The following is a 288,358-nucleotide window of genomic DNA, read 5'->3' as shown; positions in this document are numbered from 1 at the left end:
ACACAAACAGAAAGTTCCTCAGAGGAGCTTTAGACCTTGAATCAGTGTACTTTAACAAGAAAAGTCTTTATGAAGCACATGTAGTGCTTAAAGATGTCTATTTAGACGTTTACAGATGAAAATCATGAATACCCGATGTCTTACTGCTATCTAATTTGATATGTGCAATTTCTTAACTTTAAAACAGGCTGCATGCAATTTCATGCACACAATACGAAAGGATTTTTACAACAAATTGAGTTTGAAAATGGGGTAATTATATGTTGTTTTAATCTACTTTAATGTTCCTCTTGAAGTATCAGCAATGACTATTTGGATGTTTTACTTGGCTTAACTTTATTAGATTGGCAAAAAACGTCAGCACAAAATCTCATAGTGTCATTGGGAGGACTTCAGGGGCATCTCCACTGCTCATTGGTAGATTATCTGTCAATGAGATATAGATATTTTATTCAATTTTCCGGGAAAAAACATTATACTGGTGATGTAACTCTAACAGCTTCTTCAGATAGTTTATGATTTTTTCCAGAAGTATGTTTGTATGCCATAGATTCCTTCATATGAGGAGAAATATTGCAGTTATGTTACATGTTTTGATAATCCAAAGAGGATCCGGAGGGAGGGAAACTGACCCTGTGCCTGTGAGTGGATACCTGTCCAATCAATCAATAGCAAAGCCTTGAGCTATGAAATGTGCACACACACTCAACATTAGACAAATTAAGACATTGATTGCCGCCTTGTACTTAAACTTGTATTGATTTGTCTCAGCTGTCTGAAATTACCTCAAAGCTGCAAACCCACGCACACAACACACAAACACACAAATGTTTTATGATCAAAATAGTTCAGAAATGCAGAGTTTACCCAAAGAGATCTTGCTCAGCACTCCGGCAAAACAGCTGTCACACACACGCATGCACGCACGCACACTCACACTCACACACACACACACACACACACACACACACACACACACACACACACACACACACACACACACACATACAGAGAGAGAGAGAGAGAGAGAGAGAGAGAGAGAGAGAGAGAGAGAGAGAGAGCTCAATCACAGCTTTGAGGCACACAATCCCTTCCAACTCCGTCTGTTGATTCATGGCAGTACATCAATCTTTTGTGCCTCTCAGGTGTTACAAACACACACAAAAACACTGAAAAGAACTGAGGATGCATACACAGACTCTGGGAGGTGAACACACACATTCACACACATCGATGCCCCGGTGTAATAGGCTGGCTCTGCTGGGACACAGCCCTGGGTGGGGCTCAGGTGATGGAGGGAAAGGAGGTTGATGAGCATGAACCACCTCAAGAAATTACCTCCTTTCCCTCTGCTTTATATTCCTTTTGTGTCATTCTTTTCCATCTTTTTTTTCCTCCCCCAGATGTGATGAATGAGTCACTTCGACCGTGTGGCTACAGTCTTAAATCAAATGCACCTTTTTCATACAGCAGCATCTATACAACCTTCTCCTGCATGAGGAAAGAACATGGCCTCTAAGGACAGATTGAAACTCCTTTCTCTTCACGTCAGACACCACGTGTAGCTGAACTTGACTCCTTCACATTAACCAGCATTGTCCCCAGGCTACAGGCACAGAGTCCTTGTAAAGGTGCAAGCTTGGACCCTCAGATGGGGAGTCGTGAAGAGCAGAGTGTGGTGTGAAGTGATTAGGTCGCTGTCCAAACGCTTCTGGCTGCGATATGACCGACTTCTGCCAAGGAGACAGACGAGGAAGAGGATGGGAAATATTAGGGAGGAGGTAGATGATGGTAGTTAAAGGGAAATTAAGAAAAATGGCTGAAAATGACACTGAACAAATCAGTTCCTGGAAGAGGGATGCTGGTGTGGATTCCGCTGTAAGGTTTTCTGCACCTTCTAGCTATGAAAGAAATCTGAATCAATTGAGGTGGGCATTTGTTTTTAAGGCTTCCAAACCCATGCAGAGCTTGTTCTAAGTTGAAGAAGTATTTTTTAAAAGCTTTTAAATCCCTGAATTTGAGCAAGCTTGGCTCCTGACATCACTTCTAGTCAAATTTTGGTGTCAAATTAACAAATGAAAGAAACTGAAGTAAATTGCCTTGAAATACTAATGTTGAACTGCACAATCTTATCGCAACGGTATCCATGTGCTAAAAGAATAATCTACATGTATCCCTGAAAATTTTGATCAAAAATGCATCAGGATCGGCCAAATCTGTCTTCGGTCACTTGTGTACAAAACTCTTAAAAAATTCCTGAAATTTTCAAGAGTGAGCAGCATGTGTGAACACAAACCACTGAGATTGTCAGCCCGACTTTATCTGGATGTTTTCCAGTCAGCCCTCTGGTAAAATGTCCAAGTGAAGTCGAGGCAAACCAATGTGAGAACACAGCAAGGAACTCCGATGTTGTTTATATATCAACCAAAAGCAGTTTGTAAAGGGTGGATAAAAATGCCTGAGGTTGAAGGAGGAGAATGAATTCTAAGACAAAAACAGCTGAGATGTAAGCCCATCTGTGTGTTTGCATGGCATTGATACAAACAGAAAAACTTTCATCATGGCAAAGGTCTCTCTCTTCTTCCCCCATCTTGTTGTAAACATTACACTGTGGCTTCTGCAGTGTGCTTTTAATGCCATGTCCTGCCTTCTGAGACTCATCTCCCGCCCCCCCTATACCTATACATGCTCTCATCCAAGAGCGAAGACTTCAAGCAGTGAGGGACATGTGCAAAAGAGCAACTGTGAAACATTTCAGGGCCCTTAAAAATGTTGTTTGTGCTTGTGTCAGAGGGGCTAGAAGGTTAAGAGTATTTTAACACAGATAAACAATCACAAGAAGACGCTGATCATTGGATTAACTACTATGGAGTTACAGGATAGAGTGAGAATAAAGACTCTTGCTGCTCTAAGGGAGATCACGAAGCTCATGAAAGAGAAAAGTTTACACATTTAGAATGGAGCAAGCAAAAAAATGCTCCCTGAATTATCGTCTAGATATTAGTGACACAGTTAATATTCTCTTGTTTAAATAATTTTGCAAACGTGAAGGGATTCATATTTCAAATATTCAAGATGTGAATTTAGTGAGGTACGTGACAATAACCAGTGGGAGGAAACAAAAATAAATGAAAAAAAGGGTGCAGTTGATTGGTTGATTTTGTGTGAATCAGCTTTCTGTGGAGACTGTGTTTTTAATGTCTTCACAGTTATTAACACCTGCTATCAGCATATTTAGTCACTCATATTTATGTTGTATTGAGTAATTAACACCAGCGTGTGTTCTTTAAATTGGCATCATCTTGCTTTACTGCCACAATGTTCTTGAATAATTTTACACTAACTGCAGCTCCTGCACACCTGCTAGCCTTTGCAAACCACCTGTGTGCCCTGCTTCCTACCTGCGTACTATATGCTCCACACCTGACCAAGTATTCCTTACTATCAACATTTAGTGTTCAAGACAATTAAAGTGAAGCATGCATATTAAAAACAGAAATCCTTGCCTATGATAGTGGCAGAAAATAATATAATATCTATAAAATAAAAAAATCCACCCACTCCCAACTGTGAGTGAATCACAGCACGGCTCTGTTACACCCACTTTGTTTAATTAGCTGCTTCAAGTTTATGACTGTCAACAGTTCAGGTGTAACCTTTACGAACAAACAAAACACTGTCAGGTAGGTCTCCAATTAAAACTAAAACTCGCTCCACTATTAAGCTACTTTTTTTTCTCCTTTTTTCCTCCTCTGCCTTGCAAACAGTTATAAAAGGACATGGAAACAAGAAGTGAAGGTGAAGGAGTGAGGATAATTAATGATTTGAACAACTAGGATAATTGGTAGCCGAGATGACTGGAGAGAAACAAGACTAGTTTTGGAGGACACTAGTCTTTATTTAATTATTTCAGGATCTTGATTGATTTCTATAGAGTGTGCATGCTCTCAAAAGAAGGTAACTGAACTTCAAGAGAATGAAGAAAGAACCCTGTGTTTAGTGCTTTTGGCTTACAGGTAAATTTAATCTTAACTGCCATTTGCAGCTCTCTTACTTTCCGTATCATTACACGTTTAGAATCGTATTTATCGCTTCAGACTTTACATAAAGATTCAGAATTTGTAGGTAGGGTCATGAATTTTAGAGCTATCTCATATTTGGTGTGTTGTTTGTTTGCAGTCCAAATGATATTGACCCATCAGGTATCAGTAGGCTTTGGTATATGTAGGAACAACAGTCTGCATGAAGAGCAAAAGCCGGAAGAACACAGTCCAATATAACATCTCTGCTCCAAAATGTGGTAACCTGACAGCAATTAATTTATCTAAACTGATTAGTGCAACTGATGATCTAGATATAAAATTGTAAATTGTAAATTGAGCAACAAATGTAAGTGACAATGTATCGAAAAGCCAATCAGCCCGACTTCCTGAATGCATTGGAATTGATTGATCCAACCTTTATTCAACAAATGATTAACATTGTTTCTTCTCCTCTTGAGAACACACGTCTAAGCTTGCAGTTTACCATCATCATCATGTTTTTATTTCTGTAATCTTAAATTTTCAATGGCAACTAAATCAGGTTCATACTGCTGAAGGAAGCATGAGAGAAGCCTATGTGGGACTTACTTCTTACAGTGAAACTGAGACTCACCACAGGCGCTCCTCTGGAGGATTTAATGAACCAAGAAATGATGGTGTTGATTTTGCAGACAAAGCAGCAGGGGCAAATATTGCTTCACATTTGATCCGAACACATGGTTGCTTCTCAAGTTGCTAACTGGACCGTAAACAATGCAGTGTACGGAAAAAGAAAGTCATGGTTGGAAGACATTTATTGCTAATGCCAGAAAGCCCTAAAGGTTGAGCATCATTCCCAGTGGCATATATCATGGTCAGCTGATAGCCAGGAGGTCCCCAGAGTGGTGTCTCATGAACCATTAAATGGCACCACACAAATCGGTATCCTATGCAGACTGAAATTCAGTATGCACCAAGTAAAGAAACACATTTGTTTGTGTACAATGAGGAAAATAGCCAAACAGAATACAGGTTGGCACATTAAACCAGAGAGACAACACAGAGAGTGAGGAGAAGGAGTATTTTTGGGAAAGTTCTGTCTCTTTCCTGATTAAGAAGTGCAGGAACTGGCAGAGGGAGGACAAGGTGGCAGCCAGAACACCCACAGTCAGCACGTCTCCCACTCCTCCTCCTCGGGGCTTTGTGCCATTGATCTGCCTGCAAACAACACTTCTCCAGGTTTGGGAGAGAGCATAAGAGGAGTGGGAACATAGCCTCATCGAATGGCCAAATGAAAATTGAGAGGCAATTTAGGGAGCCAATGGAACGGCGGATTCTCCATGAAACAGGAGCTTGGAGTGTGTGTATGGTTTTTGTTTGTGTTTGTGTGTGTTAAGCACACAAACAGAGAAAGGGTATGAATAACACAAAGAAAAGAAAGAAACAAAGAGGGAAGAGACAAAGATCAATTGGACACAGTCTCTGACTGGATCAGCTCTCTCCTGTTAGGGAAGCAACCAACTTCCCTTTCTCCTAAAATATTTCTCTCTTCATTTCGGTTTCTCTCACTGCTGTTTCCTGACTGTCGCTCTCCTGTGTTTCTGATGACAGACCTGCATCTGAGGTGGGCAGCCTGAGGGCATGAGGCCTCCATGGAAGATGCCTGTAGAGTGGTACAGCGACGTAATGTTTTTCATCACTCAAAACTGGAAGGCAGACTCTTAGGTTCTCTGCAAGGATGGTAAAGTCGTCCTTAGTTATCATGTGCACAATAGTGTTCATGCAGCTGTGCAATATTTGTTCCCATAGTCAATGTTTGCAGCCATGGTAGTATCTATTCCTGGGTAACAGAGAGTAACGATGGAGGCCATCTTTAAATGAAAACATCATGGTTCAATTGTCTGTTTCCTTTTTTTGACATTTTAACACTAAACTCAATTCTTGAACTACAGATTGAGTCTTACCCAAGGACACCACTGACTCCACGAATCCATCCATCGCCTGAAGTGGCTATAACTTGGAAGAATAAAGCTAAGAAACAGGTGGCATGAGCTCACCTGGCTCTCAATCCAGGTGTTAAATTCCAGTGAGTGGATTATCATTAGATTCAATTTGCAGAAAATCAGTCAATACCATAAAATTCATCATATTAAGATGCACTTTTATTTTATTTTTTTTATAAAAAGTGGGCTGTGTCCTTTATACTGGTGGTTGTACCAATATTCCAGTATATATTTTGGTATTTCTTCCAAAGATGGCTGCTTTGCATAGCCTGCTAGAACAAATAGCAACTGGAATCAGGCTGGTGGCGCTACTTCTTCACAGCTTTTCTCCCTCATTAGATCATGATCATCCACTCAAAGAAAACAGGGCTAATATTAAGTAAACAATCATTGTGGGGTGCTGGTTTGATTGGAACAAACTCAGAGGCAGCCGTGGCTCAGTGGCAGAGTGGGTTGTTTCTCAATGAGGTGGTTGGCGGTTTGATCCCAGCTCACATGCTGGAGTGTCGTTTGTAAAGACACTTGCTCCTGGTGACATGCACAGAGGTGTATGTACTGTATGAATGGAATTAGGCAATCATGATGGTGTACTGCAAGCATCTTCTGTCATTTGTGTATGAATGTGAGAATGGGTGAATGTGGCAAGAAGTCTAAAAAGGGTGATTCAATTCAAGGCTAATTGGTCTTCAGACAGCGCTCCCATAGGCTGAGCTAAACTAATGTGCAGGTGACTAGCAGTATTGCAAACTCTGTACAAACAGAAGATACTAAAGAAAACAACACAGCTGCAAATAAACTGCCCATTGTGGACTCATGGATTAAACTGCTACAAATGGAAACTTTGTGGATTTTCAACCTTTCCTCTACATGTCTGAGTTCTTGGGGAAAAAAGTTGAAAATGGCCGCAAATGATACATTCTAACATGTTTTGGCTGACTGGATATTAAGGCAGTATTTGATCAAACACATAAGGTGTGCCATCACAGCTCAGTAAGGACAACATGGCTCTTTAGGTCAATGGGAAAATGTGTTGTTTCAAAAGAGTCAGTTTACCTTCAACACAAATAGTAAACCCTCATATACCATCCACATGGCAATAATTCAAATAAACACAGTCAGACAGGAGTGTCATGTGATTACAATTTTTTAAACTTCCCTGAGGAACAACAAGGAACAAAGAAGTATGTCTGCAATATCATGACTGTGTTTGCAGCTCCGCTCACTGAGTCACCAGGATGTCGTCCTGAATAAAACCTCTCTGTAACAAAGAGAAGCTCCCCCTCCTCAGCCAGGCCTCACTGCCTGCTGGCAATTACAGCTCCACTGGCTGAATCATTAGAGTCATTTACCTACAAAGTGCTCTCTACTCCTCTTTGAAGAGTCGAGCTGCCCTGCCATTTCCCTCTGGTATCGGACCCGCACGCTCAGATTTCGACCCAGTCGATATCAATGATCATCTTCTCCTGCTCTTATAGGACCGGCTCTGAAGTACTCAGGTGGAGTATTTGTGATACTCACAGAACCTGCAGTGTCTAACAGACTAGAACGTCTCTGTATCAATACACCAATATGGCAAGAGAGTTTAAGCATTCACAGATGTATCAGTACTTTTATTTACTTTACCTTGAAATCAACTCTTTTTCAAGTTTAAAAGTGAATTTTATTTCTCTTTACCCTTAAAGACCTGGACCATTTTGGGGGTGCCAGACTCCTGAATTTATTTTGAATCTGCTGAATGAGGCAAATGTGGTATCAATGGAACGCTGAGAATGTCCGCGTAACTGAGTTTTTAAAGCTTGTTGATTGGATTAGCGGTTCAAAAGTTATGAAACATTTAAGAACAAGTAGTTGCCACTGGCTGTCTAGGTCTTTCAATTAGTACATATAGACAGATTTTGCAGCTATTTGAAAGATAGTATTTTTTTTTTTACGTAAATTGTAATTTTTATATAACTTCTACTTCTATTTTTGGTGGTGGTCTGTGATGATGGTGGTGGTAAACCACTATTACTTCTTTATACATTACACCAGCAGTGAAACATGGTCTATTTGAACAAATTTGCGAACAAGCCCTTTAGAAACCCTAATCTCTCACCAAAACAAACCTATAGAGCCATGATATTTTAATCCTATTCATGCCTTGACCAACTCCTTTTTTTAACCCAAGATGTAAGTGTGGTCATCTTGGCTATTTTAGCAGTCAGCAATACTCAAATTCTAACAGAGTTGTCAGTAGAATTTTAAATTTCAATACTAGTAAAAATCAAAAATATCAAAACCAATTTTGTACATCACAGCCACAACAAAAAATAACTCCTGCGTAACCAACATTTTATATCCATATTAAATGGGATTTCTAGAAATCAAATATATTACTGATTTGCTCATTTTATGGGCATAATTTAATGTGAAGACCCTTGTGAACAGTCCACAGGTCAGGGCTAATAGACAACTTAAAGGGCTGGGCTATGGTGCCGCCATTGGTGCTTTTCCATACCATAGAATGTAAATATTAATTATATTGCATCAATTTACAACACATGGTATTGAAAAGCATCCTGGTTTCAAAAATTTGACAACAGTAATATTACATGCATTTCCATGTATCTGTAGATTGCATTTGCATTTGCATTCAACCCATCAGCCATGGGTTGCACTGGAAAAAACTTAACCACATAATTATGAGACCAGACCTGGTGGATCAGGTTAACTGATACGCCATGTGTTTATAAGAGGAAAAAAAAACACAATTAAATCCTGATACTCTACACTCTGTTAACCTCAGTCTGTGTGCAATATGACATTTGGCAGTGAACCATTTTGTCAATTAATGAAATGTCAGCCTTTGAAAAGCAAATGGCAGGTGTTTACTGATAAAAAGGATCACTTATTGTGAGAAACTGCATGGGCTAACTGACAGAGGTATCCTGAATACAGGAAACACAGTGCTGTCATTTGGGAGCAAAGTATTCTGATGCTTTTAGACCGTTGGAAGAGAACAGAGGTGGGCTGAGTGAGTCATTTTCACCTGACAGTGTCCCTCTGGGAGTCCATCCCCAAGCAGCAGCACCTAGTGTTGAAAACATCAACTCAATGCAGAAGTGCAAAAATCTGAGTGTCCACTTGAGGCTGTGTGCAAAAGCCAAGGAATCCCTTTCAAGGTTCCAAGAGTAAATGCTAATTTTTGCAGCAGAAAAGAAATGTTTTAGTCTTAGCTCTTTTCTTTATTCATAACAATGCTTGTAAGTCAGGATCATTAAGTTTCATAACGCCTCTTCAGAAACCAATGGGTGACGCCACAGAGACTATGTCCATGTTCTATTCAGTCCATGGTCCATCCCTGTTTGGTGGTGTCAGACCACAGTGGGACGGCAGGTCTCCATCTATATTCAATACAACTCCTCTCCTGGATGGAAACAGCGTGCTAGAACAGAGATAAAGAGAGGCAGGGGAGAGCTATGCCGCGCCACAGAGGACAATTCTGTGTGTGGCTCTTTATCAAAGACACTATTGTAGATATTCATGGAGAAAGCCTGAAGTATTGACACATACACACATGGTTGCATATTGACATCTGATTTCCAACATTAAGTAAGGTTAAAGGGGTGCAACGTAAACAGAAAGCATCTCTCCAGAGAAGGTCTAAGACATATGCATTTCCTGCTTTGTAAAGTTTTCACAGATCAGTACACAATGTGTTACTGATCCCTTTCTATGCAACTATGTGACTCTAATCCATAATATTGGCTTCACTTATTTTAAAATTCAACACTATAAAATAGTTGTTTACTGGCTGAACATATATGGGCTTTGTTTACATTTCTGTGTTGTTACATGAATGCCTATGGGTGCCTTTCATTTTCTACAGCTACTTTCATAAGCAAGCATAAAGAAATGTGGCTCACTAAGTTCTTAGTTGAGAGCTGTGAGCACCCTCTAGTGTTGAACACAAACACATGAGCCACTATGATCATAAAAAAAAGATTAATGAACACTTAATCACAGATGCCACCCTCAGCATCACACACCGTGGGTGGGACTACTAATTGCAGCAATAAAATAGATAAAGCAGTTATTTTTTGTACACCTGCCATCCTGCGAGATATGTCTCTTTTTTTAAAGGGAGCAACTCAATCTCAGGAGAAAAATTCAAACATGTGATACACCACAAATACAAAAGGTACTGGAGGTAGCTTTAGAGTGGCACATTCATCATGAGAGAAGGAAGTGAAAATGACAATACAAGGACTACAGGACTCCATCATTTGTAACTAGCTTGATCAAACGCAACTAATCCATTATTCGCTGGAAGGAATGAAATGTGATTCTAAAAAAGTGGCATTCTTTTCTTTACTACAGGCCTTAACCACAGTAACAAAAACACAAAGATAAACACCTTGCAGAAAGAAGGAGCTCCAAAGATCAAACACACATGGTGCATCACAGGGAAGAGTTTGGATGGACTTTTATTTTGAAGTGTCTGTCATTGATTATGACATCGGTCACTCAGTGTTGATTATATTTTCAGAAGCCAGCTAAAATGGTCAACAAGGCTGTCATGAAAAATGTAATCATTTAACTCATCAACAGCTGTCTAACAGTAGGTGGCGTTTACATGACCACTTCTAATCAGATTAGAGTCGGAAAAATTGGCCAATTAGAATAAAATTGACTTATATAAGCACTATGATCAAAATGAAACTGCAGATCATTGGCATTTTAATTGAAATAAAAAAAGGGTGGTGTATTTATTTTGCGTTTTGAATACAATCATTCATAATGCATTTGACTGGCAGAAGTTCTGCACATGCGCATTTCCCATCTCTTGTCACTTGTGATCGCTTGAGAACACTTTGATGCAAGATGGAGGCATTATGCTAGATGGAAAATGAAACAAAGCTCCTTGTTAAAAGAATCAAACATCCTTAATCAGCTTGACTAATCTAACAAGCAAAATAGTCTGTTACACATACAGTATCTATGGCATAGGATATACAGTATTTCATATCCATCTGGGCAACACCCTATTGACAGCGTTTAGGAAGGGTATAACCTTAAAAAAAACTTGGTGGGTGATTGGATGAATGTTCTGTCTGTTACAAATAATTACGGGCCAATCAGAGGGACAAATTATATGAAGCAGTAGGCATGCGCCACCTATGTGGAGTAGATACATCATGGAAGCTTGGCAGGCACTCGCCCTGTATGTATCCTATTAGCTTCAACTACATTTTAGTCAAAAGACACTCGTCTAACTTACCGTAATTTCACTCATCATTCATATGTGACGTGAACCTCATCAATGGCAATCTCCTCAAAGTTTTCACAATACACCTCTGAAGAACTTCCAGATTTGGCATTCCATGTAGGATCATGGAAGGGCAGGGAGCTCCCAGAATGGTGCCATACCGCTAAATTTCACTTAATGCATGCAAAAAGTTATTATTATCTTAATAGGAGTGGTCCTGACTGAACTAAACATTTTCATCAGCCACTGGCGGGTGTGTGTTGTTGTTTTACACGGCAAACACATTTTTTACCTGCCATTGGTGCTTGCCAGGTGTTAATTTTATGACCTGAGTCAGCTTCTGGCTTTCTCTGCTTTCCTCTCAATAGTCACAATGTGCTATTTTCAAGTTGCTTCATTAAATAAAACAAGACAATGGGGAAAGCTACTTTTTTCAAATTACATTTAGCTGGTAGGTTAGCTCGCTAGCTTTGAGTGAAATACTAGTGTAGAACAACCTTTTCCAATCCTCAAAACTGACCATGAGTTATGTCTTTTTTTGCATAGGTACATACACACATTCTTTCTTTGCCATACAACATGACTACACTACCACTTTCTGCTCACAGCCCCAGCAGTCTCAGCATGGTGCCGACATGTGTGGGTGCCACCTGTCACTAATGTTTAAAAATGACTCCCCCGTGCGATATAGAGCAACCATGTTTTTTTATCTCCTTACCTGTGCCGCTGTGTGTTTCTTTGACAAACACAGCAAACACACACACCTAATGGAGCAATCCTGTACTACACACATTCACACAGCTTTATAATTAGCTTGCACACTTCTCCTCTGTTTTTCCTGTGTTGATGGACTCACCTTGACAGCCCCATTAGCACACAGCTAAAAGACTGAATCTAAATTGTGAGGGGAAATTATTCCCTCCAGCTATAACACACTCAGCCCTTTCACACCTTACATTCGATAATGACACATTGTGGCCACATCAACCATATTTTCCAGCATTCTCACTTTTCTGTTGCCAATTTATTTTATCCCTGCCATGCAGAGGAGGGAAAACAGAATGGATAAGAAAACCAGTTGGTTGTGTTATTAAAGTGTGAGAAATACACTATAAAAGGAAAAATGAGAAACAATAACATCAAAGCAACAAATAACACTGAAGAAGGCAAGAAATCCCTCTCACACTATTTTTATATGTGGTGTTGTATGGTGTGAAACTTTGCAATTAAAGTTCCTGATTGACTGGAGAGTTGGTGTAATGCCTCAGGGGAAATATATTTGAAGTGTTGTTGCAGAACAATGAACCCAAAGAAAAGTGGTGTGCAATATAGTCATGAATCTTTTTGTGACGTCATATGATGCTTTGTGGAGAATTTGAGGTAAAAAATGGGATTGGAGTTTTCAAAACCCTTCCATCATCTATTATAAGTGCAATCACATGACCAATGCATCCATCGTTATTTGGTACGGTTGCTTTTTTCGGTGGCTGTACATTTAAGCAGAAACACAACATTGGATTAGAGCAGATGAGGAAGCCTTCACTTAAACGCTGCAAAGCAATCTGTATACATGAACACATTAAATTAAGTGATAACTCCTCATCTGGAGTGGATCTTCAGACTTCAGAAGACTGCCTGTTAATGCCAGGTGTGAATGAGGTATTCAGTTCAATTTGTCACTATGGAAGTTAATTGCAAGCTTCATCTAGTCAAGAAAGGAAGGTGACACTACATTAAATCTTGGGCTGTTCCTCCACAGATAAAGACTACATCCATCTGGGATGAGATCATGAGACCTAACCCAAACGACTGAGTACAAACTCCTAAAATCAAGTTAATCAAAAAAAAAAATCAACGTTCACTGGTCAGCACATCTTTTGTGTGTCTGCATCATGAGAATGAATGGGTTAGCATTAGTAGCTAATCTGGGGGGGAGTATTTGACAACTGAATCTAAGTGAATGAGCATCAGGTTTCACTTCAGCTTTTACACTTACAGAAATGTTGAGGGTAGAAAAAGTTGAATTTCATCAACATAAGTTTTCAAATGATTTCATAAATGAGCAAATTGTCAGGGGGATATTTTCAGAATTTCCACAAATAAGCTGATGCTGCATTTATCCAACTGTTCTATACCTACTTTAAAATATGGATTATAAATTGCATGGGTGAATAAGATGCAGTCAGTTTACAGGGTTCTCCATGAGGTTAAAAGGTGCAAACTTTCTTTCTGCGTAACTGTCTCTACTGCATACAGCAAAGCCCACAACAAACAGTTTCTGTGCAGCAGCATAGCTCCATCTGTTCACCATTTGGAGTTTGCAGTCCTGCTAGCTACAAGTAGTTAAACTCAACCGACGGTAACATTGTTAGTTGTCAGTTATCGACACACAGCTGGCAACCAGTTTGCCTGGAGCTGGGACAACCCACTTCTGCTCTTACTGTTGACTCAAACTGAGGAATCTTTTGAACCGAACCAGAATTTAACACGGTTTATTGACTTAATGGTAAACCACTGTTTTATTTTAATGCATGAGTATGATCTATGGTGGAGAAGACTTGTGAAAAAGCAGTGCTGCTAGACCAGTGTCGCTATTTTCCCAATGAAAAACAGCAACATTTACAGTATCATTTACACCAACCCTGTGTTTTATGTAAAGGCCCATTTGTGTATCACAAAGTTGTTGTCATGTTTTGCACACACAGAAACACATTATCATGCATACTTTGATGACAATACGCATTCACATACAGCACACACACACCTTGCGATGATAATCTATTTAGCTGCACACAAAATGAAGAGAGATTTTATCATTTTCCCGCCCGCCTGTCTGAATCCAATCACTTCTCTTATTACCAGTAATAAGGAATTATGCAGATCAGCTGACCTTTCCCACAAGCCCCTGCTCCAGGAGTCTCAGCAACCATCTGTGCAGATTGGACAGACATTCAACAATAAACAAATAAATGAGCAATATGTGAGAAATTGCATAACAAGGTCTATCTGAAGACAATGGAGGTAATGCTTGTGTTGGTGGTTTTTAAGAAACAACCACAGAGAACACAGCTGCAGGACACACTATTGATCCTACACAGTAAAAAATGGAGTGTCAATATTTCAGAGTCACTCTTTTTAACCTAGATAGAGTATTTACAACTCTATGGAGAGTAATCCAGCTCTAACAGCATAGTTAAAAGTCAGTGTCAAGTTCTGAAAACGCGCAGTGTTAAAATCAACTCTACACAGTGATGATGATCAGTGTCAGTCTGTCCTAGAGGCTCTGAGCACGTCATCTCCTCTCTTGTGGCACTGAAGTCTGGTAGGTAAAGTTAACATTTCAATGCTGGTAACATGTTTTAAGAGTTATTTATCAACTAAAGAAGGTTTTATAGTTTCAATAATGTCGAGTGACGACATGTTGGCAACTTGTTTCCATCAGTTTGATGATATTATCGAGTAGCTACATGCTAACAGTTGCTAACAGTTCAGAAGTTCAACATCTTCTCATTAGTTAAGATAAAACATGTGAACTACGTTTTTCTTCTGATTGCTGCTGAGATGATATTATTGCTGCCTGTCTCATGGCATAGTTTGAACAGCCAAATAATCGTTTATTAGTAGCCCATGCTAATAATCGCTAATTAGCTTCTATGCTAGGCGAACAAACTTTCTGAATAAGTGTGTAATGTTACCAATGTGTCCATAAAGTTAATTCTACTGGTTAATATCGTTTTAAGCTAAATGCAAAAGGAATATGCTGATTTACAGTTTTAAACTTTATTAAGTGAGTAATGTGTAATTTACATTAATGAACTGATAACATGAACTGGTTGATAAAGGATCTTTGCTAGCAGCTAACCTGTTATTTATCTGTCTTCATGCTGTAGCAGCTAAGTAATGTTCCTATTTTAGATTAAAAAATGGTCCTGAAGCACGTTAATGGGCATCTCTTTGTCTTATTTATCTCCCTTTATTTGAACAGAATATGCTGCTGCGTGTCTTGTTTGGCGGGGAACAGAAGTATGTCAGGCTGTCTGACACAACATTTGATGCCTTCATAAAAAGAAGGTGAGCTAGAACATCAGGATAAAACAATATTATATTTCTAACTTGGTAAATACACCCAATTCATCACTATAAAACATTCCCCCTGAACTACTTAAGTTAACAATTTTTTCTGTTGTGCTTTGAAATGAATGATAACGACCTGTTGATCTCAGCTACTCATTAGCATTTTGTGAAGACACAGGTTTACTTTACTCAGTTGACCCTATGATTCCCCTCAGAAGGAATTGCATGGCCTTTCAAAATTTGTAACAACTTCATTAATATTTTTTTCCTTTTCCTTCCCATTATTTCAGTGTTCCTGAAATTTAACATAGCAGAAGGCAGACAGCCAGCTATGAAGGTGTATGACCAGTCTGACACAGAAGTTGACGCAGAGGTTTTTGAAGACATAGTGAAGGAATCACCTGGAACCTTCCGAGTTGCACTGAGCGATGAAGAAAGAGGAAAGAGGTGACTCGGTGAGCAAATCTCCCAAAAGTAAGTTTACTTATCAGTTGCGTATGATATTGGTGGAATTTGTAAGCATGAGTCAATAAAATTTTGTTTTTTCTTAAGTTGGTGGGCCAGGCCATGGTCGATCTAGACCCTTCATCGCTGACACAGTGTTCTCAGATGAGGATGTGGAAGCAGCTATTGCTGTTTTGAGACACTCTGCCGATGAAGACACTATCCATGAGAAGATGAAAGCTACCATTGTTTATCGTCAGTCAATGGTCAATGATGAAAAGAAAGCAGAAGATGTCTTCTCTGTCTTCCCGCGGTTTCTGGACACAAGTGGACTGGTAAGACATCGTCAGTCGTTGAATCACTGAAATATTCCATGCAGTATGCAGTGTCACTGATCAATCCTTTCTTTGTACTGTATTTCTGCATTACAGATAGAACAAGATTTCAGACTCCTGTTTGGTGACGCCACCGCCAACAAATTCATGGAGAGGTGGCCTAACAATCTCAAAGCCAAAGTTGTAAAGGAAAGCCATGGACTGGTACCCACCACAGAGCTCTTGGAGTTACTGTGCAATGCTGAGTCAGCTTCTAAAGTTGAGAATGGTAAGACTGTGACTGTTTTTAATCGCCTTTGTTGGTTATATAGGTAATTGCCAATTTAATGTATTTATGGAATAATGTTGATCTGATGTTTGTCGGTCTGTAGGCTGGGACAGTGACATGTCTGCTATCTTACTGCTGCTACATCTGCTACCACCATCCGCGCAAGGATGAAAGAGACCAGGAAAGATGTCTGCATCTCAAGCTGTCGACAACCTCATCAAATTCATAAAGGTTTGTTAAAAAGTTGTTTAAAATATGCTTTCCATCACCTCCATTTCCCGCACAGTGAGGTGGTCTGATCTATTGTCAGAGGTTTGTCACTAAATGCAAGTCGATTTTGCATGATATGTCACCTTTAAAGTTTTTAAACTTGCAAATAACTAATGCTAAACAAGAGTCAAAGGCTGTTTATTCCATTATTCAGTCATTTCACACTCATGGAACAGCCCCTTAACAGACAAGAAAGGCTTCAAACTACTACACACTAAGTGCAAGTTACGTGGCTTTGCTGGCAAATGCGTGTTACAAACAACTACAAGAATGTTGTACAGTCATTGTTCAGTTGGATGCACTACTTGACGAAGAGACAAGCCTAGGATGTGCTGGAAATGATGGTGATGCAGCAGATGCTGATGGTGACGGAACAAAACAATGGCAACCATCAAGTCACATGTCTTTGAGCAAACATTCCATTAATGGTAAGTTCCAGTAAACACTGATTTTAATTAAAGGTGACATATCATGCAAAATTGACTTTTTAATGGTTCTTTACCTGAAATATGTGTCCCTGGCATGTCTACAAACCCCCCGAGAATGAAAAAAATCCATTCTGCCCCTGTTTTGATTTCTACACCTTTCTGTAAATGTGTGTGAAACGAGCCGTTTCAGACTTCCGTGGTTGTGTTACGTAACAACAATATCCGGTCTGTCACGGAGTCAGGGCTCGGAGCTTGTTCAGCCCATAGACTGTATAAAATAATACCGAATCCCTCCCCCGTTTTTCATTACCTGCACAAATATGTGCTAACAAGGAGCTTAGGAGGGAGGCATGCTAGTTGTAGGCTGTCTTAATAAACACAAAGGTCGGTTTTACTCCCCACGTCTGCAGATTTGAAGATCTAGTGGATGATTTTTATTTATCATGGATAAGTGCTAGCGCTAGTTAGCATAGCCACATAGCTACATGTTCGTAGCTGTGTACCAAGACACACGTCTACATACTGATAAATAAAACAACAAGAAACACTAAATCTATGACCAATCGTTCAGAAAGGTCCTGCTACAGGCGCCTCTCCGTCAGGATCAGATTCAGAGGGTTGAAGTAACGCGATCTCTGAGCAGCCGTGTATATTCAGCCAACATGCAAACATTAGATCAACGTGCTGGAGAGCCGAGGCACATCCACTTCCTGAGGGGGCGTGGTCAGAGGGAAAACAGAGTGTTCTGAGGAGGAATGAAGAAGAGGACATTTCAGGCGTGCCAAAATCTGATTTCAAAGTGTTTTTTTGAGCATAAACTTTAAAGACATGTTTTGGGGACCTCTTAGACCAATATATATTGATGAAAAAAGCATGATATGTCCCCTTTAATGTATGTTTAGTCAGCAGTATCTTCACATACTCGTTCTGACATGGCTGTTGTCCGTGGACCGATGTAAACAACTCTGGCTGTAACTTGTTGACACCTCTAGCACACCAGCTAATGGTAGTTAAGTAATAACGTCACTGTTTTGTGGTGGTAAAGTGGTTTTAGGTAAGTTGAGGGGAAGGTACATTTTTAGTGTAAAGGCTTGACAGTGAACTTTTGGAAAGGAGAGACAGTGTTACCAGGATGCATGAATGATATCACTCATCTTTGCTTTGATGAGTAATAAGTATGGCATCACTGTGAGTATGCAGAACATACAGAGTTCATAGTAGGTAAACATGTGCCTATGTGTATACTAGTTTGGGCTGAATTATTAAAGCTGCTGTTGGTAGTCACGGTGTAAACATATGTTCAGAGAGAGGGACTTCGAATGTCAACACTACCCCTCCTAACCAGATTTCCTCTTAGCCCCCACCACCCCTCCCTCTGTGTGTGCTCATGATAGTGCCAGAATCATAACCAATCAGAGGACGTAGTAGGGGCTGCCCCTTAACCAATCAGGACAGAGGACTGGAGATTAGCTATGATTGGTCAGTCATAACGGGAACGAGGGGAATAATAACATTGCTTGATACAAAGGCATTGGAAAATGCAGAGATTTCGCAATAGTCTCAAATTACTCCACTTACCGATGATGGGTATTATGACCTTTTCTCCAAACCCAGCAGAAAAAAAGTAACTTATTTTACACCATTCCTACCAACGGCTGCTTTAAGTTTGAGACGGGAGCTTATTAGTCATACTCAACTGCCCAAGAATGCAGTCCTGCTCTTCAAACTGTACAATGGTGGAGCTTGTCAGTTAACAACAAGCAGTGTAAAATGATTGGGTCACAAATATTGTATATTGTTGATGATCAATGGGCATGTTAGATAAGTCATCCTAGCTAGTACTGGAAATATATGGTTGATAAAGTCCTGTGATTTGATTATGTGATTATGATTGCATTGGTGTTTTGTAAATGGCACACCAACCATCGAGTTAGCAAGCAGTATGCTGTAGATTTTTTTGTACATAGGATGTATGTAGTATGTTAGCATGTAGAGACAAACATAGCCAAAGTCTTTGTGTACCTGGCCAGATGGATGCTGATCCTTATTTGGTCTTAAATGGAGACACAGGTCAATTTATTTATCATAGGTCATGCCTAACTCTAGTGTACGTAGCAGCTTCAGCATCTGCAAATACCTTGATTCAAATAAAGACCACTTTGGTAACATCATACTTTTGCAACCTGCATCTCCCTCTTTGTCTCACTACTGTCCTGCACACACTGAACACAGCCCACTTAGCACTTCCTGATTCCTGACCACATGCACACAAAGACACATTGCAAAATATCCACCAAGTACACTGTTTTTAAACATAAATGAAAACACAATCATCCCAACAAGTAGTGAAGTGTAGGTCTTTCAAGCGTTGTTTGCCCAAAACATGACCCCAAGACTCCTTCTGAGCCACATGTTCATCATTTGGATAAACACAGTCACATATATCTACATCAGATGGCTTTTTAATGATAATGTCTGCAACAGAAGAGTCTAAAAAAAGACTGTATAGTTTAAAACTTGTTTTCTGCTGGACCGTAAATTAGCAGAACTCTAATATAAGCTGCACACAACATTTTGTTCTTGCATCTTTTCAAACTGGTTCACACAAGTGCACACCCCAAACCACACATTGAAAGAGAGAGTGAGCTCCCACCCATGTTCTCTTTTGTCTTGCTGTTTGTCCTCTTGCAAAGCAGCTGAGACAGGCCCTGTCAGTTCAGGTAATGAGAGGTGATCTGTAGTGCTTGATCCAATTATAGCAAACTGGAAGGCATAAAGCAGCAGACAGAGAGGCTGCAAAGAAGAAGCAGAGAGAAGGAGTGCAAGACTAAAAAACGTTCACATGCAGCCTCACACTTTGCCTTGTGCGTGCATAGATCAGCTGCTTTGGCCACACATGTATACGCCGTTGCAGTTTTGCGTAACATGTAGTGTCTGTCCAGTTGGAATACTGCCTTTAACTAGCACCTTCTTAAGCCCTGCAGCTTTGGACTGCTCTGGGTCTATGGCCTCTGCACCCACAGCCTATTAGCTCAGGTAGGCCCCATCACCCAGCTCATCATGCATGAGATAGACTCTCTGTAATACAAATTGTCCGCACCACTTAAGCCAGCTCCACTAGAGAGGGGACATGACAGCCTTTAATTGGCGCGGCCCTCAGTGTGGGACAGACATCAGGGGGGAGAGAGAGACATACAGAGGGGAGGGAGGGTTGAGAGGAAGCAGTAGTTTTAAAGAAGGGAGATAGAGAGGGAGTAAAGGAAGAGAGAGGATGTAAAGGAGACAGGTAGATGAAAGCAGAAAGAGAGGTGACATAGATGACAGGAGTTGGGACAGAGGGGCAGTGTGAAGACGACAGAGGCTCATTTCCCACCGAATCCCATTAATTGGTCCACAGAGGAAAACTTGAGGAGTTAGGGAAGTTTTCTCTCATTAAGTGAAGCTAAGTGAGCAGGAAGTTGGATACATGTGCCTAAATATAAAAGAGCATATCATTCATTAAACTTTGTACTCTCCAGACATGTTTTTTTTTTTATGTCTTTAAGGTTTCCTGTTATAACATTATCTGTCCTGGTGGCACCATGTTGTACATTTTACAAGATTTACTTTCAGAGTGCTCATTTCATCAGAGTATTTTGTATTAAAGAACAAAAAATCATACAGGATGAATAATAAGGCCATATAAAACCAGTGTTCAGTGTCTCAGCCTTTATAGCATATCTTTAAGATGTACAGGGAAGCAAAGTATAGGTGAGGCAAATGTTACTCGTATTCAGACATATTTGACATTAAAAGTTTGTCCTTTGGCACAAGTTGGCCTAGCAGTCGAAGCGTGCGCCCTATATACAAAGGCTACAGTCCTTGTTGCAGTGGTAGCTGGTTCCTGTCTCTCTTCAGCTGTCCTATCTAGTAAAGGAAAAATAAAATGCTCCAAAAAATAACTAGGCAAAAGAAGAAAAAATTGACCTGATTATGGTAATGGATAGATACAGTGGGGTAAAAAAGTATTTAGTCAGCCACTGATTTTGCAAGTTCTCCCACTTAGAAAGATGAGAGAGGTCTGTAATTTTCATCAGAGGTACACTTCAACTATGAGAGACAAAATGAGAAAAAAAATCCAGGAAATCACATTGTAGGATTTTTAAAGAATTTATTTGTAAATTATGGTGGAAAATAAGTATTTGATCAATAACAAAAGTTCAACTCAATACTTTGTAACATAACCTTTGTTGGCAATGACAGAGGTCAAACGTTTCCTGTAAGTCTTCACCAGGTTTGCACACACTGTAGCTGGTATTTTGGCCCATTCCTCCATGCAGATCTCCTCTAGAGCAGTGATGTTTTGGGGCTGTCGCTAGGCAACACGGACTTTCAACTCCCTCCACAAATTTTCTATGGGGTTGAGGTCTGGAGACTGGCTAGGCCACTCCAGGACCTTGAAATGCTTTTTACGGAGCCACTCCTTTGTTGCCCGAGCGGTGTGTTTGGGATCATTGTCATGCTGGAAGAACCAGCCACATTCCATCTTCAATGCTCTCACTGATGGAAGGAGGTTTTGACTTAAAATCTCACGATAAATGGCCCTGTTCATTCTTCCCTTAACACGGATCAGTCGTCCTGTCCGCTTTGCAGAAAAACAGCCTCAAAGCATGATGTTTCCACCCCTATGCTTCACAGTAGGTATGGTGTTCTTGGGATACAACTTAGCATTCTTCTTCCTCCAAACACGACGAGTTGAGTTTTTACCAAAAAGTTCTATTTTGGTTTCATCTGACCACATGATATTCTCCCAATCCTCTTCTTGATCATCATTATGCTCTCTAGCAAACTTCAGATGGGCCTGGACATGTACTGGCTTAAGCAGGGGGACATGCCTGGCGCTGCAGGATTTGAGTCCCTCTCGACGTAGTGTGTTACTGATGGTAGCCTTTGTTACTTTGGTCCCAGCTCTCTGCAGGTCATTCATCAGGTCCCTCCGTGTAGTTCTAGGATTTTTGCTCTCCGTTCTCATGATCATTTTGACCCCACGGGATGAGATCTTGCTTGGGGCCCCAGATCGAGGGAGATTATCAATGGTCTTGTATGTCTTCCATTTTCTTACAATTGCTCCCACAGTTGATTTATTCACACCAACCTGCTTGCCTATAGTATATTCACTCTTCCCAGCCTGGTGCAGGTCCACAATTTTCTTCCTGGTGTCCTTCGACAGCTCTTTGGTCTTGGCCATGGTTGAGTTTGGAGTCTGACTGTTTGAGGCTGTGGACAGGTGTCTTTTATACAGATAACGAGTTCAAACAGGGGCCATTAATACAGGTAACAAGTTCAAACAGGGGCCATTAATACAGGTAACGAGTGGAGGACAGAAGAGCTTCTTAAAGAAGAAGTTACAGGTCTGTGAGAGCCAGAAATCTTGCTTGTTTGTGGGTGACCAAATACTTTTTTTCCACCATAATTTACAAATAAATTCTTTAAAAATCCTACAATGTGATTTCCTTTTTTTTTCTCATTTTGTCTCTCATAATTGAAGTGTACCTCTGATGAAAATTACAGACCTCTCTCATCTTTCTAAGTGGGAGAACTTGCAAAATCAGTGGCTGACTAAATATTTTTTTGCCCCACTGTATGAGGGAACAAAAGTGATAAGTCAATCTGAGAGACAAATCTGAATCCATCATTCAGTTGTTGAGACTTTTCATTCCTTTTCTATCAAACCACAAGTGAACCTCATGGTCATGGCTTTCTGTAAGAAAACCTTATGTTAGATTTACTGGTGCACATATGTGGAACAAGATATGTGCACTGCAATCTCTCGTCATCCTGACTTCTGTGACAGAAGTATTGATATGCCAGTGCGACACATCAGTGAGTTGAAAAAATATAGTGCTACAGATCTCCAAATTTGACCCACAATGTCAATACTTCATGACTCCTTATTATGGAGCTTCTGACATGATGAGGACAACATGGCAGAAGTTAATTGACCAAAGAAGCAGTTGACAGCAGGATGATGCCAGACGGCTGTTATGTGATTGTCTTGCAATATATTGCAGAATTGCTTTATAGTGATATTGTTATCCTGGACGATATATTGCACATCATAGAAAGAGTCATACACTGATTCCCATCTCTAGTTCACATGCATGATGAACTGCGGAGCAGTAAAGCTACCGGTCAGAAAATATTAGTATATACAGCTGTGCTCATATGTTTACATACCCTGGCAGAATTTGTGATTTTTTTGGGCCATTTTTCAGAGAATATGAATAAGAGAAAAACTTTTTTTTCACTAATGGATAGTGGTTGGGTGAAGCCATTTGTTGTCAAAAAACTGTGTTCACTCTTTTTATATCATAATGACAACAGAAACTACCCAATAAATCATAAATTCTGCCAGGGTATGTAAACTTATGAGCACAACTGTACATGTAAGGCTGGGCGATAATTCGATAACGATAATTATTGTGATCTAATATTTCTCAACTTAAATATAACAACAAATGTTCAATAAAATTTGATACATTTAATAAACTTTAAGGATGTGGGTAAAATAAGAGCATGGAGACAATTTCTGCTGTGCATTTTAAACACGTCTAATATCCAATGCGACTGTAGCACAACTGAACACTGAACGACCGTGATGCGTTCACTGCTCTGTGGGAAACAATATGACTTCACCCGTAATCCTTAGTAACCTCACAGGAGAGTGTTTTTTTAGAAGCTGTGGTGATTATGTGTGTGAGTTTGGCCTTGTTTTTAACAGATGACATCTGGTAGAAGCAGGTTGAACAGTAAAGGAGGATGGATTGGATCATGCTTGAGTTTGGAACATGTTTCAGTAACATGGAAGCAGGGCTGTTTCGACCAATCTGTCCTTTTTGATATCTTCATTTTTATGTCAGTTTTAGGGGCTACTAGCATGAAAACCATGGAAATGTGTTTGCCAAAGCATCAAGAAACAAAGAAACCGCATATTTGGATATTATATTATCACAAAATCAGACTGATTTAAGTTTAAAAAACAGTTTTATATATATATATATATATATATATATATATATATATATATATATATATATATATATATAAATTGATGATGATCAAGTTAGGGTTTGTACATTCTGACATATGTATTGTAAAAACATTGAGTTATCATAAATATCATAGTGAGTACTTATAACCAAGTAACCAAGGGCAACATGCTGTATGCTGCTGTGCCTTCGACCCAGCACAGAAAAGATCAGAACTGCAATGCTTGAGAAATGACAGCAGGGGTCACTGTAAGCTTAACTTCTATCATAGCAGAGCAGTAGCGTGAGTTCATCAATTTTTTTAACATTCTGACGTTCAGCCAATAAAATAAGTCATCTTCACATCCTTTACAAAGAGTTTTGAGAAGGTTTTTGTCACTTCTTTTGGCCTTGAGCTTTTGTGATACTTCCTCTTTCAGCTTTAGATTTGTCTGAGACATTATTCTCTTCTCACGTCAGCACACATCCACTGCCGTCACTGATGGTGAAGTTCTGGACTCCAACCACGTTAAGAGATTTAGTGGCGGTCACACCTTTATAAATTCAGATGAGAGGCATAAAAGAAACTGCTGTTAAGAAAGATGGGAATTTGTCAGTCAGGGATGGTCAAATAAAGCCTGAATAATCAGCTGATAGCTTTCAGTTTCTTAGATCCTTTTTAAAATATGCACTTTTCAAAAAACAAAACCAGTGAAGGAAACATAATAATTAGGATTTGCTTTTAAAACTATGAAGAAAATAGATATCCCATCTTTGGCTTCCTAAATTCTCCTGATAACACCACAGTTCAACCATACTTCAAGTGCTGTGGGGTTACACATATTCGTACAGGTATTACATTTTATTACAACCTCAATGCAGCATCAAATGATACCTCAGACTATTTAAAAAAAGGACCTCCATAAAACATAGACTGTTTTATTGCAGAAACAGCATTAGACATAAACTTATGCACGTGTGTACAAACACGCACAAACTGTCCCCCACGTGCAGCCCCACCCACGCACCTTCATTACACACAAGCATGGGGACAGAAAGGGAGGGAGGGAGAGAGGGAGGGAGGAAGGGGGAGAGAGCAGGGAGAGAGAGTTCTGTAATCTCTTAATCCCTCCAGTGAGTATCAGGATGGTTGTATCATGCAGACGAGAGAAAGTCGAACTGTTTGAGCCCAGGTGTGTGTGTGTGTGTGTGTGTGTGTGTGTGTGTGTGTGTGTGTGTGTGTGTGTGTACAATATCACACAGTCTGAAAAGTGAGGATATGTTTCAGGTCTTCAGTTTTCTGAGTTTACTACAGGAGTTGTAGAGCACCCAGAATACCCGTAAACCAAAAATCTCATGTCACAGTTTTACAATGAGAAATATGTGTGTGTGCGTGCGTGCGTGTGTGCGTGCGTGTGTGTTATGGTTTTTGCTCACTTTCAGTTACACCAACTAGTAGTCAGTTTCACACACTTTTCCAACACATAGTCACGTGACTCAATAGCTAGGTCCGAACACTCATTTTACTCATCCAAACATTCCAACTTTTTAAGCTAGCTTTAGCGTTACAATGATGACTTGCACATTTTTCATGTATTAGTCAAATAACACGTCTCCAAATAACATTGCTGATCCAAGTATAGTCACAAACATGTGTATGTAGAGAGCCAGTACCTCAATCATTAAATACATTTACATGAATAATTCAGATTTCCTAATGTTATCTTGAAGAATTGATGAGCCAACTGAGCTAACCTTAGCTTACTAGCGTGGGGATTACTTTACAGTATTTCTCAGTTGCTAAAACACTAAACCCTATTGTCTGAACTAAATTCCCTAGTGTCTGAACCCATGTATTGAATCAGTCACTCTTTTGGCAAAACCATAAGCACTTTTCACCTGTTAGACACAACTTAAAACACATTCTCACTCACTATAACACATGTTACACTGTGATGCACTTGTGTTGCATAATGGTAAGCAAAGGTAGCAAAAGTTAAACACATTTGAAGCACAGGTGACACAGCTTAAACACAACCACTCAATACTGATCACACTTGTGGCTAATGATATGAGGAAACCAATATAAGCCTGGATCCAGCACGCACAGGGTTTTTTTCCCCCATTGCCTGGCCAGGGAGAATGTGGCCTGTGATGTGGATGAAGTCTTGTTGCCTGACCCAGCATATAGACCTGATGCTGTGGCTGAATGACTGTAGATAAGCACTTAAGTTTGATTTTGTGAATCACACTTTAATGTTCTTCTCATTAATATTTGTTGTCACTCCAAAAATCATTTAGCCTGCTGTGAATAATAAACATGATTTCTACAACTTCATGTCCTGAGAACTGTGTTTTCAGTTGTTTTATGTAGTGTGTAATGAATGCTCAGTATTGTTTTAATTCTGATTGACTTGGGGTATGATCTGACAACATTGTTTGGTTTTGCAGGAAGAGTCAGAGGTTTGGTGAATGTAGTTTGAAAATTGGGTTTTGTGCTTATAGTGTTGAGAAAAGCATGATGAATGTCAAGAAATGTGTTTTGGCAATTGAGAAATACTGTAAAAGGACTCGTGCCAGAGGCAGTGTTGCCAACTTTGCGACTTTGTCGCTATATTCAAAGAGTTTTCAGACCCCTCTAGCGACTCTTTTTCCAAAAAGCAACTAGCAACAAATCTAGTGACTTTTTCTGGTGTCATTGGAGACTTTTGGAGACTGACATGAAAGCATGTATCGTTGTTACTCTTTTCAATGAGCAGTGGGTGCTGCTGTGAGTCCCTCCTATCTGCATTCAGAGGTGTTCACCCCGCCGCATCCAGACTGCAAATGTATCATGCATGTACGAAGGCACCACTGGCTGATCCTGCCTACTGTCTCTTTATGGTCCATTCAGATTGTTAATGTAAATTGTATACAATAAAAATGTTGAAAATGTTACAGTTGAAAAATGTCATGTTTTACTTTGATTTGTTGTAGGCTCCAAGTATAGTTATAAACACATTTAGAGTGTGTTTTACTCTCATTTTGTCTCTCCCTGTAGGCTACTCATCTCTCCTACAGTGTCCTTTACATTCCCATCATGCAAATTAAGTGATTCTTAAGTTCTTGCGACTTTTAGGACAGCCAATAGCTACTTTCCTCACTGAGAAGGTGGGAACACGAGCCAGAGGAGGATTTGGGAATGGAGCTGCAGGGAGTGCACAGTAATTAATAACTGTTTCTTCATTTTAAATTACACTGACCACGTCTGCTCTATGTTGTTCTAATATTTAATTGTTCTTTAAAACATATTTCAAGCAGAAAGAGAATATTTTTTCTATCTTTTATCTTTTTTCTGTTTGTACTAATAACCTAGTGAGACAAGCCCTCTCTTTTGGTGAGAGCATGTCCAGGTTTTTGATTAAAAAGGCAGAATAATACATATTTATAATTTCTACTTAACTCTAATAAAGTATTGGTCTTTATTTGTATTTGTCAAAAGGATTTGGTCATTTCTTTGTGTAGATGTTTGCTGGTTATTTAAGAAAGCGAACAGGATGAAGAGGAGAGCAAGGCTTAGACCTGAGGCCGAGGCCACCGAGTTTATTTCATCCTGAGAGGACACACCCTGTCAAGAGGTTCGATGGATCAATGACTTTAAAGGTATGTGATTAATAATTCCCTATGATTGAACTACTGACATAGGGAGCAGTGGAAATATGAGGGTTCGGGCATATAGATCATGTGTGGGGTTTCTTTTAGGTTCATGGGTCATTTAAATGGCAGTAATGCTCCCTCCATTATTTAGACATTTGAGATAGATTTATTCCCATTTTGACATAACTGGAGATTTAAATGGTCAGTGACGTCCCGCTGTGTGTCGTGTGCAAATGTGTGAGTCTTTCACTCTTTCAAACTCTTCATGTCTGCTGAAATGGGAAATCAGCATGTATTTAATAAACCACACTGCATTATCTCACTTATCTGCTTCTGATCAGAATGATTTCTTTTATTAACCTGCTCCTCTGGCATCACCGCATGTCTGTTGACATGCAGTGATGAGGAGTAGATATCATATGGTTTGTACCAACGTTTAAGAAAAGTGTGTGTGTGTGTGTGCCTGTGTGTATGTGTGCGTTTATGTATTTATGTGTGTTCACTGTCCTTGTACTGCTTGTAAGCAGTTGTTGTGAACCATTTCTATGGAGCACAATAAACCTAGATCCTTGTGGATGTACTGTAAATGTTCTGTGCCTTTTCTTTATACAGAGTCAGCAGACCATGTTCTCTTACTGTTCATTAATGTTCAGTATTTGTCTCTTGATGGTTTCTTACCTGACATAATTTATTTTTATTGAAGTATATTTTTTGACGTTATTTTTGAAAACCACAAGATATCTGAGTTATCAGGATCTCAGATTTTAACTAATCATGTCCTTAATATTTTTCAGCGGGAGTTAGACATCTGTTTATGTTGGTAGGCTTTCTCATATTGTTTTGTACAGACATTTAAGAACAGTGCATGTGTGCGTGCGTGCACAGTCCTCCTACCGTTTGTAAACAGATTGTTAGAGCCATAGAGTTATTTGAGTGTGTGCGTGCCTTTAATTGTCATGCTGCATGTAAGTGGTGCTGCCAAGTGGGAGCTACTGAGCATGTGCGAGGCAATGTGTGCTTTCATTTGAGCAGGACAAGGAGCACCATATTTTTCTAACCGTAGCTTTGTTTGGTTTGTATAGTTTTGTCGCTTTTGTAAATATATAAGTTAATAGCGACGAGAGAAGTGATTTTGTTTGTCTATAATTTTAATAAATTCTCGGTTTGTTTAATTTTATACGGCATTCATTTCCTTTTTTAGTAAACCTATTTTACAACGCACGAGTCAGAAAGATCACGTCCTGCAGAAGTGGCAAAGAAGGTTTTTTCTAAAAGTTGCCACTACATAAGTTAGAAAAATATGCTCTGTGAGAGTAAGGATCATCAAGACATCAACGGAGACGGAGTTAATTGGACATGTCTGCGAGAGCACACGAATACACGGACATGCTGATACCAGCCTGAACAGGATCGGACAAGACTTCTACCGGACTTTTGGAAGGAAAACGGCTCACAATAAGGGAAGTAAGCACTACCTGTTCGTTTAAAGAGCTCCAATATCACATGTGTGCATGCTAGAAGACTTGGAAACTGCGTGAGCGAAAGGCTATAAATAGAAGTGGCTTGAGACTGTTTGACGATTGCTTTGAAAAGTTCGTGCCTACGCGAAAAACAAGGAGCAAAAGGAAATGGAATCTTCCTCAAAAAGAGTAGCAAAGCCGACCATGGAAGCACTAGAGCAGAAGCTTAACCAGCTTAAAGGAACAAGGAAAGCAAGGTTAGGCCATCTTACTAGGAAGATGAAGGAAATTGATGCTCTTATGGAGGATGATAGCAATGCTCATGAAGTGACGGTCAAGTTAACCACAGACTTCACAAACACGTATTTGGAGTTCTGTGCAGCCAATGATGCAGTTAAAGACCACATGTGTGAAAAAGAAATATTTCATGATCAGACACAGTGGTATGAGCCGAAAGCCTTTAACTTGAAGAGTTTTGTGGAAAAAGTGGAGAGGTGGTTGAGTAAAGTGAAACAGCAGGCAGATGAGGCTAAAAGGGTTGATGCTGAGGTCGAGCCTTCAGACAGTGCCTCGATGGTGTCATCATCCAAGCATAGTAGCAAGAGGCATGGTAGCCGATCTGTTTCTGGTGTGTCTTCAAGTGTGTCTTCAACCACATCTTCTACAAGACTGAAGGTAGAAGCTGAGCGTGCAGCCCTGATAGCACGTGCTGATGCACTGAAGCAGAGACAAGAAATTGAGAGAGAAGAGGCTTTGCTTAAGGCAAGAAAAGAGGAATTGGATTTGCAAACGGCTATCGCTGCTGCGAATGCAAAGATTGAAGTGTTAACTGTAAAAGAGCTAGTACACAACACGTCTGCTGAGCCTAGGGATGGAATGGCTGCCTACCTAAACGCTTCTAGCCAAGGTAGTGAGGGCAGCTTCAGAGCTGTGCAGTCAGACCATGGAGACGTCCGCCAAAGAAGTCAACTGGATGTTACACATAGAACCAGGCTTCATTATAGTCCAGAAAGAGGCGGTAGACTTTCTCAAGTGAATGCTAGTTCCAGCAAAAAGCATAACACAGGACAAAGCAGGGTTGCTGATATTGGAGATTTGCTGAATGTCATGCAGCGACAAAACGACATTACTGAGCTTTTGGTGAAGCAACAGAAAGTGTCCACTCTTCCACCAATGGATATCCCAGTTTTCAGTGGAGATCCTCTGGAGTTTGGTTTCTTCATGAAAGCATTTGAGCACGGGATTGAGGAAAGAACAGAAAGCAGTAAAGATAGATTGCATTTCCTGGAGCAGTTTACTCGAGGCAAACCTAAGGTTCTTGTTCGAAGTTGTTCACATATGCATCCTGACAAAGGCTATCAAGAAGCCAAGACGCTTCTGAACAAACACTTTGGAAATGAGTACACTATCGCTTCTGCTTACATCGAAAAGGCTCTGAATTGGCCAGGTATTAGGTCAGAAGATGGAGAAGCACTTACTGAGTATGCTGTGTTTCTTACTAGTTGCTGCAATACTGTTGACAGCATGGAATATATTGAGGAAATGGATAGCCCTACTAACATGAGGGTAGTTCTCTCCAAGCTTCCTTTCAAGTTGAGAGATAAGTGGAGGGGAGTGGCATGTGACATTCAGGAAAGGACAGGAATGAGAGCCAGATTCACTGATCTGGTCAGCTTTGTGGAAAGGCAGGCTAAAATTGCTTCTCATCCATTGTTTGGCAACATACAAGAGCCCACTTCGTGGAGGGACAGGAGCAAGCCTAGTGCAAGCAAAGAAAGCACTCCAAGGTTCAAGGAGAAAAAGAACATCTTTGCAATAGATGTCACATCTGTTTCAAGGCACACAGAGTCAACAAAGAAGGATAAGGAAAATGCTGATCACATAGGTGGAAGACAATGCATTTTTTGTCACAAAGGAGGACATACCCTGGATTTCTGCAAGCTTATCAAGCAAAAGACTCATAAGGAAAAGCTTGACTTTCTCAAGTCAAAGGGTTTGTGCTTTGGATGCCTGTCACAGGGACATTTGAGCAAAGGATGTCAGCAAAGACAAACATGTCAAACATGTTCTCTGAAACACCCCACCATTCTGCACCTGAACAAAGAACAGCCTCCTCCCTCTGCTGGTGAAAGCGGGAACACCGAGTCACCTGCTACAGGGTCCTTTCACATAACGGATAGTGAAACTTGTGGTTGTACTGGGGCCGGTGAAGCAGCCTGTGCACTTTCAATTGTTCCAGTAAAAGTCCGATGTGTGAGGAGTAACAGGACAGTTGAATCATACGCGTTCTTAGACCCAGGCAGTACTGGAACCTTCTGCACAGAAGAGCTAATGAGGGACCTAAAGGTAACAGGGAAAAAGGCCAACATTCTGCTACGCACCATGGGAAAAGAAGGTACAGTTAGTACACATGTTGTAAAAGGGCTAGAGGTCAGTGGTTTGGATGAGAACAACTTTTTGAAGCTCCCGCAAGTCTTCTCACAGGAAGAGATCCCAGTTAAAAGGGAGAACATTCCAAAACAGAGTGACGTAAACAGATGGTCTTATTTGAAGGAGGTTCAGCTCAAGCAGATAGATGCAGAAATAGGTTTGTTAATAGGAACAAACGTACCGAAAGCACTTGAGCCATGGAAGGTCATCAACAGCGAAGGCGAGGGTCCATATGCAGTGAAGACTGCATTAGGTTGGACAATCAATGGACCTCTGCTTGGTGGAGGAAACACTAGTAAAGGAGATGCTGAGTGGCCGCAAGTGACAGTGAACAGGATTTCAGTGTCAAAGCTAGAAGAGCTCACTCAGCAGCAAATAAGGTTTGACTTTCCAGAGCATCAGTTGACCGAAAAGATGGAAATGTCTTTTGAGGACAAACAATTCATGGATTCTGTGTCAGAGTCAGTGAAGCTGATTGATGGCCATTACAGCATTGGCCTTCCCTTGAAGAAAAGGGACACCACATTTCCAAACAACCGTGCTGTTGCAGTACAGAGAGTGGAGAGCTTGAAAAATAAATTTTTGAGAAACCAGGAATTTCATCAAGACTACACAAAGTTCATGACAGAAACACTGGAGAAAGGTTATGCAGAGGAGATACCCAAAGTAGAAATTCATAAAGACAGTGACAGGATATGGTACATCCCCCACCATGGGGTCTACCACCCAACAAAACACAAGCTGCGGGTGGTGTTTGACTGTGCTGCCACATTTCACGGCACCTCTCTGAACTCACAGTTGTTGCAAGGGCCAGACCTTACGAGCTCTCTCATAGGTGTGCTGACAAGATTCAGAACAGAGCCAACTGCCTTCATGTCTGACATTGAGGGCATGTTCCATCAGGTTAGGGTTCCTGCTAAAGACACTGACATGTTGAGGTTCTTATGGTGGCCACAGGGGGACGTTAGCCTGGAACTGAGAGAGTATAGAATGGCTGTTCACTTATTTGGAGCCACCTCGTCACCAAGCTGTGCAAGTTACGCACTACGCAAGTGTGCTGAAGACAACCGGTCAGAGTTCAGCTCTGAAGCAGTAAGCACTGTCCTAAGGAACTTTTATGTGGACGACTGCTTAAAGTCTGTTGGCACCGAGGAACAGGCAGTTGCTCTCATCCAGGACCTTCAGAATCTGTGTGCTGCAGGAGGTTTCAAGCTTACAAAGTGGATTTCCAATAGCAGAGCTGTGCTTGCATCTGTGCATGAGGAGGACAGGGCCAAAAAGGTCAAGGAGCTTGACTTGGAGAAGGATCAACTTCCTATTGAAAGAGCTTTAGGTGTTCAGTGGTGTGTGGAGTCGGATACACTAAAGTTCAGAGTCATTATTCAGAACAAGCCGCTGACAAGGAGAGGAGTACTTTCAATGGTGAGCACCATATATGATCCACTTGGGATTCTGGCTCCACTCATTCTCCCAGTGAAGCAGATTTTGCAGGAGCTTTGCAGGACAAAACATGCATGGGATGACAACATGCCAGAGACTTTGGCTGTACAGTGGCAACAGTGGGTGACAAGCTTACATCATCTGGCCAGTTTTGAGTTGAAGAGATGTTTGAAGCCAATCAACTTTGGTGTTACCATGTCAGCTCAACTTCACCATTTTGCTGACGCAAGCGAGAAGGGGTATGGCACAGTCACATACCTGGTCTCAAAGAACCACAAGAACCAGGTACACAGTGCTTTTGTCATTGGTAAATCTAGGGTCACACCTTTGAAACCAGTTACCATACCACGACTCGAGCTCACTGCTGCAACGGTGGCAGTAAAAATGGACTCAATGTTGAGAGCTGAATTAGATCTGAATCTGGAGCCATCTGTCTTCTGGACGGACAGCACGTCAGTCATTCAGTACCTCAAAAATGAAACGTCAAGATACCGCACATTTGTTGCTAACCGGGTTGGTGCGATAAGAGACAAATCAAATGTTTCTCAGTGGAGATACGTGAATACCTCTACCAACCCAGCAGACTGTGCTTCCAGAGGACTTACCATGAATGCTTTTCTCAAGGCAAAAACCTGGATCATGGGCCCAGACTTTTTAACAAAACCTGAGACTGAGTGGCCAGAAATGCCAGACAGCATATGTCAGCCTCTATGCAACGACCCAGAGGTCAAAGAAGCTTCAGTGTATGCACTCAGTGCTGAGGAGAGCAAGAATGCCACCTCCATGCTCATTCATCATTATTCCGACTGGTACCGCCTAAAAAGAAGTGTTGCTTGGGTGCTCAAGTTGAAGCACATACTGAAACTTCTCGCTCAACAGAGAAAAGATCTGGCAGCATCACTCAAGGCTGGAAAACTGGATGAAAAAAGTCAGACGTTGGAGCTTGAGAAACAGATGAGAGACTTTAAAGCTTCATTTCTCATTCAACCACTTTCTGTTAACAATGTGGCAGAGGCAGAGATAGAGATAGTTCGCTTCTGTCAGAGAGACAGATTCTCTAAGGAAATAGCCATTCTTCAGGAAGAAAAGCTGGTGCCAAAAGGTAACCCTCTCTATCGACTGTCACCAGTCATACAAGATGGCATCTTAAGAGTAGGAGGCAGGTTAAAGAACTCAGCCATGCAAGAGGAGTCAAAACATCCTGCAATCTTGGCCAAGGACATGCATATCACCTCCCTCATCATAAGATCTGTTCACGAAGACCTAGGACACAGCGGCAGGAATCACATCTTGTCAAAGGTTCGACAGAAGTACTGGATTTTAAGATCACATGCAGCAGTCCGGAAAGTTCTGTCACAATGTGTAACCTGCAGACGTCAGCATGGAAAAACAGGAAGTCAGATTATGGCAGACCTTCCCAGCGAAAGACTTGTACCCGATGAGCCACCATTCACAAGTGTTGGTGTGGACTTCTTCGGCCCCTTTGAGATCAAAAGAGGTAGAACCATGATCAAAAGGTATGGTGTGGTTTTCACCTGTTTGACAGTGAGAGCTGTGCATGTTGAGGTGGCTAGTTCTTTGGACACGGACTCCTGTATTCACGCGTTGCGCAGGTTCATCGCCAGGAGAGGGCAGGTCAAGCTGGTCCGTTCCGATAATGGAACAAATTTTGTAGGCGCAGAACGTGAGCTGCGGGAGGCAGTGCAGGCTTTGGACAATGCAAAGATTCAAGACACCCTGGTGGCAAAAGGTATCACCTGGATATTCAACCCCCCTGCTGCATCTCATTTTGGAGGAGTATGGGAGCGTCAGATAAGGACGATACGAAAAGTACTCAACTCTGTTGTGAAGCAGCAAACGATTGATGAGGAAGGCCTACACACCCTGCTGTGTGAGGTTGAGGCGATAATCAACAGCCGCTCCATCACAAGAACCTCGGACGATCCAAACGACCTTGAGGCCTTAACCCCAAATCATCTGTTGTTGATGAAAGCAACAACTCCACTACCTCCTGGTTTGTTTGACAGGACTGACATGTACTCAAGACGAAGATGGCGCCAAGTCCAGTATTTGGCAGACTTGTTTTGGAGACGCTGGACCAAGGAGTACTTACCGGATTTGCAAGAAAGACAAAAGTGGTCTCGTCCAAAAAGGAATATCAGCGAAGATGATATTGTTCTCATCATGGATGAATCAGCCCCGAGAAATTCATGGTTGATGGGTCGAGTGATTCAGACGATTGAGGACCGCAGAGGACAAGTTCGCCAGGCCAAGGTGAAAACCAGCACAAAAGTTCTTCTAAGACCTGTGACAAAGCTCTGCGTCTTACTTGAGAGTGATGTGTAGCCCCCCTTTTACATATCACTAAAGAGACAGCGGTAAAGGCTGATCTCCAACGGTGAGTTATGTTCTAGAACCTCTGACTCCATCCCCCTACCCCCTTGTTTTTCGTTCATAAGAAACCCTGCGGCGGGGATGCTTTACAACACAGTTCCTGTTGTGATAAGAAGAGCAATCTACTATGGACATTCTTTAACAAAAGACATTTTTTTTTTGTTATCAGTTGAATTTGAAATCGTTGTTTATGGCTCTTAAGAATGTTTATGATGTAATTGTTTTGTGGTTCACAAGAACAATTTGGTGCCGGAATGTTAGAGCCATAGAGTTATTTGAGTGTGTGCGTGCCTTTAATTGTCATGCTGCATGTAAGTGGTGCTGCCAAGTGGGAGCTACTGAGCATGTGCGAGGCAATGTGTGCTTTCATTTGAGCAGGACAAGGAGCACCATATTTTTCTAACCGTAGCTTTGTTTGGTTTGTATAGTTTTGTCGCTTTTGTAAATATATAAGTTAATAGCGACGAGAGAAGTGATTTTGTTTGTCTATAATTTTAATAAATTCTCGGTTTGTTTAATTTTATACGGCATTCATTTCCTTTTTTAGTAAACCTATTTTACAACGCACGAGTCAGAAAGATCACGTCCTGCAGAAGTGGCAAAGAAGGTTTTTTCTAAAAGTTGCCACTACACAGATGTTGTTCAGTGTGAACTATTTCTGTGGAGTGCAGCACAATAAGGTAGGACAGCTGTTTACCTTAATTAGCACTAAAAGTTTGTGTTCTTTGTAAATAGTTAAAAGATATTCAATATGTAAGTAAACATTGAAGAATCTATCGTAAGATTGAAGGTGAAGTTTGTTAGGAGGAGGCTAAAAAAAAGATAATCCTAAAAAAGAGAGATAGGATACTGAGTCTGATCACCAGTGTTGAATGATTCTGTGAGTATCCAAATGTGTGTTTTTCTCAGGAACTGCTGTCCTAATATAATTACATACTGTAGACAGGTTATGTATGTGAGGCAACATATTTTCACACTGATAGGAAGATAATTTTATCTGTGTCAAGTTTGTGTAAATATCTATTAAGTGACTCATAACTACATTATTAGTTATGGTGTGAAAGGTTGAACCTTGCTTAGTCATTAAACCTGATTTCACAATGCCGGTTATATAAAAACAAGATTTACTCAGGTGACGAAGGTTCCGAGGAAAAAATGTTACTGACCTATATCAACACACAGATATGCTGACTCATGAGGTATGTTGTAATGTAGTTTATTTATGAGACAGTAGATAGTTCATAAGGACCTGTTAATAGTGTTAGGTGGGCTTTAAGAAGCAGCGGTAAGTTAAATGGCTGCACTGATTCTGTATTATGTGGGGTAATGTTTTCAAGTTATATTTAGCCCTTTTGGTTGGGTCAGCACCTCCTTAGTCTGACATATAATTTTAATGGCTAATATGGAAGAGGGGGATTCCAGGATGATACAGCTAACTGTTGAGCTTAACTGTTGTTGGATATGTGAAGGGGTAAGTAGCTTTTCAGTTGTACAGATGTACTATTTTTAGAGAAAAGTGTTGTTAGGTACCTTCACTGAGCGTTGTTTGAATGTAAATATTTCACATAAATGTTGTTTTATTTAGTGAATTGATCCTCTGTCTAATTTTAAACACATCAGTCTGGTTCTGTCCAAGGTTCCTGCCTATTTAGAGAACATTGATCCTTGCTACTGTTGCTTGCTTAAAGCTGTGGTTTAGATACACTTTTTGTTATACTGTTTAAAATTGTCTTTATGTTCCGATGGCAATCAATACATAATGTGTTCTTAAAATAGAGTGAAAAAAAAAGCCGCTATCTACAGCCAGAGTAAACCTGGGAAAACACCAACCAATCCCTGTCATTAGGGTCCAATTTATGAAATCAATCAAATACCGTTCTGCTGTTCTGCCCGCCTCCTGCGCGTACATTTCCCCGGCGTGCACTCCCCGTCTCCTGCCTCTGCTCCCCCTGCCTCTATTTACTGCCACTCTCGCTCGACCTCGGGCCTGTCCCCTCTGACCCGATGAGGTGCTTTGCTCAGGACTGTAGTCCGGATCAGAGTCTAAAAAGCTCTCACCACCGGGGCCGTGAAAAGCAAAAGAATTCTTGACATTTAGTAAATCCTACAGAAAATGTAGATGAAGTATTATAGCTTTTCTCCTGACATCATGTCACGATCATATGGTCACGAATCAGCGGCGCTCGTGCATGTGGGCGGGGGCGTCATTTTGGAGGAAATCCAAGGGGAGGGGGGGGGGGGTTAGACGGAGTCCTGAGGAAATGCTACATTCAAATTCATTCTAGTGTTCCGTGACTACCAACCCTAGCTTTAATGTTGAAAAGTGCATGCTCACGGTTGGGTTTTTGTAAAATCCTGCTCTTTTTACAAAGCGTTTTGAGATAACATTGGTTAAATTGGCACTGTATAAAGAAAGACTGATTGAGTTATACTACCCTCTGATATACACATTCACATCTTAAGTACAGTTGCATATTCCACGGCTTATCATGGTTAAAAATGGATAATATCAGCAAACAAGCTTTCTGTAGCTACATCTTAAAGGCTGAAGAACCAAAACTCCTCCAATCTCATCTTCTGACTAATGTTCCTCACTCCACGAACCAAGACAGCATGGAGGACACTCCTGCCTCAGCCAATCTGGACAACATGGAGGTTTCTTCTAAGTCAACCACCCTGGAAACCTTAAAGCGATTCCAACCAAGACAGGGTAAACTAAGAAAGGCACACAAATACAATGTCATTTGAAGTGACTTTGATTTTATTTGTTATCTTTTTGATGAAAACAAATCTCATTCCTTGCTTTACCTTCACAGGAATGTGTGCATTATGTATTCTAATTCATCTTTTCAGATCTCCAGCAGAACACAACATTTCAGTGACATCCCATGCTTCCTCAAAATTCATCAATGGAAAGCAAGATAAACATTTTTTGTATTTACTTTACTCTAGTAGGAAAATGTATTGATGTGTGTCAGACACTTTCTTCCAACTAAAAACTAGAATCTTTTCTTTCACATACGCCATGTGTCAATTAAGCAGACTCAAAGTTTCCTCGCTAATACATCTTTTGTTTCCATTAACAACAGCTGTGAAGGTGAAAAGTGGTCTGTTGAGCGGCACTTTATGCATTTCGTAACAAGCTGTGAAGTACCAGGTAAAAGGACTGTGACTCTTGTATCCAGGCAGAGAGAGCAGCTCTGGCAGACAGAGACTGGACTGCAATCAAAGACTACATTCACAACGGAACCGTAGCATCAAAAAGGAAGATGAATGGAAAGATCTAGGTCATTTCAACTGTGATCAAGGTGTAATACAATTTCAGTTGACTAAGTCATTTTTTTCCTTTATGATGCAAATGATTGTGCTAAATTGGAAGCAATTTTGTTATGAATGTAATAATAAGCTTCACCTAAACTATCTAGTTTTAACATGTGTGGGTGGCCTTATTATTGTGTCTTATTTCCTGAATGATTTTGGTTCTTTGGGGTTTCGTACAAAAGCATGCCACGTAATCTCGACTGTAGCTGCCAATTTTTGAGATGTTGAGAAGTCCTGTTAACATTCCCCCTCCCTGTTTATATAAATAATATAAACTGGAAATTGTTGTGTGTATCTATGAGCTTACTCTATGAAATATGAGTGTTGCTGTGGTCCTCATAAGCCACAAAAACTTGACACTGTCCACATGGTATTGAAATTAGGTCTGATAAAATAAATATAAAATTGCGTATTGTTCGGTTCATATGGCGTACCGAAACGTGACCATTGTATCGAACGGTTTGATACAGATACACGTATTGTTGCACCCCTAGTAAACACGTATCAGTGTGTGTGTGAGTTTCTGTGTGAGTGAGTGCATTTGTAGAGTGACTTTTGGGAGTAAATGGCCTTCAGAAGAAAAATGAGGGAAGTAAAACATTTTGTCCAGGGTAACTTAATCTGCTATTTTTCATTCACAGCTTTCTGTCCTTGCATTCCGCAATCCTTAGAGCCAGCACTGCCGGCTCCTAGAACAGGTTCAAACACAAGGTCTGCAGCTTAAAGTAAGGACGAATGAAATCACATGGGAGCCTGATATAGAACGTCACTATTCACCTTTCAATCTCCAGCTTATACCCTGCATTTACATGGATTCAGGCAGATGGTTGTTGGCAGATGGACAACACCTTCAGGAAGGGCCCTGGATATTAAACAAAGAGTTCTATAAAGGGAAGGCAGGATGTATCATGGTAAAATATCTCCCTGGTTTTGATGTATTGGAAACTGAAAGAGAAATAAAATATATCAAACAAAGCTAAAATGTGTCTATGAATAAAAGTAATTAATTAAACAATGCTTGTAGTTATAAAATACAGCTTTTATCATTGGTCATTTATTCCCAACATGTAGAGGTGGTAACAAGAAGTGGCCAAATGACCAGCATTGACATTGCACAAACCTGACAAACTGAGCTTGTGTCACAATCCACATAATCTCAGCTGAAGCTAAATGTTTGTGCTACTTTCAACAGAGCTGTTAGTTTAGAGGAAACTTTTGCAGCCCCTTCAGCAAATGCATTTTAAGTACTGTTAATTGAAATTGAAGAATGAGTCCATCATTTTTAATACCAACACAATTCTATCATCCTAGTGAGGAAAAGTGAAATAGCCCAAGCATATTTTTACCCTCCAAAGTATAACACAATTATTTTGACATTTGTCTTTATAGTACAAAAGTCGCCATCCACGATCAAAGATTTAGACGATCTCTGAAGGACCCCTCTGTCTCTCTGCCTCTCACATGCTCTAAAGGTGATCAGAGAGAGATATGCCCTTCAGTGCCTCCCTCCTGTTAATGCACTGACTGAGGTGACGTCTCACAGTAATCCTGAACCATCTCAAACTGCTGTTTTAAAAGCTATGTGCAGCTGGTTGCTGCTGATGCAATCATACACTTTTGGTGGTTGAACGCCTTTTCATTAACAAGTCCACATGCAGATTGAATATCAAGTGAAACTTTTTAAAAGACAAGGTTGTATTTAAGATCAGACATACAGAAAAGGGAAACTATAGGAGGCAGGGTGGGACAATAGACTGTATGAATAATAGACGTAGTATCTGTGACTTCACCCATCTGTTGAGAGCTGTTTTGAACCCAATCGACGGTGGCGGCCGTATTGGAAATGCGGAACTCAACTAGGCATATTGTGACGTAAAGAGATAAAGAGGAGTTTGAGCCTCCTAGCCAACAGCTGTGTTCCTGTCTGGAAGTCAAGTCAGTCATGTCCTTATTTAGGCAAAAACTCTTTATCTTAATATCTTCTGAACCGTCGTGTTGGAAAAAAATTCACCCCCGTACAGTGTGTGCCCATAGAGAAATTAGCTACATAGAGACAAGCCAATTTTTGAACCAGTCTGTAAACATGTTTATTAATGCTGCAAATATTTTCTTTTTTTAATTAGTGTGTATGTGGTTTCCGGTGTTTCTGCAGCCAGCCTCAAGCAGATTCTTGATGAATTGCAGTTTTTAACACTTCTGCATGGCCTTCGTAGTTTGACACAGGAGGTTGCCGCTTGGATGGGACAAGCCACTGTCTGTATCAAGAGAGGAACGCTGTCAGTATATACAACATAGATGACATAGTGTACTTAGATAGGGTATACTTCCAGTATTTTCAAATTACCACACACTTATCGCCCCATGCCATGTCACTACCTCTCCTGCCACAGGTACAGCATCATGATGTGGGAATACTTTCATGCTGTATTGAGTTTTTGACACCATACATAAAGTCAAAGGAGAACTTTACTTATTAAATCTGTAAAGAGACACTTGTTGTTGAACATGAATAATTAACTTCTAGTCTAGGGGGAGCTTTGTAACACCTGGCTGTGAATATTCTCAAAGAAGGAATAAAGTTTGGAGATTTAACTTTTCATAGCAGTGCCATCAAGCATTTCTAGCATTCACTGCCTGTTACATCTGATTTTACCATCCTGTCCTTGTCAACTAAGATGACATCAGTTTTGCTGTCTACTGTCTGTCTCCATCTGTTAACTATTATCAAGAAATCCAATAATATAAATGTGATTACTTCCTCACAGCGCTTCTATAAGCACAGTCCATACATAATGCTACAAATTGAATCCTAATACTTCCTTCCATTAGGACTCCACTAGCTTGGATAATGTAGAGCATCTTATTAGTTCATTAAGTATTTCATTGCCTGGTCTCGTGGGGTATGGACATATTTAGCATTTTATTATTCAGCATTCACGCTCTGTGAGCAGATATTGCTCCAAGTGCCCCTCTTGTGTCGGGTGGCTCGGCAGAGCTGCGATGAGACCTCACCCAAATCTTAGCTGGGGGCTATGAGATGCTAGAATAATAATGTCTCTTCCTTGTTTTGCTTGTGCACTAAATCGTTTCGCTTAGTAGGATGCTTAATTTATTAAATGTGGGAACCTTACACCGTGGGCGGACGGTGGAGCGCCTCAGTCTGTGGATTGCGAGGGGCAATTTGAGGAGAGATGAAAAGGGATCATGGCAGCTTCTTAAGGTAAAATGAATGGAACGTGTCCCTGAGCTGGAATATGCCCATAAAGAACAGCTAGCCTCCACACATTCCCTCTGGTTATAGTTTAACAAATCACCCACATGATGCAGGAACACATATTTTAATTTTGTATGTGTGTGAGGGAGGACTAATTCCAGGATGATCATTTCAAACTTAATTTGCCCACGTTCTTCCAATATCTCATAGCAGGGTAATTACATCTCATCAGTTGTGTAACACAGAGTAAATCTACCTGGAGTCATTTACTGAATTCAAATGAGGAAACAATGTTTGTCTCTGAGTTGGAAATCGAGGCAGAAGTATTTACTACAGCGTATGAATGTGGCTGAACTAGCTAAATAATCACATTTCATGACACAATATGAAAGTAGAAAAAGGAAAAGGAGCAGAGTGTGTGTGTTTCTGTGTACACAGAAATCAAAGGGTCTTTGAGGCGCTGGAACAGCGTCTGCATTGAGGCCTTCGGTTCTTTTAGCCAGAGACTGTTGTGTTGCCATGGAAACGCCTGTTGAACGAAGGTTCTATGAATCTTTCAGATACCCCTTTTTCCTCCGACCACTCGGGATCTTTGCATAACACTCGCAACATACAAAACTTTGAGCTGGCGGGGAGGGAGTCCAGTCAGGGGGAAATTGGTCAAACTGTCTTCACAGTTTATCAGAAAAGAGACTCGGTTTTCTCTCAGCAGAGAGGATGTCACGAAGAACCACTGTGATGATTTCAAAAAAGCTACGCATGCAGACACATATAGTCAGCGCAAAGCTGCAAAGGGGCCAAGGAAACATCATGCATGCTTAAGAGGTGTTTGTTCATAACTGGAGAAGCAGACACGAGCACAGCTACAACCTTGTCCTCCTTCTTTCTATTCTCTCTTTCCTGTCCATGAGCACTGGGTTAATAACTAGATTGTCCGCAAATGTGCTCTCCTTTATCTTCTGTCCTTGTAGCGAGACAAAAAAAAAAACAGGAGCTGCCACAGGCCAGCTGATCTCCAAAAGCTTTCTCTTATTGCTTTGCTCTCTCCCGTATTCACCCATTATTAACTTTATCATTTGGTTGTGAGAAACTTTAGCCTTTGGAAAGATTAAATCTATCCCGTATGGACTCTTATTTGCGGTATCTTGAAGAAGAAATGAAATTTTATGAGGGCTTTGAAAAGCTGGTTAGAGGTATGATTGTGATGGGAATACAGACACAGATGAATCAATATTTCAGCTCAGACGTGGGGATGAAGGTGGGAGACTGAAACAAACAGTCCAGGTCCTGAGGTTTGCAGAGGTGCACATAAGACCCTGCCATGGCCGCCTGGCACTTCAGGCTGTTGCACCTTTAGCATGAATGATTAATCCACTTCAGCTTTTATGCGTCTTAGAGGAGGGACAAACTGTTCTGGTTCATCAGTGCTACGTCCCAGCATGCTTTAGTAATGATGGTGACGCTGCTAGATTTTAACAGGAGCTGTTATCCTGATCAGGCTCTCTGGATTTGTCTCTTGTTCTCTTTCTCCTGCCATCAGCAGACGTCCCTATATAGCCAAAGTAAGACTGTAAGATATTAGAAAGAGGTGTTTTTCTTTGTTATTTTTGATGTGAAATGAAGGAGTATTTATAACAGCTTAATGCAGCGTGATGCCAAATTACTCCCAGCAATTGGCGCTGACATGTCACCCATCCATCCACTGCTTTTCCCATATGGGGTCGCCAGGAAGGCTAGAGCTTATCCCAGCTGTCATTGGCCAAGAGGCAAGGTACACCCTGGACAGGTCGCCTGCCTATCACAGGGCTAACATGTACACAAAAACAACCATTCATGCACACACTCACACCTACAGAGAAATAAGGGTGACTAATTAACCTGACAAGCATGTCTTTGGACTGTGGGAGGAAGCAGGAGTACACGGAGAGCACACGCTTGCACATGGACAGCATGCAAACTGTACACAGAGACAATCCTGCTCAGCTGGGGATTCAAACCAGGAACCTTCTTGCAGTGAGGCAACAGAGCTCACCACTGCACCACTATGCAGCCTAATTTAACATCCCATGGACTTCATTTGTCATTAGTCACTGAAAATTAAAGTAGCAGCATGGCTTCATTCACTTAACCATATTGACTTGTCCTGTCATGTCACTATTGCAATCATCATATAGCAACAGGGCTGCTGAAATCAAAGAGTGTTCAGCCCAGTACGTTTTTAGAAAGTTTGCATAGGATGTGACTCTTATTGTAAACAGCAGCAGAGTCTGACAGCACAAATTATGTCTAATGTGGGATCTCTGATGTTGACAGTGCTGTATTGGTTATACACTATGTCATATTTACTTGGTTTGCTAGCAACACATAGAAACATGGAGCAAAGATCACGTAGAGCTGCTAGTGAACAGCATTCAATAAATATGATGGGCTTTCTTTAACACTGAATGACTGGTATATCACTGTTTGCTCACTGTGAAGAGGTGTAATCGTTTAGATGGCAGATTGCTGCCCTGAGTAGACTCTAAAAGGCAGCACATCTTGCAGCGAGGTCTTCTGAACATTTCCACTTTCTTCTTTGATGAATCTTCAACACCACAAAGCAGATCCAGAAGGCTTTTTCCATTCGACCTGCGGATCTGCTGACCTGGAGAGAGGAGAAGCTCCACTTTCAGAGGTTTTTAAGATGAAACGTGAGATGTTTACGAAAACCTTCAGCTCACCTGGCTCCATGCCCTGCCCACCAGGCAGATCATTCAGGGAAATTCAATTTCCCTTTCATCAAAAAAGCTAGATTCATTTTGTAGGACGACTGCAGTCAGTGGAAGAGACACTTGAAGATCAAACTCTGCTGCTTACAGTTTTCCCCTTCGCTTTAGTGGGTTTTCATATGGCAAAGCCTCAAGAGTTGAATTTCAAAGTAGGAGACATCTGCTCAGCTTTAAAATAACGTCGCTTCACAAGGTAGTTTTTTTTTTGCTGGCAAACTTATCTTGTGTTGTTGTACAAGATAATTAGTTACAGTATATTACAATTTGATAAAGGTAAAACTCACTTTTCAGAGAGAGCATCAAGGCATGCTTACCAAGGATCATTGTAAATGTTCCTACCCCACCTACCCCTCCTGTTTTACATCAGCTTGTACTTTCTATGTAAAGATAATATACAATAATTCCTTACACTCACAGTTTTAGCTGCATCCCTTATGGTTTACTCTGTAGCCTTCTTAAAATGGGCTGACTTGGCTGTCATTACTCACATTAAATAGAGCATTTCCAATGGTAGTGAAGCAACAGAAAGTATACAGGACTGCAGCCAAGCAGCATCCTCCAGTGTTGAAAAAATCAAGCCAATGCAGTCCATTTGAAGCTGGCCGCAAAAGCCAAGGAGTCCACGTTCAGCTCCATGTTGAAATGTCGGACTACAGCACAGTCAACATGTTTGGTTCAATTAATTTGGGTCTATGAAAATGTTGGATGTCAACACTAAAAATGTGCAAAATTTCAAATTGTGAGGTAAATGTTTACTGGAGTAATCCCAAGAAGAGACTGAGGCTGCTCTGAACAGCTTGTTTAAAAAGTCACACAAGATTTCAGTGAGATCTACACGAGATTTGCTCAAACCGTGACATCACCAGTTGGTGAATCTCCTTCAAGGGGGAACACAACTATGTGGCACGGCAACAGGGAAGGAGGCTTCCAGAATGCTGGGTTCTGGATAGGGCTGAACAATTTTGGAAAATAATCTAATTGTGATTATTTTCCTTAATATTGCGATTGCGATTTAATATGTGATTATTTTTTCAAGGTCCTCTTCGTGTATTTTTCAACAAACACAAGCAATAAATCAATCTGTATTATAATGAACAATATCAGATTTATTATACACAAACTGTTATTTCCCATAGGCTAGGCTTATGTTAAGATAAAGGCAAATGAAGCATGAATTAATATGAAAGATGGTTTATTTATCTACTTCAATTACAGTTGTAAACTTACTAAATACTTTGACTTGCAGTCTTGTAAGCGTTCACCACAACTATTTAACAAAATTCTGCCAAACAAGTGTTTTAAGTTTAGAGCATGTTTATATGTGAATCAGCTGACCGATGGTGCACTCCTGGCTGACACCTGACCACTTAAACATGCTATTTTTTCTCAATAAGAACCAGTAGACAGAAAACTGGACACTGTGAGTCTGAAATATGATTCTGTTCAGTTGTCCTGTTGCAGTAAATCCACATGTTGTCTGGGTCTTCACTGACTCTGCGTCTGAGGAGATTATTTATAAGCCTGCTCCACATGTTGATATTCAGCGTGTTGATTCTTTTGTATGCCTCAATATGATTGTTTTTTCTGCTGAGGTCATTTTTAAAGATGTCAACAACAAAACAACAAATCAAAACTTAGTGTGGCTGAAGTTATTTTCTTCATCCCCACCTCGCACGTCTCACTCTTCTGAGATTTTTCGGCAAACCAGCTGAAAGGTTGTGTCTGTGTACATGAAACTTTTATTTTTTATTTTTAATCACAGCCGTTGCGATTTGAAAATTGCATTCTATTACATTGCGATGTCAGTTTGAATTTGATTAATCGTTCAGCCCTAGTTCTGGAATACTTGCAGGGCTGGGAACTGAAATTAAGAAATGAGGGTTTGCAAAGATACCAGCCTTGGAGTATTGACCAATCAGGGATAACACAGAAGTATGGTAATGCAAGTTTATTGAAGTGTTAATGGTGATGGTGTCTTACTTGTTAAACCAGTATGTATTAGAACCCATCGAATATCTGTCACAACGGCATGAAGATTTTGTTCTGTTTTCTTGTGCCTGTAATACTATAAAGTCAAATAAATGTGACTTGTTTTCTATGATGGCATCCTAAATGACTGAATAAATTAAATATTTTCTATTAAGAGTAAATTAATATATTATTATTCAATGAAGCCTTTCGTCTGTTTTACAGCACATCGTGTTCTCTTCCTATTTGTAGACACCACTTGCATACAAATGTGATCAACGTCTTTCACTGCAGTAAAAAGAACTATGTACTATATAATACAGCGTGATGTTTTCAGTGAAGTACTTTTTGTGAAAGGCATGCTTTTCACCTATTGCGAGTGCATCACTAGTGTAAATGTCAGTGTGGGAGTCTTCTTTGAAAAGGTCCATTAATAATAACAACAATATGCTTCCAAGCCATGTGCTGACATAAAGTGAATGAGTAAGGGATGTTTTTCTTAAATATGAGCTGGCTGAGTCTTGAATTCTGTCCAAACCTGGAGTTCATGCACTGTTTCAGGTGTCAAAGTGAAAGAGGGATGGTTGGAGATGACTGTCATCTGTCAAAATGCTGTCAATCAATGAAAATGAAAATCCAGGAGAGAAATGGATTTGGAAAGAATGTGAAGTGCTCTTTTGTCTGTCACATCATAATTTGTTCGAACAGCCACAGACTGGATAAGCCAGGTTGCCTGATAAGATTGTATTATTGTGCGACCAGATGTGTCACTTCTTCATAATGACAAACATTTGGAAAAGCTTGTTTAAACTGAGGTTGTTGTTGAAGATAAATCTTGCGGGGAAGTCTATGGATTAGAAGTTAATATGGAACATTTTTCTAACATCACGACATCATAAGCATCATTTAACACATCCAAAATACTGTCAGCTGAGAAATGTTCAAGACTTAGGATGATCCTAAGTTTAGTATGCTTTAAGTGTAACCGAAAGATTATTGGAATAAAACATACACATTTTTTTTAAGTGTACACAAATTGAAATTTTCACAGGTCCAAGTGCCTGACACTGTGTCAGACATCAATGTCTCCATCAGTATCCTGGAAGTGCCCACTTTGACCATAGTGGAAAGATTGTGGTTCACATCCTTCCTTTTGACATTACACTCTGTTACGTTACATTTCTTGGTTTTTCAGCTGTTTCACGTCTCTGCACTGGTAATAACTATCTCAAAATCAGTATTCCAACATCACCTTAGTTGTTGAATAACTTGGCCTACTGTCGAGTGCTTTTGTGTCAAACAATCATTGTGTCTCTCCCTCTGTCCCCCTGGTGCTTGTGGTTGTGAGTGTTGGCTGCCCTCAGTCATGAGGGTACACTTGCTTTACAGATAAGCGGTGCGATCCACTGTTGTGAATTAACTTTGATTTAAGCTGTTAATATAAGATGATCTCACTTTCTCAGATATATTTAAGGTGGAAAAAAACTACATTCAGTTCAGTAGGGTCATTAGGTCAACAGGAAGTGTCCACATAAGGTGCATTTCGACCAAGAGTCCCGGGGGCTTTCAGCAACAGAACTACTTTGCCTGGAACTAAAAGGTTCCTGTGCCCTCATTGTTGTCTGTGCTTTGACCACGAGCTGAAGTCCCGGGTAGATTGTGCAAATCAGGTCAGTGATGTATGGAGAAAGAAAATGATATTATATAATATTTTAAAATCTTAATAAAAAAACTAAACTAGTATGCATTCCCAGGAACTCCCTCTGTGTAACACTGTTACGTTCAACCGAAAGTCCCAGGACCTTTGAAAAGTACTGCCCACCAAGCACAGGCTTTTCAGGGGGGAGATTATCTACCCCTGAACTAAATTTAGACACTGGTTCCTCCGGTCGAAACGCACGTAGTTCAGGGGTAAAGTCCCTAGTTCAAGGGTAGAGTTCCTGCGGTCGAAAAATACACCTATACGCTAACTAACATTTAAAATAGTTCAGGAGAGGGTTGTGTATTAAGTTTTCTGCAACAAAATATTTAATCCCATGTTGTATGCAATGTTAACAAACATGTAACAACAGTTCTACACTACTTAAGTTGGTCATAACCTGACTCTTAACTGCTAAATAGCTAACTAAATCAGCCAATAGAAGCCAGTATAACAACTGCAGTTCAGTAGACAGAAGAATGTCAGCAGTGTTTAACTTGCTACAGCTCTTGTTATCACAGCTATTCAGAGTAGGCTGGCTTTGCATATGCCCAAGCTTGATAACCTTGTACTTTAAAGGCTCGTTATTGCAACTTTTAATTCTCTGTAGCATAGCACAGTGTTAGTTATGTCACCTTCAATATTATTTTGCAGCTCTGAAACGTAAACCACTGTCCAATCCTCTAAACGCTTTAAGATGAAAGTAGTATCTTTAACGTGCAGGGATAAGCTGAATTTATGCTTAACCTACCGACTACTGGTTGTTTTGAATAGTCTTCAATCATTAGAAGCCATTCATGTTCCTTGACTAACAGTGCCAGACCTTCTTTTTGATGTTAAACTGACAGGGTAAGTGGTATAATTATGCAGCTCACTCGGCAGTAAAGCTAAAAGGAGCAACGAATGACACAGTGGAGGGAATGAAGAATGAAGAAAGTGTCTTGATCCAGCTTTTACTAAGCTCCCTTAATGTGTCAATGGGTCAGCCTGAGCAGTGGTTGGGTTAATGACTTTTTAAAAGCTATCCAAGCTTGACATTATTTTTCCAACATGGATTTTTTTTGCCGCTAGAGACTGCGAAGGGATCAATCAATATCTTGACCGAACAAGGGAAGGCCGATATCAAGGTTAACAACATTTCTGCATTGTCTAAACCTGTCTGATTTACTGCCAAAGGACACTTGGACGGGGCGGAGCTCCCACGGTAAGTTAATCTGTCTTGCAGAGGGAAATTTGGTCTCCTTAATTATCATGCCATCCTCATTCTGCTAATACTCGGCTCTCTAAATACTAAGAAGTCTATTAGCTGAGGAGTGTATTACAATGTGCACCTCTACTCTTACATCGACTTACAACAGATAGAAAAGGGAGGCGGGAGGAATTCAGAGAGTGAGAGACTCCCAAAGGAGACTCCAGCGTGAGCAGAAAAAAATGGAAGATGAATGCATTTCTCTAATTAAAGCCAATGATGGCTTATCATGATCTCTATAAGCCGTCATTGGCAGACGGCAGGCCTAATGAGCTATTATCCCTGCACGTGCCAAACTCCAAGAGACTGCAGCGGCTATGATTTGTTTGTTTAACGCCATGCTCTTCATTGGTGACAAAGCCATTTCTCCAATCCCCATCCCGGAGAGGGAGCGTAATTGAAAACAAATACATAAACAGAACAAAAAAAGGCCTGATTAATGAAAGGATGTGTCAAGTGATTAAGCTTCTCCGATTGGTCTCAAATGCAGAAAAGGAATGGTTAATCAGCTCTTTGAGTAGCTGTGTAAAGCGAGCTCTCCAGGCGATGCCTCTTGTGTTCATTAGTGACATCCTGGCATTTCTCCATCCAGACCTGCACATGAAAAGAGACACTGAAGCCTTGAAGACAGTTTTTAAGTCCTTTTTTCCCCCCAAAGAGACGGCCTGTAAGTACATCACTGAAGGAGTACGGCACTGCATGAACTGGGACTGGCCTCATGCTTCATAGAATTGATGTCAAAAACTCAGTAAATGAATTATTTCTCACATTTCTGCCAAACAAAAAAAGAACGAGGGAACACAAACAGATCAGCGAGTGTTGTTCAATGATCTTTGCATGCCGCAGTTCTCACACTCGTATGATGAATTGACTCCACTTGACCCTTTTATGTTACTCAGTCTTTAGAAAGGTGGGATACGTTTGTTGGATGTCAAAGAGTCAAACAGCCCTGAGAGTGATAAACAAGCCTTCAGGCTCAACCCGTTTACGCCTCAGGTTATGGAAATGTGGGCGAGAGATGTGTGCACTCTGCATAGATTTTTATAATTTGCAACGGGATGAGAATAGCAATAATTTACTAACAAACAGCATTATGTTTAAAATAGAACCTTCTTTTATTCTAAGAAAGTAACATCCTGAGATGTTTCAGATATATTTTGCTTCAATAATTTCCACACATCTATGTAAACACAAACAGGGCGCAGCAGGGAATCATTCAGCTTACAAGCTGAATTAAATGAGTCTCAGATTTATGTGCACATAAATACATTAGTTTGCATAATGTACAGAATATTGCTGATGGAGCTGCAGAATATCTTGAAATAGGCCACAACAATCCCATCGCCTTCCCTCCCGTTTTTAAAAAAAAAAACCCTGAAAGCAATTTAGTAAACCATGTTAAACTATTTATCAGACTGGCAGACTTGGAATCTCACTGATTCCAAGTCTGCTATCACATGTTTATTTTTACCGTTGAAACTGGAGCATCTGTGAACTTAACACAAGCTGCCTCCTGTTTGTTTATTTGCAGCATCACCCCCCTGAAGTGCTCAAAGCACACGGTGCACCCTGTTCAAGGATGCAGACGCAGCATGGAGCTCAAATATTGACAACAGCAGTCAATGGGTTGACCCTAAGCATGTAAACTTGCAAGTGATCAGTCTCCTTCTTGGCATGTGTTCACATAACCTTTACACGGTCTTCTGTGTGTACTTCAATTGATGGCAGGCCAAAATAAACAACAGGACAATCATCGATCAATAGAATTATCTTTAAATATGCCTTTAAACTCAAATTCCAAGGACACACCTGTGTCATTTAAGAACACCTCCGTTGCCAGGTGGGTAATCCTCAAATACAACAACTTGGTCAGTCAAATCCATGGAAATTGGATTCTAAAAGGTGTCATATCTGGACTCTGGGTTCTAGCTAGGAACTTTTGCTTTGTGTTAATTTTGGCCCTCCCTGTGAGTAAAGATGAACATCTCATCACTTTGCTGATCCAGTCCTTAACATTTCGAGACACTTCCTCTTGCTTTCTTTGAACAGTCAAATGTGTCGCTTATTGTAATTATTTTCACTTGAAATATAGAGAAAGTCTGATTCTTCAGCACAAGCATCTAGTTTGGCACTAACCCCTTTGCAGCAGTTTAAGGCACTAAAAAGTACAATATTAGAATTGCCTATTGTCTGGCTGATGGTCTTATTTGCTTCTGTAAGTCATTAAGAGGCTTCAGTATCAGTAACAATCTGTTTCACAACCAGTTAAATACTTCTCACCGGAGCTTTAAATGCACAATGGGTAGAAAACAAGTGGCAACTCCCGGTCTTGAAATCTGAAGCCAATGAGGAAGTGCTAAAGCTGTAGTTCCTCGAGTGTCCACTCAAAATGGTAATATTTAGATGTATCTAGCTGTAAAATTCTAGATTTTTTAATGCTAACTTGCTCGCCCCTCCTGTTGGTGAAATTCAAGAAATAACAGTGGCCTTTAAAGAAAAAATGCCTCTAGGAGTGTACGATGGCAGCCTCTGTGGAAGGGAACCTGTTCCTTTGTTGATATGAAATTAACGTTTGTACTAATTAAACCCAAACTGATTTTTGCCAGGCCAGTTTGAGTGCCCGAACATTACAAAACTGTAGCTCATTTCTAACAGACATAAAATACTTTTTTGTAGATAAGCTTAATTTTAAAAATCTCAAAACATGTTGCTAATTTAGTGTTGCTAACTTGACTACTTATTTTGCAGATTTTACACCATTTAAAATCCACTCTTGCTATCTTTGCTGTACCGCCCTGCACACGCCAACTGACTTACAGAGATACCTGAATCGTCACACTTTGACACTCAAGGCGACTGACCATGCTGCTATATCTCTGGAGCTGGAAGTAAGACCGCTATAATTGTGCTGAGGATCATCTGTTGCAATCTCTCCCTGACGCTGTCTCCCCTCCTTACAGCAGCTCTAACTTCAGATTTCATCAACACACCTGAGGGGATGTTTCACAATGATTTCATGTCTGTTTGAATCTAAAAAAAAAGGCCGCTTTCTGTATCATCTCATCATGACAGCAGAGGCTGATTAACATGCAACACTGCTCTGAAGGAGTGTTCAGTACCACTGTGTTTAACCAAACTGTTTAGCACTGGTGATCACGCACTCAGTATTCTCTGTACTCCATAAACAGCCCTCTGCAGACGTCTCCCACACACTTCCTCATGCTTACCTTTAACTCGTGCTGTATTCATAAAACACCTCCTCACTACTGAGACTGAAGTTTAATTCAAGTAAAACAGCAAGATGTCAAATTAATTTGGAGATACAGATGGAAAAACAGATTATTCCCTCTTCAGAGTAAAAGCAGCAGTCACTACTGATATGTGAAAATTAGGTCACAGTCGACTGAACCGCTGCTGTACAGTTAGACCGTCTTGATATTTCTGCATATGTAATTTTAAAAATAAAAAAAGGCTCTGCATAACATCTTACACTAGATCGGCTTTCTCCCCACATGGTAGCTGAGCTTGCAGTTTTTAGATCCTTCAGCTTAAAAGCTCTTGAACGGAGAACATTGGAAGTGACAACAAATCAGTGCATGCAATAAAATCAGTCTGTCTTCAACCATTATTGTGTTTGACATTTAGGAATATTTTGACTTTCAGTTATACCATGTGAGGCTGCTCAGGCTAAATTGGTAAAGAATGAAAGAAAGACATGGTTAAAAGAAAATCTGACCTTGTGTGTTTGCATTAACAACATTTTATATGATGTTCGTATTTTTCATACATACAAACTCACGATGTAAACAAATCAAAGAGAGGCAACTAGATTGCTGCTGCAGAGGCTCTACAGAAGATGATATGTTTATCAGGAGCTTCTGCTGTGCATGTTTTTCATCTGTTTTTTATTTATTTATTTGCTGTTCCCCTTGAATGATCTGATGCCTGGCTGGTAGCTCTTATATAAAAGGGATGCGCCAGTGCATAAGGCCCTGATACCTACGTACTGCCAACACAGCATGCCAATCCAATATCAGCGTTGAATACCAAACTTGTAATTCTCTCTTTTAGAATGATGCAGGAAAGGAGGCATCAGGCTTTTCAAACTTTGTTATACAAAATGAAATCAACAAATATTTATATAACTAAACTGAATAAACTGTTCTCACAATCTGCCCTACAGTCTGTCTCAAACTTGCCATGGCATCATAATACCCTGTGATATTAAACCTTCTCCAAATCTGAGCTGACTGTATGAGAAAGCCAGCCCAAGAAACGCATTGCCATATTGTCTGACTTCTTTCATGTTGTTGGAATTATCTCTTAGAGTGCCAAGCACTTCAGTGAAATATTCCACTGATCAAGCATTTCCTTGAAAGCTGTCGAAATTGAATCACTTGTGTGTGTGTGTGTGTGAGAGTGATCGGTGAAGTTTGTAGCTGGTACCATCATACTGTGCGGTGTGCAACATGTGTCCAACCAGTCCACTGTTTAACCCAGGAACAAGATACCTGCAGTGCAAAAAAATATCGAAAGTGATTTCAAACCGAAGCTTAATTCAAAGCCTTCATCCCGGCTTCTTCAGCGACTTGCAGGGGTTGCTTGTCCAAAACACTGAATCTGAAAACCTTCCACTGACACTTTCAAACTTTTAATGAGAAGTTTCTTGGATTTCTGCAGCTGATAAGAGTTAAGTGCACGGGTTGGTCGTGTAACAGCAGTACTATACTGCCTGGCACAGCTTACAAAAGACCTTACTTTTGTCCATTTCCTGTGATCCAGATTTACACGGGAATCCAATATGACTTTAGATTTAGAAGTTGAAGGTGCTGGCTTAAAGCTGCTGGTGCTTGCTTTGGTGGCCATTTTGTTGTTGTTTGGTCGAGGGCGGCCTCTGTCCATACAAAGCTACTCACATGCACAGTGTTATTTTAAGATATTACACTTACAAGTTTTGCTGAAATAAGGACCTTGCTGACTTGACTGACAGACAGGCACGCTGTGGCTGTTAGCAAATAAGCTAAAGGCCCGCCTCAACTCCATGTCTTTGTGTCATGCTAAATCGACTGAACTTAGGTTGAGCCAGTATTTCAGTATTGCAACCCCCAATATGAGCATCAAATTTTGCTTCAGAAACAAATGGGGGACATCATGGAGACTACGTGCATTTATTAAACACTCTATCCTTAAACATTTACTTTGCAATTACTGCAAGAAGAAGCTGTTGACATAAGCTCAAATACATCCAACCTGCTTAGCCCTCATTGTTAGCTTCTTCAGTGCTACATTGGCTTCACCTTGCAAAGTGCAGGGGCCTATCGGTGCGCTGGTGACACATGATGAAATAGTTGCATGTAGTTGTTGTTACCTCAAATAGAACAGAACTGAACTGAGCTGAATATATCTGCCCTATGGATCGTCCAATTCAGACCCCAGTCAATAAACGTAACTACCGTGCCAACTGGGAACAGTAAGAATTCAACGTTTTTACATTTATTTGTTTGTTTCATTTACTCAAACTGCATAACTGTAAAAGTGAATTAGCAGTGATAACTTAATCATCAATACCAGTCTTAAAAATAATTAAAACACCTCTGTCCCACAGCTGTTGAAAAACCATAAAACCGAGGAGCTTTAGATTCTCTCTTCACCTTTGAGCTCTGACAGACATATGGATGTCTTTGCTCCACAAACAGGAAGCTGTTTCGGCGCCTTTAGGGGGCGGTTTGAGAGTCTCCCCTGGAGCAGAATACAACAACACATTTATTTTCTGTGGCTGGCTTTCAGGCTACAAACACTGCTGCGAGCCTACCTCTGGACAACACTTAAGTCCAACAGAGAGGGAGGGAGACCGAGACAGAGAGAGAGAGAGAGAGAGAGAGAGAGAGAGAGAGAGAGAGAGAGAGAGAGAGAGAGAGAGAGAGAAGGTTGGGTGGCTGGGGGGGATGGATGAGCTGATGGATGGATGTGTGTGATGTTCGGAGTGAAGCTGTTTCACCTGAGCCCCCTGACAGCTGGAGCGAGCTGTCAGCCTACAGCGCTGTGGCGAGGTGAAGATGAAACTCAGTAAGTCTTGATAAATATCTCGTCACAGAACTTCTTCTTGTGTTTTTAAGTCAGGGAAAGAGATGCTTGCTATGGGACTCACAGGCAAAGCATTATGGATATCCAGAGAGTGAGATACAACTTTATAATCCTGCGCCACTGCTGTAACAAAGCATCTTCTTTATGTTCTGTTCCATTCAGGCTTTTTCAGACACCCACGTAAGATCCAACGGGCTGATATTATATGAAGTACAGCCACAATAAAACTTCCCAACAAGTGTCAGACCAATTGCAAACACTCACATTAACAATATGAGGAGGCGCATGAAAGAACATAGCTTTAGATTCATAATACCTTTCTTTTGAGTGAAAAAACTAAGCCTCTTTGTGCTGAAAATCATACTTAGCACTGCACTCGAGGGAAATAAAGAGGAATTAGCTCCAGGAGTGATTGTTTGTAACCTGTGTTGATAAAGCATTATGGGCCAGGGGGTTGGAGCTCCTGAGGTGTGTCTGGAGGAGGGACGCCGAGCGGATGGAGAGGGAAGCAAACTGGGTCAAAGAACAAAGGAATGGGAGGTAACACGGTATTATGAAAGTTGCAAATGTTGCTCTTACGCTGCCATTGCTGCAGGATATTGAAAATCTGGCATGTTCTAAACTCTCTTTCATTAATAAAGACCCTTTCAGGATGTTATCTGCAGCTTACATGGCTGTGGTGATATTTCATACATGAAGACGGTACATAATTCAGTCCCTGTCATGGAACGTTTTCCACCCTGTTATTATTTTTCACTGGGATCAACAGAGCTTTATCACACTGCATCTCAGACTCTGCCCTATATTTCCTTCTTGCGCCTCCGGGTTTATATTCTTATACTTACAGTATCTGGATTGGAGATAACTAAGGACAAGTCTCATTTGGAAAACCCCAGCCTGCTCACCATGCATTAATCTCACTTTGTACTGTTACAGTGTGCTTCATCTCCACTCTACTGTAATGGAAGTGCACAAAGAAGAGGGTAAGAAGAATAAAAAAATAAGTGGTAAACTAAAATTCATAAAACCAGATATAAAAAGTTCAGGTAGAATCAGTTTTAGAGTTTGTTCAGCACACCCCTGAGGTTTCTGAATAATTCACAGGATGCTTAAATAGCTCCTTGCTCCAGGTAGTGCCACTCTTGGTGGCTCAGACATGGAGGGCTGCTGATCGGGCAGAGGCGCAAACACGCACAGAGACGACAGGGAGCTACTTTAATTGGTTGAATGAGCTCAAATGAGATTAATCTACTTTAATCTTTATCCCTGCCTCTCTCCCGAGTCATTCGCTTCTCTGTTTTCAATCTGTCTTTTCTGCTTGGTTTATAAAAACTTTTTCTACTACCTTTCTTTGTTTTAATGTTATTCCTATTCCTGCTTTCTCTCCACTGTTCTTCCTTTCCAATTAGCATTTTTCTTCTTCCCCCTCCTACTCTTTACTTCTTGAATTCTCTCCACCTTTCTTCCTTTACACTACTCTTTATCTGGTCTCTGTGCGACCATTAATAATGCAACAAAGCTTGGGTTCTTTGGAGCTCATTTTAAAGCGTTTGTTTTTGCATTGACGTCCAAAGCACGTCTGCCTTGGAAGGGATCTAATAATGATGTGCTACTGTTGATACTGTGCAGCCACAAAAGACGGCTTGCCTCGACTTCACTGTTAACTTGGGCTCTTCCCCTTTAACCACTTTTTTGTAGTCCAGCAATGACATTTACAGCCGGGTTAAATTTAAGGCTTTATTTCATATTTGCTTTCAAGTACTCCACGGTGCACAACATCAGGAGCTGAGGGTTAAAAGATCTACACCGGATTCAAACAGACATGAAATCACACTGGAAGTAATACCACTCACTCCCAAATGTCACAGTTCAAGAAAAGAGCCATGAGAGAGACAAGAAACTTAGAAGTAACAAAAACAGATGAATCACCTGACTTAATTTAGGCATCAGTTAAACTTCCAGTCTTCCTCTGTGCGTGTTGTTTGTCACTTGCGTGCCAACTGTGTACTCCCTCATATGAAGTGTTCCTGTATTCACACTGCTGTGTCTCAGCAAACTCAGTGCCCTCGTAATCCCGCTCTCCTTTTGTTTTGGGACTTGAACAGCACGCAATTATCGTCCCTGCTCTCACAGCAGTGTTTGCCTGACTGGAGTGATGAGTGATGATTTGTCTTGGACCAACGGCTCGGAGGAAGAGAGGACCGACACGGAGCAATTTAATGTTTAGATCCGTGAATGGCGAAGCTGTCGGTTTCACTTCTTCATCCATAAACGTCAGGAAAACGTTTTAATATTTACTGCAGACGTCATTCTACACCAGTGTTTTCCTGTGCTTTTGAAAGGAGCAAATAATGACAATCATCTTTCTTACGGACAGAAAAATAGGAAAATTGAGTTGTAACTTGATAGATTTCCATACATTTCCATCTTTTCATGCATCACAAGCAGCCCAAACTGCAGGTGGTCTGAACAGATCATGAACCAACTATGATCCATTGCGATACTCCTGGCATACTGTACTTTCAGACAGTTTTATCCAGCTAATAACACCTACCATTTTCTACTGAACTTATCAGAAATAGAATCAGAATTATTCAGAAATAGTGTAATCACACATTTGCCTTGAAGAGCGAGCTGAAATTGCATGGTTTGTCAGCTGATTAACACCGCATGCAAGTGTGGTGTGTTTCTGCCACCAAGCCTTTCAATTTTTATTTCAGTATGCTCCTTAACAGGTAAACAAATTTACAGCTCTGCAGGCTCATAACATAGTACGTATGAAAATTCTTCCCTACAAAGGCGCAAAGTGCAGTAACTAAGCAAACAGTGAAACTGAGAAAAATAGCTTTAAAGTTTTGAATTGGACAGAAAAATGTGTTGTAGGTAGATCAGTGTGAATGCATCCTTGATATGTATTTTCCTGAAGAAATTTAATGTACAAAATCCAAAACCATAATGTGACTAAAGACCCCAAAAATGCAGATACTGCACTCTGCCGTTGGAAAACTTTGAACAGCTCTATAGGTATTCCAAAGGCAAAGTGCAGTACCTACAATACAACTGTGTTTATTTGTTTACCTTGCTTTATTTCTTTTAGAATTAAGCTGTTCTGGCCCAATTTTGAAAGCTTTTATAATTTAAATAATGTATTGCAATAAATAAATATAAATATTATCATCCTATAATTAGTGATCAGGTAACATATTCATATTGGGTTTTTATTTTTACATGAACAATCCAAAAATATTTAAAAACTAGAGATCTAAGAGACTTTGAATCAGGGGAAGTAATGTCCTGTGTGAAATAACTTTATCCATTTCAATATGTTCAAATTATAAAATGAAAAGATAAGCAAAGATGTTTTTATTAAACCTCACTGAAAAAATGAACATAAATATATATTTTCCAGTTGTTTAGGAGTTGTGATTTTTGGTAAGATGCAACAGGTAAGCTAGATCGTCGCCCTCAGAAGTGGGTTTTGAATCTGACCTGGCAACCCTGCTTTCACCGGCGCAGCAGTAGAGGTTGCTACAAGAGTAACTTTATTGAGTCTTTGACATCATGGGAGCAAATATTTAATATAATGTCACTCCTCCGTGGATTTTCTGTGACAAAACATCCTTTGGAGATAGGACTGGTGCGGATGTGTGTGGCTTAACCAAGGCTTAACTTAAGGATGTACGTTTTTCACCACTGTTGGAATAATGCTAACCCCTCGATAATGGAGAGACGTCCCAATCAAGAAATTCTAAACAAAGTCAGAGAGCGGTAAATGCACTTACTGCAGTTTGGCTTTGTACAGTAGTACGTTACTTTGTTGCTGTTCAAAGCCAAAACGCAGTAAGTGAAGTTACTGCACCCTGGCTTTGAATGACAGCACTGAAGCCTTACTGTCATACAAAGCCAGAGCGTAGTAACAGAACTTACAGCTGTTTAGCTTGGTTTTTGCCTGAATTTTGTAGTTACTGCAAATTTGACTTTTTCACCTTACAAATTTTTCTGAAACAGTACACAGTTGAACCAGGAGACTTTGTCAGATGATAAAACAGATGTCACAAAGAACAATTCCAGTCTTAACTCAATTTTGACCGAATGTGTAGCTACTGCGCTTTGCCTTTGTAGGGCAGAATTGGCAAAGGCAGAAGCTCAGCACCTGACATGCAGCCTGAGAAAAGTGACAATACGACTGTGCTTCGGGGAACTGGAATAATACTAAGTTATAACATATGCTGCAGTGGATGTCACGATACACTCTGACCAGAGTATAAAACAATAAATAATGTTACGCTGGGTTCATGGTACCTTTTGTTTCAGGATTTTTAACCGACTTTTTGTTCAATTTTAGAGAAAACATTACATCATAAAACTGTTATTTGAGATGCTTTTATTTTGTACTTTATACTGCAGTATGCCTAGGTTACTTAATTTCCTGTTTTGACTAAAAAGAAAAAAAACATGCTTTTATTTTGTATCAGTCACATTAGACATTTCCACTGGATCGTTAAGTAAAGGGAAGAAACAAAATCAACCAAAAGAATGAGCTGTATTAGCACCCCTTATAGGCTCTTATTCTGTCATAACCTCTCTCTCTCTCTCTCTCTCTCTCTCTCTCTCTCTCTCTCTCTCTCTCTCTCTCTCTCTCTCTCTCTCTCTCTCTCTCTCTCTCTCTCTCACTCTCACTCTCACTCTCTCACTCTCACTCTCACTCTCCCTCTCTCTCCCTCTTCCTCTCCCTCTCTCCCTTTCTGTTGGACTTAAGTGTTGTCCAGAGGTAGGCTCGCAGCAGTGTTTGTAGCCTGAAAGCCAGCCACAGAAAATAAATGTGCTGTTGTATTCTGCTCCAGGGGAGACTCTCAATCCGCCTCCTAAAGGCGCCGAAACAGCTTCCTGTTTGTGGAGCAAAGACATCCATATGTCTGTCAGAGCTCAAAGGTGAAAAGAGAATCTGAAGCTCCTCGGTTTTATGGTTTTTCAACAGCTGTGGGACAGAGGTGTTATTTTTAAGACTGGTATTGATGATTAAGTTATCACTGCTAATCTCTCTTCCAACAAGAGAAATCAAATGCAGATGGCGCCCTCTGGTGTTTCAAGGAGGAAATCAATATACATTTTTTCATCTCACTGATTTAAATCGTCCCTATAAGTGTACCAATTTCCAACTGTCTCTGAAGGTACCATAACATCCCTACATTCTGCATTTGCATTCTGGTCCAAAACCTTTTCACAATCCACATAGACTTCTTCATTGTCACTTTAATTTACTGTATCAAACACCATATAGTTATGATGAACTTCCCCTTTTATATCAGTGACCATATCGGCCTCAGAAATCCCATAATGGTAAGGGTAAATTAATTGACTTAAATTAATTGATTAATTGACTCGCAAAGTAGCCATAATGTTACTTGTTCACAGTTGTTATTTTTTTATTATTGCTGCTTCTGTTTCAGTGATTACTGAACTGAACAGATGCCAATGCTCTGTTAATATTAGAAAGCAAATTTATTTTCAAAATTAACAAAACACAACCAAGTCAGTCACTTTAGATAATTGCTGATATAAATGCAAACACTGTGAAGTACTTCAATTCTGATTTTGGCACACAGGCAAAATATCAAATTGTCTCTTCATTACAATTTATCTTTCTCTCTTTCATATAAGTTTGAAGAGGCCCTCCAGTTACAACAATATTCTTTTTTATTTTCACAGAAGACAGTTTGTCATGTCACAACAGGAGATGACACGTCTAAATAAAAGGGTTCAAGATTCTCCTTCAGTTCCAGGGCTCTGGTATTGAGCAGACTGGCTCACTCATACTAGCTTACAGGGACACTGAAGAAAAACAAAGCTATTGTTAATTTTATTAGGATTGTGACAAGATGAAATGTCGGCTGTGGAGAAGACTTATTGCACTATGTCAATAGTGACCCAGGGTTGATGTTAGTGTCTGACAAGGACCTTTACACGCTGCCCAACCAGCCTTATTTTTTTCAAAAGACTAAATCAAAAATCCAGAGAGAGAGATATATAAATATAGAGAGATGGGAAGTATTGCCAGAAAACACTACTTATGCATGTTAAGCACAGGATCAGTAAAGAATGTTGTCCACAGGTGACACCAAAGTCAACACAACCAGAAAGTTCCTCTCAAGAGCTTAAAAAAAATGTTTAAACTTTTTCAGCTTGAGGCAAAAGTCAATTATTAGAAGCATAGCTGCTGAGAAAGTTGTACATCCACTCTGAATTCCCCATCTGCAGTTGCGGTGCTGCCTCTCCAACTTAATGATATCCCGCTGCACTGTAAAACCTTGGCTCATTCTGAATAGAGATGTTTCCGTACCATGTTTTGCTTCCCAGAGCAACACTGACACTGAGATGTCGGTAAAATCAGAAAGAATAGAGTTCTGTGATTGGGATTGTCACTGCTTTACATTGGGCATGGAAATTTGCCATGAGAATACAAGTTTTAAAATTCAGATTTTAAAAAAGTGGTAGGAACATAGACTGTATAAAATATGGACATAGTATCCGTGACGACACCCATCTGTTTCTGAAGAGCTGTTTTGGAGCCAATCGGCAGCGGCAGCCATATTGCTTCTGTCGAGCCAGTGTGACGTAAAGAGGCGGGCTATGAGCCTCCTAGCCAACAGCTGCAGTGTTCCTGCAGGCAGCTGCTCCTCTCATTGGAAGACTAGTAATCCCCATATCTTCGAAATTGCCGCGTTAGAAAAAATTCACCCCCCTCACAGTGAGGACATCGAGAAATGAGCTATTCAGACTACACTCATCTTTTGTACTAGGCTGTAAACCAGTGTTGTAGTCGAGTCCCCAAATCCGAGTTCGAGTCGAGTCCTCAGTCCTCTGTGTTCGAGTCCGAGTCCGAGTCCAAGTCACCAGAGAAAAATACGAGTCCGAGTCTGAGTGGAGTCCTCATGACTTGAGTCCGAGTCCAATTCGAGTCCTCACCGATAATATTATATATTACAAGGAGGGCAGCCGTTTGAATCCAAACTATTGACTGTTAGACTGGCTGTGTGGAACCTTTTGGATGTGTAGGAAACACATTTATTTAATTAACATTAGTCTTGGAGCTATTTCCATCATTTTATGCCATAAATATAAATTATTCTAATATATTCATAATCATTTTACTTTATGTCATTTATATGTTGTTGTTTGTATTAAGGGCAATGTCATGTGCATTATCATTATTTTATTTTAGTAAGCATTTTGATAGTTTGATTGTTTTCACCTGGATGGGCAGATAAGATAGGAGGGGCTGACACAGGGAGAGGTGAATGTTGTTGGGGTTTTTTTTACCAGAAGACGTTAGAGCACAAGGACGCTACAGACTGTTTAATGAGAATCTATCATGTTTAATAAGACTTCAGAGAATCTGAAGTTTTTACTGGACATTTGAAATGTGTCTGATCCTGTACGATCCGCTCTCCCCCAGCGCTGTGGCCGGTTTGATTTTCAGTTTTGATTTTAGTAAATAGACGAGGTCTGACTTCTATGAAATCCGGCAGGTGTGTCTGGAGATTAATTTATGAATGAAGTCACAGCGTTGTGTGACGTGCGTAAATGCGCTTCAGCTGCGCTTCAGTTGATTCTGCTGCACTGAAATCACTGCCGGTGTCCAATAAACTAACAATAAATCAAACAACTTAATAACTTTGGTTTAGTTATTTTAGTCGCTAATATTACCGTTATAATAACACAGTAAAGTGATGAACGGTCTCAAGAAACTTTAGCATCTCTCTCACTTTTCGGTTCATCCTGTACAGATGTCTGTTAAAGTTTGAGCTGGTCTCGTTCCTTGATGGGTCTCTTAAATCTCCAACATTTCGCTCTGCTCTCGCTGCATTTACTGTGAAATCTTTGAAAGAAAAATGCACGGCTGGTAGCGTCTTTTAATCCTGGCAGACATCACGTGCACGCGCATGCAGGCGAACACTCATGCCAGCCCTCGCTCTGAACGGGATACATTTTATGAAACATACAAAATCTAACATGAACATTAAAACAGTCTGTCAATATATAAGCCCGAGTCCTCCTCTCTATCATCCGGGTCCTTTTGCAGTCAATGCTCGAGTCCGACCCCAAGTCCGAGTCATCAGCGCTCGAGTCCAAGTCAAGTCACGAGTCATCAGTGCTCGAGTCCAAGTCCAAGTCACGAGTCCTGCAAAACGTGACTCGACTCGGACTCGAGTCCGAGTCCTGGACTTGAGTACTACAACACTGCTGTAAACATGTTTATATCTGCATATCATATTTTTAGACCGGAGGTTGCCGCTTGGGTAGGAAGAGCATTTGATGGAATATTGAATAACTTAAGGGTTCTATATTATATAAATATAAATGCCATAAAACATAGAACGTCTAATTGCATTGTTGCAAAGTTCATGAAAAAATATGTCAAATAGTATATCAGTTATGATTTTGTGCTTACTGTTGGCAGTATGTTGAAAGGGGTGTTGAGGGACAATGTTCGGAGTTCACAAACAGCTTTGGGGTTAGCATTATTGAGTACAAGGCTTGTCAGTGTTAAACGTGATGCAATTAAATTGTTTGTTTTTTGTTTTTGTTTCAATCCAGTGCTACTTTGTCCCTTTCGGCTCACCATAGATAAGCAGCCGCAGTGTCTTCCTGCTTCCCTCTACGGCTGTGATGGAAAACAATGAAATAAAATATGGACAGAGGATCCGTGATGCCACCCATCTTTTTCTGAAGCAATGTTTTGAGGCCATATTGCTGCTGTCGAGCGATTGTGACATAAAAAGGCTGAGTTTTAGCCTCCTAGCCAACAGCTACAGTGTTCCTGCCTGTCAATCACGTCAGCTGTACCTCTCATTGGAAGACTAGTAATCCCCATATCTTCGAAAGTACCACGTTAGAAAAAAATTCACCCCAGTGAGTGCCGATCGAGAAATGAGCTATCCAGACTACACTCGTCTTTTGTACCAGGCTGTAAACATGTTTATTTCTGCTGTAAATATCGTCTTTTTCCCATTCAAGTGTATGTGACTTCCGGTACTTCCGGAGCCAGCCTCAAGCGGATCCTCGATGAACTGCAGTTTTTGACACTTCCGCATTGGACTCATATTTTTAGACCAGAGGTTGCCGCTTGGTGGCAACTGAGTGCACGCTGGTCAATATTGTGGACAACTTCACTGCATTTGTTTGATTCCCAAGACACTAGTAAGAATTGCATGACATTTTTAATACTGACTTCAAAAGTGTGTTTAAATACAAAATGATGGAATATCAATCATGTAATTAAAATTATGATTAATCGTGATTAGCTAAAGATATTAAGCAATTAATCATGATTAATCAATAATAATGATGCAACAATCATTAATTGTGGAACTCGTTTCAAAATCCCCTTTGAGGCTGTAAGAGCAAAGCTGACACTGTTATGGATGTCTTAAAAACTCTTCTCTCAGTCTAAATTCATATCATTCAAATGTGAATTTTTACCCTCACTTTATTCCCATTATACTGCTCAGTACAACATCATGGTAGGATGTTCTACTTTGGCCTTTTCACCAGTTTTCACTTGTATAACTTTCAGTTGTTCAAAAAACTTTCCATAAAAAGTCTAAGCTGGTATTTAGCTCTTTTTCAGACTCCTGCCAGTTGGAGTGAAGTTTGTTTTTCAGGTCTTTTCACACCTGTTCCTTTGTGCAAGTATGTACTGAGTCTGTTTACATGAGTGGGAGGAGGCAACTGAGTTTGTCTGCTGCATGCAATTGTGTCGCCTTAATCTGCTCTTATTTCATGCAGCAGCCCAAGTTGGCTGGTATTGTTGCGGTCATCCACACCTCCTCCTTCTCTTCTTAAACATAGAGTAGATTTTTTTTCTGCATTTTCGATGGCACCTTCATGGAAGGACACAGAGGACTTTTTGGACACGTTTTCAGATGTAAAACAAGTCATGACACAGATCTTAGTTGCTCAAAAAGGCAGTCAGCTCCTCTTGTTCTTTCTCTCACACACTCACAGAGTGAGGGAGATGGATAGTGCAGACAGTGTCCTCTTAGATCATCGAGACATCAATGGCTTGTCATACAGCAGCCCCTTCTGTCAGCCCACAGAGGACAGGAAAGTCACAGAAGTATTTCCAGCAGCAGTCGAAGATGATGATACCCAGCAGTCCTCATAGGGAGCAAGAACATCAAACACACGTGTATGCACACACACACCGCATACGCACAAACACAGTGACTCAGTTTTAAGTAGAAGGTCTCCCTTTAAGTTCACTCCTCGAGCTGCACGATACACAATGCTGCACCCCGGCAGGAATAACAAACAATGAGGTAGCAGACATTGTTTTACAAACAGCCAAAGGGGGAGCGAGAATCCCAAAAAGTTCTCCAACCTCTAAAATATTTGAAATAAGATCTTATTTTGCTTCCCAGAAGAAATATTTTTAAGAATGAAGATAACACTACAATGTGCTGAGGCTTCTGCAGCATACACAGCAAAAAACAACAACTAAATTCTCCTGCTGAATCATAACGACGCACAAAAGAAACTGCCTTGAAAGAGGCAATGGTTTATCAAAATAAGTTCAAAGCTACAAGCGAGAGTGTGTGTTTAAGAGTGTGTGTCTGTGTGTCTGTGTCTGTGTCTGTGCGTGTGCGTGTGCGTGTGTGTGTGTGTGTGTAAAGTTCGATTTGTTTCAAGGGTTTCTTTTTCCCATCAAGTATTTCCTGCTTGTGGTGTGCAAGTCTGCGTCCAACGCTTACTGTTATCACCAGTGAACCTGCAGGTTTAACAGAATTATTGATTGATTCTCAATAAACTTCAAATTGCATATTTTCTCAAGCCAGAAATGCAGATACTCAGCATTTACTTTCATGATCATCAAAGAAAAGCAGCAAATCATCACATTTAAAAACAATAGCTTGAAGAATGACTGAAACAATCCATATGTTGCTGACATAGACGCTGATTAGTTTTATTTTGATTGAGTTATTGATTCATCTCTTCATTCCAGCTGTAGTAGTGGGTTCACAGTGCAGAGAGGTAAATAATGGACTAGCAGTATAAGCAGATCTGGTTTTGGTCATCATTTTACCCCTTTAAATAAATATTAAAATCACATCATCAGCTCTATTTACACATGCAAAATTTCTAAAAACTTTCAGCAATTTTCAGTTTGGGCTCAAGCAGCAACCTTGGGTCTCAAAATATGAAGCCCATGCGAAAGTGTTTTAAACTGCAATTTATCGAGCGTCCATTTAAGGCTGGCTGCAGAAACACCGGAAACCACATACACAACAATTCAAAAAAGACGATCTTGCAGCAGAAATAAACATGTTTACAGCCTGGTTCCAAAAAACGGCTTCAGACTACGTCATTAATTTCTCTATCGGCACACGCTGTACGGGGGTGATTTTTTTTTTAACGAGACGGTTCAGAAAATATTAAGATTACAAGTTTTTGCCCAAATAAGGACATGACTGACTTGACTGACAGGTGGGAACACATAGCTGTTGGCTAGGAGGCTCAAACCCTGCCTCTTTACGTCACACTTTGACTGGTTGAGTTTCACATTACCAATATGGCTGCTGCCGACGATTGGCTTCAAAACAGTTCTCAGTAACAGATGGGTGACATCATGGATACTACGTCCATCATTTATACAGTCTATGGTTGGGCAGCAAGTTTGGACGTAAACCGTGGAATTTTTACCCCAACTTTATCCAGAGTTATTCCTGCCAGCCCCAGATTTCTGAAAGGAGTCGGGGTGTGTGGGTGTGGGGGCACAGCAGAAAATATTCTAGAATATTCACCACAAGCAAGTGGTTAGTGGTTAGGAATACTGATACTAGTGTAAACCCAAGAGTGTGACACAAATAAGATGAATAAAATCTTCCGAGGTTGAAGAGGGAGGATTATCTCTGTTTACATGTACTATTGATATAAATGCACACACCATCACCATAGTGTAGGCAGCATAGGGGAAGCTCTGAGGGACATGTGTGAACAGATCTCCTTAATGTGCAAAACAAAAGTGTTTCTGCTGTATTCATCTCATGGACCTACTTTTTTTTTCAGCATTGAGTCAAAAACGTTGCACTCATGCCAACCCAATGTTCTTTTTATGTCTGTCTGTCTTTTTTATTTATAGAGACAAAAAGCATGATTAAAATAAAAAATAATCTCAGACTGATGTTCAAACAAAGGACGGCATGTTTCTGCACTCAGATGATCCTGTTGATCCTGCGATATGACACATCTAACCTCGTCCAACAAAGCGGATTGGTAAAGCTGCTGTGATAGCAACATGTGCTGCCAAACAAGCTCACATCCACAACCTCTAAATCTCTTGCTCTCTAGCATTGAAAACCTGAACCTTGAACAGCTCTCTTTTCCCTGACCTGGTCATTTTAATCTATTCACAGACAGAAGCTTTTTCTTCATGTTTACAGAAACATGGAATGGACACTTTATCCAATAATCTGCAATAAGTGCTTTTCAACAGCAGGAACTATTCCCAGGAACCAAGGACCTTTTGAGGAACTCAGCATTTTGATAGAAACAAGGTCTGAATTTAGTTCAGGGGTAGTTGATCTATTCCTTGAAAAGTCTATGCTCAGGGGGTGGTACTTTACAAAGGTCCTGCAATGCTGAAAGTTTCTGGTTGGTTGAGTACTTGAGGTATCTTATTTCATCCGCCGTCCAAAATCACATTCCACACAACAGTGATTCACTTGATTTCATAACATCTTAACATTCATCTTCTTTGAGCTTGATAGCTTGAATGTTATGCCCAAGTAGCTCCTGGTGTTACAGTTTTAAGAGTGACCCTGTAAACTGGCAACCTTCAGTTGAACAGGTCAGTGGTTGTCGAGTTCACAACAGCTGCTGAAACACTGAAAGAGTCCTCGGGAATGATCCTTAAGTTTTTTATAAGAATGTCAAAATATCCTCATGAGATAAGTATTAAATGATAACCTAAAACTGTTTGCAAGGGATACATCCGACTGAAAGTTGCCATTTAATTGGGTCGTTATTTGAAATGAAACACCGTCTTCTTGCTTTCAGTCGAGCCTTTCAGGCTTTTTGAACCTGCATTGCTACCAGCGCTCGTCCCATTTCAAGTGTTGATTCAATGAATCCATTTACAATGCAATGAAAAAAAACAGCACCAGACGAATCTCCTCAATTCCAACCGGCGAACTGTAATGTCACACATAACGATGCCACTTTGTCTGTCGCCTTTTATGGTGTTATCTTTGTTATCTGGCCTTCGTCTCTATCCTACTGCACTCTACTGGTCTGGCTGTGTATTGCAATTACTTTTATTGCTTTCCCAAATATCACTTGCCTGATTTACATTATCTCTACAGGACTTCAGGCCATGGTGAAAACACAGAACAATGGTCCACAGGAACCATTTAGTGACAATGGAAAAATGTGAAAACAGACCACTTTGTCCCTACATTAGTCTAAAAAAATGCTGCTTAATGTGCTGTTAAATTATAGACTTAAAAGGGTATAAGTTCAAACTGCAGATAAAGCAACTGATAGAGATTATTTGTCACTGAAAAGATAATAGACCTAATTTTGATTGTGCAGCAAAACAATTATGCAAAGGTATTGTTTGTGGTACATCAAAAAAAGTGTGAAAGAAATTAATCAATCTAGACAATAAGCCATGAGACAGAGATACAAACAATAACAGTTACAGTAATGTATAACATGAGACAAGGACGAAGAAGAGCCATCTTTTAGATTTTGAAAAAGAAGAATCAGGAAACGATTTGAGAGTAAATTAATGAAGAACCAAACAGGGTAAGACACTCACATCCTTACGCTTGCCCATTTTTTCCCTGCCAATGGTCACTTACAGCCCGGCATATCTCGCTCATACAGGTGCCATCTGCTGTCCGTTACACACCCATATCCCTCAGTCAGTGTTGTAGTACTCGAGTCCCACTTGAGTCACGTTTTGCAAGACTCGTGACTTGACTTGGACTCGAGCACCGATGACTCGGATTTGATCTCGGACTCGAGCATTGACTGCAAAAGGATCCGGATGATAGAGGAGGACTCAGGCTTATATATTGAGAGACTGTTTTAATGTTCATTTTAAATTTTGTATGTTTTATAAAATGTATTCCGTTAAGAGCGAGGGCTGGCACGAGCGTTCGCCTGCCTGCGTGGTCACGTGACGTCTGCCAGGATTAAAAGACACTACCAGCTGAGCATTTTTCTTTCAAAGATTTCACATTGAATGCAGCGAGAGCAGAGCAAAATGTTGGATATTTAAGAGACCCATCAAGGAAAGAGACCAGCTCAAACTTTAACAGACATCTGTCCAGGATGAACCTAAAAGTGAAAGAGATGCTAAAGTTTCTTGAGATCGTTCATCACTTTATTGTGTTAGTATAACGGTAATATAAGTGACTAAAGTAACTAAACCACAGTTATTAGGTTGTTTGGTTAGTTAGGGCTGAGTTTATTGGACACCAGCAGTGATCCCAGTGCAGCAGAATCTCCTAGCACGTCCCCTCATCAACAGAAGCGCGGCGCGCATTAACGCACGGCACACAGCGCAGTGGCTTCATTCATAAATTGATCTTCAGACACACCGGCCAGATTTCATTAGAATCTCACTGCATTGGCAGTTACACCTCGTCAACTTACTAAAATCAAAACTGAAAATCAAACCGTCCACAGTGCAGGGGGAGAGCAGATCGTAAAGGAACCGCTGCCGTTCTGGGGCCCTCAGCACCTGTAACAAAATGAGAACACACACACAATTAAACTCATGCAATACTGGCAGCCCTCATACCACTATAACCCAAATTAAACAACAGAAACAAAACAATTTAAACACAATAAATCAAAACAATGAAAACACAAACTCAATAGTCAATAGAGAAAATAACAAAAATAGGGGAGATAAATCAAACAATTAGACTCATAATGTGTCTGCACATGTAGATAAAACACGAGCCAGCAGACAGCTGAAACGGTGCGCCGATGGAGGCCCGAGCAAAGCCACCGGGCAGTTATTTCGCCTCACACAGTCCCGTGAAAGCGCCCGTGGTGTTCTTCAATGAAACACTTATTTCAGGGTTACACTCCGAGCAAAGCCACCGGGCAATTATTTCGCCTCACACAGTCCCGTGAAAGCGCCCGTGGTGTTCTTCAATGAAACACTTATTTCAGTGTTACACTCCGAGAAATCAACAGCAGCCAAGACAGCAGCAGCGCAGACAACGGCAACGTTGTGACTGCGTACGGAGAGCAGGGCAACCGTATGTCGGCGACAGCAGGAGGAAGAAGCCGCCCAGACTCTGCGAGTGATGGCTGGGAGAGAAAAGCTGTTAATTCCCTCACCAGACCATCAACAGCTAAATGTTATTAAGGCAGACAAAACGCGCCTTACCCGCAGGAAACACACTGCGCACCCAGACCCCGCAGAACAGCTCAGCCCACGTCAAACCACACTGCTGTAACGGAGCGAAAACCGGAGTAAACAACCCGCACAGGTGAATGAATGAATCAAACAGACAATGGAGCACGCCTACCTTCGGAAACCAGACACCACTCTCCGTGCCGCACAGGCACAACACCGGACGTATCTCACGTCTGCCGGCTCCGTAAGGGAGGAAGAGGAAGAGGGAGAAGACAAGCCGACCAGGTGCCTTTATAGGCGTGCGCCCAGTAACTACGAGCCACACTGACCCCTAAAGGTAGGGAGTGCAACTCCCTATCTTGCCACATCTTATTAAACAAGATAGTTTCTCACCAGTCTGTAGCGTCCTCGTGCTCTAACGTCTTCTGGTAAAAAAAAACCAAAAACATTCAGCTCTCCCTGTGCCTGCCCCTCCTATCTTACCTGCCCATCCAGGTGAAAACCATCAAACTATCAAAATGCTTACTAAAATAAATAATAATAATAATGCACATGACACTGCCCTAATATAAACAACAACAAATAAATGACATAAAGTAAAATGATTATGAATATATTAGAATAATTCATATTTATGGCATAAAATGATGGAAATAGCTCCAAGACTAATGTTAATGAAATAGATGTGTTTCCGACACATCCAAAGGGTCCCACACAGCCAGACTAACAGTCAATAGTTTCGATTCAAACAGCTGCCCTACTTGTAATAAATAATATTACCGTTGAAGACTCGACTTGGGCTCGGACTCAAGTAATGAGGACTCAGATTTTCCTCTGGTGACTTGGACGCGACTGAGACTTGAATACAAAGGACTCAGGACTCAGGACTCGACTCGGACTCGGATTTGGTGACTCGACTACAACACTGCCCCCAGCATAAGGGGCTGACAGATGTCACGTGGGCCTTTATCAAAATATGTGTTTAGCTGATTAATATTAAAGCTTCAGGAGAACTTTCAGCGCGCAGGTTAAAACAGTAAAACACAAGCAGTAGAGAGCAACAGAGAAAGTCAAGAGGGAAAACAAATACATCTCTTTAACAAATTTAGAGGCTTATTGGCTAATATATACGGCCTGCACTGACAAAGTCAAGAAGGATACATCGTTTGCAGATGATGATAAGGCAGGGGGTTAAACACTAATTCCAGTTAATATAAGCAATATCAATCATGCTTACCAAGTAGGAATACAAATGTAAAAAGAGTCCAATGTATGTGTCACTCAGCCTCACTCACACAAAAGAAGTATTCACATGATTGCATCAGGATCAAACAAGCGAGGGTCAAACAGACAGAAAATGAGCGCTGTGGTGAATAATAACAGCACTGACAGGCGGACTGTGTGAATGTTTTGAGCAGCGCGTGTGCACATGTACAACTGTGGGTAAAATTAGGAATTAGAGCAGGCTAGATAGGAGAATGTCTGCATTCAGTGTGGGTCAGCTCACACTGCGCAGCCTCTCTCCCTGTTCCCCTCTGAGACTGCTATAAAAGAATATCTGATGTGGATGCAGAGAGTGAGGGAGAGGCTGAGAGGACAAAAAGAATGCTATATCACTGTGGCTTTCAGAGCCAGTGGGTGTTATTTTTGTGCCAACAGTGTCTGTTCAAAACTTACAGTTGTGCTTGCAGACTTCCAAGTCAGGAAGAGGAGGAAAAGAAAGCCTGGAAGAGTCTATAAATTATAATAATAGAGATAAGAGCCAGCATGCGATAAAGTCAGTTTTTGTTGTGAGTTTGTTCTTAAAAAGGCTCCCAGCTTCAGGTTCTAGAAGCTGACATAAACAAAAGGAGCGCATGAGATTTTCCCACTAAACTAAGGTGTTGCTGGCTCAAAGTGTGAGCGTGCATCACATGTAGACAAGGGGAAAAGAAAGTGAAACATGCAAGGAGTAGAGACAGATGCCAGGCTGCCTCCTAGAAATCTTCCAGGGTTTCATTAGCTGGTTGCTCCTTTCAAAAATTAAGCCTCAGACTGGATCGAGAAGCTGCAGCTTGACCATAATCCAAGTGTCTGTTAGACCTATCTTAAGTGATTTAAAGAAATTTACCAGGATTTACTGCAGACACAATTAAGCACATTCTACCAATGGGTTACTGCATTACAGAAGTAAAAAGGAGCACATGTTTAAGGGTTTATTGAGTGAGGATAGTAAAACAAATGCAAGGCAGTGCTATCTCATTACATAGCAATTGTCATGGCCAGAAAAAGTCAGCGATCTGGTAGGTTGTTGTTTTTTTGGCAGATTGCACCAAAACCACAATTCAACAAGAGTACAAGGATTCAATTTCAAGGGTTAAAGAAACTGTGACATTTTCACAGAACAGCTAAATGGTCACACTTTGGTCAGGTTAAAGCTGGAACTGCTTTGTTGGATGAAGGTTAAGATCTCCGTCTGGGCTTATGTTATACCTCCGAATTGGATTTGGTTATTCAGTAGACACAGCAGAAGTAATAAGGATAAAAGTCAAATTTTAAAAAATCACCATCCGGATATTTACAATGCTTTAGGGAGACTTTAACGTTTTTGGCCTCACTTGATTGCATGTGCATAATTGTGCATTAAAAAGCACCTAAAATCAATGCTACATAAGGGATAATGTATGTTTAGCAGGTAGGTATGGGAAATAGAATCCCAACACAGGACCCAGACGCAAAGCGGAAGGTCTTGTCCATCCTGAAGGATAGCCTGCCGATTTAGCATGCTAAACGAAACTAGCGTTTTAGCCACATTGTTTTGATGCTTACAGAAACTAATGGTTTTACCTCACCGTACGTTCTATGGTGTCAACAAAAGAAGCGAAATATGCCGGAACTCTTTTCCATGGATTGATTTGACATGACTTGATCAGTTTGCCTCTGGTGTTGCTCATGTTAGTGAAAGTTAATAACCGTCGTCAAAGGGCTGTCCAGGGGTTTTGACCAATCAGAATCAAGCATCCTACACAACCTGAAGATCAGTGAAAAAGCTGGAAAATAAAATGAGTTAACATTCCTCAAAAACTGCCCAGAAAATATTCAAGTTGCTCTTTAAGAACCAAAGTTCAATTTGTCATGACGATTTAGTCATACAGGGATCTTTACTCTCTGATTAAAGAAAAGTCAGAGGAGCTCTGTTCCGAGGCTCTCCAGCTGTCTTATGGCTCAGGTGGGATTAAAATGTCATTAATGTTGTAGGAATGAGTCCTAGATGAGCTTTAAAATTCATCAGCTTGACGCGGAAATCAATTTTCACCGAGGCAGGTAACCAGTGGAGTGAAACCAGGATATGTGTGATTACAGTCTCCTGTCTGATGACATGTTTTAAAAGGTAAGAGACTGATAAAAGGATACATTATCACCTCCATGTTGGAAATAACTTGAGATATATTTGTCTTTTGTCACAAACAGAGGCAGCATTCTTGACTCTATCAGACAGGAGTTTGGACAATGTGATGTTCCATTTACTTTTTGAAAACTCTGATAAAATATGCTGCGGTTCAAAAATACAACCACCAAGTCTAAATAAGTTTCCCTGACGCTTTTCAAAAGACATGGCAGCTTTGAAAAAGGACTACAGTTAATGTTGTGAATTAAACTCCTTGAAAAATGGCACAAAGTCATCCAGCCTGAGGCACTGTGATCTGCTGCTCTTTGTCATCGGCGTTTTTAGATTGTGTTCATGAATGTGGCAAACACTTTGTGTCCAGGTTTAAAAGGAAAGATACTTGGTCTTGCATGCATCAAAGAATTCTTGCACAAAGTCTCTTATTAAGCTACTCCCCATTGAAAAAAAGCCATAGCAGATGTATTTTTTTTAAATGAAAATTCAAGTTTATTCATGAATGGATTTCAAGTTGCAAATGGTCCTTGAAAATAAGTTAACAGTGTTGTAACTTTGGTGTCTTACGTCAGGAAAATATTATAAAGGAAGAAAGTCCTTCAAGTAAATCAGCGTATTCTTCCAGTCAAGGGCCTCTTGATTTTGACATAATGACTTTTTGTCATCAGTCCTACAGTCTTCCATTTCAAATATTGTCACAAATTGCATTCAACTAATTGGTCACTATTTCTGCACAGCATCTGGCACATATCTGCTCAGACAAATTAACAAGTGCATGCACATCTGTGCCACAGCATTATCATCGGATTTCTGGAATACATTCCGCTCTATTTGTCTCACATGGCACAGCTGTCTTAAACCTGACTGTTGCCAAATCCTCTCTCAGTCACAGAGAGCCTGTGGCTAACAGATGAAACAGGAGAGGAGAAGGTGTGTGTGTGTGTGAGTGTGAGGGGGTACAACAGGAAGGGAAAGGGGTGAGTCAGCATGGAGGAGGAGGCCTTCAGGGGACACAAGTGGCCTAGATGACTTTCAAAGTGGCACCACACAAATGATAACCACTTAGTGTGACGCAAAGGGGCAATATGGGATTTCCTATAGAGGACAGAAGCGGAAATAGTGCTCCGTTAGAAGTTTACAGGGTTCTTTGTTAGGAACTAAATAATTCAGACGACTCTGAATCAAATTAGCCGACCCTTCAAAGAACTTGTTCAGACTGTAATCCCAAATCAGTTTCTTTTTCTTATCCAGATTTGATCAAGTTAAATTTCTTTAAGTGTGGAAATCAACAAAAGAAGAGTCAGTCTAAGTGGATTGTAGTAGTGGAGGCTGTAACAGCATCTGGTTCAGACTCAGTTATCTTTCCTGGCTGTCATTAACTAAGCAGAGAGTCTCTTAGCAGCCTGCATATAACAGTCTTTCTGTAGTCCATTTTTCTTGTCCTTCTCTGCATAAACAGATCTGTTGTAAGTGGTGGTTTTTGTAAAGTTAACAAAATGCATACCGCAGCTATTTGGAATGATACTGAGGAGCAAAATGGGATTTTCAATTGAAGAGGAAAGCCTTGTTCAGGCAGCAAGCCCAAAACCCTTTAGTTTAATGTACAGATGTTTAAAGATTGATTTTATAAAGTGTGGAAGCAGCAGAAAAATTTAGGCAAACCCACAAAAAAAATGTCACATAAGAATTAAAGCGGTGGTACTGTGGTTTTGTCATATTTTGAAAAACAAATATTGAAGTTGAAAAGTTGGATCTCATGCAAAGTGTGTTGGAGTGATCCCCAGGCTGCTCTGGCTGGCTTATTCAAAAAGTCACAAAAGATTTCAGTGAGATTAATACAAGATTTGTTCAAATCGCGGCATCACCAGTTGGTAAATCTCCTTTAATGGGCAAATTTGACATTACTAAAGGAGGAACACAACTTTGATACATGGCAACAATGAAGGGGACTTCTAGAATGCTGGGTTCTGTAATGCTGGGAAGGGGCCTTAAAGAGACAGTAGCTGAAATGAAGTGTTTCAGACTGAGGTTGAAGTTAGGGTTTTTTTCAAAGGATTACAGGTTGATAAATCTCCTTAAAAGGGCAAAGATTTCATTACAGAAAAGAGAAACATCATTTATTTTGCATGGCAGCAGTGAGGAGGCTTCTAGAATGCTGAGTTCTGGAATGATGGGGGGGGGGGGGGGGGGGGGGGGTTAAAGATACAGTCGCTGAAATGGAACATTTCTGAGGATGAGACTGAATGAGAGTTTTCACAGGCACCACCCTGAGATGAGTTAATACATTTTTGGGCTGTAAGTCATGTACATTATTGCAGAGGTATCAGAGGGACAATAAAAGCCTGAGACATTAGCAAAACACCCCCTCGTTCAGTTCCCTGTTTGCAACAAAACAATTTAAAGTATTCTGAATTTAATTAGCTACCTTCTCTAAGGCCTTGCTCAGACTGCAAACCAGACTGTTAAAAATTTGAGTAGAGTGTCTCGAAGCAGTCAATAGATCAGTGTTGCTCATTTCTTTCACCCATACCTGCAAATAGTGTTGTGGTGTGTGGTTACTTTGAGACTCAATTTGTGAAGTCTACAGCCTACTGTTGCTCCAGTATCACTCTGTGGGCAACATACCTGTTCCTGGATATCAGCACTGAAACTTGACAAAGGGATTGCTTTAGAGCATTTGGATATCAATTCTTAAAATATTTATGCCTGAAGATTTTTATAAAACAAATTTTGTAGGAACTTTGGAGGTGCAGTGTGAGAGCACTCTGCAGCAATTACAACACTTGATTGAGGCAGGTAAATGTAAAATTCAACAGTTGATGATTTTACATTATTCATAATAGTCCTTGAGCACTGGATGACCTGGCTGCACTCACTATTGAAATAACATTGAATTATTTAATGTGACTTTTAGGCTGTTTTTCTGAGAATATGAGAATAACGTCATGCAGTGCTTTTCAACAATGTGTCAGTGGATTTGAATACTAGTCCAATTTGAATAAAGCCTCAAGATTAGTAACACTTCATCCTCTGACTCATGTCTTTACAAATACAGGTCAACCACATTCCCTGTACTTAACAAAATGATAAAGAAGAAATAAAATGAGTTATAATCTTACAGTCCGTCCTTGAAACATAAACAAGCATGCAGCCATTTTATAAAAGAAAATGTGAATTATCAGTTTTATCCACTTCTGCAAAAGTTTTCTTTTACACACAACTATACACTTCTCCTGTCTCTCCCAGGATTGGATATATTTGTTATGGATAAAGAGGTTATCATTAAACACATCATCAATCCCACAGATTGGCACAAAAGCCTGCAGCCAACATATACTGCATGACATCCTAGCGATCAATAGTTCAATAGAATCCAAGCTATTCATGCTGTTTACCAACAAAACAGTGTCACACATAAGCAACTTTATGACCCCATACCGGATTCAATCAATAACTTTCAGTCTGCAGGGGAGCATCAAAACAGAGAACAACTTGCTCCATGCACACCACTGAATCATCATGCATCTGTTGGTGAGTCTCTGAGAAATCACAAACCACATGCTATGTTTTCAATCCAAATCCATCTGTCTACCACCTCTCAAAGCTTGCACCAACAGCTACACAAACTGGCACCTGATATCCTGCAAGTCACACACTGACACAGACCGCTGACAAGCAAAACATGGATCAGAGAGCTGGAGAAAATGTGCCACACATTGCTCATTACACTGATAAACAACAGCACGTGGTGACAGAGCAAGCTGTCTTACCTTTATCCTGGTGGGCCCTCTTTTTCTTCCTTTACGGCGGATCACAACTTGATAAACAAACTCCTGCTGGTGTGCGATAATCCTGGGTGCTTGCACGGTTGCTTGATTTACGTGGTTGAGGCTCGGCTGTTCGCAAATCTTCCATCGAATATAAAGAGCCTGCACAACTGGAGGCCACAGTTTAAAGACTGCAATTCTGGGACCACGTCTCTAAAATCCTCTGGGGTCAGGGTGGGGTTACGTGCCTGGGCGCATCCTCAAAAGTAGTTTATCGTGTAGGAAAGTTGTACAGAAATGCATTTACATGTGAGTACTATCTTTCAATTTAAGTAAAGAAATTATAGATGTTTATTTTTCCCCTGAAAAATAGAATGAAAAGCCGAATCAGATTGCTTATTTTAAGCCAATTGCGCAGCACGCATTGAACCTTTGACCTCACGTACGCTTACTTCGTGTTTGAGCGCCAGTACGAGAAGTTTCATAACGAAAAAACACTTTTAACAATTTTTTTTTTTTAACTTTGAAAAGGGTCAATCTGACCCTGAACATAACAGGAGGGTTAAGCACTGGAAAAAAAATGTCTGGCGCCACCACTGGTGACAGGGTGGGTCCTGTTGGCGAGATTATAGTTTAAGCAGAGATTTAATGTCTTCCAAAGCCTCCCCATTTAGTTACTGTTATTGTCAGGTGCCACTTTGGCTAGCCTATGTGCAGGGGCGGATCCAGATTTGCTTTGGACTGGGGTGGCCCAGCTGAGACACTGACTTATGCATAAGTTGGATGAAGTGTGCATGCATAAAGACTCTTATTAATGCAATTCATTTATCATTTCTATATTTATTTATCATCACTACTTTGACAGTGTTTTCAATTTTGTGAAGGAACACAGCAGAGTGGAAATATTTGGCCTTCTAAGCCTGATTCTTCAAGCACTCAAAAAGAAGACGTTTGTCTTTGAACAGCTTGCCAAAATTACAAGCTATTCATGCACCTGCCCTGTAAAATAGATGTGCAAAGTATTTTCCAAAATTCTAAGCACCAACAAAAGAAAATGTACAACATTTAAATGCAGAGAACACTAATATCAGCCTGTTGAAACACAGCCTTGCTTTTGACAAAAGTCCCACCCGTCAAGTTAGATGGCCAATTAAGTGTAGGATTTGGACGCTTCGCCTCAGTTAGTCAATCAGATTTCAAAGAAGGGTCCATGCCACCCTGTTGGGCACACCCCTGCCTGTACACAACCTATATTTTTAATGGAAGCAAATCTACATTTGAAGTCAGTGTATTTTTTGTTTGTTTGTTTGTTGACATATCAGATTTCAGACACAATGAAACAAAAGTTATTGGTAATCATACATTTTGCGAGCTGAAATAGCAACAGTCATTTGCTGTTTTGATCGACTGTTAGTAGAGTTTACTTCCATGGGTTAATGTTTTTAAAACTGGGATAATATGAGCACTGTATGACTGATCCTTCTACCACATTGACGTCAAGATAATTATTGATAGATTTTTTTTTTTTTTAATTGGCAGGCAGTTTCTGTTCTGAGCTGTCAGACACTAAAGGTAGCCTGAAATAGACCTGTCTCTTTCTTGCCAGCACACTATCAAGAGACCTTGAAACACACAAAAACCTCTACTTGTGTGAGGTCTTTCAACTAATGTCCTCTTTCTCTATTGACTTTAAAATATTTCTGCTGCTGATTTTTATTTCTAAGTTAAAGAAGAAGAAGATATTATATTAAACCCAGAGGGAAATTTTGATTTTTCCACATGCCACACACACATAGGCCAGAAATACACACATGCACAATAGGGGTGAATATTGGCAAGAACCTCATGATGCGATATGCATCGCGATACTTGGGTCACGATACAATAGTATCACGATATATCATGATATCACGATATTGTAATATATTGCGATATTCTACACTGTTAACTAAGAAAAACATAGAGATGGTGTATAAGTAAATCACACAGTATTACTCAAAATTGAAAAGACAAATTAAGTGAAAACTATTTGATTGAAAACAACTTTTCCACTTTATTGTTTTTGAAATACTGAAGTCGTATTTTAGTTCCAACTCGGCTAAAATCTGATTTTTTTATATTAACAAAAGAATCAGTATTTAGAGTTGAAATATAATATAATGTCTGAGGTCAAAGTATCCCGATATATTGCTGTATGGATATTTTTTCACACCTCTAATGCACAAACAGGGTTTTTACGGTTTGGTGCCTTGCTCAAGGGGACCTCAGACGTGCCCATGGCGTCAACTGACAGCTTCCAGCAATCTAAACCAACTTCCATCCTGTACAGGCGACCCCCTGGTATTTGTGACAAACCATCCTTTAAAGTCAAAACTACTTCCTCTTAGCATTTCAAGGTTCGTCATCCACCATCATTCTCATAAATAACTTGTTGATAAGACAAATTTGGTCTTTTTTATCACAAACAACAACAAATCAAACAACACGTCGATCTGACTGAACATTTCCCTTATAGGGTCAGGACACAGATATGGTTCCTTGAGGAAAGATCACTGTCTCTTGCTGTGATAACAAAAAGGTAATCAGCTATCCTCCGAGGCTCTATCTCTCACTATGATTGTGAGTTTCTCTTAGATCATAACTTCAATGCATTCTTTGATTCAAGCAAGTTATGCAAATTAAATGAATAGATAGTAATAATAAAAATGGAATAACATTCCTTCACCTCCAGTTCACCCAGCCACAAACAGTGCTGCCACTGCCATGCAGCAGATAGAGTAGTGTAGCATTTAACCTGCAGGCCATAAAACGGTTGAACTCTTGAACTGCTAAGCTCTTCAACACTATGAAACTCTGCTTGTGTTATAGTGACACATCTTTGTCTGTGAACACTTTGAACTACTAACTGTAACTCTTCCACCAAACTCGTTTTATGGTTTCTGCTACAGTACATTTTAGAGTTTACTGGCCTTAAGCTGACTTACTGCTATAATCCCGAAATTTAGAGGCATTTCTACCTCTTTACAACTGAACATCACTTTATATCAATCAATCAATCTTAATTTACGCAGCTTCATATAACAAGCTGAACACAGTGAGTGGGGACATTTGGCTAGAGCTCCCCCACACTTAGATGATCATTTTCTTTAACTATTTGATTGTATATGAATCAATATTCATTGTTCAAAATCACTCAGTGTTAGCACTTGCTTTTGGGATTCCTTCTGCTTCCCCATAGTTGTAGTCTGGCTGCCAGCGCCCATACAGCCAGTTGAACAAGTTAAGTATCTTGTATTTGGCACAAAACAGAAACAATGAGCCAAATCCCACTGCTCCAAAATCTGTTAGCAGAAATATTACTAGGTTATGCAACAATGCATCATATTGAATTTCATTTTTCTCCAGACCACGGCTGAAACTCCACAGGTGCTGTTTACAGTTATCTCAGAAAAGTCTGAAACAACCTGCAGTGATGGGAACACAGGCTGTGGAAAAACAAGTAGGAAAATGTATTAGGGCATACTTGATGTAGATTTGTGTTGACTTGCTTTCAAATGCTGACCGAGCCTACAGCTTGGTTGAAGCATAAGGAGGAAATACATGATTTAAATGGAGTTTTTAACATATTTGCGTTGAAGAAAATGTGCTGTTCCTTCACACACACACACACACAGAAAAGAATCAGATTTCTTGTTCAGCTTACATCTCTGTTACATGCTGTGCTTTTATTTCGCTGTGTTTGCTGGACGCTTCTGGGAGAGACAGAAAATAAGTCAAAGTTTGAACACTTTAACATATTATTTTGCACACAAACTTCTCAGAAACAAGTAGTGAATACATAAACTAAATATACTGATGCATTTCTGTAGAGGTTCCGTGGACCTCGAAATCCAAATTCATATTAATATGCTGTGCAGATCTGTTTGTTTGCCAAGCCAGAGCACTTTGTTCCTAACCTACGGCATCATCACACAGGTCATGCATGTTAAGTGCTGCTGTGCCACTGTGTTTTCAGGCAGCTTTGGTCAGTTTCCTGATAAAGAAAAGCAACTCAATCCATTTTTACCTAAGAAACAAACAAGTTTCAATTTCCTTCTGTAATCGTGGAAACATTTTCTGAAATCATTGTGCTGATTTTTTCTCTGGAGGAAAAGACTTAATATTTTATAATGAAGAGAAAATGATACAGGGATGGATGAGTGGATAGATGGATTAATGGTGGGATGGGTGGAAGGATGGTAATATGGATAAATGGTGGGATAGATGGATGGATGGATGGATGGTTAGATGGATAAATGATAGGGAATAGATGGATGGATGGTTAGATGGATAAATGGTGGGACAGATGGATGAATGGATGGATTAGTTGATTGATGGATGGGTGGATTAATGGACAGATTAGTTGTTGGATGGAAGGATGGATGAATGAGTTGATGGGTGGATGGATGGACGGATGAGTTGATGGACAGATAGATTGATGGATGAGTTGATGGTTGGATGGATAAATGGACGGACTGATGGATAGATAAATGGAAAATTGGATGGATGGATGGATGGATGGATGGATGGATGGATGCATGGATGATGGAATGATGAACCAATGGATAAATGGGTGGATGAGTTGATGGATGGATGATGGAATGATGAACCAATGGATAAATGGATGGATGAGTTGATGGATGGATGGATAAACTGATGGCTGGGGGAGTTAATGGGTGGATGGATGGACGGATGAGTTGATGGACAGATAAATGGATGGATGAGTTGATGGTTGGATGGATAAATGGACGGACTGATGGATGGATGATGGAATGATGAACCAATGGATAAATGGATTGATGAGTTGATGGATGGATGGATGGATAAACTGATGGCTGGGGGAGTTATTGGGTGGATGGATGGACGGATGAGTTGATGGACAGATAAATGCATGGATGAGTTGATGGTTGGATGGATAAATGGACGGACGGATGGATGAATGGATGGATGAGTTGATGGATGGATGGATGGATGGATGGATGGATGGATGGATGGATGGATGGATGGATGGATGGATGGATGGACGGACGGATGCATGATGGAATGATGAACCAATGGATGAATGGATGGATGAGTTGATGGATGGATGGTTGGATGGATAAATGGACAGACTGATGGATGCATAAATGGAAAATTTGATGCATGGATGGATGATGGAAAGATGAACCAATGGAAAATTGGATGGATGGATGGATGGATGGATGCATGGATAGATGGATAGATGGATGATGGAATGATGAACCAAGGGATAAATGGGTGGATGAGTTAATGGGTGGATGGATGGACGGATGAGTTGATGGACAGATAAATGGATGGATGAGTTGTTGTTTGGATTGATAAATGAATGGACTGATGGATGAATTGATGGATGAGTTGATGGATGGATGGATGGATGGATGGATGGATGGATGGATGGATGGATGGATGGATGGATGGATGGATGGATGGATGGATGGATGGATGGATGGATGGATGATGGAATGATGAACCAATGGATAAACAGACAGATTAATTGTTGGATGGATGGACGGATGAGTTGATGGATGGATAAATGGATGGATGAGTTGATGGTTGGATGCATAAATGGAAAATTTGATGGATGGATGGACAGATGGATGGATGATGGAAAGATGAACCAATGGATAAATGGATGGATGAGTTGATGGATGGATGGATCGATGGAATGATGAACAAATGGATGAATGAGTTGAAGGATGGATGGATGGATGGATAAACTGATGGCTGGGGGAGTTAATTGGTGGATGGATGGATGGATGGATGGATGGATGGATGGATGGATGGATGGATGGATGGATGGATGGATGGATGGATGGATAAATGGATAAATGGATAAATGGACAGATTAATTGATGGATAAGTGGATAAATGGACAGATTAATTGATGGATAAGTGGATTGAAAAATTGATGGATGTGTAATGAAATGATGGATGGATGGACGGACAGACGGACCGACGGACGGACAGGTGGGTGGATGGATGGATGGATGGATGGATGGATGGATGGAAGGAGGGTTCTTTTGATCCAATACTGGGTTATTCTGTCTTTCTTAGACATTCAGATAAGCGGTGAATATGATGTCACATTTTGACACCAACATTGAAGACTTTAGGACACCAGATTGCAGGATCATAAACTTAAAACAACACAACCCCTAAATTCTTCTCAGATCAGTCAAAACTGCAAATAATTCCCTCTTAGATTTTACCATGTAAAAAAGACAGAAATACTCTGCAACTCTCAATGTCTACTCTGTGAACTTTTCTGACAACATCCCTGCAGTAATATGATGATATTTTGTGTAAAGATTTTGACCTTTTACTTGGAATGTGAGAACTGGGATCTCAGATCACAGACTGGCAGCCTGTTTGCGATGACGTGGCACTTGCAGCCTCTGAAGCTGTGGCAAGACTTGCATAAGTTATCATCAGACAGAGCTAGAGAGGTCTTGCATAGTTGTTATAGTCTTTGATACTTGAAGTTTTTTGCAAGTTTTCACAAAACAAGACCAGGAAACAGTTTTTTGCAATGCCTCAATGGTGTGTACTTGAGAAGTAAACAGAGAAATAAAGAGATTCCCAAAGTTTTTCAGCTCCATGGTCAGCTGAGAGTTAGAGCCTGCTGGGTGCCGTAACAAAGGCCCGGCTGTTGCCTTTCTCTTGGCGTGCTCCCGCTGAGCCATACGACTTTACACTTGGTCCAAACAACATCTGGCAAACTCTCAAATCCAGAAGGTTCTGTCTCCATCTCCTGAGTCGTCCCCCCCACCCCCCACCCACCCACCCACAAAAAAAAAAAAAACTCACCCCTCAGGGTTCTCATAGTCCTCTGCCCAGCATACGACCCACTGCAGCTGTAACCCTGGCAAGCTCTTCCTCCTGTGCTGCTTATAATCAAAAACCGTCAAATTTGTCAGAAAGGAGCCACAGTAATGATGTTATGAGACAGCAGTAGACCTTTTAAGAACAGTTGAACGGTCATTTCTTTGGACTAGAACCCAGAACTCAGATGGCATTACTGACCTTAAGTTTCATACATTTTTTCTTTTGGTTTTATTGAATCTGGAGCTTTTCTATTGCTCTTTTACACTCTCTTTTTTTATAACCTTCTAAAAAGCTATCTTTTAAAGCAAACTCAATTATTATACAGGAATTATATGAATATATACGGAGCCCCTAAAGTGACGTGCAGAATTTTTTTTTTGGAAAGTATCTCGTGCGCACGAGATACTTTCTCGTGCGCACGAGATACTTTCTCGTGAGCACCAGATACTTTCTCGTGAGCACGAGATACTTTCTCGTGAGCACCAGATATTTTCTCGTGAGCACCAGATACTTTCTCGTGCGCACGAGATACTTTCACGTGCGCACAAGAAAGTTTCTCGTGCGCACGAGAAAATATCTGGTGCTCACGAGAAAGTATCAGCCAATCATAGTGTAGATTCCAGGGTATGTGGTTGTGAAGCGATCCCTTTAGCCATGCCCGAGACCAGAGCACACCGAGACCAGAACGCACCGAGACCAGAGCGCACAGAGACCAGAGCGCACCGAGACCAGAGCGCACCGAGACCAGAACGCACCGAGACCAGAGCGCACCGAGACCAAGACTAGTCGATATCATCCCGCATTTAGGCAGTTATTTAATGAGGACTATGTTTGATCCTTTGTTACAATGGGTAGCCTGTCTGCAAACGTTTTATCCTCACCCTGTTACTGTATTATTGATCAGTCTGACGTTCGTTTACCTGCATATGAAAAGTGCTTTAATTCCTTTAACCCATTATGTTAACACCATGATGATGTTTTATGCTTGGTCCAGATTTGCTGAAGTCCGTTTTACACTGCTGGTATATCTAAGTTAATAGAACACTGATTAGGAAATTGCTCAATGTATTTGTAAAGCACTGGAGTGCGCAGCTGTCTTCTTGCTGTGGAGAATAAGCAAAGCTTGAGTCAGTCTCTACTCTTTAGACTTTGACATATTTATTGAGGCCGTACAGGAGGTTTCCTCATTAATATCCTGGCATAAAACATAATCTCCTGCTCTCCTCTTCATTAACATAACAGGGCGCAAATACTGTGTGATGACGTCACATCTGCACGCATAGTGTAACCTTTGACAGAACAGTACAATACAAAGAGCAATGGCGCCATCTAGTGACCACATTTAACAGTATTATTACCACAGATAATATCTGATCAATAAAAATAAGTTCACTTTGATTTGCCAAAGACTACCAAAGACTACCAAAGCTACCAAAGCTAAATCAGTTCTTCAGTATAATGTTCAAATTAAAGGAATTAAAGCACTTTTCATATGCAGGTAAACGAACGTCAGACTGATCAATAATACAGTAACGGGCTGAGGATAAAACGTTTGCAGATAGGCTACCCATTGTAACAAAGGATCAAACATAGTCCTCATTAAATAACTGCCTAAATGCGGGATGATATCGACTAGTCTTGGTCTCGGTGCGCTCTGGTCTCTGTGCGCTCTGGTCTCTGTGCGCTCTGGTCTCTGTGCGCTCTGGTCTCTGTGCGCTCTGGTCTCTGTGCGCTCTGGTCTCTGTGCGCTCTGGTCTCGGGCATGGCTAAAGGGATCGCTTCACAACCACATACCCTGGAATCTACACTATGATTGGCTGCATAGGAGTGAAACATCTGATTGGTTACAGACATTGCCCTGCAGTCTCAAAAATTCCATTCACAAATGCAGTGAGGTTCACAAATTACAAACAGTTCGTAAATGCAGACTGAACAGTCCGTATATAAATATAACAAGATACAAGGCAGCCCAAGGTTGAAATAAAGCTCAACTAACTGCTGTACTCATTTTTAGATCGAAACTGGTTGATCTCCAGTGCTAACTTGGTATCTCGTGCGCACGTGAAACTTTCTCGTGCGCACGAGAAAGTATCTGGTGCTCACGAGAAAGTATCTGGTGCTCACGAGAAAGTATCTCGTGCGCACGAGAAAGTATCTGGTGCTCACGAGAAAGTATCTCGTGCGCACGAGAAAGTATCTCGTGCGCACGAGATACTTTCCAAAAAAAAATTTCTGCACATGTCACTTTAGGGGCTCCGTAATTATATAAAGGAAATGCATGCATCATATTCAACTTAAACTTATAGAAGGTTGACTGAAATCTATGAAATAAGTGATTCCACATCTGCATTCAACTTTCCATGTGTTCACAGATGTATCTAACAGAAGCATTATACATAACACATCCTTTTTTTTTTTACTCAAGCTTATTTTGATTGTCTCCAGCAACACCTTGCAAAACATAATTAAAGGAAAGTAGTTTCAGAGCATGCTACACAGCTCATTAGAAAACACAACAGCCATAATATTGCATGATATGTCTCACCCGAATCGTTAATTACTTGATTTGATTGTCAGCTGAGCAGAAACATCATTAAGTTGCAGCGAACAGACCTTTACCAACAGTGTCTGAGAAGAAATGTGAAATAACAGCCTAAAAGCAGCAATTAAAAGTTTAACACTATGTGATAGTTTACTAATGACATTATTAATTCATGAAACCATCAGGGGTTTAAGAATCAACATAGACGTGTGTGCAGAAACGTGTCTTTGAAAAATTTACTACACATAACAGAATTTTATAAATGGGACAGTTTTTGATTTGGGAATATGACACAATGTAGGGATGAGTAAGAGTAATGAACTGATACATTAACCGTTGTAAAATGTTGTTTATTAGAGTCGAGGAGAGGATTATCCTCTGTTTCTAATAACATCTGATTCTCTTTGTAACATAGGAGGGTTGTTTCCTAACTTTCAACACATTATTAATAGTCTAGGAAGCTCTTTTAAGACTATTCTCAGTGGGTCTTTAAAAATGTTGAGGCAGCTCAAAATCTGTCTCTTTTTTTGGATGGGTGAGGAAGTGTACCAAACACCAGACAGCTCAATAACTCACTTACCCAGTCAGTTTTAATTGCTTGCAAACCAGAGGTATCTCATGATGACAGAGGAGTAACGCTTCTTTCTCTTTGAGGCAATTTTTAAAAAACACAGCCAAAAATCTTCAAAACACATGATCCCATCATATTAATTGGATCACTTGTGATTGGTCAGAGCTTTTTCTTCAGGAAAGGCACATTATTCCTCTCACACATAGGAAAACTATGTGTCACATAACTCCATTATATATAATGTGCATTATTAGATGTTCTGCACCTTTTGTCTGGAACAATCTACAGTCTGATTTTCAATTGCAAAACTTAGTTTTTAAGTCCTCAGAGAAATCTCTGAAGTATGCAAATGTTTAATCTGATGACTTTGATGTTTTTTATATCCACTCTATGAGTTTTTGTTTTGTTTTGTTTTTGTTTAATGTATTTGATTTCATATAATTTTTTTTTTTTTACTTATCATTTTTGCTATTCTTGTCCAGGACTCACTTATATAAAAAAGCTCTGATCTCAAAGGAATTAAATGAAGGCTAGATCAAATAAAATAACATAAAATGAAAATTATCCTTATCCTTCTGCTCCGTTGCATGAAACTCTTTACAGATCCACTAAAGCAGAAATATAAAGAAGTTGCATACAAGAGATAGACTTTTGCAATAAGCTTGCACATTTACAGTAACCCAAGACACATTTCTTCAGCAATTATCAAATGACTTAAAGCTAAACCTGCATTGATTTAAACATGGTAAAAATGAGGATTCCCATGAGGGGTCTCGTCTCACTCTGAAGGCTGACAGTGTGTGTGCATGAAGGCAGCTGGCTTCCCTTCCTGTCATTCATCTGAGATCAAATTAGAATATATTACTCTGCCATCAATATTCTTCATACAGCAAATTCATTTTCATCAGATGATTGGATATTCATATGAGGTAATAAGGTGCATAACTCACCATAAACATAAACAACTCAAACAGCCCCTATATCACCTTCAAATGAGGAGTGCTGTATCATCCAGAAGAAGTCTTCCTTGAACCCTCCTGGGACTTGCTGCTCTCACTTTAAAGGTTAATTGATTTTTCGGTTGTTTCATTTAAAGCAGGAGTTTCTTTTTCTGAACACAAAGCTGAAGACAAGGGCAGCGATTCTCTCCGGGCTGTGCAGTTCTTTGCATAACCCTTCAAACGCTGGCCGGTTATTAGAATATAAAGATAAACCTTCCTGCTGTAAATATAATTTATCATTATTGTGCTAAGGGGCCTCTCTGCAAGTGCTGAGTGTATTTCAGATTACTTTCAACAACTGAGGTACAGAGAGGCAGGTCACTTGAGGACCAACTGAATTGTAAGTATTCAACTCACAACAAATAAGAGCTACAGTATTCAAATGATTTCCTTTGGGAATTCTGAAAGAGCTTTCGTAGCAGAGCAAACATGCATAAACACATGAATGTTTGAGCCCTAACTATATACTGTGTAGAAAGATGGTTGACGTGACAGCTCACCAAAACTGATGCAAAGACATCTTGACATGGGTCAATGACGCGGGTCATTTGTGTCTAAGTGTTTATTCTTCTGACAAGTTCAGTTTGAATTTGTTTTTGGATGCTATAAAAAATGGGTGTGACATCATTATTGACAGCTCTGTTGTCTGATGTGGCTCTTAAAGGGTTCTAGTGAAAGGCGAGAGAAAACATGATTAATACAAAAACTACAGTCACTGGCAGTTCAATAACCATAACCCTAAATATCTACTTTAAACCACTGACACTGACATCAAGGGAATTTGAAGTCACACCACAAAACCTTAAATTTCAGACAGTGTTTTTGTCTTATCTTCCAAGTAAAAAACTTTACTTGATGTAAGCCACATTCACCTGACAATAGTGATGTGTCAGTCATGAACGACTCAGCTCTAAGAGCCAACTCTTGTACTTGAATGTTAAAGCTGAGGTTGGTAGTCACATTTAGATACACTTTTTGTTATACAGGTTAAAATTATCTTTCTGTCCCGATGGCAATCAATACATATTGTGTTCTTAAAAAAAGAGCAAAAAAAAGCTGCTACCTACAGCCGGAGTAAACCTGGGAAAACACCAATAAATCCCGTCCTGCCATTCTGCCCGCCTTCTGCGTGTACATTTCCCAGGCGTGCACTCCCCGTCCCCTGCCTCTGCTTCCCCTGCCTCTATTTACTGCCCCTCTTGTTCGACCTCGGGCCTGTCCCCTCTGACCCGTTGAGGTGCTTTCCTCAGGACTGTAGTCCGGATCAGAGTCTAAAAAGCTCTCACCACAGGGGCTCTGACAAGCAAAAAAATTTATGACATTTAGTAAGTCCTACAGAAAATTTAGATGTATTATACGTATTATAGCTTTTCTCCTGATATCGTGTCATCGGTACAACTCGATAATGCTAGCATGACAGTTGTTACAGTAATAACAATAGCCATGTTTGTTTGTGTTTTTAACTTTCACTATGATAATGTTTTGGTGTTTTCTTAGCACTGAGTGAGACATGAGTTGACATAGTGCAAAACACAAACGATGCTCTGAGGACCGGTTTTGAATCAGTCAGTTTTCAGTGACTACCAACCTTATAGCGTTAAGAGCTGGCTCCCATTTGAGAACTTGTTTTCTGGTTTTCCCCTTTTTGTGTTATAATATAATACACAACAGAATAAAGGGATGGTCTTCTGTCCATGCCTCTAGGCCACAAGCACACCATGCACTGTCTGAGCACTATGTCAAAGTGTGAGTGACCAATCAGATGCAGAGAGAAGGAATGGGACATGATTTTCCATCCATCCATCCATCCATTTACTTCTGCTTATCCGGGGTTGGGTCGTTGAGGCAACAGTTCAAGCAGATCGACCCAGACATCCCTCTCCTCAGCAACACTTTCCAGCTCCTCCTGGGGAATCCTGAGGCAATCCCAGACCAGTTGGGATATATAATCCCTCCAACAAGTTTATTGGAATGTTCAAATATTCGTTCATTTATTAAAAATCAAAGAGTTAATGTGAATATTATCTAATTTTGAAAGTACTATTTTCATCGTTTTCTCTGGTGCCTGGTTGTAATACAGTATCCCTGCCAGATGGTGGCTACGCAGCGTCTTAAAACTGTTTGCTGACCGCATTAAATAACAGAAGAATAAGAATGCTAACTTCATTAAATAGCGAAAGAAGTTGAAAACAGTACATGTGCAGTGGTGTGAGATTTGGAAACAGAGATAATCATAGAGACTAAGCATGGCTGTACAATGTAAACATATAGGGCACGCTGCTGCATCACAGAAAAAACATCATGAAGGTCGAGACAGACACTGCCAATTCCCACTACTAGCAGAACCTCGTCCCCCTAGATGCCAGTGGTTATCGAATAGTATTTTGGTTTGAAATGCCCATCCCAAATTGTCTGGTTCAGTTTGAGCCAAAATGGTAATGAAGAGCCGTTAATGAGCCAAAGAGGATCATTGCAGAGCTGAGCCAAATGATCTGTATCACTATAAAAGAGCTGTAATCCCCGTCATCTCCTGAAAACTCCAGGTAAATATCTTATTTCCTGATATTACTAGCAAGAAAGGAGACCTGAATTGTTTATAATGCAATGTTTCCCCTAGGTTTACAGCCTTTGGGGATGCAGACAGACTTTGCCACAATCTATCTATCTATGTAGTCGATCAGATATCTGTATCAGGGTTTTACCAAGTATTAAAATCGTCAACATTTCACTCTTTTAACACTTTTGCTTTTTTATCTTAAGTTAAATATCTAGCCTGCAAAAAAATGAAAAGAAAACATTCTTCATGTGACCACTATATCTGATTCTCTTGATTCAAATAAAAAATTCCATGAATACAAAATACAGGTCTGCATTGCACTTTTACGACCGTCCCTGAATGCACCTGCAGTGATAGGTGCTCTAGACAGACAGTCAGCTTACGTCACTCTTTGATGCCAAGGAGTTGATCCAAACTTACTAAATGTGTCTGATGTATCACCAAACTGGTTTAAATCAAGCTCTTAATGCTGAGCTTTTTACGGTGAGAGAGGCAAAAACAGCAAACGTCAAATAGTAAACAGACGTCCCCTGGTTGTGTCTTTATCACTAACGCACACCAGGGGGTTCAAATCATCAATGAAGAGGAGACTGGTTCACACAGCACACCTGCTGCAGTTAGAGACCAAGCTAACACTGAGCCCCTCAAATAATAACTCAGCCTGTCACAGGAAAAGCTTTAATTTTTAAAGATTAGACGCACAGCGGGGAAAATATGAACTCTTAATGTCCGACGGTCAGCCACTAAAGTTTTCATCTGTGTTTGTATTATCAGTGATGCACTTTAGCTTGTCATAGTCTCATTTTCATATTGAAAAAACGAGTTGTTGATGAACATTTATCGTATCATTGTGCTGTGATTTGTGTATGGGAGCGAACGTGTTTGTGTGTCTGTGTGCACATCAGGGTGGAACTCTGCCATGCGATACAGAGAGCAGATGAGCATAATAACATCCTGTGATGTAAATAAGATAAATAACATCAGGATATTTAGTCTGTGTAACAAAAGAACAAGTTTAAGACCTGATCTATAAAAGAGGTAACCCTGAATTACTGCTGATGTGATCTGGCGCTATATAGAAAATAAAATTAACTGAACTTCTAAGGGGGGCGGGTGCCACTGTTGGGGGGGCCCCAGTATAATGGTAGGGGAAACACTGTAATGAGTGGAAAATTATATCAGTAGTGTGTCCAAAATCTACTTAAAATGTACTAGAGCCAGTCAGTAGGGGGAGGTCTCAATCTTTCAGCTTTGCTTTTAGGGAGCTGTTATGTTGTCCATCTTTTAAAGTCCAACACAAAAAACTGTTGTGTAGTAGACTGCGTTGGCCTGAGGAAACAATGCTGGTTTGCCAGTGAGTTAAATGTGTTTCAGCAGAGAAGAGAGGTCAATCCTGCAGCACCAGTGCAAAAGGAGATGTAACTACAACAAAAACTACAGTTATTGAGCTTTCCATGACTGAGAACAAATGCTTCAAATAGACACACGAAGCTGATCTGATGTAAACTGTGCCTATGTGAGCGACTGTTGACGTTCCTTTTGTAAGCTAAAAGGGTTTTGGCAAGGGGTGAAATGTCAATATCACAGCACCAACAAAAGATTTGGCAGTATCTGGATTGGCTTTTGTGCAGGGAGAGGAGCTGGAGCTTTATCATCCATCTGTATATACTGTCATGGTGCTAACACTCAAACTCTGACTCACTCGGGGTGTCATTTCCAGGCCCTGATGGTGGACCATGTGGTGTTTGTGGCCAGTCATCCCCTACGGCAGCATGCGGGTTACGTAACTGCAACATGTGACCCCTTGCTGTTTATGTCGTTTATGGCAAAGTGATTAAGAGCTGTGTGTTAGAGGCCAAGGAGTGAGAGTCGGACCTCATTGCCCTTCCCCATGACGCAATTCACACAGCCTTGAGAGCAACATAGTAGGTTGTTACTACTCAAAACGAAAGCTCTTTAGGAGATAAAGAATTAATCTGTTAAGAATGATTGAAATCCTTGAGGTGTGCACAACAGATACAGGTAAGAGTGAAATCAACAAAACACTGTTGGTAAAAGTTAGGTGTGTTGGAAAGAATCAAAGGTAGCTGAAGCGGAGTGAGTTAAATCTAATGCAGTCTGCCACCTGAGACAACATCTCCGGACAGTGTGTCATTTGACCCTGGGTCAGTCTTCAAGACATTGCAAAGCTCTAGGGAATTGAACACCTCTCCAGCAACCTTTCCTCCTCATGTTCCCACCCCTTCCTTTCAAGGTGAGTGCTTCAAGAGCACGCTAACATTCCCCAGACAGATGGAGATTAAGTTCTTTTCAATTTGAACGGGATGATTTTCTCTGTTCAATGCCACTCTCGACATCAAAGGAGCTGGCAGGGTTTTCAACAAAGTCAATCAGACCTCTTTATTTCTTTATTTTTTGGATGGCAGCTGTCCTACATTGAGCGTGAGAGCTGCATAAAAGGCTAATAATGATACCATGAGGGGAAATAATCGTCTAATTTCTCTTGGACGTGTCACGCTGCACTGCAGTTGGAGGGGGGCATAGATATGTGTGTTTGTTTTCTGTGCCATACCCGCCTCCGTCAATTCATTTCAAAGGGGTTATTGTGAGTTGGGAGGATGTCTGTGTTACAAAACCTTATTTCAACAGGAGCAAAAATACTCCACTCTTTCAGTCATGTGCTGCCTTAAAGGAGTGGGGGAGGGACAATAAACCTCCCTACTGCATTGGACTTATGACACTTCTAGGAGATTTCACAGATGGAGGATGGGAATTTCAAATGTTTTTGATACAGTAACCAACAATTGATTCCAGATATACTGCCCCCTGACAAAGACCAGTGAGCTGACAAGTGATGATGTAATAGATAAATGTTTTATGGAGCTAAACAGACTTGCCTTCTTTTTCTGGCAGCAGTTTTTTCATTGCCCTTCCCCTGACATGATGTGTGTATCCACCTTTCTTCAACCATTACTTTGATTGTTCAATAAACTTCACAGAGTGGTTATTATTGTACCCTTGACCATAGAGATATCTCCTTTAATAAAACAGTAGTTTGGTCACATCCTAGCCTGCTGCTTCTGTTATGTCTTTGTTTTAAGTTTCTCATATTTTCTGATGATTATGCACAGCTCTTAGAAACCTCGACTTCCTACCCTCATGTCTCATTAGTTTCATCGATCCTTCATCAGTCTTGTTTTCCCGTGTATTTAGTCCTTGAGCTCTCATTCACTATTACCACTTTCCATAATAAGCTGTCCAGTTTTGCCTTTTGAATTCCCTTGTGGTTGAGATCTTTTGTCTGGATTCTTCTTCCCGTTTACTGGCCTGATCTTCTGTGCACACACCTCTGGTAAAGATGTAGCAGTCTTCTGCTCCATGTGCAGAGACTTTTGCATTTGTGTCTTTTACATGTTGGCACCAGTCTGATCAGTTCGACCCAAACCTCAGGCTTACCAACTAGATTTAGGCTGTTTTCGAAACCACCTACTATACTGGCAGTACATACTGATTTGGCCAATATTCAGTAAATAGTATGTAGTATGTGAACAAGAGCAAAATCTGCAGTATGCCAAAACTACCGGATGTCGTGCTGATTCGGGAAAATTTCTCAGTATGCAGCGGACCAGTCTCCTTCACGTACTGTTTCCCACAATGCACAGCGCTAATGTTCTCCCTTTTTTTTTCCATATATGATTGGTGGCACTCAGTTTTTAGGTGCATTACCACCCCCTACTGTGTTGGAGTTCTATCAGACATTTAACGGTCAGTTACATTTACAGTGAAATAATGCAAAATAAACACAGGGGAATTTTGTATCTTCCAGTAATTTAAGAGGCGATAAACATTAGGCGCGGGCATTGCAAGCAAAAATACTATTCGATAATCACTTGCATTTATCCGGCGAGTATTCGTAATTGAGCTCTCTGACAGCAGGTTTGATCTGTCAAGTTGAAAAAACAACGACTAACACAACATTTGTTGTGCTGCAGGTTTAGACAGTAGAAGTAAACAATCCACGACACACCTGTCCCGTTTCTGTGGCAGTTGCGAGACAAGGTGCTGCTCTTAGCGGGCACTGTCGCAACCTTTGTGTCGGTGTTTCTGTGATGCAGCAGCGTGGCTTGTATGTTTACATTTTACAGCCATGCTAAAAAGTGTTTGCTATTACCTCCGTTTCTGAATCTCATACCACTACACACACATTTCCAGCGTCTGTCACTAATGTTTTCTTCTTCTTTTGCTATTTAATGCAGTTAGCATTCTTCTTCTTCTGTGACTTAATGTGGTTAGCAAACAGCTTTAAGACACTTCTTAGCCACCTTCTGGCAGGAATATCGTATTACAACTAGGCACCCATGTAATTGATGAAACATTTTACTTTTAAAAAAAGATGATATTTGCATTAACTCTTTGATTTTTAATAAGAGAACCAACATTCAAGCATTTGAAAATCATGTCCCATCTCTAATGAACATCTCACAGGTAACTTTTCATGTCTGTGAGAATTATTAAATTCCATATAAACCACTTCTTACTTTTTTAAATCATAAGTGGATGCTTAAGAAGCAATTTTGCTATCAACTTGGCCGTCGTTTACTTCCGCTTTCCGAAACCGAAAATCCAGCAATGCCTGACTCTAACAGATCTAACAGAACAGTCATACTACATACTACATTCAAAAACAGTACACAGTATGCAGCACTACTACATTATAGGTTGTATCTAGAAGGCGGTTTGGAAACAGCCATAGTCTTAACCCAGCTAAACTGTAAATAAAGCAGTGTCAGATAAAAGTGTCAAATTACATGAATGATCACACATCTTGATGATGTGTGCCATATCACAAAATGTCGATGTGTCATTCTAGATGAGGGTTAATCGTTACCTAAGTTCACTTGAGATCAAACTGTGACTGACACAAGTGTTACTGAATCAAGCAGCCCCTCGCAGGCTTTGTAATACTGTTAAAGTATCAAAAGAAAAAGCCCTCATAGCTGAAAATTTCCCCAGACGGACTGTTAAATTATCAAGTTTTCATCTTACTCACAGACAATAACATTGCAGTCCTGGTCTCTCATCAATGCCCACTTTATCATACTTGTCAGTGCATAGTGACATCATCTAAACTAATGAGGCTTTACACAACTCCAAACTTCTAAAAATGCCAGTGTCAAATTTAATTGCTTTATATTTTAAGAGTTTTGCATGAAGTATTAGTACATTGAGATAAAAATGTGTCACTGTAGCAGTTAAAAGGTATCTTGGAATAACTTGAGAATTAACTTTCTACCACTGAGTAAAGAAGATGCAGGTTTACAAGAAGCTAACACTCATAGTTGCACTAATACAACCCAGAGTTTACTGAACCCCCAGACTCAAAAACATGATCACCTCAAACCATAACCTGAACCACTGTCACCAAAACAAATGAATAACTTTGAACGGGTACTTGAGTAATGAATGAATAAAAAGTGGAATACTCGTAGATTAATCAGCATGAAACGAGCAGAGATTAGCAGCAGGCAGATGCCAAGACATTGCTTACAAGCAGCTTAAATCCAAACACACAAACACTGACTGAACAAAGCCAAAACATCAGCTCATAATATTCTCCTGGCTCGGAGCCACGTTTGGGGCTAACAGCTGATTTAAGAAGTACTGCAAACAGGATTATTACCCAACAAGGTTGTCCTTAAGCGACAGCAACACAAGCCGGGAAGTTTGCTTAGGAAATATCACATGATCAGAGATACAGTAAAGTTTGAATAAGAAGCCAATGAGCAGGGATTGTACAATGTAATAAACCGCTTTATTGCTTGCAGTGCTTTTGTAACGTAGTACAGCGAGTTGAGTACATCATATGTGAGTGAAGAAGCCATTAGAGTTGATATTTCTTTAAACTCAGGATTGCAAATTTTTTCTTCTGTAGTGATCTCATTTATTCTTTATGCCTCTTCAGAATGTATGTATTCCATGTAATGTTTATACTCCTCAGATACAAAGTGGCAACACTCAGCCTTGAGCTTTCTAGCAATTTCTAATGATCAGAGCAGTATGTCTTAGAAGTATCATGAAAATACTGTATGTTAGTCACGTTGTATTGATCATTGTTACAGCAGAGGTACATTGTTTGTGTTTGATGTCAAGGCTCAGAACCTCACTCCTTGCAGATTATCTTTACAGGTAGAAATTAAGAAGCGATGACATCATACCTTAAACACCCTATCGTCTGAGCCTGCAGGTGGATGCCGGGGCAGTAGTGGCATTGGCAAAGCAGAGGCAGAGACTGAAACTTGTGCATTGTAAGTAGACCGCCTCATTAGGAGGATACTTTGTCAGGTGATTATGAGAGTGACAGAAAGTAAACGTGAAATTAGAGCAGGTCAAGCTGCCTGAATTAGCTCTTTGAAATTGTTCCATTCAATCTGGGTTCTGGGAGCAATTTCAAAAGCTACCACTCCTTCTCTCTCTCTCTCTCTCTCTCTCTCTCTCTCTCTCTCTCTCTCTCTCTCTCTCTCTCTCTCTCTCTCTCTCTCTCTCTCTCTCTCTTTTGACAAAACCATAAGCACTTTTCACCTGTTAGACACAACTTGCAAACACATTCTCACTCACTAAAACACATGTTGCACTGTGATGCACTTGTGTTGCATAATGGTAAGCAAAGGTAGCAGAAGTTAAACACATTTGAAGCACAGGTGTCACAGCTTAAACACAACCACTTAAAATTGATCACACTTGTGGTTAATGATGTGAGGAAACCAATATAAGCCTGGATCCGGCACGCCAGGGTTTTTTTCCCCCTGTTGCCTGGCCAGGGAGAATGTGGCCTGTGATGTGAAGGAAGTCTTGTTGCCTGACCCAGCACGTAGACGTGATGCTGGGGCTGAATGACTGTAGATAAGCACTTCAGTTTGATTTTGTGGATTACACTGTAATGTGCTTCTCATTTATATTTGTTTTGACTTTATTTTTACTGTATACAGGTGCTACATTGATTTAGCCTACTGTGAGCAATAAACATTATTTCTACAGCTTAATGTCCTGAGCATTGTGTTTTCAGTTTTTTGATGTAGTGTGTAATGACTGCTCAGTATTGTTTTTAACTTTGATCAACTTGGGGTATGATCTGACAACACTGTTTGGTTTTGCAGGAAGAGTAAATGTAGTTTTAAAATTGGGTTTTGTGCTTATAGTGTTGAGAAAAGCATGGTGAATGTCAAGGAATGTGTTTTAGCAATTGAGAAATACTGTAAAAGGAAGTTTTTCCTCACCGCTGTAACTATAGCTAAATACTGCGGGGTGGAATGCTCATGGTGGATTAAGATGAGATAAGACTGAGTCTTATCCTGTCTTGGTGTTGGCTCTCTGTTAATAATTTAACATGGGGTATGGTCTAGACCTGCTATGTTTGTAAAAGCGTCTTAAGATAACGTTTGTTGTGATTTGGTGCTGTACAAATAAAGATTGATTAATTGATTGACTTACATAATCTAGGATCATTTGCAGCTTTTGTATAGGGCAGCTAGGGCGGGCCTTGGATGCTTTCATAGCCTTTTGCAATCTTAAGAGAAATAATAACCAATATTTAATTTAAACCCAGATATTTCTAGGCTTTTTTTTTTGCAGTCTTTTCATTTATTCACTTCTTTGTATTTCTCTTTTTGATATCAGTCAGAGTTGCATCATCAACAGGCCACAGAGACCTTACTACAATACTACTCATGTCAGAGTGAGTCATGGCCATGTCAGGGACTGCACATAAATCAGGATACTAGAAAGAGCTTTTTCCCTGAATGTCAACGAGCACACCAATTTTCCAGTCAGGTCTGAAAGCTGCTGCAAGCCCTGTAGAAGAGATGTACCACAGCTGGTAATGTTACAATGAAAAGGAGGATCATGTAGATGCTGAGCAATGCAACAGCTTTCTTCATTTTCAACACCAGAATGTGAACCCATGGTTACCTCTGTGGATGATAAAGATGTGGTTAAGTCATGTGGTCAAAACCAAACTGACAGGCTGCTGGAGCCAGACATGAGATAGAGGTCCCAGAGAGTGTCACTCATCCAGGGCTGGGTCCAGATTTTTATGACAAGGATGGCCCAGGTGGGGCTCTGACCTGTGCTGTTGTCTAATAAAGCATGTGGGCATACATTTACACTTAAACTAATAGCATTGAAACCTTTTCACAAAGTATCATAAAGATGTTGTATATACATTTTCAACTTTATATTGTTACAGGGAAGAGGCAACATAAATCTTCTAAGGCTGTTTTCACACCAATGGCTGGTTTCTTTAGCAGTTTTTTCCTTGGGCTGTTTTTGTGTTCACACTGCAATACTACAGAGGGCCAAAGCACAAACCTTCCTTAGGCTGTCCTAACGTTATTATGTCAATCATTTCCTGCAGCGAAGGTAAACAAATGCCATGCATTCTCGTTGCACTGGACACCAAAATGAATCATGGGTAAACTTGGAGCAGCAAGGAGGTCAACACAGCAGCAAAATTTCAGCAGATGAGCATATTTGTCAAAAGTTGGACACCACTAACAAATACACAGAATCAACTCCTGGGTTGTTGCTATGTGTCACTCTTTTGTTGATGTTTATTAAATGGATAGAGGCAGTGAGTAATGTCAGCTTATTCGTATGCTAACTTTCATTAGAGTACGTGTATAACTTTACAGCTGTTGCAGCCATTGTTCTGTTTAAGTGATAGATGTTCTCTTGAGAGCTTAACATGACTCTATTGAATTGGAGTGTCCTGGTCTCCCAACTGTGTGTGCGGAGTGGGCAGGGCTTACCAAAAAGCGTAGCTAATCCATTTGTAGTTAACCAAGATGGCGCCACGGACGGTTGCCCTGGTACTGCGCTCTGTCTGCTACTCACCACTGCACTTTATCATATTATTGTAGCCTGTACATATTAATCATGCCTATTTGTTGTTATTTTGTATGTATAGCTGATGTTATTGTTATTATTTTAATTTTATTTTTATTTGTAGGCCTTATTCTTAAGCCTTGTACAAAGAGAGCACAGTTTACCAAAGTCAAATTCCTTGTGTGTTCAAGCATACCTGGCCAATAAAGTTGATTCTGATTCTGATTCTGATTCTGATTCTGATTTGGTTTCATTTCACAAAGTTAAGCATCAGGACTGGTACGCCTTGTCAGTGAGTAATTGTATACTGGCAGTGCTGACGTTTCAAATGAGAATTAATGTAAACTTACATTGGTTAATTTTGAGTTGTGTTATGTGTTTATATTGCAGGTTCAGAACCTAATCCAGTCCAAATAACTTCTAACCCCCGAGTTTCGGTAGGCAAGTGGCCGTTTGTTGTGCAAGCGTGTGCAATTAACGTAAAAAGAAGGAGACTCGAGTTGTGTCTGCAGTATCTGTTCTGACAACTCTTCCAGAGGGGAGATTATTGAACTACAGTAGGTGGATTAGTAAAAATCTGGACAGTGCGATTGTTAATGACATATGTCCAAACAATCCAAGCCAAGGAGAAACGCCCCCTCACCCCTGTTTTGGAACGACATCTATAAATGATCCAGGAATTAAAAACACCCTAGGATTCATTTCAAGGACGCGAAAAAGCAGATGTTTGTCTAAAGTCAAAGTTGCAAAATTACCAACAAAAGAAAGTTTGCTAAAGAAAGCTATGAGTGCAAAGAAAGCTACGAGCAGCCCATTTTAGCACTTTCCAAATTAATGAAATAGATTTTATCCTTAGTCCCACCCATGACAATGAAAATAGCAAGTAGAATTTTTAAGTAGCACAGGGGTGAGCCAATCAGATTTGGGTTGGGGGGGCACTACACCTGGATGACCCTCTGGACACACCCCTGCACTCATCCCAAGAGCAATAAGGGTCCATGAAAAAGCTTAAAAAATACTGATGCAGTGCAAGAAAACTCTGTTAGAGCACTTGAGGATGTTTGCATATGTGAATGTGTGGCTGTAGGAGAGAGCATGGTGAGAGAGCAGATATATTCGTTTGTATGGATGAAGTACAATTTTGGGAGAGCCCTTTTACTAACCTTTCAGAGGCCCAGATATTCCTGCAGGTAGCCTGCCTCAAGCAGCACATGTGTGTAAGGATTAGGGAAAACACAGGAAGAGATGCTTCAGGATACTCTGAGTGTTCAGCATCACACTCAACAGGTGGGCAGCCCCAGAAATATTAAAATACCACAATTGGTGAGTAAGAGTGTGTGCACAGGATGATCCTAAAGCAGGGATTAGTCACTGTCAGGAACAGCTGGTAAGAAGAGCTGCTGAAGCCAAGATGGTGCTGTTACATCACCCAGAACCTTAAAATCTTTGCAGCTTTCATTCAAATATTCTGGTTAATGTGTGTTCTCATATGCATATATTTGCATATCCACCTGTTGCATAGTCTCTAAATCTTATTCATTTACTCTAAGGTAGACAGGTAGCACCTATCCTCACATGTACTGCAGATTAGTTTTCCCTATTTCACACAACACTTCTAACATTAATCCTCCCGTTATAAAACATTTTTTCAAAAAATGATTTTCGTTTCATGTATAAACTTGGTTGAAAAGAGGGCTGGGACATCGATTCATGAATGAAAGAAATCACAGGCACAGTGCATAATGTAAACAAAGGGGTACAGATTTCAGCATAGGTTAAGATAAGTGGTTAAATCCTGAGCCCCATGCACTGAGGCCCTTAAAGTGAGGCGGCCTGAGCTTAAGTCCAACACGCAGTTCTTTCCTGCATGTCATCCTTCACTCTCTCTTCTAAGTTTCCTACACTTTCCATTGTCCCATCCTCTGAATAAAAGCATTAAAAGTCATGTCAAGTCAAACTTTATTTGTATAGCACATTCAGTAACAACCGCAGTTGACCAAAGAGCTGTACAAGCTTTAAAAACACAATCAATAAAAACGAATAAAACAATAGATATTAAAAGTGCAATAGATAACACAAAAAAGCCTCAATAAATAAAAGCAAAATAAAATGTTGGGATGTCTTGCTCAGCAAGTATTAAAAGCCAAAAATAATCTTAATCATAGGGACACAGGTGCAGAAAGATTCCTGTTTTCCTCCAACGTCAAAAGTAAAGTATTTTTTCCTGTATAGCTAAAAGTAAAGATCTTGGGAATTTCTCAGGAGCTAGCAATTTTATACTTTTTTCTATTTATGTAGTTCGGACAATATATCTTCAGAAGTTAAGTGCAGCTTGCAATGAGATTTTTGAGAATATTTCCGGGTACAAAAAGTAAAGGGGACTCTTTAGGACTATGTGGTACACTCCTGAAACTTTATTCTTGTAACAGTTGGTGAGATTTATGTTTTTGTTTTGGATTTGGTTCAACATTTCTCAATCTGACAAAAAGTGTTTAAATATATCCTACAGAGCTCTGTGCCCTAAAACAACAAGTTGCAAGAGTGGTTCCTCTCCCCAGGCTGTTAAACATTTAAGGTTTATGTAACTATATCATGCAGTAATCCATGTACATTAACTCAGAGTCTTAACATCCACTGTGTTTGTATTTTATTATCAACCTATCTGCCAAATACTTGACACAACATTCCATCTTTTGTCATATTAATGTCTGCATGACTCACTGTCTACATTTTTTTCAGTTGGTCTGAACTCTTTATATATATTCATCAGTAGGCATGTGTACAGTTTAATGTAAGTGTATTCATATTAAAGCTGACTAGGGGTGTACCGATCCGATAAGGTGCTAAGAAAGTAGCTAGGAGTAGGAGTGATGTCGGCCGTGTGGCAGTATTTTTTGTTAAAGCCCGAAAAAGACGTTGCAGCTGAGTGCAAAACTTGTCATGCAATCTTTGCAATGGAGAGCTACTTCTGTGAGGCTAATATTGAACGTAAGAACAATCCTTGACATTACTGGAGAGCCAACCAAGCTCGACTCCCCACCCTGGCAGCGTAATTTGTTTTTATGGGATTTATTGAGGTTATTTTTCAGGGTCTTCTAATTTATTTTTTATTTATTTTATTCAATTGTTGTATATTCTTATGTTTAAAGTTAAAATGTATGTAGCCAATTGGTTAATAATACATGGGTCAGTTTTTCTCATACCTACTGTTGCTGACTATTGTTCTCTGTTTGAGTAATATCACTATATCAATCCTTTTCTAACATCCCATACTACAAAACAAGTAATAAAAGTATGTATGATTTGTGCTGATATCGTATCTGATCGTTATCGTATCGGCCAATACTCAAGGCTGCAATATCAGTATCGTATCGGAAGTGACAAGGTTGTATCGGGACACCTCTAAAGCTGACAATGAAAGTTGGTTCTGTTTCTGATTTGTAGGTCATAGTTTGTGGGTTCTGTTGTTGTGGGTGGTATCTCATTGATAAGAGTCACTAATATAGGTGCTATCAACACAATACAATTCATGAAAATAACACCACAAAGATATTCTACAGGGCTTCATATACAGTTGATCATAATGGTGAATGAACTTCATGTACTGGAGGGAACATTTGTTTCATTGTATCTGTAGTGTGGTGTTCAGCAACATTCAAATGTCTATTTTGCAGACCCTCTGAGTTTTTTAGTGCCTCCATTTATTGGACAAAAATACTGATTGACCTGTGTAAAGTACAAAGAAATGAAAACAGAGCTCCTAAATGTATTCATTTAGATGGGATACTGAGTTACGGATGAGAATTCAATCCCAGCTGACTTCTTAACCCTCACTGAAGGCGCTTAAAAAAAGTAATGTTGCTTCACCCAGACACTCACCAGTTGCAACATGAAAGGGAAAAAACTTTATCCCCATCAACTTTGAAGTGAAAGTTGTCATCTCTGCTCTTCAGTAGTCCCACTTCACCTCTGCCAGCTCCTCCCTCTGAGGTGGAGGAGGGAGGGGAGGGATCAGATAAGGTTGCCATGGTGATTGTCTGTCCCTCTCTCTCATGGGACCTGCCATAAAGGAGACTGTCTTCCTTAGTGGTGACTTCAGTGGCCATTTCCTGTCAGTGTGTCCATTGTATGCTGAGCGTGCATTAATGCTGCCTGACATTTAGCTCTCATGCCTGAGAGCAGATCGGAGATGATGGCTGTGATGGGCACCAGGGTGATACTGTGCACCACTTTAGAGAAAGCATCTCACAAGAGTCATCAATGTCCTGCTGCTTCAGTCTTTAAGAAGAACATCCTAAGGAAATGAAGATTGATGCGGTAATTTCAGAAAGGGATGTCACAGTGTTTGATAGCAGCCACACTGAGCCCGACTCCTAATCTGAACTGAGCTGACGTCAGACTTTGAAGCTTTCCATATTTTTTTAAATCTTAGCAGGTATCTGACATACAGCTGCTCCCCTGTCTTAGTTTTAGAAACATGAAGGGAGCTCCAAACAAAACCTGCTGGGATAATCTTCACTGACTGTCACTGTGAGAGAGGCTAATGGCTTCATCTGGCTCTGACAAGCATTTGCCTCCAGATTTCTAAAGATAAAGAAACAATAAGATCAAAACATATAGCACATGCAAACGCAGAGCTCTGCAGTGAACTTGGCTACAGCATGAATTCGTCCTGTTTTCCCCAAATATTGTTCCTCTCTGTTGGTTATTTTGAGAAGAGACGGCATGAAGAGTGTTTCCTTGGAAGGTTTGACGTTTTCACATGAAATAGGACATCGGGGTAAGATTTGTGTCAGGAGGCTGGCTTTGCATATCAGAACATTTTTGTCTCATTGGGAAATTTCACTTTTTTGTGCTTCCAACTTTGGAGTGATAGCTCCCACTTTACTGCAACTGTCACTTTGAGATATTGAAACAAACATATTCATCTTTGGCATAACATCCTTCTAATGTCATCCATATTAACCTGACTATATAACCCTGCAGTGGTAAAATAACCCTCTATCAGCCATATTAAAGCAGACACATAATATTTTAAGCACTACTACAACACTATTTGGCTCTATAGGTCACAAATATCACACATGCCAAAATCAGTTACTGATGGGGTCCACATAAGCAGTTCAATAAGAAAAAGAAATGAGACAGTAAAAAAGAAGGAAGTATAGTTTTATTCTAGTAGCCTGGGATAAAGAGACTTCTAGAATGCAGAGAGCGCAGTCTGTAGAATAAACCCATGAATGCTCTAATGTTCTCTATACAGTAGAATAAACATTGAACCAACTACAACCAACTTAGAGCTTCTTTTCAGCAAGGGCTTTGTGCCATTTAGTACTTATCACACTATTACTAGAGTAATGTAGGATAAACAAATCCCCACTCTGAATGTTTTTGTTAAATTTTCTCCATCGTATCCCCTTTTTTAACAGTATTTTAACAGTCAAGCATAAGGGCCTGTGTCCATTAACAGCGTTTTTTGCTTCTTTATTGCCTGATCACTAAAACCGTTCTCTGTATCGGCTGGTTTTTCATGGCTACATTTACAGCGCTCTCAGAAAATAGATTTACTTCTAGATACAAAAGTCATGGACATTTTAATGGTCAAGCAAAAGGGCCTGTGTCTATTAACAGCATTTTTGGCTCCTTTCTCTGCACGAAACTAATGCAGGTAAGTGTTAAACATCCTGAGCAGAAAAACATTCCTTGTGTTGGCTGTTTTTTTGTGGCTACACTTACAGCGCTTTCAGTTGAAAATATTTTACTTCTAAAAAACAAAAGTCATAAACATGTTAACGGTCAAGCATAAGGGCCTGTGTCCATTAACAGCATTTTTAGCTCCTTTTTTTGCACAAAATCAACGCAAGTAAGTGTCAAGCATCCTGAGCACAAAAAACATTCTGTCAGCTGTATTTCGTAGCTACACTTACAGAACTCTTCGTTAGAAATAGTTATATTGCTTAACACGAAAGTCATGGACATTTTAACAGTCAGGCATAAGGGCCTGTGTCCATTAACAGCGTTTTTTGCTCCTACTTCTGTACAAACCCAATGCAGGAAAGTGTCAAAAATCCTGAGCACAAAAACATTCTTTGTGTTGGCTGTTTTTTATGGCTACACTAACGCGCTCTCACTTGAAAATTGTTTTATTTCTAGATACAAAATCATACGTCCGTCGCATTGGATAAAAGCCTCTGCTAAATGACATTGTAACATTGTAAAATCGCCCATCAATGTCCACGACATTTCAAAATTAAAAAGGGGTGCGAAGTCAGATATCCTATTTGTTAACAGCAGCAGAAATTAAAAAAATCTGCACAGTTTATGACATGTACCCTCATGTTTATTTTAAAGGCTATAATTTACAGGTCTAGAGCAGCTGCTAATGTAAGACACAATTCCTTGTATTTGTTTTTACCTTCTCTTTGTAAAGTTTCCTTTAATTAAAAAAAATTGAAGCATACACAGCAATTACAACAGACTTAACAGTCACTACTAAGGGAACCAGAAGTTAACTTTTTGTAAACTAGCATCAGTGAGTGCTCTGAAATCAAGGTCATGCCCCTCCTGGATGCACCAATGGATGAGAAAGTGTTTCAGTATTTTTCAAGGAGCCCCTACAGCTGATTACATGTAATAAAGTGGACCTTACTTCCTGGGATGCCTTTCCAGAGAATAAAAACATGATGAAGTGGACATGGATGACCTCGGAGTAGAGAAAATATCAAAAAGCTTCCTCCAGGGTGGTTCTCAGAAGAGAAAACTTGATTAAGTTCCCCTCTGCTGCCCTTTCAGTGAAGAAACCATGATGCAGCCCCTTACAGGTTGTCGTGCCACCCTAACGCTAACCACTCACTTCCACTGGAAAAATCAATTGTCCTCCATGGGTGCCCTGCCTCCAGAGAAAGTGTGATAAAGTGCCCTTGATGGGCAAATATCAGTGGATAAAACTAATCAAAGTGCCCCCCAGGGTGCCCTTTGTTGTGAAAAAAATCTTACAAAGTAAAAAATCTCCCATTAGAAAGAAAATATATTTAGTGCCTTCCTTTCAGTGGAGAACATGCAAGGCTGCCTAGAGTTGAGGGTGCCCCAACTCACCAAACAGGTGTACTGTCACTATTTTCAGCCTGTGCCCCTCAGACAGCCGAGTCTGTCTCTGAAAGTTCAGTCTGAGAAAGAAAATCAAAGTGGTTTTTTTTCCTGTCAAACCATTACTCTACTCATTTCAAATCTTGTTAGTTTCTTTCTTAAAGTCTGACTTCTGTCAAAGTGTGTTCTTTTGTAGACATAAAAACATTAAACTTTAATAAACTCAAAGTTTGTGTGGTAAGTGAGTGTAACATTGACCAAATGCAGGATCCAGACTGTAACCCCAATTGTTTCTCAGAAATCATAACGCTAGATTATTGGTTTAATGGTGCTTTTGGGTCACAGAGCTTATGCAGTTTTTAAGAGAATGCCAGGATATAAATACAGGCAGCAATAAAAAACGCTTCATGAGTTCGAACTCTGTGCTTTTGTTTGACATCTTTAAGCTCTAGCGTATGTAAACGGGTCATAAACAGTCAATAAGACATACAAATTATGATTTAAATCCGCTGGGAGTCGATGATGACGTAGGCTGAAGCTGAATAACCTGAGCGCACAGATGATGAGCGGAAGCGCCAGTGCGCAACTCCCCATCATAATCTGGCGGAGCAGCATCGCTGTCTTTTCAGCTCCACTCACTGACAATCCAACCAGCCGAGAGACAGGACGGGAGAAAACTGACTCCTCTGCAACCTGTATGAAATTTTGATTTGAACAGAGTTTTCAGCTGCTGAAAATACTACTTAAGAATTTATTGGTATGTGTTTTTCAAAACGGAGCGACCATGTGGTTGATGGATGTATGATTTGCTGAATCTTTTACTGCAGCTATTTTTTTAACACACTATAACTGTACAAACTTACTTTTCCGAATATTTTGATATACTTTGGATTGTTAGAAAATGCCCGCAACCACTTCAACAGATGAGCTGTGTCAAAAGTAAGTTCATCTGAATATTTAACTGGAGACTTAACACGTTCAGTCAGTATATTGGGAAACTCTGAATCCTTTCACACGTGGATTATTTGTATCCAGTCGGAATGCTGACTCTTGTAGTCGGACTTTTGTACCTGGTCAGCGGACGCACGGTGCGGAGCCAGGATGCTACAGGTAGTCGTTTCGTTTGTAACGCCATTCCCCCGGGCGCAGAGCCGGGTTGCGCGTACGGTCCAACGGGGAACCGCGTCCAAAGCAGCAGCCCTGTGGAGGACGAGCTGCGGAATACTATCATCCAGCTCCGGGAGACCATCCTGCAACAGAAGGAAACCATCGTGAGCCAGCAGGGAACCATTAAGGAGCTCAACTCCAAGCTGACACGCTGCGAAGCGGCAGCAGACGAGTCGACGCAGGGCAAGTCCCGGGGTCAGGGCTCCAGACGGAAGGAGCTCGGCAAGAACACCATGGGAGACCTGCCCCGAGACCCCGGTGAGACCATAGACCAGCTGGGCAAGACTATGCAGAGTCTGAAGGGTCGACTGGAAAACTTGGAGGTAAGATGCACAAATGTGCTGTTCGTGCGTAAAAGCACCAGTGAATCACTTTATTTTAGTTCCATTTAATGTGTTTAAGCACAAACTACACACAACACTAACTGCAGCATATCTGCGTACAAGAAAACACGCCTGGTAATAGGCTACAGGCACTGCAGGAAACCTGCCAGTGCATGCAAGATCAAAGGGTCAGTAGGCATGCCAGATAAACGCGTTTTTCATAATCAAATTTAAATCTAGCGGCGTAACCCCCTTAAAAATGATAAATAAGATGTGGGCAATAAAAAACATGTCCAAGGTGTTTCCACGCATGTGTTGCACGGATTTCCGATGCAACCTTGAATAATTTATGAGTACTCTGTGTGTGTACCACATCATGTTTTATTTGCAGTCACGTGACTTATTATTCAGAGCAGTTGATGGAATTAATGCCTGCAGATTTTACCTTCACCAGAGCACTGGAATTGGAAGATTGAATCAAATTCATCATGGTGAAGTAGTTGCTTATTTTCCTCTTGACCCTCAGATCTTTTGCATCTCAAACCAGCTCTTTGTTCGCACCCAGGAGACCTTACATCTTCTCCCTCTTCAACTACTTCCTCGGCTGTGTGCATTAATTCCAGCAGGCTGAGAGATCACAGCAGATATTGAGGTCACCTATAATGAAGTGCTTTACATACACTAAAAGGTGGATATCAGCCATGGGTTTATCTCTTATGTCATTAAATTTACCCTCCTGACAGAACTGATTCCATCACTAACCACTACAGTGTTTATTTAAATTCAAGGTTATTTATGTACACTGTATGCTGCATTGCTGATACATCCATCTCTCTCTTCCCTCTTCCCTCCCCCTCACCCCTCCCTCTTCCCTTGATTGGAAGCTTTAATACCCTGATCAAATCAGTGTATACTGCAGCTTTGAGCATACATATTATATTGAATTTTAATCTATTGATCTGCATCTGCTTACCATAATGATTATTGCTTGAATGGTGTTTTACCATAATGAATATTGCTTGAATGGTGTTGCATGTAGCGTATGGCTGCCTGGAGCAGGACCTCTCTCATTTATCAAAGACATTGTATAACTCAACAATTAAATTCAACCTTCTAATAGTTTCTATAGCAGCCTTCAGCACCATGACTGCAAGATATTCTTTTCAACTGAGCTTTTCAAATGGTTCTGTTTTGTAAGAAAATGTGAATTACAGACTTTGAATGTGTAACAAAAAGTCTGGAACCTAAAGTGAAGCAGGAGACTGAAGTGATGGACATTTTAAGGCAGTTTGCTGCATAGTAAGACAACATGGATGTACACTCTTTACCCCCTTGATGACCTCACCAGCTATGTCTACCTTAAAGGCCCCCTCCCAGTCATGTCTGTTTGGCAGGTCACCAATCCAAAGTAGACCACGGGGACACATTGTCTTCATTTTGATATTGCTGGATCAAAAACAATGGTGCTAAAAGGATCAGACCCAAAATGAAGTCAAGATCAGTCATCCACTGCAAATCTGGGTCTTTATGGAGAGTGAACGCCTGATCGAGTACACGGGATTAACTGGATTAAATGTCTGCTTCTCTGTCTATCCATCCATCCATCTATCTAACCATCTATCCTATTTTCTGCTCTGTCCTGCTATTGTTCCCACTCCTCGCCTCACAGCAACAGAGTTTGCGTCTCCCCACCACGAATGTATCAGCCGGGGGTGTCTCGGTCCTGGCCCCCTTGCCACCGGAGCTGAAGGATCTGCTGCGGCAGCGTCTGGGGGTGCTGGAGACGCAGCTCCTCCGGAAGGTGGCTGAGCTGGAGGAGGAGAAGAGCCAGCTCTACAACGAAACGGCGGCCCACCGCCAACGCACAGAGAGCACTCTCAATTCCCTCTTGGAGAGGATCACTGAGCTGGAGAAAAGTGAGTGAGACAATGGGTGTTGGGAGATGTTGGCCAGAAATACCCCCCCCCACCCCCCCCCCCCCCCCTTTTTTTTTTCTGTTTTTGTCTTCCAGATTTAACTCTAATTAGCTAATCCTTGTGCAAATTTCTGATGATGCAAGTAGAAACCTCACAGCACAGTTTCTTCTTAGAGTCATTCTCAGAGCGGCTCCTGATTTTGGAAAAAGAAGGCTTGGAAAGCTGCACTGAATGCTTAATTAGTTTAATAAATATTAGAGAGATGTCCTCACTCCAGGGTATCACTTTGAAGATGGACGTCAAAATATCTCCGCCTTTAAGAAAATAAGATAATCTTACTACTCACTGGACATTTCCTGTAGACTGTCCCCTGAGGCTCAGTCGTCTAAGTCAGTGTCTGCTCGATGATACCAGGTTGAACCAAAGCTAATTGCTTGAAATTAGAGAAAAAAAGGTCAGCCCAACAGCAAGCACATGTATAGTATTGAGTCATTACTAAACTGAGAATAAGCCCTACCTTTTTCAGCTTTATAAAGTTCAGTTCACATCAAAACTCTGCCAGAAATGTCATGATTCAGTTCTCCAGTGATGTTTAAGGATGGGGTCTCTACCAATGATAACCATGCAATGACTTTCTAACATGTTTTGGTTGTCTTCCTGCTCTGGGCTTACAACAAAAGAATTCTGGGATACAGTCCAGCACCCCCACCATCCTTAGAGGTTAGAAAATCCATCTTGTAGAGGAACAGACTAAATGAGAACCTCAGAGGAAGTTGCAGGGAACCATTCATAATGATCACACACTTATGTACATGATATTCTTTCTATCTCTCCTCCTGTGTTGCAGTGTGTCTCAAAATGGTCTGCCTGGTTCTGCTTGGAAATAAAACTGCCTCCAACCCAAGCTATTATTATGAACTTTCCATTTAGTGTACAAGTTGCACCATACAGTCTGCTTTAACAGTAAGCTTCAAATACTCTGCTCAACAGAGATAAAACTCTGCTTCAGTCTCATTAAAAAATGCAACATGTTTGCTCGGTGCAAACCCACTGCAAAGAAGTGTGTGTGTGTGTGTGTGTGTGTGTGTGTGTGTGTGTGTGTGTGTGTGTGTGTGTGTGTGTGTGTGTGTGTGTGTGTGTGTGTCCCCTTTCCTCCTGCTTTATGCTCATTTTTCTCTTGAAATGTTCAGGAACTTTTTCTCTTTGTGTCTGTCTCTCTTTTTTGATCATGCTTAATTTAGTATCCATGTTTACTCTGTTTCTGTGTTCAGTCGCTTTGAAATATTAAAACTCTTGTAAGTTTCTTTTACTGACCCATCGCCACGCTGTCACTAAGTTGTGACGCGTTTAGTCACAGATGACTTGGTATGAAACTCAACTACATAAAGCCTTGAAATAATGATGAATCTAAGCGTTGTACTTGTTGCAATGCTAGCAGCAATGCCACAGGGACTGCAATGTCAGTCTGTTGAATAGTCCACCATTTTTATCCAGAATGGAATATAAAGATAAATAATAATATCTCCGCAATCTTCTTTCTTTACTTCAACAAAACCAGAATGCACTTTTATTTTCTTATAAGATAATTTAGCATCATGGAAATGGTTTACCATCAAATTGGAACAGAATTAGAGTTCTAAGGCCACTAACTAGAAAAACTAACATTCCTACATGCCTCAGCTTCTCTGTTTTTTCATGCTTCAAAGGGACTGTTAGCATATTAACATACCCAGCAAAGAGGCTATACCCGGCAACACTAACGCATACTATAAACAAACTAGCATGTTGAAGTGCTAGTGTCGGTATTTCATAAAGTGGCTTTTTGGCAGTGCAGCAAATGCTGAAAGTTCCTAAGTATAGCGTACACTTACACTGACAGGATTTTCTTAGAATTAGCAAAATTACAATGTAAAATTGTCTCTGTATATATCGGCTGAGAGCCTGGCTCTGTGTTCTCCATTCAGTTACGGTGCTTAGGGTTACCAGCTTGCTCTGTGAGTAACACGCTTATTATGAAGAGTATGTTATAACCACTCTGAAACTGACTACCCATTTGAGCACAACCCAACAGAGGTGCAAGCATGGCTAGAAATAGTGAAACTAAGTCTTAGTGTATTGTTTTTTTGTTGTTTTTTTGAGTTATATTTTTGGCCTTTTTGCCTTTATTTGATAGGACAGCTGAAGAGAGACAGGAAATGTGGGAGTAGAGAGCGGGGGAAGATATGCAGGAAATGGTCGACTGGCTGGGAATCGAACCGGCGACCCCGCGACGAGGACTGTAGCCCCTATATGTGGGGCGCTTAGACCGCTAGGCCACTAGTGCCCAAAGTCTTAGTGTATTCTGATTAGGTATTATTAAGTTGCTTTGTTTTTGGTTCACAACCTTCCCTTTACTACTGTTTTCTGACTGTTTCTAGATTAGCTTGCATCAAGGATTTCTCTTTTTTCGCTGCTTGACACTTGAAACTTTGGATACCAAAACATAGCTTGTGCTATGCTGTAACTTTTGGTGTGGGTTTAACACTGTGTTCTTTTAGCGTTAATTGTAAACTTAATACATTTAACTAATACACCTTACGGATGTAAGCATGGAAAAGCATGAGGACAAGCATGAGGCTGTGCATCTTTAACACATGCAATGTCTTTAATGGCCATACTTCAAGTGAACACTGACTACTGTGATAAATAGGGCTGGGTATCGTTAAAAAAATGTCAATACCCGTACCAATACCGATACCTTAATTTCGATACCGGTTCCTAAACGATACTTTTTTCGATACTAACTTAATAAAATCAACTGTAAATGTTAATTTGTTTATAACAAAATCTCAATTATTTTTAAGTTAACATATTTATTTCTCAATATTTAAACTTTAACAAATATATCAAACCAACATCCAACTGTTTGTAGGCCGATATATAAATGTCTTCAACATGAGATAAACAGAAACAGGATTATATAGGTGATTAGTTATATTAGCTGACATGTGCTCGTGGCATCTAATTGCTCTTTCAGGAGTTTATCAATGAACACACGTGAATGCCTGTGGACGGGAAAAAGTTAGTTCTCCGTCTCTTTATAATAACAGGACACACAACTTACTTGTTGGGCATTCACGCACACAGGAACGGTTATACACAGGGCAGGTAGTCGAAGCGAGAGAGTCCGTCTCAACTTAATCCTCCTGCAGGTCTGCCACACTGTGAGTGCGCGCGCCCGACAGCTGCAGGCTCCGTTTGGTGCACTCCCGCGCAGATGCAGAGAGCAGAGACGTCCACCCGATCAGTCTCAAACTTTATTACAGGGGGAAAGTGTGGAAAATCACCTACTCTTCCACTCCCTCACAGTCACAAGGATGCGTTTAGGTACCGAAACATGGTACCGTTTTATTGTACGTGAATCAATACTCGGTGGTACCGACGGCTTTCAGTCGGTACCTATAAAAGAACCAAATTCAATCCCCAGCCCTAGTGATAAATCAATGTCATGAACAATATCACTCTGCCAACTTTGATAAACCTTAAAGGTAGAGTACACTATTTTAGATAATACTCTTTTAGGTTATCAACTCTACCCAGCTGTTGCTGAGGTGGTATTTAACCATATTTTCTTATTATTCATCAACAGGTAACAGTGCCTTCAAGTCACCAGAGGACTTCAAGGTGTCCCTCCCTCTTCGTACAAACTACCTGTATGGACGCATCAAGAAGAGCCTCCCAGAAATGTACGCCTTCACTGTGTGCATGTGGCTCAAATCCAGTGCCAGTCCTGGCATAGGAACACCATTTTCTTACGGCGTGCCAGGTCAGGCCAACGAGATAGTCCTCATCGAGTGGGGAAACAACCCTATTGAGCTACTAGTTAATGACAAGGTAGGTACATTCAAATCATCCATTCATTCATTCATTCATTTTTTTTCTTTCATTCTTTCTTTCTTTCTTTCTTTCTTTCTTTCTTTCTTTCTTTCTTTCTTTCTTTCTTGGATTATTTTTCATTTTGATGAGGCTGAACATGCCTAGAAATATATTTAAGTTTGTACATGTATGAGAAGTGGTGAAAATGTTCATATGGTATGGGTTTTGTATGGATGTAAAACATCACCCCTTTGAAAATATTAATATAACAACCCCCAGTGGTACATATTACAGAGATGAATGAAATTTGAAAGGCATGTGTGTCTAGTCAAAACCAACAAAAAAGCCTCTGGCTTCTTGGGCTGTATATACATTTCATTGTTTTTTTGGCCATTTGCAGGGTCACACTTGAATGAAAACCTCCTAAGCACTTTATCCAAACCTGCATCTTGACCAGGGAATTAAAAACCCATTGGATGATTGAAGTTGTTCAGATTAACTCAGCAAGGCTGAGGGGAAATTCCAAACTTAAATTATTCCCGAGATAAACCTTGTAACAAAATCACACAATGCTCAATCCACCCCATAATTCACATGTTTAGTAAGAGACCCAGACTGAAAGCATAGTTCATTTTATAGTCATAGAGGTAAGAGGTAGTCTTTGAAAACACTGCAGGATTCAAAGTCGTAAAAGTCAAACTTGAAAATAAGATGTAGTTGACTGTTGGTGTCTCCAAGGGAAAAACAGGTTGCTATAGTCTTGGCTTCCCTACTTGGTCTCTGCAGCAGCAAACCATTGTCTCCAGTAAACTGTCATCCTGCTTTACCCACAGAAGATGACCTGTCATAGACCGACCTCTCAAGTAGCATGATCATTAGATGCTTTAAAATCATTAAATCCTTGTCCCCGAGAATCTAAAGAAACTCCCTTCTGCATCAGCTACTCTGTCTTTTGTGTGAACATCACAGTATATGAAAGTTAAACTGTGTGGTCTACTTTTGAGGGGGAAGAAGAATTGTGGTTTGAATTCCCTGCTGGGCAGGAGCCTTTCTGTGTTTGCATGTTCTCCCCGTGCATGCGTATGTACTCTTCTCTTTGGGTATTCTGGCTTCCTTCCTTCAGTCTATGAAGACCTGCTTGGTTTATTAATTGGTGACTCCAATTTGCCGGTAGTGTGAATGGTTGTAAGTCCCTACATGTTAGCCCTGTGAAAGACTGTGACCTGTCCAGAGTGTACCCCACCTCCCAATTACAACTGGGATAGGCTCCATTCCCCCAGGACACGAACAAGATAAGGGGTATAGATCATGGATACTGGCCCTGGGTCTACTTTGGTGTACTCCAGCACTGTTCATGTTTGGTCCTTGTTTGTGAGTTCTCTATTGCGCCACATAGTAAACACCAGTCGTACCAATCAAATCCTTTCTTCAGTGTCCAATACACAGGATGCTCCAGACCCAAGTCCAGCCCCACTTTCTGATACAGACATTCTGACTCTAACCCCATGTGCAAACACTGTTGATCAAGATACAACACAGCTTGCATTTTGATTAATTTCTGTTTTTTGAACTCTGATCTCTGCCCTGATCTTTGAAGAGGGGAGATGTTTACATCAGTAGCTCTCATTCATCATTTGCCTGGCACCTCACTGGCTGTGATGTTGTGTAGATCAGCTCATTAAATAAAGCATTAATATGTTTGTAGTATTTCCATGTTGGTCTGCTCCGTGGTGTGAAAAACTTGTACTTCTAAGCACAATAATGATACAGCTGAAAGCAGATCCACTGACCATCAGCTCTGAATTTTTAATTCTGCTCCTTATAAACATTTAATATCATTGACCCACATTCCACACATACCCAAGAATAACAGTTATTCATTAGAGAACTTATGCTGCCATGTGCGCTCATTTGAATGCTTCGTCCTCTTTGCTTGCTGCACCATAAATCCACTCACAGACGGCTCCACACAAACTGTGAGCTTTCAGTCAACTGATTTCAATTAACATGACAGAAAACAGAGCGGTAGAAACATACATAAATATTTGATGACATTTTGTCTTAAAAGGAAAGGGATTTGTGTAATTGTTATGCTGATTTGAACTGTAATACCACATTTCCCTGTTTTCCCTAACGGCACGGATGCGTCTGCAGCGCTGTAATATCAGATTTGGGTGAATTTTTTCATGAAATGTTGCTGCACTGAAGAGGATTCTTTCCCCCTCACTGTCTTGTTTACACTGGCTGTTATTGGCACAGGCAGGTCTCCTCATAGCTTCCCCTTCACCATGCATTATACATGTGTTCAACTCAGACAGATGAGAGAGATGGTGGGAGAAAGGGATGAGTGAAGAGAGATAAAAGAGGGAAGAGGGTTGGAAATAGAAAATCTGCAGAGCTTTGGAGGTGATAGAGTGCTGCTAGGAGAGAAGAGGAAGAGTGAAAGATCACAATAAAAACCCAGGAAAAGGAAGTTTAATTTACTGGAAGAAGAGAAATGAAGCAGAGTGCAGCAGAGCGAAACAAGACTTATTATGATTTCCGCATGTGCAGCAGCACATCCATGTGTTGAACTTGCTCAGGATGATAACAGGGTCCACTGGGGCGCATTGTTTATGCCTTTGATTTAAGGAGGGGGAGGCAGAACAGCTTTCTCGACAGTAATAAAAAGTGCAGCGTTATCTGTACTTTGTTTTTCATGGCTGCTTCTGCAGGGAGAAAATCTTGATTCTCATAAAGTCAAATCTTCACAACAGTGAATATCTTTGTGCAGGGAATTTTTAGGGGTGTTGTTTTTATCGCAATCAAGAACAACGTGTTTATGACATCTGCATTTTTCAGCCAAATGAGGCTGCTAGGAGTTTAATCCAAAATGGATTCAGACGGTCTTGTACTACATTAAAAACGACTTCTCTTGGCAAGCGTGCTTATGAAATCTGACGCTCATAAACAAGAGTAATCTGGAGGACCACTCTCCGAATTTTAGAAGAACTGCAGGCAATTATTTGCAGATTAATCTCAATAATTCCAGATTTGTTCTTAATACCAGCCAGAATTCCTCAGGTTGATGTGTTTTTTATCACTAGTTGTAGAAAACAGATCATTTACAGGCTTATGTCCTCTTTTTGTGACCCTTTAAAACATTTCAATCAGGAGAGACAAGTTAATGAATTAAAGATAAATATTTATTTTACAGGGATGATATGATATTGAGTCACTATCAGAGATTGAAGAGTCTCTGCCCAGAGCAATGGAAAAATCTATCCCCAATGGAGTCCAGACACTGGTGGTGGTGGTGGTGGTGGTGGTGGTGGTGGTGGTGGTTTTGCTGATGGTGTCATGATGAGATGATGAAGCTGATGATGCTGCGATGAGTGGGCCGTGATGGGGAGGTGGAAGGTTGTACATAACAATGGCCTGAATGAACTGGAGGAAAATAAGCTGTATTAAAAAAAGACAGCAGAGATATAATAGGTTAATGAGGGTGTGTCAGAGCGCTACTGCATAGATTTGACAAGTTGAAGACAACAGCTGATGACTTCAGGAAAAGATGACTGAGCATGCATTACTGACTGAATGCACGACAGCTGAAGTGACACAAACAATGAATCAGCATGCAGAACATTGTCTTCCTGACTGAACTTTAGCTCCAGCTCCATTCTACTCTAATCTGCTGAACCTTATCTGTAGACTTTTGGAGCTGAAGAACTAAATGTCATTTGAATCATCAGTTAAAGTCATTATAGGCAGACATTTTGACATTTAATCGCAGGGAAAGCTTAGGCTGCTTTCACACCTGGATCATTTGGAGGAGTTGTTCCGAGCAAGGTTGTTTCCCTCCTTGACTTGGATCGTTTGGACGAAAGGGAACATAGCAATCACACTCTGATGGAGAACAAAACAAGTGAAATGGGATCACCTAGAAGAGGTGGTCTTGGCTCACTTCCACTTGAAACCTGGAGCAGATTGTTTGCAGTAAGAATGCAATCAACTAGAACAAGCAGCTGCTTGACTCATCACACGAGTAGTAGTAGAAGGCTAGTAGAAACAGATGCAGTAGTACAGCTACTAGGCAATTATGATCACAACTGAGAATTAGCCTAAGAATAGCAACAGGCTATCACTACTCATCATTTTCATCCAAGTTAACATCAGCAGAGGAGCTACTCTTAGCAACATCACAGGGTTTGACAACATGGTTCAACAGCAAGTTTAGTTCAGAGGAACTTGGAGAGTTTGTTGTTCGGAGTTTCTTTTTCTTAAGTTATATTTTTAACACCTTTTATTAGAGAGGGGAGGACGGTGGACAGAGCTGGAAACTGGGAGAGAGAGTGGGAGAATGGGGGCCACAGGCTTGAGTCGAACCTGGGCCGCCCGCTACATGGGGGTGCGATTTAACCATTAGGCCAAATCAGAGTTTCTTGGCTTTGGTGGAACAGTGATAGCTCCTCTGATTCATGTGGTCCCTCACAAGTTTGTAAACTTCTGTATTTTTGAGTGATGTCCAACATTTGACAAATGTACTCATCTGAACAAATGTATATGAGGTATTCGATCTCCTTACTGCTTCAAGTCAACCATTAACTTATCAACTCAGTGTTTGTAGGTTAACTGGCTAATTGTTGGTGTCTTGAAGCTGGCCAACGTCTCACGGTGCAAAGTGTGACCAGTACACGTAGCATTTGTTTACCCATGCACTGGAAAATGGCAACAAGTGATGCTATATAGCAAAGTTTCAGGAGCAAGACCACACCTCAACCATGCCTCTCTAGGCTCTCTTAGGCTATGTTCACACTGCAGGCAAAAGTGGCCCAAATACGCCTTTTTTGGGGTCAAGTGACCAGGTCAGATTTTTTAGAGGCAGTGTGAACACTCAAATCTGGACCAAATCAGATTTTTTCAAATCAGACTTAGACCACTTCAATATGTGGTCCTGAATCACATACAGATCGGATTTTTTTCAATGCAACCTTAGTGTGAACGGCCAAGGCGGGTTTGATGGGCATTTGAGACTTTCACTTCAATTTATAAATGGAGATGGAGCGCCTCAATTGAGTGTCCTGCCGAAGGAGTCTTGGGGAGAGCCGCTGACAGATGTAATTGAAAGTTGCCCTCAACATCCAGAAGTTTTGAATTAACTCTATCTCTGTGACACTATTAATGTCGCATACCCACCACTCCTAACTTCGTGTTCGCATCCACATAGACCTTTCTATCGGATTTTGCGGCCACAGCTCCGCAAAAAGCCGAAACAAGCCATTTGGCTCTCTTTTTCTTTATGCTTAACCTCCTCTGCACCTGGTCGATCATTCTCCGGCTCCCACTGCACAAAAACTTTGTAACAAAGGTGAAAATACTGTTCATCCATGTTTACGTTTTTGAAACAGTTGCATGTGACGTCATTGTAACTGTTCTTTTGGGCATGCGGGGCAGTTCGGAGCTGCAAACAGTTCACACTGGAATCGGATACAGGTCACATTATAGATGGTAATGTGAACAGGCAAACAAAAAATCGGATCTGAGCAAAAAATCAGAATTGGGCATTAAGCCTTGCAGTGTGAACATAGCCAAAGAGATTCAAACCTATGCCTCTTCTCCCCTTCGTTCTTAGATGCCGCACACTAACCTCCCATCCCCTTTTCTTCCTATTTGTGTCTTTCCAACTATACATAGGGCTCTTAAGGGGGGTTCGTCGTGCCTGGGAGCTTCAGGTGATCCCTTAATAAGCTTCCCCAAACCAGTAATGGCAAGAAGTTCAACTTCAACTTTAGAATCACTATTCCAATTAAATAAATAATTCATTGTCAAATTTCAACATGTTGATCATGCAAGTGAAAGACTATGACGTAAGGACAATCCTGCAGTGGTGTGTGCTTTTGCCTGCTTTACAATAATGCGGCATAAACACAAAATGATCCAAGGGACAAATGCAACAATGGATCGTTTGTCATCTGAATCAAAACAAAGCAAACAAGTTATAGGTGTGAAAGCACCATTAGATCAGTTCAAGTCAAACAAAAAATAATGCAACACCTGTGTGAAAATGATTTCTACTGTGTAATAAAAGTCAATTGGAGTTTTTCAAGCTGTGAGAATGAGACCATTTGCAGTCATTTGAAGGAAGATGAGTAGTCTGTGCCCTGTGGATGTGGTGTATTATTAAGCTCTTTGTGTGCAAAACCTCGCCGCTGTCACAAATATTAAGCACTGCAGAATATTTGACAAGAACTTGTTTCATTTTAGGATATTGCATCTTTAAACAGTCAGCCAGGCGCAGACTTCTGGAGCTCAGAGAGGCTTTATAATCACAGTGCCAGTGATCCCTGTAGTCCCAGTGGTTTAGAGGAAGATACCACCTGGATTTCTTAACCAGGTCTTTTCTGGCTCTAATTAAAAGTGAAATAAATGTAATTTTCAGTGGATATCTTTCAGTTTTATGTGCATCTGGAGCTGCAACACGATATGATATGAGCCAAAACTGTATGCTCATAATAAAAAGGCTAATGAGTTTCACCCTCCTTAATCTCATGTGTTGCTCAGTATCCTCAGAGGACTATGATGTCACTGGCTGGTAAAATAACCAGTTGTTTTTCTTTGATCCATGAACAAAGCAGGAAAACATATGAGGACACTGTTTTTGCTGTTAGCTACCCGCCTGCTTTGAAGGATGTTCTCTCCCTTGATGTCACCTGGGTAATCTAAATTTGATGTCGCATCTGGAGACTTCTCTGCACAGTGCTGCCTCTTTGAAGCCTTAACCCTTCTAATTGCTGTCCTTGTTTCTAACGTGTTGCAATTATTCTCAAACCTCTCTTGTCTAATCTTAACCTCTTCACTCTCCTCTCTGCTCCTCGCTCTTTGGCCTTCCTCCCTGAACATCATGTCACTCCCCCCCTTTTTTCTGGAAACTTCTCCTCCAGGTGGCCCAGCTTCCTCTGTCAGTGAGCGACGGGCGCTGGCATCACATCTGCATCACTTGGACAACCAGAGACGGCTTCTGGGAGGCGTACCAGGATGGAGAGCGTCTGGGCACCGGGGACAACCTGGCCCCCTGGCACCCAATTAAACCTGGAGGGGTGATCATCCTGGGCCAGGAACAGGTGAGAGCATGAAAAGAAGCATAGGGGTGTGTGTGCATGCATGAGTGTGTGTGTGTGTGTGTTTTCCCTGTGTATAGTCTCCCTTGAGCACAATGCCGGAGGCGCAGAGCAGGGGGCAAGGGAGAGGAGGCCAGGAGGCTCCTCACACGCTATCTCATACCTCTCAATATTACCTCATTCATCTACCTCTTAACTGCACCCCAGAGCCGTTGGGAGCTGCATTAGCAGGTTATTCTATCTGCTAGCTTCATGACAGCTCATTGCATATTCCTAAGAAATGTATAGCGACATATGATTAATCTCCACAGAGGGCCATTAACTCATATTGCAGTAGATTAGAGCCAAAGGAGGGATGTGTTGCCATTCACTCAGGGTGAGATTGCTGCATGTTGCACAATATTACACTTTGCACCTCACTTAGGTATCTTAAAGTGGCAGTGCACTGAAAAATATTCAGAGCTGTTTGGCAGTTTGCTTGTAATGAAATAGAACTGATCATTTTAACGTGAGTATATTTACAAGAACTGTACAAGTTAAAGCAACAGTGAGGGAGTTTCATTTTGGGTTCATTTTGCCCCTTCCCCCATGGAGAATGTTTGACTTTTTCTTTCAGTGTTTCTGATTATGTATTTTTCACATTGTCACTGTCCATCTAAAACCTTGTATCTCTACTTTTTTAAAGTTATATTTTTGGGCTTTCTTGCCTCTATTTGATAGGATAGCTGAAAAGAGACAGGGCATGTGGCGAGAAAAGAGCAGCTGTAGAAGACATGTGGCAAATGGTCGCAGCTGGGAATCAAACCGAGGACCTCCGTGATGAGGACTGTAGTCTCTGTAGGTGGGGCACTTGTGGCTCGTTTCCACCAAGCATTCTGGTATGGATCAGTACAGTTTGGTACGGGTCGGATCGGTAACACCTGATCCTGTTTGCATTTCAACAGCCAACCGTTCCCTACATTGTGGGCGGCGTGTAAGCCGAAAGCCGATAGCTGCGGCAGCTACATAATAGTTTGATGTCATGGCAGCGCGACGCAGTGTACTCCGCTAATGAATGCAACGAAGAAGAAAAACGCAAGGAAAGACTGCACCTCCACAGTCGACCATGGAACGCTGTTTCTTGTCGCCTTTTTCAAACAAAATAAGTTATCTTCCCGAGGTCCACTGGAGATTTAAACATGGCGGGGTTATGTGTTGTTCTTAATTACCACTGTTGCACGGGAAGTGACGATTCTTTAGACCAATCAACAGACTGCAGTGTTTCTAGCTCCACCTTCTGGGGTTGGATCAGTATGTCTGGCACCCCAGAAGGGTTCCAAAAAGTGGGACAGTATGGCTCGGTAATTTGGGGACCTGTCCGGGTTTTAGCCAATGGAAACGTCACAAAATGCGTGCCGTACCGAGACGAACGGAACTGAATCCGGAATTTAGATCACTAGGCCACCAGCGCCCCATATCTCCATATTTTAATTTTTTTTCAACTAATCAATGCTATTGATCCTCCTTCATGTCTGTCAGTAGGCTTTCTAAAATATAACAGATGAAAGTATTAAAAAAAAACTTATGGTTGTATATTATGCAGTGACTAGTCATGTGAAAAAAGGGTTATTTTCCTTCCTGGAAAGCAGTGATTTTGGAGATACAAGATTTCAGCCCGACGGTGACGATATGTAATTAGTATGTTCTAAGGACTAATCTCATCCTGCTGTCTTCTAACAATCAAACCCATCACTCAGTGGAGCACAGGTTTAGCTCATTGACTCCAGTGTGCACCACATATCAGAATCAGAATCAGAATCAGAATCAGAATCAGCTTTATTCGCCAAGTATGCTTGAACACACAAGGAATTTGACTTTGGTAAACTGTGCTCTCTTTGTACAAGGCATAAGAATAAGAATAAGAATAAGAACTACAATAAAAAATAAAATGAAAATATAATAACAATAACCTTAGCTATAAATACAAAGAAACAACAAATAGCTTGACTAATATGTACAGGCTAAAATAATATGATAAAGTGCAGTGGTGAGTTGCAGAGGTAGTTTTACATTATAAAATAGAAGTTAAATAATACAAAAAATAGAAATATGGAATTCTGCTTGAGAATTGTTGCATTGTATATCTACATGTATATTTACAGAGAGTATTTATCTGACAGGTATGACACTGTTATGGTTTAGTGTTCATCAGAGTGACAGCCTGGGGGAAGAAACTGTTCTTATGGCGGGTTGTTTTGGCGCACAGTGATCTGTAGCGCCTGCCGGAGGGGAGGAGTTTGAAGAATTTGTGTCCAGGGTGTGAGGGGTCAGCGGTAATGCTCCCTGCCCGTTTCCTGGCCCGGGACCGGTACAAGTCCTGGATGGGGGGCAGGTCGACACCGATGATTTTCTCTGCAGTCCTTATAGTCCGCTGCAGTCTGTGTTTGTCTAGTTTGGTTGCAGAGCCAAACCAGACAGTGATGGAGGTACACAGAACAGACTGGATGATGGAGGTGTAGAACATGATCAGCAGCTCCTGGGGCAGGTTGAACTTCCTGAGCTGACGCAGGAAGTACATCCTCTGCTGGGCCTTTTTTCTGATTGTGTCTATGTGGGAGGTCCACCTCAGGTCCCGGGAAATAGTGGATCCCAGGAACCTGAAAGAGTCCACAGTAGACACAGTGCTGTTCAGGATGGTGAGGGGGGGGAGTGGGGGGGGGCTTCTCCTGAAGTCCACTGTCATCTCTACCGTCTTGAGCGGGTTCAGCTCCAGATGGTTCTGACTACACCAGAGAGCCAGCTGTTCCACCTCCTGTCTGTAAGCAGACTCGTCTCCGTCCTGGATGAGACCAATATATAAAGGCTATGGTTGCTGTTGCAGCATTTCTGTTCAAATTCCCGGCCTTGACCCTTTGCTGCATGTCGTCCCCCACTCTCTACTCCACACATTCCCTGTCTTCAGCTGTCCTATCAATAAAGGCAAAAAATGTACCATTCACTGTAATTCAGTTTGTGAAAAAAGTAAACAAAGGCAATGCTGTGTTTAATACTATATTCTGATTGGTTGAATTCAGCATTCCAAGGTCTGCTATTCCTCTGTATCAGACTGCAGTTATGAAGAACAGACTGTAACCATGACTGCAACACAACTGTTATTATGTTTGTCCATAAAAAAAGTTTGGGATATTTGACGCTGGTCTGTTTATTGTGGGGAAACAACGAAAAGAGACAAATACAGCAGAGGAAGAGAAGGAGATGTTGAAAGATACAAAGAAAACTGCAGGCTACAATAGAAAGATGTACACAATTAAAGATGACACTTAGAGTAAACACTAAACACAGCACAGAACGGGATACAGCAGTGTTTAAAGAGAGTGAATGGAGCACAAATGTCAACAGACTCCGACAGTGATGAGGCAGATATCCAGGTGTTACGCTGATTCATGTGGTCCCTTGCTCTTGCTGGTGGTCTAGTTTGCTTAGTAGGTCATACAGAGGCATCAGTATTAATTTCAGTCTGTTTAATATCCAGCCAAAAACTCTTCACAGGAGCTTTAACCTATAAACTTTCCTCTCTTCTGTCTCCATGAAGGACATAGTTGGAGGCCGTTTTGATGCTACCCAGGCTTTTGTGGGCGAGCTAAGCCAGTTCAACATGTGGGACCGAGTGCTGCGGCCTGTGGACATCGTGGGTCTGGCCAACTGCTCCGCTTACATGCCGGGCAACGTGGTTCCTTGGATTGATGCAAATGTGGAAGTGTTTGGCGGGGCGAGTAAAGCTGCCTTGGAGATCTGCGAGGATCGTGCGTTTGACTCCTAAAGGATCTGACGGAAGGAAGTAAAGTACGGCTGCTAGGATCAAGCAGCTTTGTATTCTGACTTTGTTGCCGCAGTGGTGTCCCTAAGGGAAGGGCAAGGGTGCAACATTTTTACGTATTTAAGCTCTGACTGCGTCGATTCGAAAGACTCAATGTTTATTGGACTCACATGTTGATGCGCAGTTTGAACCGGAGACGGTTCAAGGAGACCTACAATTAGTCCGCTCATCTGAAGAAGCTATGCCGTTGCATCAGTCCGTTGTGATGACATGACCTCACGTCATTCTGTGTTATCTCGTCAGTAGATCAGCTCTCATTTGACACCTCTTTGAAATACAGCTCTTTTTGATTGCGTTTCTTACAATGCTGCACTGTATCTGTAGTGAATGTGAGCTGGAGCAGACTTTGATGTGCTGAGGAACACGCTTCCTGAGTAACACAGTAGAGTACTACACGCTGTGAGCTCCCTGATGTTTAAAGAGCAATGAGGCGCCGATCAAATGAGGTGGTTGCTCGAGGGTTCAAAGTGGACGAGAGCAAATCCGCATGGATGATTATTTTGAGACATCCCAGCGCGTCAGAATGTCTACATATGATGCATGAGCCCGGGCAGTAACTGAAAGTCAGCTTGAAAGTGACGGTGCATGCTTTCTGTCACTAAACAGAGTGCATGTGAAACGTCCAAACAGGCCAATGCAGCGCTCTGACATTATGTAAGAGAGTGTTGGTGTGTGTGTGTGTGTGTGTGTGTGTGTGTGTGTGTGTGTGTGTGTGTGTGTGTGTGTGTGTGTGTGTGTGTGTGTGTGTGTGTGTGCGTGCGTATGGCTTGTCTTGCATGTAAAAAGATCACAGATTATGAGCGAGAGAGGACATTTTCATTCTTGTCAATCTACGCTTAATACCTCTCTGCCCCTTGAGCAGCTGCCATGTCCCAAACAGCTTTACGGACGGGCTGGCTCTGCTCAGGTTAACAGTGATGTCGGACAGATGCCCAGGACTGGCGTATTGACTGAGCCGTGGACCGGAGCCCAAAGCCCAGAGCCCAGAGAGGGCAGGGACTGGAGTTAACCTTCAAGGACAATCCTTAAATCCTCATCTGGGTAGTAATTATCTGAGCTCATGAATGAGGGTAGCAGTCAGCTCACTGAGTCATAATTGATACGTTTGAAGACACAGGGAGGGTGCCAAATGAGAGCTGTGGAAGTTATGAATGTCGATGTCAGCTGGTCTTTAGTCGTAATTGCCTCTCAGTGAACAAGAAGAATAGCTCTAACCAATTGATATGTATTTGTTAAAAAATTTCACTGCGTAGTGAATAAAATCAACGCTTTTTTGAGGCCTAAGTTATGTTGCTTCTTAATGTTGTGGCGGGCATTTGTTTGAAAGCTTTTTGTGCTAAATAAGCAGTAAAATACTAATACAGAGCCTGGTGCTGGAGCCTCATAAGGAAGCAATGTTAAAGAGTCAACAAAACTCTAACTTTGGAATCAACTCCAGAGCTTCTTTTTTCCTCTGTAGATTTTCTGAACGGTCAACAGCTGGTAAAAAGCTTCAATCCCCGTTTGAAAAATGCAGTGACAGGACAGCGCAGAATGTTATAAAAGTGAGGGTGCACACTTTACATTTAAAGGACTTGTTGGAAATGTCGCAAACATGTCGTGATTGTTCCTCTTTTGAGTGTCTTTGTTAACAATGTTACATTGTAAAATCAGGAGACGTCTTTTTCTGTAGAAAGTGTTTTCTTCATACTTTTTTCTGCTCATGATTTTTGTCCATTAGCAGCACATAAAGAACAAAAAAGAAAAGCTTGTAGAAATGCTTTGTTTATATGGTGAATGGCCCTTTCTTGTGAGAACCATATGTGCTTCTGCCTGTGGACAATGATTGTTGTCACCTTTTTAAAGCACTAGCAGCTCACTTGCAGCACAGAGAACAAGAGACAGGAGGAAAAAGACAAATGTGTTTGCTGATCTTTGTTTTAAAGTCACCTTTCTGCCATGTGGTTGAATGTCCTTTTGCACCCAATAAAAGAAAAGTGAACAAGTTGCAGAGGTGTGGCAATTAAAGCAGCGAGTCAAGGCTGAACAGCTGCTTGAAGCATGTTTCATTAAAATATTATCACACTGCATTAATGATGAAGTCAGAAGGGAGTACAACCCTGCAAAGGTCGTGCTCTGTTCTTCATTCAAGTTTTCTAACAGAGAGAAATACTTTAAAAGAGATCACAAAAAAATCCTCATAAATATGACATTTCTCCTCTGAGTATAGACATGTTAGATGTAGGAGCTGCCATGATAGACACGAGAGGATCCGTCCTCTCATCTGGCCAGTGTAATGTCAGCAGTGCAGAAATCCTCTGGATTGGCAGATGTCCAGGTGGAAATGAAAAAATCTGCCCATGCGGATTATGGACGCTGCTACAATGTAGGACACTGTGAGCCTCCTTCACTCTCCACAATGCTTTCCGCCTGTGTGTTGGTGGTTACGCACCAGGGGAGCCTTTTTTCTCTTCACAGAATAACAAACCTAGGCTCCCATTATACAGCCGACACTGTAACATAAGCTTTATGTGACGTGTAAAAGCATTTTATGTACTTCTTTCATTTCAATACAACCGAGGCTTTCACAGCACATACTGCTGTTCTAACAAAAAACACAAATTAATCATTAAAGAAAACATTTCAATGAGTTTTCATAAATAAAAGAGGCATTAGTTTGTGTACTGAGCATTGCAGATTCTTTTCAGAAGTCTGAAGAACAAAAGAGCACTGCAGATACAATGGCAGCGGGTGATCCACGGGTGAAGAATTTTAATTTCTAAACAAGTAGGCAGATGGAGAAGACAGTGCTTACTATGACTGCTGCTGCTGCTTTATGTGTACAAAATGCAGAAACTATTGACTGTACATAACGATGGACAGTGTATCTTAATGTCCTCTTATTGTCCCAAATTAAAGCCAAAATAAGGGTGCAGTCTTACAACTGTTGCATCCCACCCCAACAGTTGACTTACCTACCAAGTGGCAAAGATTCCTTGGGTTGCTCAGTCTGTAGAACACCCTCAACCTCATTTCTTCCCTTGCTCTGCAAATCTGCTACAGATCACGGCAGAAGCTACATTCATCAACAGAGCTGTGAATCATGATGTTATACCCTTTTTTAAATAGCCTCAAATAACTATTACAACAAAACTCTGAACAAGTAAAAAAGTAGCACTTTTAATCATAAAAACTATGATGACAGACAGCATGTTAGAGAAAACCCCATTGGATGCATATATTTTCCATTTTATTGTGTAACCCATTTTCCATCTGTTAACATGGAGGAGCCAGAGTTTACAACTTATACTTCAGCCAATGCAATAACACTTTATAAGGCACAATAAAAAATAACAGGGGGCGACAGGCATGTTTTGGCATCACTTTCTGGGAGATGTTGAGACATTAATCTTTTTATGCTATCTTTGATATAAATCCCAGGGTAGGTGAATTTAAAGAGAAGCAGCATAAGGATGTTAGATAAAATTAATCCAATCACAGACTTATTTTGGTCCCATGACGGCAACAGACGCTGGATTTCTGTCTTTTTTGAGAGCATTTAATTTATTGATTGTCCTCCAGATCTGAAGATGATTTCAGCGTAATTCAACAAGTGCATCCAAAATAAACTTGATGCACTCTCTTTAATGTGGGAGAACAGGCCTGTGTGATGGATGACAAATCAGGATGTGTAACCGCTAGTTTGGACAATACCAAAAAAGTGTGTTGGTACCAAACTGTTGCCTGATGTCCCATCATCTGCTGCTTGAATTGCAGCCATTCCCCCTCAGGTTTGTAGAAGATTGTGTATAAAAGAAATTATCTTTCTGAAGGTTTCACATGAAACTAATGAAACCTAACTGAGAGGGGAATTGAGCTGGAAATCATCTTCTTCTGTGTCACAGATATAATCTGTCTCTCTGACAGTGCTATGATTCAGCAGGACAAACAATGTGTGTGCGTTCGTGTGTCAGTATGTGGGTGTGCGACAGAAAGCAACACTTTCTTTCTGTATTGGGTCTGAGGAGTACATTTGTTCCAGTTATTGAGTTTTTCTCGCAAAGCGTTGGAGTTTGAAAGGGAGATTTTCCAGCCAGCGAGATCCTGGAGGGTTCACGAAGAAGTGAACTCAGCAGCTGCCGCAGATGTAATGACAACACTACATCACTAAAAACCGAATTACCAATTCAGTGGTGATGCCAGCTTGTCCATTTATCCATTACACATGTCTGGGTGGAATGACAGCACATAATTATTTGGCACATTTTTATCAAAGATTTCTTTTACATCCATATGCTCTTGTCTTGGGATCATCTGGGTTTCTAATATAGCCCAAGGTTGGGAAAAAATGTGTGAAAAGCTTATAATTAAAATCAAATTACATAGAGTGTATTGCCACTGGATACATGCAACAATCTGCAGGGGGGTTGAGGAGTTTTGTACGGGGAAGAGGGGTAGAATTAAAGTGCCATTCTGCTTCTAGCACCCTCTCTCATACTGAGAGTCCCAGTGGAGCCCCAAAGAAGGAGCACTACAAAAAAAAAAAAAAAAAAGGGGACGACGTGTGAGAAAAACAAGTTTGGACTGGAGAAGTCCTTTGGCTCAGTAATTAAAGCCTGATAGAAAAGGAGCTTGCGCAGAAGGCGAAGCTCTCCGAGGTGTTTGAGAACTGCTGTTTTCTTGGATGTCACAGACTATTAGTGAGACCCAGAAACCCCCTTCAGCCTGTAACACTAGCTTTATAAAATTATGCATCAAAAATGTTATACTCTGGTCCTGTCTCTGGCTCTGTCTGGCAGCCATTTTTGAATGAGACAGAGAAGTACTCCATGTTTTTGTTTGGTTTCTCGATACAATATGTTGCCTTTTCTAAAATGACATTGTTTATCACAGAAAAACATTATGTTTGTGGTGTAATATGCTATTCTTAGGTGGTAGACGACATACATTCTCATCAGGGGAGGAAGTTAAACATCTCTGCTCAACCTTTTTGAACTGTTTAACTTATTTATGATGTGGAAGCCGAGCACAGCAGCTCAGAGTGACATCATTCAGGGGAATAGGAATAAAAAGAGAAAGGAGATATTCTGTTCGTGGGGGAGGGATGAACAAATTAATCAGCACACAACAGAGGAAACAGCTGCTTTATGACAGTTTGTAATGCCACCCCCTCTGAAGATCAAAGTGCCTTTAGATGCCAGACGGAGATACTCAGTCATCTTGATTCTCTTAAGCAATTCCCAGCATTTTCAAACTCGAGTATACCTGATAGTTTTTTGTTCTCATTCTACAAAGCTTAACAGATTTGCTCTCACATTTGTTGCAGACTTTAAAAGATGATATCCATTTTTTTCCACGGAGAGCTTTTACGTTTCTGTGCATGTTGGGTTTTTTTGCAAAGAGAGCTGCAATAATGAACCCTGAAGATATGATTTTCCGCCTGACAAGACAAGCGTGTCAATCCCTCTCACAATCTCTCTAAATCATGCTGCCTAGCACCTGTGTGGAGTACAAATTTAACACCACCCTTCCCTGTTTGTCTTGCAACAAGCAGCAGGTATCTGCAGCTAAAACAAATCTCTCAATATGCATCAGTGAAAGAGCTCTCTTATTTTCTCCGTAAAATCTGTGTCCCACTGTAGCAAATAAAGACACTGACTGTCGAATGACCTGAGCCCGTGTCTCCTTCTTTCCTTTTCACAAACTTTTACAAGGAAATATGTGAGCCTGTTTGGTGACATCTCACTTTAAAAGTCATTGACAGTCCTTGAATATTGTGTTTTGGAGATGATGGAGATGTAGGCAGTGAGAGAATCTTTAAAATCCCCAGTGTGGAGATGTCTGTCTCTGGAGAAAATGTGCTGAAAATAGAACCAGAGTTTGCTTATTTGTGGTCTTTTAAAGAGCCGTATCAAAACATTAACACAACTTTTTATGCATCTGCACTAACAATGAAGCTAACACATCAGACAAGCTAGCTCAGCTTAGTAGAAAGACTGGAAACATGGTGAACTATCCAGGCTTCATCTTTCGACACAACATTTCTACTAAAGGTACCAAAAGCTTTCCCACTAGCTTACTATTTCACACAATAAAAAGTGACACATTGGTTGAGCACATTAACAGCTTTTCTGCTTGTTGCCAGGCAACCTCACTGCAGCAGGACTCCAGGAAGTGACAACAAAACAGACTAGATACAACATGTTAGTGAGCTTTGTTGTTGAAGACAGAGCCAGGCCTGCTGTTTCTGTCCTTTCTGCTGTCTTTATGGACAACGGCTAGCTTCATCTTTACAGTGAGGCTAGCTTCATCTTTACAGTACAGATAACAACGCTGTAAACTTCTCACCTAACTCTTGGGAGAGAATGAAAGCTGGTTTCACTTTTTTTAACTAAGCTTTACATATCATTTAGAGCATGTTGTTAGTTATTCTTAAGCCATTCACAAGGGAACTAATAAAGGCACAATGCCCACCCTAAAGCCTAAACACTGAACCCCCAGGGACCTAAATAATCCCATGTTGTCAGTCCATGAGGACTTGAGACGATATAAAATGAGACCGAATATTATCACAGGCTGCCTGGAAACAAAATGAACCATAGGGGGGTGGGAAAGACCAACCTCCAGTATGTATTTGTGCAGTGGTGGACAGTAACAAAGTACATTTACTTGAGTACTGTATTTGAGTACATTTTTTGAGTATCTGTACTTTACTTGAGTATTATTTTTTGGGGGAACTTATTACTTTTACTCCACTACATTCAGAATACAATTATTGTACTTTTCACTCCACTGCATTTCTATCAATGCTCTAGTTACTCACTACTTTAGCTTTGAAGTCAGCTCATGAATATCCTTCTCTTCTCTGAAATCTGATCCCATGGTTGAACATGGAGCAAACACAGAGAAACTTTCACTAAGATCAGGCAGTTCATTTAGGGGTGGTAATGATGGCTATAATTCTCCCCCTGAGCACCCATGGCCATATCTTCAGTGCATGTTTGAGGTTTTTGAAATGAAGAATGGTACATATCATTTGAAATGTTCACCCTGTTTCCCACTCTGCCCAAACATAAAAAAATTCACTGTACAACCTGAGAAAGTGTGTTGAGCTACGTAACATTTGTTTAATTCTAGATGAACATTTCAAACTAAGTTGTCTGTGCTTGGAGTAACTTAGTGTCTGTTTTTATTCCATGGTATAGTTTTTAGAGATTTCAAACAATGGTTTCTAGATAGACATGATGTAACCGAATGCACTTCTATGTATTCTTGAGTGTACTTATGTATTTTGAAAATACAACGTTTTGAGATTTTTTAAGAAGTACTTTTAATACTTAAGTATTTTTTAAAAGCAAGCACTACAGTACTTTAACTCAAGTAATAATCTGACAGAGCAACTTTCACTTGTATTGGAGTAATATTTGACCTGGAGTATCTATACTTTGACTTAAGCTGCGTATTTTGTCCACCACTGTATTTGTGCATATTGCTTTACATTCTCTATATGTTTAAGCAAGCTATCATAAATTAGACAAGCATTAATATTAATCCTTTGCAAACATTAAACTGAAAAATATAATGCTGCAACAAGCATTTTATAACAAAGGACAAAAGGGATCAACTTCATCCTCACTTGTAGAGAAAACATTTTTTCCTGTATCTTCAATGCTTGTTTTGTCCATATCTAAGTTCTTAATGAACTCTGGGTAAGTCCCAAAGAGAGGTCTGTAAATATGCAGACTCATGCGTATGCAAGGTGCATCAGAGCCCTCATGCACTTGACGATTTGACAGTAGGTCAGCACTAAACACAAACACAGAAGGCCGAGCATTATATGCTGTGCAAACTGAAGTCATGCTGTAAATTCAGATTTTGTTATGAATTACTTTAGCTTTGGTGCTAATGCTAGCTGTGGTTACTGCTGCATCAAATTCCTTCAGTACATCCCTGTTGCACTGATGACTCTCAAGTGGTTTGAAAATGCGTCTTTTTAAAACTTGAGGACTTTTTCCTCCTCTCGGAATACTTGGAGCACATGTTCTCTGCAATCATGTCATCTTTCTCTGAAGCAGTGATAAACATACACGCTGATGACACCATTTTTTACTCTCCTGTCAGTTTGTTGCAGCTGTGCTTATTCTTCTTTTCTGTGTAATAGTGTATCGTGTTCCGCCACCTGTTGTGCATGAGTGTGTAGATTTGTTAATAAATGAAAGCAGCTTTTATTGCTTGTTTTAAAGTAATAATATTGTATTCAGGGGCAACGTTTGCCTATCGGTCTGAGCCCTGTTTGCAGAGGTCGCAGGTTCTATTCCAGCCTCAACAATTTGCTGCATGTCCTCCCCCACTCTCTGCTCCACACATTTCCTGTCTCTATTCAGCTATCCTATCCAATAAAGATAAGATATGACTTTATTGATCCCCGGGGGAGATTCAGTTGTTGCAGCAACCCAGACAAAACTACAATCAAGAAAAGAAAAGTTCCAATTAGTAAAATAAAATAAGTAAAAATAAAAATAAAAATAGACAAATAAAGATAGAATACAATTTAGACATATACAATGTTACAAATGGGCAATAAAGGCAAAAATGCCCCAAAATATAACTTATAATAATAATAATAATAATAATAATAATAATAATAATAATAATAATAATAATAATAATAATAATTGTTAGAGCCATAGAGTTATTTTGAGTGTATGTGCCTTTAATTGTCAGGTAATTTATGCTGCCACATGGGAGTAACTGAGCATGTGTTCTGCAATGTGTGCTTTCATCTGAGCAGGACAAGGAGCAACATTATTTTTTAACTGTAGCTTTGGGGGGTTTTTTCTATAATTTTGTGGAATAATAAGTTAATTGCTACGAGAGACGTGATTTTGTTTGTCTATATTTTTTAAATTAAATTCTCAGTTTGTTTAATATTATAGTAAGTAATCTATTTTACAAGGCACGAGTCAGAAAGATCACGTCCTGCAGAAGTGGCAAAAGAAGGTTTTTTCTAAAAGTTGCCACTACAATAATAATATTAATATTCTATTCAAGTCAAAATAGATACAATTAAAAAAACTTAATATCAATGAATATTAAAATATCAATATTGCCAATTTGCCTCATTTACATGGGCTCATAGGTTATCCTGACTCCACATTGGCACATTCCCTAATACACCAACCATTAGCAAAAAAAAAAGTAGGAACACATTTGAGAAATAGCGGTGACTGGTGGAAAGATGAAGAACAAGATGTAATCTGAGAAGTGCAGGTGAGAATATGAAACTCACCTAATTTCCGGCCCAGCCGTTCAAAATAAAAACCCAAGTGTGATAAATGAATCAGTACATCTTGACTGGAGATTAAACTCAGAAAGTCATCATTTTATTATCTGATGTTGATTCATGGGAGAGACTCTCAAAGTCACCCAGTAATAAAGGAGACACGTGACTCCTCATGATCCTTTTATCTTTGTGGAATCTAATCAGATGCTGGTGGCTTGCCTTCTCCCAGAGGGGCCATGGATAAGTGCATTATCTGGATCATTCCACCGCTGCTAACAAAATCACCACTAGCCAACGCTTCCTACCCAAGAGATGAGCCCGCCCTCCTTTCAGCTGACTCACCGGGCATGTGTGCATGCAGACATGCACTATTAAGCCTCCCCACCCACCCCGCTCCTAACTGACGTGAGTAGGTCATGTGACTCTAATCAGGAAGGAGAAGTGAGGACATTTGTTTATTTGCGGCCTTAAATCCATGCAGGCTCTATTTATAGAGATGCTTACTATTTATGAATATGAACTTCCTGTTCCCACCCTGCTCAAAGTAAGCTTATCCTGCTTTGGATCAAGCAACAAACTTATTAATTTACTCTGAACCAATGACAGACAAGAGGCTAAAGGTTGACGAGACAGATGGGGGAACATGCTCAGGCTTGTTTCAGTGTTCTGTTGGAAAAAAGAAATCAGATAGTTTTAGATTGAAGTCTGAGCTTTCGACCCTGAGGAAGCTGGAGGGATCAACAGAATATCTGAGAGAATGAAAAATAAACATGTGTGTGTCTGAAAGCAGTGAGAGAGGATTGGTTATTATATGATGAGAGCGAGGCTGCACACATCAGCAGCCTTGTCGCCAAGGTCAGTACCATCATGTCTCCCATATGTTCATCCTGCTGGCTCCACAGGACTCAGAGGATGTTGTGTAAAGTTGTGTGGGGTATATTGTATACTAAACAGAGGAAAAGGTGATGATAAGTCAGACATTTGTGGTTATTTTTGTGCTGTTTAATCACCTTGTTAGGGAGTAGATCTATTATCCAGGTCACTGAAGGGAAAAACACAACAACATTACAGAAAACACAGCAACATTTCAGAAAACATGACGACATTACAGAAAACACAAAGACACTTCAGGAAAACACAAAAACATTTCACAAAACGGAAAGGGGAGGGACAACACGTCTTGTTTCTGATTGGACAGAACCCAACAGCTCAACATCATTTCCTGTTTCTATTACTACTACTCAGCTGAGTCCCTGCACACATTTTAAACTGAGTTGAAGGGAATAGAAGAGGAGATGGAAATAATAAAGGAATATTTCAACAAAGGATACACATGTAATGTAGCCTAATACTCCTATGATGTAGCCTACATGTTAGGACATCCTCAGGTTTCGGAGTCAGGTGTCAGGCATCAGATGAAAAAGCATTGTCTTTTTTCACTGTGGAAGCAACATTTTTCCCTTTTTTCACGTTCTGATTACATTTAATTTGACTATTCTTTGGAAAGTACTCTGACAACATGTAATCTGATGACTTTAGGAAAAGTAACAGGGTGGCATTCTTTCTGATTAGTTTGGGGAAAGAACTCTGATCATTACAGGCATGCCAATTGTGTGGTGGTTAGCACAGACAATCTTCAACAAAATAATTCTTGGTTCACATCCTGAACTGAGGCTTTTTTTCACTCTGTCTAACATGCTTTTAAAGTGTCCCAATAAAATGTTTAAATGAAAACACCTAAATCTCAGTTAGATAAACACTGCCAGGGAGGCCTGAGGTGAGGTGGTTGGTACAGTGTGGTGTAAGGTGGTGTAAGGTGTGATTTAGCTAAGGATTCAAATCCTGGACAGAGACCTATTTGGTGGTAAAATGAATGATTTTATCACAAATAAGACAAGCTTTGCTTTTGAAGTACCATTAAGTACCTCAAAGTGGACAGGCCTGCTGCCTTTCAACTAAAGGGACCTGGGTTCAAATTCCAGTGGCAAAAAACTTTCCTCACACTATAGTTTGAACTGTGCTTTGGAAGAACACTATCCAAATAGTGGAATTAAAAGACCTAAAAAATAAAAAAAAGCAGCTCTTCCAACCAACCCTGTGGTGTTGAGGATAAGCCTGCTACCTTTCAATCTGATGGTTGTGGGTTTAAATCCCTCTAAGGGCTTCCATTCTGATGTGGAAAAGAAACTTGTTCCTCACAATATGGAGGAATTGTGTTTTTAAACAACTACAACAAAGTGGTGGAATGAAAACACCAAAAAAGACAATCACTTCCAGGCGGCTCTGTGGTGTTGTGGATAGGGCTGATGCCTTACAGTCTGATGATTCTGGGTTCAAATCCCATTAAGGGCTTCAAATGTGAGATGGAAAAGTAACACTTCCCTTCACAATGTGGTTGAGCTGTGCTTTTAAACAACTAAAACAAATTCTTGGAATGAAAAGGCAGAAAAAGGCAATCACTGCCAGGCAGCCCAGTGGTGTTGTGGATATGACTTCTGCCTTACAATCTGATGGTTTGGGGTTCAAGTCCAGTGTAGTCAAATTATGTCAGTTCTCCCTCACCCACTAATCAAGATGGGGCAAGCCTTCTGGTATGGGTTTTGTCATTAGTAAAAGCAAAGGAGGCGTTTTTTTCAAGGCAACGGTGACCAGATCTTGAGCTGCTGCTTAAGCCAGAACACGATTCCTTTGTAAAATGCTCTTGAATAATGCAATGTTGAGCAAACAAAACATTTTTACTGGCTGAATGGTTGAATACTAAGGGAAGCATAAGTGACATGAAACAACTTTTGTAACCTAAAACAGTGAGCACCTATAAGAAGCTCTTTGAAAATGAGGTCATCAGTGCTGTCAGTGCAAAAAAAGCTGTAGGTGGACACAGGCCCTTATCCAAATTTTGAATGCAGTTTGGTCTTGTTTTGTTATTTCAGGCAAACTAAACATGGTTACTGTCTCGTGTTTTGTTAGGGAGTAAGTACAGCTATAAGTTTTAACTGGATGTGAATCTTTGGTTTTAATTTCTTAGAACAAAAATTTCTGAGAGCACTTCAGCTTGTCAGTTACATTGCTATATTGCAGTCAATGATAAATTTAAGATAATTTCTCACAGTGTATTTGAAGCAATACATAGGGTCAAAGGTGAAAAACTGCACAACTTAACCTTGTACTATTCTATGCATGTCATTCCTTACAATACTGCACCATGAATGTGATGACACCATTAATAATCAAGCAGTTATATATTCTGTTAGGATGTGAGTGAAATGCCACAGCTATACAGTCAGAGGAGATTTAGATGCAGCAGGCACTCACCGCAGGCTTGACTCGTGCCAAAAAGCCAATCGTTCACCTGAGCTACACCGGCCATGATTGATCACAGTGAGATTTTGGGCTGACTCATTGTTCTGAAGCCAGACAAGAGTTTCAAGGTTGTTCTCATTAACAGCAGTAAATTCTGCATAATTGATGGCAGGCTTGTTCTCGACAAGTCATTCTTCACAAGGCTATAGACAACGAAAGCCATCCCTTTCCTCACTAATGGCATTTTCAGCACCGGTGATCCAGCTGAATATGAACATGTGGTTTATGAGCTTAACAAGTTTGCACAAAAATGTGTTTGGGTGTAGCTTTATGGCTTTGACACAGCAAATGAGAGATGGTAATTTTGCTCTTCATATTCAGCCTGCATCTGTTGCTAAATACGTCTTTTCAGCCAGTGGTTACACAAAACAAGTCTTTGCTACAAACCACCATATCCCGGTGACATCTCGTACATGCTCCTGAGGGATTTATGCAGCAGAACCACATGGTGTGATGCTCAAAGGGCTAGGGGACATTGCATTATTTCCACAGTGCCCTTTGGGGAGTTTCAAAGCCTGTGTAAATATGTACCCACTCAAGGGTGAGTAACATGTCTGTGTTTGATCTGCAACAGAAAATGCACAGACAGGCACTCAAATCCGCCTTTAATCATCCCATACCTTCTGTGCACAAAATATAAGATTACCCTCTCCTTGAATCATCTTCTTGAATCATTACTCATTCTGTCAGATATATTGCTAAAAACTAAGTTAAGTAAGGTTTTTATGTGGTCACAGCAGCAGGCACAGCCTGACCACCACTAAAAGATTGCTAAAGATACAACAGTTTTGCTCTTAGAGTGTGAGGAGTGCAACAATATGACTAACAGCACACTACACACTAACAGATCTGCTCATCAACAACCAGAGTCGACACTCTCAACTGGAAATCTCACAAAATCTCTTGTGGTCAAACATGACTTTAGAGGAAACAAACATTGCGGATGACAAGATGGATGTCAAACTTAATGTTGCTGGCAGCTTAGCTATGTGGTACATCAATTGTGGTCGCACTTTCTGTTCAACTCCTCTCATTGTCAGTTTAATTATGGTATGTTTTACAGAACACGTTGAAGAACTGTTGTTTCTTTAACCCTCCTATTATCCTTGGGGTCAATTGGACCCCATTTAATGTTTAACGTTTCTAAATTAATGATTAACATCACTTTGGCTTCATATTTCATGACTTTTCTTGTGATTGATTAGGTTTATTTTGGTCTGCATCAACAACCAACATATCCCTCCACGACATAGGAGCATAAACGTAAAGTACCTGAAACATAAACCTGGGTGACAATCAGTTTCTGGAGGTTTAAATTGCTGGGGTCAAATTGACCCCAAGGATAAAAGATGTTAGTAAATTTGAGTGTAACAGGAGGGTTAAACCAAAAAAGCTGGTCCTCCATTTCTGATGTCCATCTAACTTTATGCTTCAAGTTTAATATTGCTGTTGTTGTGTTTCTTTATTCAGTCAGGCTGCTTCCCAATTTGTAATCATGTCCTTTAACATTACAATCCACAGTGTGCATGCTTTGCTGTCCTCGATTTCCCCCACACACAGCAGGATATCTGATCGTAAACACTGAGCATGTTGCAAATGTCAAATATTTATGATTAGGTATCAGCCAAATGAGACCATATCAGTGCAGCCCGATCGTCTTTTGAGCAGATTATGGGAATTAAAACCTCTCTGAACATACCTCACATCAAAGGTATCCTTTGAACAAATCAGGACTTTCCTGACTTTTTTTGGTGAGGGGGGACCGGGTATAAAAGTCGTCCTGGTTATGTTGCAGTGTGTATTCTGCTTAACACAAGAAAAGCAACCTGTTTTTAATTTGAGTTATTATATAAATCCAGTCAAAGTCCTATGTGAAGTACTTTTGGCTGCAAGTTTGTATGAAAAGTGCCATATAAACAAAGTTTAGTTGAGTTTAGTTATTCTTGACATGCCATCAGGGACCAAAATACATGCTCATTGAAATGTGCTATTCTTATAGTAAATAATGCATATTCAATATATCATACCGCTATGGAGACTGCCTCATTTTTCTTCATAACTTATGAGCAGAAGCACAAGTTCTGCATTTAGCTGCTGATGTTTTATGTGCTTTTTGAAAAGGAGGACATAAATTTAAGGGCTCGATGGTAATATAACATTAACTGTGCAAAGCTTTTCCTGTCTTTTATGAGGATGATTCAGACAGCAAAGCTTAGATTCACAGAGATAAGGAAAAGTGTAATTAACCCAGATTCAAACCTTGAATTTTTAGGGAAGGCATAGTGATGACAGAGACAGCAATTAGCGTGTGTGTGTTGGAGTGTGTATCTGTGTGAGCGAAGCCTTCAAAAGCTCTGAATCAAGGTCCCCGAGCACAGAGCTTTGTAGCTAAAAAAAAAAAAGTGACAGCTCTTGTCTCATTCAGACAGATTCGTGGGCGAGATGTCTCAGTGCAGCATTACGAGTGTTTCCAGCTTGGAGGTGTTTGGTGTGATCAAAAATGTCTGGATTCTGTAGGGAGTTCTGCATAAATACAATGATTAGGGGATCAATGTTCGTGTTCATTCCTTCTGCCACAAGGCATGGAGGTGAGATTTTAAGATAGCTGTTTGTGACTTTAAATGTGAGTCTCACAAGGCACCAGGCTTCAGCAGCTTAGTCAGGCTCCTTCGTCAGTTATTTTCCACTGGGGACATAAGTTCATTTGTGATCTGTGTAACATTTAAAATAAGACTGTTTAACCTGAAAGGAAGTCCCAGCTGCAGGTGGAGAGCAAGTGCCAAACTCCTTTTTCATCAGGCCTGTTTGTTTCTACATTATTACAAACTCTGCAAGTATTGGCAATCTTCTTTGATGGCCTGTTAGTGCGGTAAACTACACAGCAAGATGTTATTTGTCGTATGTTTGCGTGAAAAAATGAATTCCCAAATGAATCCAAAAACACAGCTAAGAGAAGTTCAGTGACCAAGGTAGGTCACTGCAGACAGATTGCAGCATTTACCTGTCACTCACAGTGACCGCGCCCCTGAAACTGCATGACTTATACCCTTCGATTCCACAGCAAGCATGTGTGCTGCATCCCATCAGCACCACAGTTTTGCTTTGTCTGACAGCGCAAGCCTTTGCCCACTGAGGAGTAGCACAACAGACCACAGCTCAGGGCAGCTGGACTCACAAGGTCAAGTGAGAACTCCTCAAGATCTTACAGGAGCTTTGAGATTACACAATAGCAACGGTATATACAGAAAATATCTAGCAACAGGTTGCTTGTCTGATTGACTGTTCATTTAGATATTACTCCGATATTTAGATAGATAGCTATTTGTGCTTCTACCATGAGTGAGTACGCCACACAATAAAAGAGGTTTATTTTTTCTTATTGTGACCGGGTTCCCTTTTGGCACTACTGGCCTCTGTATGGCATTGTGCCAGCCCTGTTAGTTTGTCGTTTGCCTCCAGTCATGCATAATTTGAACTGTCTTTTAAAACAAAAGAATAAATTGTATATTTTTATAAGAACCAAGTCTCCTGCCCTGTGGTATCAAACCTGTGTGTCCTTAAAACAATTGTTAACTGAATTAGAATCAAAGTATATTCCCGGGGGTGAAATTCCCCTGGGTGGCGTTGCCGAGCTTTGCTCTCCTCCGTACCCAACCTGCCACATTCTGTTTGATTGTGTGGGAGTCTGTACATGGTGTTTTATTTTGAAATTGACAGGTTGCTTTGTGCCATTCCTTAGTCCGACTTCCTTTCCAAGCCGATTTTATAATAAAGAATAATAAATTAAAGAAATATGTTAGAAAATTTTAAAATTAAATAAAAAATACATAAAATGTACAAGATTCTAGATAGAAAAATCATATTTTTAAAAATTAAATTGTTGAAAAGTTTCCATAATGACGTTAATAAGACAAAGCAGTTTTTTGTGTCAGGTGAATAACCAGTTGAATTCTGCTGTAAAGTCAGACTATAATAAGGGACCTGCTGGTAATTGACTCACTTTTGGGGTAAAGCTCAAGTGGCCACTTGAGGAACTGCACTTTTTGGCCCTTTGGCTTTGTCTCAACTTCAAATGTTGTTGCTTGCAGATCATTCATTTTTATCATAATAAGAGTCATATATTCTAACACACTGCATTCAAATAAAGCTATAAACAGGATATAACCAGGTTCGGCCCACTTGCAGTCCTAAGAATCAGCTACAACAATGTGCAGTGACCTCTAACAAGAGCTCATAAAACAAGCCCACTGCTGGGTAAAAAGACCTGCTCCTGTTGATTCAGGCATCATGGATGCTCTGTTTACTGTCTGTAAGTGTTTCATGGTGTCACTGAAGCATGCAGAGCTCATACAGTTTATGGCAAGGGAGTCCAGTTTTTATCCGGTGAAATGTGGCGCCTGACATCAAATATGTTATTAAATTTTCACACACTGCTGACCGCAATATCATCAGTAGCAAAGACTGGCTGCTGTGTGTACCCTCAGGTGTTCAGCCCTGTTTACTGGGTGAGTACTGAGTGTTTGCATGATTGTGAGTACAAATCGAGGATACTATTTCAACACTGAAGGTATTTGATGATTTATTTTACCTGTCAACAAGGTCAACACTGACCTCACTCCTGGTCCTGTGAATGATTAGTTATTACGTTCCCTGCTCACCTTTAAAAAGAGAGTGTTAATGGACTTGAGAGGAAAATGAAATAGAAAAATGTATACAAGCAACTTTTACAAGAATCTTCCTCTAACTTACTGGCTCTTTTTGAACATGCTGTACGTCAAATCCTCCCCAGAATTTCTCAGCAAAGTGTTGAAGAATATGATTACAAATACGTCAGCAGTTTTTCCTCATATGAATAAAAATCCCTCTTTTAGTCTTTGCTATTTAGAACAAGAATGAGTTCAAAATATGTCTCAACCACAGAGAAATGACAAAATGTACATTCCCTGTCACGCAGCCCCTTTCAAAACAAAGTTTTAAATCAAAGTGAAATAGATTTGACCCTGTTCATTTAAAACTGATTCTCAAATGTGAAGTTTTTCTCTTTCTCAACTACTTCCAGCCTCCTCCAGGCACCAGCACATCATCTATTCAAGCTTTTTTCTTTTTTTTTTTTTTACTGAGATTTATGTCTGCCTCAACTCAGAAAAACGTATCTGGGAATAATTTGGTGCAGAGCTACCCAAAAGCTGATAAAATCCTAGTTTCAGTATCAGTCACGATGAGAGTGCGAAGGCCTGGTACCTGTTAAATGATGGCTTTTATTGTGAAAACCATGATACTGCAAAAGAATGCAGTAATTGATGTATTGTAGCTATGCCACTTGATTTCTTGGATATATGGTGTTTCCCTGATGAATACACAATGGCATTCACTTTCTGCCATTGCAGAGATGTTATCTAACCACCACTTTGCACAACAATTGTTTGTGCTTGTTGTGCTTTAAACCTTCAGTGCTCAAGCTTCAGTACCCTGTCTCAGAGAAGAATGTGTTGTTTGGCTTGAGGTCTTCTGTTCGCACAGTAGATTAAGGCTGAATTTATGACCTTGGCTTCAATGCTCAGTGAGGAAAAATAGTCCAGTTACACACTTGACTAGAGTTGGTGAAAACTGATGAGCGAAATTAAGTTTCTTTGCATTTTTTCTCCCATGATTTTATTCCATCTTTGCGTCATGACTGACGTCAATAACGAATTGAAAGAAGTGAAGAGTTTTAAGGAAATCAAGGTCAGAGATACTAGAAACAGAAACCCACAAAAGCCTATTTTTGTCTCAGCTGTACTGAGCCACCCACCTCTAATTGGGGTTGTGGCTTTGGTTAGTTGCTATTACTACAATGCTGCAATGCTCTACCACAGAGTAAACGAGCACAGATGACAGATAAGGCGTTTTTCGACCAGAGGAACTTTACCCCGGAATTAGGGACTTTACCCCGGAACTACCTGCGATAAGGGATGCATCCGGCTGACAGTCGGCAGTAAACAGTGAATCCAACTGTGATGAAATATGGCATGATCTAAAACAGCGCGAGCTGAGTCTCTTCCGTGCTAACAGGTTAACTGTTGTGTTGCTCATATGATACCTGCCTGTCTGTCTGCTTCTATAGTGTCATCTGTGATGAATGGCATTCGTCTTTGTTTTACTGCCCTCTAATGGTCTGGTTGTGTAGTGCATTTACCTTTTTTTCCCTCCATACGTCACTGGCCTGATCTGCACAATCTACCTGGGACTTCAGCCCGCGGTTGACACGCAGACAACAATGGGGGTCACAGAACCTTTTAGTTCAGGGTAAAGTAGTTCTGGGGGCTAAAAGACCCCAGAACTCTTGGTCGAAATGCACCTATAGTATCTCATGGTGCAGCACGGTACGGCTGTGTTTTGATCTAGAAAACTGAGACAAAATTGTATGCAGGCTGTGTGTGGACAAAGCAATGAGTAACCAGCACAGGCATGTAGACATTTACCTGCAATGAGTACCAAGGGCTGGGGATGCTAGCTCTGCTAATGTTAGCCACACTCAGCAAATTAATATGACATTGATTACCCGGTAATCAGCTGTGGTAAATAAACTCTGCTCAATTTTGACTGTTTTCTGAGTTTTTTCTTACCTTTAGCCTAGTTGGTTAGCTAGACTTTTCATTTCTCTTCAAAGAACTAAGACTTAAGTTTCTTTGGAACATCCCTACTTTAAGGACAGTATAGCCTCTTGTGGTAGCCATAGCGCCTCAATGAAATCTAGGCCAAGGCTTCCTTCTCCAGCACCGGTCTTTGTTTACAGCTGAGAATAGAGAACGTAGAGAATAGAGTTGGGGTAGAGAGATAAAGCCTGTGAGCGGATTTTTGGCTGCACGTACAGTATATGCAGATGTCTTTTTATAAAAATAGGTTCTGGGATTGCATTATCCCTGATATAGTTCACCTCTTCGCGCATACAACCAAACCCACTGAAATCCCAGAGGACAATACCGCTTAGACGTGACGCAGAAACCAGGGCACCTCTGACATGATTGCACAATTATCTTTTAAAAAAGGAAGGGTGCCGGCTTAGCTCAGCAGTTGAATCACGCGCCCATGCTGAAAGGCTTTAGTCCTTGAAGCGGTTGGTCTGAGTTTGATTCTCCTGTTTGCCCAAAAGCCCTTTGCTGGATGTCACTCCCCAGTATCCTTCTTCGTCTACTGTCTCATCCTCTGAATTAAGGCATAAAAGCCCAAACATAATCTTTGAAAAATGAATTATAGAGTATGTTCCTATTTAATACACCAATACAAAGTCAAGTCAAACTTATTCATAAAGCATATTAAAAAACAAACTCACATTGACCGAAGTGTTGTGTAACCAGGGACAGTGCAATAAAAGCTTACGAAAGGTTTGTTATTTTTTTTGACGTAATGCTGCACTAAACTATTAAACCACACCCGTAAGACATTTATAAATATACATAAGCAGTCTATAAACTATACTTTACAATACGTTTCTAATAAGTGCATACAAAAGTCTTATAAATATTAGTTTTAGCTTATCATGCTATTAACACTAATTTGGTTCACTGAATGTTTATTGAATGTACAACCTGCCTCCATCTCCTCCTAATGTGAGAGGTGAAGCCAAAATACTGCCTTGATGGGTGTTGACATATTGCGCTGGGGTGGCCAAAGCTTGAACAGAAGTGATATGGATGGTGGACTGACATGACATCCTCTCTACTAGCCAAAGCACACATTTAATGTACAGCAGAACAGGTCCTTGTGTTGATTTGAAGCAGACACTCTGGCCATGGAAAGTTAAACGACTCTTGTGTCAGTGTGCATGATGTTTTCTTTCATAGCTTCTCCCCTACCTTGCTTGTACGTTACCTTTTAAGAGTCTTATCACATGTACACCAAAGCTCATGACAGTGACAAAGATGTTACCACACAATCATATCAATAAAAAGTTGAATACTTCCTTTTAGTGAACAGAGCTTTATAAGTTAATTCCATAGAAATAACATCAGAAATCTATTATTGGCTCACATCTTCCTTGAGCACAGAAAAGTTAGTGAAAGCCTTAGATGTCTTTTCAGCTCCTCAGACATGTGAGTGAGTGCTTATAATTGACCCTCACCCTGCTTTATTTAGCATCAGATTCTGTCACTATTGATTCCTGCCCACAGCTGCATAACTCAGTGGGAGGCTGTCGGGACGGCAAGGTAGCAGGAGATAACAGGAGGGGAGACAATGTACAAAGCCACTTACACAGTGGCTTTGGAGGCTAATTACTTTGTATGTGTCACCTTACAGCAGTTTAACGGCTGAAGACAGTGGTATGTGTGGTGAGCCTGAGGGCAAAATCTCATTTTGCATTCTGCTCTTTATGTTGCTCCCTGTGGCTGCAGGAGGCTTTTTCTAACCTAATATGAAATGACATTTTGGAAGTAAAGGTTTGCTTTATTTGCTCACATTTAATTCTCATGATATCTGCGGATGCTTTGTTTGATTTGTTGGCAAAATGTTCAAGTTTGACACAAAAATTAGGTGATTATATGTAAAGCTTGTATTGATCCTATATTAATTATTGCCGTGTTAGATTTTCAATGAAAAAGAAAATAATGACAGTAAGAAATTATGCAACATAAGATTTTATACCGAAACATAATAATGCACCACAAATACTAATGATTTATAAATACATGCATGCCATTTTTTCAAGGTACCTCTCTCAGACTCTAGAAAAATTAGCTGATCATGGGGGACATCTAGTGGTAGCACTCGAAACGTCTTCAAAACCATCAAGTCTTATTTAAAAGAAGTGTCCACCTGTCTCCACTATTATAAGTTCAACAAATGTGTCAGCTGGACTAGTTGGAAACAAAAATTGAAAATCAATCATGTTTTAAAACAAAGAGGGCTTTGTTCCATGTTACTTCTGCTTCAGGTGTTGATTCAAAATAAAGTTTATGGGAAGGGTAGGTACAAAAAAAATGTATTCTCCAAATTAATAGGGCCTTTAAAGACTAAATAACTACGAAAGGTTAGACTGTAGCAATTTATTTCTGCCATAATTTGTGCAATTATTATAGAAAGTGTCAACTTATGAAATATCTCAAATTCTTAAACTCATGTGAGATCCGCATTATCCAATAAAGGGGTGCGTGTATTGTGGATGGTTTGATGTGTTTCCATTGTGTTAAGGATTAGTTACCTCCAGGGAGCGCCCGTCTCCTGTATGAGGTCTATTGTCCGTATTTCTACCTGCAACAGAGAGTGTCAAGCCAGATAGAAAGTTACAGCCGAGCAAGTATGAAGCAAGGTCTTCAAAATAAAAGCATGGGAAAGAAACCACGATTTGGGCAGGGTCCAGAAAAGTGATAAACATATCTTAAGTGGAGCCATAAAAGTTAAACTAGCTTCGAAACAGACAGACAAATATATGTGGGGTCTGATAAAAGTTATTTGATATTCAAAAGATTCGAGATTCAAGATTCAAGATTCCAATTCAAGAAAGCTTTATCGCCAAGTGAGCTCGAGTCGCACACACAAGGAATTTGACGTGGTGAATGTAACACTGGTACTTAACAACAAGACAGTAAGGACATAACAAGACAGTAAGGACAATAAATATATAAAGTTAAACACAAATCCAAAAGTTCTAAATTAAAATAAAAATACTATCTGTACAAGGTATAGAAGTAATTTTAAAGACATGAAATAAGTTAACTTAGCCTACGCCAGAGTGCACATTTAGTAGATGAATATAATAATAAAATATGTTATGGGATAAATTACAATATTGCACATGGTTATGAGGTATTGCACCTGAAATCAAAGTATTGTGACAGTTAAAGCGACGCGAAGCATTGGGAGGGAGTCTAACTATCTAGGTAAAGTTGTGCTTAAAGTTTGATAGTGATAGTTGATTTCTGCAGCAGCTGTAAATTTGTTTATTAGAATTCCGACTTTTTCTCAGAGTTCTGACTTTTTTCTCAGAATTCTGACTTTTTTCTAGGAATTCTGATTGTTTCTCATAATAATAATACTTTTTAAAAAATGTATTAATTAATTTATTTTTCAGTGGCCCTAATCCTCTTCCTTAATTTGTTTGTTCCTAAATAGTCAGAAAATGTAACAACTATAGAACACGTAAATGATTGTTTTTCTCTGTGAAAATCAATAAACAAAGTAAAAAAATAATAATAAAATGATCTGCAAAATCTTAGTTTTAATTTGAAGGCAGGTAACCGGAAGTGTGGTCTTATCTCTCGTTCTGGTTGGCTTAACACCTGTGTCCACCTATTCCTACCTCCACAGACCTCCCTCCTCTGAGCTAACCATCTACAACAAGTTTGACAGCTAAGCATTTCTCGTGTTCACAGGCAGATCGGCAGCAGTACACGCTCTCTCTCCTCTCCTCTTGTTCTTCCTCTCAGTTTTACCTTTTTTCTGTTACTATGTGTGCGTCTACTTGCGTCTCCTGCTGGCTATGAGGAATTTTACGTGTCCGTAGTTTTTGTCACTTTGTTTTCCCCTCTTGGATTTAGTTCGTTTTTGTTTTGTTTTTAAACTCTGGGTGGTTGTTGCTCCACTTTTCTTTTTTTTCCTTTTTTTTTTTTCTTTTTGGTTGTCGGGCGTCGCAAGGGATTGAAATTCAACATGTCGAGGAGCACGGAGGAGGTGTACAAGCTCACTGAAAGTACTTACAAGGTGGGTGCTGCTGGGAACACAACAGGTGTGACCACGACAGAGTAGACAAACATACCTCCATGATTGCATGTGTCCAGAACTGAATATAGAGTACATTTTATATAAGAAGGCATTTCTCCATCCCTAATTCTTGAATTTGCTCTGCATTCAGAAGTCTTGTTTTGCTTCTGTCTTTTTTCTTCCCCCTGTTTTCATTTTTGTTTTGAACCACTTTGTAACCTTGTTAAGGAAAGTGCTATATAAATAAAGTTTATTATTATTATTATTATTATTATTATTATTATTATTATTATTATTATACCACCTTGAAGAAGATAAACTTTTACCTGATGACTGACTTACAGGCATTTTTAATCAACCTCAGTTTATTGTAGCAGTCAAACTATTCAAAAATGTAATAGAACAGCTGGACTTGAGGGTAAATTCAGCATTGTTGATACATATTATCGTATAAGGCTCCAATATGTATTACCAATATTACTAATGATCTTGTCCTAATATGAGTTGTGCTGTTTTTAAGGATCCCTGACCAGAGCTGTGATTAATATCTCTTCAATTTGCTGTTTTTGTTCATAGAATAAATAAAATAAAAGGAGACAGATCAGTTAATGCAATCTTGTTAGAGGTTTTGTGAGAGACAGTTAACAGACTATTAGAGAGTTTTAGATTACTGGTTTTAAAGAAAATAGCCCCACCCTAGGAGTGCCATTTCCTCATTAAAGTGCTGCCTTTGTTGCTCAGCGTGATAATATATATTTTGCAAAGATAATTTAGTGCTTTGGAATGACTTTCTTTTTGTCCTAAAAATGCCTTTCATTGTGGGATTCAATGGGAATAAAAGAGAAATGCAACCCATAATAATATAATTTGATAATTTGATCTAAGCCACACTTAACCATATTCCAACAGGAGTTACCTAACTTACCTCATCTCGTAGCCAAATTTGCATGTATTAAAGTAAAAGTGAGTTTGTAAAGTGTGGCTGCAGGGGTCAGAAAAACAACATTAAGTCTTCTTGAGTAGCTTTCATACATCCAGCCTCCTTTCAGGACAGCCCCAGCAGCTCCTTGCTGTGATGAAATGCAGGTAAAAGACTCCAGGTTTAATAATTGATCTGCCTGTGTGTGTTGTGTGGTAAGGTTATACAGCAGGCTCCTCCAGCAGCCATCACCTCAGTATAATACAATATGTTTACATGAGGAGGGCAGCAAATTAGGGAGTTCTGCTGTCTCTGGTACCCAAGGATTGTAGGTAATCCTGCGTAGTTCATAGATGCTACTTTTTCTTCTATTGCTGATGCTCTGAGTCAGAGGTTTTTTGGTACATGCATGGGAAATTCTGTAGACTTTCTTAAAGTGGAATAGGCTTGTTTTATCTTTTCCTGCAGTGAACTTAGACTAGGTCCTCATCCTTACATGAGAAGAAGAATGGCTCAATTTTGAGGCTTTTTAAAGACTACTTCCGTGAGGTGATTGTGTGCCTGAAACTCTAAGCTCCTGTTAAGAAATAGCCAGAGTGTTTCATTCTCCCCCACCTTCACTCCCATATGATGTCACTCAGTCATGTTTGAGTCACCCACCTAGAAACTCAGATGTGTTTCAACAACAATTCAACAATTAAAACCTTGAATGAGCACTTTGTGACTAACTGTCCCCTCCTTTTTGTTTCCACCCACCCAGAGTGTGATGGACCAGTTCAACCCAGGACTGAGGAACCTGGTCAACCTGGGCAAGAACTATGAGAAATCAGTAGCTGGTGAGTATTCACTCTACATAAAATACACATGCACAGTGTTTGTTCAGTGTTTCAACTTAGTGTGCGGCTTTTACCTCAGAGCTGAGCATCTTCCTTTAAGTTCCCATGAGAACAAAGTATTGTTTTCATCATTGTGACCTATGAATCTATATCTGGCTCAACAAGCACAAAAGCAGCAGCAGAAAAGATACTCCATTAAATCTAATGGGAAATTCAATTTTTTTACATTCTGTTATTGATCATGCGACAGAGGCCAAAATTGACAAACATGTGCACAAACAGGACCCTGTGAGCTTGCATTAATGGAGAGGTGTCAGAGTGAGGGAGCTATACACATGTGCCTTGCTCAAGGATGCCTTGGCAGTGCCCAGGATGTGAACTGGCACCTCTTTAGGAACCAATCAACCCTCCATACTTTGATTGGCCACCACCTGGTTCCTAAGTTTAGTCCCAGACTGAGCTACTGCCACCCCCAATTGTTTAAAAAAAATTAACGCACTCTGTGACATTGTGCACATTTGTATGCACACAAATCATGAGCTAGCTAAGATTAACGTGCTATATCCTGCACTTTAGGATATCTACAAATTTACTCCTACTTGGTGTGACTTGGAATAACTTCCCCATGTTGCTGCTTTAGAGGCTGTGTTTGTGCACATTTTAGAGAACATGTGGGCTGCTTTTCAGTGGGCATCAGTAGGTGATAGTGAGGCTCTTTTTTTCCAGACAAACATTAATGACCATTTTATCATTTTCCCAGCAATGACCCTGGCGGGAAAGTTGTATTTTGATGCAATGTCAAAGATTGGGGAGAATGCTGCAGTGTCTCCTGTCTCCAGAGAATTAGGTAAGTCTCCATGCCCCCTGTCCTCTGGCTCTCTCCTGGGATAAAGTGCGGGGAATCTGCAGACTGTGGTCTCAGCAGTCTCACTGTGGTCTCAGAAGCTTTTACTGTTTGTTTATAAAGGTGCATTTCTAGTTTATATCTATAACTTCCAGTATTTCTTTGGGAGGATTTAATGCTCATAATCTTAATCTGTTTCTCTTCTGTCCTGTACAAAGTGTGTCCAAATGTATTAACATGGTGTCTTTATTGCTGTGTCCCCAATCGATAGAAGTACAAATCTGGCACATTCATTATACCAAACGATCAATGACGTAAACAGTCATAAATGCAATATAAAGCAAGGTAATATAAACACCATCGCTAAGTCTGAAAACTTAGCTAGCTTTAGCTCCATAAGTCAGTTTCAAAAGGCCAAAATCTACTCATGTTTTTTCTGCAGCATGCAGATAAAAAATCTGCTGAAAGTCTCAAAGAATCCGAAATTTGATCTACAGAGAGGAGTATCAGCAAAACCTTAAATCTATTCCATTAAAAGAAAAAAACAGCCTCCAATTCTTTGTAGATGTTTCAGTTCCTTCAGTTAAAGGCATCACTGCTACATTTTGAGCAAGCTGTTGTACCTTCTTAAAAAACGGAGAGTAAACAAGAAGAACAAGTGTGCGCCGTCAGATCTCCTCCTCATTATTGAGGTAGACAAACAAATGAGTCCTGTAGCTCGATCACAGCAGCAATTGCACTTTGATTAATGTCAGCATGAAGCTTGTGATGGATGTGTTGAAGTGTGTGTTAGTGTGTGTGAGCTATGAAACAAACTGTGGCACAGAGTTTGTTTGCTTCTCTTGTTAGTTTCTTGCTGACTCCCCATGCTCTGGTTCCCACAGGCTCATTTGCAGCTTGAAGACGTCTGGCATCCTCACTCAGCGTCACTCGTGGCACACTTTGATTTAACCGCTGCATGTCTCTTGACTCTCCTGCTGATTAGCAGCAAAACTGCTAATTAAATTCAGCAGCACAATGGGGAGTGCCACATGGTGTTGTATTGCAGTGCAAGTCCTCGCACAGTTAAACTGATAGTCCAAAGAAAAAACTGAAGCCTGGTAGACACATAGTGTGCATCCATAGGATTGTTCTTGGCTTCCAAATTAATTTGAGCTACAATAGATTGTTATTATTACAAGCTTTTATTGTGCAAAGTGTGATTAAAAATCCACATCACAACTGCCCATCCCTCCATCTGTTCAGCATGTTGGAAACAGTCTTGGTTGTAGAGTGGTTGCAGCATTTAAGACTACAGACTATAAGACGTGAATTATGCTGCTGTGAGCAGCCAGAGAGGTTTCAGTGGATTTCTTGGTGGGAGTGGGGTTTTATTTATTTATTTATTTATTTTGTCATTCAACTTTTATGGAATTTTTTTCAGTATTTCTTTGTTCACCACAAGTTGAAAAATTATATTTAAATTATACAAAACCAACAAAAAGAAAATAGAAAAAGAAAATACATATAATAATAATAATAATAATAATAAAATAAATGCAAAAAATAATAATAAAGATAATAATAAAATAGCATTCCTAATATTCTCGTTGATGTTTAGAGGTTAACATACAGTTGTGTTCAAAAGTTTACATACCCTGGGGCGCTGGTGGCCTAGCGGTCTAAGCGCCCCACATATAGAGGCTACAGTCCTCGTCGCAGGGGTCGCCGGTTCGATTCCCGGCCGGTCGACCATTTCCTGCATGTCTTCCCCCACTCTCTACTCCCCACATTTCCTGTCTCTCTCCACCTGTCCTATAAAATAAAGGCAAAAAGGCCAAAAATATAACTTTAAAAAAAAAAAAAAAAAAAAAGTTTACATACCCTGGCAGAATTTGTGATTTTTTTGGCCATTTTTCAGAGAATATGAAAGATAAGAAAAAAACGTTTTTTCACTCATGGTTAGCTGTTGGGTGAAGCAAATTATTATCAAACAACTATGTTTACTCTTTTTATATCAAAATGACAACAGAAACTACCCAACGTTCTGCCAGGGTATGTAAGCTTATGAGCACAACTGTATATAGTATTTCATGTCACAATATTACATTTCATAATCATACATGACGTTCATCATCATTAATTGCACATCTGATACCATAGTCACCTTCTCCAATCATTTCCAGATAACGACCCCATGTTGAATACTTTAGTGTTATTGTTGATTCTGTAGATAAGCTGTTCAAAAGAAGCTGTCCTGGCCAGTTCATCTCTCCATTCACTAAAACGGATCTTCTGTTTTGATTTCCGATGTCTCAGCACTATCCTGCATCCTGTTATAAAAGCTAATTTCACCTAAAAGCTAATTTTACCGGTGGGAGTGGGGTTTTAAGTTGTTTGATCTGCATAAAGAACACAATAACAACTGTCCATTTATCAATGAGCCCAAAAAGAAAACAAAGCAACACAACAAAAATAAAAAAAGAGGGAATAAGGGGAATTAATTCCTCCCTTTTCCAACCCCAGGCCCTAGAGCATATCTGTCCTTTTGGCCTCCCAATACCGCCCATCCAACCCTTTAACAATTATTATGAGGAATTCTAGTTTCTAGTGTCAGCTGTGTTGTGTTTTGCATGTTTGCAGCAAGTTTCCCCACAGACATTTTTCTACCTAAAGAGCTCTTGCTCACTCCCCCCTCTTGTGCACAGCAAAGCAAAATGTCAACCCTGACTTCAAAATTTAACCCTAACCATGCTCCTTTCTCTTACCACTACAAAGTGTTTTTGGTACCTAAATATAACTAAGTAGTTTGGGGCATAAACCTAAGTATAAGTATATATAAATGTTGTGAGGCTAGAATTTTGGTTAGGGTTAGGCACCAACACGTTTTCATTAGGGTTTGGAAAAGAGACTAGTTTTGGTTGAAACAACACTTCAACATGGACATACACAGCAGTTAAAAACATCCTTAAAAAAACTAAAGGAAAACTATTGGTCAACACTAACGAGCCAATCACAGCACAAAAATGTCCCTGTTTGACAAAGTTCATGCAGTTATTAAAAAACTACATTTCAGTTAAATGAAATTTCCCACTAAACAGACTGCTGGAGCTAAAACTGCTGGAGGTAGATCATCTAAAAAACATATTTTAATATGTTAGTTCCCGACCTTATTCCCTAACTTGTTTCTAAAAATAGCTGCCCCGCCTGAGGACCCTAACCAGAAAAAAGTGAGGCATTGCTGTCAAAAATAAACATCAGTTTTAGCGCTCTCAGTAAGAGAAGTGAGGGGGAATTTAGTTTTATTTTTACACCAAATTCTAAACCATCCAGCAGGTATGTTAGCATGATTCTAATTCTGACAATCTCAGTGCAGTTAAAGAATCAAGCCTCCCCAGGTGGGTCTGAACCCCAGGCTGAGAACCAGGGCTTTAATAGATGATGGTGTTTAGATAGGTTGCAGATGCGACTGTATTTTGAGATCATCTGTCATCTCCCCACTTATATTCTTCTTGACTTGAACATATCCACACAACAGAAACACTCAGGTTTGTCATCTGTGTGTTATAGAAAATATACTTAGTATGCAGATGACGCAGTTTATTCTCGGTATTGGAAAAACACACTCACATGTTTTAAAACTTTCATCTCTTAAGGATGTCGCCATGGATTTTTACCCCAAATATCCAATTAGCTTAAAGTAAGTGCATCTAATGTACTGATTTTAACATCTTTAAAACACGTCAGAGGATATCTTTAAACCGGTTTACAGTAAATCCAGGATGAGGACATTGTATATGCTTCCTGTGATAGGAAATGAAGAGGAAATGAGGGGAGGGATGCAAACAAGCTGCTGACTGATTATTATCAGTGTCCATCAAAGTAATTAAAACCCCAACAAACTGCAGTTTTCACCTGTGTTAATTTTTAAATGAACCCACAGATAGTTTCCCCTCTCTGCAGAACAAAGACTAGAAATGACAAGCCCTGGAGATGATGCTGACATGACATTAGCATCACAACACAGATTTTATGTGGGGTGATGTTAAAATGTCAAAACTGAGTCACACTCACCTTTGACCTGTGGACAAACTCCAGCTCCCACTAATCCCTGAAAGAGAGAGACAGAAGGAGACAGATCAGTTCAGTCTGACTCATTATAGGGGATTATGTAAAACATGAGGCGATTAAATGCACACTACTCACAGTCATCTCGTCTAATGAACCTGGATTGTTAACCTGAGTGCATTGTGACTGGAGTCCACCCCCCCACCCCCCCACCCCCATATTCAGCCTGACATGTGCAGCTAAATGTCATCAGATCTCAAGACTAAAATCATGTCATGCTCCAACAAGACTAGGAGAATTCTCTGCATCTGGTCTCTCAGCCTTCTCGTGGACGTAGTGAAGCTTCCCCATCAGAAACCTGATCTCCGGTGGCGCGTAGCCGACCAGAAACAAGATACTCTCGAGAGGCATTCGAGGACCGGTGCACCTCGTCCTCCTACCTTCTTCCTTTAATTCCTTTAGTCACTTGCCCCCCTCCTCCGCCTGCTCCCTCCTCTGCCAGAGTTCAAATGTCAACAGTTGTTTCATTCAAGCACTCAGGTTTCTGACTTGTTTCCTTCAACGGACAAAAGTAAGGAGCAAGAATTTAGATCTGCAGGACCAGGATGTGTAATCTGCCAGGATTTTTGGGCGATGCATTTTATCTTTCAATGTTTTTTTAAATGGAATTGATGCTGTTAGCTGAAATGTGCTGGCATCCTTGGAAAATCTTGACAGAGCCAAAAAATCTGAAGAGTATGTTAAAGCCTGTAAGAAACTACAAACATGCAGCATTTTGTTTTCCTCAGGCAGCAGCACCTCATCCAATCAGATCCTTTTACAGCAGCCACAGCATCACTGACACTTTAAAGACAAACACACGCTCACACATACTGTCTTTTGATGGCCCTGGCTCGTTCAAACGGCACCAAGCCCACTTTACATAATCCAAACATGTTTGCATGGTGTGTCAGGGGGCTCTCTCCAATGCCAGGATTATTTTGCCCACAGTCAAACACAGAGGAAGAACTGTGGGCTGCTTTGCATGCTACCAGCTAAATGCTGTTTTCAGAATCAGCTTAGAGTAGGACGATCCTCTCTTTTTTCTTTTTATGTTTGTATCCCTCTCAGACTTTGGTTATTTTCCATTTCACTTCACATCATCGTTTGTACTTTATCTCTGCTCCGAGGCTCAAGAACGAAGTCTGGAAATTCTTTCCAAGTCAATCAGCCTGTTGCTATGAAGTGATCATTCTTCTTAAAATTCGTTGCATGAAATATATAAGAACAAAGAAATCAATAACTCAAAAAAGTGTAATTGGTGATTACTTTCTCGATCCGTGAGTTGCTTTTGCTGCACAATGTAAGAAAATGTTGGTCTGTATTTTCCTACAGACCATGCAAATTCCTCAGATGACTCTTTGTGGCCACAAGTCAAATATATTAATTTTGCAACCCTAGAAACATTGATAACCCTGCCCCAAACTTTTCAGCCTGTTTGTTTGTTGTATTATTATAATAATGGGTAAAATATGCCATTTTGGATTACTTTCAAAGAAATTCAAAAAATATTCTTGCGACCCCCCAATCAGTGTCTTGCGACCCCCCAGGGGGTCCCAGCCCCCACTTTGGGAACCCCTGCTTTAGAAGACAGAAGCAGAGTATATATTCTTCTTCTCTCATTAAAAAAAAAACTCAAACCAGGTAATATAATGAAAAAATAGTTTGGGGTTACTTCAATAGGTGAAAACAAACGTATTTCATGTTTCAGCTCTACATTTCTTGTTTTGACTTTCTACCTGAAACACCAGAAAACAGCATATTTCCTTGCGTGATTTACATCCCACCAGGTATAACTGATTTAAATCTTTACTGTATGTAGATTTGTTCAACAGCACACACTAACATTCACTGTAGGTATTGTGCTGTTTCTCACATAACTCCAACCACGATAGGTATCGAGGTTTACATTCTAAAGCACTTTAAACTTCAAAGTTATTGACCCCAAGGGAAGATCTGTCACACAGACACAAGACTCTGCCACAGAGACTCATGTACAAAAAACATAATGCAGCACATAATTATGTGAACACGTCAAGTGAAAACAGGACACCTATGGTATGTAAAACGGTCATTAAAACCATCACCAGTCATCAGCAGTGAAAGAGAAACTAGTCATTACTGGGATTGTCAGGATATTTTCAAAGTTTGGTTGCCTGACACTTGAAAAGCTGAAATGTCTTTTAGAGGCTGCGCTCTTATAGAAGATGTGAGACAGAGCCGGTAGATTACCACAAATGAGCCTACCGTCTGCTTTGATTATACACCTCTTCTTGTCTCCATTTGCAAGATCAGCCAAAAGGTGATAATGCTAAAGCTACACAGTGTTTTTCACATATAGACGACATAGACCAGGTACATTCACAGCCACCCAAGTATATTGTTGCATCTTTTTAGAATCTGAATAAGACAACCCTCTGCCAATGAAATCTAGTGTACAGTCCCTGCTCATTCTTTTCCCCTCATGCACCTGTCAAACAGGGTCAACTACACACAAACAGAGAGAAGTAGACTGTCAGTGGTATGTGCCTCCTGTAAATGCAATGATTGTGTTGAATATGGATCCTGTTATGTTGCTTTTTAAACAGAGATTTTAAGTGCATCCGTTTGTTGTTGATGGTCAGTGGACTGTATATAAAGCTCTTTGTCTAGTCTTCAGACTGCTCAAAGAACTTTTACATTACATGTCACATCCACATCATATTCAAACACTGATGGCAGAGGCTGCTATGTCAAGTGCCTATAAGTATTAACTAATCCCATTCACACAGCCACTAGGCAGTTTAGGGTTGAGTTTCTTGCCTAAGGACACTTCAGCAAGTGGACAGCAGGGCCTGCAAACCTCCAATCTTCCAATTGAGAGAGCCGAGAGAGCCACAGCCGCCTCTCACTGATGTAATCTCTTCTCCTATTTCCACATAAAAATATAGAATTGGTTGTTTTGGGGCTGTTTTCTGATTGTAGTGCTTTTTAGCTAGAACAGTACCGACCAATCCTGTTTTGGCAGGCTTTAGTGTGAGCAGGAAAATTGTCTGTGTGGAGATCAAAAGCAGGTAAGACACAGTCAATCCCAGCTACAGTCGGTGGTACTCCAATGACAATTTATCTATCTCTATCAACAGATTTAATCTGCATGCAAGTGCATCTAAAACCTGATGCTGTGTTGCGAAAACCAACCAGTGTTCACATTTTTCAGACCTCATGGAGTGCATCAGAAGTGATGGATTTGACCTCCTCAACAAACAGGGATTTGGAAAGTCCTTTTCTTTTCTTGAGGACAGATCAGATTCAGCAAAATTGGGACCAGTTAGTCAGTTAGTTACAAGTAAATTGCAAGTGAATCATAACAAAGTTGATTGCTGAAGTAAGCCAGAGTTTAACATTTATATGACTCACTATTCACAGTGAAACTGGGACTCACTAGAAACAGATGAATGGGCACCACTTGGAGCATGTAATGAACCAGGAAATGGCAGGGCTTATCTTGCAGACGTAAATTAAGGGGGAACTTTGCAACTCCATGCACAGTTACTTCTCAAGTTGCTAATGCTGTAAAAAGTGCAGCACTGAAAAAATAAGTCCTAGCTTGATGCAGTTTGTCACTAACCGCTGGTTATACCAGAATGCGCAAAATGTAGCCATCATTCTCACATTTATATATCATCATCAGACAAAGGTCAGGCAAAGGTTCTGAGAGTGGTGTCAATATTATTCAGTGCAACGTTTGTTTTGAGTCATTTCGATATCAGCCTTATTCACACTTACCTGCCGTCCTGAAAATGAAATCACAGGTAAAAAGTTCAAAGCATGGTCTGTGTAATTTTGGCTTATTTAAAAATCTTCTGCTGATAAAGAAAGTCGACACATTCAGAGAGAGTAACAAAAACAAGCAGGGCAAGCAGGTGTGTATGGAGTGATCAAAACTTAAGGGCAAGAGAGAACTGAAAGAAGCACAGTTAGCAGATTAAAGTAGTGTGTGAACAATTACTAAACTACATCATCATTCTTTCATTCAAAGATGACCCCTCAGTTAAGTCCGGCTGTAACTGCTTTACAGTGTTTTCAGACATGACTACAACCCATTTACAGCCCGAGTAAACAGCAGCTTGTCTGTGTCGTGTGGGTTTATCTCTGTTTCACTTTGTTGGCTCATGGTGGAGGATTGCCTCTGCTCTTATCCACATCATGACACACTTTTGCCATCACACCTTGTTAAATTGAGAACACTTGTTGCCCAGCAACGTGTTGCAAAGGCAATGACAACAATAAACAAATGAGTGTTATCAGTTGCAAAGAGACTGATGATACCTGTAATGTTTGTATTGGTGAAAGCGGCAATTCAATTGATTGTAGATAAGGGGACTTTGAGGTCCAGTTTGTTGATCAGTCACCTTGTTGTGATGTTTGTTGTCTGACATACTTTAAAGTCATTTTCAAAGCAACATGGTGGACTCTGCTTTTTCTGTACCGCTATATGTTTTTACCCTTTTTTCAAACTAGATTTTCATTGTTCTCTTCTGCCATATCAGCTTTCCAACACGCTACTTACACCATTTATCAATACATTTCCTCCTCCTTCTCCGCTTCCCTCCCTTTTATCCCTTTGCTCCCCCTTTTTACTGTGATGATCTATTGTCCATTATCTTCCACGCTGTTTGATCTGCTTCGAGTCAAAGACCGAGCCTCACTGTAAGGGAAGGCGTGGCGGTAAAAGGTGTAGCCGACAGAGCAGGGAGGGGCTCTGTTTACATACTGATGAATGTACAGGACATCGTCATACTTCAGACTGGAAGCCCATTGAACATCTGTCACAGAGTGAGGCTGTAAATACTTCACATGTCACTACACTGACGATAAAAGGAAACTTTTTTTTCTCCAAAGGAAAAAAAAACAAAGATCCAGTTACAGCTTTTTGAACATGGAGGGGTTGATTCTTTAAGTTGGTGATACAGTAAGTTTTATGTGAACTGGGTTTCGGGAATCACTGGGGGATATAGATGTTCCAAAGTGACCATGTTTAACTCTTCCTAAAGTGAGAAAAGACTCAGGAAGCATTAAGAGTTGAGCACCGTTTATTTATTAGGGATCACAGAGTCTGTCGATCAAACGTTCTCAGATTGGTTTGCAGTGTTGCTAACCTTAGCATCACCTGCCTTCAGTCCTACTTCAGTCGGATGGTTATATGATAGCTCAACCAGACACAGCCCACTAAATATTAATAATTCGATTAACCAACAAGTATTTCTGGAGCTGGCTAGACGTGGCAACAACCTTTTAAGCGTTGAGTCGATATGGACACACACATCTATACTGGAGGAACCTTCAATTTCTTTTTCGATAATACTTAAGTCTTCATTGCTATTTATGCCAGTTTAATTTTTGCAATAACCTATGTTGTGATTTATTCATGTTTTTGAAATACACATTATGCCCTAAAAAGTAACTTTTGCTTGCTTTTCAGGTAATAGTCAAGTTTTTAGTCAATAAAAATTAAGAAAACCAAAATATTATTGGTGTCTAAATAGTCAGATTCAGTCCACGCAAGAATTTGTTGACTACCGAATTATTAAGATGTATTTTCAGTCAAATAACTTGTACAAAAATGTCATGTAGCCTATCCAGGGACTAAAGATAAATAACTATAAATTATAATATATTAATAATGAATTAAAATAATAAGCCTTCCACCTTCGATTTAACGGATCTCTGACCGTTGCTTGATTTACATAGAAAAAAACTCAAAATTTAAAAGACTTTTTTGTATGAATAAAAATGTTCAATTAGTACCAGCAAAATAACATTAAATATACATTATATAGGATCAAAACTTTTAATACTGTCATATTGTTGGTTTCATTGACTAACTAGCGTTCTACTGTGCTTGTTGACGTAGCTATTATGGTAAATACTCATCACATTTGTTGTTCCAGCAGTCTACATAATTTATAGACCTTCACAAATTAGGAAGCCCCTAATGGCTACAGTTTTGATTATTCACTGAGCCAACACCTCCTCTCTTTGCTGGTCCGGGTGTTGCATTTGTTACGGACAAATTAAAATTTCCACTTGGTCTGCACACTGGAAAATCTGTGTTTTCTCAAGGTTGCATCACCACTAACACCCCTGAGTACGGTGCAGCTGTACATGTTGGCTACTGATGCATATTTTTTATTTACCCACTGTACACGGAAAATAAATGCCCATGGGAAAAGCTCAGTGTGGGAGAAAGTCTGAAGGATACATATCAAATTTCCATCTGGAAAATTTGCATTCTGCCTTCACATCTTGCATGGCACAGGATGTCATGCAGACAGACAGTGTTTAGTAATGTCAGCCATGCATTCTTTGTCTATGCTAAACACATGTACTGAATTAAGTTTTTAATAAAGATAGAAAAGCAACTTATTCAATAAATGTCCTGTAAATTATTTGCTCTTCAAAGCTAGAGTTGATAGAAATTTTATAAAAGTATTTTATGAAACTGATAGGGTTCTTGTGGAGGCTTAAGAAAACCAAATTTGAAACTTTGGAAGAAGTTGAGCATATGATTCTTTCAGAAACCTCCTTTCTCCGTTCGAAAAGTCTAAGTTTCACAAACTTTCGTGTTACGGATGTCTGTTTTTCTGTGTTAAAGGAAAAAAAGACTGTATCAGCCTGTAAGTTATATGAACAGTGATGACTTTCTTACAGGCTGTCACTATGACAGTCAATATCAAGCACTGAAAAATTACAGTTAACGACATCCTGAATCAGCTGCTGTAGTTTTCACTGTTTTTCCAACACTCCCCCTGTTTGGTGTCTTCAAATAAACTTGTCCTCCAACTGTGCTAGAATAAGTTATCAGCACGCTTGGCCCACACACATTTTGTTGCAAATACACACATTGTTCTGTGATGTCTACCAGTCATCAGGGTGTTAAAGTGGTGTTTGATAGGGGACCTCTCCAGCCAAACACACATAAAATCTAAATCCACAAACACACATGCAAACTTAATGACCTGCTTTCAGCACCAACAAGGCCACAGAAAATACGTAAAACCACACACAGGTTATCATGAAAGACAGATGACAGTTTTTTGAATGTTAAATGATTTTGTTATCATTTTTTAGGTCAAAAGGAAATTGAATTAGACTTTCTACGTAATTGTGCAACATAATCCTAATTTTATTGCTTTTTTGGCTAACATCTGAAAACAGAGGGCTATAATTTGTGGCCTCCTGCCATCAGAGCTTTTTTTTGATTAGCAGAGCAGTAGGTGGTCTGGTTTTTCCGGTCCTGGCACACGTGTTTGTTTTCCTTTCATCCCAGCCAAGGAAATCCTTTGTAATATAATCGGTAGTCTGTGACACCTGATGGATTCAAGTTCATTCATATAAAGTTCATACCTTGTAGTGTATACATAGAGCTTACTGTGGTTTCACTGTTGAAACTGTTGCATAATATCTTTAGATAACAAAAATGTTTTGCTGCACATAAAAGACTGAGAAAAAAAGCACACAGTGAGATCCTTGATGGCTCGTCTGTCAGACTGTTGCTAACCTGTACTTTTATTTCCTCCCTGCTTTGTTCCCTGTGTGTTTCAGGTGTAGTGCTGATGGAAATCTCAGAGGTCCATAGGAGAGTTCATCTTGAGCTGGAAGAAAATGTAAGTGCTACATGTGTTTTTATGCTTACATACACGCTTGCTGAATATAATTATGTAACCCTAACTGCTGTCTTGATTGCGTTGCGTTACTCTCCAAACCTGTTGTTCGGAGTGTTTCCCGACAACCGCAAGCTTAGTGAGCCTCAACTCACTAAACACTGTTTAGTGACACACACATAGTCAGCCTGTAGCTTTCTCTCTCTTCCTCCCTCCCTTGATGGATAATCACTGCCACCACCTCCTCCTCCTCCTCCTCCTCACCTACATTAAGTAGCTCCAGAAGATAAAAAAGACACAAAGAATTTGTGTGACGAAGGGAACGACAGGTTTAGGCTCCAGAAGCACCTGTTGGTGTGTTTCGTTGATGAGAACAGGAGGCAGGTCTCAACATGCCTGAGAAAACACCAGCTGGAGCTGTTACAGGTGGTGCATTAAGAAACTACAGAATAATTAAGGCGTGCTAACACCGCAGTAAATCCTAAAAAAAATATTATTTCCATTTTATTTATTTGACGTAAGACCAATATCACATGGAGCATAAAGGGAACGTACAAAGTACACTAAATAATTGCACTAGGTTAGGCTATATCTCAACAGTTCTTCAGAAATGCACATAGGTCATTATTAACTGATATTACCTGGCGTTTTTACTCATTACCATATGTTACATACTTGATTCTGATTGGACAAACTCCATAAACATGTGATAGCATCTCAATAACAATAATAACACCAGGGACAGGCTGATCACTCACGTCAGATTAAATCAGTCCACAGAGAGAAGCTGGCACATTTCACCTCGGCCTGTTGACACTGGCAACTGTGGTTTTGATATTTTCAAAACAACACTTATAACTCAGGAAGATTTGATACGAGGATGACATGAGGTAGAAAAAAGCTGCAACATTTTACTTCATAAATAGGGGAGTCATTGGCCTAGAGGTCTTAGCACACGCCTCATATACAGAGGCTATAGTCCTTGTTGCAGTGGTCGTAGGTTCAACCCCCTGGCCTCTATCATTTGCTGCATGTCTTCCCCCACTCTCTAATACACACATTTCCTGTCTCTCTCCAGCTTTCCTATCCAATAAAAGCAAAGATGCCCGAAAACATACCAAAAAGAAAATTTATTTGACATCATAGAAGCTAAAGAATTCAAATAAATATCTTGAACTTCATGCATAACGTAGTCTGGAAAAACACCCCAATCTTCTTTCAAGAAAAGCTGGTGTAAATAGGTTTGTGCCACAAGCACACCACACGTCAAGTGAGATCAGAGCTCCTGGCCTTACCAAGCCCAGGGACAAATTCCTTGATGCAAACTGTTTTATATAGAGTATTTACTGCCTGGAATATGCTTCCCATCGCTAATACAAAACTCAAGAAGAAAATCTCTTTTAAAAAAGTCATCAAAAGATTTGTTTTAAGTTTGAGATAGACTCAATTATTATCTGTTGTGATCTTCTGACTGTTTCTGTATTCTTTGTATTATTTTCTATTTCTCTTTTAGATTTTTTTTTTTCTTCCCGGGTTGCTATGGCTTATTTCAAGTTCAGCAATATTTTATCATATCTTTTAAGATGTTTTGAATTGTGATTGTAAATTACTGTTTTTTATTGTTATGTGTGGATCCCAGGAAGACTAGCGACCACGTTGTGGAAGCTAATGGGGATCCGAAAAAATTATAAAGAAAGAGAGTAAATGTTGCCACTTAAAGTGAGCTCAGTGTCTTGCAAGTATAATTCCCACCGTGGTGTAGCAGCTAGGGCTATCACCAGTAGGTTACTGGTTTGACTCCCCACTTGAGAACAGGGGACGCTCTGTTAGCGGTGGACTGAAGCTCAGTCTGTAGGGACTTGGCTAACAAGAGGGTTGCCGGTTCAGTCCTGGTTTGGAACAGAGCACAGTATGTAAGTTGAAACTGGTAACTGGAGAGCAGCCAGTTTAATTTATTGTCAAGGCTGAGTTGCCCTTGAGCAAGGCACTGGATCCCTAACTGCTCACTCATTCAGGTGCCGCCCCCTCACTCTGACATCTCCTCATGAGTGCATGTCTGTAGGATCCTGTTTGTGTGTTTTTACTGGCCTACTGTATGTGTGTGTGGAACATTCAATAACAGAAAACTGAATTTCCCCTTGGGGATGAATGAAGTCTTCTTCTTTTGACTTTTTACAAACACTGCAACCTTGATTTCTGAAGAACTCACTTGGGATTTTTCCTGTTTTATGACAAAGATGAGCAGACATCTGTTGGATACAAAAGGGGCATTTAGACCAAGAGTTCTGGGGTCTTTTAGCCCCCAGAACTACTTTACCCTGAACTAAAAGGTTCCTCTGCCCCCATTGTTGTCTGCGTTTCGACCACTGGCTGAAGTCCCAGGTAGATTGTGCAAATCAGGCCAGTGACGTACGGTGAAAAAATTGTATATTAAATGATATTTTGAAATCTTAATAAATAACTAAACTAATATGCATTCCGAGGAACTCCCTCTGTATTTCGACAACTGTGTAAACTCCACAAACACCGTCACGTTCAGCCGAAAGTCCCAGGACCTTTGAAAAGTACTACCCCCCAAGCAGGGGCTTTTCAGGGGGAGATTAACTACCCCTGAGCTAAATTTAGACCCTGGTTCCTCCAATCGAAACACATGCAGTTCAGGGGTAAAGTTCCTAGTTCCAGGGTAAAGTTCCTGTGGTCGAAAAATGCCTAAAAGTTGGCCTGATGGCAAAAAAAAATACCCCTGATTGGTTTTCACAGCAAAGCGTGCCATAGTCTTCGATAATTTTGTGCACACCAAATAAAGTCCTCACTCCCCAACTTCCAAATTAGGGACTAGTTTGTGTTGGTCCATTTATACAATCTCAATAAAACCAATTTAAATTTGCCGTTGCTGCATCACAACATATGGGAACGTCCAACAGGGGTGAATACTGAAGGAAGACACTGATCATTTTCTGTCCATCCACAAAAAATTAAACTTTTTAAGCACAGTTTGTAACATCAGTATTGTTGGTATTATCGTCTGATTTCAGACAATAACAATATGAGTCTTCTGCTTGTGAAATAATTGTTATTAGAGTTTGAAAATATCGCTCAGGGGTCTGAAGGATGTGCAGCACTCCTCTGGGCTTTGTTGCTAACAGCATCATTGAGTAGGATTATTCTTAATGGACTCTAGTGTGAGTCACAGCATTAGTTCAGTTCAGTTCAGGGGAGATGACGGAAGAATCCTCTTTGACCGGTGAGGGTGTGTGTTGTGTGTTTGACGCGTTGGCAGTGGTGCCTTTGTTCATAGTGGGTGTTTCCTAACTCCCTGGTCCTCTACATGTGGGGCCTGATGCTCCATCACAACAAGGCTGAGGTGACGGCCGCGCTTCGACACCCTCACACTAATGACAGAGAAGCTGCAGAGGACGAGAGATGGAGAGAGAAGCTATGGGCATTCCCACGCTTTGTTTCTGACTCATTCATGAGCAGGGCCTTGTCTGTCGCCCCCGCACACACACGATACACACTAAGTGATCACTCTCCATTTCTCGCTGCGAGACTTACAGTATTTTTTTTCTTTGTTTGCTGCTGACAGCGAACTGACAAACTGGTGCCCTCCATCCTCCCATCAAGTTTCTAATCACTAGTGTGTGTTCTCCCCCTCTCCTCTGTCTGCTCTGTCTCCTCCTCTCCTGAAGTTTAAGAGGTTTCACAGAGAGATAATAGGCGAGCTGGAGAAGAAGACTGACATGGACGTCAAATACATGACAGTGAGTACTTTCTCTGTGTATGTGTGCTTCACTCAGGAGAAAACACATAGTTTTGTTATGTTTTTTAGTACATTTTGCAGGATTTTGAAGAAGTGTATCCATCAAATGAACAGACTGTTAGTCCTAGAAGTTTCTTTTTGCTGGTTAAAGGTTCCTCCGGCCCTCTTGTCATAAATATCAAAGAAGTACGGAATGCATCTCAGTTTTCATTTGTGTCATCTGAAATGGCTAAAATAGATGTCAACTTCAAGCTCCAGCATTGACGTACATCCTTACTCTTCTCTAGGCCACATTTAAGAGGTACCAGATGGAGCACAAGATGAAGCAGGACTCACTGGAGAGATCGCAGTCAGATCTGAAGAAGCTGAGGAGGAAGAGCCAAGGCAAGAACGCCAACAAGTACGAGAGCAAGGAGAGCGAGGTGAGACGTTAGACTCTAAACACACTCACAGACATATGACACACGCACACAAACACACACAGGTGGGATCATCTGTGCATAATTACAAAGACATTAAGAAACCTTGACACCTGACACCATGTCAAAGACAGTGTAACAGTAGTTGAGGATGATGTGTATAGTGTCAGCTCTGTGCACTCACGCAGGACCAGATCCATGTTGGGTGTTTTTCCCACTTCACAAACACACCTGCATGCAGTCCTTTCTCGCACCAGCCTCTTGTTCCGGCTTCATGCACACTTACAAATGTGTACACTCACACACAGTAACAGGCAACAGAACAAGGAAGTAGGAACCTTAGTTGCCAGAAGAAACTACCTTTCAATATCAATGCAACACAAAAACAAACACAAAGCAAATAATGCCAATGCTAAGAAGGAAGTGCTGCACACTCTCCAAACACAGCAAAGATTATGCTCCTGAGGTATGTTTGTTTAAATCAGAAGTATCAAAAGGATAGAGTAATGTTGATTTATATCTATGAAATATATCCACTTAACAGATTTAGTATCTGCGTTTGGTTGAACCCTTTGAACTATGCATTAGATATGAGTCCTCTGGTGTGTGTGTGTTGAATGGGGATTTTGCCTACAATGATGTCACTGTTTTAGAGTATTTTCCAACACCTCATATCCCGTGAATTTTACGACTTAAGCTCAGAAGTTTTTTAAGTCAGTGTTCAATTATAATTGATAAAATAATTGAAATTAGGAGGCAAAAAATATCTTATAATAAAACTTCTACTTTCACTTAATTTTGCTGAATAAATCCATAAAACACAGTGAACCAAAAGTATTCTCGATGTAGAAACCAAGCGGCAACCTCAGGTCTCAAAATATAAAGCCCATGCGAAAGTGTTATGAACTGCGATTCATCAAAAAAAAAAAATTTTTTTGCTGCAATGATAAACATGTTTACAGCCAGGTACAAAAAACGGCCTGGGTCTACATAGCTAATTTCTCTACACACACACTGTACGGGGGGAGGGGGGTTTCTAACATGACGGTTCAGAAGATATTAAGATTGCAAGTTTTTGCCCAAATAAGGACATGACTGACTTAACTCAAAGGCGGGAACACATAGCTGTTGGCTAGGTGGCTCAAACTCCGCCTCTTTACCTCACACTAAGTTTGGTTGAGTTCAGCATTACCAATATGGCTCCCGCTGATGATTGGCTTCAAAACAGCGCTCAGGAACAGATGGGTGATATCACAGAAATTACGTCCATTTAATATACAGTCTATGGTAGAAACGTCAACATTTAATTCAAATATTTCTTAATACTTAATAAGTTATTTGAATACTAATCATTTTAAAAAAATTGAGCTATACTCATTTTAGTAATCAGAGTATGAAGCGGTTTTGCTTCTTTTAGTTTCCTTCATTTCACACATATTCACATTTTTGCATCTTTTTATGAGATTTCTTGTGTTTTCTTCAAATTCCTCTTGTCAAAAATCTGTAAATAGAGGAGATGTAAGCTTTGTGAGTAATGCCCGAGTCAATCTAGCTTTCATTTTAAATCATTTTAGGCAGGATAAAGCAAAACATATTTGTGGCTATATTACATTATACAATGTTTTAGACTGTAACGTAACATATTGACCTCATCAACAAACCTGCAATATGAGGACACAAAAGGTTAGCCTCCGCTGTAAGAGTAATGACGTTTTAGCTATGTAGGGTTTTTATTTTTAAATGATGATGATGATGAGCAGCATCATGAGATCTATCATTTCTAAAGGGATGATCTCATTTATTCCTCTGTCCCTCCTCAGTCTGTTTGTCATAAGGATCAATCATGGCCACTTTCAGAAATGAGTAAATCTGTGTGTGTCACAGTTACCACAGGTGGTTTACCTGAGTATGCACATTAATCACAGTGGAACATTATGTCATTACAAACTGTTCAACTTTATGACAAACACTGCAGCCACACCCTCACAGAAAGAAGATTAATCTCGAAAGCAGTTACCAGAGCACTGTTACATAAGCATCCACCCAGTCAGGCAGCCTGTTCACCTGTGTGGGCTTTAGTGTTTTCTGTCTACATGTACAACCCTAAGCCCCAAAGCCAGGCAGAGATAAAGTTAGAGAGAGGAATACATTATTTATTTGACTTTTTTCTATGTTTTGCAGCTGGATAAAAGGAAAGACAAACCCTCAAGTTTATACATTTTTGATGATTAGAGGGTTGAATTGTAGAGATGTCACTTTTACGAGTAAAGATGCTGTGAACCAGAGTGAGTTCAAAGAAAAATGACCATATCAGATTTTGTTATGCAATATTATTTTAAAAGGGAAATATTTTTCCGATTTTTAGCATGTTAAATTGAAGAATTAGCTACTATTCTCTGGTCCCAAGTGAAATTTTCGTGATCTTCGGCTTTAGGTCATTAAAAATATGACATTTTGAAATGTCCCTTTGGCTCTGTGAAGTTTTGGAGGTCATTTCTTTTTCTTTTTTTTTTTCAATACTTTATTTTCATTATTTTGTTGTATAACAAGACAAGAAAAAAGACAGACAACCTATAATAAAAAGGAAGGAAACAAATATTGCAGGTCATTTCTTAGCTGGTGTTGGAGATTTTATATGCTTTATAAGATTTATGAGACAGCCCACTTTTAAAAAATGGAAGTTGCAGCCCTACGTATATTTAGTTTTTAGCTTCATTTCAGTGTATTTTTGCAAAAACAGAGAATGTGAGAAACTAAAGTAATGACCCTTTCTTTCCCACCAACTTTTCTCCTTCTCAACTTTGCAGTTTCTTAGCTTCCCCATTCCTCAGCACTCCTTTCCCACAATCTCTCCTTCCCTCCTCCACCTTCCTTTGTTTCGTCCTCCCTTCCCTCCTCTCCTCTCCTCCCTGCCTTACCCCTTCCACAAAAGCCATGACTCAGAGTATATCTGTTCCCTGCTGTGCTCACTTATTTGATACAAGCCCAGGTATTAGGATTGAGACACAAAGACGGGCTGGAAAGACAGACAGAAGGACAGAGTGTCAGAGCTTAGAGGCAGGAGTTTACAGTAAGGGTGATTCAGCAGAGACACTGAAGAACCACAAAGGCAGCTAGAATGACGTCAGCAGTAGAAAAGAAAGACGGGCTGTTATCAAACCTGTGAAAGAAGTGATTGAAAGACTCTCCAAAACTCTAAAATTAGCCCAAGTTTCACTCTTTGTACATACATTTAATGGAAATAGATCATTAAACAAAACATTAGCGTGAGTATGAATGCTCTAAAATGTCAACGAGGAAAGAGCAAATTAATTCTAAGAATTCTGTGTGTGTGTGTCTGTAGTTTTCCATAGCAACAAGCCTCCTGCAGTGTTTACAGATGTAAAGTGATGAAGACAGGGTGTGTGTGTTTGTGTGTGTGTGTGTGTGTGTGTGTGTGTGTGTGTGTGTGTGTGTGTGTGTGTGTGTGTGTGTGTGTGTGTGTGTGTGTGTGTGTGTGTGTGTGTGTGTGTGTGTGTGTGTTTGTTTGTGTGTGTGTGTATGTTGAAATGGCATATTCCCCTGCATTTTTCTTCTCCCTCATCCACTTGTTAGCAGAAATTATTCCACCCACTCGTACAGTTCTGCAAAGGTGTTCACTCTTTTTCTCTTCTTGTCCCTCCATTAATACCACAACACTCAGTTCATCTCTACCGGCATGAAACCGTACAGTGTCTCTTGTTCCCAAAAAGAACAAGAATAGATCATAAGAAATTCAATGAAATAATAATTACCCCTCAGTGTGTCTCGGTATGCTAAATTAATGTAAGTCTCAGATAGCTCTATGTAGATTTAAAACTGAAGCTGTGAACATGCAGGATGAAAAAATCTCTATTCTTCCATTGAATTTGGACAGCTTATGTTTCATAAACCTTAATCACTGTGGAAGTGGGCACACACACACAAGCCTTGTTTCCACTCCTACAGAAACAGATGTATCAAGGCTGAAAAAACAAGGTTTCTGCATTCTCCAGCGCTCATTACAGCCATCTGTGAAAAGGGGTGCAATTAATCTGATTGTGTCGCATCGATGAGCTTCCCCTACAGCACCAGAACAACTGCTGTTGCGCACCGCTGTGGCTGATTATAGCACCCATACTACTAACATGAAAACCACCTGTAAACATCACCACAGACACATCTCGGCCATCTTTATTGAACACCAGTAAGATGAGTCTTCTATTGATATTATATTGAAGAAGAATTTACAGTCAGTCCACTACAACAATTTGAAAATCTGCCAGATGATCTAAACAATGTTTTACATTAAAGTTAATAAATCTACATCTATCAACCTCGGCTACAACATCTCTATAAAACTGTTTCTGTGTGCGTTGGTCTGGAGTCTGTGTGGGGTGCACATTCCTGATTTATAAACACAGTTTATGTGTGGTAAATGTCTGTTTATGCACGTATGATTCATCTGCACCCTGATGTTTCCACTGCATTTATAATCAGCTGGTCTCATTGGAATATGGTTTTACATATTTTCATACGTGCATTGAGGAAGTGAAGGAATCAAGGGAAGACCGTCTCATTTTATTGAATCCTATTTTCCACTAAAACTTCTCAACTAGAAGTTGCCTCATGTGTACTGTAACAGACTTTCCAGAGTAGAGGTACCTGAAGAGTGAACCATAGATACAGGGAATAGAGGTTTGAGAGAGGGGACTGGTTCTCACTATTGGAAAAAGGAGACTGCGTCAGCTCACCTGCACGCCAGTCTGCTGGGTTGCCCTGGACGGCTTGGCGGTGAATGGCGAGCCCAAGTTTTGTTTATGAGTTCAAGTTTCTTTTTTTATTTGTCTGGGTTACATTTAAAAGATAAGGACAGGTTCTCCAAAGTTCATGGTTCTCAATAGGTTGGTGATTCTTGTCATAGTTATCCAAGCCTGCGTTCTCATCCAGTCACAGCTGCAGCCCTTCACCTCAGTCTTGTGACGTCATTTAAAGGAGACCAAGCACCTTCTCTGTGCACACCACAGAAAAGAGTGAGTTTAAACTATCAGACAAACCAGACACGACTGAACCTGTTCCCTATTTCCCACATAAGAACCAGTCCAAGTATGCAGTCTCCTCAGGAAAAAATAGTGTAACACCATTTAAAATCCTTTACTCTGATAAAAGAGCTGAATTTGGGTTAAAAAGTCACGTTTCTGTGTCTTTGAACTCTAATTCAGATCATTTTATTTTGAGAAAGAATCTAAATTAACATCAGACAGATTGCTGGTCACTTTCCTCTTGTCTATCCGCCAATTTCCTTTATACCGCAATGCATTATGGTATTTACAGCCGTTGAACACTACCTTTAACAATGAATTATGGGATACAATGAGACACTTTGTAAGGTTTATTTATTTATTTATTGTTATGGTTAATAGTTAAGTTTTATTTTCACAGTGAACAAGCATAAACAAGCAGTGGCATCCTGAACAGCAAAGACTACATCAAAACTAAACACGATACAATTTAATAAACAACAAATAAATTAAAAAAAATAAGAATTTAATACAAATAATAATAATAATAATAATAATAAGTATTATTGTTATTATTATTATTATTATTATTATTATTATTATTATTATTATTATTATTGTAATAATAATTATTATTATTATGATAATATCATAAACAACAGTGATGCACAGACAGCTTAAAAGTTGACAGTGTTTCTCATTAAATTCTACTACAGTACTCCCACAATTGTTTACATTATTTTATTGTTGTTCAACTTCAACGTCTTCAGTCAGACATTAAAAATGAGTGACATTGCCCCCATTTCCAGTCATGCTCCGCAGCCTTATCTGGAAGCCTGTATGATAATCGTTCTAGGGTAGAAAGCTGACCCAGAGAGGTGTATTATGAGGATAAAACTTGTGCTGAGGAGGCCTCACTTTATAAGGTTTGATAATTCTCTGACAGCTTTTAAAAATGATGAATCTCTAAGTGAGGTTGTTTTCAGCAACTAGCTCTTTTGACAAACAGCCTCTTATGAAACTCATCTCACGACATTTTAATCCGTTATGTTCTTAAATGATCCTCTTTGTGTTGATTAGTCTGCAGCAGAGCTTCTCCCTGCAGGGTGAGATGATGGGATTTTGCAGCTAGATGCAAACACCTGGGGGAGTGAGGTAACTGGAAACTACAGATCAAAAAGAAGAGAAATCAAGCTCCAAGGCAGTCATGGAAAGCAAAGTGCTATTTCTGAATTTATTTGTAAAGGTGTGCATGTTTGTTCCGGGATTTTGCATCCACTGGTCTGTTTACATGTAGCCACAAAGGTTAGCCTGTTATCGAGATCTCATCAGCTCTAAATGGACGGGTTCATGTGAGGACTTCCTGGCATAAGAGAGAGAGATAGGGAGAGAGACAGACAGTGTCTTAGTCAGACGGTACTGTTTGGACAAAGATGATATCACTTCTGCAGAGTCACTTAGCCTTTATCTCCTGGTGCATACACTGTCTACATTGGTCATGTTATTTGATATTTACCACTGATTCCACTGCTTTTGAGGGGAAAATCTTATTATCCCATCATCATATCATCACTGATTTTTATTGGTGATCGTCTTCAGCTGCTTCTACAGAAGTACTTCATCAGTTTTGTTTGTCTTCATGAGATGTTGCAAGTTTACCGTGGGTATTTTCCTCCCACAGGAACTGATATACTAACATTAAGTGAAGTCATCAACTAGAAATTTCATTTTTCTAGGTTTTAGTGACACTCCTTGTGAATGTGGTCAAACTTGCTAACCTTAGATAACGGCTCTAACGTTCATCCATGCCAAGTGTTTCTAGACATTGCTCAAAAGATTAGATTCTGATTTTGTTTCTCACATATACTTTATCCAACACAATTTCCTGGTAAATAAAGCCCTGGGCTATGAAAGGCTTTATCACTAGAAAACGGTTGTACAAGCTGAATAGAAGAAGGTGTGTGCCGTTGTATTAGCAGCCGTTATGGGCGTGCTAATCCCAGCCTGTTGGATGATGATGACATGGATCTCACGTGAAGCTTTGACAGAAAATCAGGGACTAAAGACTGACTCAGGTTTTTGGAGAGGAGTGGTTCTTATTGTAGTCTGTACTGCTCCTCTAGAGAGAATGTATGAGTTATGAGAGGGTTTGGTTTCACTATGAAAACTTTATTTTATGCAGTGAAGATTTTTAAAAAAGGCATGAAAAGAGCCAGAATACTACTATACTCAAATAAAAATGTGGTGGTGATATTATAAAATATTTGCACTATGACTTTGACAATAGTAATAACTCTAAACGTATTATATTGAAACACAAACTTGATATAAGTTTGTTGAGGCTTTGTGTTTGGTCTTTTTTAACGACATTAGAGTCAATGTAAAACTACTACCAGGAACTTTTAGGCAAGCGCTAGAGTCTGAGAGAGATGAACTGAGAGATCGAGACAGAGGAGGGAGGAAGAGAAGCCGCCTTGATCCCACCCTTCTCTTCTCCTTTGGCAGACTCTTCCAGAAAGCTGCCCTTTTGCTGAAAAATGCCAAGCGCAACACATTCCAGCGGCCACACAAAGACCCCCCCTCGTCTCAGCTGCACAGACACAATCAGACAAGGGATAATTACATACAGTAATTAGGCCGGCTGGTGCAGACAGGGACCCTCGGATGGCGTGTTGGTATGTCATATTTACGTTATTGGTAGTAGCAGAATGAAAAAGTAAACACTGCAGCGTATAATCGCAGTGTTTTAAACATGGCGGGTCCAATGAAAATGCTACAAATACCGGACCAATCAGAAACGTGTAGCTTGCAGGCCCTGCCCCCCCAATGGCCCAGGGACCTTCAAAAAGTACTACCCATGGCAGGGGCTTTTTAGAGGGGAGATTATCTAGTGGAGGAACCTTTTAACCAGTCGAAACGCAGGTAGTTCCGGGGTAAAGTCCCTAGTTCCGGGACGAAGTTCCTCCTGTCGAAGAACAGCTTTTTTAAGGGTTAAAAGGTTCCTCCAGTCCATTTTTATCTGCACTGCATTTTAAAGCACCAAAAATATGATTTGAATTATTTTGCTCAAGTTTTAAAAAGTCTTTTGTGTCCCATCTTGCCTCAGCCCCCACATTCTCTGTAATACCATTGATGGGAACCCTTTTAGGCCTAGAGATTGAATGTAGACCCAAGTCCAACCAGGGACAACTCACTCTCCAAAAAGTCTTCTGTTCCTGGATTAAGTTCTTGCTGTGAAAATCAAGGAAGATGAAAACGAAAAGTTTAAGGGGAAAAACGAAAGTTCCACACTGGAGAGTACCGTAAATTCCAGAATATAAGCGCACCTGTATATTAGACGCAGAGAAGAAAAGTTTGAGCTGTGTTCCTGCATGACGTCCCTGCACTCAGCAAAGTCCACAAAAAGCAGTGTCTGTGCAGCTGTGTAACTCTATCTGGTACAGTCTGTTTCATGTGGAGCCGGTACGGTATGGTAGTAGAGCTCCGCCCACAATAATGTTTACAGTTGTTAGGCACTAACCTATTCGCCAAGGCTCACGCCCCCATTTCTGCTGGTCATGTGTTGTCTTATATCGAGGACTGAGGAGACTTTTCAATCAAACCAGCACTGCACAATGTTTATCTACTCAACAGTATGCCACTGCATTCTTAAACTCGTGATTGTGATCTACTTTGCATTGAGCATGCTTTGCATAGCAAATTGTTTGCTTGCTTCTTCGTGCTCCTGTATCTCTGTTTTATACTGGTGTATTAGTTGCACGCTGTGTAGGAGGCAGCTCACTTTTCAGATGGCAAAAAGTATTAAAAGTAAAACTCCAAATGTAACAGTAATTGATCTCACATAACTTTCACACTTTATACAATGCACACACCTTCAATCCTCTCTGAACCCTTTTGACCTTTTTATAATCCCAGCCTGTCTGTGCTGATAAGACCTCCTCTCCCCGGAGCTGCTGTCCCCTCTTCCTTGTGTCAATACATAAATCTATCAATACTGTAAACGGAAGCCCAACAATACCTTTCCCCCCTGCTCAAGAGAGATTGGGAAATTAAAAAGGAACCTTTCTCCTTTTGTAGTTTTTGCCTTTGTTGTGTTTTTGAACAGATCTGCTGTAAAGAAGGATGAGATGGCTGCAGAGCATGTGGCCAAGCAGATAAGACACAACAGTGAAATCGAGATGGTGGTTTTGAAGACAGACGATCACAAGAGACCGATTTTTTATCGTTTTTTTCTTTTTGTTTTTCAGATTGACTACAATTCTGGTGTTTAACTCTTCGTTTTGTGCTTTCAGTGCCTTGAGACGTTGACAAGTCGTCAGATGGACATGCAGTTGTTCATTGCAGACGGCTGTAAAGAGGCTCTACTGGAGGAGAAGAGACGTTTCTGTTTCCTGGTGGACAAACACTGCATGTTCTCCTATCAGTTCGCTTCCTTTCACGACAAGGTAAAACACATTCCTGCCACACTTTTCATGTAACAATCAAGCAGAAGTTTGTTGCTTTTTCCTGACTTTAAAAGTTACTGAGAGGTGATGAAAGTCACTGGGGCATTCAGCAGTGATGTTCGGACTTGAAATGCATCAACTTAGACCTTGCAGGGAAACCTGTAATCTTTTATCTCAAACACAAGCAGGACAATTTATTTCAAAACCTGCAAACTCAGGAAAGAGTTATTTGTTACCATGGTGATAAAAATGACAGGGCTCTCTACTCATTACTCATGTTTTCTTTTCATATCTCTCTTTGTGCCTCTTTTTGCTCCTTGGAAAGGCCAGAGACATTCTGACGGAAAAGCTGAACAGCTGGCAGGACCAGTGCAACGACGCCAGCGACATGCCTGATAGCATTTTGTCCATGATTGAGGGACTTCGAACGCCCATCACCATCACGCCTCTGCCCTCTCCCTCCCCATCACGGCACAGTGTGGTACGTTAGGGTGCAAATGAGGATGCTTCCTTTAGAACATATGCTGCTGTCTTGTTAGAAGGTGTATTTCAATTTCTGAATGCCACAACACAATATCTTAAGATTGATTTATTATAGATATTAATGAAAGCATCACACTTTACCTCTTTAAAAATGTTGATTGAATTAGATTTCAGAGAGAGAGAGAGAGAGAGAGAGAGAGAGAGAGAGAGAGAGAGAGAGAGAGAGAGAGAGAGAGAGAGAGAGAGAGAGAGAGAGAGAGAGAGAGAGTGTTTGCAGTAGATATAAAGGCTTCAAACAAAGTAGAAGGAGGCATCCTTATGTAAAAATAGACTATTTTACAAAAGTAGAAGAACTTATTAAAACTTCTCAACAGCAGTGAAAGAAAAATGTACAGGCTTTAAACTATTCTCACATTTTTAATGAAACATGAAGCCCCCTGAATTACATTTATACCTAATTATTTCAGGTGGTAGAGTCATAGGGTTGATTCCCAGTCCCTAGGTCAGAGTGCCATAGGGTCAATTCCCAGTCCAAAGGTGGTAGATTCATAGGCTCTATTCCCAGTCCCCAGGTGGTAGAGTCGTGGGTCTATTCTTACTCCTAAGGTCAGAGAGTTTTAGGGTCGATACCCAGTCCCCAGGGGGTATATTCATAGGCTCTATTCCCAGTCTCTAGGTGGTAGAGTTGTAGGATTGATTCCCAGTCCACAGATGGTAGATTCATAGGCTCTATTTCCAGTCCCCAGGTGGTAGAGTCATGGGGTTGATTCCCAGTCTCAAGGTGGCAGAGTCATAGGATCCATTCCCAGTCCCCAGGTGGAAGAGTCATTGGCAGTGCCTGTGTTTTTAGAATATGCTGTTTTGTGTTCACAAATTGCACTTCATTTGCTCCATACTATTGAACTGTAGTATTTATTTTGACGTGTGCTGCTTTCCTCTTGGCAAGGTCGCCTTTGTAAAAGAGGTCTTGATCTCAATTGGTTCTCATCTGGTTAAATAAAGGTTAAATAAATGAAATAAAAGGCTCAAATCCCAGGCCCCAGGTGGTTGAGTCAGGGGGATGATTCCCAGTCCTCAGTTGATAGAGTCATAGGCTCAATTCCAAGTATCTAGGTGGTAGATTCATAGGCTCCATTCCCAGTCCCCAGGTGGTAGAGTCATAGGCTCAATTCCCAGGCCCCAGGTGGTTGAATCAGGGGGATGATTCCCAGTCCTCAGGTGGTAGAGTCATAGGCTCAATTCATAGTCCCTAGGTCGTAGAATCATAGGGTTGATTCCCAGTCCCTAGGTGGTAGAGTTATAGGGTCATTTCCCAGTCCCCAGGTGGTAGAGTCATATGGTTGATTTCCAGTCCTCAGGTGGTACAGTCATAGGGTCCCCGTCGCTCTCAAGCTGTCCCATTAAGTAGATGGAAAAAAATAACCTTAAATAAATCCACAAATCTTATATAAACAAAATCTGCTTTAAGCACCTGTGAGGAGTTTTGAAGCTGGTTATGAAACACACTGAAATACACAGTGATGTATTTTGATGACATAAAAGTCCATCAGCAACAAGATAACCAACTTCTATATTGTAATTTTCAAGTAAAGTACAGATAAATCCATTTAGCCCAGCAATATACACAGCAATGAACTTGAATTATTTATTCATGTTCCAGCTTTATTTGTGAAGCATGATACAGCTTAACATTTAAACATAATAAAAGGTTATAACCACCTGGTTTATGGACTCACTTTTACTGGACTGTAAAGTCATACATCATTGTAGACACGCTCAGTTTAAACTTAGTGTTAGATTAGGCCACTTCATCACTTGTGAGTTGTGCGGGTGATTCACATTAATGTATAATATAGTAACTGTGCGGGCCTCAAATTCAGGCAAACACACTAACATTATTGTTGATGTGTTTATTGCAGAACATGTCAGCTCCCCCGGCCCCTCCTCTGAAGGCTCAGACCAGTCCTCTGGCCAACATGTTCACCCAGGAGAACAACACCACCACTGTATCCACTGCTAGCAACAATAACACCGGTATTATAGCATGCTTTGTGGTCTTGTATTTCATTATTCACCTCTCCCTGTGCTACTTTGACTCCAAACTTAAGCTTTAAGTTTGCTTCTAGCTCAATATTGTTGGCGTTCTTGTATTATGATGTTTTCTTCTCTGCCTCTTCCAGACCACGGCATCAGTGAGGACACCAACCTCGGAAGGTCCGTGTCTGTCGCCACAGGCCTTAACAACATCGTGAAGAGGCCGCGTGTGCGCACCATCTTCCCCCACACTGCCGGCAACAACAGCACGCTGCTCAGCTTTGACGAGGGAGACATCATCACACTGCTGATCCCTGACGAGAGAGACGGGTGGATGTATGGAGAAATGGAGAAAAACGGAAAGTGAGTGGAAAAGTTTTGCTCCTGACGACTGCAGTTACTAAAATAAAAAATGACATCATTGGATATATGTGCACACAGTTACTGACACATAAAAATCATGTGAATTTGTGCAGATTAGGAAGAGATTATTCCTGTTTATGCGTTAATTTACTGTAAACACCACCTCATGGCCTTTTCTTTCGGGCTGTTTCTCACATGATCCTGTTTTTATCAGTCTAACAAGCAATCTATAAGCGCTTAAGGCGTAATTCTTCTGCAGCTGAAAGTGGCTGCGAATAGGCCAGGAGATAGATTTTTACATAATCCTTAAAGGTGACATATCACGCTTTTTTCATCAATATATATTGGTCTAAGAGGTCCCCAAAACATGTCTTTAAAGTTTATGCTCAAAAAAACACTTTGAAATCAGATTTTGGCATGCCTGAAAAGTCCTCTTCTTCATTCCTCATCAGAACACTGTTTTCCCTCTGACCACGCCCCCTCCGGAAGTGGATGTGCCTCGGCTCTCCAGCACGTTGATCTAATGTTTACATGTTGGCTGAATATAAACGGCTGCTCAGAGATCGCGCTACTTCAACCCTCTGAATCTGATCCAGAATCTGATCCTGACGGAGAGGCGCCTGTAGCAGGACCTTTCTGAACGATTGGTCATAGATTTAGTGTTTCTTGTTGTTTTATTTATCAGTATGTAGACGTGTGTCTTGGGACACAGCTACGAACATGTAGCTATGTGGCTATGCTAACTAGCGCTAGCACTTATCCATGATAAATAAAAATCATCCACTAGATCTTCAAATCTGCAGACGTGGGGAGTAAAACCGACATCTGCCAGAAAGGCAGCAGGACCTTTCTGAAGGATTGGTCACAGATTCTGTGTTTCTTGTTGTTTTATTTGTCAGTTTGTCGACGTGTGTCTTGGTACACAGCTACAGCTACAGCTATGAACATGTAGCTATGTGGCTATGCTAATTAGCGCTAGCACTTATCCATGATAAATAAAAATCATCCACTAGATCTTCAAATCTGCAGACGTGGGGAGTAAAACTGACCTCTGCCAGAAAGGCAGCGGGACCTTCTCTGAAGGATTGGTCACAGATTTAGTGTTTCTTCTTGTTTTATTTGTCAGTATGTTGACGTGTGTCTTGTTTCACAGCTACAGCTACGACATGTAGCTATGTAGCTATGCTAACTAGCGCTAGCACTTATCCATGATAAATAAAAATCATCCACTAGATCTTCAAATCTGCAGACGTGGGGAGTAAACCCGACCTTTGTGTTTATTAAGACAGCCTACAACTAGCATGCCTCCCTCCTAAGCTCCTTGTTACCACACATTTGTGCAGGTAATGAAAAACGGAGGAGGGGATTCAGTATCATTTTATGTTGTCTATGGGCTGAACAAGCTCCGAGCTCTGACTCCGTGACAGACCGGATATTGTTGTAACGTAACAAAAACACGGAAGTCTAAAACGGCTCGTTTCACACACATTTACAGAAAGGTGTAGAAATCAAAACAGGGGCAGAATGGATTTTTTTCATTCTCGGGGGGTTTGTAGACATGCCAGGGACACATATTTCAGGTAAAGAACCATTAAAAAGTCAATTTTGCATGATATGTCACCTTTAAACAATACCTGCAGTAGATCACAACTGACAAATTGAGCTCAATCTTCAGGTTGTTCGTGTTTTAGGAAAACAAAGCTTTTGAAGATAATCCCAGAAAATACATCAAAATGAGAACAGCAGCTGTTAAGGCATTGCTTTCAAATGAATATTAAACAATAAGACTGTTTGCTCACTGCTCATAAACAATGCCATATCTAGAAAATGATGAGTATTTGGAGCTTTGATAACTTCTGTAGTCTAAAGAAGTTTTTTTTCATGCTTCAACTTTTAATATAGTTTTGGCTCAAAATATTTTGTGCATTTATTTAAAGGCAACTGAGACAAATACATTGTTTATTGACTTGCATGAACTCATTACTTAGGTAGCACAGAATCTAGGGATATGAGGCATCCCAAAAATACTCCTGTTTGCACTGCAGGACTCATTTCTATTGGTTAAATGTGCTCCACCATCCTCCCAGCTGTCAGGTGATCGACATGAGTTTTTCTGCACTGTCCTTACAGACAGCCCCTCGCCTGATCCTCATGCTGACCATGTACTCACACACTGACACACTCACACACACACTCCCTAGCTAGACCCAGAGCTGCCAGAGCTGAAACCCTCTCTGATACAGAAATCAAAGTAAAGTATGGCCTGAGGGTGGGATGTACTATAGCGGACCGAGGAGAGGCAGGGAGAGAGGCTCAGAGCACCACCTGCTCTCCCACACAGACAGGCTCCGACCGAGCCAGCTCTCCTCGGGTCTCTGATGTCTGACTCTTTAAACAGGGATTTGATCTGAAGCCCTTGGAAATGTGCTTTTGAATTTTAATCATTTATCAAGTTTGATCTCACCTGGCAAATGTATCCAAAAAAAACTCTGATCCAGGCCTGGCAGCTATCATTTCTGAGTTTCCAAAGAGAGGCTGCCGTAAACTAGAACTTTGTTCTCGCAGCAGAGAGCGAGGCGAGCCTGAGCGCCTAAAGGCTTAAAAAGTGTAAATCATCATGTTTATCAGAGCACAGCTTCTAAAAAGATAGACTGTGTCCCACAGGAGGGCTGGCTTTGATGCATTTTGGTCTCTCACTAAGTTTTCTATTTGTCATATATCAGCGTTGAAAGAGTATCCCGGCAACACGCCTGGCAACACCCAGACTGACTCAGATACCCACACAAGCTGTTGATAGACTGATGGGTAAATATCAGCAGGGCAAAGATACATGTGAATCACTGTGAGGGAAAACAACACCGGTAATACATAAGTACAAACATAACTTTTGACAAATGATGATACCTGACATGATATGTGTTATTATTGAGGTCAATTTTTCCTACATAGAGGAAAAGAAAGATTAGCCCTCACACTTTTGGTAATGCTTGAAGTTTAATGATCACAACATTTGACTTGATGGTCTTTGCTGGGTAATAATATATCATGATCATGGTGATTATTTAAGCTCTTGCAGCATTGAAAAAGTGAGGGCTAAACTTCTGCGTCTGGCTTATGTGCATATAACCCACCTACTTCAACTTTCATACATGAAATTGTTCATGGAGTCTTGTCACCCATGCTTGCCTGTTCCACTTCTTCTTGCCTGATCAGGAACAGTTTGTATCTGAAAGTGGACAAACCTGGCTACCAGGGAAACGTCCTTGAACAGGATTGTTATTATTGCTCAAGTCAACCTGTTCAGAAGTCAGCAGTAACATCACTGCCAGAATCAGACAAGATAAGAGCGTGAACCCCTTTCTCAATGGATAAAATTATACTAATGAGGGTATTGAGGGCTGGTTTTTTCCAGATGGAGCCTTTTTTTTTCTTTGCAGGAACAGAAGGGGGATGCCAACTCTCCAAACAAATATAAACATTCAGCTACACAGAGGGAGAGGCTGGCTGCCCACATACCAACAATCTGGCTCCTCAAAAACTCAAAGACACACAGACCTTTGGAAATATTAGAAATTAGAAATATGTTGCATTTTGCATTTAGAACTGGCATACTGGATATTCAGATACTGTATAAAACTTGCAGATTTGACATAGTAATTTAAGTAATAATTTGCATGCATGCTTTAATATCAGTTTATTTTGCTGTATTTTCACATTGTTATCGGCATAATGAAGAATTTAGTCGCACTGATTTTTTCAAATTATGCAGGCCTATTTTTGACTCCACATATTACAAGAATTGACATCACTTATACAAGTAAATGTCAGCTTAATGGTTTAAAAGTTTTCACTTATTTAGATTTTGCAAACATCATTAGTGGCTCATTTGTTAATTGCAATATGTTATGAGGGTTGTGGGGTTTGCCTTCTACATAGATTGACTTACAACCAAGCGGCAACCTCCGGCCTCAAAACATGAAGCCCATGTCGAAGTGTTATACTGCAGTTCATTGAGCGTCCTCTTGAGGCTGGCTATAGAAACACTGGAAACCACATACACATGCATTCAAAAAAGATGATCTTTGCAGCAATAATAAACATGTCTACAGCCTGTTTAAAAGAAACGGCTTCAGTCTGAAGAGCTAATTATCGGCACACGCTGTACGGAGGGTGAATTTTTTCATAACAGTACAGTTCAGAAGATATTAAGATTATGAGTTTTGCCCAAATAAGGACATGACTAACTGGACTGACTGGTGGGAACACTGTAGCTGTTGGCTAAGAGGCTCCAAGCCCGCCTCTTTACCTCACACTAGCTTGACAGAAGTTAGGTTGCGTTCAGCATTTCCAATATGGCTCCCTCCAGCAATTTGCTTCAAAACAGCGCTTCAGAAACAGATGGGTGACATCACGGATACAACGTCCATTAATTCTACAGTCTTTACTTACAACTGTAGTTTAGTTTAAAGAGTCAAATATATTACTGCTGTGTCTATGTTGTTTTTGCATGCAGACAGTAAGCTTGTAGAACAATTGAATTTTGGAAAACAACTTCTAAACTTAAAACAGGGACCTTCTAAGGAGCATGTGAATACAGGATGTAGTTTCATTTCTTTTGTATTTTCTGAAACATTTTCTGAAGCTTTCAGCTCATTGTGCAAAGAGACCCGACAGTATCTCAAACCCCAGATGTGATCATTCCTAACTTTGCTTCCTCTGTCTTTGTCTGCGTCTTGCAGGAGGGGCTGGTTCCCTTCATCTTACTGCCGTGCACTTACAGAGCCACTCGTGAATAACAACAGGTAAGGAGACTCCTCTCGCGCACACACACACACACACACACACACACACACACACACACACACACACACACACACACACACACACACACACACACACACACCATACACACACTGGGAGGTTTCATGTTGCAGCCAGCTGTATTGTTGGCAGTGTTTCCTCTGGTTACTCCTGTTAGCGTGATAACCTTTCTAATCCTTTGGGGGACTCTCCCATTCTTTAACCTTTTGATTCCTGTTGTGCTGCGGTCACATTTTCCTCCCGATCTCCTCCATCATCGAGCCATACGAGACCTTTCTATGTGTGTGCTGAGTAGCATGACTAATGCACACTCATGAAACCACTGCTGCATTAGTACTTCAGGATTAATACACTGATAAAAGCTTTTCATTATCTTCTGCTCACATTAATATTAAATACTCCTAAAATCTGTGTAATTGAAATGAATCTAAAATTAGACTTTGTGAGGCGAGTTCGGCAAAATATCAGGAAACAGGATGTTGTGTGCTGATGAATAGATTTTACTGCTGATTAGAAAGAGAGAGAGAGAGAGTTCATAGAGTCAGCTGCAGCCTCTTCTTCAAAGAGACTAATCCCTGTCGGATTAATTTATTAGATCTTAATGTGCTGAACCTCCCACAGAGAGGCTGCCAGCCAGCTGCGAGCATTCAGGGAAACAGAAAGTTTAATCTATAACCAGCGCTTGGGGATACAACTACACATATATTCACCCTTGTACTTGTCCTCCTTTTTCAGTCTGTAAAGCACAGCTGAAGTGTTGGAAACCTTTCTGCAAGCCTTACATAAATTCTAAGATTAAACCACATCTAATCTGGTCATTGTAAACCCTAAACACAGACATAGAAAGTTGGAAGGAGGGAAGCACAAACACATGCCAGGAGACTCATGCAAGTTCTTGTAATTAGTCTGATTAAAGAGCCTTGTTGTCCCTTCTTTATCCTCTCTTTTCCTCAGTATCTATTTTCGTCTCTTTTTTTGTGCTTAATCCTCTAATTTCTCATTTCTCTTTTCTTCCTCCTCCATCTGCAGTATGTCCGCTGCCCCGTACCGCAGCCGGAGCGTGGTGAACCTCCACCACCAGGACACGGAGACAGACGAGGCCACCATGGTGCTTCCTCCTGCCGACTACAGCGACGGCCTTCAGCGGAACGCCTTCAGGAACAACACCTCGTCCAGCAGCATCGCCACCACACAGAACAACCACCGGCACTCTCCCACGCCATCTGCAGTTTCTTCTTCCTCGTCCGATCAGAACACGGTCAGTCGGCTGGTCATTTATCGAACATTGGAAGAAGTTTAAGCCTCAGTCCTGCATTTTCAAAACGATTGTTTCTAGAGCTCAATTCAGCCAAGAATAATTTGACCTACAGACCTTTGTGTTGTTCTGGCACAGGCCTGCCATTGTGACGTGATAGGGCTGGCAATGTGAGGCTATGTCTCACCCATTGTGCAGTGTGTGTGTTGGATGAGCTTCTTGTGCCTGCTTTGTGTGGCTGACCACATTCTAGAAAATTCTCAGTTACAGCTCATATACCACAAAAAAAGACAAAGGGTTAAAAGTAAGTTTGCCAGGTCTAGCTCAGGCGACAGGACTTCAAAACACCAACCAATTTAAAAATCTGTTTGCCCATAGAGAGAGAGATCAGCCCGCGACCCCCAAAATATAGGTCCCAAAGACTTGTGAGCCCCCCTGTCCCTCAAAGTGATTTAATGTGGCTTCATTAAGCTTGTCTGCAGAAAATTAGCCTACCTATATGAGCATATGGCTGTGTTTCCTGTGCCGTTATGAGTTAACCTGCTGCTACTGATGCTTTTGATAATTAACTGTTCACTAACCCTAAACTTAGGAGTCATCTGGCTAAAAAGAAAGGCTGAAAACTCATTACATTTTCTATTTTCAAGATTTTATTTCAAGTTTAGCTAATCTTTTTATCAATCTTTTTTATTGTAATGGGTAAAATGTGCTATTTATAGATACATTTAAAAAAAAAACATTCTGGAAGACATCTCACAACCCCCCATTTGTGTCTTGCGACCCACACTTTGGGAACCCCTGATTTAGAGCGTCACAATGAGCAACAAACATTTTATGCGAACTCATATGATCTCATGCTGAAGCAGATGTTGACAAACCAGAGGCTGACTTCAACCCACTGTAAAGATTTGCTGTTCACAAATACAAAAGCAGAAGGCTGAAAATGTGCAGAGTCAACACAGGTTGTCGGTTCTACAGATCTGAAGTCAGATTGTACCTGTTTGTTTACTTTCAGCAATAGCACACTAGCTAAAATTGGCCTCAGGGCAGGAATGTTTGCAGCCGCTTTGAAACAATGTCAGCACATCCGTCTCTTCTTCTGCTTTCTCTTACTCGCTGTCATGGTCCCAGACAGCACTGATGGAATAATCCAGATTATAAATCCTGTTTGTCAAACATATTTGATATTATCAGTATGAGTCTAAAAAGTCTGTGTGCTTGTTTGGAGGTTTTGCAGACTGGACCTGTGATATCATATTACTGAGCATCAGCAGCAACCAAAGGCCAGGTTCCTCTCGTGTTTGTTAGGAGGATGAATCAGATGCAGTTCGGCTTGCAGTGGTGTGAATATCTCATTGAGAAATGCATGTGAGGCATGAGCTCAAACTGAAAAGTGCTCATTATTTTCAGTTTTGCTTGAACAAGTTTAGCTGTAGCCTTCCATTACCCTGAACAGGACAAGCAGATAACAGATACTAGAAGTATGTTTTTTTAAACTCTATGCAGACTGTCCAATAAATACCCGCCCTAGGTTAGGATGAACAGATTGTCAGAGCCATATTTAAAGCTTTGGAATATTGGCAGGAAAACTTGTAAGCATGATATCTCGGGTGATTTTCTGATGACTACTTTTTGATCAAGCAGCAACCTCGGGCATTGAATGAGGATGATGAAAGTGAAGCCAATGCAAAAATGTGCAAAATAAATGCTGTTCCTTAAGAGTGTTAAATGTTAGAATGTCCATTTTTACAGCAAATGAAAAATGTTTACGGCCTGGTATAAAAAATAATTATTATTTCAACATTTTTCTTCATTCGTACCATAGACTGTATATAAAATGGACAGTGTCGCTCCACCTTTTCCCATTGTACGGTTTGGAAGCCAAAATATCCCATTCCAGAAAGCTGGCATCTTGTACATTTTCTGCAGCCAGAGTCTGCGCCATAGGGAATTTGTGTGCTCCGCCCTACAGCGTAACGTCCCGAAGTCCTATGGAGTTTCTCTCTAGGCCAGCTGTCAATCAAAGCAAACCCGGATGTAAAACCCTGTTTTTTAACCTCTAAAACTAACGAAAAAAAATCTTTTGGTTTGACCGCAGCCCCATTCAAATGAATGGGGGAGACAGAGTTTTCGACCTATAATCCAGCCAGCCACCAAGGGGAGCACTTTTTGTGGCAGCCTCACTTCGAGCCGAGCGAGATGACGTCCATTTTATATACAGTCTATGATTCGTACACGCTGCACAGGGGGTGACATTTGTTGTAATTCACCTATTTTAAATATATTATGACTCATGCATACATATGCATTAAGAGTTATGCATACTATCGCAGAATCAGGGATGTGGCTGAGTTGTCCTGCCTCTATTCCACCCTTCTGTCTGTCTAGATTGACCAAAAGTCAGATTGAGTCCACATTTCCAATATGATGACCAATATCAGTTGGCTTCAATAGTCTGCCTCATTAACCAATGGGTGACATCACTGAGACTACATCCATGTTTTCTATGTTTAGTCTGTGCTTTTGTTTCTACATTCGCGGAGGGCTGAGAACCGACCTTTAACTAAGTGTAGTTTTTTCATTTTTTCATGATGGAGAACAACAGAGAGCATCAGTTTGAAACCTGTGCTGCAGTTTGTTGTATTTGCTGTTAGCAAAGTCAACTAGAGTTTATAGCTCACTAAGTTATGCTTTAATGATTGCGGCCAAATCTCAGTGCAAGAACATCTTGGCAACGTCCAACCAAAACCGCATGTGGTAAGAGGAAGAAATTGTCTGACTTGGCAGATCTTAAATAAACAGATAAACTTGCTTAGAAACAGAAATGGTGAGAAAAGTTTCATGATTACTGTCCAAGGACTGTGTTTCTCCTCACACAGATCATTTTGGGTTCAATGAAGCTTATTGGACTGATAATGAGATTCTAGATAGAGGCTGAAACATGGGGAGACACAAAAACACAGAATCCACACATGGCATCCTCACCTGATCTAAGAATGAATGAAGCTTTCTGTATCACAGTAACTGGTGTTTTAATTTAATCGATTTAACATACTTTAGTGGCATAGACATGTAGCTAAGGCATCAGGTGATGTCGAGATCTACAGGACAAGAAAAAGACTCCATGAATAAAACAAAAGAAAAACAGCAGAAGACATCATTATTTCTGAATATCATTATTATGTCAGCCTTTTCTAACACTAGCTCAGCTTCAGTCATTACCTCACAAATGTCGCTCTGTTTGCATAGCATGCAAAACATCAGCCAAAGTGTTGGTTTTTTACTCTCTGAAAGCTTTTGTAGCTCCTCCGTGCTGTGTGATGGATGCAAATGTGTTGTGGCACGGGTCAAATGCACCTGCTGCCCCATCTGCACTATCACACCTACAATACTTCTATAGTCCGTCTGTAGATTTCTGATAAGATCTCACACTTTTTAACCAAATTGGTGCGTCAGATGTCACACAGATATATTTCGATCAATGCAAATGTTTATTCAAAATGTGTAAAAACATCACACACACACTTTCGGAGTAATCTGTGGCCCTGCTTTCCTCATGGACTGGATTTGAGAGATGTTGAATTTACTCTCTGCAGTTCAAATCAAGTCAAAATTTTGTCCCAAAGTCATTTTAAAAAGTGCTCATTATTTACACCTTTACAACCATATCATATATATTATAGTTAGGCAGAGAGAAAGAGAAACAGCTATGACAGAGCACAAGTTGTGCAATAAAACGACCTCAAGAAGGGGGTCTAGATTGAATTCGAAGTGATTTGACCAATCGCTGCAAATTAAATAACTTAGAGATGCTTTCATTAGCTCTGCTGCCGTTACCTGGATTGCAGGGCAGGATGTTGCTCCACTTTTCCATATCATACATGCTTGGGGTGCAGTAGCTCCTTAGGGTGCTCTCACATCTGGTCCTGCTGCTTGTCATTCCCCCACTCTCAAGACCAGCTTGAGACAGACACTTACATTTTTGCCACAGTGTCAACAGGCTGAAGTGAAATAAGCCAGATTGACGGGTGTGATTAGGTTGTTCCTTGCATCACTTTTGCTGTTAATCACCATTGTTATGTAGTTTTAACAAGTGGCAACCTCCGGTCTAAAAATCTGAGTCCAATGTGGAAGTGCTAAAAACTACAGTTCATCGAGGATCCACTTGAGGCTGGCTCTGGAAGTACCGGAAACTACATACATCCCAATTCAAAGAAGACAATCTTTACAGCAGAAAAAAAACATGTTAACAGCCTGGTACAAAAGACAAGTGTAGTCTGGATAGCTCATTTCTCGATCGTCACACAATGTAGGAGGGTACATTTTTTCTAACGCAGCAATTTCAAAGATATCGAGATTACGAGTCTTCCAGTGAGAGGCACAGCTGACTGCAGGGGCACTGTAGCTGTTGGCTAGGAGTCCCAAACTCTGCCTCTTTACGTCACAATCACTCGACAGCAACAATATGGCTGCCGCCGACGATTGGCCTCAAACAGCTCTCAGAAACAGATGGGTGACGTCACGGATCCTACGTCCATATTTTATATAGTCCATGAGTTTTAACCAATCAGAATAAAGAATTTAAAATAGCTGAGTAGTATATAAAAGGAGCCTGAAGATAACTGGTTTGTATTACTGATTTGAAACCCAGTGAACTTTTAAATGTGAAAGAATCTTTAAATAAAAAACTCTCAAACAAGGCCGGCTAATGCGAGCCACAGCTTCATTTCCTGCCAAAGAAAAACAGTTTGAACCAGAAGCTTTTGATTTTCTGTTTCCCAGTTTTATTAGTTTCCTTAGAAGAGGAGGAGACCTCTGCTGTTTTTCCATCTTCATTAAAAACCTTGTGAACGACAAAAACTGAGAGAATCCTAACCTGAGCTGTAGATCATATCAAAATGAGAAAGTCTAAAATCCTAGAGATGAGCTGAGCTGATGTAAGCAGCAGCTCTGTTTTTATACCTGGTGCAGTTTATCTGGTAGAGGAGGAGACCTCTGCAGATAATCAGCTCCAGGTAAAAGAAACAAAATCTTGCGAATGACACAGACTAAAAGAATCTTAACTTAAACTAACTGAGGTCCTGGTCTAAACTGTTAAAAAAGCATGCTTTATCATATTTGTTGCCTCACACAGTCCACTGATGTAGCTCCTCTGGCAGTGTGATGTTTGACCCAGATCCAGGTTCACAGATCAGAAGGCACATGACGATACTTTTCTCCTTGTTACCTCTGGTGTATTTATTATTTAACATTGTTTGGTCCACAGCCACAAGACGGCTCCTGGGCCCATCATTACCATACTTTGAGTGTGTGCGTGCGTGTGTGTGTTTGTGTGTGTCACTGTCGAGCCTACATCTCTCCACCTCTGACTCTGCATTATGGTGGAATTCCACTCTGTGTGAACCCGATACCTACCTCCTCTTTTTCTCTCTGTCTCTCTCTTTATTCTTTAAGTTTCTCATTTGTTTTTTTATCTCCATCATCACACTTGTCGCTTCATCTCTTCAGCTCATACTTCTTTCCCCCTTGCTTCATCCCTCCCTCCATTTCCAGGGTAAATAAAGGTCCTTTACAGAGCAGTTTATCCTGCAGTCACTTCTGGCAACTCACTAACCTCTACTTTAACTTTAGAAAACACACACACACACACACACACACACACACACACACACACACACACACACACACACACACACACACACACACACACGCACACACACACACACATGCACACACACACACACACGCACACATCCCAGAATAGACTTTGTGTGGGAAAAAGTTCTCCACTTCTGCATTAGACTGTAATACTTTGGTTTATGTTGGGTTCAGTGTGTGAGTGGGTGGTTGAGGTTGTGTGTTGGTGTGTGCACATGTTTTTCCATGTGTATTGTGTAAGTTAGCAACTTGTGGCTTGTAACTTCAGTTTCTGCACCCATGCATATTTGTTTAGCGTTTCTTTTCTCCTTTTCCTTCGTCAGTCGTTCTGTTTGTGCTCTACTTCATTTTTTCACCCCCAAAAAGTGAAAGTCTGTAATACTCCTGTGATCTGTCCACCTGTTCCTTTCTTCTTGGTGTCATCAAACTGCAACAAGCCTTTTTCAGGTTGGTCTAGAGAGGAAAGAAAGGTGAGAGGAGGGGAGGAAGGGGAGATTAGAGACATGAGGGCTGCGGGAGGTGGGGTTACCCTGGAATGCACTGTCACTGTGAGAAAAAATGCACCCTCACTGGTTTGTTGAGAGAAAGATAACGACTCACAGGAATGAATGTATTCAGAGGACAGAGAGAGAAAGAGTGATCTGAGAAAGTTAAAGGAGCAGAGGAGGCTTTGATGTCTGAGTTGAGTATCAGAGTAAAGCCGAGAAAAACATGTGAGGGTTGAAACTTAAAGTTTAACAGAGCAGAACGACAGACGAGAAGCAATCTTTGCTCCCTGAGGGGTCACTATGATTTAGCAAGTTTGCTGTGAATGTTCATTAACTGCACTCACAGAAGTAGATGGATATTCAGAGAATAAATTGTAGCTGTTCACACAAATAAAGACATGCCCTTTAACATTCGTGATAGCAGCTTCGTGAGCTGTAATCCAAACATCTGTAAAAAACAGAACAGATGTGAAACTGTTGACATCCTGTGGGAATTAATAGCAGTCACAGAGAGACCAAAACACTGCAGACAGAAGCATGGGTAACTCTATCCACCGGTGACCTCTAGTGGGAGCTCTGGGGTACTGCAGGGTCATAACTGGACGACCGGCAGCTGCAGCACAGGGAGGTCAAAACTACAGTAGTCAGATAATAAATGTAAGGAACAGATGTTGTTTAACGTTTTTAACCATATGTGAATGAAGTTTTTTATTATGAATGAATGAATATTTTTATTTTGGTCATTAATTTAAAAGTTAATTCAAATTAAATTTAAATTTTAAATAAAGATTGATTGATAATTTAAAAAGAACAAAAGTCTACAGTTTGGGTGAGCAGTCATCTAACAAAAAAAGATAACACAATTTTACATAGACACAATGTAAAATTTTACAAAAACATTAGTTAGCAGTACCAGAAAAGAAAGTAACAAAAGCAGTTTTTATACATTACACTCCTTAATTCTTATTAGGGCCAGAGCACTGACTGGTGTGAGGAGTTTATTGTATCTGATAGGATTATTAATTTTTTTTAATTGTTTTATTATTATTATTAATTATTTTTTAAGTTATGTTTTTGGGCATTTTGGACTTTAATGGATAGGTCAGCTAGAGAGAGACAGTGTGGGGAGTAGAATAGAGTAAATGGTCGAGGCTGGAATCAAGCCTGTGACCTCTGCGACGAGGACTATGGCCTCTGTATATGGGGTGCACGCTTAGACTGCTAGGCCAACGGCGCCCCTATTATTTTTTTTTTTTAATCGTATTATTCATTTGATAGTGAATTCATAAATTAATTTGTATTTTAAGGCTTTTTTGAAACTCTGCAAAGAACTACACAGTTTCAACTTGTCACCGAGTCTGTTCCATATTTTGACTCCTATAGCTGAAACACATCTGCATTTTATGTTTGTTCTAGCTTTACATGTTTCAAACACACACATCCCTCTGAAATTATAACGTCCTTTTCTTAATTTAAACAAACGTTGAATACAAACAGGAAGACTATTATTTCTAGAACGAAAAAGGATTTCTAATGTTTTGAAAGACAATGTCTACAAATTTTAAAGAGCAAGATCTGACGAATAATAGATTAGTACATTCCTGATAATGAGATTTATTTATTATTCTAATGGCTTTTTTTTTTAGTTTGATGACTGATTTATAAACAAACCTGTGTATAGCTTAGTAACATTCGTGCATGAATGAATGTAAGACAGAAGACGATCAGCGATCATGAGGCACATAAAAAACCTCATCCAAACTTAAAAACCTTACTTTAATGCTCTACCTGCCAGGTATGTTTATACATGTTCATTAGTGGTAACATTTTTGGTGGTACTCATACCGACTTAAATACTTTAGTGTCAGTACAGCAGCTGTGTCCAATACACCATTGATGGTGTCACACTCCTTACTCTAGTTAAATTTTTCTAGGAATAAATTGAGATTTCAGCAGTTTCTAATTTGTTGCTTTAATTCTCACACATTTGTCAGTTCAATTATTCAAGGGTTTTTACATTTTGAGCCACAAATAAAGAAGGAACAATAATTCAACTTCAGTTTAGAGTTCATAGGGAGAGAATGAAGCAAAGTGAAACTAAAGAAATGCAACTTGAGACTTTGGAAAATAAAACTGTGTGTACTCAGACTCTGTACATTTGAAAAGCACTAAGCCAAAAGAAACGACTATTTTGGGAGGAAAAATAGTAGAGGGTAACTAAAGGGCCCTTTAGAGTAAGCAGAGCGAGTCTGAAGACTGATGTTTTAACAGTACGCTGGTGACAGATGGACTTTTGTTTTGAGGTTGCTGTGGAAAAGAACACAATCTTCACACTCTGTTGATCTGATTGTGTGTCTCTTCACAGGTTGTAGGTTGTTTTTCCGTTCCCTAACTGCAGGTCACATTTGTATTTTTGTTGTCGGTCTCGATCAGTCTTCACTAACCCTAAACCTGACCCAAAAGGACAACTTAAGAAGGATAAAGATGATACCAGGTTGATACCAGGGCGTGTCCAACTGAACAACATAGAACAATAGAATATCTTACAACATTTCAAAATAAATATTGTTTTCCTGTGAACACAGTCACCAGCATGAACTCTGTGTTTTGACCCTGACGGTAGCTCTTCATAAGAAATCCTCATGCGGCTGATTGCGGAACAGACTTGAATTTCTAGAAGGTCGAGATTCCACAGTGACTGTCTCGTGATATGACACAGCATGTTGTCTTTCCTTGTGAGTCCAAGCCTTCAGTAGCTCGAGACACGCTCATGTACTGGAAAAATCTTCAATCTTACAAAGTGAATTCATCTAATGTCTAGTCAGAAGATGTAATTGCACTTCAAATAAGCCACATTCACCTGACAGTCCAGACATGATATCTTACTTCAAGATACAATGAGTTAAAAAAAATGTCCTGAATTGTTTGTGATGAGTAAAAATATCTGCAAGTGCATTTTCTATGAAGTTTCTTGTTCACTATTTAAAGTGTCTGAATGTGAGATAGAAAGATCAGGTCTGATATTACGTCATATTTCAAACAAATTTGATAAGTTAGCAAGAAACCCAACAAAAATCTGAAAAGTAAATAAATGATATAACATCTCATTTTACAAGGACAGAGGAAATAACATCTTATCCCATCTCAAACTCAAGTGATGCGCTAGCAACCAGGTTTATATATTACAAGTAATTTAGGCAACTTTTGTTGCTCGTAATATCTTCATATAAGATGTAATATTTGAACTTGCAAGGTTAATGTGGCTTTTTTGAGTGTAATGAGAAACTGAACAACTGAAAATAAGCCAGTGTTTTTGTCTTGTTTCTAGAAAAAACGGCATATTTAACTTGCTATAATCCACATTCACCAGACAAACATCTTATTTCAAGATTTTAGAACCACAATCAGGAGCTGAATAGCTTTTAATAAGTTAAGTTTTCGCAATTTAGATATTATTGTTATTTCAATAAATTAACAATCATTTTTTCTTCCCCAGCCAGCATTTTTTTTTACTAATTGCAAGCAATGGAAGTCATTTTATTTTGCTTGTAAGACATTCCTCTTGACTTGCCAGGGGAATTTGGTTTATATTGTCTAATAAGAAACATTTTAACTAGAAATAAGACAAAAACAGCTGCTCATTTTTGAGTTTTTGCTGTGTGAATAGAAATTCAACAAAGACACTGGGTATTATTTGTATGGCAGTGGATTAGGGCTACTGAAAAAATATTTGGAGGTTGGTCCAGAAAAGATAGTCTTTTTTAATTTAGGTCTGACATTTTTTTCCTTTCTTACTTAAGAGTCAGAATTCTGATGTTTTTTTCAAAACTTTGAGAAAAAAGGTCAAAATTTTTAATCTTTGATCAGAAGTAAAGAAAATGTCAGACCTCCAAAAATGTAATTTACTGGCCGACCTCTGAAAAAAAAAATCAGTGGTGTGATGCTCTTCTTTAGATTTGAGTTTTTGAGCTGCATTGATGTTTGTAAATTCTCTTCACCCAGCAGAAATTGGTGATGCTTGAAGTATTAACACATAAATCTGTGTTTTCTCCACAGGCGGCTCAGTCTAACGGCGTCTCCAGACCCGGGCCTGCTTATCTCGCGTGAGTTACATAACAACAGAAAAATAATGATCTGCCTTTGTCTGACTTTCACTGCACTAATCATGTCTTTCTGCTGCATTTTCACAGCGGAGGGAACCCATTCGCCACAGTCAGACTACGCCCAACTGTCACCAACGACCGCTCTGCACCGGTCATCTGATCAACCCACATTTCCACTCATCCTCCATCCCTAAAAGAAAAAACCCTCTTCATCTTCCCTGGATGTGCAGCTCTGCTCAGATATCTCTGTCCAGAAGCCTCTCCTGGTCCAGATGGACAAAAAACTGAAATAAATATGCCATTTGAATGTGGGATCCCCTTTACTGCTGCAGTCATCTGGAAGTATTTTGGGACTGTTTCATTGACAGAACAGAGGCTCATATATTTAAGATATATATATATATATATATTTTCCAAGTCTATTTTTGTCCCTCTGTTTGTGGTGGTGTTATTAAAAGACCACTTTCTTACCTGCACTTAAGAAACGGATGAATAAAAACGGTCAAAGAAAATACTGCGATGTATTTAAACTGTTGTTTGTTGTTAAAATGACTGTTAGAAATCTTTTCTGTTGCCATAGGACAGTAAAAGAATGTACTGTAGAGGACCTCTGCATTTCACCTTCAGGTCCTTTTGACAAAGTTGAATCTCACTGTCGATATTAACATGATGCTGGCTGCTGAGAGATAACTGCAAACTTTAAAGAGATGCATAAAAAAGGCACACTCAAGTGATCTTTATCTTCAAGTCCCTCCTGTGTATATATTTGTAAATCAGATGCTTTAAATATTGTCCTCCGCCATCTTACTGAACTGTCTTGTAGAGCTAGACGATCATGGAGAAGGACTTTTGCCTTAATGACATACCTACTGTAAAAAAGAAATCATGTTGCATTCTTCAAATTGTGGACACGAGTTGTAACAATTGCCTCACCTGTGCATCGACAGTGCAATCATTTGTGCTTTAATCATAACAAATGGCATTTTAAGACCGAAGTGTGTACACTTGTTTTGGTCTTTGGCCAACGTTAAACTCTTAGAACTTGCTGTATGACAAATAAAGATTTATTTCTTCAAGCTGCTGTTTTGATTGTTATGCATAATGTACACAAAAGCCAAATTTACACCAGAAGGTAGTAAGTACCAGTAACTAGTTTCCAAGAAACCAAAAAGTTCCTCCAGACTCATGTCTATTTTTTGTACCTTTAAGATCCCATTTTCTGTTTCTGCACATCATTTTTGATCTAGACAAACCACAAATATTATCCATCACTGGTTTGGGTCCCTAATGGATTTTTCCTTATAAGTACTCAGTAGGGCTTTTAAATTGTTGTCTGCCATCTTTTTTAACAAATGATTTATCTCTATTTTGAATCAGTGCACAATAAACAGAAATGTACAGCTGGAAGCCTTAGATTTAAAAAATTAAAACCCTGCTTGCACTCAGTCAGATATTTTATTACACAAGCCCTGCCCACAAATTTTGAAGAGAACTAACGAGGAATGCACTGGTGTATTGGTTAAACATCAGTATTGGCCATCCACTAATAATGTGCTATGCACTGATGTCATTAACTAATGTGTATCTGTTGTGTTGCATCAATTTAATGCTAGCATACCTAACTGCTGATCAGAGACAAGGGTTTTTATTCTGGACAGAATAAGTCACCTGTTGGGTAAACTGATTTGTTCTCAAGAAAATGAAGGCAGTATAACACCATCTCTGAGAAAGACCAGCTACATGCATTTTGTAAGACATGGTCAGTGGTGAACAGTAACAAAGTAAATTTACTTGAGTACTGTACTTAAGTAAATTTTTTGAGTATCTGTACTTTATTGGAGTATTATTTTTGGGGGGTACTTATCACTTTTACTCCACTACATTCAGAAGACAATTATTGTACTTTTTACTCCTCTACATTTCTATCAATGCTCTAGTTACTCACTACTTGTGCTTTGAAGTCAGTTCATGAATTTCCTTCTCCTTTCTAAAATCTGATCCCTAAGACAGTCAAATTTTAAAAAGTTTGTGTTAGTTCTATTTGTCTCAGTGTTTTAGCCATACCTGCATATCGTGCATTGCCACAGTTGAATGTGGAGCAAACACAGAGCAAATTTCACTCAGATCGGGCAGTTCATTTAGAGGTGGTAATGATGGCGGATAGTTCTTGTCTGTGCTTGGAGTAACTTAGTTGCTGTTTTTATTCCATGGTATAGTTTTAGAGATTTCAAGTAATGGTTTCTAAATAAACATAATGCAACAGAATATACTCCTGTATGTATTCTTGACTGCACTTATGTATTTTGAAAATACAATGTTTTGAGATTTTTTAAGAAGTACTTTGAATACTTAAGTATCTTTAAAAGGAAGTTCTTCAGTAATTTAACTCAAGTAATAATCTGACAGAGCAACTTATACTTGGATTTAAGTAATGAAGCTGTGTACTTTGTCCACCACTGGACATGGTCCAGTGACATTTCAAGAGGAGGAACTAGTAGCAGCAGTTTAAATACATCAATCGCATAGCTCATTTGAACAGCAGACAAAGAATTACTAAGAGGTAATGAAAAACATTTAGAATGCCCTGATGAAGACCCAGTGAGGGTCGAAACGTTTCCTGCGTTTCCTTTTTCTGTATACAACTTTTAATACATTATGCCCTGTATGAATTGAAGGCTTTCTCTCCCTTTCCTCGACTCGAGCGGCTGTGCCTAAAGACAGCCCCCGTGGCTTCCCCCGTTTTCCGACCATTTTTTGGCATTATTCTTCAAGAGCACCTGGCTTCTACCAGGAGTTTACCACATTACTTCCCTGAGCAGACAGTAACTTTGTTTCTTTTTTGAAAAACATTGTTATTGGAATTGGTTATCCTGATTTTCACTATGGGTTCATCCCTGGTACCAACCCCCAAGCAGCGACAAAGGTGGTCAAAATAGTGTCCCAGCACACTTCCTTCACACTCTGGTTTCTATGGTGGAGACATATGGAGTTCAAACAAGGGTTCATTATCCTTGGGGAGATTTTCTCCAGTGGGTCTCCAGCTTTAATGCCCCAGGAGCTTCATTTACACCCTGTCTCTAAAGAGGAAACAAACAAAGCTTAGAGTCCCATTGAAGTGTAAAAAGTACAGAATATTTCAGTGTATTTGTATGGGTAATGTTCATCCATTTAAGGAAAAAAAATAAAGCATAGTCAGAATCATAAGTAGCATTCTTTTTTAATTACAGTAACTCATATATAAAAAGTAAGAACCTCAATCATAAGAGCGTGCGTAGTGTATTTTCTAAAGCAAGAAGTTTCTTTTTTTAAATCCCTCCCCCCTGTTATATCTCTTTTTCTTCTGCCATGGACAGTTATATAACATCTTGCTGAATGGAAGACATAGACACAGAGATACTGCAGATACACCGACATAGACATTCATGATTTGATTGTCTGGTTGGGAGGAATGGGGCGGGGCGACTTGTCACAAAGTATGAAGGTAAAAATCCAGAGATTATACACGAGGGAGAGATTTCTCCAGCTTTTACTCTCAGCATGCTTCCTTGAAGTGATGCTCCGCCTTTTAAAGGAGAAGTCTGCGCTTTGACATAATTGTCCTCTTAAAAGTAGGTAGAAGTCCGAGTAGAACAGTGATTGAGGTTGTGAAGTCGAGGGCTTTTCAGATTGTACGTACCTGAGGTCTGTGTTGGCTCTGGGAAAGCACAACCCAGCAGAGTTATCATCAAACAAATGATCAGTGCAAATATGGCCCCAAGAATTATCATCAACAAAATCAGACGAGCTGTTGCAGGCTTTCTGTCTGAGGCAAGTCCACTGTTTCAGCCGGGACAGTTCTCTTCAAAAGATCAAATATTCACACGTCTCTTTGTTTTCTGGAGACATGCTGTATCTGTTACTCTATGAAAAACAGAGCCAAGTAAAGTTAACATTGAAGAAAAAAAAAAGGAAAGCTAATATATCAGTAATCTACATGGATGATGATGAGTACAATGCAACAAAGCACAATTTAACTAGAAAAATATATGTATAAAGCGTGCCAGCAGAGACAAAAACAAAATAATAAAATGAGGCATCAAAACGAACATCAGCCTTGAATATTTCTGGCTTGACAAAACATGAAGGAATCTGCTCAGTTCCTGAAGAAACTGAGCCACATCTACTGAAAGTGTCATGACTGATGGAATCTCGGATGATCACTCAGCATGAAGTGAAGGCACTGACAACAAATGGACACCTAACATATGCTAGAATATATTCTCTCAACTAGCAGATGAAAATAGATTTCTACATGTTTCTCTAATGAAAACTCACGTCATATTCCAAGGTAATATCTTGATCATTTCGCAGTACATAATATAATGGCAACAGCGATGTGCAATATTAAGAAAACATAACAAAGTAAAAGACACAAAAATGCTGGATTATGTGTGTGTTTGTATGCGTGGGAGCACAAGCAGGTGCATGAGCTGCGGTTTGGTCCCTCTATCCGAAGGTGGCACCACAGTTGGGACACCTTCTCTGGCGCAGTGCGAAGCAGAAGAGGAGGCCCAGGGGGAAGAAGAAGATGGCACACAGGATCCCCAGGCATGTGAAGTCATCCTCCAAGACGCCGACTCTGAAACACACATATAACAATAAATATCAGAAATACTACTAAGAAACCAAAATCAACAAAAAAAGGTATAATACACATAAAGCATCACTCTGAATCACACTGACCAAAAAAAACTATACCAAAAAAGGGATGCCAAATGCCAGATTTGCAAAACAACAACAGAATTATGAGATGCAATAACGCTGTGGGTTTAGAGTTAAGGCAACTAGACCTGAACCTCTGTAGTAATTGTAAAAGCTTATTTTTAAAGAGTCAAATGACACATATAAACAAAAAGATCTATCAACAAACAAAAATGAGGATGGGATGCAAAATTATATCACTGACTTAAAACAACTACAAAAAAGTACAAATCAACAACATTGACTAGCTAAACTAAAATATAGGGATTCCAAATGGGTGCAAGAGTTGAAAACAACTACAGAGTTGCAAAATGACCACGATGTAAAATATAAAAACCAAAAGGACAGAGAAAATTAGGACAACAAAGATGGAAAAACAACAAAGACATGCAAAACCGCTAAAGGGGGTTGCAAAATGACTTCAAAGAAATGCAATGCGGCTCCCATAGTATGGTACAAATGACAAAAATAAAGAGTTCAAAACAACTACAAAGCAATGAAAAACAATATAGAGATGGACCATGCAGGACCAAGACAAAGGGATGCCAAATGGTTATGAAGAGCTGGAAACAAAAACAGAAGGAGGGACGAAGATTTCCATGAAGAATCAAAAATCAGACAGACAAACCAATTCTAAAACTTACAAAACAACTACAACAAAGGAATGCAATAAGCGCAGAGAGAAAACCTTCAAGAGAAATAGACGAAAAATGATCAAAACAACAGTATTGGGATAGAAAATGACCCAAAGGGATGCAAAATTGCCCAAAACAAAACCAAAGGAAGGTGACCAGTAAAACGACAGGAACAAAAACTACAACTAAGTCCCAAGAAAACAGAAACAGACACACTAACGAGTACGAAGGGGTAATTATTGACTTTAAAGGGAAGCAAAATTGCTATAATGAGTGCCATTCATTCCATGTACGAGGGGTGGACCTTTACTTTGTGTGTCCAGGGCCCTGTTGACTTTCTTTTGGTTAACTGGAGTTAACAAATAGCTCATCATAGATGGTTTCATGTAAACTGTTTAGAGCTATTCATTTAACTGATAAACAATGGAACTGTTAATGATTTACTGTTAACTTCGGCACAGACCTGGAACTATAAACTTGAGTCTTGAAACAATTTTACGGATTTTTACTGCCTTATTTGAAACTGTGCTCCAATCAAACACAAAACAATGAAACTTCCTTGTACTTCTTCCTGCAGGTCACTTCTGCTTGAATGACTTTCAAAAGTCCTGAGGTCTGAATAGCTTCACATGAGATTACAATAGATCATTCTAACAACTGTTTACTGAATATGTATCTGTGGTCTCTTTTTATCATCTCCAATCGGACCCATGTCCTGATATTTCACAGAGATAAGCCATCAAGTGAGCACTGCCTAGTCTGAGACTGACCTCATTCTCAAACTTTAATGAGTTCAATTAAAAAATGTATGGACTGTTTTTTATTTTCTGATTTTCAAAAAAACTATCCAGTTATTTCCAGAGTGAGAAGCAAAATGTCCTGGAATCTGTGTCTCAGGTCAGCTTTAGTCCAAATGGTAAACAAACTGCTAACCATGGTCTCATGACTGCAGCACGCAGAGCAGAATTTACGCAGAGCTCACTGTTAATGCTATTAAAATGTGTCACATAGCTGGGGATTGAGAATAATTAGAAGGTAGAATTTGGAATAAATGGGAATAATCTTAATAAACACTGATGATATTAGATTCTGCTGCGTTGATGAACGAGGTTAAACCTTATTTACATAATTTCAGCCTCTTAAAGAGGACTTGGTTGCACAGAATTGTAAGCAATCAGGCGTGATCAATCAGTGTTTGGCCTACAATGGCACCACACCTCCACAATACGCCGTGTCATAGTTATTTGGATTAGCACAACTTGTTTGTACACTTGTGCCAGGAACTGTAGCTCTAATTTACTGGCGAAACATACCCATGACGTAAATCTGGACTTAAACCGTCCCAGCAGCTTTCAACATTTCTACAAGTTTGCAATGTGCAACGTACAGCTATAATAAATGTACAGCTATAATGGACCAAATTAAGTTCCATTAGCAAACCACCACCAATGCACGCTGTGTCTTTTCTCTTGATTTTTACATTATAGTGATGTTGATAGCTTTTTAATATATTGAGTCCCTAGGACACATGGGATTTGATTTGAGTGAGTCCTTGGAAAATTGACAGATATTTTATTTCTTGAGAAATTGTAGTGTTAGAATATTTATAATTAGGGTATGGATTTAGCCTAATGGTTAAGTCGCGCACCCATATAGCGAGCTGCTGGGCTCGATTCCAGCCTATGGCCTCTCTCCCGCATGTCATTCCCTCTACTCTCTCTGCTCTCGGTTCTCTGCTCTATCCACTGTCCTCTCCTCTATGAATACAGGTGTAAAAGCCCCAAAATATATATATATAAAATAATATTTATAATAAACAGATATACGATTAGATGTTTAAAATGTACCTGAATATTACGTTGTTAAATTAAAAGAATGTAATATTCTTCTTTAATATCAGCCATATGTTTGATCTTTTTTTTTCTTTGGCATTTATACTTAAAGTTTAACATAATCTACATGTACATGACAAACTGGTTCTTTCTTTCCCCCTTTGTTATCGCAGAGTCATTTTGAATGACTGCTGTCTGCACCAGGTGGTAAGTCACGCTACTTAACCTCATGTAAGATTGCCTCTCTTCTCTTTTTTTGTTACTGTAAATACGAATGCTGCAAATTTCAGGAAGTTACCAAACCTCCATTACTGCTGTGGCATCCTAAGAAGTGAATCATTTTCTACTTTTACAATGATTGTCTATGTAACTGTACTTTTGCCAGTGGTGTAAAGGACATCAGGAAGAAGTGTGGAGCTCTCAGCTGCTCTAACAGCCGTGACAAACGTTAACTTTGTTGGCTTGGACAAAATACCATCCTGATAGATTCACAGGCCACACAGAGGATTAAGATATTCTTCTTCAATGCAAATGAGAGCTGCATGTAATCACTACAGACTAGTTGCATGAGCAAAAACATCAAATATGTGATCAATAAGACTCTATTAGGAAAATATGTATCTGTTGGTGGTGGCACAAACAAATAACTCAAATTAAAGCATCATTTTTATTTGACTCTTAGGTTAAGTGTCAGAGACTGTTGGTCATAAAGTTATAAAAAGAGAGCATAAGTAATAAGTAAATGTTCTGTTAAGTAAAACCAACAAAGCTACTTTTGCAGGGTTTTTATTCACCGCCTAACAATCCTTCTGCAGTGCTGAGAAATTCAAAGCTACTCCAGCAGGTTTAGTGAGGGATCAGTGTGTAGGTTTAGTGGCATTAAATGGTGAAATTGCAGGTTGCGACTGATTACCACCTCCCTTACCTTCTCCACGTGAGAAACTTTATGCAAAACTTGCAAAAACACAAAAGGCACATGTTTAGTTTGTCTATTTTGGGCTACCGTAGAAATATGGCGGTGCAAAATGACCTATTTAAGATCAGATAATCAACTTCCTCTGTGGATAAAAATAGCTCATTATAAAGGGGCAAAGTCTCATGAACTTTTATTATCAGATGATTGTACAATTGTAAATCAAATAAATTGTATTACTGCCCAAACATCTACCATAGCCACACACACTGGTCCTTTAAATACATGAAGCAGATGTAGAATCTATGTCAGTAGTCATTTTAACCAGTTAAGTCATGTGTCTCACTTCCATGCAGTGTTATTGTGAGTGGTGTCCTGTCGTCACCTTTGGCCGCAGTCACAAGGTTGAGGCTGAAATCATCTGACAGAGAGGATGTGGACTCAACCCAACTTTTTACAAAAAAAACTGAAAGTCATGTCTGCTTTTCTGTGCAGACTGACAACATCAAATACAGGAACACTGACTTTACATACACGGACGGTAAAAGTGCATAATGTAAGAAAAGACGCGTAGGCGGAAGCTGATAATTATAGCCATAGAAGAGAGTGTGCTTTAGTCACAGTGAGCATGAGACTCTCACATATAACCATTCACATGCTGTGAGGGAGACACTGTGGTCAGTGAGTGGCCTGATGTGCATTAGAGGTTTATCAGAGCTTTACTGTCTGAACCCAGGACACTTAGACATCACTGAGCTCTCCATTAGCTACTGTAATATTCATATCTTTAGGTGTGTGTGTCCTCACCTGCAGGCAGGGCAGCCTCCCACCACTACTACTGACGGCTGGATGATGGTGTAAGTCCCCGGGTAGGGCTGCTGGGATACAGCAGGGGCCATCTGGGCTGAAGGGTATCCTGTGAGGGGAAAGAGAAAGATGTTTATTATTTCTTAAACAGACTATTATTAATGTGTAAACCTTTACAACATTACCTTAGATTCTTAGCTTAACAAAGGAAAAAAAATCAAGAAAGGCAGAAACAAAATGCCAAAATATTTCATGAAACACAAACACATTTCACAAGACAGAAGATTTAAAGTAAAGCAAAAGATTTTTTCAAAAACGCAAAAGTATGTTTGTGTTTTTGTGTTTCCTTCATGTTCTTTGGTTCGGAGCACCGTTGGCCTAGTGGTCTAAGTGTGCGCCCCATGTACAGAGGCTATAGCCCTTGTTGCAGGTTTGACTACCTACTTCTACCATTTGCTTCATATCTTTCCCCCACTCTCTACTCCCCACATTTCCTGTCTCTCTCAAGCTGTCCAGAAATGAAAGGAAACATAAATAAAAAATTTAAAGTAGACAAAGAATAGTAGTAGGAAGCCCCTGTCTAGTTTATTGACTTTTTTGCTGTTGTTGTTTTTTTTTTTTTTTGTTTTGTTTGTTTATTTGTTTGTTGTTGCTATTTTTAATTTATTTGTTTATTTTATTTTCTTTTTCGTTCTTTTTGAGCCTCAGGGAGGGGGGTGGGGGGGTTGATAAGTGTATTTGTATTGTTTTTTGTTTTTATATTGTACTATGGTTGTTTGTATGTCATGTCTGTTTAAAATATGAAAAGCAGAAAATAAAGCAGAAAAAAATAATAATAATAATAAAAAATAATATAAGCGTTTTGTGAAATGTTTTTGTGTTGCTTTAAATGTTTGTGCAGTTGACCTTTAGGACCACCATAAAAATACACAAGAAAACCACATGTTGTAGCTGATATTTAACTTAACCTGCACTGATTACAGCAGCGCAGTGCGTTTATTACACTCTGTAATAGCTGTTAATCAGATTTTTAAACATTATGATGTATTTCACATTGCCGCTATTTGCACAATAAAGTCTAATCTACTCTAGAAATCAACTCTATGTTAGATTTATTCAGAAGTTATCAGTATGAATAAGACCCTGCACACACAGCGGTGACACACATTCACATGCAGAGGCTGTTGATCTACTGTGGTGACAAAAACAGTACCACAGTCAGAGTTACAGAGATCAAGGTCCAAAGCCAAGTTAAAGAGAGCGTCAGTCCACTATGAAGTCAAATGAAATTGATCTATTCCACTGAAACCATGTTTATACAAGCAAATGTCATGTTACAGAACGTGACGATACCTGTGAGAATAGACTTTGTGTGTTCAGCTGTCAGGAAGCCATGACAGCTTGATATACAAAAGAAAGCGCAATTAAAAGTCATCTTCAAGCATAGTTTCAATGAATTATAATCAAGCTGCTATAAATAAAAGCTTGCAGAAGAAGCTCAAAGAACAGGTTGTGTGAGTTGTGTCACTGTTGTGCTTGTTTTTGTAGAAGGTCTGGGATTCACTCTCTCATTTCGCTCACACTTTCATGTCTTAGCCTATCGATTTCTTTACTGCCTGTGTAAACAGTAAACTTTGATAACCACTCTTGAATTCTCAGAAATGTTGACTGAAACGCTTTGCATGATAAGGACGCCTCCATGTAGGAAACTAACGACACTCAGGAATAGAACATTTTTGAATGAGTATCCTTTTCAGCAGCAAGAACTTAAATCTGCAGTGGAGACAAAATCATGTTGTTGTGCAAAAAGGAAATAACTTCAATCACAGGAAATGAGACTTCATGTAAGGAAAGCTTAACTTCCTTGCTGTCTGTTCTCTCTGCAGCACATTTTTTTCTCTACATGAGGGCGAATAAATTAAATTAAATTGCAATTTCATCATTATAGAAAAATAAGCATAAAGAAAAACTATTTTATATAACACAACTTGGTGACACTGTAATGGTGAGAAAAAAACAACATTTGAGGTGTTATTTAGGATTCAGGAGGAACATGTTGCAAGCAGAGGTATTGTGTAAATCATGAACAACAGCAAACTGTACAGTGGTCCTAAAGGTCAGCGCTTTATGAAATGGAAAAAAAAAAATCACAAAATGCAGGAACATTTTCAAAAAGAAAATAATAATCAAGACAGGGTGAAGCATTTCACTAAATGACAAAATATTTAATGAAACAGAAAACTAAATAGAAGACATTATATGAAATATTTTTTGCGTTTTGTGAAATGTTTTTGTGTTGCATTAAATGTTTGTGTGGCTGAACTTCAAGTTCAGGACCACCATAAAAATACACATGAAAACCACGTGTTTGAGCTAATATGCACACTTTATTTTTTGTTAACTATAGCACTGATTTTTATCAACACTGAACAAAGTAATTGCATATTTTTCTCGTGTGGTAGATCTCATCTCAACACATTTCACAGTATGCAGCCTTCAATAAAAACACTTGACAAGTCATGTGCTGATGACACGGTCAGCTTTATGACTGTAGACTTTGGATTTTTTCAAAGCACTGAAAACCTAACAATGAGCATACTCTCTAATGCAGGGGTGTCAAAATTGCAGCCTGTGGGCCAAAACCGGCCCGCGGAACAACTTTGTAAAGTGAAAAAATTACAGAGAAGAAATTAACAGCAACTACTATTTCAAATTTGTCACCTGGGATTCACAAAAAAATCATAGTGCTGACTGAGTGCACCTGAACGCCACTTTTTTACAGGACTTTTTTTCTCAAAGTGAGAAAATAGATTACTTGCTGTTTGCATAATCCGGTTGAGATTCATAAAGACTTTTTAGAGCACTATAAGATGATCCACTAACTACTAACACTATCCCTACACTCCTATACAACACTGTCCAGCAAGCAAACTGTTCCTGCTGGAGCTGAGGGGTCCAGAATAGTCAACTTTACCTTCTTCCTCATCATAATATATCTGTTCTTTGGATGTAAACATTACACACTGTGTCAGGTGAATGGGTAACCTGTGTGTTTGATGTGTTTGCAGCAGGTTTCAGGGCTTAAAGAGTAAATATTCGGCCCCACTATGACACTCATCATGGCAAAAAATACAACCTCTGTTTTTGTATAAAGATAGGTCATTAAATGTGAACATTTTCAGAATGTACTTGTACTTTTTTGCCCTAAATCAAAGGAAAAAATTTAGAGTTGTCATCATTATACGTTATTATGTTATGATTTCGCTTGTCCGGCCAACTTCAGATCAATTTGGACTGTATGTGGCCCCTGAAGTGAAAAGAGTTTGACACCCTTGCTCTAATGTATGCAAAATCTGCTCAATATCTGTAACTTACATTGCTGTTGCCCTTACCGCGCATGCGCTACACTAGGACATCCGAGAAATGAAACTAATGTATCATTTGTAGAATATGTGTAATGCAGTCACAGAGTAAGTGGTTCAAGTTAGCACCGAAATGAGTCAATTGTTCCAAACATTACAGAGCGTCCTTTAATCGTTCTCTGAAACGAAGGCGGAAGTGGGTACAGTGAGTCCTCTTTACTTGGAGGTAAACGTGGGGACCATGTACTGTGTGCATGAGTGCAGCAGAAACTGGGCTACTTGCCTTGTCCATCGGGGTATGGATACGGTGGCGGGGCCGGAGTACTGGGGATAGCCCCGTAGTTTTGTTGCGGCGGGCCATATTCATAAGCCCCGGGGACGGCGTTGTAGGCGGGAGGTCTGTCCTGAAGAAGAGGTTTGCTGTCCACCATCTCAACCGACGTAACACTGCGTCCTCAAGTTGTCTCGTTCTGTCCTCAACTTAATTAACTCTGCAACAGACAGACTCAAAGCTGAACTCCGGCTGTGTGTCTACTGTCAGCCAAAAAGCCGTGGTTGAGATGCAGAGGCGACCAAAACAAAGAAAACAAAGAAAAGATGCTGCGCAAAAATGAAACTTCGTCCCTCTCCATGCGCCAACTTTGTCCCCGTCGGCGCAACACCTCAATATTTCACAAAACGTCCACTTAAAAAACAGGAATGGCCCGGATCAATCTGGTAATTGTTAACTTAACTCCATGTTCCTTCTTGAAGTTGGTCCTTTGGCACAAAAACAGTAGTGATCTGTCATCGCAGCGCCTTCTAACTCAGCTGGAAGTCAGAAAGCCTTTTCCTTTCTGTCTGGATTGTCACAAGAGAAGAATCATGTGATGCGCTGCTGTAGCGCCTCTGCGCAGCGAAAGGCTTCTTAAAGCGACAGTCCATGAAAACAAAAGGCTGGAGTGCGTCATGCAGCACACTGCAGAGACACAGCCAACAGCTTCTTTGCTTAAAGCACATGATTACCCCCCAGTGCAGACTGATTTAATGCATTATGCAGTTATCATATACCTTACATAATATGATTTGATAGCAGCCCCAGAATTTGAACAGACCCCATTATGAGGAGGCAAACTTGTTGTCTCTCACTTACATAATATTTGTCCTGATTATGAGTGGGTTCCCCTTGGTGTTGCATAATATTAGATACAAAGCCTCAGATATAATCAGAGGATGAGGCTGCAGGTTTGGGATTGGTGATAATGTGTGACAGTGAATAACCCTCATGTGTTGTCTGCACATTTTAGATTTATAAGACATTTTTTGAGGCGTCAGCAGCTCTTTTAAATCACAGAGGCCATGGTGAATTAAGAGGTTACATAAAAAACTATATTTGGCTGTCAGGTCCTAAGGCTTAAGAGCAATGGTGAAAAGTAACTTCAGAAATCTACACAATATTTACTGTCATACAAATTTAAAATGTACGTCATTCAAAATATTATGCACTTATGAAGTTCTAACTTTGATTTTTATTTGACATATACTATTTTTGATTAATATACACAGAATTTTTAACGTATAAAGCTATTAATCAGCGCGTTTTAATGTAGGGGGTCCCAAAGTGTGGGTCTGGACCCCCTGGGGGGTCGCGAGACACAAATGGGGGGTTGTGAGATGTCTTCCAGAATGTTTTTTTTAAGTTATCTAAAAATATGTATTATTATTATTATTATTATTATTATTATTATTATTTATTTATTTTTGTTTATTTACCTTGTTTTCTTATGTTTATCTTCCTTTTTGTTTGTACTACTTATTATTATTATTTATTTATTATTATTATTATTTTTGTATCTTTTTGTATTTATTTATTTTCTCTTCCCTTTGTTGGTTTTGTATTACTTATATATAATTTGTTAACTTGTGATAAACAAAGAAATACTGAAAAAATGCAATGAAAAAAGTTGAATGACAAAAGTTATCTAAAAATAGTACATTTTACCCATCAGAGTAAAAAATATCGACAAACATAGTAGCTAAACTTGAAATAAAACCTTGAAAGTAGAAAGTCTAATGAGTTGACTCCTAAGTTTAGGGTTAGTGAACAGCTAATTATCAAAAGCATCAGTAGCAGTAGGTTAATTCACAACGGCACAGGAAACACAGCCACATGCTCATATAGGTAGGCCAATTTTTTGCAGACCAGCTAAATGGAGCCACATTAAATCACTTTGAGGGACAGTGGGGGTCGCAAGTCTTTGGCACCTATATTTGGGGGGTCACAGGCTGAAAAGTTTAGGAGCCACTGTTTTAATGTGTCAGGTATTAGTTATTAGCATTTCTTAACATGAAACAAAATAACTGTTTTAGACTTAATGGTACCAATATGTAATTTTTTACAAAAAAAATCCACAAATTTAAAATGGTATCCCTAAATATATCAACAGTTAAAAATGCACATGGTGCTTATATGTATACTGTAAATATCATCCATCATTACCACATGTGTATGCTTCACATAAACATTATGTATCCATCTCTGTAGATTACAATCATTTTATGCAAAAATGTATAATATGATCATTATTAAGTACAGTTTTACTTATTTTGTTGTTGGTAATTGTGTTTCAGGACTATGTGATTGTTCTGATAGTGCATTATCTGAAAACATCCTTCACCTTGCATTGCATGTAGGCTAGAGGTGTGAAACCAAGCTTTGACATTTAACCAACACCCAGATAGTTTCTGTTCCATACAATCCACACATCCATTAGCACTAATACCAGTTGAGTTAAGGTGATGGCTTCTTTAAAAACCAAGTGGGGTCCAGCTGCAGACCTCCACTCTCAGCCAACTCTCTTGCAGGCTCCACTCTGAGATCCCCTCCACCGTCAGAAGGAAGTGACGTCAGGATTAAGCCAGCTGAGAGTGGAGGTCTGCAGCCTGACCCCTCTCGGTTTTTCTGCGTTTTGATTACCTTGGTTGACCAGATTCCTCAATAGTGTTACCATGAAAAAACAAAGTATAAAATTCACGTCATCAATAACACAACATAAATTGGTGGGCACCTCTGTTTGGTGTAATGATCTCGACCATTTTCATTTCCTCGAGAGAGACACAATTGTTTCATTTGCGCTACAGTCCTATCACAACCTCTGTGTTTACATTCATTGTTGTTTTAACCGTAAAACCGGGATAGAGGTAGGTTAAATTCAAGGTTTGAAAAATTCACAGCAATATGATTAACTTAATATTATATGCAACACATGAAGGTAAAATGTGTTCATTTAAGTCAATTTCACGCTAACTAATTTACGGTTATTTAGTTATAGTTATTTTTTATATGATGATTAAAGTGATTCCAACAGTCCAAAGCTGATTGTCTTATGCCACGATATCTAAACGTCAAAGACGTTGTTTTACATTTGGCAGGCATATTTTATCTTTATTTAATTTACATCACTTCCATCCTACGATGGAGCGGAGCTTCTGGCTAAGAGTGGAGGTCTGCAGCTGGACTGTCTTGTAAGAACCTGGTGATTGTAGCCTCAAACAGGCACACCCGGTTTAGACCTGGTCCACAGGTTCTAGACCTAAGACTCTGAGGATGCTGGAGCTGTCTGAGGTATTGAAAGGCAGCACCAAAGCTATTAAAAGCACTGTAGTCAGTCCAACCTAACAGAGATGAAGACAAGTCACATGCTGTTGCAACACTGATCAGGGATTGTTGCAAAATTCCTAAATAAAAAAACCTGAATTTTTTCACAACTGTATAAAAGTATTATTTATGCAATTATATCTATTAAAAGAAGTCACAATAGGCCCCATCATCACAGCACAAGGACCTGCTATAGCCTGTTAATTGCTATAACCACATCTATACCGAAAACCCAAATGACCCAACAGACACTTAAAATAGTTAGTTAACTTTGTCCAAAACCAGGGGAGTCTCGTTAAGCAGCCTCAACAACTGAAAAAACAAGGATATTTTTAGTTTGATTCAGTCATACTACAGGCCCGTTGCCCTGACGTCTGTGGTCATGAAGTCCTTCGAGAGACTGGTGTTGAGCCACCTGAAGGACATCACAGGCCCCCTGCTGGACCCCCTGCAGTTTGCCTACCGGGCAAACAGGATGCAGTCAACATGGGTCTGAACTACATCCTGCATCACCTGGACTCCCCCAGGACCTACGCTAGGGTCCTGTTTGTGGACTTCAGCTCAGCGTTCAACACCATCATCCCAGACATCCTGCACCAGAAACTCACCCAGCTCACAGTGCCGGCTTCCATCTGTCAGTGGATCACCAACTTCCTGACTGACAGGAGACAGCAAGTGAGGCTGGGGAGCATCAAATCCAGCACCCGGACCATCAGCACTGGCGCGCCACAGGGATGTGTTCTCTCCCCACTGCTCTTCTTCCTCTACAACAATAACTGCACCTCAGGGGACCCCCCGGTGAAACTCCTGAAGTTCGCAGACAACACCACTGCCGTCATCGGTCTCATCCAGGACGGAAACAAGTCTGCTTACAGACAGGAGGTGGAACAGCTAGCTCTCTGGTGTAGTCAGAACCATCTGGAGCTGAACCCGCTCAAGACGGTAGAGATGACAGTGGACTTCAGGAGAAACTAAAAAACTACCTCTGCAACTCACTACTGCACTTTTATCATATTATTTTAGCCTGTACATGCCTATTTGTTGTTCTTTTGCATTTATAGCTGATGTTGTTATTATTATTATTATTATTATTATTATTATTATTATTATTATTATTATTATTATTATTTTATCTGTTTGTCTTATTCTTATGCCTTGTACATAGAGAGCACAGTTTTCCAATGTCAAATTCCTTGTGTGTTCAAGCATACCTGGCCAATGAAGCTGATTCTGATTCTGATTCTGATTCTGATACTTGTCATCGCCATGACCTTAACTTTGAAATGATTCCCTTGTGTTTTCCATATTAAATGACATTAAAAAGTGTATTTGGGTCAGCTAGAGCTGTACTGATGTTGCTTTCTTCTGTCACTTGGCTATTTTGGATCCTACCTTAAAATGGACCAAACCATTCAGTAGGAGTGAGAGGGACTCAGGTAGGGTTGCCAACTGTCCCTCATTAGCCGGGACATCCAGTATATTGGGCTAAATTGGTTTGTTTCATACAGGAATTCAATTGTCCCGTATATTGACTATTAACTCTTGTAAATACAGCAGACTGCACTCTACACATCCTAGATCAGTTGAAACAGCAGTGGCAGATCATGTGCTAATCACACCGCCTGTCATCCAATCACAGCCCCCCTCGCGCATCAGTTGTATACAGCACAAATAAGCCAAGTTCTACAAAAAAGTGTGGAGAAGATTTTCTCTCTGATTGCCATTAAATGGTCAGACTCCAGAAACAGATGCAGCACAGCTGATCAAAAATGAACTTCAAATATCTGTAAACTGTGCCTTGTCATGTAAGGACTTCTCTCTGGCTGCAAAAGGACAAAAGACAGCTTGAGTCAGTCAAGAGCAGCAAAAAATATCCATGGAAAAAGTAAATTTGGCGAGTCATACTCCTCTTTTGCATTTAATTTTTCTTTTGCCTGTTTTTTGATGTTAAGAGCCAAATAGTGGTTTCTTTGAGGTATATTCATATGAGGTTACATAATGATACAGCAAGGATTAAAGGGAATATACACACTTTCTGCATTTCCAGTTGAATCAGAATCAGAGTATACGCTGAATTCACACATCATGCTCACTCACATCACCATGGCACCGTGCACCTGTCCCTTATTTAGTAGTGAGAAAGTTGGCAACTCTAGACTCTGGTGACTTCAAAAGAAAAAAAGCAAATACTACCTGTTTTTCCAAGCCTACTAATGGTCCTGTCTGCTCATGGGCCTAGGAACGTCAGTTCCAATTTCCCCCCACTGTGACGCCCATGCGATAAACTAACACCTGCTAAAAAATAAAACCAGCAATAAATTAAGGTCTCTGCACCACTCTGCAGTTTTCTTGTCATTCACTGTTAGTCAGCTTTGCTCAACACATTACCTGTGAAGCACACACTGTTTTCTGAATTGAATATAGTGTTACAAAGTAGTAACGTCAACCTTTCGCTTAAATAATTCACTGGGCGCTGAATAAATTATTGAAATATGTGCATCAATCAGCAGCGGCAGCGTGAAAGACATACCAGGTGCTTCTGTCTTCAACCAGTGAGAGCACGAGAACCCGCCCCCCTGCAGAGCCTCAACCAATCAGAGCTGCACTTTCTCCATTTCCTGTTGTGGACTGGAGTTTGGTAGAGCGTTCCTCTGGTCCAGAATAAGAATTAAACACCACTGCAGGAATGTGCAGGAATGACTTAACCATACCTCTCCACAGGTGTTGCTCATGACACAGCCTCATATGTAAGTAAGTGTTAATATTTGTATGGTGTTCTTAGTGCTGACCGCAGCCTGTAATGTAAACAGCTTATAGCCGACTTTGCGGCAGACGGCTCCATATCAGCTGTGTTATTATGCTGCATAGCGTGCAGTAACTCCCTCTGATGTTCTTGGATGTAAAGGATTGTTGTGTCCTAACGTGGGCCTCAGAAACGGCAGGTATCGGCTGTTACACCTGATGCCATGACACGTCTGTTGATATTCCCTTGACAACCGAGGATCGGATCGGATATCCCACCTATAAACAGGTGAGCAGTTTGACATAACAGTGTTTCTGATCCTGGATTTACTGAAGCGTGTTTACGTGAAGCTCCATGCAGGTTCTCCAAGTTTACCCTCAAAAACAGCAGTCTGCAAAAACTATGACAGGTTCGGCGTTTGCTTTCTCAAGAAATACATTTTTCGTTTTTGAAATATTTGAGAATACATTTTCAGGGGCTGGTTTTTATCCCACGATTTTACATTTTAAGTGAGTGAGCAGATTACAGGCCTGTTTGAATGGGGAGCAGGGAGAGTCAATACTGTAGCGGATTAGTATCAGTCGATAAAGCAGGAGCTCTGGACTTCCGGTCAGAAACTTCAAATTAAAACACCTATCGTTTGTTAACCGGTCTGTTAAAATATGAATATGTCACGATTTGTAGAAAACGTAAATATTGCAATTAAATCTTTGTGGATATTCGAGGAACAAAGTCAAAATTGGTCATAAAAAAGAAGTTAAACTTTTAGAGGAAATGGGAATAAATAAACATACTTTTTCATTTAAAATTTCAGATTTAAAGCTGCTGTTGGTAGGAATGGTGTAAAAAATGTTGCTCTTTTCTGCTGGGTTTGGAGAAAGGTCCATCGGTACTCGTCGGTAAGTGGAGTAATTTGAGACTATTGCGAAATGTCTGCGTTTTCCAATGCCTTTGTATGAAGCAATGTTATTATTCCCCTCGTTCCCGTCATGACGGACCAATCATAGCTAATCTCCAGTCCTCTGTCCTGATTGGTTAAGGGGGGAGGGGGGCCCTACTACGTCCTCAGATTGGTTATGAGTCCGGCACTATCATGACTGCACACCCCGATCTGTGTTGGGGGGCTAAGAGGAAATCTGGTTGGGAAGGATAGTGATGACATTCAAAGTCCTTCTCTCTGAACAGATGTTTACTCTGTGACTACCAGCAGCAGCTTTAACCACTAAATTCTGATCATATAAAATGTGGCTCCTAAAAAACATGCAACAACATCTCTTAAATGCTCTAAATTCAGAATGATGAGTGCTCTCTTCTGCTCTCTCTGTTCAGGGGCCATCATGCCCATCTCCATGCTATGGGCCGTGGACGTGTACGGCAGGGTGTACAGCCTCTCCACAGCCGGACAGCGCTGGGTGCGAGCAGATGACACGCTGCTGGAGCTGAAGCGGGTCACCTCGGGGAAGGATCGTTGCTGGGGCATCGGCTGTGACCACCATGTTTACCTCAACATAACACCCAGTGAGAACACCATCCGCTACAGAGAGGAGACCTATGAAAACCAGGTCTGTCTGAGCTGTATGTTGTCACACTGACAGTATAGGACTGGATGTTGTTGAAACTAAATCAGCTCTGTATGTGTTTGTTTCAGAGGTGGAACCCTGTGGACAGCTTCACTGACACTCTGCTGCCCACTGATCGCTGGCCATGGAGTGACGTGACTGGGATGAATCCTCAGCCGCTCCACAGCTTTCAGCTTTCCTCTCGCAGCTGGGAGTGGGAGGGAGACTGGTATGTGGACCAGAGCTGTGGTGAACCAAGCCAGACCGGGGTAAGAAACAACTCTCGTCCCTCTGATTTATTTTTTCACTTTTCCTGGCCATCATTCCAATGTCGATTTAATAAAGTCTTAAATGTTTTTCACACTCTGTCTACTGTAACTAAGCATTGTTTGTGTCTCCTTAGGGCTGGGAGTATGCTGTCGATTTCCCAGCAAACTTCTCCCCTGACAAAAAGTGGAACTCATGCGTCCGTCGAAGGCGCTGGATACGCTACAGGAGATATGTAGCACAAGGAACCTGGGCCAAGGTTAGGACACTCTTTATTCAAACAATTTATCTTAAGAGTCAGTAAGTTTCATCAAATATTATGTGACTTTTTAAAAATATCATAGTGGTGATGATTGGATTTAAAATTGCCTAAATATAGAGCACAAAACTGATGTGTTGCACAGAGAGTTTTTAGCTTTTAATAGTTTCACCTCTTTGCCCTAATTTAGCCTTTACATGTGAAATGTGACTAAAATATACAGGTTTGAGTATGACAAACACAAATAACAGATTTTAAACATGGACATACTTTTGTTGTAGCTGTTTAAGGGTTACAGAGTTAATGGCCCTTACTGTCGAAAGCTGATTGGATCTTATTTGTATGTGAAAGTTACAGTTTTTTTTGTCCTTTTTTATCCACAAACTCATTGCATGCATCTGACATTTTAGAAAGTTGAGTGCTGATCAGATGATTTAAGTAAAGTCCCCTTTGTTTCTTTAGATCCCACTGGATAACCCCAGGAAGCCCCCACTGCCTCTCTGTGACATCAGCTGTGGTGGGTGGGAGATGAGCGACCAGTCTGGAAGGTATCCCTATCTGTGGGGCGTGTCTCAGCAAGGAGAGGTAAGCTTATTGGACAAACACTCATCATATGACATATGGTAATTCAGCATAAAATTGAAAAACAGTCACATAAATTACAGAGAGTAAAGGTTATTAAACACTACATTTACTCAGCTCTTGTTCACAAAAGGGAATATTCATCCAGTAGATAACATCTACAATGTGCTGTTGGACACTCAAGCCTTACAGTCCAGGTGTATAACAGCCATGTCTTTATCAATCGCACTGCTATTAGCCCAATATTTAAATTGATGAGATAAATGCTGCAATTTTTGATCAAAGTAAGATACTATAGCAACAGGCAGATAGTCTGCTGTAAGTTCAAGTAACTTAATTTTTTTGCCACTAGGTGGCAGCATGACTTCATGTAACTCATGAAGTCAGACTTTGGTTCAAATAATCAGTTTTACAAATAAAAAAACTTAAATGTTGTTCAAACATGCATGTGTTTTTTTAATTTTGCACCCAGTCAGTAATCTACATAAAGCACTGTTCTAGCACTGATATTTATCTTATTTATGTTTAACTTCTTGTTGATTATTGTAGCTATGTTAATGCTATCCCACCCAGGTCAGTGTGAAGGCTTTATTTTCAACCTGTAGGTGTGGTTCAGGGAGGGCATCCACCCTCGGGTCCCAGAGGGCTCCTGTTGGGAGGAAGTAGAAGTGCACAAAGAGGTGTCTCAACTGTCAGCTGGCCCCGGAGACCTGCTGTGGGCTTTACTCTGGGATGGGAACCTGCTGGTCCGTACAGGTCTGACCCTGGACAGCCCGACTGGTTAGCGTTCATTTGATTCAACGTTCATACCATCGGAATTTCTGTTTCTTTGATTAGTGGTTATTCTATTCCACAATAAATATCAGTCATGAAGATATTTCCATCAGTTTTAACAATTTTAAGATGAACATGGAACAGAAACATTAAGTCAACTGGAACGATATTTCAGCCGCTACTGCTAATCAACTATCGCTGAATACATTTTTACATTTTTACAAAATATTTTTAAAGTATTCAGCATTCTAATATAGTTGTTCTACAATTACATGATACCTCAAATAGCATTGATCAAAAGGTCCCCTTAGAGAGCTAGAATTTGCCACTGTTTTTTTCTTATGACTCTGTGACAGGTGTGACAGGATGAGATCTTGACTTTGTGTAGTGTCAGTAAACACATAGTTTCTCCCTCCATCAGGTACAACATGGGTAGAGGTGGAGTCACCAGTGAAGGAGGTTGAAGCTCTTCATGTGGCTGTTGGGGTCAGTGTGGTGTGGTTGGTCACTAAAGACTACAAGGTAATTAAATCTTCAGTCCTCATGTGTATTTAAAGGCACTGTGAGGAGTTTTCATGTCGTGTTATTTCTGTTGACCCCTTTGGATTAAATTGGTAGTGTCTTTTCAGGATAAAGACTACATTTCCCATGAGCGTGTCGTAAAGATATGTCTCTTGCTAGAGTGTGTGTTTGATCTTCTTTTTGATACTTATTTTCTTTATTCAAGATAACTTTTAGCAGAATGCATAGTAATGAGTTAATGTTTATTGATTTGTAGCTACATCATATCATTAGCTGTATCTCAGCAACAACAAAACTTTGCAAACTGGGATTTATCACTGTTAGATAGCTTACAAAAAGTGACCAGATGTACCAGTTTAACGGAATTCGTCACAGCCCCGGTGTGATGATGTGTGCTCTGCTGTCCCAATAAATGTCTGAATAACGTAAATATGCACACTTTTTAACTATTTTGTGATCAAAGAGCAGCAAAGCATTCAGTAGTTGTAGTTAGTAGTTGTTGTAAAGTTTCTCTCTCTAAAACAGTGCTTCAATCCTGCTCCAGTGTTAGCCATTAGTACAAAACATTATGTCAATTGTGGACAGTGTGGAATGTCAAATATCTACTCGCTTTGTTTCGCAGAAAATCTGACCCGAGCACAGGCACTAAGAATCAATATAAAGACAAAAAAAATTGTCACAGTTAATCTCATTATACTAAATAGGTCATGAAGAGGCATCATTATAAAAATTACACTATTTCAAAATAACCTAAAAACTCCTTACTGTGCCTTTAAATATCCAAACTATATATTTTTTTTGTGGCGGTACCATAACTGCAACTATGTGTGTGTGTTTGTGTGTCTGAAGGTGTGGTTTAGGCGCGGTGTGAACTCCCACAACCCCTGTGGCTCCGGTTGGATCAGCATTGGAGGGGAGATGATGATGGTGGATGTAGGACTCAATGACCAGGTTTTGACATTTCTACTGTCGTCGTTATTGTTATACATTGTCCTTGTGTCTCCCTTGAGGACATGAATCAAATAAACACTGTGAATGTGAAGGACAAGGGTTAAAGTCAGTACGGCATAGTGTAGTTATGTCTTTCATTACAGATATTATTATGGTGAACAGCTAATACAAGTAGTGATGCCATGATGATATAGATACTGTTTAGTCTGCCAGATTGTGCTGATTTTTCTTTGATTTTAGGTCATTTTAAGTAAGGATGGAGACATTTTCAATGAATTTCAGCCAGTGGCTCCGCAAAACTTTAAGTAAATCTGCCTGTTTGTTTGAGAACCCTTTATTACAGTAATCAGAATTATTTAAGAGAGATGAACACAGATAACTCTATCTTGTTGTAAAAGTTAGCTGAAAAAGTTTCCTTTTTGGGACATGATTTCAGTTATAATGTTTTACAAATTGCAACATTTCAATATAAGTTATTTCAATACTCAGTATATCACAAAAAGTATAAATAGTATGTAAAAAGTATGGGTATTTACATATTTACAGTAATTCTTGCCCCTCAAATTTTAAAAATAATTCAACAAACAGCACGTCTTGCGTTTAAGGTTAGCTCAGCAGTGTTGCTTCAACTGCTGGTGGTGGGCTTAAAGAGGACAAAAAAAACAGTAACAGGTGTACGACTTATGATGAAATGTAGTAAAACCAGACAGTACAACATTTTTATAACACCATAACTTATTAAACACACATGAAGCAGTTCTGGAAAATATATATCTATTCTTTGTTTATTCATTTTTGATTTTGTCTCCTTTTTATTCCGCCAACTCTCCTTTTGCTCGTTTCTGACCCGCTGCTTTCCCTCCTGATCAAGACATTACAGCCCTGACATCTGATCTGGTTTCAGGATAATCCAGATCTGGGCCTCTTCGCTCTGTATCTCACTGCTGAGGACTTTGCTAGCACTGCAAACTCACATCTCACACCTCCTCCCCTTCTGTCTCTCACCCCTGCTCCCTCTGCCCCCCCCCCCCCCCTCATCCCCATGCCCTCCTTCCTCCTGCCTCTAGTGCTTGAGTCCTGTAACTCGAGTACAGCTAGACGATCCAGCCAATGTCCCAGCAGCAATACTTCAGCCCCAGCCTTATATATCCCCAGACTATATCCCCACTGGCCTGACATATGGGAGACTCCCTAATTAGAAGCTGGCCAAGGCGTCGTCATCATATCCCATATTTCATATTGCAGGGCTGTAATTATGGGTATGGCTTGTGTGAGGTGGCAGGCGCCAGTGTTACAGTATATGGCCTTATAAAGTAACAGTTGCTTGTGTCCTAACAGTGACTCAGATACGTATGTGAGGACTGAATACAAGTTTTATTGTTGAATGTATATTAGGATTCTGACGTATTTCTCTTTTGTTGTTCCTGAGTTATTATTTAACACCTCATTATAAAATCATACACGCTACAACAGGTGATTTTAGTGCCTGTGATTGTGTTTTGACCCATTCCTTCCTTATTTTCTCCTTTGTTTCTGTGTCAGGTGTGGGCGGTAGGTGAGGACCGTGGGCTGTACTTCAGAATGGGCGTGACCCCGTCTGAACCCAGCGGCAGCGGCTGGATCCCCGTCTCTGCCCAGTGGGGGAACAGTAAAAAGGCTATTCCACCCAGGTCTGTATGAGTAACCAAGCTAGTTCAAGTCTTTGAGTGAGGAAGCAGTTCTCGAAAATTTAATATTTCAGATTTGTTGCGTTAATACAAAGAAAGCGACAAGCAAGCAAACAAGTCAACAAGCAAAAGAGCAACCTGAAAAAAGATCAAAAGGAAGAAATGGAATAAGTCCCGCCCACTGATACCGGACAGGAAGTTGGGTTATTTAACACGTGTAACAAAGCTTACTTACAGTTTATCTTAATTTTCTCTCACTCTTTCCTCCTCTTTGTCTTTCATTAGGAGTGATTGTGAGTTTAACGCCCGTCTTACTGAGGCCTCACAGGGCTCAGTTATGAGCTGCACAGACTCAGACTCAGAGATAGGCCCTCCTGACCCACAAAACAGCACTAATAACACGCCGGTCCTGGAGGCAGCAGCTCCCTCTGTAGTCCCTCTCGGGGCAGCTGACACACCATCACCTCCGCTGACTGCAGAGGACACCTCCTCAGCCCCCAACCGGGACGCCCCCAAACCTTTCATCCCCGCCAGTGACAGCTTCATCAACAGCCTTGTGTCGGACCGAGACAAAGCCTCCACGCCGCAACCGTCCATCACAGAGGCGCCGCAAGAGGTCGACGAGGAGCTGTCCACGGCTCCTGTGCTCCTGACTCCTGAGGCTGCAGGACAAGACGTCCCCTGGATGAACGTGGATCTGGAGGGAGCAGAGGCGGCTCGCAGCGCACACTCAGCACAGCTGTCATCAGGTGATGCTGGTGCTGCTGCCACCTACGCCCTCGGGGCTCTGGAGACCTCTCAAGGTGTGGGTGAAGAGGACGGGCCGGTGTGGGCTTGGATCTCTGGAGGAGGGTGTGATGTGGATGCAGAATCACAAATCAGCTGGCTTAGTCCCACAGGTATAAAGACAACCTTTGCAATTATTGTAAGACTTGTGTTATCTAAATAAACATCTTAAAGTCCCTGTGAGGAGTCTTTAACTGGTTATGAAACACACTAGAATTAATGATGGTTTAAATCCATAGATATATACTATATGTGTCATCTCTATAGTCACCTGTCTGTCTGTCTGTCTGTCTCTCTGTCTGTCTAAAAATGTCCATATCTCTATCAGGTCCTCTCACCAGCTCCTTGTCACTGACTCCCGTTCAGTCAGCAGCCTGGAGCGAGCAGCAGCAGCAGCAGCAGGAGCACAAAGAGGAGATCAGCAAGAAACCACTGGAGAGGAGCAACGTAAGACTGCTTTCCTTCTAATTCTCAAACCAAACATTCCCTGCTACCACTCTGTCCCGCTGTAACTCAGTTTAAAGTCACACTCGGAGCCAAATGAAGCAGCTTTTATTAAAGCTCCTGTGAGGAACTTTTTGAGATGATTTTGGCGCCCTCCTTTGGACAAAGCAGTACCTCTCATAGGATTGCTGTTTTTTCCTGTATGTTAGAGGGTAATTTTTGTAACTGTCAATGCATTAAAATCATGGAAAAATGTGAAAGAACAGGCTGTCATAAAAAGGCATCCATATTCATTTCAATCCGTTTCTTAACCTGATTAAAAAAAATCCTTACAGGAGCTTTAAGGTGTATGGTATAAAGTACAGTGGAAAGCTTTGTGACAAACTCGACTGAGGAACAGTGACTGATAATAACCGCAACTGATAATAAGTGATGTAAATGCGTGAGGTAGACTCGTTAGATAATAGTCGGATGTGCCCCTTAAATACAGGAAGTTATTGTAAATTTGAGAATCACTTCCTGTATTTAAAAGTGAGGATCACTCCCTGTATTTAAGGGACACGTCCATAGACATATAAAGAGTAGATGCCGCATCGACCACTACTACCTATTGGCGCTGACGAGCCGTGGGGCCGCCATCTTGGTCCGGTCACCCGCTCCACTCAGTGTAATCTGTTTGGCAGGCGCAATTAAGTGCCAGCGCATTTAATTAATCATAACTTGCTTAATACTAAACTGATTTACATGCAGGTTTTTTTTTTCTGCAAATGTCATACATGTAGGTATGATACAGGACACATGGTTCGGTGTGTGTATTTTAATCTTCATAGTGGGCTTAACAGTAATAGTATATTCTGATATGTGATATATGTGATGTATGATGGGTATTTTGCCGCACAGTGCTCTGGCATCTTGAAGTCTCTGCTGCTTCAGTTTATGTTTACAGATAGGATCATGGGTGGGCTGACCGGACCAAGATGGCGGCCGTATTTCTTGCGCCCAAGCAGCCAATGCGGCGTCTATTCTTTATATGTCTATGGGCACGTCTGGCTATTACCTGCAACACTGAAAAAGACTTTGTGCAGAAACGTGTACGTTGTTGTGATTGGTCTGTGCTTTAAAAGGACATTAAGTGTGCTGAATTTTTCCTGTTTACTGTTGCTGTGCAGTCTTGCACCTGTAAAAAAAAAAAAAAAAAAAAGTGTTAAATCAGGGTGTGTTCCTTTTTTGCTCTCTGCAGACTCGTTGAATCACTCCACATTATGAGGAAAAATGATATTCATCAGAACCTAGAAATGATTCCATACTTCACAATAAAACAAACACATTTTCTTTTCCAGACTACAGTAGGGTTTATCAGATCCTGACTTTAAGAACAACTTTAACATGTAAACACCGGTCTGCTTCTTCATAGCTCATCTTATTTAAAGCTGTCTGTATTTGCTACACAACTTTAATTTACAGAGGGTCTCCCATGCCCTGCACAACACAGCTCTGCAGGTGTAATGAGTAAGAATTTTTTACAGCCCACTCTAACTCCATGCTCTGTGGTTTTGGATGACATGGAATGTGGTGAACCCTCCAAATGAGCACCAAAGTGTAACTGCATAGGGAAAAAAAGGTTCCATGTCTTCTCTTGTGTCACATTTTCCATGTTGTCCGTACATCTGGATGTTGTGTCCTTTTGAATAATATAACAAAGAGTAAAGTCTAGACCTGCTCTGTTTGTAAAGAGTCTTGAGGTAACGTTTTTTATGAATTAGTGCTATTTAAATTAAATCCTCCTGTGTCTCTCCGTATCTCCAGTCTGTGTGGGTGCGTAAAGGCTCTCTGCGCTGGTGGAGAGACTGGAAGCCTCAGCGCTGGGTGGATGTGGGTGTAGCTCTTGAGCAGTCTACCAAACCTGATGGCAAAAAGGACAGCATCTTCTTTGTCTACTACACACAGTATGATGAGAAAAAGGTTAGTTTTGCTGTGAGGTTGTTAAATTCTCATTCGACTGTAGCTCTCCACTCACAGATGTCTATTATTTTGTCTCCTTCAGTACCTCCATGTGTTTATAAATGAAGTGACAGCGCTGGTTCCAGTGCTCAGGGACTGCCACTATGCCTTTGCTGTGTACACGGCCCAAAGGACCAAACAGAGGTGGCCTCTGGTGCTGGCAGCAAACACTGAGAGGGACATGAGCGAATGGGTGAGAGTCGAACACAAATACAGGAGAAGACATTTGATATTGTGCATAACTAGTTTACGATCACGTGCTGTTTTCTGGGTCTGTCCTGTGTGTTTAGCTGAGCCTGTTGTCTGACTGTTGCTGTGAGTGTCGAGGGATCACAGGTCCTCCCTCCAGACATGCCTTGTGGTCCACAACCTCAAAGGGAGACGTCATGGTCCACGAGCCGTCCTTCTCGTTAGAGGCTCCTGCACAGACACCAGCCTGTGACCTCATGTGAGACTGATACCCAAGACCGTTTGTTTCATCCTCTCTCTCTATCTAACAGCTATCCACACTCTAAATTCTGCTCTGTCACATAACATGTCACTAACATGCTAGCATACTGCTCTGCACGGTGAAAGTGGGTGCTCTTCAGTGTTGCTAATGCGCCAGTCTCTTTCACCTAAGATGTTTGTGTGTGTGTGTGTGTGTGCTAACGATATGTTGCTAACGCTGGGTGCTCCTGCTGTGTGGTGCTGCAGGTTCTGGCGGCAGGTCCCAGGTCACCTGCGCTGTGTAGAGTCTAACAGTCTGGGGCTGGTGTGGGGCGTCGGGTGGGACGGCACTGCCTGGGTGTACAGCGGGCGCTTTGGGCATCAGCCCACCCAGGGTAAACACGGCCCTGTAGACACCCATGCATATGTTTCCCAGTGTTTACATGTTAGATAAAAACCTTTGCTCATGTCTTTTGAAAAGGATTTCACAGAAGAGGATTAGTGCCACTGGGGGAAAAAAAAGAATGAAGGTCAAATTTTTTTATTATTACTATTATTCTGAGAAAAAAGTCAGAATTCTGAGATTAAAGTCAGAATTCTGAGATTAAAGTCAGAATTCTGAGAAAATTCAGAATTCTGAGATTAAAGTCAGAATTCTAAGAAAAAGTCTGAATGCTGAGAAAAAAGTCAGAATTCTGAGATTAAAGTCAGAATTCTGAGAAAAAGTCAGAATTCTGAGATTAAAGTCAGAATTCTGAGATTAAAGTTAGACTTCTGAGAAACTTTTTCTAACTTTCTCTCAGAATTCCGACTTTTCTCTCAGAATAATAATAATAATAATAATAATAATAATAATAATAATAATAATAATAATAAAAAAATTGACCTTAATCTTTTTTTTTCCCACTGACCCTAATCCTCTTCCGTATGATTTACGCTTAAAAGGATGAATGCATAAGTGGATGTATTCAATGTATTCAGAATTAATCTGTTACTTTGGTAATGATTTCTGTTGTATTCTTGAAAGACGAGCAATTTTAAAATATTGTGACTGAGAAATGAATTTGTGTCATCCGTATTTCAGCTAATTGTTTTTTGCTGCTTGAGAGTAATTGCTGCAATAATCTCTACTGAAAATAGACACTAGCTGCAAAGCTGTTTGCTTTAGCTCTCACCTCAATCAACTTTGAACAAAAGAGAACAAACCCTCTTGCTAACAACTTGTAATCCCTTGTGCAGTTGCTTCAGCACTCTAAAACTCTACTGTCTATTGAAGCCTTAGACACTTATACTCATTGTGCACCCACATGTAAAATTATTCATCTATTGTATTACATTTTTCATTATACCATGTTTTTGTTCCATGCAGGAGACGCGGTTGAGTTGCACCAGCAGACTGACGTCAGAAGCATTCATGTGTATGAGAATCAAAGATGGAACCCTATGACAGGATACACAGACAAGTAGGGTCATTGATTCACTCCCTTTATTGGGTCTTTTCAAATTCAGCTGATAGTTGCAGTTGTGCTTTTTAGAATACTGCTAACATGACTGAATGTTTGCACTCCAAGGCCATCATTTATTTGTTTTCTTTGTCTGCAGAGGACTTCCCACGGATCGCCCTATGTGGAGCGATGAGAGCGGCCTGAAGGAGTGCACCAAAGGAAACACACACCCACCCTCCCCTCAGTGGTCCTGGGTAGGAATGATTGATTCTAAATTCTTCCTGCATGCACACCTTTTATTTCCTGTGTCATCACCAGCTGATTCTACCTCTCCAAACTGTGTGTTTAGGTGTCAGAGTGGGCCCTGGACTACAATGTCCCTGGAGGGACAGACAACGAGGGCTGGCAGTATGCTGCAGACTTCCCCGTGTAAGTTACTTCTATTTTCTTTTCATCAGGATCATAAAACTAGAGGAACAGAAAAAGAGGTAAGTAAACTGTTTGATTATCTCCCTCTTTTAGGACATTTCACGGCCACAAAACCATGAAAGACTTTGTCAGGCGCAGAAGATGGAGCAGGTGATCAAACACACACCCTCACACTTCTTTTTGTGAGGGTTTGTAACTTCTCATTTCTCTAAGCATGAAAATGATCACATGTTCTGTTTACAGGAAGTGTAAGATCACACTCAGAGGTCCATGGCTCCAGGTCCCACCCATCCCTCTGAGTGACATCTCTGTAATGCCGTGCCTGGCGCAGAGCAGGATGGAGCAGGTCCCCGTCTGGGCCCTCAGTGACAAGGGAGACGTTCTGTGTCGCCTGGGAGTCAGCCGCCAAAACCCTGCTGTGAGAATGAATATAATTCTACTGTAGATTTATCCAGTTTTCTTAAACTAGATCTTTCTTCCACTTGTTTTTAAAAAAATTAAATATACATTTATCATCAAAGAAGATATGTAAATGTGCAGGCTTTAAGTCAGCAAGTTCCTGCCCTTAATAAAACCAGTTTTTGACACATCATTCATTAAGCCAGGATGTGATCTTAGACATAATAATAGTTAGCTTGATTGCTATATACGTGTTATCATAAGTGAAAATGACTGCATCATCTGCATACATGTGAATATTACATGTTTCATCATTCTGTAACTCTACTGTGTTTGATCCCACAGGGAAGCTCCTGGCTGCATGTGGGCACAGACCAGCCTTTTAAGTCCATCTCCATCGGTGGAGCCAACCAGGTTTGGGCCATCGCCAAGGATGGAGCCGTGTTCTACAGAGGATCTGTTTCCCCAGAAAACCCTGCAGGTCCGAAAAAGACCTGAAACTGGCTGCATGCTTCATGTGCAGGAAATAATGTGCAAAGCTTTAAACAAAACTCAGTAATGCATCAACTTTAAACATGTTTTTTTAAATGCAGCTTGACATCTAAAGAGGACTTTATGTTTTAAGTACAACTTCTTCACCCTCTACAGGAGAATGCTGGTACCACATCCCGTCCCCACTCAAGCAGACTCTCAGACAGCTGTCTGTCGGGAGGACTTCAGTTTTTGCCGTAGATGAAAACAGTGAGCAGAAATAAACGCCATATTTTTTTTACTCAGTTTCAACCAAAGTTTCTTTAAAATTGAATTCAATGGACTAAAATCCAACCTTCTCTGTCTTCATGAAGGTAATCTGTGGTACAGACAGGGCCTCACCCCCAGCTACCCTCAAGGCTCTGCCTGGGAACTCATCTCCAACAACGTCACCAAGGTGACTGTGGGACCACTGGACCAGGTCGGTAACAATGCCGCCTCCCTATTCTGACCTTAACCTGTCCCAAGGAGGCTGGAGACAGTTACTATGGAGTCTTATTCTTATTATTAATTATGACTATCCTCTGAAGGTGTGGATTGTAGCAGATGGAGTTCCAAGCTTCCCCTGTGAGACCCCTGGAGCGGTTTGCCACAGACTGGGGTTGGGACCCATGCAACCTAAGGGCCAGGGCTGGGACTACGGAATCGGGGTGAGTTCATTAATGCACATTGCCACTTTAATTAATATGAAAGGAAACAATTAAGCATAATATAGCATGCTAGATAACTGATTCATTTTTTGCACCAAAACCAGACAAATCTTATAACACAGGAGGAGGTGTACTAAAATGGAAGGCTATGCAAATCATGGCAAAAATTATCTCAAGAAGCTTTTACAAACAGAGCATACTCTGTTATATTATTAACTAAGACCCAACATCAACACAGGGTAAGATCCAGTCCCATCTTACAGACAGGACTCAGTCTGATCTCATCATAATCCACCATGAGCAGAGCACTTTGCAGCATTTAAGAAGTTATAGCGGTATGGAAAATCTTCCTTTTAACAGCCAGAAACCTTGAGCAGATCAGATTCATGCTAGACATCCATCTGCTGAGACCAAGTTGGGGTTGGAAAGAGGGATAGAGGAGAATAAGAGAGAGCGATGATATTGATGAGAGGAGTAGTAGTAGCAGAAGTACCTGTTGCCGCTGGAGTCTAGCATGTCCATATCAGCTGGAGTGTGGAAAGTCCACAGCAGCAAGACGTCTACAGCAGCGACTCAGAGGAACCTACGAGACAAGGAAGCTCAGGGACTCCAGAAAGGTCTATGGTTAGATACTTAAATGGGACAGGCAGAGTTAAAGTAAGTGATGGGGGAGAAAGGGGGATAGGATTCCAGTGTCAGTGCCCCAGTTCCCTGATCTCATCATAATCCACCATGAGCAGAGCACTTTGCAGCACTAAGCTAGTTACAGCAAAAACTTCATTTACCAGGCAGAAACCTCGAGCAGAACTAGACTCATGTTAGACACACATCTGCTGAGACCGAGTTGGGATTGTTAAGAGGGATAGAGTGAGATGAAGAGAGAGATGATAGTGGTGAGACTGATAGTAGTAGTTGTAGCAGCTGGAGTCCAGCGCGTCCACAGCAGCAGGCCGTCAACAGCAGATATCCAGAGGAACCTATGTGACAAGGGCAAGGACAAACATCCTTTTAACAGGCAGAAACCTCGAGCAGAACCAGACTCATGTGAAACAGCCATCTGCCTCAATGGAGTTGGGGTTGGAAAGAGGGATAGAGGAGATAGAGAAAGTGATCAGGGTCACCTTCGAAATTTAGAACATATACAACAGTCCTTCAGTTTATTTAGTCTCAATAAGGAAGTATTTTGAAAATGTATTTAATTTTTGTAATATTATTCATTTATCAGGTAATATTTTTCAAACATTCAAAACAAACAAGCATTACAAATATTAAAATATAACCCTTTCATTGACTTTTATGTCTTAATAACTACAAATAATTGGTGCGCACTGATGCATTGTGAACTTCTCTGGATATCGGTGTATCTCTATGTTACAGAAGTATAAGCTGTATGAAGCCATTTAATGTGTTTGACTTGCAGGGAGGCTGGGAGCACATCAGTGTCAGGGGCAACTCAGCAGAAGCTCCTCGCGTCCCCCATCCTCCTCCTGCAGGATCCCCACGCAGCCCGCTCCCCCCGCGGCCCCCTACACAAGTCAACGGTAACGCTGTGGGTGTGTAGCGCCCCCCATCTCTCCCCCATCCTCCTCCTCCTCTCTTTCTCCTCTTCTTCCAGCCCTGTTTGTGCCTGGATCAAACATTTGTGTCCTCTGACCACTCCCACAGGCCCTTATCCCTTCTTGGAAAGGGAATGCACAAACCACAGAGTTCATAATGAGAACGAAGGTTGGAATTGATCGATGGATGAATGTTTGTTCCTGGCGTGTTTTCCAGGCAGAGATCTTGTCAGTATGAAATTATGGCTTAAGATGAAAAGGGAGCACAAGAGCATTTAAGTAGAAGCATCCAGATTTTTTTGTGGGATTAAAAATAAAGAAAGAGTGCATGTGTTTGCTCTTACCAGACTTTGGTTACTGGGTGTTTGGGACCTAGCAATAGCTTTTATTCTATTCAAGAATATCCTGTGAAACCCTGAGCGGGCAGGACTTTGATAAAGGGCTAAGGCTCGGGTACCAAACTTACTTCAAACTCACAAATCCACTGTAGCCTAAACTGTCTCGTTTCTAGAGTCTTGTTTGTTTGATTTTGCTTGTCAGACATTTGCATGTGATTTTATTTATTTATTTATTCATTTATTTATTTATTTATAATTGATGTATTATGCATTTGTTGAGTTTTCTTTCTCCATATCTTTTGGCCTGTTACAATATGTTTGGGATGGAGTGTTTTTTTTTCGCCCATATTGCTACAATAAGCCTTCTTATTACTGAAGGTTTTTTTCTTTTTTCTTTTTTCAACAACAACTGGCACAATTTGAGATCTCCATTTTTCAGGACATTAAAATGCTTTTTAACCACAAGTGATGGGAGAGACAAAGATGAGTCTACATTTCCAGAAGGTACCTCTCTATCCGCCTGCAATAAGGAAAAGTTTTTTCTGTTGTGTTTTATCCATCTGTCATGAAACGACTGTGACTGTTGAAGGTATGAGACTCACCAGAGCTCGACATTCATCCTACCAGGGCATTGAAAAGTGAAATAAAAGTCTAAAACCAAATCTGATTTGGGATGTTTTTTTCTAAGGTAATGAATGCACAGTGAGAGTTTAGTTTTAGAGAGTGTAGAACTTACATAAAATGAGCCAAGTCACGATATCTCATTATATACCTGCAGTTAATAAAAGGCCATTTGTGACACCTGAGCAGGTATTATTCATTAAAATACCTGAGGACCTTCTTTATGTGTTGATTTTGGCGACCCCTGTAGACAAAACAGTACATCATCTCTGCTGATTTTCATCCTTCTCATGTTTTAGTAATTTCTGACCAAAGAGCTCATCCTACTTCCTTTTAAGTCAAATATATCACATTTCAAAACTTCATTGATAATGTAAAAAAAAGGCAATATCTGCTACATGCTCTAACTCAGGGGTGTCAAACATACGGCCCGCAGGCCAAAACCGTCCCGCAAGAGGTTCCAATCCGGCCCGTGGATGACTTTCTGACAATCTTTCATTAAAAGTAACTACCATTTCAGATTTGTCCTCTGGGGGTAGCATACAATCATAGTGCTGATGAAGCACACCTGAACAGTGCTCTGGGAGAATATTTGCAGTTTGCATAATCCAGTGGAAATGAATAAACTTTTTAGAGCACTTCAAGATCCAATCAACACAAAAGTTTTCGTATCTGTAAACTGGTAACAGCAGGTGCGGTGGATCCACCTTTTTCGAAAAAAAGGAGCCACATATCGTGTGCATGCTCACCATACATGTGCGTAAGTCATAGGTCCCACTATAAGACTCATCATGGCGAAAAATACAACAGCTGTTCATCTAAAAAGATAGTTCATGTAATGTGAAAATTTTCAGAATGTCCTCGTACTTTTTTGCACTAAAACAAAGGGGGAAAAATTGGAGTTGTCCTTCTCTATAGGTTATTCTGTTATGATTTTACTGGTCCGGCCCACTTGAGATCAAATTGGGCTGTATGTGGCCCCTGAACTGAAATGAGTTTGACACCCCTACTCTAACTCTAACTCTCATTTTATCCGACAACTACTGTCTTTTGCAAGACGTCTACAGCAGCGACTCAGAGGAACCTACGAGACAAGGGAGTTCAGGGACTCCAGAAAGGTCTATGGTTATTAACTTTGATGGGACAGGGAGAGTTAAGGTATGCTATAGTATAACTATATAAAGGAAAGTTTTAAACCCTTTCTTAGAAATAGAGAGGGTGTCTGCCTCCCAGACCCTGACTGGTAGATGATTCCAAAGGAGAGGGGCCTGATAACTGAAGGTTCTACCTCCTATACGACTTTAGGTATGACAAGCAGGCCTGCATGCTGGGAGCATAGCGTTTAGGGGGGTAATATGGCACTATGAGCTCTTTATGATACGATCAAATCATCAAATGGATCTGCCAGAGTAAACCAAACAGTTTAAATCTTATACTTCTTTGATTGCTTGCAGTGTCGATTAGGGCATGGTTGGTCTTCTTGCCCACATGCTGAGATAGAGGTTTTATGCTGTGTTCTCTGTTTCTCTGGGAACTTGAATCCATCACAGATCACCTCAGACAGGTCACAAGGTTCTCTTGGATGCACCAAGAAAATCCAAGAAGGTTTCTCTGCAAAGATGATCAGGATTTGGTTTCAAAAGTTCTCACTCATCAGCACCGTTAATATAACATTTGACATCAGCTGAGCAGCAACCAGAGACCTTAGAAGTTCATTTGCATTTATTTTCATATTAAACAGTGTAATTATAAACATTTCATTCAATTACACTAAGCATGATAAATATGACGTAAAAATATTTTAAAATCTACAAGTTTTAAGGACAGAATGAATTCACATCTCCTTTTGTGTCTTAATTTAACTGTTTTTCAGCCGATGACGGTGATATGTTCCTCTGATCAACTCAGCTTTAAGTTACAAAATGAAACCTCATACCTAGTTACATTATTTCCCAATTTACATACAGAAAAAATTAACATTTACATACATCAGTACAGTTCAACATTAAGTTACATTTCTCAAATGTGCAAGATTAAGCAATGTATACTGTAGTCAAATAAAACAAGATCTCCTTAAATAAACGTTCAAGTTTAACTGAAGCACAGGCTGCTGGTTTCAAACAGAGGTTAACATTGTCTAAGATACTGTACAGTGCCTTCTGTGTGGGGCGGGGAGATGGACTCTATCTACTACAGGTGAAGTATAGTTTGTTCATCAGCTTTAAAAGGAAAGAATCATACAGGAACTGTATACCCTACAGTTCAGATAACTGTGTTTTTTTAGCTGTACATGAAACCTTGTGTCTGAAGCGGTCTGCTCCCTAACTGTTTGCATTGTGCTACAGAAACTGATGACACACATCCCCAACACACCCTGTACAGCCACAGAGACGATGTTCGGCCTGAAAATGATAATATACAATAATGAAATGCTGAAAGAAGCAACCAGACTGAGAGGAAAATGCCGTTTGAACAAGTTAATGAAGTTTGACACAAAGTAAAAAAAAAGGCAGACAGCTGTTTGTGACACTGATAAAAGCAGCAGTGTGTTTGTTCTAGTAGTGTTTTTTCTGCGACGCTTTAAGTCCCTGCACGTTACTGAAGTCACGCTTGCCTTCCTATGACGCAAATTTCAACTAATTGATGAAATCCATTGCACATTTTTTTACAAACAGCTTATTACATTTCTTCATTCTGACATTTAAAAATAAAATCTCCTGCTTTGTTTTTTTTGTTTTTTGTACACAATCTCACAAAAAGTGTGATTCGAAAGTTGTAGTGATAATAAATGGAGTGCGGCTGTTTTTTTTTACAGCATCACAGGCACTGTGATTAAACCCAGTGACTAAACCATCCGAGCAACTTTCCGCAGTTTTCAGAGCATTAAATGAAGCATTACACGACTGTCTTTCAGCTGGATCACCTCCATGGGATCAATATGAAAATGCTCGCCTTGTAGCAAAAACCCATTCTTACTGAGACGTCTCAAACATATGAAACTACGTACTGTGGATGTTCCCTTTATTCATAGATAAAAGGAACATACAGCGTGTCACCTCTGTGGATGAGAGATCTTTAAGTTGGCGGAGATGTCCAGTCATCCTATGCATGGATTGCACTTGATTTCAACCCTTCTTTTTCAAAAGTTGCTACAGAATGACACCAGACAGTTCCCCTCCAACAAGGAGACTTACCAACACCCGACAAGAAGTGTATGAACAAAAAGTATACTTCCAAAAAAAAAGGCAACCACTGAAATAATCGCACAACATGATGAAGGAAAATGATGACAGTAGAGAAAGCTTCGATCTTCAGTTTTACATCTCCTGTAATCAAAGAGCTTATTCCTATTTGGCTGTGGTGAGAAGTTTGCCAGCCCAGTGTGTTGAATTAAGAACATAGAAAGTCTTCTTCTTCTACTTTTTTTTTTTTGGTGACGCAAAAAGTCCTGGAAAAGGAGTGCACTTGGACACACAACAAAAAGAAGCAGCCAAACACCTGGAATGCGCTTGATGAGTCTTTAAAGCAAACATTAAGAAACTTTTTTTTTTTCCCCCGCCAACTTGGAATTGCACTGAACTGAGATCACATACACACTGATGAAGCTGGAGAGGTGATGTGGCTCAGACCCCAGGACCGGGCCTGGTCTGTCTTATTTTTGTCAGTTTACAGCTGTTTTTTTCTCGTGGCCGTCTCCATGAAGGTAAAGAACTGATCTGCCTGAGAGAAGCATCCGCGGTTTGCCTTACAAACCGCCTCATCTGTCCGTATTCAGCCATTTCCCTAAAAAGTGCGAGTTAAGTTCTTTTTTCAAATGGTGTGATGGAAATACGTCCTTTCTTCTGTCACACTAATCCTTCTCTCCATCTTCACTGCTTCCTGAGAGGACCAAAAGAAGAGGAAGAGATTAAAACATGTCAACTTATGTATGAAAATCATACAGCCATAAACTAAAGCTTCTTACACACTGCAATTCAACAATAGCGCTGGAATGGAGTTTCACCCTCATTACACCTTTGAATTTACACATTGCATCCCAAAACAGTGTAATATTACACATCACTTTATGGGATTGTGGAAGCATGTGCACGGCTTGTCAACACACAATGGGTTAAACCATCATGCCTCTGCGCGTTACACACATTGCAGACAAGACGTGGGAGTGACGAAAATACCCCGCCTTTAAATGGCAGTTTGTCAGGACCTAATATGTTTAATTTTACATTATGTAAAATCCAAAATGTTATATAATTTTAATACGTTTGCATGCATGAAGAAATGCTGACAATTCATTATTTTTAAAAGATTTGTTTGATATTTGGGATAATGTGCTTATTTGCTCTCCTTGCAAGAAAAAAAAAAAGGTGAAACTGCTCTAAGTAATGTACAGATTAGGGGTGAGCCCGACTAAGGATTTACTTAGTCGAATCTGATTCATCAGATTTTGCCCATAGTCGACGAATAGTCGAATGTTTGTTGTTTTTCCTTATTGACCCAAAGTCTGCATGATGGTGACCGCATGACAATATTACGCATAACCCTTTACAATTAAGAGACTCGTAGCTTAAAGTAAAAGGGACAACAGAATATTATAAGTATGGGCAGAAGTGCGCTCCTTGCTTTGTTGACTGTAAATCCTGTCTTTGAGAATATCCTCTCTGATGGCGTGGAGGTGGATGGGATGCTGTGGATTGTTTTTGAGGCTGTGCGCAGCTTTGGGTATTTCTGCTCGTTCTTTTGGCCCCGTACAGTTTTTGTGTGGTCCGGTAATCCTTGATCTCACAGCCCTCTTCATGAAGCTGCTCCTCATCTTCTTCACTATTTTTTAGGATCAACTGAAGTTTTATTTCCTGACATTTTGAGCTGCTATGAACGTAGAAAGATTTAAAGGCCAGCTGAGGTACGTCTGCTCCACAGCTCCCGCTAAATGGGAGAGTCCACCTTTAATTACCAGGGGAGATTTAATTACCACTTTAAGGAGATTTAACACTTCAAGACCTGTTCTCAGAATTACATTAAATAAGTCTATATTTATATCAAAATAGGCTAAATGAGACACTATTTTTATGGGAAACAGGAAAATAATGTAAAATTAGACATTGAGCACCCCCATGGTTTGAATGGAATGATCCACGTTTCATATGCAAATATTCGACTATGAGATTGGCAGTCGACTAAGGCTTGTTAGAACGAATCGTCGAATATTCGACTATTTGGGGTCACCCCTAGTACAGATGTTAGAGAGCAAAAGCAAACAGCTAATTAGCTTAGCCTTAATATTGTACCTGAAATAGGTCTGTCGGGGTTAACACAATATGATACGATTAAGAGCCGAACGCGTTAAATTGTTTTTCCAGTACCAGCTCCTCCAAACGTTAGTTTTTAACATGTTAACAAAAAAGATATTCAATTCAAGGAACAGGAACCAGGGATACTTTGTTGCTTGGGGACAAAACTAAAAACTTGTATTTTATGTAATATTGTAGAATGATATTACCACTATATTATTATTTATTATTTTCCAGCTCAGCCCTGGACCCTGTGGAGGTGGTGGCTGAAAGGAGAATTATTATTACTTTTTTTTTTTGTTTGTTTTGTTTTGTTTTGTTTTGTTTTGTTGTTTTGTTTTATTTTATTTTATTTTTCTTGTTTTGTTTTGTTTTGGGTTCCTTTTTTCCCCCTCTCTTCTCTTCTGATTTCTCTCTTCACAAGATTATAAATGTGCCCTTCCATGTTTTGTAATGTTTGTACTTGTTAGTATTTCTGTATCAACTACATGTTTATACACTTATTGGTGAATTATAAAAAAAATAAATAATTAAAGGGAGAATTATGGCCAAGCTGTTGTCTCTGATGGACATTTTTATATATATATATATTCTTGTTGAAATTCTTGTACTGTACCCCGTTTTGTTTGCTGCTGTAACTCCATGAATTTCCCCGTTGTGGGACGAATAAAGGAGTATCTTATCTTATCTTATATGTATTCATCCTTTAAGTTTAACATGTTGATTAACCAAGTTTTAAAATAATCATATTTTTTTCCCTTTTGAGAAGCTTTTATGATGACATTACTATCACTGTTTCATGGCAGTGTAACATAATAATTTTCATTCTGATTTGCACCAAATAATCAATACATTATTTAAGACTTTCTGTTAACCAAATATAAAAAAACTAAAGTTCATTTATCATGTATTTAATCTTGCATAACTTTGTCCTGTAAGCCTGTCTGGAACTATTATTAAGCCCCGGTGTGACGGCTTGCTACACTTACCTCCTTGTTCGATGTCGGAGTCGGTGAGATGTGTGAGCGAGAAGCTGGCGATGCTGGCCGGTGAGATGGAGAAGCGGGAGTAGTTCGAGGAGGAGCTGGTCCAGCTGGGCTCCAGCACCGTGCTGGGCGGAGAGGTGAAGCGTGACGCTGAGGACGAGGACATGTTCTTTGAGACGGGGTCTTTGTCTGACTTGGGCAGGAAGGCGGGTGTAGGGGAGGAGAAGTCATCGTCCCACTCAAAACCTCCACCTGTAGGGGTTTGATGGATGAGTCAGATGTGGAATTACAAAGATGATGTTCAACAGGGGTGTAAATGTAGAAGGTTCTGGTTCTTACCTTCTTCGTCTGTGGAGCTTTCTGAATTGGTAAAGCGGTTCAGGTAGCTGGATGTGGACACTGGGCTGCCGAGCTCTGGAGCCTGACTGTTTGAGCCTGAGGAGTGGTCCCCCAGTTCCTTGGTGGGGGTTTCCTACATGACAAAATAAAAGAGTCCCATAAAGTGTCTAATTGATTAAACCACAGTAACTGTATAAAGTGTAAAGCTGATCCCTCTTTACCTGATCAAACAGGAAGACGGTGACATCATCAAAGAAAGTTACTGCCCTTCTGGAGTTATCTGCGTTAAACCTCGCAGGAAACGAGGAGGACGCCGCCTCTATGTTCAGCGTGGTGGGCTTCAGTAGGCTTTTCAGGTTCTTTGCCCTGCTGTCGTCTGAGATAATAACGGGCACCGTGTGAACGGTGTCATCCTCGCTGTCTGAGCTGGAGCTGTGGAGTCGGTACGCACGCATGTCGTCATCGGAGTCGTCGCTGTTCTCGTCCTCCTCATCCGCATCCACACCATCCTCCTGTCCGTCTGAAGCCGAGCCGTCCCTCCTCCCCAGGTAACGCCCCTCCATGTCCGGCTCTCTTATCTTGTGGCCGTCGCTCGCGTAGGTCCTGGTGAGTTTGGCGTGGACTGCGTTTGACAGCGGGGCGGAGGGAAGTGGAGACAAGGTTTCTGAATCTTCTGATGGAGCTGGTTCTTCAGGTGACGTGATGACTGTTGAAACCTCTGGCTTGTTTCCATTTTCAACGTGATTGTTGTCAGACTCTGTCGCCTTATTCTCAAATTTCTCTGCGGTATCTAAATCTGGTAAAACTCCCTCAATATGAGATTCTGGTGTTTGTCCGTTGACCAGTGCTTCAGCAGAATCTGAAGATTCTCCCTGTGAAAACAAAGAATCTATATCTCTCTCCACGTTTGCCACCACTACCGGGCCTCGAGTCGCCTCGCTGACTGGGCCAGCTGAGTTATTCAGCCATGTTGCTTCAGCAGAACCTCCTGCAGCTACTTCCTCTGACTTTTTCTCAGGTTCTGATTCATTGTCAGAGAAGTAGGCAGAGTCCCTGTAGTTACTCCCCATGAGTGGTTCCTCAGCAGGAGCCACTTGCTCCGGTTCTTGGTCCTCATTGCGATCATTGCTGTCAGGATCCAGCAAGCCCTCGACTTCAGAGATGATGATCTCTGGTGGAACCAGATTTGCTGCCGACGCGGTCTCCTCTGTCTCCTCCTCTTCTTTTGCGACACTCAGGCCATTCTTCACGGGGGAATGTTCTTTGACGTTAGGCTGAGAGTTCCACTCAGGAGACTCCAGGTTCTCCGTCTCGTACCCGCTGTCTGATATTTTGTATGGAGGTTGCAGTTTGTGTTGGGCTAGCTGAGCAGTTAATTCGTCTCCTTGTTCGGCTAACCTGTGGATGTCGAGAGAGTCTAAAGAGTCTGGTGTCTCGGCAGAGTTTTCTACAGTAGGTAGAGTGGTGGACATGCTGTCTTCTAGTAGACTGTCCTGGCTGATTTGGTCCAAAGAGGGCCCAGAGACCAACAGAGAGGACCTGACGAGAGGACGCCCATTAGCGTCCATAAAGGATTCTTCATGGTCAGAGAGAGTGGTTTCTAGTTCTATATCTGCATCCTCAATGAGTTCACTCAACAGGTCGTTACTTGTGAGGTCTTCACTGTGCCCGTTGTCTGTAGGCAACGCTGGGACTATCAAGGTTTCAGAAATGTCGCTTTCTGAGGGCTGAAGATTATCCTTTGAGGTTCCGAGGTCGTCTTCAAGGCTGGGGAATTTGGCATCTGTGCACAATGAGTCTGTAGTGGCACTTTCAGAGAACGTAGGGGCGTCAAAATCAGTTTGACTGATGGTTACCTCAAACCTCTCAGAGGTAGAGTCAAACCCAGAGTCTAGACCCCTTTCTGAGGATTGCAGGAGACCGAGGTCTTCAGTGGAAGAACTGTTTGTAACCGGCAGCTGGATGCTTGTGTTATCTTCTGTGACCACAGTAATGGAAGGCACCAGTGTTTGATTTCCTACCAGAGACTGACAAGACTCCCCCAGGCTGGCAATTGGGGAGTCTAAAAGTTCCTGTTGCGAGGATGTGCTACTTGTTTCAGGTTTCAAATAAGCATCTGGTATGGTTAAGCTGCCTAAACACTCAAGGTTGTCCCAAGAACGCATTCTGAATGCGGATTCTGGCTCGTGGGCCAGGCCAGGTAAAAGAAAGTTATCTTGTGGACTTGAGAAACTAGATCCCTCTTTCATCAGGTTCTTTTCTTTGAGAAACATAAAGTTGTCGGTTAGTTTTTCGGCGTTCAGAAGCCTCTTCATTTCTGCACTTTTCTCCCCTTCTTCTTCTGCAGAATCCACACGGTGAGTGGCTTCCAAACTACCCCCTAAAAAAGAATCCACGTAATTTTTATCCGCATCCATCACCTGGACTTCTAAAGATGCGGCTTCGTGGAATGGGTTCCCGTTACGCTGGGGGAGCTCCATAAAACTCTGTCCCCAGGAAGGAGAGTCCTCGTGCTTGGACCCGCCTTCAGTGAAAATGTTGGTGTGGTACGGGCTGTCGTTTTCAAGAGACGACCAGATATGGCTGTCTGGTAAATAAGAGTCCTTGGAGTCAATACTTTGGTGGAAAAAATCTGCATCAGTGCTGGACTCATCCAGACGTACGTCCTGGAGGACAACAAAATCTTGCCGGCCTGAGCCAAAGTCCAAGTCCTGCCCTCTGTTTCCTTCTCCCCCAACAGTGCTCTCCCCTTGTTCCTCCAGCTGGATGTAATATTCATTCCTGTTCGATGGCTTTTGTGCATCAAACACTGGTACAACCCCGGGAATGCCTGAAGGAGTGTTCCCACCCTCTTTGCACTCTCCTCTGCCCACAGGATCAGGGAAGTGTGCCTGGATGTCTTCTCTAGAAACAGGGAAGAACATGCTGTGATAGTTCAGCGTGGTGTCCATGCCTGAGCGTGCGTGGTTTCCTTCATAGTGGTCATGCTTGGCCGCCTCCCAAACGTACTCGAAGCTGAGACCTTTGCTTGTTTCGGTCACAGTGAGAACTTCGTCGATCTCCTGTCGCAGGGCGTCGTCGGCAAACTGTTCCAAGATGGGGAAGGAGGAGTGGCTGACGGTGGTCTGGCGTGTGGAAGGGTTGGGCTTGAGAGCGTCCCAGCGTTGCTCGAAATCTTCTTCTATGTCCTTCTGGCCTTGCATGCGCAGGTAGGTGAGCAGACGGTGTACTTCCTCTGCTGTGGCCCGCTTGTCTGGAGACAGCCAACAGAACTGCAGAACCTCGTACCTGCAGAGGTTTATCAGAAACACTGTTAATAACTTTCAACACTCAAAAAAACAAACTTTCAACATCTTCTTAGAAAGCATATCAGTCGGTAATGTGTCTTCATAAACTTGCCATCTGTCAGAATAAGGAAGCTCCAGCTGTGGTTTGAAGAGTTTGACTTGTTGATCCTTGATCACGTGATTGAGAACCTCCCGGTCTGACAGATGTGGGTACGGCTGAGCAGCGTTCTCAAAGAGCTCCCACAATGTGACCCCCAAGGCCCTGCAGACAATAAGGACAGAAGGGGATTTGGAATTTACTGCAGGACAACAGATTACCAATTTAGAAAACGGCCTTCACCTCTTGACCCTGGATCGTAAAACTTCCCCAGGTGAGTCGTTAAGGATCAGCAGGAAACAACTCTCATGATTCATAAAGCAGCTATGATGGCAAGAACCAAAACTGAGTGGTTGGCATTATTGACATTATTGAGTTTTAAGGGCTTGTGTAATTGCAGCTACCTTATGTAACCTCCATAATTTATGGATATACTTTAAAAGCATAAAGGCCAAGCAGGGGCTGAAAAGAATGTAGCGTGGGGAGATGTGTAGCTGGTGCAGTGTCAGTTTCTTCTTACTCTTTTCTGGAAACGAACCAGTTTCAAGCTCTGGAATCATCAGAGAGCTTGCTTTCTCTGGTGTACTGCAGTGCAGGGGTTTCCAAAGTGTGGGGCAGGATCATAGACTGTATAAATAATGGACGTTGTATCGTGACGTCACCCATCTGTTTCTGTAGAGATGTTTTGAAGCCAATCGTTGGCGGAGCCATATTGGTAATGCTGAACTCAACCAAACTTAGTGTGAGGTAAAGAGGCGGGCTTTGAGCGTTCTGGCCAACAGCTATTTGTTCCCGTCTGTCAATCAAGTCATTCATGTCCTTAAATGGGCAAAACTCGTAATCTTAATATCTTCTGAACTGGTGCGTTAGAAAAAAATTCACCACCCCCCATAAATTAGCTAGATAGACCCAAGCCGTTTTTGAACCAGGCTAATTAATGTGTGTTAATTAATGCTGCAAAGATTGTCTTTTTTGAATGGGGTGTATGTGGTTTCCGCTGTTTCCTCAGCCAGCCTCAAACGGACGCTCGATGAGTTGCAGTTTATAACATTTCGGCAAGGGCTTCATATTTTTGAGACTAGAGGTTGCTGCTTGGTCGGGACCCTCTGAGTGGTCACATGACACTAATGGAGGGGTCACGAGATGTCTTCCAGAAAGTTATTTTTTTTTAAAGTTATATTTTTTGGACTTTTGCCCTTTATTAGATATTACAGCTGAAGACATGCAGGAAACATGGAGAGTAGAGAGTGGGGGAAGACTTGCAGGAAATCATTTAACTATTTAACTTATTTCATTCCTTTTAACTTATTTCATGTATTTAAAAATACTTCTATACCTTTCTTTGTACAGATAGTATTTTTTTTTTTCTTAGAATTTTTGGATTTGTGTTTAGGTTGATATATTTATTGTCCTTACTGTCTTGTTGTGTCCTTACTGTCTTGTTGTTAAGTACCAGTGTTCCATTCACCACACCAAATTCCTTGTGTGTGCAAGCTCACTTAGCAATAAAGCTTTCTTGAAACTTGAATCTTGAAATGGTCGCGGCCGAGAGTCGAACTGAAGAGCTCTGCGACAAGGACTATAGCCTCTGTATGTGGGGCACTTAGACCGCTAGGCCAACAGTGCCCCGTTTTCCAGAAAGTTTATGTTTTTTTTAAGTAATCCAAAACTGCATATTTTACTCATTATCTAAAAAATAGACATAAATAGTAGCTACATTTGAAATAGGGAGCCTATTGAACATCTGGAAACTAGCAACGTTGAATCACCTCGAGAGACAGTGGGGGTCCTGAGTCTTTGGCACTTATATTTTGGTGGTCACAGGCTGAAAGTTTGGGAACCCTTGCTGTAGAGCAAGATCACATATTTTTCTTGGTCTTATTACAATCACACTTCATCATCTTTGTTTGTATCTCAGGACATGAGTCACACTGGGCCCTGTTTTCATTGCAACAATGTCATAAAAGGGCAGCATAAATCTTGTTTCATCTTCAAACGTAGGTAATATTTTCCCTAACAGTGTCGTTATAAAACATATTTCGATTATGTTCCAGTCCACTCACACACGTTAGGATTCATGTGTCTTTTAAAACTGTCCTCTGGTGTCCTCTAGTGTAGTGAGGAGCTGTTAAATGGTACCTACCACACATTGCTGGGCTTGGTTGGCTCCATAGTAATCACACCCCCATGTCGCTCGCCCACCAGCTCAGGAGCCAACCAGCGAAGTGGTGCGAACACGTCTTCCTCTGTGATGATGTAATCCTCCTGTAATTAAATAGAAAAGAAAAGAAAAGAAAAAAAGAAATGTGTTATCACAACTTTTTGAGATGGTAGCAGTTTAGAATACTCTAGTTATTTGTGAAAACGTGACATAATTTAAAGTTCACTCTTCAATAAACAGGAGAATTATAGTTGGTGATTTGCCCTCACTAAGGCAGCACACTCACGCAGCCTCTCCCTTTCTTTACAGAAATAGACTCACTGGGTGACCTTATCTTATGAGTATTAAATTCAGACAGCCGAACCGACAGATCAGCAGTATTCAGGGAATGCAGCAGACAGAACTGCCATGAGACATATGCGGCGTCTCTAGTTTCAAAAGAGGACGATCTGAATTGTTCAGTGAAATGTAGAACCATTAAAATGAAAACACCTGCAGTGCCGGTGACGAAAAAGGTATAAATCCTGCTAGGTCATCTGGGGCTGGACGTCAAAGATAGATGTTGACAAGTGACTTCTGATAGGGAACTTAAGTTCAGCTGTTGCACAATGTGGAGTAGTTCTGAACCATGTTAGGGGGACATCGTTTGTTGCATTTGATCGATTTAACACTTTTTGAAAAACAGAAATCATGATTGTCTGTTTCCTCATTTCCTTTGAGCTACTTTCTCTCAATAACATCAGAATTTCTTTTTACAAGACAGACATGAGGTGGCTTACTTTTTAAGCTTAAAATCGGAGGCACTCGATTTATTGGCTCTTTTCAAATTGGATCTAAACATTTTCAAATTCTCCAAAAAACGTGTACAGTGTCTAATCCGTCATGGCAGCCCGGTTCCCCACACATCCTTTTACTCAGGTCTAAATTTCTTTCTAGCTTTACTACGACTCCAGATGACATTGTTCACTTCAAAGAGACTGGATGTGCATCGTGTGAATATATCATTGTGTAGCTTATGTTCGGTTAACATATGACATGCAAAGACATCTATTAGAAGTCGTTATTTGGTATGGGTTTGGATTATTTTAAATTTATTAGAGTTAATGATCAAAGTGTGATCATGTGTCTGAACTTTCCTCCTCTGGGGATCAAAATGAAGAAGTATCTTATCATCTTCATTCACATGTTTTCAGTCAATTTGCCCTTAAAGGGACACAGCAGACACAGTGAAATGTGCAAGTAGTAATCTTAAACACAGGCAAGTTGATTACTGGAATCAACACTCAAATATTTGATCTGATAGTGTATGTATTTAAGATTCTAGCCTCATTAGCTCACAGTATCTTTGTATAACCCATAGACTGTATAAAATATGGACGTAGTATCAGTGACGTCACCCATCTGTTTCTGAAGCGCTGTTTTGAGGCCAATTGTCAGCGGGAGCCATATTGCTGCTGTCGAGCGAATTGTGACGTAAAGAGGCGGGCTTTGAGCCTCCTAGCCAACAGCTACAGTGCTCCCGCCTGTCAATCAAATCAGCTGTGCCTCTCATTGGAAGACCCGTTATCTCAATATCTTCGAAATTGCCGCGTTAGAAAAAAATTCACCCCCCCACAGTGTGTGCCGATCAAGAAATAAGCTATCCAGACTACACTTGTCTTTTGTACCAGGCTGTAAACATGTTTATTTCTCGTCTTTTTTGAATTGGTGTGTATGTGGTTTCAGGTACTTCCGGAGCAAGCCTCAAGCGGATCCTCGATAAACTGCAGTTTTTTTAAGCACCAAACCGGAGGTTGACGCTTGGTATAACCACGCCACTGTCGTACCTGAAGTAATGGTGAAATGAGCAAAGTGTCTGAAAGTAAGGTTTTTGCTTACTTTGTATCTGTAGGGTCCAATCCCATAGTCCCCCACTTTGACTGTAAGGTCTGCAGTCAGGTAGCAGTTCCTCAGGGCCAAATCACTGTGAGAGCAAAGAGAGAGACGTGAGCATGACACACAGGGGAGGATTCATTTTTATATGAGTTTGTAATGATGAAACATTTTCTGATTAGGAAGGTAGAAAGCATACTTAAGATCTACACTGGAGTAACAATATTAAACTTTGTGCCCCAGTTAGTGGATTGTGTTTATCCTGAACATAGTAAAACAGTGGAGTGGAGAGACCACAAAATCAAAGACAAGTGATCTACCATCTGCCCCTGAACTTAATGATTGCCTCACAAGAATCAAGGGCAAGGAAGTCAGGCAGGGATCTTTTATGACTTTAGGAACTACAGGAAATTCTTCAGTTATTTGCCTCCGCTCCTCACAACAAGACCCCTTCAGGGGCTATTCCTGACTCGTGCATGCAGGAGCAGGATAACGTTACAAGAGGGGGACACAGCCCCTGCAAGGCTGCCAGGAGAGGGCGTAAGAAGCTGAGGCTCTCTCTTCACATCAAGCACACATATGGTAAATCATTTTCAGTGACCGAATGGGGCAGGCTTGGTTTCCCGTCAGCCCTGCGGCTTTCCTTGCGCCTGAGTTCCGTGTCCCCTTTACGCGACAAACACTGCTGACACCGGTGTTTTGTGTGTACATAGCACAGCGACTGTCAGAGCTGCTGAAACCTCTGCAAGATAAATGGAGATGTATTTTAAACTCCCTGTCCCCTGTGTCTGGCTGAGAGCCCAACATACAGTAACATGAAATAAAATGGGTCCAATATCTTCACCCTATAAAGGCTAATACATGGCGGGGCAATGATCATTCCTAAAATATAAGACACCAGTAAAGTCAGCTGTAATATCAAGAAATCCTCTTAATTTCATCTGAAATTTCAGGTTCTGGTCTTACTTCTATCAACATGTGAAAAATCTCCTTTCTTCTTTCTCGTGACATTTTTGGGCCTTTTCAGGCCTTTATTGAGAAACGGGACACTGGATACAGTCAGAGGCAGGCCGGCTGCAACTCTGTAAATGAGGCACACACTTTAAATCAGCAAGCTAAACCAAGACCCCAAATATTCTTTTTCTTCTGAACCTATTACATTTCAACCAGGTTGATATTTCTCAACATAATAATCAAAATCAAAGCTATGATTTTTTTTCTTAACAAATTTCAAACGTCCTTGTATTATTTTTTCATGGTTCCCACTCTTTTCCAGAGATCATTTTCCAGGACATTTCCAGGACATTATCAGTTAAGTTTTGAACTCAGAGATTTAAAGAAGTTTAAACTGTCTTCCTGCGTGGCGATGTCTATTGTGATCAGCGATGTCTACAACGTGCAGTTTCTGTGTCGCTCCCTTTGTTCCGTTTGTTTTCACTATAAGGAGTTTGCACTCCTAGTAGCTACAGTACGGTTATTGAGCTCTCAGCCTGCAGGGAAAGTTGAGAGGCACAGACCCCCAAGCTCTCTGCCCTACTCCGCTGGTCACTCTTTAACTTAAATATAAGACTCTCTGAATCAAAAGAGCACTCCACAAGGTTAATTTACCATAAAACATAAACAATAAACCCCAGTTTTCTGTAAATACATGATTATGACCAAGTCGGGGAGAAAAGATGTGAAAAAAAGTTGCACAGCCGGGGATGTGTTTTTTAAATCTGGTCAGGTCGCACGCAGTCATGTTGGAATAATTTTCCAGGACAAGATGTGATTTTCCAGGACATTTGTCATTTTTTTTCTCTATATATATTTCTCATATATCTATATAAATTTTCTTCTTTTTCAATACTGGAAAACTGGTCAACTGTTTTCAAGGTTTTCCGGGACGCGTGGGAACCCTGTTTTTTACAGTTAAGTAAATCAATTAAGGGCTTGACCAAGTGTCTCACAGTGTTACTATCTAAAGCTTATAAGCCTAAACTGTCGCAATTCATTCTTAAAGGAAACTATGAAAAAAGGAATCAATAATTCTCTCAGGACCAAATTTATGATCCAAAACCAGCCAAAGAGAGAGACAGACACTTCCTTCTGAAGTTTTCCCACCATCTATATCCTATGAGATTTCAGCTTACGTTATCAGCCTTCCCAGCACTCGCCCTGAGGTCTTGTGTCAATGGCAGCGCACCATAACCAATCAAAGACGGTGTTCACATTTCGTCTACATCAGAGTCATTTAGTTTGTCACAGTTTTGAAAAACTGAAGTTGAAGTCTTCAACTTCGGTGTCACAGAAATATTTTGAAGACTGGATATCGAATTACTCCAGATGAAGGAAAGCTTGTAAAACTTCCATTAACTTGTACAAAGGATTAAAACACAACTCCCAATATTGGGCTATCCTTTTACACCCAAAGAGCAGAATCATCATATCCCTCTGGCAGTGGACAGCTGACACTGTAGCAATGCATGCGAGCTGTGTAATTGGAACCCCTTGAGCTTATTCTGAGCATGCAAAATAGAGCTGATGAGCGGAGCATCGTATGTTACCCCCGAGCCACACGTTCCCAACACCCCCTGTGCCTTGCTGGCTGCTCACAGCCAGACATCCAGCACTCACCGGGGGTAAAAATGAAATTGAAATGCAGCCTCTCTGCTGTACAAACCTTTTTTGGAGAACACTGGCACTCCTGAGACTAGCTGGACAGCAAGCACTAAAGTAAAACTAACTGTTGACCCAAGTTTTTACAATCGCAGTTTACGAGGCTTGTGACCGCCTGTCTAAAAAAAACCATTACAAACACTGAAAAGTGGAACACATTAATAAGTTAACGTGATAATTCTGGAGGTATTTCTTGATCTCAACAATTAGGAAAGAGATCCTCAAGTGACTTTGATGGGTCGACAAGATCTTGAATGAAAATACTTAAATTCACCAGTTGAATGTTTTAGACCTCTGCCAAATTTGCATAAATTCAAATCCATTGACACCTGAAAGGTAGCACCCATCAACACCAGTCTTTTCACACAAGACTGATGCAGTCTGAATAATGTATGTATTTAAAGTTTGGAAAACAATACTGTAAGATATCTACCTCTAAACAAAATAATGTCTCTTAATCAAGGCTATGTCAATCCTGATCTAGGTCAAAAACTAATGTTATACTGGGGACAAATGTGAAGTATCTATGTCTAGAAGTTGTAAATAGAATTGGAAGCAGAGAAGTGTTACAATCTCGAAGTGCTACCTGTGCAGGAAGTTGTGTTTGTGAAGGTGAGTGACACCAGCAGCGATCTCACAGGCCATCCTCTGCAGCTGCAACAACTCAGCATTTCTGAACACCCAGTCCTGCTGGGACAGGTAGCCTCGCAGATCCCCCTGTAAACACACACACACACAGACAAACACAATACACATTTATCAGCACATGAACAACAAGAATAAACATTCAATAAATCAAGGAAAGATAATAGTGTCACAGCACTGAGGGGATTTAATAAGTGTTTGAGTGTATTGAGCATGGATGGCCGCATGGTGGCAGTAGATTCTCCTGTTCCTGTCTCCTCAGCACTTCTCACTGCTGATGTGGGAGAGGACCAAATAAGGGTAACGCTGTTTGGTGGACCTCTATGCTGTGTCACAGCGATTTATAAATAAAAGAGTCCAGCTCAGGTCAGGGAAATAAACTGTGTCTGCATCCGGCTGTGTTTCTGAGCTCATCAAGAGAGGAGGGATGAAGAAAGAGAGTGAGAGAGCGAGAGCGAGAGAGAGAGAGAGAGAGGTGTCAGGAGGAAGCAGGAAAGGGAACTTTGAGTTAACTGATTAAAGCCGCATAAAGTAAACTCATTAAGATTACACACAGTGACACATATCACATGACACCAGTGTGACTATAAGATTACGATTCGATAACGTGTGTTTGGGGGAGTATTTCTCAATCCAGACATCAGACATACAGCGGTCCCGGTGGATGCACCGAGTCCTGAGAGACTCTAAATGTGAACAAGGGTCAACAAGGGCTGAGTGGGAATTTCTGTGGACATCTGAGGTTACCGTTCACAAACATGTAACAGAATGAGCAGAGGAAGGGAAATGGAGTGATCCAAGCTTTTCTGGTATTCTATACGTTTAAACATATTTTTACACATCTTGATTTTGGATACATTTAAGAAAAAACTGTCTGACTCAGACTTCCAAAAAAGTGAAAACAAGTTGTCAATAAAGTGGCTTTTGATCACGGTGTTGAAGTGGAGGGCATTCCTGATTAGCCAGCGTAATGAAGGGTCCCCTGAGGAATGAGCACATGCTGTACACACACACACACACACACACACACACACACACACACACACACACACACACACACACACACACACACACACACACACACACACACACACACACACACACACACACACACACACACACACACACACACACACACACACACACACACACACACACACACACACACACACAGAACAGACTCTCATAATATATGAGGCACTTTTTCTAAGAATGTCAACTCACATGCGGTTACTGAGCATGCAAGCCTCTGTGTTTGTCTGTGTGTTTACAAGGGTTTATTTCTCCCCGAGCCATCTCGCTACAAGCAGCTTAGATCTGTCGTCTTACATAAGCAATTCGGTTTGCTTCGACCACGTTCACCCCCGCGCAAACACATTGATAAAGCGCCGCACAAAAACAGACGCGGCTCTGAGAATCTGCCTTCAGAGAAGAGCTATATTCAATGTATGGTAAGTGACACCCCTCTGCCTGTCTTTATCTGTGAAGGCTCTGCAGCAGGTGATTAGGTCCAGGTTTCGGGAGGGAGGGGGATGGGGGAATCCAGTGCTGTTAATGAAACAACATTAACTACAAAAGGGCCAAAACAACAAGGTCTCATGTATGGAATTCAAATGAACAGGAATGTGTAAAGTTCCTAACGCACAGATTCATGTCTGGCTCGGCCGTCTCATGATCAGGTTATGTAAAAATCACATTTTCAGGATATGTGACGGGCTTGTCGTCCATGATAGTAGTAGCAAGTGATATCATAGTTATTTTCAGATTATTTACACGTAAGGCTGGCAAAGCAAGTGGGCTAAATTCCAGGGAGAGAACATGTAGAAGGTGCATTTCTTAAGCAAAGCTTTTTGCTGAAAGTGAAACAAACAAACCACCTCGTATTTTAAGAATGAGTTCTTAGTGATCAAATGAATTCGATTTCAAAAGTCAAAAAGGAGAAAAATACCCACGTGCATACTAACACTCAATGTGAGTTTCATGTATTCTCTGTCTAACTTTAATTAAAGCTATGACAGTCACATAAAGACCTCTGGGATATCTTTGAGAGGATTATCGCTTTAACAACCGTAATAAAAGCAAAAGATCAACAACTTTCGAGAGCTGAACGTCAGCTGGCTCACAGCCGAGAGACCCCGAACAAGAGAGGGGCCTGTCCAACATCCTGGCCAGGCACCAGGCAGGAGATCCATGCATTAGAGCCGTCACTCAAACTCTGGTATGTGACATTCTGTAGCCCCTGCACCAGTTGCTTGATGTATTTTGATGTCTAAAATGCTTTGAGTCAGGGTTACCCGGCACGGGTGATACAGGACGGAAAAAACAGCATCAATCACCGGGGCTGTCAAAGGGAACGTCACAGCGTATTGACTTTTTGGGGTTCATCTTATTGAGCGTGCAGCTGCAGTGTCATGTTACATGTTGCAACATTGAGGAGTTGATTGGCATTGCCTGAAGAAATTAAAAGGCCACAGAGGAGTTGATGTGGGAGAACATTAGATACCTTTTTTGTGTTGTTGCGAAGTCTCACGTGCACGTGGAGTAAATTAACTTGTACGAGATTCAGTAGGACAAATTCCAACCTGGATGAAGTCTTCCAAAGCCTCTATCCAGCGAGGGATAATGATCATAGACATCACTCAGTTGCGCTTCCCCCCACTTCCCCCTCGCATTATCACCTTTAACACACAGGACCTGTTCATCATCACACCATCTTCCTTAATGACCGGTGCCCACGTGTGATAAGTCATTCACCTTGACTCATTTCCATCCCCTGTCAGAGATGTTACTGGAGCTGGCTGGGAAAGACCACAATGCCAGGGGAGCAGCCAGCAGGCCCCGAGCAGCTGACAATGCCCAAGCCAAACAAAGTTACGCAATCTGAGGACAGTGAGCCAAACTGGACCCTGTCGGAAATGTTACTGGGTCGAACAAATGGGAGGAAAGGTGTGGGGAAGATTCTAGAAGACATATATTGTTGTTGATTTGTTTCACACAGGATAAAAATGTGGTTTCACGTCCAATGAGATTAAAAAAATCAATAAAATTCTGGTTAAAATCAAGCTGTTTAACTTAATTGCTCAGGCTGTGCCATCCAAACGACATCCTGGCATGGAGCAGGAAGTGGGTGGACCTCTGCTGCCCTAGTGCACTCTGACACACCTGTGTCTTTTACACTTTTACACACTGACACACACAAGACCGCTCATCGCTGCCAAAGTTAGACAGCTGATCAACAGAACGCTCATGTAGGGATTAAATCTAAGGATAATAAACTTGGTGATGTTTAACAGAACGCCATTAAAGTGTTTTTAATTCATTTTATGGTTCACTGTAACTTCAACTCCACGTGACACTGAAAGTTTCCTTCAATACCATTTTTTAAAAAAGATGTAATCATTAATGGGTTGTTTTTTCAGATGAGCACAACACCAAATTGTTATATTGACTCACTTAGGTGTAATGTTAGTTCAATTTTTTTACATTTTTGTGTTTTAATACAAACTCCCTTGATTTAGAAACATTTCTTTGAACTCCAAAAACCTCAACTTAGTTCAAAGCTTAGGCTGGAAAGCTTGCTTGCACTCCCAGAAACTTAAGTTTTTAACATTTATATTTTGACCTGGTAAAAACTTTATGGACAACAAAGTCTAAAGAAATCCTAAATTTGGAACCAGTAGATTACCTACTAACATGCGCCACAGACAGACGCCCTGTGCTCACTGAAGAGATGCATCCTAAAAAATAACTGCTTCTTAAAAACCCCTTTCAAAATACGCTAACGAGCGAAACAACAACCCAAAACCTCTCGTACTCAGCGTTAGTATCAATTTCAGGCAGCATTTCCAAGTAGTATCAATCAAACAACAAGCAATCAAGTTGTTGTAAATATTCAGGGCAACATCTTCGCCTCCTTGCATTCATCGCCAGGCGCATAAGTTTCTTTAGGAACAGCTTGGCTTGCTTCACTCTCCACACACACAAGGTGCAACCCATAAAAATGCACAAACACAGCAACTGGTGGAGCCGACACCAGGGGAGCGTAAATGGAGCCGTTGCTTTACTGGGTGAGGTGGGAATGTGAGAAGTCCCAGGCTTAGACTAGCTATGCTGCTTCGATAGGGGGGGAGAGCGGAGATGGGAGAGAAAGAGAGGAGGGGAGAGGACAGGAGGTAGTATTGGTAAAAGCCCAGCCCACCCAGGATAGATAGAGAAACAGAGAATAAATCAGCTGCCATGATGAAGTCTGAGTCACTCCAATATGTGAAGGCGGAGAGGGGGGCTAATTTAGGAGTGAGACAGTAAGCTGCCAGTCCAGATGGTCAAGAGGGCAGGTCAGCTATTCATGCCTGCTGGACATTATGTAAGGGGTCTCGCGCTATGAATGCGTGAGCTTAACTGGCTGACACGGGCTAATTTTTTGATTTCTTCGTTAAAGAAGCTTTCTCAGTAAAGAAGAGCTGAAATTGAAACATCTCAACTAGGGGTGGGAATTGAAAACCGGATCCGACTTAAAACCGGTTCCAATTGATCAATTCCATCGGAGTTGTACACCTGAAATGTTGTCGATTCTTCTTAACGATTCATTTCCCAGCACGACGTCACGTCACATCGCTGTACGTTGCATTATGTCACACACTCTGCGACACAGAACTCTTTGGAGCAAATACCTTAAATATGCTGAAGCATTTGTCGACTCTGCCTCGAAGCTTGGGGTTCGCGTCGGGCCAAAGTGGAGAAGGGTTCCATGTGAACATGTTCGCGTCGGGGAGGCGAACCCCCGCCTACCTCTCCCCTTTCGGAGTCGGGGCGCTTTCCCTCATGCTCGAGGGGCCAGGTCCGGACTCACACGGCTAAAAATGAGGCACCGAGAGCGGGTAAAATACCTCCGCAATGACCCACAGAGGAAAAGCGTGTTTCCTCTCCAAATTCAAAGTATTTTCCTCCGGGCTCGAGGGGCCACGTCTGGACTCATGCAGCCGAGAATGAGGTCAACCTATTGTTCAGTATGTTCAAGTTGAATATGTTCATGTTCAGTCTTGTGCAGACATAATATGGGAAAAAATGAAATGACTCCTTTTGGTGTGGAAGACTGTGTAGAACTACTTTTTTCCCCCCGCAAAAAAATATTCAGGAATCGTTAGGAGAATTGATAGGGAATTTGATTGTGTCAATTCCAATTATCTTATCAATTGACATTGTTAAAATCTTATCAATTGCCACCCCTAGTCTCAACTCTCTGGCACTGATTCCCCAGAGCTGCGAGTTTAATGGAGGAAAAACACTGCAAAACGAGATGTAGCACTGTAGATTTATATTAAATAAACTAATTTTATATTCGACCATAATCTCATTTCTATCTGTTTAATCTTACAGCAATCTTTTTTTGCACATAATGTGATATAAAAAACCCTCACTCACCATTTCACAGTACTCAAAGACAAGTAAGAAGGGAATGGCCTCTACACACTGTCCCAGGCACTGCAGGATGTTTGGGTGCTGCAGAACTCTGTGAAAACAAAACAACATTCAGTCTGTCAATGAGTAATGTGTAAACAAGCCTTACAGTATCATCTGAAATATTCTGTAGGATTTAAGAGGAGCATGCAATGTGTCGAAAGAAAGATAGAGGGTGCTGCTGACATAACAGTGATGTCATACGGCAATTTTTTGTCCACAAGTGCTGGATGAATGTCCTTCTAAAAAAATCCTTGTAACAAAAATATTCAGAATAAAATCTTAATACGATCAGAAATGATCCACTATTAAGTATTTCAGTGATAAATCCCCTCTTGTAAAACACAGATGTCATGCTCATAACTTTAGATCAGGAGTGTTGCCCCCCATCCAGGACTTGTACCGGTCCCGGGCCAGGAAACGGGCAGGGAGCATTACCGCTGACCCCTCACACCCTGGACACAAATTCTTCAAACTCCTCCCCTCCGGCAGGCGCTACAGATCACTGTGCGCCAAAACAACCCGCCATAAGAACAGTTTCTTCCCCCAGGCTGTCACTCTGATGAACACTAAACCATAACAGTGTCATACCTGTCAGATCAATACTCTCTGTAAATATACATGTAGATATACAATGCAACAATTCTCAAGCAGAATTCCATATTTCTATTTTTTGTATTATTTAACTTCTATTTTATAATGTAAAACTACCTCTGCAACTCACCACTGCACTTTATCATATTATTTTAGCCTGTACATATTAGTCAAGCTATTTGTTGTTTCTTTGTATTTATAGCTAAGGTTATTGTTATTATATTTTCATTTTATTTTTTATTGTAGTTCTTATTCTTATTCCTATTCTTATGCCTTGTACAAAGAGAGCACAGTTTACCAAAGTCAAATTCCTTGTGTGTTCAAGCATACTTGGCGAATAAAGCTGATTCTGATTCTGATTTACGGTGTCACAGGATTCCTCGTACCTGTATGGATCCCCCTGCTGCAAGAAATCATTCTGCTCCCTCGCACTTGCATTGGCTTTTAACTCCTTCACCACCACTCTGGCTCCACCTGGATCGGTATAGATTTCACTCAGGAGCACCTGTGTGTGCAAAGAGGTACTTTAAACTTAACATACAGAGAGACAGGGCCTTAAAGCAGGGTGCTCTGGCATGCTACAGTGGGGCAAAAAATAATTTAGTCAGCCACTGATTTTGCAAGTTCTCCTACTTAGAAAGATGAGAAAGGTCTGTAATTTTCATCAGAGGTACACTTCAACTATGAGAGACAAAATGAGAAAAAAAAATCCAGGAAATCACATTGTAGGATTTTTAAAGAATTTATTTGTAAATTATGGTGGAAAATAAGTATTTGGTCACCCACAAACAAGCAGGATTTCTGGCTCTCACAGACCTGTAACTTCTTCTTTAAGAAGCTATTCTGTCCTCCACTCGCTACCTGTATTAATGGCACCTGTTTGAACTCGTTATCTGTATAAAAGACACCTGTCCACAGACTCAAACAGTCAGACTCCAAACTCAACCATGGCCAAGACCAAAGAGCTGTCGAAGGACACCAGGAAGAAAATTGTTGACCTGCACCAGGCTGGGAAGAGTGAATCTACAATAGGCAAGCAGGTTGGTGTGAATAAATCAACTGTGGGAGCAATTGTAAGAAAACGGAAAACATACAAGACCATTGATAATCTCCCTCAATCTGGGGCCCCACGCAAGATCTCATCCCGTGGGGTCAAAATGATCCTGAGAACGGTGAGCAAAAATCCCAGAACTACACGGAGGGACCTGATGAATGACCTGCAGAGAGCTGGGACCAAAGTAACAAAGGCTACTATCAGTTACACACTACGCCGAGAGGGACTCAAATCCTGCAGCACCAGGTGTGTCCCCCTGCTTAAGCCAGTACATGTCCAGGCCCGTCTGAAGTTTGCCAGAGAGCATATGGATGATCCAGAAGAGGATTGGGAGAATATCATGTGGTCAGATGAAACCAAAATAGAACTTTTTGGTGAAAACTCAACTCATCGTGTTTGGAGGAAGAAGAATTCTGAGTTGCATCCCAAGAACACCATACCTACTGTGAAGCATGGGGGTGGAAACATCATGCTTTGGGGCTGTTTTTCTGCAAAGGGGACAGGACGACTGATCTGTGTTAAGGGAAGAATGAACGCGGCCATGTATCGTGAGATTTTAAGCCAAAACCTCCTTCCATCAGTGAGAGCATTGAACATGGAATGTGGCTGGGTCTTCCAGCATGACAATGATCCCAAACACACTGCTCGGGCAACAAAGGAGTGGCTCCGTAAAAAGCATTTCAAGGTCCTGGAGTGGCCTAGCCAGTCTCCAGACCTCAACCCCATAGAAAATTTGTGGAGGGAGTTGAAAGTCCGTGTTGCCCAGCGACAGCCCCAAAACATCACTGCTCTAGAGGAGATCTGCATGGAGGAATGGGCCAAAATACCAGCTACAGTGTGTGCAAACCTGGTGAAGACTTCCAGGAAACGTTTGACCTCTGTCATTGCCAACAAAGGTTATGTTACAAAGTATTGAGTTGAACTTTTGTTATTGACCAAATACTTATTTTCCACGATAATTTACAAATAAATTCTTTAAAAATCCTACAATGTGATTTCCTGGAATTTTTTTCTCATTTTGTCTCTCATAGTTGAAGTGTACCTCTGATGAAAATTACAGACCTCTCTCATCTTTCTAAGTGGGAGAACTTGCAAAATCAGTGGCTGACTAAATACTTTTTTGCCCCACTGTATATGCTGAATGAGGAATACAGTAAATGTTAACACAAATAATTAACACATAAAACAATCATTACTCCGAAGACTTCCTAATTTGATTTCGCTGAGATAATTGAAGACTTAGACTTGTCTTACCTGGCCAAACCAGCCGTTGCCAATCTCTTGGATGTAACTCAGACTGTGGCGTGCTACCTGGAAGCCTGCAGATCCTTCTGTGAAACCAAACAACACATGTTACTTCTGATCTTATAAATTGGACAAGAACAATGTTCTGCTTATCTTATTATTTATTGTTTTGTTTTTTAAAACATTTTTATCATTTTTTTGTTATTATTTTCTATCTTGTTTCGTGTCATGACCACTTATTTAGGGCCATTTGTTTGTAATGGCCCTAAAGGGTTAAAGTGATCTTAACCCTCCTGTTATGTTTGTTTCTCTAGAACAGCAATAATGTTCCTGGGTCAATTTGACCCGGGGCATATACAATTATCCAACAGTGTCAGAACACCAAAAAATCTCAATATACAAATTTTTTAATCAAATTTTGAACTCCATTACTAACCATTTAAATCAAAATTTAGTCCATTGGTGTTCTTTAATTCTCACAGATCATGGTTCAAACAGGATAACTCATTTGTTTTTCATTTAAATTAATGTTAAAACTTTTTTTTCATGTTCATTGGAAAGCCCTAAATATAAATACAATAGTTTTACATGACATAGATTTTTGTTTATTTTATTTTACATTTTGAATTTTTTGTTTGTGTGTGAAGTGATGTTAATAAATTTACGCGACACCTCTTCTGTCACATGCTATCCAGATTTGTTCGCTGCATTTAGCTGGTTTGGAAGACATCTAATGCCTAAAATAGACTTTTAAAGGGTCAATTTGACCCGCAACATAACAGGAGGGTTAAAAAAAGGATATCTATTAAAATAACAAGTGAACAAAGAGCATTTTTAGTTGAACAGTGCTTCATAGATATCTTTAAAAAACAGACAATTATTTTGTGTATTGCAAGTTTGTGAAGACCCTCATGGATGTGCTTTTTTTTTTTGAGACAAATTACAGTATGTACTGAAAAGGCACATGGCAATGTGAGCTAACTACAACTCATCTATCTCTCATATATTTTAAGGATTTAAAAGGTTCTTGTGCTCTTTAAATGTTAAATTTCAAAAACATAAAACAAAGACAAAAGAGAGCAACAGAAAAAAACAATTTACTCTCTGTTTATGTGGCATATATCTGATATATGAGGTTGCATGTTTGAACCAGACTTTTTACAACATTCTTGACACACAATATAATTGTGTTTATATCTGCTTGTGCCTGACCTGTGATACGGGCAGGCGGTTGGAGGTGTGGAGGTCCAGGCAGCGCCACAGGAGACACAGCGAGGGTGTATACCTCAGCTGGGGACTGCATAGACGGCGTGTCCTCTGCTGGTGGAGTGAAGTCAATTTCATCCTCAAAGTGGTCCTCAAACTCCTACATCAACAAAAAGAGAAAGTGCTGAAAAAACAGGCCTGCCATTATACCTCATAGGAACCCTACACGCTGCATAACAACAGACACTGTCCTCTACAGTCCATCCTCACTCTGTATTCATTAGATGTGGCCCACGTGGAGCGTGTCAGCTACCTGCCGACCAGGACTCTCACCTTGAAATTGATTTCACGTTCTTTGCAGCAGGTCACACAGTTCACTAGCACCACCACCAAGGCCACGAGGGCTGTCAGTGAGACTACGAGGGACAGGTAGAGGGACGCAGACAATGTGTCCCCTGTGCTTCCAGCTGTAATGAAAAAAAAACAAACATAAATATTTACATTTATAGTTTTTAATCTAGGGATGCACCACAAATTTGGCCACAGAAACTTGTCTGGATAAGGGCCAACATGTCTGCATCTGTTATTCCTTTAATTGCAGCACTAAAGCATCTTCTAAGCAAAGAGGTTGAGACAGACCACGGGTAAAAACAATGAAAAGTACACTCTTGGAGTCTGTCAGCACACGTTTCACTGAGGTCTATTCGGACCCTCTGAACTTCATCGCAACTGTACTTGATCCGCGTTATAAAGATCGTTACTCGGATGTGGGAATAAAGCAGCGTGCAAGAAATGATTCAGGCCGCGATGGATGCGGAGAGCCCGCTTGGAGACGGAGAAGCGCACAGCGCAGGAAGGAGGGGGAGAAAAGAGCGCAGAAAAAAGGACTGTTCTCTCTGAACCAGATGAGGGGCATGCACCCTCATTGTCTGATATGTTCAATGAGATCCTTGATTTTAGTGAGGTTAGTACACAGTCAGAGCCATAAATGCAATGGTAGGGGAGACCGGGGAAAGTTGTTTTTGACATTTCTGTCTATAACGTTGAGCTCTTTTAACCCAGTGTGTTCAAACTGCTATACAAACTAGCTACAACTAAACTGAGCATGTGCAGAGTGAATCAGGTGATTCCTATCCCGTTCCTGATTGGAGCAAGTGCAAGTGTTACAACTGACCCGTGTTACAACCATAAGCATATAAAGAGTAGACGCCGCTGGGGCGCAAGAAATACGGCCGCCATCTTGGCCCGGTCATCCTACCCAGGATCCTACTTGTAAACGTAAACTGAAGCAGCAGAGACTTCAAGATGCCAGAGCACTGCTTAGCAAAATACCCCCCCCCCCGCTCACATGCACGAGCGCCGCTGATTCTCGACCATATGATGGTGACTGATTCAAAACCGGTCCTCAACAAAACATTATCTTAGTGAAAGTTAAAAACACAAACAAACATGGCTGCTGTTAGCACTCACAACTGTCATGCTAGCATTATCCAGTTGTCATGGTGACACGATATCAGGAGAAAAGTTATAATACATATAATAATACTGTAACAGCTCTACTGTTTGTTAAACGTGTTCAGTGTAGATGTTCTTAATTCCTACAGTGTTGACGGTCAGTGAAGGCATCAGGAGAGGTGTAGAGTGTGCGAGTGTGCGAGAGGAGAGGAGAAGTTTTTCATTCATTCAAACATTGATTGTTGCTTTGTTGGTTGGCGTGATCACGGCCGACAGTGACCGGTTATTAAAGCTCAACGTGTTCACGAATCGGCTCGTCATCCCTACAGCGTCCGGACGGACGCTACAATAAATATATATTTTCTGTAGGACTTACTGAACGTCATTAATTATTCTGCTTGTTGGTGAGAGCTTTTTAGACTCTGATCCGGACTACAGTCCTGAGCAAAGCACCTCATCAGGTCAGAGGGGACAGGCCCGAGGACGAGCGAGAGGGGCAGTAAATAGAGTCAGGGGAAGTAGAGGCAGGAGACGGGGACTCGGAGGAGTGAACGCTGGGGAAATGTACGCGCAGGAGGCGGGCAGAACGGCAGTACGGGATTTGATTGGTTTAAAATTTGGGGAGCCAAAAAACGGTGATTGGTTAGTGTTTTCCCAGGTTTATTCCGGCTGTAGATAGCAGTTTTTTTTCACTCTTTTTTAAGAACACATCATGTATTGATTGCCATCAGGACATAAAGATCATTTTAACCAGTATGACAAAAAGTGTATCTAAATGTGATTACCAACCCCAGCTTTAAGCCCACTATGAATTTTAAAAAATGCCAAACCATGTGTCCTTTATCATACCTACATGTATGACGTTTGCAGAAAAAAAAACCTGCATGAAAATCAGGTTAGTATTCAGTTATGATTGATTAAATGTGCTGACACTTAATTGCGCCTGCCAAACAGATTACACTGAGTGGAGCGGGTGACCGGACCAAGATGGCGGCCCCACGGCTCGTCAGCAGCAATAAGTAGTAGCGGTCGATGCGCCGTCTGCTCTTTATTATGTCTATGGTTACAACTGTCCCCGGTCTCCCTAATAATAATTGGCATAATAATTTATTTTGGTGTTTCAGTTTTCGGCCTTGGATTCCTCATTTTCGGTTTTCGGATTCGGACTAGAATTTTCATTTCGGTGCATCCCTACTTTCATCAAAATGAATCTGATAAATGTTTCAAAAAGGAAAGGACTGTGTTGTTACAAATATAAGCAGAAGTGGAAATACAGCACATTACACAGGGGTGTACTGGCTCTGCTTCTAAATCCACCCACAACAAAAGGTAGAACTTCACATACCAAAATAAACTGCACCGTGCTAAAAGAATAAAGCAGCACTGCAGTGAGAGAAACGCCAGCTTGAACAGGAAGTAAGACACAGATAAATTCTAATCACATAAAGAGTTGACTCAAAACCAGGACCTTTTAAGGTTTTCATTTTGCAAACATTACGTGACAGTACGTGTGACTCCTCGTACTACACAACCTCCAGTTCTAATCAGCCATTCAGAGAGACAGCTGTGGGGGGTTCCTCTGACTGCTGAGCAGCTGATGGTGCAGCAGCGGTGACAGCAGGTGTGAGTCCGTGCTGGTGTGGATGCTGCTTGGGCCAGCAGTTTTAGCGTGAGGGCTGACAGCAGCCTTACAACCCGCCCACTGCACTGCTCAGCTGCTGCTTTCTCACAGCACAGATGCTGACCCACAAGCGCACAGCAGCTTTACGTTTTAGTGCGAGTGATTTCGAATTTAGTGCAAACAACAGCTTTGTTCTGGAGGCTGCTTCACACACACAACACACTCAACAGAAAACACGACTAGTAGGCAGCCAAAATGTAGAAGTAAGCACTGATCAGAAGAAGTTTGGTTGTGTTACTAACAACCAAAACAAGAAATAAAGGCGGACAATAAAGGCGTGGGATATTGCCTCGTCTACAAAAACATGTTCTCAAAAGAAGCAACGTGAATGGACTGAGTGTTTAAAAGGTGACTGTTGTGCAAACTGTAATTCTGACAGAGGCTCAACCTTTGTTCGGAGTTATTATGAGCCTCCCAACAACCCCACCTTGTTGTCTCACGTCTGAAATGTCACCGCTCATTTCTTAGCGCTCATGTGAAAGGTATGAGAGCTGTTGTGCACTAGTTTCTGCTGTGTCTGTGAGTGAGCAGTCCAAAGACATTAGAGTCAAACTGTATGAGCATGTCTGTCAATATTTCTATTATAGTAAATGCACCTGACAGAGCTTTATGCATGTGTGCACCTGTGTTATATCACTGTTATCTCACACTATGATGAGTGTAAACACAGCACTCTACATCATTACGATTTTGCACTGAAAGAACAGAGAGAATATTTGCGAGAGTCCTTCCTCCCCATCCTCCCCCCTGTTTATTCTGTCTCCCACTGGTCTTTGCTTGTCAGGTACATCCTGTCAGCTGGAGAGAGATGCAACACCTACAGAGTCTCCTTCTGCTGAGCTACAAAAGTCCCCACAGATGAAAGCGACTACTGAACGCACCCAGACTACAAACTGACTTCTGGTTGTCTCGTGTTTTCACACCAGCACACGAGAGGAAATTAAAACAGAATTGAGCACAAACAGTCTGAGCCCCTTCGGGATAAAAGACAAACCAGACTAAGGCCAATGTGTCTAAACACTAAGCTGGTATAAACTGCGCTTTTCTGAATGGGGCTAATCCAAAAATATTTTCACATCATGGCAGGCACCGGGGAGGGGACAAGGCGTCCAAGTGATTGCGTGGCATACAGCATGTTTGTTTAGACAGCCTGCTTCAAGACTGTTTCAAAATATGTCGAATTTTCTGTCACCTTCAAATCCGTCTCACTTACTCCACAAAAAACAGCATTTATCAATCGTACCTACAATCTTAAAGTAGATTTGTTAGTCTGACACTGTGTTAACTCTGGCTTTAACTATTAACGTTATATACTTTATTAAATATACTTTCAGGATGTTGGTAAAGGAGGAGCACGGGGACAACTTCTGCTGTGCATTTTTAAAAGCAAACTCAAGAACTTAACTGAGTTTTAGTCTTATAACAGTTTTATTTCACCATATTTTATCTATTTATTTATTTATTTATTTATTATCTAGATCAAATTTTATTCATTTTTTATTTAATTTTATTTATTTACTTATCTTAAGCATCTTGTTTTTTTTAATGGTTTAATATTTTTTTATATTTCATTATCTTAGAAATTTATTTTATTTTGGTAAGTTTAATTTCTTGTGTTGAGTCTTAACATCTTAATTTACCTCCAGTGTTTCCTCATTTAAATATCATTCAGAGTGTTTCCTCTGTTATTGTGTTCTTAACCTTAGGATTGTGGGGTGGGGTCTTTTTATTTTCATTTTTTTTATATCAGACAGTCAGACTCCATAACATCATTCAAATCCCAACTCCAAACTCACCTGTTCAAACTGGCAAATTCACTCTAACTGGACTCTGTGCACTTCACTAGTTTTTATTTTTTATTTATTTATTATTTCTTGTTTGTTTTAATGATGTTTTAATGATGAATGTTTTTATTCTCTGTAAGGTGACCTTGGGGGACTCGAAAGGCGCGCCAAATAAAATTTATTATTAATATTATTATTACAGCTCTTTTTTTTTTCTTTTCTTTTTTTCTATTTTACGTTGTTTTTATGTACATCACTTTGCGTTACAATGTAATTGTATGAAAAGCGCTTTATTATTAATGTCTGATTGATTTCTAACACATTTAATGTCCGCTGTGACGGTAGTACAAGTGAACACGGAATAACCGTGATGCATTCACTGCACTGTGGGAACCTATCACTCAGCCCGTAACTCTTGGTAAACTTAAAGGGGAGTGCACTTCTAGAACAATACTCTACTAAACTGATACACAGAATATATATTTGTTGTAAATTTAAATCAAATTATGCAAATTACCTCAACAAAAAAATTAAAAATAAGAATCTACAAACTAAAACTTCAACAAAAGACCTGCAGGTATTATTGCAATGCTGAGGTAGATGTTTTGATAAATCTACATTTGATGCACTCAGGTATAAGAGAGAAGAAAGCCAGCTGAATGTCAGTAGTTATTTTCCAACAAAAAAACAAAAGGAAAGAATAGCTACATTTCTGTTATTTTTATTCTCCTGGCTGAATACAAGTCCCAAAAAAATAAACAGCTTGAGTGGCTTCGTGTTGCTTTCTTTTAAAAGCAATGATTTTCAAGCTATCCAAAAAGACACGGTCTTAAATAATGACCAGGTCGAGCAGAAGCAGAACCTTCAGCCCTTAAGTTGTTGAGCATTAACTGAACAAATTGAGCTGGCATAAAATCCAGCCTTCCTGCAGTTCATTAATAAAATATCGGCCTGAAATAAACCTGATGTAGGAACTCGTCTAACATCACGCTGAGCAACAGTCTTACTACAAGCCGGCCATGAATCTGTGCGACACAGGCTGTCACAGTGAGGAGGAGATGAGCAGCATCGCTTAATCTCCCCGGGGGAGTATTAAGAAGGTGGCAGCGATGAATGACAGTCACTTGAATGCACCACAACATCTATCAGAGAAATAAACATGTTTGATTAATGTTTAAAATACTTGTCTTCTCTGACTTACAAATATCTCACGCTGTAAGACGCCACCTTGTCTTTTGGTAAAAGTAAGAAGATATACTTGGTCTTCAGGATTGCTTCCACAAACCTCTCCTCTGTGCTCAAGATTGCAACAGAGAAACAGTTTCTGTGGTGAAATATTGATGAGAAGAGGAATTAAAGATTGAACAGGTCTATAGTCAGGACACAGGCCCGGCAGATTCAGCTCGAAATGCAGATGTGTGTTTACAAATGTTAAATTAAAGCGTTTCTTACCTTGCAGTTTACATCGGGAAAGAGGTGGTAAGCACCGCTAAGTCGGATGTGGGCTGCTCAAGGTTACCCACAATTCCTCTGTGGTACAATTGTAAGTAAGTGAGGAATAAGAGAACTGAACAGCCCAGCCTACTAGACTGAATCAGCTTAACATGCTTGAATAAAAGCCACGGACTACACGATACCTTTAATCATTTAAGCTCATTGTGAGTCCAACAATACAATTAACACTTACACACATTCCTCACATGAGCTACTCGACTGTACTGTGATGGATTCACAGCTGGAGACGGGAGGAATACACAGCTAGTAACATTGACTGTATGAAAGTAGTGACAAAGTCCTTCAAGTGTCGCAGAGACTCCACTGGTTCGGCTGACCCTGCTAAATCTAAAGTAAGCGCATTTATCAAAACTGCAGGAAGTGACTTAGCAAACATGAATATCACAAATATAAGTAATCTAAATTCCTATTTGGACGTTTTTATCAGCTTTTGAGTTCTTAACCAGCAGGGACTCTATGGCGACATGGTGTTTACCTAAACTGTTAAGATTCAGGAGAATATCCAAAATCTTAAAACCAAGAGAGGCTAATCTTACATCGAAATGTGACAAATCTGTACCTTATAAGATCCACATAATTCAGATTTATTCACTCAATATTAGGGATGTAACGATACACTCAACCCACGATTCCATTCGAAACCCGGTTTTTGGTTCACGATACGATTCACTCACAATTCTCTCACGGTTTTCAAGAAAACTGGATTGAACTCAAAATTGAAATAACTATCATTTTACTTCAGTTCTCAGATATGGACAGTTGCGATATATATATATTTTTCTCTTATTTCTTTGGAAACAAAACTAAAAATGACCACACAAAAATACCCTGTTGGAAAATTTCAGAACAATTATCAAGAAATGGAAAGTGAACGATTCCAAATGAAAGTATTAAACATAAAAACAAATAAGGAAATCTCTTTAAATTAGGGATGTTAATTTCATGTATTCTCCTTGATTGATCTTTGGAAATGTTAACGATTAATTATAGTTAAAAAATGTTTTCCATGTCATAAATAATGCCAAATGTGTTTTTCCCCCCTAAATCAAATTTCCCTTCACGACACAGTGTATATATAACTGACTGCATTAAACAGCTACGGATCATATTGAGGTGTTCAAAATGTTAAACACGCTGAATATCAACGTGAGGAGCAGGCTCATAAATAACTTTGTTCTAAGACACATGGTCTGTGACTGATCCTTCAACATGTGGATTTACTGCAACAGGACAACTTGTTTGACTGAATCAAATTTTGGACTCACAGTGTCCAGTTTTCTTGTTACTTATTGAGAAAAATAACGCGGTAAGGTGTCAGCAGGGAGCACAACCGGGTCAGAATCAGTCCTGCGGCGGAGAAAAAAAGCACTCGTGGAGACCTGTCACTCAGCTGCAGCTCCAGCTGAGCATCTTCACTGTGCGCAGTCAGCTGATTCTGAAACATGCTTTAAACTTAAAACACCTCCACTCAGTGAGTGACGAGAGAGCAGCGCAAGAGACTTAATGTTATACAAGCAGAGTGAAATGCAAATAGCGCCTTCTACTGTTTAAAATAATATCCCGATACAAATTATGTTGAATCGATTTAATCCACCCTTATTTGCATCAATTTTTTACCGATTTGCGATATATCGTTACATCCCCACTAAATATTAACAGGTAATAAAATGAGCAACTGTTTCAGACAGGTGCAATAGTTCAGAGAGAAATCTGAAAATCTTTGCTTGAACAACCTGAGCTTCACTGCAATCCTGTAATAAACAAACAGCTGTGATTTCAAAGCAGAGACTCTGATTCAAACATCATCTGTATGTTCAAGCAGAGCAACAGGATTCCAGGCAGAGCAGGACACCCAGAGAGACTGCAGCATACGTCAGATATTAAAAACAGGAGCTGGGTCACGGCAGCGCTACATGGGATCAGTTCTCCTCAGTTAGGCTTTAACTGAGTCATGGGTTCATATTATGACTTGGCAGGCCCAACCAAATGACTCAACTGGTTTTTGGGACCAATACGGCAGGGAGCTGCCAGGTCTTATTTCGGTTCCACTGCATATTCTAGCAGGCATTCACGCAGAGGGGAAGCTGACCCATTTCTGCAGACTTTACCCACCAGCGTGCACAACAGTGGATGTCTGTACTTTCAGCTGCAAACAGGATGAAGGACGGCATTGTCTGGATGACGTGTTTGAGTTCAGCTCAGATTTGTCTGTCTGCTGAAGATTGAAGGCTCATCGATCAAATGAGAAGCCAAGGGATGTGAAGCCGACAGTGCTCAAAGCTGCCCTTGAAAAGACACATCTGCAGAAATTCATTCTCTTGTTTATCAAAATGTTACAAAATAATTTGGTATAAAGAAGTGCAATGAAGAAGGCAATTGGAGGAGCACTGATTGGAGCTTTAGCCCATGACAGCATTATAAAGCATGACTGGTTTGTTCAAGTAGAATCCCCCACAGCCTGGGGTGGTTGTCACTGAATCACTAAGCAATGTGGGGAAAGGTCAAGTCCAATGTTCACCTTGATTTACGGGGCAGACATGCCACCATCACCTGGTTGTTACTTCATTTTAAATGTCCCTTTAAAGTTGATGTGTGTAAACAGAGCACATGTCCCTGAAAGACCGGCTCAGCAGCTGACTTTCCAGGCTCAAAGTGTGACCTTACCCACATGCATTTATGACCACAACAAAAACTTAAAAAAGAACAAAAATCTTAATTTAAAATAGCATATGATCTGTTCACTGTGGTGAGTTAAAGTGGGGCAGAGAACAGGTTGCTATGTAATAAAGGCATAAAAAGCAAGTAAATATTGCAACATGAGTTTCCTGTATGTTAGATAATAATTAAGCAAAGGCCAATCATTGACTCACGCTGATAAGCTTGGAATGTAATACAGTTACACATTATCCACTCTACTATAGCAAAATCATGCTTATACATATTTCACACAAGGAAGCAGGTGGAATCAAGAGCGGTTGCACTGATGGAACGACAAAAACAGTGCAATAACACTGAAACCACTTCCTCGTCTTGAAGTAGATGTTTGCACTTCACAACATCAGAGTGTTGACCTAAACGGATGTACAGTTTAGAGATGCAGTCCACAATGTGAATCTGGAACCTGGTTGTTTATGTTTATGTACCCCTTCAATACAGTATGGCCAGGATTCAATTGGCCTCTGTGCTACCAAAACAAGAACTCTAATAAAGACACATTAGGGTTTCCTGTGCAAGGTCATAGGTTTGAGGGGTGGCACTATGATACGTTAGGGGTATGCACAGTAGCTGTTCAAACAAATAACACCTATGATTTTCAATAAAACAGGTTTCAACTAGGGATGGGTACTCGAGTACTCGGGTACTCGCCATTGACCCCATTATTCGAGTAGCATTTTGTTACTCGCACACCTGGCAACATAACTTGAACTCATACAGCGTTACATGTGTGGCCATGTGCTTTTTGTTTTCGCCTAACTGAATATACTAGGTAGGAAAATGATTAACGGGATATAAATGTATGACTTCTCCGGCCACGGCTTCAGCTTTAGTACACACCGAGCCAGATTTCAGCAAAAACAACTGTTTTACGGCAGCTACGGCAACTCTCTAGGAACATATTATTCCATCGAAAGCAAAAGCATAACAAATACAGTACCGTCGGCGACACCTGCGACATGTCAGTTAAAAAAAGTGATGTCTGGTAGTACTTCGAAAAAAACAATGAAGTTAATGTGCAGTGCAAGATATGTGGCGTTAAACTTGCATACCATAGAAAAATAATAGTTTGATGCTTAACCACATGCGCTTAAAGCACAAGGAGAAAACAGCGGAGACAGATAACAGGCAGTCTCGCATCACGTCTTTTGCTAGCCCTGTTAGCACACAACGTTGTGACGAAACCAGAGCGGAGAAGATTAGCCTGATAATAACCAAAATGGACTTTTATTTGTTTATTTGTTTATTTTTGTTTACGGTTAAAAAATAATAATAAATGCGAGTGCTCTAGTCTTTCACTAGGTAATTCGAGTAATCGAGTACAAGGATTACTGTAAATTCCCATCCCTAGTTTCAACCACTCACAGGGTCAGGTATCTGAATTGGTTCACATCAAGCGGCAACCTCCAGACGCGAGGTCCAAAAAAACGGGTGTAGTCTGGATAGCTAATTTCTCGTGTTTTTTTTCCTAACACTGCAATTTCAAAGATATTAAGATTACAAGTTTTCAATTATAAGAGGCACAGATGACTTGATTGACAGGCAGGAACACTGTAGCTGTTGGCGAGGACGCTTAAAGCCCACCTCTTTGCCTCACACTAGCTCAACAGCAGTTAGGTTGACTTCAACATATATCCAATATGATACCCGCCGACGATTTGCTTCAAAACAGTGCTTCAGAAACAGATGGGTGACATCACGGATACTATGTCAATTATTTATACAGTGTATGGTTCACATCAGGGAATGTGGTATTAAAGGATCTCTATAAATTAGTCCAATACATTAAAGGCACTGTATCTACAAAGTGATGACATTTGTTAAAACGTGAATACTGATATTTATTCACCTGTGACCACCAGATGTAACCTGATAAGGGGTTTAAGTGATGAAACTGTGCTCAATTTTATTTAAATATGTTTTGTTCATTCATTAACCACAACTGCATATCAAATTTTCCAATTAGAATCTGAAGAAACTGCAGGCGTCAGCTGTGTCCTGAAGAGGTTTCTGATCTTTCACTCTTATATAATATGGAAGAGGGTTTCCTGGATGAATACTCTTTCATTTGTCCTTAAATAAACATGTATATGATCACACCTGTGGCAAAACCTGTAATACAGGAAGAGTACCAAAACAAAGACATTACATAAGGGGGACTACAAAAAAAGATAAGTAGCAGTGTTTTCATGCTGGTAGGCCTACATCAACGCAACTGTTCCGTAAACTTAAGGAAATGTCAATGACCTGACCGACCCCGTGAAAGGCTAACACCTCTGTACCTGCTGGTTAAAGATATAAAATATATTAACCAAGTCATAACACTGCCGCCTTGAGACTGATTTACATGTGGTTAAGTTTGATGACATCTAAACCGGACTCTGTAAATGAGTATTTTCTGAGTTCTGGTGGCAGACAATGAAATGTTTTGAGCTAAGCAACTCGCTGTAATCTGTAGCTGTAGAGTCTGTAGCCTCTCTAGAATAATGAAGTCCACAGGTGAGAAGCTTAGGTAATGTGGTTCTGAATCAAGAACTGGTCCAATGTGGTCTAAAGGTGAAATTGCCTTTCTTTCCATTCAAGCAAATTGAGTAGGTATCATAAAACCATAGACTGTAAAAAATATGGACGTAGTATCCGTGACGTCACCCATCTGTTCCTGAGAGCTGTTTTGAAGCAAATCGACGGCGGCAGCCATATTGGTAATGCGGAACTCAACTAGGCAGAGTGTGACGTAGTGTGAGTCTCTTAGCCAATGGCTGTGTGTTCCCGACCGGGAGTCACGTCAGTTATGTCCTTATTTGGGCAAAACTCATAATCTTAATATCTTCTTAACCGTCACGTTAGAAAAAAATTCACCCCCCGTACAGTGTATGCCATTAGAGAGATTAGCGTTGTAGGGCCAAGCCGTTTTTTGAACCAGGCTGTAAACATGTTTATTAATGCTGCAAAGATCGTCTTTTTCCCATTCATATCTATGTGGTTTCCGGTGTTTCTGCAGCCAGCCTCAAGCGGATTTTCGATGTATTGCAGTTTATATCACTTCCGCATTGGCTTCATCGTTTGAGACCGGAGTTTGCCGCTTGCATTAAACTGACACTGTGGTCTTAAGAGACTGTAGCCTCTCAAGCACAGTCTAGTCTGTTATTTTAATTATTTTTATTTGAATCATTGCTTTAACATTTATTTATTTATCTATTTATTTTTTGTATTCATCTGATCTTGTTAACGCTACCTTATTTTAAACTTTTCTTTCCACTATTACTTATTTTATTAATTTTACTGTATTGCTTTTATTTTATTTTTAAGTATTTTATCTATAATCATGTGTTTTATCATTTTACCATTGCTGTTGTTTTCTGTCTCTGTTATTCTGTGAAGCACTTTGGGCTGCATGTTTTTATGTATGAAAGGTGTTATATAAATAAAGTTGAGTTGAGTAGTCCAGATCCGAGGAGCATATATTGGGGTTCCGGATCAATACCTGGTCTGATGTGGTCTAGACAGGGGGGGGAAAGAAGTGAAATTGCCCTTTCTTACCTTTTCACAAACAGATTTTACAAATATGAAACAGTGTTCGAAAAGGCTGAGGACTTTTTAAAATAATGTAGTCCAAATCGTACAAGTAAAGGTAGAGTGGTTTTGGATCAGGACCTTCTTTCCATAACATTCCCCTAGGTGAAATCGTCTTTCTTTCCATTCAAGCAAATTTAGCAAAGGTATCATAAAACTGAAACTGTGGTCTTAAGAGACTGTAGCCTCTCAAGCACAGTCCAGTCCAGATCTGAGGAGCATATTTTGGGGTTTTGGATCAGTACCTGGTCTGATGTGGTCTAGACAAGGGGGAGAAAGAAGTGAAATTGCCCTTTCTTACCTTTTCACAATCAGATTAAAGGTTCTACAAATATGAAACAGTCTCAGGCTGTGGATTTTTTTAAATGATGCAGTCCAAATCGTACAAGTAAAGGTAGAGTGGTTTTGGATCAGGATCTTGTTTCCATAACCTTCCCCTAAAGTTAAGGTGAAATTGCCTTTCTTTCCATTCAAACAAATCGAGTAAAGGTGTCATAAAACTGAAACTGTGGTCTTCAGAGACTGTCGCCTCTCTAGCAAAGTCTAGTCCAGATCTGAGGAGCAGATATTGGGGTTTTGGATCAGTACCTGGTCTGATGTGGTCTAGACAGGAGAGGAGGGGGGGGCAGTGAAATTGCCATTTCTTACCTTTTCACAAACATAATAAAGGTTTTACAAATATGAAACAGTGTTCGAAAAGGATTAGACTCTTTAAAATAATCTAGTCCAAATCTGACAAGTAAAGGTACAGTGGTTTTTCATCAGTACAGTGGTTTTGGATCAGCACCTGGTCTGATGTGGTCTAGACAGGGGGGGGTAAAGCAGTAAAATTGCCCTTTCTTACCTTTTCGAAACAGTCTCAGGCTGTAGACTGTTTAAAATAATATAGTCCGGATCTTACAAGTATAGGTACAGTGGTTTTGGATTAGGACCTTATTTCCTTAACCTTTCCCTAAAGGAAGCTACGAATAAGATGCTCACTTTAGCGTCCTCGATTGAAAGTGAAAGTCAAATGTTTCAGAAATCGGTGATTATCCTTAAAATAAACACATAGAATAAGGACACTGATATCAGTCTGGGAACAGGAAATGAAGCCAGGTTGTTGTTGTGTTGTTAGCTTCTAGCTGCTGATTAGCAACACCTACACGAGCAAATATTGGCTAACAGGAACATCTGTTAGCTAAGCAGCTGGATAGACATATGCTGTAGTAATCAAACAAACACACGCTGAGCTTTATATCAGCTTGTAGTTAAGTGTCTCACCTGATTTGTGATGATACAGAAGAGGGGCACCTTCACATAGACAGAACACCGACAGCAGAATCCCACCGGCCAGCAACAAAACACATCCATGGCGGCGGCTCTTCATCCTCCTAGCTAAGCTAACAAACTGCTAGCTGTGTGGAATCGTCGTCCTAAACTATAACAAGCTAATTTAACATTAAATTGAGTCTTTTAATCATAATAAAGATAAGAGTCTTCGCAGACTACATTAAAAACATGTCTTCTTTCTGTTTAGCGGTTGCGACTTACTGTTAGCAAGCTAGCTAGCCTGTCAGTGCTAACAGTTTCAGCTGACGACAGCAAACACTACTACGGAATATATCGTCCATAGAGACAACATGAACCCTCACCTCTCACGATCTGTCATAGTGACTGTATTTACCTGTGTGTTATTTCAATGAACACAGCTGAACGGTAATAATCAATAGCCCTGACTATCATGAAACACCTCTCCTCCAAAGCGCCATGTTCCTGTTCAACGTCATATCACGGAATGGGGCGTAAAAAGGGAAATGATTGACAAGTACTCCAACCAATCACAGCAAAGAATACCAACACATTTCACACACTGAGCCAATTATGTTATAGCTTTATTATCAGACAAGTAAATCCAGTTCTCTGTCTAAAAGATGAAAAATTGTATGCCCTTGTACTTGCCCAACCATTTCAGTTACTGTCAAGGAAATACGACCCATCTGTTAATGTGTGTCCCTGATCCTGTGATCAATCTTTAACTATGGTAAGGCAAGGCAACTTTATTTGTATAGCGCATTTCATACACAAGGGCAACTCAATGTGCTTTACATTAAAACAATACCGTTTTTTTTTACAATTGCTCAAACAAGATTTTGAAAACAGGGCCCATTTTGTCAAAACACTAAACACAATTCACACAGCCACACACACAAGTGTAGCAGAACACCTCAGATCCTTTGCAAAATGAAACACTCGTAAAAACTTTACACTCATTTCTCAAACCATATTTTGTTACTATATGAAACACACGTTTCATATGACTTAATTCTGTTTGAACCAGTTACATACTGCTGCAAACCTAAAACACTTTTAGCAATTCTACTCCTCAGTGATAAGAGTAATGTAAGTGAAGTACACAGAGAAAGTGCAAATATACAATACATTCACCAAACATTACACAAAACCAATGCTGCAGACTGATGAACATATCATTTATTTCTCTCTATAGACCCAAATTAGTCAACATGTCAACATGGAGAATCACAACAAAACATGTCTCAGTTTTCATGCTACTACAGTAGTGTGCATAACACGGTAAGCTCAGCAAATATCAGACAAACATCAAATACTGGATCCAGTTGCAGGTGAACTCACCTGCTGCATTTTTAGCTGCATTTTTATAGTGCTTAAACCTGATGGGTGTGTCTACAATTAAGCAATCATGTGTTTGTGCACCTGATGGCTGTGTTTAACCAATTGGCTCATAGGTGTGGTAATTTGACAGTCAGTGCTTTGGAATTGCAAGGAAGTGACATCATGATCTACTTCTGTGTTTAATGTATACAAGTGTGTGTATTGTTTTGCAAAAAGTGTGAGGCTGACACCATGCTTATAGTGGTGCAGATCTGGGCTGATGTTTTGCTCATTGAGTGTAAGGTTTTGATAATTGTGTAATACTTTTTTAGTGTTTATTCAGTCGTAAAAAACTGTAAAAGCATTGGAAACATTCAGACAAGCATAAAAGAGCACATTTAAAATGACAAATAAAATGAAACATATAAAAGAAAAGGAAAATTAGAAATATATAAGTAAGTAAATTAAAAATTTGCATTTAAAGCGAGTTAAAATGAGCTAAGATAGGAAGACAGTGGCAAATAAAAAAGTCTTAATCTTTGATTTAAAAGAGTTGAGAGTTGGAACGGAGCTACAGCTTTCAGGGAGTTTGTTCCAGATGTGTGGTGCATAATGACTAAACACTGCTTTACCATGTTTCGTTCTGACTCTTGGGACCAGTATCTGATGACCTCAGGGGTCGAGATGGTTCATAAAGTAGCAGCAGATCATGGTGCTTTATAAACCATCAGCAGGTTTTTAAAGTCTATTCTCTGACATACAGGAACCCAGTGTAGAGATTTAAGAACTGGAGTGATGTGATCTATGTTAGTAGAGCATTCAAAAGATTGAAATAGCAATCATACAAGTGCAATGATGCTGGCTGATGGACCACAATTTTTGCTTTTTCTTCCGTGAATGTCTATGAATATTACTGGGGGTGAGATTTATTGGGAAACTTGGGTGTGTTCCACCATCAAAACATAAGGCAATGAAAAAATATAACTCTACTTGGATCACAATAAAATAAGGAAGATGCTCGTTCACATTCAAGTTGTTGTGTTATTGATCCAAATTAAAGACAACGGTACCTCTTTTTACTTTAATTTGTTGTGTAACAAATTAAAAGTCACTGAAATAAGAGAGTTGGTTTATTCATGAGATGTGATTACACCAATGAAAAATAATATGTAAACACATTTTATCATTGCTTTTGAAACCATAAATTCATTAATTTCTATTTATTATATAGAGCTAAAACTTACAACATAACAATTGCAAATATTTTTTTAACCAGTGTGTTTACTATGTTTGTACAACAGAGCCATTTGTTTATTTTTTTTACTATATTTAAAAATACCAATTATTATTACTGATCAAATTTCTTCAGTAAACCTCCTTATATGATTTGTGTGATGATTATTTTTTAACATGAAGACAAGCATAAGTATTAATAATTGTTGTTGTAGGAGAGGTAGTAGGAAAAATATAATAAATATATGTTCATGAAGATCAGGTTGAATTGTTATTATTTGTCCCTATATTTTTAGTTATCTTGTTTTTGTGAAGTTTCTTTGCTTTGTATGAGTGAGGAGATTATCTGCTCTGATTAACTGATGAAGGGGGAGGAGGATGCACTCTGTGGCGTGGGGGAACTCTCCTGGGTTTGAGGAAATACGTCAGGTTGCTTCTTGCACTCTGGAACACGAAGCTGCAAGAGAGAGCATCGCTGGCTTTTAGGCACCAGGCAAGAAAGTGAGACAGAGATCTGCACATCATCGGCTTAGAGAGTGAAAACCTCACCCGAAGCACGGTAAGTACCAAGCTTTTTGCAAATTCATGTGCACTGCAGTGTTTGTGTGATGATTGCTGGCAGTTGTGTGGATGTGTGTTTGTGTTTTTGAACATCTAGGGTGTGTTGTATTTACAGAGAGGCATGGAAAACATAGATGTCCAACCTTCTTTGTGTTTGTTCTTCTAAGTTTACTTATTTTGTGAAACAAGCTCCGACTTTCTGGCACACTCATAATATTTAAAACCTTTCATACAATTAATATATCACATAAATGCCCTTTTTCTTTGACAAAAAAAGACCTACATCTCTTGTTATCTCATCTTTTGTATCTTACTGTCGAAATGACACACTTCTCCTATAAAAAGCAACACTCTTTTTTTTTTGGAAAGTGCAGATGTGCCTGCAGACTAAACACAGAGAAATGATAAAGCTTAAGTTCTGACTGTTTGTATCTGACAGGAACTGTTACCTGACAGCAGAGAGCACCTGCACCTTTGTCATTTACTGTCACTTTGCATTCCTTCCGTGCGTTTGTGCTTACATCCCTCAGGCAGCTACAGAAGACCATGGCATTTGCAGGGATGCTGAGCGACGAGGACATCAGGGCTGCAGTCCAGGCTTGTCAAAGTGAGTCACACACACACACACACACGCATGCATACAAAAAAACACACTCACATGCAGAAACACACTTAACAAGCACCTTGTCACTAACACTTACCTTAGAGTAAGCAGTTTTACATTCATTCACATATCCCAGAGAGAGAGACAGGCTTAGTTAAACCCACCCCCACTCCCACAGGGGATACCTGTATGATATGTTGGTCACAGTGGGGACAGGGAGCTTGCAGGTAACCAGGCAGCAATGTGGCAGGAGAGCTGTTACCACCAAGATACCACCGTGTTTATGCTGAGCATTCACACAGAGAAGCCCAAATCACACAAGCTCTCACATCCCAAAGCACTTAATCATTTATCTCTGGCAATTATGTCTGCATGAGGAAGCAAACACAGCTCCACTGCTTCAACTGAAACCAAATGTCAGTGCTTATATGCCCTTTATTCAAGAACCTACCCCATTTTAAAGTTTTAGAAAAATATAACATGCAAACGTTGGTATCTATACTGCTTTTTCTTCTTTTTGCACGTCATAAAGACAGTGGTACATATGTTATTTATTTATTTCAAGAAAAGATAAAAAAAAAGGGAACAGACAAATCACCTAAGGATGCAAGACCCATTTTTTAAGTTGTTTTCCGTTTTCCTCCTTTATTTTTAACCAGAATGTAAATTTATCAATTTATAATCCTGCAGCTCAAGGAGTTTTTCAGAATATTTTTTTTAACTACACGCAAGAAAACCTTCCTTAATCAGATGTATCCACTTTGTATGGCTTTAAAGAAATAAAAGGCTCTCAACATTTAGTTTGCAATAGACCCATGGGCAATACTCAGTGTGCTTTGACTGTTTCAATGGCATAATGACATCCCGGATAATGGTCAAAGACAGTGATGCGCTACAGGGTGTGTATTGCTAAATGTCACCGGTTGAAGAATGAAAGTCATCTGAGCGAATGAGTAAATGCGACAGCTCTTTTCAGCCCCTCACCACTCTGTCTCTCTTGTCATTCTGTGATGGACCTCTCACTTCTACATCTGTCCTCTCTTTCTCCTGCTCCCTCTTCATCTCCCTTTCTCTCTTTTTCTCTGTAGCTCCAGGCACATTTGACTACAAGTCATTCTTTGAACAAGTGGGGCTGACCGGCTTGTCTGAGGCAGATGGGAAGAAAGTGTTTACAGTTCTGGACCAAGACAGGAGTGGATACATTGAAGGGGAGGAGTTAAAGTAAGGAAAGGGTGTGTGTGCATGTGCGTGTGTTTGTTTTCAGGGCTAGAAGAAGGATACTGATGGGTGTGTGAGTGTGTTTGTGCATGTGTCTCACATTTGTGTTACAGCCCTCAGGCTGAGGTCACTGTATGAATGGAGCAGCGTATCCACTGTGAATGAATTCAGTAAGTCTAGTGAGTGAGTGATAGAGAAATGCCCTAGAGGGGGTGAAAAATGCCATCAGTAAAGATAAAGTCCACACTGACACAAGCCTGAACTTATCACTGATATTTTGTTATGCACCTCTCAGGCTGTTCCTGCAGAATTTCTCTCCGGGGGCGAGGGAGCTGACCGCGACTGAGACCAAGGCTCTGATGGCTGCAGGAGATAAGGACGGGGATGGCAAAATCGGGATGGAAGGTGGGTGCATTTAAAACATCTGTAAGAGCTGCCTGCCAATGAGAATGGAAGCAGTTGGAACACTGGAGCTGTCCATTACTCAGTGCTGAACGTGCACTCTATAAAAAACCCATGCACACAAACCAGCCGACAAAATAATCTGCAGCTTGTTTAGTAATCTGTCCTGATTTCTGATTTCTGACTGAATGCACTGTTTGTCTCTCTCCCACAGAGTTCTGCAACATCCTGAAGTAAAGAGAATAAATATGTATGACCTCAGCTGTCTCTCCCTATTCTAAATAAAGGATCTCTTATGGAAATCCAGACTTTCCGGATTGTTGGATGCAATGACCAGAAACCTCAGATATTGTACCTGCCTGCTGCTCTTCCTGTTGATGTGATATAAATAAAGTGTGAAATGTTTGGTGGTCAGACAGCTTGAGTTGGATATTCATTGTGTGTGTGTATGTGTGTGTGTGTTGAATCAATCAGGTTCCTGGTATGAATTAATAAATTGACTGAAGATGAGATATCACTTTGTGCCGTTCCCTATTTTTTTCTTATCAAACATATTAACTCTGATACTACTGCAGTGACATCCAATATATATGACATAAGAATCATGCATCCTGACAACATTTAAGAAATATGAGAGGATACAGAATATGTTTAGGATGATTATTCGAGCCATATTTTCTGAAAATAAAAAAGTTAAAAGTTAAAGGTATCAAGTTAAAAAAAAAGATAATCAATACATACTGATGGTGGGTTATTATTGAAACTATAAATACTATAATATACTTAGCTTATCTCGCTGTTAGTCAGTGCTCTAGTGGGTAAATTTAACAACAATGGCCACTTTAACATCATTGTGGCAGTTAGAAATTGACTGCTATGAGCAAGCTCATGTCATTAACCAGTGGCCTGTATGATTATATGTTACGATTAATTCTGAACTTGATTAAAAAAAATGGAAAGCCACTCAAAACAATCTCACAAATTTGAAGCAAATCGTTTGTTAAACTTAATTGAAAAGTATCTTTCTCCCGTCCTATATTTTTAGGAATACATTTTCAAACTTTAGGACACACACGGTTTCTTCCCCAAATTCCTGGAATTTTCTTAGCAGGACTATTACTGCCTTCTACTGGACGGTTTCCAAATTCCTGCAAAACCAGATATAGAGACATAAACCACCGCAGGTTTATGTGGTCATTTCAAACGTTTAAATGACCAAAACAATAATAATCTGACATTAAAATTCCACATAGAGGTTATAAACAAAAAACTAACAAAGTACAACATGAAATAAAAACATCCAGCAGAGATTTTAGGGTTATACGCATTGGTTATTACACTGAGACAGCGCTGCGTTTTGCGCCATGTGCGCTCATGCGAGAGAGAAAAAAAAAAGGTGTCGACATATCCCTTACTTGCTCACAGCGCAGGAACGGTGATTTGTGCATTTCCTACTTAGGTGTGGGATCCGAGGGTGATTTAGGCCCCAAAGTCTGATCCCTGTGAGGTTGCAGGGTTCGCCTGAAACTCGACTCGACGGAATTCCTATCAACCTTATACAGTAACTCACAGTTTAGGTCCTATAGATTAATGTCACATATTAGCAGACAGGCAGAGTCTGCAAATATCTATCACCTGAGACTGTTTCAGGCTGATGGTGCAACTCCAGTCACTCAGATACAAAATGGAGTCCAATGATTTATCAATAAATCTGAAAATACATTTAACTATGAGAAATAAGAAGCCAATTAACTTCTGTGCTCTCGAGACAACTACAAGCAAAAGCGAATGCAGCAGAAGCTATTACAGATAAACCCCATTAGTGTGGAAAGAAGCTGTGTATGTTAATTGTACATAAATGAAAATACTTTATTCATCTTGTGGGAGACAGAGTAAACAAATAGTGATATAGTGATAACACCACGATAAAAAGCAGAAGTGTCTCTGGGGGCAGTAATTCATCAGATCTTAATGATCCATTTACAACTTTTAAGTGGTTTGATGGCTATTACCTTTCAGAGTGATCAGTTACGTTAAGAGCCGTAAATTAAATATTTAGTGAAAGTGAAGAGGTGTTAAATTTAGCCCGTAGTGCTCATTAACGTGACCTGAGTGTTTCTTACAAACCAAAACAAGGAATATGAACCACGCTCCACGGTATTTTCACTCTCACACATTTCCATTTATTTCATAAGTATTCTCGGATGAAATTTACAACATCGGTATCAGCATCTTAAATGTTGGCCGTAAATCTTGGGGTGCAACATGTCTTGTGAAGTCAGAGAGCAGCAGGCCTGCTCGGGTTTCCACACGTCTAGCTATAGGCCTCTGCACACATGGTAGCATCCTCATTTGTTCACCTAAAAATAGGTCGAGACTAGTAGACACATTTTTTCGAAACCCATGCATCTTGGTACCTGATACTGAGACTCAAAGCTCTGTAAATGGTGTTGCTCGAGGGTATATAAGAGAGAGGGAAAGCAGCTTGGGGCATTCGCTCGAATCCACCTCGGTTTTCACTCCCCTCAACGCAGCTCAAGAGGTGAGTGGGGAAGTATGCTCCGGGAAGGTCACTGACTTCTGGCAAATACTTGGGAGAGAAGGGATTCAGACAAGGAGATCCTCGTGGACTATAACTTTAGAGAAAAATGGAGCCAACATAGCCAACAACCAAACGGACCTCAGGACGATCCAAAGAGTGCCCAAATGGCCACTTGATTTCACAGGATTTGCGGATGATAAAAGCATCTGTTTTACAAAATCCGGATCATTAATGAAATCACAACTAGAGCTATCGACGCGTTTGGCATCACTGCAGCACTTCTGGTGGCAGTGAATCATGCTGCCGCGACTTGGCTGCTCAGTGGGAGCATCATCAGCTTAGTGCCAGAGCAGTGTCTGGATACAGTCAGGCCTGTGTGCGCTCAGACATCCGCAGGCAAAGAGTAGCTCGTTAGCCCACACAGGAAAGGCAGAATCAGAGGAACTATGCTGCTACCTGACAGGCCTTTCACTTAAGGCAACTTATTAGTTTAATGTTGGTCAAATAGGCAAGGGGCTCTACAAGTCTGGTTTATATGTTTCTATAGTGCGTTCTAGTGGCTCAGCCTTCATTCTGGTATTTAGCAAGGAGAGCCTTGAGCTCAGGAGTATCAAGAGTGCATGTTTTAGTTAAAAATGCTGTTTGACACATTTTTGGACAAAAACATTTTGGAGCACACCACTTAACTTAAGCTGCATTTTAGTTGCACAGTGAAATATACCTTTAAAAAACAGAATAGACGTTATTAAAGGGTCTTCTCTCTAAAGGGATGCATTTGCCTTTTAATAATAGGACTTCTTTTTCTGCATATGTGATGTTCTAACCATGTCTTCCTCTTCCTCTCCCAGATAGAAAAAATGGCCTTTGCTGGTGTGCTCAATGACGCTGAAGTCAAGGCAGCCCTGGATGGCTGCTCAGGTGAGCGACAATAACTCAATATGCAGTAATCAAAAACTAAATGCACTGCACATTTTTCAAAGTCATTATCTCAATTTCAATGTTGCACATCATCCCTGCAAACACAAACCTAGCTAAAAATGCCTCTAAACTGGCAAAAACGCAAACTCTAAATGTGCAACACAAACCTCCTGCAACAGTCATCATGTCACATCAACACATTAGTCCTGTGTTGTGCTCATGCAGTCCCCTCTGGTGCTAATGGTGTTAAAATGTGTGTTCCAGCTGCTGACTCCTTCAACTACAAGAGTTTCTTCAAGGCCTGCGGCCTGGCCAGCAAGTCCTCCGATGAAGTCAAGAAGGCCTTCGCCATCATTGACCAGGACAACAGTGGCTTCATTGAGGAGGATGAGCTGAAGTAAGGCACTCGAGGAAAGCACACTTATAGAAAGCAATGCCAGCAATATACACCAGATCTAATATTACTGCACTGCATTACTGGGTTTTAGATTATACAAACACAAGTGGTGTTTTTTCAAGTCTTTTCCTGGTATTTAAAGATTTTGTTTCAGCTGGATTTGAATCTGGAAACAAACTATAGAAGTAATGTATAAAAATGCTAAAGAAAGGAAACATTAATTGAAGCCTTCCTGAAGGTTTTGTACATTTAAATCCCCAAAGACAGGCCGCTTGACATGCCAAATTACATCTTGAATTCTTGAAATGCTACTCAGCCTGCATGGGGATTTACAACATACCATTCAATTAAGTGTGAGATGTTCATACATTAAACTCCTGCTGATGTGTCCACCTGTCAGGCTGTTCCTCCAGAACTTCGTTGCCAGCGCAAGAGCACTGACTGACAAGGAGACCAAGGCTTTCCTCGCCGCTGGAGACAGTGACGGTGATGGCAAGATCGGAGTCGATGGTGAGAATCACATTACAACATGCCTTTAAATTAGTAAATCAAGCTTTAACATCCATACACACATACTTCCCAGAAGTCTTGGTCATAAAGCTGGTCAAATTCCTCCAGAAAAATCATAAGAATTTGTTTTTTTTTTCACTACTAATGGCGGTTTTATTCTACTTTCACAGAGTTTGCTGCCCTTGTTAAGGCATAAATTTCAACTGACCAAGATCTACTTCTTTTCATGGAACTGCGAGCTCCTTTCAAGATTCAGTAATCATCAGCTGAAAGAATATTTTTTATACCTTATTTATGAGTTGCCTGCGGATTATTTCTCAACATGGAACACATAATTTACTGCTAGTTTGAGATGTGTTATATGTTCTGAAAAATGACTTGTGCAAACTGTAAAACACCATATGCACTTTTGAGGAAGAGTGAAAAACCAGGAATAAATACTCTTTTGGTGTAAAGTCATCTCCTTCAGTTTTCTCATTTTTGCATTGTGGTGTTTTTTTACATGCTGACATAGCTGAGGCTAAGTCAACACAGCGGGTTAAGAAACTTGCCAGGGGTTTTAAATACTTGGAAGATGCTAAGAAACAGTTCAGCTTTCCCGCCTTGCTCTTGTTATGATCTCTAGTTAACAAGAGAGGGGGATGTTCAGCTGGACTGAAGCCAGAGAGAATGGCCCCAGGCTTTGCTTGCATACTCCCTGGACTTGGGGAAGATTTGCAATGGATAGCTGTCACACATAAGGAAAAGAGCTGCTCTGTTCCAAGGTCTCAACTGCTGCGTAGTCAATTAGATGATGTGCTGTGGCAACAGGAGAGCTATTAACAGCCACTGTTGCATCAGCAGGACCTTTGAGCAGCTCGAATCTGGTGCAGGGATGCAGATCTTTAATGGTGTGAGAGGTTTGAAACTAATCACTACAGGGTTTTCTCTTACTTTTCTTGTAGTGTTTGGAATATGTCTCATTTTCTAACTCAGAAATACATCTAAAGTAGCTCTAAGTAATTTAAAGTCAAATACAAGTCAAGAATGGGATCCTAAAAATACTAAGCGAACTGCAAATCAGCAACATGTAAACCCCCAACCCTATCAGGTAACACTTTGAGCTTGTTACCGTCAACCAACAGACCAAACACAGAGGCACAGAGACACTCTGAACCTCTCCATATAGGACAGTGCTGCCCCCTGCAGGTCAAACATTTCCTCAGCATTTTAAGGGCTGACATTACAGTCAAGATAAATCACCCAGAATATCCTTCTCACTTTTACTTTACAGTTCACTATTTTAAGCTCTTACACTGTTAAACCTGCAACATGGAATTCAATAGAAAATGGCTTTTGTGGGATCACCAATTCAAGAGAAGTTTCTCAAAAACCACTAAGTTCATGGGTGATTTTAAGTAAATCAGTACAAAAAAAATCAACTGAAACTAGGACATATTGAAATTGAACCATGATGTTCTGAAAGATCCAATATACAAGCTTAATCCGACAAAACACATATATTACACTAACAAAAAATATCACATAATGCTTTTTGAGTGATCTATCAAAGTATAGACAACAAAGGTGTCTGAGTCCATCAAGATGAATATATGAAAAAACTCCAACAGTCTAATTTAAAGCAGACCTACTGTAAATGCAAGAATACAATGCAATGTGCATCCCTAATCAAAATGAAAAGAGGGAAAATATTCAATTAGTGCCACTTACGCCAGCTCTATAACGCATGCATGCCTTGTATCCACCCTCCTGAATACGGCAGTGTGGTGCCAGCAACATTTCCAATTCGTCCTCCTCAGCAATGCACAGGCCTATTCTTAGCATTATGGCATATTGAAGACTTCTTCAAACGCACCTTTTAAGCGTCTTCGTTTGTGAAACTTAAAATAGACCGCTCTCTGGCCACAGGACGGATTTTCGCCACCCCCTTCCCGGCGGTGTCAGTTATCTTATGCCTCAGATTTCCATTGAGTGAAACTATAAAAGGTCACCGGGAGCACCGGGAAGATCACTGCAGTCGACTCGGAGTCTTGTCTGTATCATCTGTAAGCCACAGCAAAGAAAACAAAGGTGAGTGAGATAAAGGGAGGACAGAGAACCCGGGATCCGGACGCAGCATCTCGATTATTGGCATCTTTGAACTAGTTTTGAGATGGACTTTTGGTTAATTAATTTTATGCCGGGGTCCGGCTCTATGAAGATATGGTTTTACTGCTCAGACCTCGCAGCATCTGAAGAGCTGCATTGAGAGAACAGAGTGTCAATCTCAGCTTGTTTTATCGGATTTGGAAATGCAACATCGAACAAGCCACTATAAAACAAGTGGAATAGTATAATTGTCTCTCTAACAACAAATGTTAGTCTTCTGATTCTGAATATTTCTCATTTGGTATAACCATCAGCATTTTAGAACTCATAATTGTCTTTAAGATTACACTGCTGCAGGGGATAGACCGGGGCTCAGTGTTCATTTGAAGTGATTTATTAGTCATTGTAGATGATGAAATAAATTAGGTTATAACATCTATAATAGCTATAGTCGACCTGGTGTGATAAACAACTCAGACTTTAACTAAAGATAATAACACATGCTTCATCTATTTCCAGAACACCACAATGGCATTCTCAGGTGTACTGGCTGATGCTGATGTCGCTGCAGCCCTGGAAGGGTGCAAAGGTGACTCTTTAAGTTACAACCTCATATCTTAGAGCCGTGTTCAGCTCGTAGATTTACTTTATACGCAGTCGGCCTATTTTACTAGCAGCCTGTGTGCATTTCAGACGCTGGCACTTTCGACCACAAGAAGTTCTTCAAGGCATGCGGACTGGCCGGCAAGACACCTGCCGAGGTCAAGAAGGCCTTTGAAATCATTGACCAGGACAAGAGTGACTTCATTGAGGAGGATGAGCTGAAGTAAGATCATTAAACTACTGCTGGATTATGATGAAGCCTATTGTTTTATGGAGACATATGCAAACTTTCGAGGCACACAACTAAAACTATTTTTCTTCAGTGATAAATCTAATACAGGCAGAAAATGCATGGCAAAAAGGAGAACACAGACGTATTTCGAGAATTATGTCGTAATTTTAGGCTATGGTTAAAGACAGATCCAAAAAGAGCATCTTGTTCATTCATAGGGCAGTAGGCTATTCGCTTCATAAGCAGCCTACCAAAATGCCCTATCAGGATTCTGAATTGATTGTGCAAGAAACAGTCTATTATAAAGAGAGGCATGCAAATGGCAGCCTGCCCACCTTCTGCAACCTCCTCAGCTGTTGAGTATAACTTCACAAGATGATCCACATTCCTCACTTTAGTGCAGGTGGCTGGCTGCCCCTCTGAAATCACCCTTTGTTGCTCAGGCCTGCATATAGATTAAACATAGCCTGTGATGTGACTTTCTTACATATAATGACTTTATTCTAATAAATTTACAACTTTTTTCTTGTTAAATTTCAACTTATTTTTCTTATGCCTTAATTAACACCTCTGTTTGTCCTCAGGCTGTTCCTCCAGAACTTCAAGGCTGGTGCACGTGCATTGACTGATGACGAGACCAAGACTTTCATGAAGGCCGGTGACACCGACGGTGACGGCAAGATTGGAGTTGATGGTGGGTCTAAAATACCTCAAGGTTCTTTCTCAAGCATACAAAGTGGTGACTGTATTGTCTAACTGCCTCATTCTTGTGTGTCCCTGCAGAGTTCACTTCAGTGGTTAAGGCATAAGAAGTCACCTGACCAACCACACATGCTCTGATGGAACAACAAAGCTCACTTCGACCTCCCCCTTTTCATCCAAATATAGGCTAAATAACTTTTATACATTTGCTTAAGAGACGTTTCCTCCTATGCAACACACTGTCCAAAATGATGATTATGAATGTCGCTCGGTTGTGTTCATGTCTTAAATATGAATTTTGCTTATTGTAAAATCTATGATGCACTTTCCAGGAACGAACGGTAAAAAAGAATAAATATTCTTTGCTACGGTCTCATGAGATTTCCTTGTTATTTGTTGTCTTCAAAATCCATTAGAATACTTTATTAACCACATTCTCTCTCTCTCTCTCTCTCTCTCTCTCTCTCTCTCTCTCTCTCTCTCTCTCTCTCTCTCTCTCTCTCTCTCTCTCTCTCTCTCTCTCTCTCTCTCTCTCTCTCTCTCTCTCTCTCTCTCTCAGCAATGCAATCCCAAATCCCAAATTATAAAATTATTTTGCTCTTTAACTGATATATTTGGATGAGAATGTGCTTTATTGACCTGACATTAACAAATACATAACTATTTATGTATTTGTTAGCTTAGTAAGAGGAAGATAAAATAAAGGAGGAGAGAAAAGAAAGGAAGGGAACAACAACAAAATTATGGATTCTCCAACATGCTTAACTGTTAGTAGGGTGTTCCTTTCCTTGTAGGCTTCATTGTGCTGTCTGTAAACAAACTGTTGGTGTGCATTGCCAAAAAGCTCTATTTTTGTTTCATCTGTCCACAGAACATTTTCCTAGAAGGATTGTGGTTTGTCCAGGTACTCTTTGGCAAAGATTAGTCATTCCTTTTTATGTCTTTTCCTCAGCAATGGTGTCTTCCTTGGCCTTCGCCCATGAAGCCCTGTTTGGTTTAGTGTGCGGCGTATGGTACTTGTTGAAACCATGACCCCAGACTGTTCCAACATTCTGTTGCCGGGCAGACTCCAGGGTTCCGCCCTGCCTGACCTATCGGGAGAATTTATACCTGGTAGACGCCGGGATTCTAATCAATAACGCCTACCCGTCATTTCTGGGAGACAAGAGAGACATTAACCTCATCATTGCTCCAGAGTACAGCGGAGGAATCATGTTCAAAGTACCTAGAGAGAGAGAGTGTGTGTGTGTGTGTGTGTGTGTGTGTGTGTGTGTGTGTGTGTGTGTGTGTGTGTGTGTGTGTGTGTGTGTGTGTGTGCACCTGGTCCCTTTATTGACTTATTAATCATTTTTTTTGTGTACGTTTTTTTTTTTTTTTTTCATTTTGCATTAAAAAATTAAGATATGGGGCGCTATTGGCTTAGCTGTCTACCCCTGGTGCCCACTTTTTCTTTGACAGTGTGTGTGTGTGTGTGTGTTCAAGCTTAGACCCCTAACAAGCACAAGAGTTTTGTGAAGATATGTTGAGGTATGGCTGAGTTTGAAATGTTACGGTGAGACAAAATTTCTAAATCGAAATTCGCGGCCTTAAACCGACCACGACTGACAAAAAGTCACAGTTTTTGTGACACACATCAAGACCCTCATCTCAACAATATCCTGAGTGGAAATGCAGATATGTTCACCAATTTTTGGGATATTTATTTATGTTGAAAATTCACTTCCAAACTCAGAGAACAAACCCAGAAGTGTCAAATTTGGACTTCCTGTTGGTTTTATGACATGGGTCCCGGGGGCTTTTTTGTAGGTTTAGGCATGACACACAAGCCCAAGAGAGTACATATTTCTAGATTATACAGGTTTCAGGGGCTGAGACGATATTTGGCCTGATTACGGGCAGGGCAAAATCAGCCAATAAGCCACACCAACCAATAAAACCAGCATGAAACTTCTTATTGATTGACCTCAATCCTGTGTAGTATGATTGGTGACTCTATGATTATTCTAAGCCCTTCATACAAAATATTTCCTGTTTACTTCCTGTTTTGCGATATTGGTCCAAATTACTTTTTTGTAGTTCTTGTCACATGACAAGCCTAAGAGAGCACATCTTTCTAGGTTAAACTGATCCTGCTGGGATTCTGCGTAGTGCGTTTGGTGACCCTACAAGAGTTTTAAGCCCTTTAAATAACTACTTCCTGTTTCATGGAGTTTAAAGTTTGGCAACATCGTTTAAGAAAACTTTTACTCTCAGTCAGTCACAGATTTCTCCCCCGGGTGTCTTTGACACTTTAACTTTCATAAAGCTTTAAACACTCTCACAGCCTGGTTTTAATACACATGCTCACACTTTCAGATCATGACATAAAAAACTTCCACTGGTGCTCTCTTTGGTTCTCCTCACAGGACAGAGAAGGGAACATGTTTCTGGTTTTATGTTAAAGAAATAAAGATAAATTCTTACAGAAGAAACCTTGTTTTTGTCCTTAAATCAGCAACCTCAGAAACCAAACGTCAGATGATTATATTTATATATTTATTTATTTTTTTGTTTATGCTTTTTCTATTGATGTGATCACGGCTGTGATCATGAGGTAGTTCTCCAAGGTCAAGGTGGAGATGTTAGAGGAGGTGTTGGAGGCGCAGCTTCAGCTCTCTCTGTTTCTTTTCGCTTCAGCGGCTGGATCTCCTCCTGCAGGACGTCTGCTCCTCTCCACTGCTTCATCATCTTTGACATCTTCATTA

The 288,358-nt window shown here is 40.4% G+C and overlaps 8 protein-coding genes and 2 long non-coding RNA genes across 22 annotated transcripts; 7 read left to right on the top strand and 3 right to left on the bottom strand.

The window, feature by feature from the left end:
• The first annotated feature begins 27,211 nt into the window (after positions 1–27,211).
• LOC117832053 lies at positions 27,212–39,756 on the top strand. 3 transcript variants are annotated; one of them, XR_004635128.1, is made up of 5 exons: positions 27,212–27,302; positions 27,604–27,741; positions 38,068–38,169; positions 38,313–38,767; positions 39,422–39,756. It is a non-coding gene; the product is annotated as an uncharacterized LOC117832053 (long non-coding RNA). The 3 variants fall into 3 exon arrangements; XR_004635129.1 differs by having other exon boundaries at positions 38,276–38,767; XR_004635127.1 differs by having other exon boundaries at positions 38,068–38,767.
• Positions 39,757–108,344: 68,588 nt separating this feature from the next.
• Positions 108,345–128,014, top strand: LOC117832032 (neuronal pentraxin-2-like). Its single transcript, XM_034710988.1, has 6 exons — positions 108,345–108,751; positions 108,891–109,302; positions 110,972–111,218; positions 114,847–115,091; positions 121,994–122,173; positions 125,742–128,014. The coding sequence occupies exons 1-6, from the start codon at positions 108,714–108,716 to the stop codon at positions 125,967–125,969; spliced, it is 1,350 nt and encodes a 449-aa protein (XP_034566879.1). The 5' UTR covers positions 108,345–108,713; the 3' UTR covers positions 125,970–128,014.
• LOC117832057 lies at positions 118,241–119,309 on the bottom strand. The gene is made up of 2 exons (XR_004635132.1): positions 118,870–119,309; positions 118,241–118,514 (listed from the first exon to the last, which is right to left on the bottom strand). It is a non-coding gene; the product is annotated as an uncharacterized LOC117832057 (long non-coding RNA).
• A 20,962-nt stretch (positions 128,015–148,976) lies between the features above and the next one.
• Positions 148,977–197,576, top strand: baiap2l1b (BAR/IMD domain containing adaptor protein 2 like 1b). Its single transcript, XM_034712283.1, has 14 exons — positions 148,977–149,325; positions 151,005–151,080; positions 151,841–151,927; positions 163,595–163,656; positions 167,343–167,414; positions 167,701–167,835; positions 177,143–177,295; positions 177,621–177,776; positions 179,698–179,812; positions 179,959–180,175; positions 184,915–184,977; positions 186,026–186,254; positions 196,454–196,500; positions 196,588–197,576. Exons 1-14 carry the CDS (start codon positions 149,275–149,277, stop codon positions 196,658–196,660), a joined length of 1,536 nt encoding a protein of 511 aa, XP_034568174.1. The 5' UTR covers positions 148,977–149,274; the 3' UTR covers positions 196,661–197,576.
• A 2,122-nt stretch (positions 197,577–199,698) lies between these two features.
• Positions 199,699–209,671, bottom strand: bri3 (brain protein I3). The gene is made up of 3 exons (XM_034711779.1): positions 209,073–209,671; positions 205,428–205,536; positions 199,699–201,118 (listed from the first exon to the last, which is right to left on the bottom strand). The coding sequence occupies exons 1-3, from the start codon at positions 209,218–209,220 to the stop codon at positions 200,986–200,988; spliced, it is 390 nt and encodes a 129-aa protein (XP_034567670.1). The 5' UTR covers positions 209,221–209,671; the 3' UTR covers positions 199,699–200,985.
• A 5,342-nt stretch (positions 209,672–215,013) lies between these two features.
• tecpr1b (tectonin beta-propeller repeat containing 1b) lies at positions 215,014–231,420 on the top strand. 5 transcript variants are annotated; one of them, XM_034712185.1, is made up of 27 exons: positions 215,014–215,173; positions 215,360–215,457; positions 216,499–216,731; positions 216,818–216,997; positions 217,132–217,254; positions 217,717–217,839; positions 218,442–218,616; positions 219,032–219,132; positions 219,982–220,083; positions 221,626–221,753; positions 222,036–222,649; positions 222,865–222,983; positions 224,787–224,942; positions 225,025–225,174; positions 225,272–225,429; positions 225,678–225,805; positions 226,780–226,873; positions 227,013–227,109; positions 227,205–227,284; positions 227,378–227,434; positions 227,528–227,702; positions 228,029–228,164; positions 228,332–228,424; positions 228,529–228,635; positions 228,745–228,864; positions 230,285–230,405; positions 230,530–231,420. In XM_034712185.1, the coding sequence occupies exons 3-27, from the start codon at positions 216,507–216,509 to the stop codon at positions 230,598–230,600; spliced, it is 3,633 nt and encodes a 1,210-aa protein (XP_034568076.1). In that variant the 5' UTR covers positions 215,014–215,173; positions 215,360–215,457; positions 216,499–216,506; the 3' UTR covers positions 230,601–231,420. The 5 variants fall into 5 exon arrangements, with proteins under 5 accessions (XP_034568076.1, XP_034568075.1, XP_034568077.1 ...); XM_034712184.1 differs by having other exon boundaries at positions 215,332–215,457; XM_034712186.1 differs by having other exon boundaries at positions 215,014–215,177; positions 215,332–215,457.
• Positions 231,421–234,729: 3,309 nt separating this feature from the next.
• Positions 234,730–272,777, bottom strand: lmtk2 (lemur tyrosine kinase 2). Its single transcript, XM_034711895.1, has 14 exons — positions 272,255–272,777; positions 258,602–258,735; positions 258,275–258,428; positions 257,072–257,148; positions 255,150–255,268; positions 254,134–254,221; positions 248,654–248,784; positions 245,416–245,500; positions 243,520–243,641; positions 241,392–241,541; positions 238,214–241,280; positions 237,993–238,125; positions 237,657–237,905; positions 234,730–235,258 (listed from the first exon to the last, which is right to left on the bottom strand). The coding sequence occupies exons 1-14, from the start codon at positions 272,358–272,360 to the stop codon at positions 235,230–235,232; spliced, it is 4,644 nt and encodes a 1,547-aa protein (XP_034567786.1). The 5' UTR covers positions 272,361–272,777; the 3' UTR covers positions 234,730–235,229.
• A 112-nt stretch (positions 272,778–272,889) lies between these two features.
• On the top strand, positions 272,890–278,040 carry pvalb5 (parvalbumin 5). 2 transcript variants are annotated; one of them, XM_034711668.1, is made up of 6 exons: positions 272,890–273,014; positions 275,206–275,396; positions 275,929–276,005; positions 277,091–277,223; positions 277,516–277,625; positions 277,837–278,040. In XM_034711668.1, the coding sequence occupies exons 3-6, from the start codon at positions 275,945–275,947 to the stop codon at positions 277,857–277,859; spliced, it is 327 nt and encodes a 108-aa protein (XP_034567559.1). In that variant the 5' UTR covers positions 272,890–273,014; positions 275,206–275,396; positions 275,929–275,944; the 3' UTR covers positions 277,860–278,040. The 2 variants fall into 2 exon arrangements, with proteins under 2 accessions (XP_034567559.1, XP_034567560.1); XM_034711669.1 differs by lacking the exon at positions 272,890–273,014 and having other exon boundaries at positions 275,193–275,396.
• A 954-nt stretch (positions 278,041–278,994) lies between these two features.
• LOC117831778 (parvalbumin beta-like) lies at positions 278,995–282,448 on the top strand. 6 transcript variants are annotated; one of them, XM_034710616.1, is made up of 5 exons: positions 278,995–279,057; positions 281,013–281,082; positions 281,347–281,479; positions 281,880–281,989; positions 282,160–282,448. In XM_034710616.1, the coding sequence occupies exons 2-5, from the start codon at positions 281,022–281,024 to the stop codon at positions 282,183–282,185; spliced, it is 330 nt and encodes a 109-aa protein (XP_034566507.1). In that variant the 5' UTR covers positions 278,995–279,057; positions 281,013–281,021; the 3' UTR covers positions 282,186–282,448. The 6 variants fall into 6 exon arrangements, with proteins under 6 accessions (XP_034566507.1, XP_034566505.1, XP_034566502.1 ...); XM_034710614.1 differs by lacking the exon at positions 278,995–279,057 and adding an exon at positions 279,078–279,183; XM_034710611.1 differs by lacking the exon at positions 278,995–279,057 and adding an exon at positions 279,230–279,461.
• A 1,280-nt stretch (positions 282,449–283,728) lies between these two features.
• On the top strand, positions 283,729–285,987 carry LOC117832478 (parvalbumin beta-like). The gene is made up of 5 exons (XM_034711632.1): positions 283,729–284,059; positions 284,597–284,666; positions 284,771–284,903; positions 285,497–285,606; positions 285,696–285,987. The coding sequence occupies exons 2-5, from the start codon at positions 284,606–284,608 to the stop codon at positions 285,719–285,721; spliced, it is 330 nt and encodes a 109-aa protein (XP_034567523.1). The 5' UTR covers positions 283,729–284,059; positions 284,597–284,605; the 3' UTR covers positions 285,722–285,987.
• The last annotated feature ends 2,371 nt before the right edge of the window (positions 285,988–288,358 follow it).

This window comes from Notolabrus celidotus, chromosome 20, assembly GCF_009762535.1.
Source record: "Notolabrus celidotus isolate fNotCel1 chromosome 20, fNotCel1.pri, whole genome shotgun sequence".
In the NCBI taxonomy this organism is placed as follows: domain Eukaryota; kingdom Metazoa; phylum Chordata; class Actinopteri; order Labriformes; family Labridae; genus Notolabrus; species Notolabrus celidotus.
Note: the sequence above shows the minus strand (reverse complement) of the source record. Positions and strands in the feature narration are given on the sequence as shown.

What these genes read in the sequence shown, in the direction of transcription:
- LOC117832032 (XM_034710988.1), top strand. Translation starts at nt 108,714, where the DNA reads ATGCCCGCAACCACTTCAACAGATGAGCTGTGTCAAAA. An exon ending in GTCGACTGGAAAACTTGGAG is followed by an intron (nt 109,303 to 110,971) that starts GTAAGATGCACA and finishes CTCGCCTCACAG; the next exon opens with CAACAGAGTTTGCGTCTCCC. An exon ending in TCATCCTGGGCCAGGAACAG is followed by an intron (nt 122,174 to 125,741) that starts GTGAGAGCATGA and finishes GTCTCCATGAAG; the next exon opens with GACATAGTTGGAGGCCGTTT.
- baiap2l1b (XM_034712283.1), top strand. Translation starts at nt 149,275, where the DNA reads ATGTCGAGGAGCACGGAGGAGGTGTACAAGCTCACTGAAAGTACTTAC. An exon ending in TCGCTTCCTTTCACGACAAG is followed by an intron (nt 177,296 to 177,620) that starts GTAAAACACATT and finishes CTCCTTGGAAAG; the next exon opens with GCCAGAGACATTCTGACGGA. An exon ending in GAAATGGAGAAAAACGGAAA is followed by an intron (nt 180,176 to 184,914) that starts GTGAGTGGAAAA and finishes TGCGTCTTGCAG; the next exon opens with GAGGGGCTGGTTCCCTTCAT.
- bri3 (XM_034711779.1), bottom strand. Translation starts at nt 209,220, where the DNA reads ATGGTGGACAGCAAACCTCTTCTTCAGGACAGACCTCCCGCCTACAAC. An exon ending in TCCATACCCCGATGGACAAG is followed by an intron (nt 205,537 to 209,072) that starts GCAAGTAGCCCA and finishes TTCCCCTCACAG; the next exon opens with GATACCCTTCAGCCCAGATG. An exon ending in GGAGGCTGCCCTGCCTGCAG is followed by an intron (nt 201,119 to 205,427) that starts GTGAGGACACAC and finishes TGTGTGTTTCAG; the next exon opens with AGTCGGCGTCTTGGAGGATG.
- tecpr1b (XM_034712183.1), top strand. Translation starts at nt 215,524, where the DNA reads ATGCAGGTTCTCCAAGTTTACCCTCAAAAACAGCAGTCTGCAAAAACT. An exon ending in GTCTGCAAAAACTATGACAG is followed by an intron (nt 215,579 to 216,498) that starts GTTCGGCGTTTG and finishes CTCTCTGTTCAG; the next exon opens with GGGCCATCATGCCCATCTCC. An exon ending in GACCCTGGACAGCCCGACTG is followed by an intron (nt 218,617 to 219,031) that starts GTTAGCGTTCAT and finishes TCCCTCCATCAG; the next exon opens with GTACAACATGGGTAGAGGTG.
- lmtk2 (XM_034711895.1), bottom strand. Translation starts at nt 272,360, where the DNA reads ATGAAGAGCCGCCGCCATGGATGTGTTTTGTTGCTGGCCGGTGGGATT. An exon ending in ACCGCCTGCCCGTATCACAG is followed by an intron (nt 257,149 to 258,274) that starts GTCAGGCACAAG and finishes TTGGTTTCACAG; the next exon opens with AAGGATCTGCAGGCTTCCAG. An exon ending in AAGCTCCACAGACGAAGAAG is followed by an intron (nt 237,906 to 237,992) that starts GTAAGAACCAGA and finishes AAACCCCTACAG; the next exon opens with GTGGAGGTTTTGAGTGGGAC.
- pvalb5 (XM_034711668.1), top strand. Translation starts at nt 275,945, where the DNA reads ATGGCATTTGCAGGGATGCTGAGCGACGAGGACATCAGGGCTGCAGTC. An exon ending in ATTGAAGGGGAGGAGTTAAA is followed by an intron (nt 277,224 to 277,515) that starts GTAAGGAAAGGG and finishes TGCACCTCTCAG; the next exon opens with GCTGTTCCTGCAGAATTTCT. An exon ending in TGGCAAAATCGGGATGGAAG is followed by an intron (nt 277,626 to 277,836) that starts GTGGGTGCATTT and finishes TCTCTCCCACAG; the next exon opens with AGTTCTGCAACATCCTGAAG.
- LOC117831778 (XM_034710611.1), top strand. Translation starts at nt 279,411, where the DNA reads ATGCAGCAGAAGCTATTACAGATAAACCCCATTAGTGTGGAAAGAAGC. An exon ending in TTAGTGTGGAAAGAAGCTGT is followed by an intron (nt 279,462 to 281,012) that starts GTATGTTAATTG and finishes TTCCTCTCCCAG; the next exon opens with ATAGAAAAAATGGCCTTTGC. An exon ending in AGCCCTGGATGGCTGCTCAG is followed by an intron (nt 281,083 to 281,346) that starts GTGAGCGACAAT and finishes TGTGTGTTCCAG; the next exon opens with CTGCTGACTCCTTCAACTAC.
- LOC117832478 (XM_034711632.1), top strand. Translation starts at nt 284,606, where the DNA reads ATGGCATTCTCAGGTGTACTGGCTGATGCTGATGTCGCTGCAGCCCTG. An exon ending in AGCCCTGGAAGGGTGCAAAG is followed by an intron (nt 284,667 to 284,770) that starts GTGACTCTTTAA and finishes TGTGCATTTCAG; the next exon opens with ACGCTGGCACTTTCGACCAC. An exon ending in CGGCAAGATTGGAGTTGATG is followed by an intron (nt 285,607 to 285,695) that starts GTGGGTCTAAAA and finishes GTGTCCCTGCAG; the next exon opens with AGTTCACTTCAGTGGTTAAG.